The sequence below is a fragment of the Ips typographus genome, linkage group LG2, assembly GCF_016097725.1.
Source record: "Ips typographus isolate SLU linkage group LG2, UJ_Ityp_2.0, whole genome shotgun sequence".
Classification (NCBI taxonomy): Eukaryota; Metazoa; Arthropoda; class Insecta; order Coleoptera; family Curculionidae; genus Ips; species Ips typographus.
Window position 1 is genome coordinate 16,577,617 of NC_138423.1, and position 223,120 is coordinate 16,800,736.

The following is a 223,120-nucleotide window of genomic DNA, read 5'->3' on the forward strand; positions in this document are numbered from 1 at the left end:
CTACGACCCTATTTTCATACAACTGTTACGTCGTAAATGTCAAAAAACGAATCCTAGAGCTATAAAGGCGATTTTGCTTTTGATACTTTTAAAAATTAAATTTTTACTTGTATAGCTCCACGTTCTAAGTGAGGCAAACTTTTCAGTTGTCACGTGACACGAAGACACTTTTTGATTTAATTTTTATGTTACAACCGTCAAAAAATCGCCTATAAAGCTGTAAAGTCAACTTTCTGATTAAGGAACAGGAACTACACCAGAAATTTCTATTTTATAACTTCACGTTCTGATTGAGGCAGATGCTCTCAGACTGCGATAAACATCAAAACTGTCAAGAAACTATCCATAAAGCTATAAAATTTATTTCATTTCTGACAGTTGAACACAAATTAACTTGTTCACAGTCTTTCTTACTGAAGCCAAACTTGACAGTTTTTTTGGTATACACTAAGATATTTTTTCAATTAAATGTTAGGTCGTAAATGTCAAAAATTAAACATTTTATTTATTTACCAGAAAACCAAGTAGTTAGCTAGCTGTTTTACACTATTGCAGTTTTGATCAATTTTTTGCATACTCTCTGATCAAAACATGAACTTGATTTGAAGTAAGTAGAAGTAAACAAATAGGTCAAAAAATATAAGCAAGACTTTGTATTACTAAGTACTTGCTATCCTATAATACACTTTTCAAAAGCCTTAAATACCATTTATGCTCAAATTTCAGTAAAGCGAACTCAAGTGGCTTTACAAGTTTGAGTCTTCCGTTGTAAACGAATTGAATAACGCCAGTCTGAGTAGCGTTCACCTATTCATACACATAATTCTAACTTAGTTGGCATTTTATATAAAAGCTTCAGCTGAAACTTCTCTTGCAACTAGCAATTTATATTTATAGGAAGTGCAACAGTAAATATTCGATTTTGTAGCAAAAGGAGCTTTTATATTACCTAAAATGTATTTTGTATTCTTAAGCAGGATAATAGAAAAAACATTATTTACTGTATTTTGCAAAACTGGCAAACAAGCAACTTTACCTAGTTGCTTGTTTGCATTGCTAATGCGGAATTGTTGTGAGGTTAGAAAGTTTTATACTTTTCTTTGGATCAAGCTTTCCGATTTAAAATTAATTACTTTAACAGATTTTCAAGTCATCCACATAAAAAGTTCACTGAAAAAAGGAATAAATTTTAACTTTGTTTTAATGCAAGGGCAGAGTTTAAAGTGGATTAAGAGTACCATCTTGTGACCTTAAAACTTGGAAAAGTTACCTTATTTAATGCTCTGAGAGAACTACGTCATGTTGTGTTAGTGTTAAAATTCAAGCTTTATTACAATTTTATTACATTCTCAGTTTCTACATTTTTACTTTTATAATCACGTTTTATTTTTCTTTGCAATAGTATTGGCACTATTATCGATAATAACGATAAATGAAAATTAGCCTCATTCAATATTTTAAAAGTCATAAAAGCCCCTGATAGTCAAATGTATGTGCCAGAAGCCTCAAAAAAGTATTTTTATGTGCCAGTGGCATATTCACTATTTGAAACTTCTGCTAGCGGTTTCTGGGAACCATTTTAAAACTGTCCGCTTCCAACAATCAAATTAAACTACCAGAAGCTCCTAACCGTCAAATTTAAGTGCCAGAAGCCTTTAAAAAATTAATTTTATTTGCCAGAAGCCTTTCAAATAATTGAAAACTCTGCCAGAGGCTTATGGAAGCCATTTTAAAAGTGCCAGAAGCCTCTTTCAATTAATTAAATTTCCAAAAGCCTTTAACAGTCAAATGTAAGTGCCAGAAACCTTCAAAATTTCATTTTTATTTGCCAAAGGCCTTTGAACTATTTGAAACTTCTGCTAGCGGTTTCTGGGAGTCATTTTAAAACTGTCAGAAGCCTCTAACAATCAAATTAAACTACCATAAGCTCCTAACCGTCCAATTTAAGTGCCAGAAGCCCTTAACAGTCAAATGTAAGTGCCAGAAACCTTCAAAAAGTCATTTTTATTTGCCAAGCGCCTTTGAATTATTTGAAACTTCTGCTAGCGGTTTCTGGGAGTCATTTAAAACTGTCAGAAGCCTCTAACAATCAAATTAAACTACCATAAGCTCCTAACCGTCAAATTTAAGTGCCAGAAGCCTCTAACAATTATATTAAATTGCCAGAAGCACTTAACAGTCAAATGTAAGTGCCAGAAACAAAATGTGAAAAAAATTAATTTTTAAAAAGAAGTAAGTTCTAAAAGACATTTTTACTCTGCCAGAAGGCGCTAAGGAACAATTAAAATTTGCCAGAAGCCCCTGAAACATTCTTTTACTCATTTAGAACTGGCAGAGGCTTCTAGGAGACATTTTGGCATTGCCAGAAGCCTCTGAGGACTAATTAAAACTGCCAGAGGGCTCCAGGTGACAATTTGTTGTTCTTCCACCAAATCATCGTAAATTCTAGGATTTTCATCAAGAAAATTGTGGATATATGGCAAATTTGTTTTGTTTATATAACCCTTAATATAATTTTCTAGAAGCCAGAGTGGACATTGTAGGTCTTCTAGAAAAACACCTGAAACTGCGCACTGCGTTTGCATTACATAGTACTGCAAAGTACTAAAGTATTTCAGTAAAATTGAACTAACGGTAAAGTTCCTGCGCCATTACGGTAGGAATTATATCAATTCGAAAAACCTACTTTTAGAGTAGAAAATTCGTTTTTTTTAACTTCCAGTAGTCGCAAAAATATCAAAATTACTTTTTTATATCAAAATCCACAGTAAACTTAAACAGCTAATAGAGCAAAAACCAAGTTACATAACACTGAAAATATGTTTTGAGTTTGAGTATTAAAAAGGTGCGCTTGGTAATATAAGACTGATATTGTTAAAGCTACACTTCATTTTTGTCACGTAAAAATAACAAGACTAAATCAAATATTTGCTAGACTGGGGTCTTGTTAAAATGGTAAAATAAAAAACGGTAGGCCATTATTTTAGGTTGAGGTACGAAAAAATATATATTTGCGATGCGAAACAAGATATAAATCTGGGAAGAAATATTGGGGTGTCAGACCGGTGAAAGACGGTTTTTAATAAATTTTAGGGAGTCTGCGGTTAGTGTTTTTTGCCTAGACTGCTGATAAAAACAAAAGTGAAGGAAAAAGCGAAAAGTTTAATCAACAGCTGGTCTCTCGTCGTTATAAAATTTCATTCAGATCCTTAAACAAACTATTGAAAATTTCCATTCCGAAAATAGCAAATCTATTATTTATTTTAGCACAAAAGTACTTACACGTGCTTAATTTAGATATTTGTTTAATTCTGAATAAACATTATCTTCGTAGTTATAAAAAATATGATGTATTTGTATTGATCTTTCACCTACTTATAGAGATTTTTAGTATATCTACTCAAAGGTTAGACAATGTAATAATTTGATTTTAAAAATAATTTAGAATTAAATGTGGTATGCTAATGTATAGTTAGAATGTTTAATGGTCTGGAGGTAATGCATTTTTATGACAAAATGTATTAATTGGTCTTATAAGTAGGACTTTATATTTTCAATTTTTTAGAGTATCTAAAAAAGTTATACTAGTATTTCAACTTTATTACTGCTGCCTAGATCTAGATATACAAAAAAATACTCATATGGAATATGTAATATAAACCCTAATTAGACAGAAAAAAAAGAGAAGAAATCCCGTTATAGCAAAAGAACCAATCTAAAAACCATCTTTTCCTAGTAATAGAAAGAATAATAGACGTTCAACCGTAAAGATAAAAAATAGTCTTAAAAACAAGACAATTATAGTTATAAACGAAATTGTTTATCATTGTGTTTAATAGGAAATAGTTTTTGAAATTCGGACGTAATAGTTATTTACCTAATAAGTGCGGAAAGTGGTACTTTCTCGCACGAGACTGCAGTTGCCCGAACGACGCAAAGCGGAGAAAGACGCTTTCCACATGTGAGGTACAAAATTTTTCCTACGAGTATCATTTATCATTAAATTGAACGAAAATGTACAGTAAAATTGCTAAAATGAAAGCCTCTGTTTGCAAAGATGATTAAAAGTGTATTCTTAATTGCGAAATCAAATAACTACACCTCTTTAACTTTCAAAACACTCGAGTTACTTGCTGTCAAATTTGACATTACCAACTGGTCATCAAGTCAAATTTCTTCATGCAATAGCTCCTTGATTGTAAACTTTTCCTGTAACATTCAAATAGGGAGATTAAAAGTCAAAATTATACCTTTGAATCTGTCAAAATAACTGAATTACAAGATGCCAAAATTTGCAGTGCAATTTGAAAACAAAACAGGGTTCTACGTGCAATATCAGAAAATTTTAAGAGAGCTTCAAGGGGTACACAGTCGTTAAAACTAGACTTTAGAAAATGTCAAAATAATCAAGTTATAAGCTGTCAAAGTTGACAGTGCAATGTAAAAACAAATTGTGGTTATACGTGCAATAACTTACAAATTTGTCATATTTTGTGTATATATACATAAAAAGAGAATTTTAGGAGGATTTCCAGGACTGCACAGTGGATAATACTAGACTTTAGATATGGTCAAAAATTATCGCGTTACAAGCTATCAAAATTGACTGTGCAATGAAAAAACACAAAATTAAGGTTCTACGTGCAATAACTCCCTAATTTGTCACATTTTGCATCTATGCATTAATAGAGAATTTTATTAAGATTTCAACAAGAGCTACACAGTGGACAAAACTATAATTTAGTAATTGTCAAAATAAGCGAGGTGCAATTTAAAAATAAGTTACAGTTCCATGTGCAATAACTCCCTAATTTGTCACATTTTGCATCTATGCATTAATAGAGAATTTCAAGAAGATTAAGAAGATTTCAAGGGCTACACAGTGGCCAAAACTAGGAATTAGTAACTGTCAAAATAACTGAATTACAAGCTGCCAAATTGACAGAGCAATTTGTAAACAAGTTAAAGTTCCACGTGCGTATTAAGAAGGCCCCTAAAGGACAAAACATGTAAAAAATTAAATTTGCTACAATTTTCATTATTTGCACTTTCTTGTGGGTTCTTAAATAACGGAGCTACGCTCAGTCAAAATGTCGTCATGTCGTTTCTTGCTTTGTTAACTTGTTATAAAATCTTGTACAGGATAAAATATCTTACAACTTTTATTATTTATACTTTTTCATAGCTTCTTAAATAACCGAGCTACATTCAGTCAAATTGGAGTTAGTTTAAAAAAGATAAAGTACCTTTTTTTCCACACTAGTGCGGTAAAGTTACTTTTCCGCACTCATTTTTTCTTCGCTTAAAAATCTCATAAAAATGTTGGTGCACATGGGTAAAATTACAGGTTTATTATACATTTATTGTAAATTAATATTGCAATGCGGAAAAGTAACTTTACCGCACTAGTGTGGAAAAGTACTCCTTCCCGCACTCAAATGCACGAGTAGGAAAACTAAAAATCAAAATTTTGCTTTTAGTCGAACTCGAACCAACGACGTCTTCCGGTACCCCGGAAAGGCCGGGTTCGAGTCCAACTGAATGCGGAACAAAGATTTATTAAATTATTTAATTTATATTCAAATGTCAACAATTATTTCTTGTTATTTAATAATATTTAATTTTTGCTAACGGATTAACATTAATAAAAAATTTAATGCTCTCAAAGAGGAGTCTCCATTGCTATGGACTGTAATGGAGGATTATCCGCTTGACGTTGGGTCTCAAAATTTGGCCGCGGGCGTAATCTGTTACTTTCAGCCTTCGATATACAGGGTGGACCATAAGTAATGGGACATATAGCTACAGCATATTCCTGACATTAAAATAATACGATTTAGCGAAATTGTTCTATACCGAAAATTAATATTCAGAAAGATACAGGGTGTGAAAGTTGAAATTTTATTTTTGTTTTTTTATCATATCTTCACGGTCGTTTGATATAAATTACTGAAAGTTGGTATAAAGGGGTTTTGGCAGGCGTTAAATACGATGCTTTCATTTGTTTTGTAATAGCTGATAGGGGGCGCTAGCTGCAACCATATCCGTTCCTTCAAGAGACTCTAACTTTTTTTTACGGAACTGAAACGACCATATGCTCTCAAAACATGATTCTAAGATGTTTTCTATGTAAAAAAGGTATACTTGTTGTAAGTCTTAAAAGTTGACTGTTTTCGAGTTATTTAATGTTTTATTATTGCATGCATTGTCGTATGTTAATACGATATGTGCTGTATACCCTTAAGTTACACACATAACAGTTTCTGTATGTAAATTTGACCGTTTAAAAAATGTTTGTAAACTTTAAAATAAAGCTAGTTGTTATGAACGCTCTTTTTGTTTTTGTATCAAATCCTACTTAGAATTAAAAAAAAAATAGTAATTAAAATCTGCTGTACATGTAAATGCATGCAATAATAAAAGATTAAATAACTCGAAAACTGTCGACTTTTAAGACTTACAACAAGTATACCTTTTTTACGTAGAAAACATCTTAGAATCATATTTTGAAGTCATATGGCCGTTTCAGTTCCGTAAAAAAAAGTTTGAGCCTCTTGAAGGGACGGAGATGGTTACCGCTAGCGCCCCCTATCAGCTACTACAAAACAAATGAAAGCATCGTATTTTACGCCTGCCAAAACCCCTTTATACCAACTTTCAGTAATTTATATCAAAAGACCGCGAAGATATGACAAAAAAGCTAAAATAAAATTTCAACTTTCACACCCTGTATCTTTCTTAATATTAACTTTCGGTATAGGACAATTCAGCTAAATCGTATTATTTTGATGTCAGGAATATGCTGTAGCTCTATGTCCCATTACTTATGGTCCACCCTGTATAAGTAACTATTCCAAACGAGCGGGTGGTAAGTTAAATTTACTCACAAGTAATCCTGTAGTGTGTTTGTTTACCCCTAAAGTTTCATATCAAAATAAAATAATTTTGCGACCCAAGGCTTTGGATTATTTTTACGGCCCTTCTCTTAAAGATTTCATACATAATATAACTCCTTTAATAATTACAAAGGTTCAAACTTTTTGACATTAATAATGCTGTAACTTTGTAAAATACCATCTAATAATGAGATTCAATCACAATCGTTAATAATAAATGCCCGATCATGGTCGAGTAAGAGATTTTGGGTTATCAGTGGGGACTAATCGAAGTAATTGAGACTGGTAACTAGTGAATTAACTTTTTCTCATTTGTCAATTGCTTTTAGAAAAGCAGTTCCACTCAGTTAATCATGAAACTCTAATAATTTTTTGTGTCAAAATCCATAAACCAAAAGTAAGTACCCAAATATTCTTTTATTGTTCGTAGTTTGATAACTTGTCTTTTGCCATCCGATTAATTTTTTCACAGATTCTTTAATTTAGTTTCATCTGAAATAATTTAAATTGTTGGTTTTTACTCACTTTGTTTGCTTATACTATGTACTAAAGTGGTATCAGGATCAAGTAAACATTCAAATTCATAATAAAAATTTACAATCTATTCAAATTTGTCAATCAAATAATTCATTACAATTTTAACTTTTAAGGTACAAAAAACATACAGTTATCATTTAGAGCAGCAGGGATATTTCAGTCACATTTTTAGCTCTACTTTTGGTTTCAAAACGTACTTTTTCCGATGGAATTAATATGTCATCGGCTAAAAATAAAACTACTTTTTGCTTCATTCAATCACTTCAAATTACGAACAAAGGGAAATTCGCTTTGCCTCTGATTGTATTTCACCAGACATAGAACTAAATGAAATGAATGAGAAACCAAGTAACTCAATCGATTTTCTTTGTAAAGTAACCCAATATTTATCCGGAAAATTGCGGAAACAGCCAAGAATATTACCATTTAATATCCGGAAAATTAACAATTTGACGGAAATATTGTTTTGATATTTGATACGACACGGCTCGTTATCTTTTCAATGATGTAAAATTTAGGGAAAAAACACCTCAAAAGGTATAAAAGTTTCGTAGGGAAGAGCAAGGCACTTAGTTCACTGTTGCTTCTTTGAAATCCAGGTGCTTTATTAGATATTAACAATTTCTTGTAAGTAATACGTGAGTATATTTTTGTTATGACAACATGTGTTATATAAGTACATACAATTTTTGCAAGAAAGATTGAGTTTTATCAGTGTAGAAATAACAAAAAAGGTTCCAAGTAAGCAGTTTTTGTAATAAATTAGCAGAAATCAGTTAATTTAATAATCAACAGCAACATGTGTTTACAACGAGGTTTACAATGTCTCATCAACAGAAAATAGTAATTACTAGAGTCCGAATTTCAAAAAATTTTGCTTTTTGTAAATAATAAAAGCAACCATCCTTTGACATCTAATGTGAACGATTTATGCAAAAACACGTCATTTGACAAATTTTGTTCATGCTTTTTTTGTTTTTTTCTTCTTTTTGTGCTTATTTTAGTTTTTTGTGTTTATTTACTGCTATTTTTATATGGTTTAACTAGTTTTTAACCAAGCAATTTTTTTAAGTTTTTAAAAATAAACTAAACTAATATGTAACTGCTTTGACAAAAAACGCAGGAGTTTTGACGCAATCCTATTGGTTCTGTAACGTCGCACAGTGGGCCATTGGGCCTTCTAAGTGGTAATAATGACTTTCACTATATTGAGATATTGAAGGCTTCTGAACCACAAAAACATGTTGCAAAATGTATTGATTTTGGATTTTTGGTACAACTACTTAAAAAAACAATTATTTTTTAATTCTTGAATTTTACATTCCTGTGCAGAACCATCATCAACTTAATCTTTTTTAAAATACGGTCCTGATGATTTAATGTTAGTTTCTTAAAGCCCTTTTTATTCCGATTTCAATGATGTTTGACACTTAACTTTTTTTATTTTTGGTATTGGAGAAAAACAGATTTTTTTGTCCAGACTGGGTAGGTCGATTTTTGGTTTTTTGGTTCAGTTAATTTTGCAGTTTTAAAATAACAATCTGAAATCGAATTTGTTCTTCTGATCTTTTCTTCGCTAAACACAAACAAACACGCTACAAAATGAAAATTTGTCTCCAGAAACTAGTTTAGAAATAATAGAAATTTGAGTATGACAATATTGTTTTATAATGTAAACTTTACTTTCACAGGTTCATCAGAATGACAACATTTGGCACCACGCACTTGTATCTTTTATTACTGTGTCTGACAGTTGCTTGCTGTGGACCAAAACGGAAAATTACTTCTTTCAAGAATCCGGAAAATTTTTGTGGGCCTACACTTACTCATTATCTGCATAGCTTTTGCGAGCATTTTTATGAACCGACTGATCGTAAGTTGAAAATTTTTATTAAAAATTTGAGCCAAATTGAGCCACACTTCTCATACAAAAAAGGAAAACTCTGCTGTTTGTTTCTTAGTCGCGTACCAATTGGTATAAAACTTAATTTTTGTGAGCTACTATTTTAGTTTGAAGTGTTCTTAAATAATTTGTAAAAATGCTCTAAATGTAGATTTTAGGAAATCAAGTATTCCTCTCAAGAATCAACTTTTTCCAAATTTTTCCAAGTAGAATTTTTCGGTCTCGGACCTTTTATGAAATTAAGGCATCAACAAAGGTTTGGAAAAGTTGGATTTGTATCACGTCGTCCCAGCTTATATTTGTTTCGACTGTTTGGTTAGATTAGATTAGTTTTTTTGTCTTTGATTCTATAACAGTAATTTGCCACTAATAATATATTTCCAAACTAAATACTAAGTGTCCTTTAACGATATTTCAATAGGTTATTGAAATAGCTGATTTAAGAAAAATTATTGTAGTTGAACCTACAACCAGTCAAAGAGATATTGCTGAAGAATGCTGTCAAACTCCTTGCAGTATGCTGTATCTAATTCTCGCTTATTGCAAGACGCCCAATCTGTAAGAATTATTATACTTAATACCAATTTGTATTACAAAAGTGGGAAAATTTTAGCAACGCCATAAAAACCATTTACGGAGAAAATGAGTATAATCATTTCCACAAACTGAGGCAAAATATTTCCGACAACACTTTGGAAATGGTGTACAAAGACCAGCCAGTGCCAGATTCTGTGACGCCGATCTCTGAAACAGAAAAGATGGATGGATCTGTTAGACAAAAGAAGCATATTCGGAAACACCGACAAAAGAGGTGTCAATGTAAACAAAGTTTAAAGGTAAGTTTTAAGTTATTTCTGACAGTGATATTGAAAAAAGTACTTTTTTAGGTACTGAAAAAAAAGAAAATACTACTGGAACGAACTGTCCCACAATATGCAATAGGCGAAATCGAATTACACGATAACGAACCTATTATACTAACAAACATTATTGACTAGTGTGGTGTGAACTACAAAAGAGTACCAAAGGAGAGTTTTTGTTCTTTTACTCAAAACTGTATTATTACAAACGTTTTATTAAAGTAATTGCCTTTAAACTTACTAAATTACCTGAATCTAATAATATCTAATGCACTTATATTTAACGTTCAAGTACCTCGATTTTCTAAAACTTCAAAACCGAAAAACATGTAATTACTATAATACCGTGGGTTAACCGAATGCGCTCAATGTTATTTTATTTTTAGAGAAAACATTAACTGCGGCGTTTTCAATAATATTATACAGTTAATAACCCGACCAGAACCCACTGCCAGATTTTCGCTGAACTATTTACTAAATAGATCAAGTAAATTGTGTGTCAAATGATGAACTGTAACACCGCCTAAAATATTTTTCTCAATCTTCTAACCTATTTAAAAATATAATGTTGGTTTGGCAGGTCGAGTTTATACGGTTACAATTTAACGGTGTAGAGACGTGTTTATGTTGAAAGACTAAATGGTATACTAGATAAAATAGAAGATAATATCAAGACATTATTTTATTTGAATTAATTATTGTTTGTGGATGATTGTGACAGAAACCTTCTTGGCACGTTCAACAAAGGTTTGATGTTTGGCAAAACTGCTATAGAATCTGCAATTTCTATTGTATACATGATCATTTAACAAAAAGTGTAACCTAAAATTACCGGTAAAATAAATATTTTACTTTACCAGGATAATTTGACTGGTAAATTACAAATATTGTGTTTTTGGCAGATTTTCTCCCTGACTGTACTAAATCTTGTAGTATTTTCTCAGGTTATTGGATTGGAAATTTAATGAGGATTGGGTTTTCTCCAAATGGGTTTTACAGTCGATTTTGTCTTTGACTGTTCTTTCAAACTGAGTGTATGTCAGTTCAAATTTTGACACCGCTTTTCTTCCTAACCGTACCAAATTTTTTTAGTGTTTCTCAGGTTATTTAATGAGGATTCAAAAAATGTGCTTAAAACAGACATTTTCTCACTTCAAGGGGGTTTTACAGTCAATGTTGTCCCTAACTGTCCTTTCAAACTGGGTTTCTGGCAGTTTAAACTTTGACACCGCTTTTCTCCCTGACTGTACCAAATTTTGTAGTGTTTTTTATGGTTATTGGGTAGGAGGAAATTTAATCAGGATTCCAAAAATGAGCTTAAAACTGTCATTTTCTCACTCCAAGTGGGTTTTACAGGAGATTTTGTCTTTGACTGTCCTTTCAAACTGAGTTTATGTCAGTTCAAACTTTGACACCGCTTTTCTCCCTAACAGTACCAAATTTTTTAGTGCTTTTCAGGTTATTTAATGGTAAATTTAATGAGGATTCCAAAAATGTGCTTAAAACAGACATTTTCTCACTTCAAGGGGGTTTTACAGTCAATGTTGTCCCTAACTGTCCTTTCAAACTGTGTTTCTGACAGTTTAAACTTTGACACCGCTTTTCTCCCTGACTGTACCAAATTTTGTAATGTTTTTATGGTTCTTGGATAGGAAATTTAACGAGGATTCTCAAAATGGGCTTCAAATAGTCATTTTCTTACTTCTAGTGGGTTTTACAGGCGATTATGTCTTTGACTGTCCTTTGAAACTGAGTTTATGTCAGTTCAAACTTTGACACCGCTTTTATCCCTAACCGTACCAAATTTTTTAGTGTTTCTTAAGTTATTTAATGGAAAATTTAATGAGGATTCCAAAAATGTGCTTAAAACAGTCATTTTCTTGCTTTGTCCCTAACTGTCCTTTCAAACTGTGTTTCTGACAGTTTAAACTTTGAGACCGCTTTTCTCCCTGACTGTACCAAATTTTGTAATGTTTTTTTATGGTTCTTGGATAGGAAATTTAACGAGGATTCTCAAAATGTGCTTCAAATAGTCATTTTCTTACTTCTAGTGGGTTTTACAGGCGATTATGTCTTTGACTGTCCTTTGAAACTGAGTTTATGGCAGTTCAAACTTTGACACCGCTTTTCTCCCTAACCGTACCAAATTTTTTAGTGTTTCTTAAGTTATTTAATGGAAAATTTAATGAGGATTCCAAAAATGTGCTTAAAACTGTCATTTTCTCACTTTGTCCCTAACTGTCCTTTCAAACTGTGTTTCTGACAGTTATACTGTATAACTTATAAACAACTTGTGCTTTTGGCAGTTTAAACGTTGTACTGTTTTTTCATGTTATTCATCAGTCATTTTTTCACTTCAAGTGGGCTTGACAAGCAATTTTGTCTGTGACTGTCAAACTGTGAGCAAAAGTTGGAAAAATCGGGGTTCAGAAAAGTTTTCTTGCAGGATTCGATACAGAACGTGTTTCTCAGATTTATGACAATTATTTTGACAGTGGTCATGTGACTACCTAGCTAAATTATCTGCCAAAAATCACGTGATTGCTGTCAAAAATGTCACAATTTGCAAGAATTACAGGTTTAACACAGTTTTAGAAACAAGACGTGTTTTTGAGATTTATTACAATTTTAGTTTGACAATGGTCAGTTTGTAAAAGGAAATTACAAATTATTTAAATACTAATATCTTCAGATTAGCGTAATTTTTCTCATCTCAAAAACATATTATTTGTTATAATTTAAACATTAGGTAATAAAGAAAAGATAAAACCTGAAAATGCTATTTTTTTAGAAAAAGGCAAGTTCATTAAAAGGTTTTATGATTGGAACTTATTTGGTACAAGAATCCCTATGTCATTTATTTTATTATTAATAAATTAACTCATTTATTAGAATTAATTTATTCAGTCTTTATATTTCAGGTATTTGACAATATTAACCGAAAATGACTTTAATAAAATTAATGATATCCATGACAGGAAAATGATATCTTTTTAGACTCATAAGTTTAGAATTCAAATCAAACAGAAAACTAATTCAAACGATACCTTCCACAACTAAAAAATCCAGCCAATCAATAATTAGTAAAAAACAACATCTCATGGATAAGAGAAGGAAAATTATGATAAGCACCCCTGAATATAATGAACTGAATGAGGTTATAAGGAAGAAGACTAGAAATTAAGTGAGACAGCATAACACAAAATTGATAAAAACACTTATAGAAAATAACAAAAATATGAAACTTTTCAAGACTATTAACACAAGGGGGCAAGAATACAACAATTTGACATTTCTACAAGACATCATATTAAGGAAGGATTCAGAAATCACTAGAAATGCATGACAGGAGATTTCTTAACTGTTTTGAAAACTACACTAGAAATGCAAGTAAAAGTGAATGATCTGGAAATCAAACAAGGTAGACCATTAGTATTGTCAAAACATAGAGCTAGAGCAGTATTCTAACTTTAAAATATCACAATCTAACTGAGGGGTTCAATACCAAAAGCTGATATTAAGAAAATTACGTGTTCAATTAGAATGGTGTTAGTTAGAACAGGGTGCAAGCTCAGATTTTAATTCATTATTATATTTTCACGGTCTTTTGATGTAAATTAAAGAAAATTGATTCAGGCGAGTTTTACAAGATGGAAAATACGTCTAATTTATTGTCTGATATAAGAAGGTTACCTGCTGGGTTATCTATTTAAAAAGCTTCATCTTATTCTACACACCTGAAATGTTCATAATTTAACATTGCATACATTTCTGCATAGTCATTGTAGCCTTCTGATGTTCATAATTACTTTCAGTGTAGTGGTGATAGTTTTAATTAACTAAAACTTTAAGACAAACCTCTGAAAGGGATTCATTGTATAGTTCGTCCTATCAACGTTTAGAGGAAGTAATCTCTCCTCCCACATCCCAAAGGTAAATCAAACGACAAAACAGAAGATATTCAACACAGGTCAAATTCTTGGCCAAAAATGTACAGCATATCGTTTCTCGCATAAGTAACGTAACTCTCTACCGCATAAAATCGAGCAATTTCCAAAATAACTCGAGGCCGTGGGAGTCCCAGCTTTCAGTCCATTGCGCGCGCCTTTCCTGCTAAGGTCCATTTTCCTCCGGGATTTTCAGGAATTTTACTAACAGTCACTGCGGGCTCCCCGAGTTAAGTGGTGCTCCTGGATACGCCACTTTTGTCTTTGTTCTTTGTAAGTTTTGTGTGCCTTTTTTGTTTTACCTGCTATCCAATCGATTCCTGTCAAAATTTTTGTGTGCATAGTGCGTTTTTTTGTTGCGCTTTTTATAGTGATTTCTTAATTTTAATACTTTGAAACTATCAATTATGTAGATAGCTTTAATTGTTAAAAGTGCATAAAACTGCCTTTTGTGAGAGCTGGAGCTATTATCACTCCATTTACGGATACTCCATGCCTATGCATAATTGAGCTGCTTGTAATATTTACGTGGGTGATAAGAATTGACATTCTTGGCTTATAACTCACAAGTGACGCCATTTAGCGCCTGGTTTTGTAATTTCTATATTTTGAGATGAAAAATCTGTGCAACCTCAATTAGAGCTGCTATTTTTAACACCTACGTTCGGGTATTTATAAAATAGTTCGGTTTCAGTTTTCCATGTTTATTCTTGAAATATGCTAATGCTTTAGCTTGCTATATTGCATCATATTTTAGTTCACATACTTAGCAGTACAAATAACTCCATTGAGGAGTCGAATATTCAGCTACATCTCTAATATTCTAGTTTCCTATTACAGCTGTTTTCAATATTTTGCCTTACCTGTTAACCTTTGATATAACCTCAAGAGGGTTTTTTCCAAACCTCCAAATTTTTGTGCAAAAAAACCCTCACTTATCTTTGTTTTAGACCTTAAAGCAAATTCCACAAAAACCTTTTCGAACAAAGTTACCCAAGCTGGTAAAAGCGTATATCGCACATTCATTAAGCTTGTATGACAGTTTCAACAAAAATTCGCTCAACAAGCTCTAAAATCCTCCCGTATTTTCTATAGTCCTGCTTAAGGGTATTTTCATAGAGCTGCCTGAAATCGCTCTATACAGTTTAGAGTATTTTGCTGAAATGTCCCTTGGATAGCTCTATTACTAGCAAATTGTTATGCTCTCCTAATGATATAAAGACTCTGTGCTCTGTCCCGGTAATTTTATAACCAAAGCTGAGTCAGCTTCACTGTTTGCTCTAAGAATCTGTATTACACCATATGCTATTTTTTACTTATCTAAACATGTTACATAATCGAAAATAAAATCAGTTTGCAGTTATGTGAAATTGATTTAATCTAAATAGATTTAAAATTTTTCAACGTGAAAGTGTCATTGATTAGAAAAGTGCAGGTATAGTTTAACACAAGATCAGCAACGTCATTTAATATTTAATAATATAATGTGTAATGTAATAATATTGATCAAGGCTAAATTAGAATTTCTCTTATGTAACACATTGAGTTTTTTTATAAATAGTGTTGAAAGTTTGTTGGTCAGTGAAAATATTAGAACTGCAGCTAAATGACAATTAAAGCAAAACTCATTCACATTATTTGATTTCCAACACTTATCCAATGCAATTTAGCCTTAGAAATTGGAAAACATACAATTAGATACCTACTACATAGAGAAAAAATTTGTTAAAACAGAACTTCTTTTCCCAACTTATGTCGTCCTTGTACTACGTGTTTTCGCAAATGTGCCTAACGTTTCGGGATAGCCCAACTTCCCTTACCCTTCCTTTTTCCATCCCTATTGAAGATTGAGTGTTACTACCCTATATTTTCTGCATCCCTACTACCCGATGCTGACTAATGCGTTGTAGATATTCTTACTCGATATTGCTAAGATATCCAGAATGATCAAACTCGATGAATTTATTCCTATAGAGTTGCTAATTGTCGTAGCTATCAAACAACCACTTAGAGCTGGCACATTTTAGGCAGGCATGAGCTGGAACGCTACTCCAATCACCTCTAAATTCTGTAGCTGACTTGCAACCAGCTAACGTAGCTGGTGCAGAGTAGACAAACAGCGCTGCTCAGCTATTTTTATCAGGTTTGCAGGAACGCTCGAGGGTTAAATTGAGGATAGTGTCCTGGAAGGACATGAACCTCACTCAATTTTGAGGATAAGGTGGAGACATGGGAGAATTTGTGACAGAATTGCAGAAGTTTTAGAGTGTGAAAGAATTTATGTTTGCGTCGAAGGGACAATAGCAGTCAGGACTTTTACAGAGCTAAAACTAAGTTTTCATAGAAAAAGTTTGCAAAACTTTATATTCTAAGTTGAATTTTTATACAGTGTGACCCATTTAGAATGGAAACACCCCTATAAAATTTTAGGTTATTAACCGATTTCAATGATTTTTTTTTGAAATAATTAGGAATGAAATGTCTATTTGAAAGCACTATAGATCCAGTGGCGTAGTAATTTTTTTCAATAAAAAAATCGCTAATAAAAATTCTCCATTTTCTATCAAGAAAAAGTATCGTAATATGACCTGAAAACTGAAATAAATATTTAAAATTTTCTCCCGTAATAGACATTTCATTCCTAATTATTTCAAAAAAAAAATCATTGAAATCGGTTAATAACCTAAAATTTTATAGGGGTGTTTCCATTCTAAATGGGTCACACTGTAGAAAAAGTTTTACATTAAAATACCTTACAAGTATTTGCTGCCTCTGTTTTAAAAAAATATTTTTCTCATATAAACAGAGTTATTAAAAATTGTTTAATTTAGACTATTAAGCAATATGGAACTTAAAAATTGCATTTACATTATACGTAAAAAGTTTCAATTCTCTATGGAATACAAGAGTTTTCCTGCAAACTCCACATTAAATTTCTACTTTCCTGCTGATGCAGGACCAAATATTTGTGCCCCTCTTGAATAAGGGATGCTTCAGAGGCACAATTTTCCCTAGGGATGGAGTTTGCAGCCCTTTAAAATACGCTTGGAGGAATTTAACCCTAATTATTATTACCCGCTATTTAAACCAACAAAATCAAATATTGACTAATACGTTTAATGACCTGATTAACTTTAGTGATTGTTATCTGAGAATTAATGCTGTTTCTATAAACTAACAAAGAGGCAACCAAATATGACAACCAAATAGAGTTAGTTAACTCTTGACCTCAATCATCCTACACTGAATTATTAACTATTCTCTCTCTGATTATAGTTGAATAATGTTATGTTTAGACATTGGTTATCACAAAATTAATTATCTGGGATCAATCAAATTTACCTGTTAACAATTATGACAACTATTAGGTCTTATAACTGTTACTATAATAGTTACACATTGATTTGGGTGATTTAGTTTGAAGTAGCAGTAAAAAAGAAAAACATACTAATATTAAGATAAATATGTCGGAGAACTGAATCTTTTTTAAATACAATTTGTCATTTTGTAAAAAACACAAAAAAATTTTTTTGGAATACCAACCAATTTCTACTATTTTTTTGATAACATTAAATTGCGGTTGTCAAACATGCATTAAGCAAAGAAAAAAGTGATTGTTTAACTGATGCACTATTTTCTTAAAACTGTTTGTAAAATATGTAACTTTTTTATAAAAAAACTTGTAGTAATTCTGATTTTCATATTAATTTCGTCAGGCTAGAATATGTAGCAATTCATAACATTTTTAAAAGCTATAGTCTAATAAATCCTTTTACAGTTAAGTTGCCTAAGGTGATCAGATTTCTGTAAAAATCCATAGCAGTAAGAAAATCATTTAATTTATAGAAAGCAAATATGTTTACGTATTCGTGCAATCCTACACATTTATAATGTTCAGTAAGATTTTGTAAATTGTCTTAAAATCCAGTACTTCTACCATTAAAACAAGCTTATACAAACCCTGTAATATGACTCGACTAGCTTTTGCATACCTAACCGAAATTCACCCTCGTAAATCCCAAATAAAATTCTCGACAACCCTTAACCCCAAACAGGATCGGAAAACGAATTGTGTTTACCCTCTCAACATACAAAATCGATAGAGACCGTATAGGAAAACGAGCAATGCACTACCCTCGTTTCATAGTTTCCTGCTACACTTTTAACCCTTTGGGAATTCCCTTTGAACGCGTTGAGATTTCGTTTAGGGCCGAAAACGGTTCGGATGTAAGTGAGTCTAGATTTCCTTTAGAATAGTCGGATTTGAAGGCAAAAACTTTACTGCATTTGTTTTTGTATTATGCTTGTTTAAGGGATTACTATGCATTTTTTTAGGGTTAGTTGAAATGTAAAAAAAGTTAAATCAAAGCAAAAACCATTCTTACAAAACCCGGACGTTTCTCTAAAAAATGTAAAAGTAACCTACATGGTTGATCGTATTTTTTCATACATTTTTCAGTTATGAAAGTGTGTGTTTTTGTTGAAATTTCAATTTTAACTTAACGTGGAATAAAAAAGTTTATGTCCTTGCAAAGCTACTCCTTTAAACCTTTCTCCCTAGCTTAGCAACCAATTACATCACTTAATAAATCATGATTTATTGATTATGTTTTAGCTCAATGACTGTATTATCCTGAACTGGCTCCGATTTGCATTAGTTGAGTCAGTGAATAATTCTCGAAATTAATTTGTCCGGTCCGAATGGAATTTGGCAATTGTCTGTTTGAAGCGCCACTTCAAACATGTTGACAACCAGCTAGGACTAATTTAGGTGTTTCTATTTAGATCAAAATGATTTGTAAAGGGTGGTCCAAATTGATTGTAGGGTAATTCAAGAGTGAAAAGTATATAAAAATAAATTCCAAAGTGTGATATAAATTGTAGTCGAAAAGTGCCTCCTAGTGGAGTTAGAGCACCTTAAAGGTGCGCCACTAAAACCATTTTTTTTATTTTTTATTCCTAAACAAAAAAAGTTACTTAAATGAAATTTGGCATGCAATTTGGCATGTTGTGTGCAAAGTTTGACAAGTTTTTTCTAAAAAAAAGTTTGTCTAAACATTTCTTTTCATTTTTGCATAGTTTTTCAGATACCGTCATTTTTATACGCTAATTCATAATGAAAAAAATTAGTACCTGTACAGATTATTTTAAAAAAATTGGAAAAAAACGCCAAATAATTACTTCAACATGATGAACAAGTATTACAAATTTTGCATGAGTTTTATTTTAGTTTATTAATTAAGAAAAAAAAAATTATTTTGCTATATACTTAGGGTCTGCTAGTTCCGAAAGGGGGCACTTTTCAACCATAGTTTATGTGACACTACTTTCTACCGTTTAAGTATCCTACAATCAATTCGGACCACCCTGTATGTTTATTCCAAATGAGTTTAAGGTGAAAATCAATAAATTACTTTCAACTTTCGCTTCAGACTAGTTTACAAGATCAATTTTTTGGTGTGAGTCCAACAAAAAAGCTTTCCTTTTACTGTAAAATAAATGTTTAATATCAGTTCGGCCCAGTTGTACAGTCGCAGTTCAAAGACCGGTTCAGTTGAACTGAAACTGGTAGTTAAACTTTTCCATAAGAAATGCATTGCTGTCAAAGTGACATTTCTGACATAAACCAGGTTCAAAGTTTGAACCACTATTGTACAACTGGACCTTAGACGTACACAGTCTTGAAGTGGATGCGCTATAGAAAAAATATCTGAGCAAAATGATTGGATTCCAGCAATCTTTACATAATTAGATACTTTTTAGTTTAAAAGCAAAATTTGGGAACAGAAGTATACTAAAATAAATAGCCTATATCCAATGGTGATTATCCAAATGAGTGATTAGCAAACTGCTATATTTAGAATGGTTTATATTGATAGATCATACTCGTCTAGATCTAGAAATAATTTTGTAACGTAATTTAGATCGTTGAACAAATCTAGTAACAAGTAGATTCCGACTTTAGTCCGACTACCTAAAACTGGTCTTAGTTACTAACCTAAGTATTTTATAGTGGTTTTCAGCTACAACTGTCTTTTATGAAAAAAACCACTGGAATATCTCAGCTTGACTGTACAAATACTTTCGAGAACCTTCATTTGCCTGCATTTCCAAGGTATCAAATTACAAGTTTCCCAGTCGGTTAAACGTACATTTCAGCAAAACATTGACCGTTACTCAACCGTCATGATAATGTTTCCATCTATTCTACTTTCCTATAATATCTGCTGGACGCTAAATAACCAGTGAGCAGTAGTTTATGTTAAAGTATTATTTTTAGAATACAAAACAGCTTGCGTTCGGCGCGTCTGAAAATAACTGAAATGTCGAAAAGCCGCAGATGTTGCCAAATACAGTCCGAGTTGTGGAGGTTTAGATTTCATCCTAGATATATGCTTTAAACGTAAATATTATAGCTACTTGATTTCATTGCTTTATTTTAATTCAGTTTTTTTGTTAATCTGCAGATACACTCTAATACAGCTCGGTAAATTCAATCTAGTCTCGAGTCTGAAAACCATAACAGAGCTCAACAATTTAAGCAAAACCACTAAAGCGAGAAATGTTGGCTAAAATTAAACCACCACTATTCCAATTAAGTTTTTGAAAATCTCTGTACGAAACTTGAGAACGAGAATATTATCTATTATATAAGTACACCAAAAGTACAAAATCCTGTTATAATAACTAAATTACTAGTTTAAAATTCATATTCGATTAACAGTTATTCCAAGAGAATTCTAATTCCACATCTAGAATCACTCCATTTTTAGTAATACCGGTTTAATTTCAACTCTGGATTGATGCCAGTAACGCATTGGGAATGTCTAATTCTACGCAACTAATGTGTTTTGTAACTTGGTCAGTGATATGCCCACGTTTTTTTTAAATAAACTGTTAAGAAATATGTGTTATATCATATTCTACCTTTACTCCATTAACACATATAAATATCACATTTTCCGAATTAAAACAATGCAAAATTGTTTCTTTTTGCTGATGATGGTGGACGATTCAATAGGCGAAAATGTTTAAAAAAACAACTGAATACTGAAATAACCATGAAACAGACTTTGAAGTTATTTTTAGGGAAAGCAAATAATAACGTTTTCTCTAAAAGGTCTCTCATAGAGAATATCTCTACGACCTGTTTTTAACCTGAAAGTGTGTCGATTTACTTACAAACCACATATAGATTTAAATTATTATTTAGGCAAAATCTCTGAAACAAACTTTGGAAAAAACATCTTTTTTATAAACAAGTTGAACAATCATGAACAATCATTGGCATTTGTAATGTTAAAACTTTAATAATTATTAGGATCCAAATTCTATCAGGTTCCCACTAATTAACCGTTCTTCCTCTGCTCATATGCTGCTACTTTGCTTAGCAAATTTCAGTATGTATTCGCTAAATTAATAGATCAAGAAGATTATTAGCTGTCTCTTTCAATTTTCCTGCTTATAGGAAAATCCATAAGTATGACCCTTACCCATTAATCGTTAGCAGAGCATTAATGTGACATTTTTAGTAGAAGATAGGTTGAGTAAGGTTCAGGTGATATTAGGAACTATGAGCCTTATAGTTTCCTTGAACTTACATGATATTGGAGCTTCTTGGTTCACTACAAGGTTTACAGCAACCCAATAAGCGTGTAGCACCAACTTTGTTCTTCAAACCTAAGCTTCCACAGCACTAATTTGCTGTAGAACCAGTTAGTGTACAGTATAATTGCAAGTCTCTAAAAAGTTAAGCTTAAGGGTTGCCTTTTTTTTGTTAATACATATAATAAACAAGCAGAAACAGTTATATGAAAAATAGTTTTACTTTACTTATCTGTCTATCCCTTTTGAGTTTCTAATAATATTTTCTGATTAGGTTTTCCGTTATTTCCACCAGCTGAGCATTCGGCATTCCTAATATCCTAAGCTTTCTCATATGTCATAAAACTTTATACAGTTATAACATTGCCACGTGTCTGGGTAATAAGGACACCCCATTTGGTTTTGATTGAACAAATTTAATGCCAAAATCTAAGAATTGAAACTATAAACTAGTTATTTCCAGTTCTATTTGGTTTACAATGCTAAAATTAACAGCAAACCAGAAGAGAATAAAAATCCAGTTGTCTAATAATTTATATTAATTTTAGATCTTTTAACCCCCTTCAACCATGTCCGACGACGAAGAAGTTTACTCGTAAGTATATCTTACCATCAACTTCACGATAAAAACTAATGTTTTCGTTTTTTTTACAGTGAAGAAGAGGAGGAGGAGGAGGAGGAAGTCGTTGAGACGTAAGTTAAAGCTTCAAATATTGCAACAACAAGAAAGAATACCAAATTTAGTAATTCTATTGTATCAACAATTGGCACGTTAATAGTATCAAAGAGCTTCACTGCAATAACATTGCAAGGAAGCACTTCATAAATCAAATTGTTCTCAGTACCAACCAATTGGCAAACGCAAAATAATGAAAACTCAGCCTGCTAACTACATAACATGTATATTTCTTTTTACAGAAAAACGTAAGTTTTAAAGGTCCCTGTACAGAAACTTTACCTCCAACACCCCCTGTATCTATAGAATCCATAGTAGGCAGACCGTATGTGTTTCCAGAAAGTAGCATAGTGTGTAATCAACCCACCAGTGTTCTGTGATAACCATTATACGTATACAGGAAAACACTTACAAAACCTTACTGTTCACAAAATATTATTCACGATCCACACTGTTTATGTTATTTACCAACTTGTTCTAAACCACACAGAGTGCCAGTTTTCTCGATAATAATTTGTATGACTTACCCATTACATGTTCATCACTTACCGATATTGCAGATGCTTTTTATGGGATGTTTTCATTGTAATTTATTAGTGTAACAGAAATGTTCCATAAAAGGCAACAGTGAAATATCGACTTTTTTTTGTAAATAGCACATTTTTATTTTGTTGTTTTTCTTTTCTCTCCCTTTTCGTGCACCTGTTGCCCTTGTGACGTGTACCCCATAGGACCACCACTACCACTACCAAAGTCGAGTAAGTCCCCTTAGGCACGCTTCGAATTTTAGATTTTGTCCCTAATCAATTTAATGTGCCTTTTTTGACGAGTTTTTGCAGTTTTGGTTTTTGACTTAGATTTTTTGCTAACAATCTTGACACCAACTTTTACACTGCCGCATCTCTATCCACCATTGCTCATTCTAATTCGGTTAATGTCAAGCGTATTTTTGCTGCGCAAATAAAATAAAACGAGCAAAAGGTGGACGAGAGAAAACAACACTTTTTTATCCAGAGGAAAGCTTTTAAATATCTGGCATTGTAACATTTGTTCTTTCTCGAACAGTTTTTACACGTCTGGAATTATTACGATGTGGGTTATATTACGCCACAATTACGCTTTGAATTTTCAGCTTGGCTTCATGTTTGTGAGTTTAACTATTGCAAAGAATTTTAACCTGTAAATACCTTTATAATAGTCAGCTATGTTCAAGACATGCTGGTAGATATACTCTTGCATTATTAGATTCAAAATTACAGAGAGTACTTTTTGTGGTAAAAATATTACAAATGGGTCACAATTTTGGAATTTCTGAAGGCAGAAGTTGTATCCTAATAACTATAATTCAAATAAAAGTAACAACCTTCTTATTTTTGGTTCAATAGGTAAAGTCTTTACAACAGTGAAACGATAACAATGTTATGAATAAAACATTTGGGAATACTTTTAAAGGAGTTAGGAGTTTTCTGTTTCCTCAGGGCAAAGTTTTTCCCATACCTACGCAATTTGCATTACTAACAACACTAGTTTTACACCAGTATACGACTCTCTTAAATAAGTCGAGTTTGCGAAACAAATTTGTTTTAAAACTGAGTCATGACAAATAAAATTGTACTTTAAAGACATAAAAGAATTAAATAACTTTAAAATATCTACTTGCCAGCAGGATTGGAGGCTATATTTAACATGACTAGAGAAACGGGTAAACAAAAGCATTACACAGTATCCCGGCTGAATGTTAATTATTATTTACAGTTACAGTTTATGCAATGGAATATATCCAGAGTTCAACTTATCCTTAAAAATAACCTTAAAACTGGAGATTATCCAATCGATGATTATCTATTGTTTGTGGGCAACTGTTCAATAAATTTATCTAATACTCTACTGAACTGATAGAATACTAAATGCAGTTTAGAAATGTGTGATGCTGAAGGACAAATTGTTTCCTGTCCTAATGTTTTTTAACAGATTTGAGCTTCTTTGCTATTTCCAACAAAACGACATTCTTAAATTAAAATCTCATATATTTCAATAGAGAACAACCATCGGGCGATCCAGAATTCATTAAAAAGCAGGACCAGAAAAGATCCGATTTAGATGAACAACTGCGTGATTACATCAATGAATGGCGCAAACAACGTGCCAAGGAAGAGGAAGAACTCAAGAGGTATAAATGGTGGTTTTATAAAACTGAACAATATTTTAACACAGAATTTGTACAGGCTGAAAGAAAAACAGGCCAAGAGGAAGGTCACCCGTGCCGAAGAAGAGAAGAAATTGGCTGAACGCAAGAAGCAAGAAGAAGAGCGTCGTCAACGTGAAATTGAAGAGAAGAAACAGAAAGGTTGAAGATTTCTTTGTAAGGTCGAGCAGCAAAAGTTAATATTGTACGATATTTCAGATATTGAAGAAAAGAGGCTGCGTTTGGAAGAAGCAGAGAAGAAACGTCAACTTATGTTGCAAGCCATGAATGCTGCCAACAAAAAGGGACCTAACTTCACTGTCACCAAGAGGGATGGAGATGTAAGTAGTAATTGCAAAAAATCTTCAACATGTTCATTAGTGTGTATAATGTCCCATTAGTTGATTCTGACACTTTGTTACTACCATTATCAAATAAATCCACTTTGGTAATTATGTCTGAAAATGTGAGATAAGCAGTCGAATTGAATAGTTTCAACATTTTTAATTTCATTGGAGTTTTACTGGCTAAAAGTATTTTAAATTAATAGTCTACATATTCAATCAAAATGAGTCACTTATTAAAATATGCAAATCCGAGTACTTGTTTAATAGAAATTTAGTTATCCAGAAATTGTTCTTGTCAAAATTAATTTATAGTGCGCGCTCATTATACTCTGTCTATGAATAATTTAATTTAGATATAAATAGAATCGTTTAACCTAAATATTCAAAAACTTCTTGAAGCCACATTATAACGCATTATCGCATTAAATTTTGTTCTGCATCCTATTTTTAGCGACTATAATAATTATATATCGCTCAATAAAATTTTCAAAAGATAGACAACTCATCAGAGTAAAAGCGAGCAATAACAGTGCTGTCCCATTAACATCTTGACATGCCTGTCCGATATTCTGATCCTAAAACAAGATAAGCGGAGACTGTTTATTGAAAATGATGTTTTTGCGTTAAATTTACTTTAGGATCAATATGCACTTTGCGCTTCATTTGAACGATTTTAATTAATTTGGCAGGAAAGTGAAAAACATGTTTCTAACGTTTTTTTATAAGGCTTTGGGTAAAGTCAAATTGCTTTCAAGAGATGATTTCTCACAAAATCCAGTTAGAGAAAAATAACGATATTATACCTGCTCAACTTTTATAAAGGCTTCAAATTATATAAAAGAATGGAAAAGTCTGTCAAAGAAAACGAATTTTTCAATTAAAACTGTATAAGTAACAATAGGGAAGTAGTCAATTAAAACTTTAATCAACCTTCAAATTTCAAGTTTAAGTGAATAATGAACATGACATTAATTTAATAAAATTTTTTCAGACTGCCACTCTTAGCCCAGCTCAAGTTGAAAGGAACAAGACCAAGGAACAATTGGAAGAAGAAAAGAAAATCTCTCTTTCTATCCGTATCAAACCATTGGCCATCGATGGATTGGGTGTAGATAAACTGAGAGAGAAGGCTAACGAATTGTGGGCCCAAATTGTTAAACTGGAAACTGAGAAATACGACTTGGAAGAAAGGCAAAAGCGTCAAGACTACGATGTAAGTATCTAGCAAGTTTACTTTGTAGAGAAGCTGAATAATTTATTTCCAGCAGCGTTTAAAATGTTTTCATTTCATTTCGATTTAGCACACACGTTTCGATTGTTCATTTTATCCGGAAAATCCTACACATATGGATTTTCATGGATAAATATTTGAATTGTACGGTACTAAACTTGTTTATTGCTTTTGACCGGATTGCACTTTCAAAGTTGAGTAGCTCAATCGAAACCTATAAATAGCAACTGTGCTAAAACCAATAGTCAATTTGTTTTTTCATCTATATCTGGCAGCAAAGCTACATATTGAAACATAATATTCTTATAAATACTTTTTGTATTTCAGCTTAAAGAATTGAAAGAAAGGCAGAAACAACAATTGAGGCACAAAGCCTTGAAGAAGGGTTTGGACCCTGAAGCCCTCACTGGCAAATACCCAGTAAGTTACGGGTTGTTTTGCAAAGTTTATGTTATTTATTTATTGAATTTCCAGCCCAAAATCCAAGTAGCCTCCAAATATGAACGTCGTGTTGACACAAGGTCATACGTTGACAAGAAAAAGCTCTTCGAAGGTGTAAGTATCGTTTTCTCAACATTTAAGCCTGAATTAAACCATTTCAGTCAAAAAAAAAGTCGAGAAAGTGTTTTACAATACTTTTTCTCATACAAGTTCTTTCAAAGTCTTACTTCAAGTATATGCCTGGTTTATACCTCCAAATTACACTCCTTTTAATTTACTGTAGCTTTTTAGCAATACTGTTAACCTTGTGAAGAAAAATATGATCGTGCATAAATAAATAACAGTTAAAGAAGCTGCTTTAAAACGTGAAAAAGCCAGTACAGAATTCAGAGAAGTACCAGAGAGATTCATCAAGGCAGAGCTCACAGACAAAAAACAGTTTAATAAGAATGCTGGTAAAGGTAGCAAGAGAATAATGCTAAAAAGTCCACTAGACTGGTCGAGAAAGTTGCAAATACAATTAAAAACTTATAAAAAGTTGTATCAGAATTGCAAAAGTCAATCATCATGGAAAATGACTTTTAACTGGTAGAAACAAAAGTTAATCTAAGCTTTACCAAACAAGAAGACCTGAAATGACATCTTCAAAGATATGATGGTAAAAAAGCATACAAAACATCTAAAGTAAAAAAACTCTCCAAAAAGTTCTGGATGAAACAACGGCGCCAAAATAAAAAAGGAAGATGACAAGCTGTTAAACAAAGAATTTCTGAGCAAGATAAAAGAGGAAATAAAGTCAAAGTTTCTTGATGAGATGATGAACACATTCGGTTCGAAATCCTAAAAACATACTAAAGAAAACATTTTTGCTTATTTGAATCTGCAATTCCTTTTTATGCGTTTTATGATAGAAACATCAATTCCAACTAGTTTGTTGTTTATTGTCAAAACCACCTTTGGTTAATACATTATTATTTTATTCAATTTTAATATTATTTTAGGAGTATAAACCAGGTATAGAGAAAAACTTACATATTACGCTACCAACTTACTTAATGTTTTACAAACAGGGATTAGCTGCTTCGCAGTTAGAGCAAAGAAACAATGCTTGGTTAAAAAGGGAGGAAAGATTTTGTACTGATAAAAGTGAGTTGTATATCATCAATTTAAGCATCAATCGCTGTTTTAAACCCACCCAATTGTAGTCTTTTCTTCCTTAGTTTAACCCAGCTAATATCGTTTTTGCTTTCGTATTTGATTCCATGTTGTCGTTTGCAGGGTTATGTCGAAATTGTTAAGGACCTGAGTGAAAAGACCTGGAAAGAAAAGTTCGGCCAATTCGATTCCAGGCAAAAGAGTAAGGAACATCTTTCATTAATATTGTGTGATGCTGTTGATACGCTTGTGACAACTTTTTATTACAAAAACTGTGTCGGGACCACTGGCAGTTTGAAATTGTATCTAGTAAATTGGCATAAATTATTGCAACCCAACGCTTACCTGAAACTTAAAGCGAACGGTATATAGGTCAAAATGCATGATTAAATTAACATTTTACAGTGAAAGCCCAACTTATAATTTAATTAACTATACGTTAACTAAAGGGCACATTTGCCATTACATAAGCCTATATACCATTCGTTGCAGCGTTACAGTTACGCATTCTACATTACGCCCTTTCTTGTACCCCTACAGCCAGACTGCCCAAATGGTTCGGTGAACGTCCAGGCAAGAAAGCTGGAGATCCCGAATCCCCCGAAGGCGAGGAAGAAAAACAAGCTGTAGAAGAGGAAGACCTCAAAGAGCCTGTGTATGAACCCGAGCCCGAAGAGGAGGAAGAAGAAGAGGAAATTGAAGAAGAAGAAGAGGAGGAAGATGAGGAAGAGGAAGAAGAATAAACGCATCAATCTTCCAGGTTTGTCTTCACCTTAATTGATGTGCCAATTTGACTAATGTATTATTTTTTGCAGGAATTCACCAAGTTATATAATATACATAATAATAACATCAACGTAGATAGGAGCAAAATCCGTCTCACTTAATTTTAATGGTTAGGTTTATGTATTATGTTTCCAGCAATGGCTTCTTATGTTGATAAATATCTGTTATAAAATAAAATCTTATTTGTAACCGTATTTAGAAGTTTGTCTTTTTGTGTTTGCCTTGATCAGTAGTGTGGAGTTTAAAAAAACAGTTTGACACACCCTGTCACTTTTTGCCTTGAACTCTTTAGGGAAGCACTTAAGGGTAAAAACAGCTGAATACAATTTTGTAAGGGATGAAATTTCCTACAACTTTCCTTATTTACACACTTTTTTGTAACACACTTAATAATTAATATTTCTGTATTTCTCTAAACCACTCTACAAACTAAAGAAAGTCAAGAATCTTTCAACAGTGGAAATTTAGATAAATCAAGGGTCAACCAATATTTTACCTAGTAAGTCCACTAGGGTGACAATATCTTTCAAAGATTATAATCGTGCCAACATACCACCTTAAAATAATCGACACTACTCATTCCTACGCTTGATTAGCGATTGAAATATTTGATAGATTTATGCCCTACTAAACTAAAAATAAACATCCTTTTGTCTGATGTCCAAATATCTAACACGTTGAATAAGAATCAGTTCATTTCCAATTGATCAAATTGACTTTTAATTAGTTGACTTCAAATCTTGCTCATTGAAACATCTATAGTTTACTTTGTACTATTTTCACTTCGCCATCATGGAGGAGGAAGAGTAAGTTTTTATTGCACTGAGAGCATATATTGCGCGAATAAAATGTTAAAAAGTGTGCATAATTTTTTACGTTTTATTAAAGAGGAGATACCGGTGATCCAGAGTTTATTAAGAGGCAAGAACAAAAAAGATCGGAATTGGATGAGCAACTCCGGGAGTACATCGCTGAATGGCGACTTATAAGGAGAAAAGAAGAAGATGAACTCAGAAGGTAAATTAGAAATTTTATTAAAGTAAGCCAGCACTTTGGTCAAAATTGAGTCCATTCCATGAGTACTAATTATACTACTTAATAACTGACTTAAACAAATCAATAAATTCAGTCATTAAAGCGTCTCATATCACAAACTCGTTATTTTAATAATACAAACTTCACAAATCTGATTGATAAACCGTATCATTTCACAAAAATTTTCAGAATTAATCCATAAATATTAATATTTCATTCATTTCAAAAAAAAAACGTAACTTTTAGAGAGAATTGTCCTTGTAACGGCAATAGGGGCAGGAACGATCTTCACTACCTCTGGCAAACCATTGGTTAATGCATTCTCTATGATAAGCATGGCCACATTTTAACTCTCTGGCGTTTTCATCCAAGTCTTCTAAACATATTGAGCATGGTATAACTGATCTGAAATTAATATAAACCATTAGATACATAATTTGATTGTGTAACTTTACTATGTGAATAATTCACTTTTCGATAGCCTATCAAAAAATATAAGTTGACACGCATTATGTCATTTTCCTGAAAAATCACTCCTAAAGAAAATACAATTCTTTAAATTTTAGTTTCAAAATAGCTATTTATGTAACCAGTTACGAAAAGATCGATTTTGTGTAACGAATGAATGTTTGTAGGGCGAGCGCAGCGAGGTCCTACAATTTGAATGAGTTACACAATAAGACATTTTCGAAACGTGTTGCATACATAATTTTTTCTAATTTTGATCAAAAAGCGGTAAAAACCATCTTTTAAAGTGATTTAACACAAATATTCACTTTTATAGCACCTTGTATAAACAGTGACAACGACATGTTATGATGGATGTCGCCCATATGTTTCTACGGAAATGCATAAAAACAGGGAGTGATGAAATGAACTTTTCATAACTAGTTACATAAAGTAAAACGTTTTGTCACTCTAATCAGTTTTGAAAAGTGTCACTTTATATGCCAAAATTAGAAAAATAGTTTTTTTTTATCATAACTGTCAGACCGTTAATTTTGAACAAATTTGGAACAAGTACTTATAGAAATAATACTCATTATGTGATGTTAATAAGGTTTGTCAAAATTGTCTAGTGGCGTAGATACAGGAACATGGATTTCATTTTTCCGCCTTACTTTCTACGTCACTGGATATTTTTCAAAAATTGTTTGTTTTAATTTTTTTGTTCCATTTGAAAGACAAAGTATCTTTTATAAATTATGACTTGGAACTTCGTTTACGAGATAATTGAGTTATTCCGTTCAACAACCCAAAACCAATCCAACCCAACTTAAAAATTGTCCTGAAAACTCTGAAAGTTTACTTAAGAAGCTTAAAAATTGTATTTGTAAGCAGTTTTCATAGTTTTCAGACAAATTGAAAGACTTTAGTATTGAAAATTGAGTTGGAAACGGAGAAAATTTACTTGAGAGGCTTAAAAACTGAGTTCACTTAAAAACAGTTTTCAGATAAATTGCAAGACTTTAGTATTGAAAATTGACTTGTAGACATGAAAAACTGCTTTTTCTAGGATTTTTGACTATAAATTTACACATTTAAACCTTGAAAATTGATTTGGACACCAAAAAGTGACTGTGAACCAATGAAAAGTGACATCAGAAGCTTATAATTTGAATTTGAAGTACTTTTTCACAGTTTTAATAGTTTAGTCTTAAATACAAGATATTGACATTAGGTTCATGAAAATTGATTTAAAGACTAATTTTTACTTTGAATTTTACTTTCTTAGAACTGGACTCTCTTTAGTGTTTTAAAACTGCTTTCAAATCGAATTTTAAGACTATCTTTACAACGTTTTTGACATAGCAGATTTAAAAAACAATTTTTACATTCACCTTAGACTTAAAAATGTCATTTCAAGCTTTGTAACTATTAATTTGACTTCTAGACACCTCAGTGCTAAAAATTCGAGCATTTCTTAAAAATCTAGACTATTTTAAGTGCTTTAAGACTGTTTCCAGCCTGAAAAATAGAGTTTCAAGACTATTTTCACAAAATGTTTGACTTATCAGGCCTGAAAGTCAGTTTGTACACTGTTCACAGTCTTGAAAATGTCATTTCATTTTTCATTTTGTAACTAAATGATACGATTTTAATCTTGAAAATTAATTTTTTAAAATGAATTAGTTTGAAAAATTAATTTGAACTGTTTCCAGTGTTTAACTGAATTGTAGACTGGTTTCAGTCCAGAAAATTGAGTTGTACACCATTTAAAGTCCTGAAAATAGACTTTTAGACTATCTTCAGTCTTAGTAAAGTCATTTCTAGCCGTACATGTCAACTTTTAGTAGTTAAAAATGAGAGTTTTTAGTGTTTACAATACAGTTTCAGACACTGAAAAGACAAATTTTAGGACTATTCCTAGTAATAAATAATAAGATATACACATTGACAGTGCTTTTCTCCCTGACTATACCAAAAAATACTGTTTTATTGCCTTGCATTAGGTTAGGTTAGGTTTTTTTGTCTGCCTTATTAGTTTGTCTCTATATTAGATTAAAAACTTCTTAAATAATTTGTTACCATATTTTCTGTTTTATGAAGATGTTTTTCCTTCTGAAAGACGCTCATGAAATAACATCATTATTTATTGAGAAAAAAATGAATATAGGGCACGCATATGATTTTAGGTTATAGGCTGTTAGGTTACAAAAAATACGATATTTCTATTTTTTCAGGATCAGAAGTAATCTAAAGCCACTAAAACAAACAATACTTCAGAATTCGGTGCTGGTTAAAATATATACAGAGTGGCAACTGTGTTATTACATAGCATTAAATTGGGAAATTATCATAAACACTGCACTATAGTTCCCATAAAAGCAAAAACGTTTGTTTGGACATTTAAAAGATAATAATCAACAAGTGCAATTACTTTTTTCACAATACAGACAAAATAACAGAGGGCATTACCACAGGAATTATTAAGGATAATTAACAAAAAAAATCTGTTTTATACATCTGACTTGATAGACAATTAGACATTTGGAGCAGATTATCATCATTATCACCTCAGTATAAGTTTTTCAAAATAATAATTGTACCGAGAATTGTACAGTTGTGACAATAACCGGAGAAAAAAGTCAAACATGAATAAACAATATTAACATAAACAATCGTGGATTTGGAAGTAAAATTCAATGGAAGCAATTTTGGTATTAGGAGTATCTAATTTCTATTGATCCATTGACTGTAATTTGTTTCTGTTTTTCACATGGAGTAGTCTTAAATTGTTATATACACGCAATGTTTACCAAAGTACCAAATTGATTTTTTTGATTGCCTACTTAATTAGTGAAAATAACACATACTCATTTCTTCGTCTATTGACTCTCGCCTGCGGTCTTTCATAACTTTGGGGTTGTTCGGTCGTGTCTGAATTTGCATTGAACAATGAATAGAGTCCATAACCAACAGCACCAATTACAGCTGCTGCACCAACTCCAACAGCCAGTAAACCAAGTCCGTCATGTTTCTTAGATCTGTCCTCTCTGTTAGCCTGCATCTGTTTGATGTCACGTAATTATTAACTAAACTATAAAAACAAGTTTGTTTGTAAATACCTTTGAGATTTAGAGGATTGTGGTGTAAAGATAAAATTTTTAAAAAGAACGTATTACTTTATACACTATAACAATAAAGACATTCTATTTTTAAACAGTAATTTTCAGGTTAAAGCTACTCGATCGCATTCACACATGCTTACCTTGGTTGAACTGTTGACTGCACTTAAAATTCTATAGTACCTGCGTAGACTGTACGATCACTGTTAAACCTGAAATTGGTACCGCTTTCGAATTATTGCTGTTTGCCTATCCAAAATATATAAACATCATAAATAAGTAAAAAGTGAAAAAGAAACTTCTGTTGTTATAATGTCAATACGTCAGTATCAATCAATATTACTGGTATTAATTTTTTGATAAAGCGTTATCTTTAATAATAAATGATGCAAGATGCTTCGTCTAGTAAATACAATTTCACATTCAGTTTGATGACGCTTTACGGAACAATTTAACCAAATTACCTTGGCACATCAGAAAGATCAATCTATTTATACGGTGCTTATTAATAGAGTTCATAACATATAGAGACGTCCGCTTAAAAAGTTTGGGCTTTAATAAGTAAAGGTTGTTTAAAATTCAATTTCAAATTAAAATCCATTTAAAATTTTAGTATCGTAAAACAAAGGTGCAAAATAGGATTTTTTTCAACTGTAAATATGTGTAATCTTACCCAGGTTTAAGCTCATTAGAGATTGCATTGCAATAGCAAATAAATAACTAGATCGCGGATTTCTAGGAATTTTGCTTTTTGTAAATAATAAAAGCAATCAACCTTGATATCTAATGTGAACGATTTACGCAAAAACACATTTGACAGATTTTTTAATGCATTTTTTGTTTCTTTCTTTTTTTTGTATTTAATTTAGTTTTTAAGTTGAACAGGCTAATTTACAATTGCAATAGCTATATTGAGGTATTGAAGGCTTCTGAGAAACAAAAACATACCAATTATCTGTTTCAAAATGGGTAAGTGTCCTACAAATTTAAACTGACCAAATAATTTCCAAATACTCCGACGTAGTCTAAAAAGTGTAAAAACATTCCAAAACACTATAGAAGCTTCAAAATGCCTTGCAAAAGCTTACAAAATAGTCTAGAAGCTTCCAAATTGAAGAGTCGAAAAGCTTCTAAATCTTATCTATAGAAGCTCTCAAAAGATTTCTAATACAGTCTAAAAGCTTTCGCATGCTTCTAGAGCAGTTCAACAGCTTCCTAAAGTTTCTAGACTGGTCTACAAGGTTCTTGCAATGCCTTATGAACAGTCTAGAACCTTCAGTGCTCTTTAAACTGTAAACGTGTAAACACTTTCTAAATGCTCCTAAAGTAGTCTAAAAAAGCAATTTTAACTAATTATGGCATGGAGAACACGAGTCTGGTGCCCGTTTTGCTGTAACTAACCGCTATTTAGTCACTGATTTTGAAATTAGGACATTTTTAAGTTTTCAAGACATGGCAGTATAAGGTCGACCGGTGCGTTGTATGATAAAATGTTATATTTAATGAAAGATTGTTATATAGGGGGCTTTGAGGAGCAATCCTGGTAAAAATTTCACACTGCTAACTCAAACCGTTTTCGAGATATTTAGAAAAAAGTCTAACGCCCTCTAGCGGTCAAACGGGGCAAGTTAGCGGTGCCCGTTCAACGTCACGTGATAGCTCTAATCATTAGCCACTTACGATCATTTAATGTATCTATACGGTGCGTTTCAAATAATCAAGTTATTCGCGATGTTTTGGAGAAATGCACCAAAATTTTGTCAAAATGAAGGTTTTTCCTGGCCTACTATACTGACCGCCGCCTGAATTAAAGTGGTTTTTAGTAAATAGTTTGAAAACGGTTAGATTTACATAAAAACTACAAGAGTGCAAAATTGTTCCTAATGGACCACTAAACCAAACTACGTAACGTTTGAACTTCAATACAGTTACCTGTATACAGGGTGTGCACGAAATTGTTAGTGGATCATTATTTTTGCTCACCCTGTACGCAATTTTTTTAGATACAATTTTTTGCTCTACACCACTGAAAAGAGCAGTTCAAGACGATTTGTTTGAGTGGTTGAACCACCCTGTACTCCCAAAAATAACCAAGCTACAGGGTGTTAAAATATTGAAGTAATTTTCGGTAAAAAGTGCATCAAAGTAGTTTTTGGAAAATATTTTGAAAACGGTTAGAATTACAAAATAACACTATAGAAACTCCAAAATGCTTCTCAAGCAGTCGAAAGTCTGCTTGAGAACGCTTTAAAAGCTTCCAAATAATCTTCAACTAGTCTAGAAGCTTTTAAAAAAATTCAAGGCAATCTAAAAGCTTCCGTATGCTTTTAAAACAGTTTAAAAGTTTCTAGAACCGCCCACAAGGTTTCAAATGCCTTAAAAGCAGTTCTTCAATGTTCCTAAAGTAGTCTAAAAATATTTCAAAACACTGCAGAAACACCAAAATGCTTCTAAAACAGTCGGAAGAAGCCTTTCAAACCAATCTAGAAGCTTCCAAAAGCTTTTAGAACAGTCAATAAAATAATACTGTTTTTGAAATATACTTATGTTTCGAAACATTTGGAATATCCTGTATGACTGACACTACAACGCTTTTGATCCCTGAAAAAGTCTTAATTAAAGTCGAAACGTTGGGAAAACTGTAATGTAGTATGGTTTCCAGCCCTAAACCCAATAGTTTTTCCTTATCTATACAGGGTGTCCGGAAAATACGTGTACAACGTTTGACGACAGACTCCTGACGTCAAAATATGTCGATCTAAGCCGACTTAGTTATATCCAAAATTGTCTCGTTTAGCCGGTAGAGGGCGTCAAAAATTTGTAAAAATATTGGTTTTTTACTAAATTACGATTATTTTTTTTTTATTTTTATATTTTTGTCGAGTGACCGGAAGTATTTTGAAGCTATTTTACCTCTTTAATATTTCCCGGTGGATGAGCTGTTTCGCCAGAAAAAAAAATTTACAATTACCTGCATACATCAAAGTAGGTATAATAAAGTTGAAATTATTTATTGTAAGAAACTAAGTAAACCAAAAACATTACTTAAGCAAATGTGTAAAATGACCGCCATCTTGCTGAATACACTTATCAATACTCTTTAAGAAATGAAATTGTACCCAATATTTTTACAAATTTTTGACGCCCTCTACCGGCTAAACGAGACAATTTTGGATATAACTAAGTCGGCTTAGATCGACATATTTTGACGTCAGGAGTCTGTCGTCAAACGTTGTACACGTATTTTCCGGACACCCTGTATAAGGTTTTGCCTTTACTGACACCATTTACCCGATATCGCCAAACTAAGTTTAAATTCTGATTCCTCTTTTGTCGAAGGAGTTCTTACCTATAGTTTAGAATGTGATATTTTTTCACTCCCTATGTCACATTCAAAACCAACCTCAACCTTAACTCGGTTTAAAATACGACGGTGCAAATGTTGGTAAAACCTCCAAACTCAACTTTCAGTATTTTTTCAATAATATTCACTTTAAAAATTATATTCTAAAAATATTTCCAAACTACTGTTTTGTGGAATAAATTATATTTGGACACATTCGGTTTACTATATCATTACCTAACCGACATAAAAAATTTGAGGAAACTATATCTCAAAAGCTTTAGTGGCACACATTAAAAAGTCGGAGGTTGGAAATACTAAAAAAAAGAAAATGATCTCTAAAAATATTGTTACTAAACATCACATATGATTATGACATACTCAAGGAATAAGCTTTCCAATCCAAATCTAATTTCCAAATTTTCGGTAAATATCTCAAACAGTGCGACAGTTACAATTTAAAAACACGTTACACGTTATATGAATCTGTAGATTTGTTTTTAATATAAAGCAAACACTTAAATTTATACTAATTTATTTCAAAAACAAACATATTGATGAGTAATTTCAATTACTTCAAGTATATTCTAAATTAGTATGGGCACTTACAGTTACTTTTTCAAAAAAATACAACGAGCAATATTGTTAACAATTTTTAGTTACTGTGGTCGCAAAAGTGTGCCAATTCATTTCCTGACATTATACATACATACAGAAATATTATTGATCTTTTGGATTTTAAGATACTATATAACTAAAGAAAATTGTTAAATTCTGAGCCTGAGGATAAATAATTACAATTATTACTTCTTTGATACGTTTTAAGACGATTATTACAGGTTATTCAAGCATAGCCTCAAAAGCTTCTCAATTTAAACCTGTATTTTTGTAGTAACTCCGATGTGCACAAATACTCCGATTACTATTAATAATTAACAAACCTATATTCACTTTTCTTACATAATGCGGATTAACAATATAACAATCTAGCAGAGGATAACATATTCGACACGACTGCGACTGCCTCTGATATCCCCAGCTGATTTCAGTATCGACCGCTGTTTGATAGCCTTTTTGCTATTTTTTTTGCGGTTAATTAATCTTAATATCACTAGCAGAAAACTTAAAAATAAACCAATTAGATAGGTAAATCAAACGCTCGCCAAAACAGTTCGTTCTTATGCCTTTCGGTCTAAATCGAATATAAATTTACTGCAAAGCTTGAAAAGTCACTAGATTATTACCTACCAAAACTTAATCAAAATTAATGGTAACAAAAAATTGCAGATTAAAAGAAAAACAAGCAAAGCGAAAAGTAGCGAGAGCGGATGAAGAAAAAGCAGCCGCTGAGCGCAAGAAACAAGAAGAAGAACGAAGAGTAAAAGAAATTGAAGAGAAAAAATTGAAAGATGCCGAGGCGAAGAAACAACGACTCATCGAAGCCGAGAAAAAGAGACAAGCTATGATGTCGGCTCTAAAAGAACAACACAAAAACAAAACCATGAATCTCGTAATCAGGAAGAAAGCTATGGCGGTATGTGCACCTCCATTTAATATACCTCAAAAAGTTTATCACCCTATTATAATTTTGTAGGCTAGTTTAACAGATGCTGAGTTGGAAAGAACCAAAACTAAGGAACAAATCGAGGAGGAGAAGAAGATTGCGTTGTCCATAAGAATCAAACCGCTCGTGTTAGATGGTGTGCCCATGGACAAGTTAAAGGAAAAGGCTACTGAACTTTGGGAAGCCATTGTAAAGTTGGAAACTGAAAAGTATGATCTGGAGGAGCGAATGAAGAGACAAGAGTACGATGTAAGTATACTTCCACTTTTTGACTTGCACATTTTAGCGGCACGACTGTTTTAGCTGAAAGAATTAAAAGAACGACAAAGACAGCAATTAAGACATAAAGCGATGAAGAAAGGTTTAGATCCTGAGGCTTTAACTGGATCTCACCCTGTAAGAATATTTCTTTCAAATATCTCTCGTGATTCATAATTGCAATTATATTTTAAAGCCGAAAATCATGTTAGCATCCAAATACGAAAGACGTGTGGATATTAGATCATTTGACGAAAGGCAGAGGCTTTTCCAAGGTGTATGTATAAATTCACTTCACACACAGTTATTCAACAAATTTAGTTTTTGGTTTAGCTAATTTTATGCAAAAAAATTCATTTACCTAGGGATACGATGCAGTCTACCTTGAGCAGCTAGAAAAGAATTGGAAAGACAAGATGGAAGAATTCATGCATAGACCTCGAAGTAAGTTTGCATTTAAATCAATATTAGCCAATATTTATAATCACATAAATATACAGGGCGATTACCCAGATGGTGCGGTGAACGACCAGGAAAGAAGCCCGGAGATCCGGAAACTCCTGAAGGTAAAATGATCTACTGATATACGATTTAACTGTTTGGTTCAACTGATCTATATTATAGGAGAGGAAGAAGTGGCTAAAGGAGATGATGTGGAAGTGGAAGACACTTTGATTAAAGAAGTGCTACCGAAGGAAGAAGAAGACGACGATTTGGAAGACGAAGAAGTGGAAGTGGATGAAGAGGAAGATGATGATGATGATGACGAAGACGAAGAATAACCGAAGTACTCTTAACTATAATATTCGAACCTGATACTTATAGCACCTCTTGTAGTTTGCTAGGTTTATACAGTCATAAACTGAAGCAAATCTGAAATATAAACTGGATCAAATAAAAGACAATTAATTAATTGATTTCTATTTTATTAAGAGTAGAAGCGAATTGTATGTAGAATTTCGTGGATATACCTGTTTTAAGACCATGGATGGTGACAGATGTACTGCGACCTGATAAGCTCTATTGTACCCCAACTTCTTCTGCCAACTCAAGGTTTCTTTGTTCATAATAGCCGCTCAAAATACAGTTCTTTTAGGAATTTCTTCTACAGTTAGCTGGTATAATCCCAGAACACTCCAGCAGCAGGATGTGGTGGGGTGTATCTGGATCTTCTCCGCAGAATCTGCAGGTACTGTCCTCTTCCAGGCCTAGCTTTCTTGGTGTTTGTTCTCTGAGTTGATAATGCCCCGTTGGAAATCCCGTTATTGCTTTGAGACTAATTTTGCTAAGGTTAATCAGTGTCTTCAATTTTGCTCGGTTAAAATTGCCGAGGAGAGCTTTGGCCTGCCACAGTCCTGGAAGTCTTTGCCAGTGTGTTGCTCTCATTTCTTCTTCAGCTTTATTAAGTTCTTCTGGCTCGATCAGTGGCCTTGATGACCCTTTTCGTGCCAGTGTATTTGCTTGTTCATTCTCCTCTACTCCGACGTGCTCTGGAACCCAGAGGATTACCTTGTTGTTCCTTTCTAGATCATTGAGTTTTGCTACGCATTCCAAAACCATCATCGAGTTAATGTTAGATCAGCTCAGCATTTGATAGCTGCATGGTTATCGGAAAATTGAACTGAATACCATTTTCTATAACGTGAATTTTCGCTTGAAAAACGCTAGGAAAGTGGCGAATGAGTTTGGAGTATTTAGTGCGAGGCCCGAAGATTTCTGCTTTTAGATCCGTCCGTATACCATATTGGCCTGGAATCAGGAATGAGAGGGGCAATCGCCTTTTAGAATTTTGCCAAGAGGAGTGTGGCAATTACAAATACTTGGTTTCAACTCCCACCACGCCGACTTTATACTCGTACGTGGCTATCCCCAGCAAATAGTACACAAAACTTAGTTAGTACGCAACCAAGTAGACTATATTCTTATCAATAGCCGATTTAAGTCATTCGTCAAGAAAGCTTGCAAAATACCCCGGAGCAGACGTACCGTCTGACCATGTGTTGCTGGTGGCAGGCTCACTCTGGCAAATGTCAAGAAATCAAATAGCAATCGAACAACAGTAACAAATTGGAAGCATTCGAGATGTGGCTATACCGCAGAATGCTTAAGATACCGTGGACTGCAAGAAGAAGTAGAAGTAGGTACTGTCCAGCATCAACAAAGAACGTGAATTGTTAACTACCAGCAAAAAGAGAAAGACTGCATACCTGGGGCACATCATGAGGAACGAAAGTTATGAGTATTTACAGTTGTTCATCGAAGGTAAGATAATAAGGCCGTAGAGGAATGGGAAGGAAGAAATTGTCATGGTTGCGGAACATAAGATAGTGGACAGGAGTGAATGACATACAGACCCTCATGTATACCGCAAGAGAGAGGAGATGGAAAATCTGATCGCAAACATCCATTAGTGGATAGCATCCGAAGAAGAAGAAGTATATTATATTATGGTATTTTTTTATTTGGAAATTCAACAAAAAATTGTTGTTGTCATGAATGAAACTAAAATAAGATGATAAAAAGAAGCTAAAACAATTTAAATTAGTTTATTTTTTTTAATATTGGATAAAAACATATACAGGTTGAGTGACAGCATGGCATAGAACAATATAATTTGCTTAAAGAACTTAATTAAGTGTTCATCTTATTTCAAAAATATTTGCGTATGGAAACATTGCGTAGTAATAAAACAGTCCTAAATAACTGAAACTTAAACAAATTATGTATTATAAACACTTAAGCAGCCACCACTTTCGATTGTTGGGTGGATTTTTGGCTGCTGTTTATTTTGTCTCCCAAACTAAGAGCCATTCCCTGGAAAAAGTATATAAATTACTACAAGTGTACGGAAAACAGTTTCAACAATGAAAAACGGAATAACACCTTCCAGTTTTAAAAAATATAATTCTTTCTTTTTAGATTTCTTATAGTCTCCAGAATACCCATGTTTCCAGCCAAATTGGGAGCATCTAGTAGTAATTTAATAATTTTTAAAAGACTGCATATTCATATTTAAATAGACACTTTATGATAATTAGCAAATAGCTATTTATGTAACCAGTTACGAAAAGATCGATTTTGTGTAACGAATGAATGTTTGTAGGGCGAGCGCATCGAGGTCCTACAATTTGAATGAGTTACACAATAAGACATTTTCGAAACGTGTTGCATACATCATTTTTTCTAATTTTGACCAAAAAGCGGTGAAAACCATCTTTTAAAGTGATTTAACACAAATATTAACTTTCATAGCACCTTGTATAAACTGTGACAACGACATGTTATGATGGATGTCGCCCATATGTTTCTACGGAAATGCATAAAAACAGGGAGTGATGAAATGAACTTTTCATAACTAGTTACATAAAGTGATAATTTTCGTAACTAGTTACGAAAAGTAAAACGTTTTGCCACTCTAATCAGTTTTGAAAAGTGTCACTTTATATGCCAAAATTAGAAAAAAAAATGTTTCTAATTACCATAAAAAAGCTACCACGAGTATCTGTTACTTACTAATAAACTGCGCGCCACCTCAACCGGGACAGTGATTATTTTGGGTAATTTTTAAAACCTTACCATTTTTAAACGAAACTACAGATTTTGATGTAGTTTGGACTACAATTGATCAATAATTTGTTTTGGGTATGTTTTAACTTAAGGAGCATAGCATTAGCATCCCGTGACTCAAGAAATAGTGATGTATCCAAAAAATGCGAATGTCGTCTTTTTTGGATAAATCAATATTTCTTGAGACATGGGACGTTAATTGGGAAACGCCCAAAAACATCCCGAGATATTGACCTAAATAAGACTTCCTTATGTTAAAACAAAAAACCATTTTTTGGTCAATTGGGGACTACTTGAAAATTTCACTTTTTTGTACACACTTCTTTCACACCCTGTATAAGGCAGTTAGAGTGCATTAAAAGCAAAAGTTTTTTACATCAGTAAAGAGCCAATAAACTAAGCTCAATGACGGTCCAAACCGCATTAAAATCTGTTGAATTGTTTCAGAATGGCGTAGTTTTAAAAATGACCCAAAACCATCACTGTTGACGGTTCACGTTCTGCAACCATACTAATTTCTTATCTCCTAATCAGAGACTAAGTCAGAATAATTCACATATTTTTGTGAATTATTATTTTCTTGATGAAGTATATTCTCAATCTAAACATATCACTATAGCTGGGGATGGATTTTACTGAATCTGATAGAAAACTATCTGCTACATTGTGTAGAAGGAGGTTTTTTACGGACCTAAACATTTGTCAATTAAAGAATTGTTTAAGTGGCATAGATTGGCAAGAACTATATAATTTTGGAGGAGTTGATGCTAACTACGATTATTTTTTTGACCTTTTTTACCACCAGTTCAACAGTTGCTTTCCCCTGACTACTTGTCGGAATAAAAGTCGACCCAACTGGGTGACAAATGAAATCAAGCAGTTTTCTCAGCACCTTAAAGATCTTTATGTCTGGTTCAAAATAACTGGCAGTGAAGAAACTCTCAATCAGTATAAGATTGAGAAGAAAAACTATTAAAAATATCTCTCTGACTATATTAATGACAGTAATACTGCGGGCTCAAAGAACAAAATGAGTACTTGGAATATTTTTAATGTTGAGCCAAATAAACAAAAAAAAAAGGGACAGAAATAACTTTGAAGATCCATGACGCAGCTCTGTGATTTGAGCCGAGTTGGGTGGCTGAAACATTTAGTTCCCAATTTAAATTACCAGCCCAAACGGCGATACCCTTATCTTATACTCAAAGTAAACTATTTCCAACCCTTTTTTTGGGACCAGCTGATAGCAAAGAAATATTTCAAATTCTTACAAATTTACCTAATAAGTACAGCTGAGGACTTGATGAGGTGCCTTTTAACATACTCAAAGCAATTGCCGAATACATTTCCGATCCCTTAGCAGATTTAGTGAACGAATGTCTGTCTACTGGACAACTTCCAACAAAACTGAAGGTCGCTACACTTGTGTCAATTTTCAAAAATGGCGACCAACAGTCCGCCTCCAATTATCGGATCTTTGCTCTCAGCGTTCTCAAAGGTATTTGAGAAAGCCATCTACAGCCGAATTGTGCATTTTTGGATGCACACTCTATACTTTCTCAGTATTGCAACTCTTGCAACTCAGAGATCCACTGAGCTTTCAATATATAATACATTGTCGTACCTTCACAACCGCCTAGATTCCGGCAAGAATGCGGTTGGCTTATACTTTGATCTATCAAAAGCATTTGACACAATAAGTCATGATATACTCTTAAATAAACTACGTTCCTATGGTATAAGGGGACAAAGTGCTTCTCTGATTGGTTCATACTTGACAAATAGAAAACAGAATGTTTGTGTCAGATACGAAGGTAGATATTATTATTCCACAACTGTCACAATAAATCAGGGCGTACCCCAAGGTTCAATTTTGGGGCCGTTACTTTTCATTTTGTATGTGAATGATTTAAATGTAGCCCTAGAAAGAGGCAAAATATGTCAATATGCGGATGATACTTCAGTTATTGTCTGTAGGCCATCCATCAATCAATTGTCTACTGATTCCTGCCGGATAGTCAGAGAGATACTAGAATAGTGAAATAAAAATTCCTTAAACTGGAATTCAGACAAGACCGGACTTCTACACTTTTGTAAAAGTAATGATAAAATGGCTTCTATATAATATGTCCATATAAACCATAGTTCACTTCCATGTACCGATAGCTTAAAATTTCTTTCTTCTTCGACGGATAAGAGATATTATTTCTACTCAAAGTATAACACTTTTTTACTTTGGATGCGTACAGTCCGTCTTAATGTACGGCTTTTGGATCTTTTGGGGTTCATCGTAAAATGTACAGATAACTTTTGTGGCACAAAAACGAATAATCAGATGTATACTCAAATTATCTCCACAAACATCATGTAAGCCATACTTTAAGGAACTAGGAATACTTACAGTGCCATCTCTATATTATTTGTCTCTAGTAATGTTTGTTAAAAAAACACCCGCATCTTTTTGTGCTCAACATGGACATGTATGACAACAATCTTACTTTAGTCACAAGAACAAGAGGAGATTTGAGAATTCCCCAACATCAATCAACCTTTTTTCGAAAGGGGCCACAATACAAAGCAATCAAAGCATATCTGCTGCCTTCTACTGCTTCCTAGTTACCTTAAGTCAATTGAGAATGTAAAAAAAATTCGAAAATCTGTGATAAGCTTCCTGTTGGAAAAGTGTCTGTACACATTTAAGTTTAATGCAGCTTTTGCTGAATAGATTTAGTGTCAATTATTAACCAGTGGGTACTCTTTGTTGTACCTGGAATTGTATTTTGTGCGTTGCTTATGTTACTTTGTAATTGTGCTAGCAATAAAGAGTTTATTATTATTATTATTATCCTTATACTGTAGAAATTTTGTTAATGAATATTAAGATATTAAATGTTTTACTTTCCATAACAAACACCTTTTTATCTAAATAATTGTTGACTAAAAATAAGTTATTATAAGGTAACACAACAACAAAAGCACAATTAAGTTTGAAATTAATATTTTGTGTAAAGTAATCAAAAATTTCAACTAAAAGCAAAAAAACTCACCTGACTCTTGGCTCTAATCCTGATATGACCTTGAACAGGAGCATCAGGTTTATTAAACGGTTTCTCAATGCTAAGATTGGCCAAAGCATCTTCGCCGAAAATCGACTTGGCATACATATTGGCGGCCATAAAACCGCACTGACCAGAAAGTGCTTTTTCCGGTGTTAAACATTTCATATTTGTGCTCTTTATCAGATGTTTCAAATACTCATTTAAATCAGTCAACTGCGTGTTAACGGTCACCTAAAAAGTTTTTTTTAAATCGATTTTTAGTAACAGGCATGAGTCAAATCTACCTTATTTTCCCATTCAAATTCAGCCCACATCCTCATAAATTCACTATCAGAGCAGGAAGCTGGAACAATATAATCCATAATGTCAATGTGGATATCATTTAAAACCACCACATTTCTGTCAGAAGCGGCGCCAGTGACGTCGTAGACGATATTACCGAAAATAATCCCGTTTTCGGTTGAAGCCACCTAAAAAATCACAATTAAACACCTTTATGCCAATATAAATTTCAAACAACTTTACTTTAACATTGGCCTTAATATTGCAAAAATCTTTCGGTGCTAAAACCACCGGCTGGGGTTTCTCTACAAGTTTCAGGTCGCCCAAAGTAGCCAATTCCAAAGTGCAATTTTGCAGAGTGTCGTTTGTTTGGTTGACTATGAGAACATCCAAAACTATGTCGTACTGGTTAACGTGAACGTATGCTTCTGCATAAACTGGATCAGAGAAACCTGCATCGAATTTAAAGGTTTTTTTATATGCTTTTTTAATGGCATCTTTTGTGCATACCGGTAAGTTGAGTGACTTTGTTAAGTTTATTAGTCCCCAAACTGTCCGCGCCGGACGCTCTACCACCAACTAAAGCCTGTGATAGAGATGTTTCAAATACGTTTTCGCCTAATTCCCCTCCCTTGTCTGTTTCCAGTTGTAGGAAACTGATAGGATCATCTGTGTGGATTTTAGCACCTTCAAATATTAATAAAATTAACAAAAATATTTCAAGAAATCTAAGAAATAATATATTCTAAAACACCTTATTTAGTTTTTGTTTTCTATAATTTCATTTGTTTTTATACTCTCTTTGTGATGAGTTCACTTTTAGAAAAATAAATTATAAGTACCTGGAAGGTACTCACCAACTTGCTTATTTTAAATGACTGACAATTCAAAGTATATTTTATGTTTCATAATCGGGTCTGGTGTAATATAGGTGCCACCGTATTTTTGTTTTTTTGTGGATGAAATTGATGTCAGATTGTTTATTTAACTAAGTTCTACCCAAAAAAGAGTGGATGAAGCTGTTTTTTGGAAAAAACATCTTAAAAAAACGCTTTGAAAGTGGTCTGGTTACACCAAGTCTAGGAAAAATTCCTCCCCCTTACTACTGGAAATGTGCAACGTTGCCAAACCGAAGGTTCAAGAAAACGATATAAACCGTCTGTACACAATTTTTTTTGATACAATTTTTTGCTCTACATCACTGAAAAGAGCAGTTCAAGACGATTTGTTTGAGTGGTTGAACCACCCTGAACTCCCAAAAATAACCAAGCTACAGAGTGTTAAAGTATTGAACTAATTTTCGGTAAAAAGTGCATCAAAGTAGTTTTTGGAATATATCTCGAAAACGGTTAGAATAACAAAAAAAAACACTACAGAAACTCCAAAATGCTTCTCAAGCAGTCGAAAGTCTTCCAAAACAGTCTAGAACTTTCCAAAAGCTTTTAGAACGCTTTGAAGGCTTCAAAATGATCTTCAACTAGTCTAGGGGCTTTTATAAAAAAATTCAAGGCAGTATAAAAGCTTCCGTATGCTTTTAAAACAGTTTAAAAGCTTCTAAAAGTCTCTAGAACCGTCTATAAGGTTTCAAATGCCTTAAAAGCAGTCCAGAACCTTCAATGTTCCTAAAGTAGTCTAAAAAGATTTCAAAACAAACACCAAAATGCTTCTAAAACAGTCGAAAGCCTTTCAAAACAATCTAGAAGCTTCCAAAAGCTTTTAGAACAGTCTAAAAGATTCCAAATGCTCTTCAACTAGTCCAGATGCTCCCAAAAGATATCAAAACAGTCTAAAAGCTTAAAAAAATTCTAGAACAGTCTAATAATTTCCAAATGCCTCTAAAGCATTCCAGAACCTTGAATATGCTCTTTAAACTGTCCAAAAACCTTCCAAATGTCTCTATGTCAAAAATCTTTCGTATGCTTCTAAAGCAGTTTAAAAGCTTTAAAAAATTTCCAGAACTCAAAAAAAGTAAAAATATTTGCATTTCTGAAAGAGGAAAGTAATTTTAATAATTTTGCTTATTAAGCGCTTTTTTTCACGATTTTAGTGCTTTTTAATCCGGACTCTACATTACGGTTAAAATAGCATCCTTGCAGTCGAGTGGCCATTATTAAGGTCAAAATGTTGTTCTGAAGGTCACGTGACCACTTTTACCACTGAAAGAAATTTCAGAGGGTGATATTGTTTTCAACATTCCAATTCACCTACAAATTCACGTGACTATTTTCAAGACTCAAATGGAATCCTGAAGATCAGGTCACTCTTTTTACGATTAAAATAGGTATCCTTGCAGCCAGGTGACCATTACAAATGTGTAGCTTAAACTTTAAGAAAAATAATTTAGCACTAATTCAAATTTAGGTTCATTGTTAATTTGTAGGTATAAACCGGGCAGAACATTTCGAATAGTACTGAGAGAATTTAAAAAAATCAAAGTAAAGGAAAACATTGTTTCATTTCAACATACCTGCTTTTTCCTTTGCTTTTTGGTTGGTAGCTTCCTCCAATTCCTTAGCTAAAAGCATGTCTTTAAGAGCCCTTCTGCTGTATTCCGTAAAAATTTCAATAATAGCCGGTGATCTATCTGAAATCACTCTAAGGCAAAACAGAATATGATCTCTGTCATCGTTTGTAATGGGTTTAGTAGTTAAGCCTGAAATTGTTTCTTACTTTCTTCAACAACACTTTAATGGATAATGTTTAAATCTCACCTGACTGTCCCAAATGAATTACACCGCTCATAATCAACAAAACTTCAGCGTCAAACCTATTGCGTTTTTCTACAGGAGCTAAGTTACCACAGCGCAACGCCAATTTAGTTAGTGTAGAAGCCAAGGCTGCGCCAATAAAGAAATCACCATCCACCAAGTACTGTCGCAATTGTGGCCGTTTTTCTTTTGTAGATTTTCTTCAAAAAGTTTAAAAATCAAACAATTTATCAAAATTTGTTTTGTCAACTTACTGTACGGAATTGAACGCCGACTGAGTGGCATACGTTCCGTCAGAAGTGACCAAAGTGGTAACCACAGGACCGTTAGTATTAGTTTCCTGTTTTTCATCTACATCACCCTGAGTCAGGCGATTTTCAGCGGCTACTAATGAGCCTTCCCCCAATGTCAAAGTCACCTAATCATCACCAGATTAATTTCAACCAAAACCTAACCAACGCATACGCACTTCTTTTATAACGGCCTCAATATCTGGAAGTGAAGTGGCGTATTCACCCAAAATCCACAACGCTGCACGATGAACTTTAACTGATTTAATACTGCGGAAGGACTCAAGTAGTTTCTGAGTAAAAATGTTTATTTTTTTAAAGATCACAAGAACTATAACAACCTTACTTCGATTATTAACGGACGAAGATTTTCGAATTTCTGAATAGCCTCACGGATAAACACTAAAACGTCCGTTGCAGCTAATTCGTTATTGTCTGAAAGGAATTCTACTAATACTGGAATTACAACGCTTGCGACGTCCGGAAATTTGATGCAGCAAGAGTGTAAAGTCCTGACCAAAAGTTGCCTGTATTTTCCAGTATCTTCTTGTTCAGAGTCTGAATATAAATTGAAAAGTTTTAATAATCAGTGATAAATAATGTTTACGAAAAAGAAGATTTTAAACTATGAAAATCGTCATAAGTATTAGTGTCTGTATGATTGTTTTATTCATAGAGATATATCAATGTTATAAACATGCACTTCTTTCTTCTGGGATTGAACCTGTTGTTGTTTTAACTGTTATACAATATCGACAAGTAAATGACAAAAATTACTGTACACTTCTAACTTATAAACACAATTTTCGAATGACGTTCTTTTAATATACAACATTGTGGTATGAATGAGTTGTAAAGATTTCAACCTCCAAAACCTAAAACTGTTCACTTACCTAAAGTTTTCGAAACTTCTTTCTTCAAAAACAAAACCATTTCTTCAATATTTCTTGAGTTTACTAACTCCATTGTTAAATTAAGAGTTTTTCTTCTGACTTCCAAATCCGGACTTGATAAAACTCTTAAAATGTCCATTACCAGATCCTTAAAAGTTTGTTAAAAATATTACAATTTAATAAATTGTTTTATTAAATACCTGCAACACTCTATTGTAAGTAGGATGTTCCCCCAGACCAACCAACTTATCAAGAACAATCAATTTAACATTATTATCGCTCTCCTTGACAATTAAATCGATGTAGCAAGATGCAGCTGCACGAATAGCAGTTGGAGCACTAGACAAAGTAACTAAAGTGCCTGCAGCTTCATATCTTACTGCTGCGCTGTTTGAGTTTAGTAAATTATAGATGCATCGAATAAATCTCGATCTTTCAGATGGATTTGTATGGCAGACCTGAGAAGCATTTACAGATCCAGAATATTTTAAAATTCACTGTGAGATTAACCGTCATACCTTATAAATCAGTTCGACTATAACCAATTGTAAAATATCTCCAAATGAGGTCACTTGATCCAAGCAAGAACTTAAGTAAGCTAAAGCTCTATCTTGGTCTGCATGCAAAAGCATTAAGAAAGCGTTTCTTTTGCACGACATGTCCTGTTCTCCATCCAAGTAATTTGAGATTAATTCAGGTGCGTCAGGAATTAAAAATTCAAAGTTGCGGTATATTGTGAAAATTGCTAATACTGCATTTCTGCGCACGTAACTGTGTCGATGATCCAAACAAGCCCTAAAATCCACCACTGCACTTACTTTCACTACAAAAAGTGTGGTAGCCAATATTGATTTAGTCAAATATAATTCAGTCAGAAGAATACATAAAAATTATTCTTGAAAAAAGTTTACTGAATGACATAACAAAAATTATTTAATTTTGTTGTTCCTAATTGGTTATGGTATCAGAAAATCAGAATACAATTATTATGAACATATTTTCCCATCAACTAAAATGAACATTTTGATTGGTCAGGACCAGAGTACAAATTATGTGAAATGTTTCAAAAATAGAGCAAACGGTTCTGCTTTAAATCAGATGTTTCCTGTATTTAGATTCATGAAGCTTTGTTATGGGTGTTTCATTAAAATTAATAATAAAAGCAAAAAACAAAAATATACATAAGGTTATTGTTTGTCATGAAAAGTCAAGGAATCTGTTCTGCTCAGGATTACTTCAAAACTATTTTTCATTGACATAAATCAATGAAAGAACAATTTTTGACAGAATTCAGAAATGTGCTTGTAACCAAAGCTTTTGAGCTTGCAATGGATAAAATTGAAAACAAATATTATCATAAAACTATAAATAAAATATAAAATGTATTTTGTAATAAATGGGTACTCTCATCAACCAACTTCTAAAACATATCTGTGTTGTAATTTTGAGAAAAAACAAGATGAATAATATACACGGTACCCAAAAATTTTAAATTTTATACTTTAAAAAGCTGCAAATCATAAACAAAATCTTTTTAAAATATTGTACATATATTAGAAAAATAGATTCAATAAATATGGTAGACTAGAAATATAACCACCTGCAATAAATAAATCATCTTACCAAAACCCCAGTGTCTACACTCATTTTGAAGAAAGAGAACACAAGAAAATTGACCTAATAGACCAAAAAAACAAATTTCAAGAATACATTTTTCTGCAATTAGAGCATTTTTAGTAATTAATACTGAAAATTGAACTCTTCAATGATTGAATGACATTTTCCATTATGGGGCAAAATAAAAATTTGTCAAAATTGCACTTTTGACCAAAAATGTAATTTTTCCAATTTTTAAAAAGTTGTTTACTTGAAGTATAATCAATTTCACTAAGTCATTATTAAAAAATGATAAAAAACTAGAAAATGAGACAAAACTCGCGTTATTGAGATACTGAATCTAAAAAAGTAGTTAAAAAAACCATCAAATATGATTCCCAATTTTTAAATTTTCTTTTAAAAATTAAAAATTTTAAAATACTTTCTTTGTGCTTATTTTATCTAATTTAAGGTTTTTCAGTATAAATATGGCCTTTAGTGTGCATTGGAACAATATTGAAGCAAAAAAAACATAAAATTTTGACAAATAATTACATTTTTTAAATATTTTTAAATGTTTAAACTGCTTGTTTCACTTGCAAGGTCCTTTGATATAATTATGCCGTTTGCTGTGCATTGCAACCCTTAGGGGCTAAACAAAAATTTGGCAAAATTTTAATTTTGCCCAAAATGTCATTTTTTTAATTTTTGAAAGGTTGTAACTTTTTTATTTGAACTGCAATCAATTTCACTAAATTGCCATTAAAAAAGGGATTTCACAAAAACAGCCAAAACTCACCTCTTCATGTTTTTAATGTGTGATAAGCTGATAAGACAGATGTAACACTGATTTTTTTCTTTAAAAAAAATGTCAAAAACAGTAAAATACTGCAAAATTATATGATTGTATGTTGTAATTATTGATTGACACTACCAACAACAAACAACAACTATTAAGTATCACATCTTTCTGAATAAAAAAATATATTATTATCTCACCTTATAGAGGGCATAAGGGGTTCTAATAACTCAGGTTCTTTTAACTTGCACAAAAACCTTAAAGTAGAGCCTCTCAAAAATTCATTAGGATGTTGCAAATCCTTTCGATAGGCATCACAAACCAATATCATTTCCTGCAAAAGTTTACCATCTGGAGTGGTTTTAGGGACGATTTCCCAAAAAATCAACAACAGCTTTTTTGCTGTATGATCTTGCAGAGGCAATACATAGCGGATAATGATCATTAAAAGACCTGGAGGCAACCTCTCACCCGATAGTATCATGCGAATGATTTTCTTCAGTGCCTCAACTTTTTGTTCTGTATCACCCTTTTCTGTGTTAAATAAATAAAGGGAATATCAGTAGCATGTCTAAGATCATGGTAATTTTATGATTACATACCTAAATCGGACTTTAAATGCATTTCGTTAAAGGGCTCAGAGTCGGAAGACACGTTTAATAACGTGTAACAAGGTTGTTCGACGTTCGCCATTGTAAAGTCAGTCAAGGAATCAACTCTGGAATAATCTCAATACAGTTATGAGGGTTTAAATCTATATTTTTTCACAAAAATTAAGAATTTTCATTACTTTTCTTCAAAAATACCATTCGGCAAGTAAACAAAAAGTGTACGTGGACGTGTCAAAGTCAGCTGTCAAAGTGTCAAAACACGAATCACACTTTTGACATCCACGTACGTATTTGCACTCCATAGAGCGTGTAGAGCAAGTTCAACGTCACAATGATGATGTATGTAATTGTTGTGATAAAATAGAGGCTTATTTTCGATTTTGGTTCAAATGTTAAGCAGAAGTCACATAGTCTAGTTTTGGGGGAATAGTCTCTGGCAATAAGTTAACCTTAATTTTATATACTAATTCCAAAATTCTTTTATAGTTTAACCAACTGACAATCTACGTCACCGTGACGTCAAATTCGCTCTACTCTTTGGAGCGTAAAAATGAACGGGGTCACTGTTGTGCTGCTGCTGCATTGTCCTTTATTCTAACCTAAAAATTATAAGATTTAAAAATCTTATAAACTGAAAGTTTACATTTTATTTACAAAAAATACACCTTTCTCTTAATGCACATACCAATATACCGTACAGTTTGTTATGTGTGAATAGTTCTTGAGCAGCACTTAAAAGTTTAAGATAAATCTTACCAGGTAAACACTAGAATATGCAGTTTTAACTTAGGTAAACAGAAGCTTTGATTGCTCTAAAAGCACTACAAAGAAAGGAATAATATAGAGAAGCTGTGAGTATGTGAGCCCCATTTCTTAACACTTAAAGCAGAACTTGACTTCTCAATAATTGTCAGTGAAATTAACCATGTGAACTAACAATTATTATTGTTTATCAAGTTTCCAAAATTGTGCTTAGAACTCATTTAAAAGTTTTTAAGAGCCCTGTTTAAAACTGGAAGCTTAAGATTTCCTTTAAAATGGTTATTGAGGTGTTAATTACAATTATTTAAATAATTTGCCTAATATTTGCTTAATGAGGAAAAGTATAGATGGATTTGTTCTAAATTTAATGTTCTTTTATTACAAACCATAAAACACCGATGGATCCATTTAAAAAAACGGACTTTTTGCAGACTTTTTATCTGTCTGTCTAAAAGGTAAATATTGACCACTCTGTAGGTTTTTTAAATTTTCTGTCTCTGGGCTTTTCAACCATGTAGTATTGTCTAACTGAGAACAAAAGGTCACATCAGCAAACCTTTCAGAACTTGAGAATTTAGTTTAGACCACCATTTTGCTGACAAATTCACCATTTTTATAAAATATCTAGGAATCGGTGCAAGATAGGTATAGGGAAGTATTAACATTAATTACTGGCCTTCTTGCAAGGAATTCAAAAATAAGATTAAAAACAGGGTGATCCATTTGAAAATCAAAAGTTGGTGTTGTTTTTTCTGACTGATCTCTTTCACCTTAAGTCCAAAATATTTTGGAAAAAGAGTTTGGACCCAACCTAGGCTACACTCAAAATTGCAGTATTGAGTTGTTCTCTAGATACTTCTAATATACCATCACCGTGAATCACTCTGTATCTGTGAAGAAATCACTTTTGCATGAGGCAAAATTAATGACTGTCCTGATTCTAGAAGAAACAGCCTTTCAATACTTTTTTAGCTTATTAAATTCATCTGAAGCATTATAGAGATATACATATACTGTTAAAAATGGCCTTAACTAAAACCAAACTGGTCAATTATTAGGGAGTGTATTTGAGAAATTACAAATATTAGCACTTCTCTAGTGTGTTAGTAACTTATGTTCTTTAGTCAGGAATAAATTCTATTTTTAATTTATTTTATTATACAATGTATTCCCATGTGTATCAAAGAATTTAAATTATACATTGTGTTAAGTATGTATGTATTTCCCAAGAACATAGCCTAAGCTATATAGTCAAATATTACTCAATTTCATACCTAGTAAAATAATAGTAATAATTAGTAAGGATTATGTACTAATGTAGTGTGTTGTGCCTGTAAAAATTTGTTAATAAATCTGTAGGTATAAGCTTAGATAGCTTAGCTAAGGAGACACCATCTCATCAAAACTTTTTACCCTTGCCCTGGAGGATGTCTTCAAAAAACTTGACTGGCAAGAGAACGGCCATTTACGCTTTGCCGGTGATATTGTGGTCGTTGCCAGCACAGGTGAAGAGCTTACGAACTTGCTTTGGGAGCTTCATCGAGCATCGCTGCAATTTGGATTTGAAATGAACTTGAACAAAACAAAGATCATGAGTACAGAAGACATCCAGGTGACCGTTAACAACCAACCCCTGGAGGATGTCTCGAAATATGTTTACTTAGGCCACAAAATTCAGCTTGGCAAAGAAAATAAATCTTCTGAAATCACAAGAAGAATAGGCCTCTCCTGGGCAGCCTTTGGCAGACTAGGATTTATCCTTAAATTTAGTGAATTTCCTATAAATTTGAAAAGGAGAGTGGTTGATGCCTGTATGATGCCAGTTCACACATATGGACTAGAGACAATGGCAATTACCCGCAAATTTGCCAATAAACTGCAAAACCACCCAACAAGCAATGGAGAGGGCTATGATAGGAATCACTCTAAGGGATAGAATCCGCAACGAGGAAATTCGTAGAAGAACTAAAGTGACCGATGTTCTAAGGCTTGTGGCACAACTGAAATGGAGATGGGCTCATGTGGCAAGGCAGGACGACCACAGGTGGGCACATAGGATACTAGTTTGGCGCCCAAGAGAGACCAAACAGAGCATTGGTAGACTCCAGAGACGATGGCGAGAGGATATCCAGAATGTTGCAGGAAGGAATTGGACCCGGACTGCTAGAAATAGAAAATCGTGGAGCGATTTAGAAGACGCCTACATCCAGGAAGGGATAAATACAGACTGAGAAGAAGAAGAAGAAGCTTTTTCAAATATGTCATTTTTCATGTTTTAATTTTTAATAATAATTAACAAAATATGCTACAAAAAACACAACACCCTCTCTGTATATTAAGATATAAAGCGCTAATTAAAGCTCAAGTGATCTTCAAATGACTTATTGATAAGTTGTGAAATCTGTCCTATAAACCCCTTATCATACCCTCATTAATTAGTAACTTTTTCTTTTAAAACCAATACAATAAGTATTTTCATTTCATTTTTATTTCAGGCAAGTCCGCAGCTTATAATGAATTGTATCGAAAACATTTCTAAAACGTGGACGCCTTGTGAAGATGTTTTGGAAAATTTTAGAAATAAGAATTACGCCATTGTAGTACTTAATTGCCGAATTAATATAAATGTTGATCACAGACATTTACTTAATCTGTGGACACATGGTAGGTTTATTTTTACGTATTTTTTTGTAACAATAAAAATATGTGTGTGTGTGATTTTAGCAAAGTTGCGCGTTACGGTAGATGGCGGTACTAAACGATGGCTCAGCTGGTTACAAGCGCATGAATGTGATGAATCCTACATATTTTCCCCGGACTTAATAACTGGGGACATGGATTCATTACCTTCAGATGTAATAGACTATTTCAAACAAAGAAACTCAAAAGTAATCCAAACACCTGATCAAAATGAGACTGATTTCACAAAAGCTCTGAGAGAATTACAAACGTACTGTAAACAACAAAACATAACGGTATTTTGATTCGTTTTATTTGTGTTTTAATAAAGTTTTACTTAGATTTTTTCAGATAGACACTGTGTTTGTGTTAGGTGATACATCAGGACGTTTTGACCAAATAATCGCTAATATAAATACGTTGTACAAAGCCAGCAAGTTTATGCCAAATACGAACATTTACCAAATTGCTTCAAATTCCATAACTTTTTTATTACCGCCTGGAACACATACGATTGGAATACCTTTAAACTTGAGAGAAAAGCAGGAATGGTGCGCATTAATTCCATTAGGTGCCCCTTGTATAGCTAGTTCCACAGGGTTAAAGTGGAATCTTCGTAAGTATTAATATAATTTCAAAACTATTCAGTTATCAACTTTAAATTGATAAGATAACATTTTTAAATATATCGGCAGTGATTTATAATTACCGTTTATTTTTGAGATAACACAAAATTGGAATTTGGTGGGATGGTAAGCACTTCAAACACTTACAAAACTGAAGAGCCATGTGTAACGGTTACGACAGACGGTTTTCTGACATGGTCGATGGGTATTGAGGCAATTTTATAGCATAAGATTAAACCTAGACTAAAAAACAGTAGTAATGGGGTTCTTGGGTGGTTTAAAAGCTTTTTTAAAAAGTAGTTAACAGTTTTCTTCTTAAATAATTGTTAGCTATAGTCATAAAGGTAAGAATAAGCACATTTTGAATGTGTGTCAGTTATATTGTTGGTCAGGTGCCTTTTTAGGTAATTTGAAATAATATTAATGAGTTTAAAACTCATGGGGAAATTATTTAGTTTTAGAAACGATGGGTTATTCTTTCTGATAACATTTTATGCTTTTCCAGTATGAGCAGATTGTTAAATGGACTTTTCATGGATAAAAAAGACTGTGATGTATATTCTTTTAAAAAATTATATTGATAATAAAATGTTTTGTTACAAAAGCGTATTAGCTATCCCAGACAAAAGTCCTAAATTTCTTGTCTCTGCAACTTAAACACATATGGCAAGTGTTAGCTTTTCAGATCCAATTATTATTCGAAATGAAAGCTTTTCTTTTGATATATGATTATAATTAATTGTTATTCCCGTAAAAAAATAACAAAGTCTTCTCCCTGACTTACTGGACCAAATATCAGATTTTAACGACTATAAATAACTCAGTCAATAACCACATATCGTGAATTCTGTTATCCCTTAAAGGAATAACGATTTAATTTTGTCCCCGTATCCAAAAGTGAGGTCCCTAAGCTTGTCCCTAGAACATCAAATAAATTTTCAAAAGTAATCAAATCCAAATGGTGGTTTGACATGTTTTAATAAGGGATGCCAAGAAAGTTTTAACGGACTAAATTTCTAAACCGTTACGATTCAAAATAAAATACAATCTTCTTCTTAGAGTGCCTATCCGTTCCGGATGTTGGCTATCATGTTAGCTATTCGAACTTTGTTAATTACGATATTCTCCTTCTGCTCACTCCTCTAGCTCCATATACTTTGCCTTGGAGCATTTTCTGTAAAAGGACAGATCGGCTTTCATTGCGCATTATATGTCCCAGATATTGTAGCTTAGGACTTCTTTTTCCTTTCCCATCCTTCTCAGCACTTCCAAGGTATTCGTTGGATTCTTCGGTACAGCCACATTTCAAATGCCACAAGTTTTTTGGAGGAGGCCTCCGTAAACGTCCACGATTCGACCCCATAAAAAAGGGTCGAAAACAAGTAGCATTGCAATAGGCTCTTATGGAACGAAATACGAACGAGTATAAGAAGATCGTGGACAATAGAAATTTACCCATCCATCAGGACATCGAAGATGCCAACCATAATCGACTTCGGTCTAGACGACCACCAACAAAAACTGCAAGGATAGCTGTGGAAGTTGACCTACAAACGCATGGACTCAAGAATGGACTGCACAACAAAACAATAACATGCCGTGCATCACCCACAAGCCACCGGGTTTTGATTTACCACGTAAAACATGGTCCATGCTTAACAGAATCAGAACTCAACATGGCAGATGTGCATACTCTTTACACAAATGAAGCAAGGAACCATCTCCTCTCTGTGATTGCGGAGAAATCCAGACTATTAGACATATCACAGAAGAATGTACCATACGATCATATAATGGTAGACCAGAAGACTTCCTGATGGCGACCCCAAAGTCGATAGACTACATAAGTAGACTAGACGTTGGTTTGTAACCTTTGATAACACGTTTTATACTATTGTTACGATTTTCCCGTGGGTTCACACAAAGTCAATTTAACTCAACAATTAATAAATTTATTTACACTTCAAAACACTCCGTACAATAATTAACACAGCTAAAAACACTACTACAATTCCACAATTACTCCGCTATTTAAACTTTACCGCGTTCCCAAATTCACTACTACTCTCTTCTACACTACTACTACTCTCTCTCGTCGACGCCGCTTCTTTTATATTCACAAATCACGTTCTAGAATGACCGCGAAACGCTTCGCGGGTTGCCTTGACCATTCAAGAATCTTCCAGGTAGCGCTTCCTAACTGTGGCCTACTTTAATACGCGCCCGGCCAGATATTGCGGCGCATCGGTTTCATCCCGAAGCGAGCGCTCGTTAAGAAGTATCGAGCATAGTAGGCCCAGACCGTAACACTATTTTATGTTCTATGTTGTATTGAAATTCTATATTCTAGTAATGTTTTACATTTTTGAAGTTCCCTTTTAATGTGTTTAATAGCTATATGATAAATAAATTGCAATAGGCGAATTTTTGTTGCCAGCTGTAAGTCGTGGCTGGTAAAGGCTTTTTCCATCCTGATAAATGCTGTTCTAGCTTTTTCAATACGCGTTCTGATCTCCACGGAATGGTCCCAGTTATCATTTACGTTCGTGCCCAAGTATGTGTATTTGTTGACTTTTTCTAAAGGAGTTCCGTCTACCAGTAAAATACCGCGGGTGTTTTGTTTTTACTTATTATCATGAACTTTGTTTTGTTGGTGTTTATTTCCAAACCATATTGTCGACTGTATGTGACCCTGTCCATTAGGAGTTGCAAGGAAGCTAGGTTGTCTGCAAAAATAACAGTATCATCTGCATACCCTATGTTATTCAATCGTTCTCCATTTAGCAGGATTCCAGCTTCCATATCTTGCAAGGTTTCTCTGAAGATATATTCCGAGTACAGATTGAAAATTACAGGAGACAGCACGCATTTCTGCCTTACACCACGTGATATTTTGTATCTCTTCCGTTGTCTCTCTGTCTACCCTGACACAAGCCCTCTGATTCCAGTAGGGATTTCTGATGATTTTGAGGTCCTTCCCATCCAGGCCAGTTTTTTGCAGAACTTTCATCATTTTCGTGTGTCGCACTTGATCAAACGCCTTCCTGTAATCTACAAAACATGCGTATACATCCCTGCATCGCTGAAACAACACCTGGATCGAAAATAGAGCCTCTCTAGTCCCTACAGCACTTCTAAGGGAACACAATAACTTCTAAGGGGAAACAATCTTCTACCCTAACTTATTTACAAAACTTAAAACTAATAATATTCTACTTCCCAGAAGCGACACTTGAAAGTCTTTATGTCACAGTTCCGATCATCTCTAGTAGATCTTTTCTTTGCCTGTGTGTCAGATCCTCCTCTCAGTTCAGTGCCCAAACATCAGTGAAAATCGCTCCAAACAATCAGTTGCCTGATCAGGACAAACTCTCCAAACTTCTTTTTGGAAAATAGCTCAAACGTAAGCTGTTTCCAAAAATCTGGTAACCAAACAACGCCTTTTCAGCCTCTTTAAAGGTTTCGGTCCAAATGTCTTAATTACTGGGGGAAGTACAAACTTGGAGACAGACACCACCAGTCGAACACGTTTCCTAGCATCTTCAGAGCTTCTTCCAAGTTTTTTCTTTTCCTTTTATTATTCTTGACAAGTTTTTGAAGTTTTTTTTTCTGTAGATTAATCTGATAGATTTTCAACAACTTTCTTTTTAAAAAATAACTCCACCACTTACACCTCTGGCACTTTTAATTAGTTTCGCTCCTGGACTAAAACTGTTTATAAAATAAAATTTAAATTTAAAACTAAAAAACCTCGAGCACCTAGAGGAAGGAACAACAAAAATAAATACTTTGTCCTAAGGCAGAGACTTCTCCAGCCACAATATTGAGGTTATTTACCCTCTACAACATTTAAATTGTAAAACAGATTTAAAACAAATCCATATAGTTTTAAAAATCAGTTATTTTTCCTTTGCTCATCCCTATAGTTATCAAAATAGTTTAGTGCAAAACTAATGTATTTGTATCTTGATCTTTCAAATGCATTTAAAACCGTATTGGTACTACACTAAACATACCAATGGAAAACGGCGTAGGTGTAGGCAAGGATCAGTGTTGGTATAGGTGGGAAGTTAAAACAATTAAACCATTTAACCTTGTTTTTTATTAAAACTACAAGTATATCACAAATGCAGCTAACCAAAATGTTATTATTTACATGATATAGGTATTGTTATTACAGACACATCGTCACACAAAGTCAACCACCGTTAAATTGAAAAAATTAAATTATTTATAATTAACAAAACGACGAAATAAACTAAATTAAATATAACATTCGAGCGATTGCGATTTAAAGTTCGCAAACATGTTTAACAAGAAATTGCGAAATTTGTTAACTAAGCGAATCAACCGTGGTTTGTATAAGATTTACCGAAACTAACAAAGATTATTGAAATCCTCTCAAAAGATGTGATTCCACGTACTGATTTTGATATTGGTGGTACTTATATTTTCAATTAAGCTGAAGCCTTATAGTGTTATAATTTTTCCTTCAAGTGAACTGTTGAGCATTTTTACAACAATCTTGTTAAAAGAAATTTATGAATATATTGCAGACATCTCGTATGCTAAATACTTCAATATAATTGTGTAATAGTGTAACAAATGAAACTAGTAAATTACATTGCTAGCATTTTTCGTACAGGATGATGAAATAGCTTCTTCAAGGTTACTGTCCAGTTTGTGGTAGTTTGCAGAATTTGGCCTTCTGCCCATTCTGCTTCCTCTTCTGCCACTTTTTCCTTCCAGAAGAAGGGCAAGAACCTAAAATTGTTGGTGTTTTAAAAGTCATAAAATTCCGGTACTGTGTAAGTTAGTACCTTTTGTCTGTTGTGGTATGCAACATATCCCACTATAACCAAGCACATAAGAACAGAGAAATAGGAAAAGAAGTAAGAGTCGCCGTCCATATCGTCTTCAGATTCAGGAAAGATGCTTTTCTGATCTTCATCTAAGGTGCTAGGTTTTTGTTTTACAACAGTTGTTTTTTTTTCTGGAACTGCATTACAAAACCAATTAATTTAGATATTTTACAATAAATAATGTTTTCAGCAAAAGATTTTGTTTAATAATGCTTTTTTTGTTTGCTACTGATGTCACATTTTAAAGAGTGTTTCAGAAGCTTCAAGCATTTCGAAATCTACCGTTTAAATTACCAGAAACCTCTAGGGTCATTTTGAAAGTGTTAGAGACCTCTAACTGCTACTGATATTTCTAAAAAAGACCAAAACCTTCTACAAGTGTTTTGAACCTTCCCAGACTTGTTTTAAATTGTCTGAGGCCTCTAAGACCATTTTTAAGCTGTCCAAGTGCTACTGATAACATTCTAAAAAATGCCAGAGGCTTCTACAAGTGTTTTAAACCTTCCCAGAATTGTTTTAAATTGTCAAAAGCTTCTAGATGCATTAAAAAAGTGCCAGTGGCCTCTAAATACTACTGACAACCTTCTAAAAAGTGCCATAGACCCCCAAATACAACTGTAAACTTTGTAATAATTGCCAGAGTAGAGGCCTCTTATGATGTTGAAATTTGTTATGAGGCCTTCACAACTGTTTTAAGGGTCATTTGCACCGATATAATTAAAGACACCCTAAGTTTTGAATTGACTGTGACATTTTGCACATGACCTGTCAAAGCATAAAGAAATTTATGTGTGAGACGAGTCATTTATTGCACGTGATCATAGAAATTGAAGAATGGTGGCTTGTAGGTAACCAAAAAATAACAGATAACATATCTAATTAAATATTATGTAAACACTACTTTCTGGCAATTTCCTTTGTATTTCTCTATCTAAAGTCCACATGTATATGCTAAATGTTATATACACATAAACAAGATAGGAAATTAATTCAAATAATAGGAATATATTGTAACATATTATACCCTAAAACTAGAAATTTAAACCTGTAATGAAATTCACCCCATATATTGTTTTAAAGGGAATATTTTCATAAACCTAATACATACACTCATACACATCATTTTAGCAACACAGCAAAAAGTATAAGTAAACTTACTTGGTTTATCTGGCAAACCATATTTTGGAATACCAAGGGGATCTTTATCACCTCCTGAATCATCCGCGTAATTTTCATTGCCTTCTGCAAAATCATCCTTTGCTTCTTCATTAGTGCCGCCTTCGGCCCCACCCAATGCACCTTTTTGCTCTGTATCATCAGCATCTTTAGCATCCCTAGAAACAGACAAAAAAATCTGCTGCAGTGAAGAAACCACTGACTATATCAACTTTTGCAATTCTTGTAGGTATAAAGGAAAATGCTTTTACTACCAGACATAACTTTCATTTAGTTATGGCTATTTTATAAATATAATTACATCCAATTTCCGTCCCTCTCATATGGGTAATCACCTCAAATCATTCACAGTTCTTGAATATAATTGAAAATCACCTGAAATCATTTGCAACCAAAGGATCACCTGCTTTAATTATAAGCACTATAGTTTTTGTGCTATTTTGACTTATTATATGACATACAGTGTTCTCCTATTTATTTGAGTTGAAAATTTCAGAGTTTTATTATAGCAGTCCTTGACAGAGCTTCTCATATCCAAAAATGTAACTTACTATTTTCAAAGAACAAAAAATGTTTCTTTTGGTGTACAAATAGAAAACTTAGTTGAAAGTGAATACTTTAGTCACAATTTTCCCTGTCAAATAACGAGAATAACCCTGTGTATTGGAGGAGTTTGACAAGTAACTGCTTAACACAGAATAAATACTTCAAAAAAATATGTAGATTCAGTGAGCTTGAGGACAAAATAGAATGCATAAATAACTTGACAGACCTTTAATGAAACATCTGTGTTGGACGTGAAAAAATTAACTACACAAACCAGTAGAAAGAACATAAACCAGCTATAAAAAAAACTTACTCATTGAGGTCTTGGTGAGTATCTTGTGCAGCGTCAGGATTTCGTTCAGAACTCTCCTTCTTCACGGGAACTGTCTCCTCATTTGTTTCAGGTTTCTCATTCTTATTAAGAATCTCGGTTTCTTCAGTTTTTGGTGGTTGATTTTGTGTTTCAGTTTCATGAGGTGCTGCTCCTTCAACAACACTTGCTTCCACTACTTTAGGTTTTTCATTATCAACTTGGTTAGTCAGAGGAACTTTTACATTACTGGCTTTAGTAGTGAGTGGATCAGTCTTAACTGGTTTTTCCCTTAAATCATTATTTGAAGATGGTTTTTTTTTGTAGATCACTGTCATTTTTGCCTTTTGCAATTTGTGGCTGAACTTCTTCATTTTCTTTGTTAACAACTTCACTAGCTATATTAGCTTCATGTGAATGGGCAACTTTATGATTATCCAAAGAAGCCTGACTTGACAGAAGTTTGATCACATCAAAGGTATTCAAAAAGTATGCCATGCTACACATTTCAGCAATCTTTGGCTTTCCATTAGAAATGGTTGTAGTACAAATAAGAGGACATGTGCTCAAATGTAGAATATTTGTTAAGTTGTGAGTACTGTTTTTTAATGTTTTCACCAAACTCTTTTCACTATCACATACAGTTTCAAGATCATACACTCCATGTAATGAATCTTTGATAAAGCTAGCAAATTGAATAATTTTTTCTCCTATTTTGGTACAGAACGGTAATATACTTTCATATAATAAAAGGCACTGTACATTAGTTTTATTATCATCAGTTAAGACAGTCACCTTGTCTATTGCAGTCCAGTCTACACATTTTTTGTCAAATATCTCACTCAGATTTTTCTTAATATCAGTTTTTTCTAGATCTGGACATTTCTGAACAATAACTTCATACATGCCTAATGGTTTTTCCTCCACCACTTTTCCAGGGGCACTTAGAATAACATTTGGTAATATTGCTATGATCACCAAGAAGGAAGTGACTTCTTGTATTGTACACATTTTTTAATATGTATCAGGCTAATCACTAAAATAAATGAAAAATAGGACGTTTTGTTAAATTCACTGTCCTAAAAAAAAGTTAATAACTAAAAAATACATACATGTTTACAAATAGTTAGCCGATGATGTCAATCATACAGGTTTATCTCAAATTTGAACGCTTTGCTGGCGCAACACAAACTTGACCTAGACACAAATGTTTTTTTTTAATTTCACAAGTTATTGGGTAAGGATAATCGAAATACCTACTAAAAATTCTAATTCAACAAATTAATTATGAATGATGACAGCAGAGTTGGGATGACAGTGACAGATAAATGATATGATTCTAGTGACATTCTTGACAGCTGTCAAAATGAGTCAACAAAGACCCCGTTCGTTTTTACGCTTTTTGTGATGCATCACTAGACCGCGTTCAGTGTGTATCCGATCCCAAAATCATAGTATAACAAATTTTTTGAAGATATTACTCTACTTTAAGAGTTTAATTTAAATTAAAGTACATCAAAGTGATTCAAATATTATTTTTGTGTCTTAAAAAAAACTAACAATTTATTTTCAGTCATATAGCAATAATACGAGACTCTTTCGAACGATTATGGAATAGCACAAGGTAGCATTATAGGGCCAATCCTCTTTGTAATCTTCATAAACGACTTGTATTCGGTAGCAGATGAACCATGGCAAACTATTATTAACTATGCCGATGACACCAACTTGTTGATTGGAGACAAAAATAGTTTGAACCTAGTAAGCAATAGTCAATATTTAACGTCTAAAATTGAAGCATGGTTTGCTGATAACGGCTTAATTTTGAACGCAGAGAAAACTGATTTAGGTAGTCCTGTTCAGGGCAAAACAATCAAACTTTGGTAAACTGGAAGGACTCCCGATTGTCGGAAAAGACATAACAGTATCTGAAAACACGAGGTTCCTAGGGGTTTATCTGGATGAGAACCTTGACTGGTCTTTTCATTTGGATAAACTCTTGAAAATTTTGGGAACTATCTGCTACGGAATACGATTCACTGGTAAATATCTAAGTGAGCAATGTCTAAAGATTCTGTATAGCGCCAATTTTGAATCCAGACTGAAGTATGGTATTATGTTCTGGGGCCGAGATGGTAGGGTTCAGAACATTTTTATTGCTCAAAAACGAGTTATGAGAATAATTAAAAAAATGGATTATCGGCAATCATGTAGAAACACTTTCAGGTCAATGGGACTAATGACAGTATACGCTCTGTATATATATGAATGCTTAATGTTCTTTTTCAACAACAGAAGTTTATTTTTTCAGAATCCACAGGTAAACAAATATAATACAAGATTAACCCATCAAATTATGTATCCAACACACCGGCTGCAAATAACAGAAAAAACTCCCCACTATATGTGTATAAAGCTCTTCAATAAGTTACCTATGGATATTAAAACAATTGTGAGTAACCAAAAATTTAAAAGGGCGCTAAAAAAGTTATTAATCCAATTCGAACCCTATCATCTCGACGATTACCTAAACATGTAGAGGTTGAACTCTCCTGTATTGAATGAGTATACTATATCATAAGTATAATAATATACCTAAGTAGTCTTTCTCTTGATGACGCAATTTCATTTTGTTGTATACGTTGTTTATGACAATCTTGAAATAAAGTTACTATTTCTATTAATAATTTTTTTAATTATGAATTCTTCAGCCTGGTTTTAGTAGATAGCGTTGTGCTTTGTCCTACTACATTAGACATTAAAGTTGTATGTATTACTTTAATGTCTATAACGCTAAAACGTAAAAAGTAGAGGAGGTCGTTGGTTCAACTCCAGCTGAATGCGGGCAGTAAAATTCTTTACCTTAATAATTGTCAAATTCGAGCCACATCATTGGGATCTCAGCAACGGTAAGAGATATACGGGGTCGGTTAAAATGGGGCAAAGTTGCGCAATTTAGAGTTCAATAATATGCCGTTCTTACTTTGAAATACCATAACGGATCCCATAGAGATTGTTAACGTTTGGAAGAAATACTGCTCAGAACTATTCAGGGAAAACGAGAGAATGTGGATCTAAACGGGGATCTGCCATACTAAGAACAGAAGTCCAAAGAGATATAGTAAGATTTAAGAACAACAAGACTCCAGGAATTGACGGAATCACCACAAAGGTAATCAAGGCAATGGGAGAAACAGGAATGAACCTAAATGCATATGATATCCAAACAAATCTGGAATACTGGCAAATGGTCCAATGAGTGGTGCAATTCCTATATCTTTAAAAAAGGATCACCCCTGGAATCCGGTATTACAGAACCATCGCCCTGATTCCTAATGCTATAGTCAAATACTCCTGACCATCATCAATGAGCGCCTTAAATCAGGTTTCAGGAACAAACAGGTTTCATCCCCGAAAAGGGCCCCAGAGAACAGATTCTAGATATTCGACAGATCAGAAGAAATCGAGGGAATACAACATGGTATAATTTATCCTACTAGAAATGGGCACTCCACGTCACCTTTTATAGGTATATTTAATCAAACGACTCTATGAAAATAACAATGCTAAAATCAGAGCTATCGAGTAGTTTCAAAACCAACGCAGGATTGAGACAGGAATGCATACTCGCTAACCGTATTTGATACCTATACAGTGTTAGAGTAATGGAAGACTGGAACGGTGGAATACCAGTGGGGGGCCGAAGAATAAATAACCTGAGATATGCGGATGATAACGGGATCATCGCTGCCAGAAAAGAGAGAGTAAAAGTGAATACGGCTAGATTGTGCTCTAAAACCGACGATTATGGTTTGGAATTAAACAAACAAAAAACCAAGACAATGATTGTATACCGTTTTCATAACAATCAACCTGGTGTTCAAACCAAGGCTGGATACGTGGTTGTAAGCCAGTTCAATTACTTAGGTTCCATGATAACAAACTCTGGAGGATGCGATGAGGCTGAGATTAACGCAACAACAAAATTGACTAAAATATGGAGGGCTACAACAATCACCCCAAACACTAAACTACGTAAAACCTGGGCTGCGAATACCATGGACTGCCCACCGAACAAACATCTCCATTATCGAAGAACTAAAAATTGGGACACGCCTGCTTACAAAAATCAACCAATCAATGCTAGGACCGACACCTCAATGGAAAGACTGATGATAGAGGGGAAGGTAGAGGGAAGACGAACACGTGGATAAGATCACCTAAGAGGAGGATAGACTAAACTGAATTAATTGAAACTCTAGTTGACCACAATCTGGCGGAGAGAAACTTTTGTGCCGAAGAAATCAAGAGAATGAATACATGATGTCACTGCTCACGTAGGGTGAAGTACTGAAAAGAGAGAGGTAAAGTTGTTGTTTGTATATAGCCCAGATGCCTGAGTGTTAAAATTAAAGGTGTTTTTGTCAATATTGTCATAAGTTGAAAAAGAATAATGGTAAAATGCCACACTTAAGGGAAATTCATTAAATTGAAATACTATTGATACTAGGATACGGAGATAGAATGAGGTCTCAGCAAGAAGTGGTTAATTTATTTAGAGAAAAATATCTTGATTTGCCACCATTAAGTCAAAGTACCGTAAGTAAAATTGAAAAACTCTTTAGAGAAAATTGACATGTAAGGCCTGTAGCTACGAAGAGGCGTTCAGCATTGAACAACGACACTAAACTGAAATGGATACATCTTATTATCAGTCCAAGATAATCCGATGACCGGTTCAAGAAATATAGCAGCAGAAAATTAAATATCGCAAAATTCGGTACTAAGGGTCTTTAAAGAACATCGGTATCACCCCTACAAAATATATCAGCTCCAGTAATAAACAGAAGATGATCCCGACAGAAGGCTACAGTTTTGTGAGAAAACAATACGAACGTATTAGACTCCAAAAAAATTTAGTTTACTAATGAGGCAACTTTTATTTAAACAGTTAACAAATTGCCGTTATTGGGCAAATCAAAATGGCAAATGGCCACAAAAGATCAATGTCTAGAAGAGAAATTAACTAGAGAGCAATACCTGCATTTTATTCAGCAGGAACTTATCCCACAATTAGCAGCTTTAATTACAGTAAAGCATTATAAGTATCTGGCTACAACAAGATGGAGCTCCTCCTCACTTTGCAAGGGCTGTTCGAAATTATCGTGACAGAACATTTCCAGACAGGTGGATTAGAAGAAAAAGGCCGATAGAATGGCCACCGAGTTCTCCAGACCTCACCTCATTAGATTTTTTTAATGGGGTTTCCTTAAAAATATGGTTTATAAGGTGAAGCCAGGAAACATCGAAGATTTAAAAAAACGGATTAGACATGAATGCCAATTAATAACACCTGAAGTTTTAGGGAATGTAAAGCAAGAGTTTAATTTGCGATTAGGGTATTACCAGCAACCGAATGGTGGGCTCTTCGAACACTTACTTCATTAATTTAGTAATGTTTATTAAAAAAATAATGTTGAAACATAAAATTTGTTTTGTTTTGCTCTTATGGAAAATAAGTAAAGCGGATAGTATAGCAATTCATTTAGTTGTATATTTGTATCGTCAATTGAACTAATATATTTACTACTAATCGTGTAAACCTGGCTTTTATGTATTTTTTTGAACCTTATAAATTTTTTATTTAACCACTAATGACTTTTTTACACAAAAGATAACATTAATAAAGGTGAATTATATTCAAAGTTTGGATAAATGAGAGTTTTGGTTAAAGATTAATGAAATAATGGGTTTAATGATCCTGGCGTTTAACTTCCTTAAATATGTAATTTCATGTCGTTGATACAGCTGTGTGAAAGTGAAATCGGACGTTAAATCATAAGTAAATGTGCTCAAATATAAAAACCTAAGACCAGTTAGGCATAGACTTGACTTGCTTTAGTTTCAAATTTTCGCAAAAGTGCCTATAATTGATCCATATCTGTATCTGATGATGATTTTTGGCGCCAAAATAGTTATCATGATATAAAATAGCACAGACAGAATTAAATATCAAAATATTGAATGTTAGATATTGTATTAAGAAAATCCATTCTAAACGTTAAATAATATAATTGTTGTACTAGGTGTTCCAAAAAGATTTTGTCTCCAAAAATTTAAAAATTGTCTAAATATTTTTAGGAAATAACAAAACATTGCAAGACATGTTTGAAGTGACAAAAACGGACCCTTTTCTCCCATTTATTTTTAAATTTTTGAGATTTTATCAACACATCAAGCATCTATGCACCACATCAACCATAATACTTACCGTACTAAATATTCTACAAACTTACCAGCTTTACCGCAACCCTAGTCCGGAAATTGTATTGAAGTATGGCACTTTTTACTTTAGTTGTATCTACGTAAGTGGTTATTCTTAAAGTATATTTTTTGAAGTAATTTTTGACTTTTAGGTTGCTTTCATAAATACCCTTTACTTACATGAAGCTGAACAAGTTAATAACATTTTATCTAAATTCAAACCACTGTTTATCGTAAATACAGAAAACCTTCTGGAGCAAACTACTACTAAAATAAAAGTTTTAGTTGTAAAGACTAATGCTCTACTTGCCATTTGGTTTTTAGCGGCTGTATTTGGCGTAGAGGCACTGTATTGTAGCTGTATATTCGATAAAGACGAAAGAATGTTGATTGTGGCTTTTCTGAAACAGCATACTAATTGCAGTAAATACGCTCTGATTCATTATTATCAGTTTTGGTAATGATCATTCTGTTTTCAGGTTTGTTTGTGATTGAATCGATAAAATATGCTGCTTTTATCAGTGTCCAGTTTGCATGCGTCTGCTCCACCGTTCCTATATACTTCATTTACATTACCTTTTATTTGAAACTGAACCTGATTATCCTCACTGATCAAGTTAGAAGATTTTCCAATGATCTAAGACGTAGTGGACCAAATTATCTACAAACTGTGGACATTAAGAACGTTATCGAGTTTATAAGTACAGAATATCTAAAAATCAACAAGTTTGCTAATTATTTAAAAGTCTAAAATCAAAATTGCATTAACAATACAATTATTTTTTTTAGGTTTACCTTAGATATTATGGCAATACAGCAAGTAAATTGCATATTATTTATATGTGCAGGTCTTCTGGTAGGGTTTATGGGGTGTTGCACATTTTTTTTGGTGAGTCGCGAATACTTTTTACTGCCATTTTAATTTGATTGGTAAATTTTAGTCAAACTCTTTCACACTTGAAGCAATAGGAATATTTACGGCATATTTTACTTTCGGAATAACCGGATGTTGTTATGTTCAGACTTACGAGAATGACGTATGTGATCAGAAATTTAAATGATTAACAGATTAGATTGTCAGATTTTTCAATTTGCAGTGTGTTGACTTATATTATGCAATTTTGGACTTGAACTGGTACGAATGGAACGTCAAATACCAAAAAATGTACTTGACTGTAGTGACCAATAACTGTAAAATTATCCACATCAAGTTATTTTGGGTGGTAGATATTAATCATGATTTGCTCAAAAGGGTAAGATATGTTTTAAACTTGAAAACAAATTTCAAAGGTTAGAGTAGTTACTATGGTAAACAAATCGATTTTTCAAAAATCATCATTGAACATTCCTTAGAATATCCCCAAAAATATCCTCTTGCTTTTTGGCCGTATATTTACCTAACTCCCTGTAAAAGTAAAAGAAACCGTTCTCCCTTTTCAGGTTCATCCTGTATATGAGTTATACAGACAGGGTGTCCCATAAGTAATGGTAAATAATTTAATAGTAGATTTAAAGAACCAAAATAATTCGATTTAGCACAACGTTATTTTCTTAAAATGGTCGTTTTTTAATTACTCACCAATAACTTGGAGTTTCTTGGTAAAATTAGATATTCTGGGGTTTTTGAAGCAAAATTCGCTTTAAAATCCATATAACTTTTTTCTGGTATAGCCAAGTGACAGCTGTAACCCGAATATCTGTTTTCAAATATCTTCTTGCCAAAAAAGGTATACCTAGTAAGTATCCCAAAAACAAACGGTTTTCGAGTTTTTTGCAATTAAAATATTGACCTTTCAAAAAATTAAAAAATTGGTTGAAATAACTGTCTATTATTGTTCCAAAGTGTCTCAACAGCATTTTAAGTTGAAATTAATAACTTGCCTTGGTTATCTATTATTTCTTCATACACAAAATGCTTCAGGTAAAAATCTGGAGGACCAATTTTCGAACTTGGTGCTGGTCATGATATTTGGCTTCTCCGACCAATTCAACGATTCAGAAAATGTTTGTTTAAGTAATTTCTCACTTGTAATGAGAAATGATCTAAGGTTCCATCCTCCAAGAAGATTACAAATTGCAATCATGTATGGCACGAATCCTTTAATTGCAAATATCTCGTAAACTGTTGATCTTAAGGATGCCAACTAAGTATACCTTTTTTGTTAAAAAAATATTGGAAAACCGATACTCAGATTTCAGTTGTCACTTCGCCTTACCAGAAAAAAGTTGAGATGGTGATTTTAAAGCAAATCACTGGTTTTCGATAGCGATATCTATAAGCTGGCTTAAAACAGAGTAGATAATCAAATTTGGCATCCTCAACAACCCTCGAATACCTAATTTTAGTATGCAAGTGGATCTCGTGTTATTTGAAAAAGTACATTTAAAAAAAAATAACTTTGACTCCCTGTATTTCTGTTGACTTTATGTCTGAGGTAAGTTATGTTAAATCGAATTATTTTGACCCCATAAATACGTCATTAAATTATTTATTATGGGACACCCTGTATAAAACCATTTATAATAATAAAATGTTGAATCAAAACACCTAAACTTCTGTGTTTAAAATTATATCAAATATTTTTGTAATATCTAGTTTTGACAAATAGGAATTAAGTTAATGTGTATAACCCATTGATTCTTTGATAAATTAGATTTTCTGATATTACATTTTGTTTCAGCTATGCCGATTTATATATGCAGCTGTTAATTTATTTTATTCATTTAGATAATGTTGTAAAACTCACCAAATATGGTCGTTGGGTAAACCGTACGATTAGTTAAGTATTTTGCTGTAACTGAAAAATAATAAACGTAGAAAAGAAAAGCTTATTATTTTAAAACACATCAGTTGCAATAAAACACCTCTATACAGAGTGCCATAAATTCGTGGGAATCTCGTAAACGGTAAGAGATAGAGAACTGGTTAATTTTTTACAAAATTGAGAAAATGAAAAGTTTGTCTGCAGTGGATAGAATTTTTCTCGCCCTTCTAAAGGAAGGAAAAGAGGAAATCATCATCTTATTTATTCAATATTGCCAGAAGTAGCTAATGTTGGGATATATTCCCCAAACCCTGGAGAAAGGAGACTGACCCCAAATCGTTCTGACTTACTAGCCTCACATCTTTTCTGCTAAAAGCAATATAGAAAAAATAGTAGACCACTACATCAGAACGGATATTTTAAAGAAAATGGCTATACAAATGTCAATTTTGTGATATAATTTTACTAGAAATACCTTTTTGAAGTCATTCCAAAATTGCTCTAAAAACATTTGAAAGTATTCGTAGAAGGTTAAACTCTCAATCCACATACCAAAAGTTGAGCTTTTTCAACTGATTTCTAAAACTGGTATATTATTTAAATTCAAAATTTCAAACGGAAAACTTCAGATAATCCATTTTACATTACTTCAGATTTTCTAAATGACATTAGGAAAATCGGTAGAATTCTGAAATTAGTTGTATTTAAGGCCAAATTTACAGTTGATGATTCAACCAAAAACCGAAACGTCGGATTTCAAATATGATATTGCCACGTTGTGTAGTTTTAGTTATCTCATCAATAAAATTAACAAGAAAATAAAAACATGTATTTACTTACAAATTTCGGATATCTCCGGATGTAGTATTAAGAATTTTTCAAATTTTAAGGCACATTAATTATCTCTTACCGTTTTCGAGATTCCCGTACTTACATACGAATTTGTGGCACCCTGTATATTTGTAATGTCAATTGTTAATCGTTTTAACCTGGTTTTATGATATTTTTTTTAACTATTTTCCAGTAATGACATTTTTACAAAAAAGATAAACATTAATAAATACGAATTATATATTGACTGAAATTTTGAATAAATAGAGTTTTGCTTAAATTATGTAAATATTAATGAAGTAATTGATTTAAAAGAGCGTTCTGTCGTTTAACTTCTTTAAACGTAATTTCGCGTCGTTGTATGTCCATACTAAACGTTTAATACAACAGTTACAAGGTGTTTCAAAAATATTGTACTAATACTACGTATTTTTTTACATTTTCAGGCACTTACCTCTTTTGGTAGGTACTATAAAAGTGTACAAGACAACAGAGTGTCATAACGGAGTATTGACTAACTCAGGCCTCTGCACGTTCACTAGACTTGCGTAGTTCAGACTGTGACTTTTTTACTTAGTCCCAGTTGTACAATAGTGGTTCAACTTTTGAACCTGGTTCTTCTTCTCAGCCCGTATTCGAAATCCCTCCACGCCTTTCTATTTCTAGCAGTCCGGGTCCAATTCCTTCCTGCAACATTATCCTGCTGGATATCGTCTCGCCATCGTCTCTGGGGCCTACCAATGCTCCGTTTGCTCTCTTTTGGGCGCCAAACTAGTATCCTATGTGCCCACCTGTGGTCGTCCTGCCTTGCCACATGACCAGCCCATCTCCATTTCAGTTGTGCCACAAGCCTTAGAACATCTGTCACTTTAGTTCTTCTACGAACTTCTTCGTTGCGGATTCTATCCCTTAGAGTGATTCCTATCATAGCCCTATCCATTGCTCGTTGGGTGGTTTGCAGTTTATTTGCAAATTTACGGGTAATTGCCATTGTCTCTAGTCCATATGTGAGAACCGGCATCACGCAGACATCAAACACTGTCCTTTTCAAATTTTTAGGAAATTCACTAGATTTAAGGATAAATCCTAGTCTGCCAAAGGCTGCCAGGAGAGGCCTACTCTTCTTGTGATTTCAGAAGATTGATTTTCTTTGTCAAGTTTTGTGGCCTAAGTAAACATATTCCGAGACAACCATCAGGGGTTGGTCGTTAACGGTCACCTGGATGTCTTCTGTACTCATGATCTTTGTTTTGTTCAAGTTCCTTTCAAGTCCAATTTGCAGCGATGCTCGATGAAGCTCCAGAAGCATGTTTTCTTCACCTGTGCTGGTTTAGACGCACTCCATCGATATTAATCCCGTTCTCTTGCCAGTCAAGCTTTTTGAAGATATCCTCCAGGGCAAGGGTAAAAAGATGGTGTCTCCTTGCCTTACTCCTCTTTTGAATGGAATATTGTCGGTTTTTAACTCATCATCTATTTTTACATGAATGGAAGCGTTATTATAGATTTGTTTGAAGTTTGAGTATCTAGAGTTGATCCTTGCATTGCATCGTCAACCGGTTGGTTATTATTTTCGTAAATAGTTTGTCTAAGTGCGATAATAAGCTGATAGGTCGATAATTATCTATGTTGTTTCTGTCTCCTTTCTTGTATAATAGGATGACTTCTGCATTTTGCCTCTTAGTTGGGATTTTACCTTCTGTCAAACATTCATTCAGCAACAATCTTACATGCTCTATCAGCGTCTCCCCTCCTATTTTAATCATCTCGCTCGTGATTTGATCTTCACCTGGACTCTTTCTGTTTTTCATTTGATGTAGTGCTATCTCCAGTTCTCCGATATTTATTTCAGGGACTTCTTCGGATCCCACATTTTATATTTTCCTTTGGTATGGACGGCCCTGGACTTTAGAACTGTACAGGTTTCTGTAGAAGTCCTGAACTGCAGTCACCATTTCACTACGATTGCTAACCACAATACCTGCTTGTTTTTTACTTTAATCATTCTTGACCTTCCATTTGATAATTTGTATCTTAGAACTTTCATGCTTCTATTGTCTATGTCTATGTGTGTGGTTTCTTAAATTTTTTCGGATGTTCCTATTTATTTCTTTGTTATGATTCTTATATCCTTGGTTCAATAAGTCAGAAATGCATTTCTTATGGGAAAGTTCAACTGAACCACTCTTTGAACTGCGATTGTACAACCGCGATTGTAAGAGAATGTAACTTTGTGATTATGCGCGCTAAAGCTTTTATTGTTTTTTTTGTCAGATCTATCAAAATCTTCTTTCCTACTGTGACATGTTTGACGTCATCAAAACGGACCCTTTTCTCCCACTTATTTCTGAAACTTTATCAAAACATCAAGCATCTATGCACCATATCCAGCATAATATTAACTGTTGTAAGTATTCTACAAACTTATCAGCTTTACGGCAACCTTAGTCGAGAAGTTATATTGAAATATGGAAGTTTTTATTTCAGTTGTATCTTCGTAAGTAGTTCTTCTTAAAGTATAAGTTGTTGAAGTAATCTTTGACTTTCAGGGTGCATGCATTAATGCCGTTTACTTACGTGAAGCTGAATCAGTTAATCAAATTTTATCTTTGTTCAAGCCATTGTTTACCGTTAATACAGAAGACATTTTGAAGCAAACTAGTACTAAAATAAAAGTTTTAGTTGCAAAAACTAATGCTTTACTTGCCATTTGGCTATCAACGGCTATATTTGGGACAGAGTTACTGTGTTATAATTGGATATTCAATAATAACGAAAGAATGTTGATTATGGTTTTTCTGAAACAGCATACTAATATAGGTATACGCTTTGATTAATTATTATCAGTTTTAACAATGATCATTCGGTTTTAAGATTCGTTTGTGATTGAATTGATAAGGTTTGCAGTTTTTATCAGTTGCCAGTGTGCATGCATCTGTTGTTCCGTTCCTATATATTTCATTTACATTATCTTTTATTTGAAAATAAATCTCATTATTCTCACTGACCAAGTTACAAGATTTTGCAATGATCTCAGACGACGTAGTAGCCCAAATGATCTGCAAACTGCGGATATTAAAGACGTTATTGAGTTCATAAGTAGAGAATACATAAAAATCAACAGGTACAATTATACTCATTAAAAGTTTATTAATACCATAATAGTTGCTTTAACAGTGTTATTTTTAGGTTTACCTTCGATATTACGTCAAAACAACAAGTAAATTGCACATTATTTATATGTGCAGGCTTTTTAGTGGGTTTTATGGGGTGTTGCACATTTTTTCTGGTAATAAGTCTCTATAATACACTCTACTGTCATTTTAAATTTTGATTGGTTAATTTTAGTCAAACACTTTTACAATTGAAGTATTAGTAATATATATATCATATTTTCTTTTCGGAATAACCGTATGCTCTTATGTTCAGACTTACGAGAATGATGTATGTGATCAAAATAAGCTGGATTGACAGATTAGATTGTCCGATTTTTCAATTTGCAGTGTGTTGACCTATATTATGCAATTTTGGACTTGAACTGGTACGAATGGAACGTACAATACCAAAAAATGTACTTGACAGTAGTGACCAATACATGTAAAATTATGCATATCAAGTTATTTTGGGTAGTTGACGTTAATCATGATCTCTTCAAAAGGGTAAGATACTGAATTGTTTTCAGACCATTTCAGGGTAAATCTAAAAGTGATATTTGCATTTAATCTACATCCTATTTTAGTACCATTTTCGAAAAAAAAATCCTGCTCGAAGGACCAAATTGTGCATTTCTGGATATATCAAAACAAGCTGGTTGACAAAAAATTGTAAAAGTAAAGTAATGAAAACACAGATATTTTAATAAAGTTTTTCTTCAGATCAGAAAGAACTATCTGGTATAAACGTTAATTTTCTTTATGCCATTGCGTCAAAACATTCTGAACAAATATACGCATAACTAAATCGATTAGGATTTTCTTTCCTCTTGTAGCGTTTTTCTTACATCATTGCAGTGTTTGACTCTCTTCCATCTAGAAGTCATTTAATGTAAAATCGTGCAACTTATTCCCATTTTCATTTTTGGAAAAACTGGATTAAAACTATTTGTATTTCAGATATGCCGATTTACATATGGAGCTTTTAATTTCTTCTATTCATCTGGATAGATAATATTAAAACTCAACAAAATGTGGTCTGTGCAAAGAAAGTATTTTTTATACTTCTTTTTAATAATTCAACATTCCAAGACTCTAAATTAAAACAAACTTTGGTCTAATATAAAATTTGAATTCATATAGGAAAATATCAGAAGGCAAAATTGAAGCGTATAATTTCAAACAATAGAGTACTGACAAGTTAGTAACGATATTGTAAGATTATCTAAATATCTTTGTGTACCTAACTTCAAAATAATAAACGTAGAAAAGAAAAGCTTATTATTTCACATCATCTATCACCAGTTGAAGAAACGTTCTGCAAATATTTCCGAAAATAGATTTTTTTTCAAGAACTTTGACCATCAATAGCATTGGAACCATACACTTTTTTTTAATGACAATTACGTCAAATCGTCACCTTTCGATCTAAAGAATGTCACAGTACCCTTTTAATCATGTGCATACTGGACCCTGTACATAACAGTAATCTACAATATTCTTAAAAATACATGATCACTGTCAATAGCCTCTACAATAAACAAACATCACTCAATAAAAAGTATGAGTATCATACAAATGATGATCTAGTAAAACCACTGACTCCGATTTGAACATCCACTTTTAAGTTACAACTCCCCAAATGAATAGACAAAAGTAATGAATTATAGAAAGTCATAATAAACCCTGCTTTACATATATTACATTAAATTACATAGTACACGCACACGAAAACATCATACAAAACATTTCAAAAGTAGATTAAAGGCATACACTACCACACAAATTACACTCACTTCTTCTTAGCTTCGAACTTCTTAACACCTTCCCTAAGAGCGTCAATTCTCTGCAAAAGTGGCGGATGAGAGTAATGCCATACGGAATACAGCCAATCGTAAACAGGAAATCCTGAATTATCTTTATTGAGCTTAAGTAAGGCTTTTTCAAGAGCTTTTCCTTTGTTGAGTTGCACTGCAAAGTCGTCTGCTTCAAACTCAAACTTCCTTGATAAAATAGTCATCAAAAATGATAGTAAAGTGTTGTACGGTAACATAACGTATTGAAAGACGACAAACAGACCTACAAGTACTGGTTTGCTTTTATAAAATCCCAAGGCGGTGTATATCTTAGGGTATTTGAATGTGGCGCCGAAAACGGAGAATAGCAAAAGTAAGTTGACTTGGACAATGATAAGGTTCTTAATTGTGTGGTTTTTGCTCCAGTGGCCAAGTTCATGTGACAATACTGCAAGAATCTCATCGTCTTTACAGCCACTTCCATCTTCTTTGGCTAAAAGGGTGTCAAACAACACTATTCTCTTAGATTTAAATAAACCATAAAAATAAGCATTGCTGTGCGACGATCTTTTTGAACCTTCAACCACATACAGTTGGGTTAAAGGGAATTTTAGGCTGGAAGCCAACCCTTCGATATCAGTTCTTAAAGGTCCATCCGGAAGTGGGGTGTATTTGTCAAACAATGGCGCTATTACGGCAGGGTATATGGTTAACAGAATCAAAGTAATTAATCCAACAACCGCCCAAAGCCAAATAAAGAAGTAATCACCTCCATTTTTAACCACAACAATCATTATCGAAACTATCATTGAGCAAATTATTTGAAAAATTATGAATTCCTTTATCTTATCCCACACAAAGAATCCGGGTGTCTGTTTGTTAAATCCGAAACGTTCTTCCAGTACAAAAGTGTAGTAAATTTGAAAGGGCAGCTCGTTTAAGGTATTTATAAATTGTAGGATAACCAGCCAGATGCAACTGGTTGACACTTCGTCGAAGAATGGGTTTATACTTTCGGTGAAATCCCATACTCGAGCTATAAAGTCGTGGTATATGAGGAATGTATTTATAAGAATCGATTGCAAGTCTTTGACAAATCCAAATTTCAGTTTTGCAATACTGTAGTTTCTGGCTTTAGTGTATTCATCTTTTTTCATAACATCTTTTAGTTGCTCTGGAATTTCAGCAGCTTTTCTAGCCAGTCCATACTGTAATAAAATATAACAATTAGAGTAATGTGGCTCACTAAATGATATACACTAATATTTTTAAAAAATTGAAAACTAAATGAGTTACAGATGCAAGGGTTTTGCTAGCTTTATGGGACATTCCATTGCCTCATACTCTTAATTTAACATCAAGTCAAACAAAAAAAAAGCACTGCAGAGACGTTTTTTAAACAAATTTTAATCATAAATAATTATAATTCGAATTGTATTTAGTATGTTCGTCAGTGTATTAGTTGTTAAGTTTTTACTATTTGACAACTATTTTATCATCCCTTCAATGTGGGGATTGATGCAGTGTTGAGTAAGTTTTGGATTTTATCATCTTATCGATTTTAAATCTTAGATGCTGATGATGGACTGAAAAACTGAAACTGGTCCACCAGTGGATTTTTACATATACAGTATGATTCATAAAGAATGGAAAATGATGATAAATTTTATAATAACAAACTTTGTGCTCAAATTTTCCACCAAAAGTTTTAATTCAAAGAAATTGGAAACATTTATTTTATCAAATTTTATACTTCAAATAAATTCAAGAACGTCTTGGAGCATAAAGTGATTTGATATTACACTTATCAAAGTTTCATGTCAGAGCTGTCAATGAAAACAGTTTGACCAACCAAACCAAGGGAATTTAGTGTTTAGGTGGTAATAATTACAGATTATTCCCACATTGTTTTTCTGGTATTTTTGATATTTTTATTTTGAAATTTCATAATCATCCTGAATACTGTGTTTATGTATTGAATTCTGCAGCTCTCACTCTCACTTTTTCGTTTTGGTCTGTTGGCAGTAGGCAAAACGGCAAGTTTGATCAAATAAGATGGATGAAAATAGAACCTGTCCTATTTGGTAAAAAATTGGACATAAAATTATTTTCAGGTAAATTTGACATAAAATTTTGTTTAACACTGATAAAATTCCTCCTTGAAGCAGTTTCATGAATTTCAAGGAAAAAATGTGCTTTACAAGGAAATTTATTTGAGCAGAAATGTTTTACAAATAACGACAATTTTGACAGAAAACTACTTATTCGGAACTTTACTATTGTTTATGTATCTAACATACTTTAATAAATGAAAATTACTACACTGAAAGTGAATTACCATGTAACCCTTGTAAGCAACATTAAAAACGGTCGGTATTCTCAAAAACGGTCAAGTATATCTTTTTCACATAAAAAGCATATCAGCATAATATTTTAGAACCCTAAAGCCATTTTGATTGTGACCGGGAAAATATGATTCAAAACTATCAACATTCAGATCAAGCAAGTTTGCATCAATCGTCACCATTTCCAGATCAAATTTCCCATTCTTTATAAATCACCCTGTATTGCATGAAGTGTACAGTTGATTCTTTTGAAAAATTGTGTGAAAGGCTTGGTAAAAGCTTATAAGCATTTAAAACAGATCACTCTCAGCTGGGGCATCCTGTATAGTAAAAACTAAAAATATATAATGCCATCACAATTATGAACAAATGCATAGAAGTAAAATATCTTTTGGCAGATAGAACTGTTGGTAATATTGATAAGATTTGCATTTATCATTATGACAAAATTTTAGGAAAACAGAGTACCCATACAAGTAATGTGAAGAAATTTAAGATGTAATCGCAGTGTAATTATTGTAATACTAATAGCTTAAGATGATTTATTCTCTAGACAAATAATTTTGATATTCCTGAGAAACTCATTTCTGATTTAGGTATTATTAGGACACTCTGATAACAGACAATTGAAAAATGGCCATTGTTTATTCCTCCATTAATTCCATTATTAAATTACTTATTGTTTGGAAAACACTTCACCTTGGATACGGTGTAGATTATAGTGTTCATAACAACCTGAGGGCATTATAGGCCGGAGTTATCATAACGCCTTGAAACCTTTTTTAATATTAGTAATGGCTTTTTTTATCTTCCATGCCATAAAAACTACTTATTCCCTACCTTAGGTGCTCTTGACTTTTAAGGTAATAAACTTTCATTAGCTTTTGCTGCATTTTCTTTTATATTTTCTAAAATTTTGTCCAACTTTTGCCATTTTCACTAACTGACAGGACTATCAAAGTCACATCATTCAGGTAAAATAAACACTAAACAACATGGGTAAAGGTATACCCTTGGGTATACCATACCTTACTTTTCAATGCCAGAAACTGTCAAATGACTGTCAATAATTGCTGAAATAGGTGAAACAGAAACATAAAACATTGTATGCACCACAGGCGTTAGGGAGAGTATGTATACCTAATGTACATCAGGCTGAAACCTTCAGCACATTATGTTTCCTCTAAGGCCCTGGGTACATAAATAGCTATTAGATATAATTGTAACTGAAACCAATTTGAAACAATATAAAAATAAATATAGCAAACTGCTTCAAAAACACAGAAAACTCAAAATATATTTTTAAAACATAAAATGAAGTACAGAAGCCAAATCTCATTTACACAAGTAGAAAATAAGCTAGATATTTAGTAAAACAACCTTAAAATATAAATTTCAATGAGAACATACCTGTCTTAGGGCCAAGTAGGTTTCCCAAAGGTAGTCTGCCCACAATAGGAAAACTATTGCATTCTTGATGAACTGATCATCCAGTTTATCAATAAAAGGTAAGGTGCTCATTTTAAAATTATCAACAACAAGGTTTAGAAAGCAAAATTATTAAATTTATTTAGCATTTCATTATTCTGTCCCAATTTTATGGTACACACAAACACCCAAACCTGCATAAACCCAAACCCTAGAAATAATAACAAAACTTCAACAACCAATGAGGCTGTCAAGTGTCAATCTGTCATTTAACTTTCATCTACAATTCGTCGATTCCACGTAGCCGGTAGGGATGTGCTTTGAAATACCGTCTACAGTTTAATCGATACAATTTATAGACCAGTTAATTAATGATGGAGCTTATAATTCACACCCATAAGGAAATTCATCTTGATAACAAATAACGATACAATATCTAATAAAAGTAGAATATAGCGCGAAAGACAATGGCGCTACTGCCTCAAAATCGCAATTGAAAGTGCAATTTTTGTAAAAACGCTCTCTATCGAAAAGACCGAAAACTAAATGGAACATTGTTTTGAGACACTCTACAGCACAGAAAATGCTCTTTAAAATGCCGCAAAAACGAAGTCTCTATGATTAGCCGTTTTCGAGATATTTCATTTCTTTCAAAGCAAACTTACAGTAATACGCCCCCTAGCGGTGGATTTAGAAAGCTGAAAATTATTTCCAGCATTTTCCCTTGGCCACATTTACTAATAAAAATTTTTTTTCCGTAGCCATACCATACTATGTAAGGACGGATAAATTTAGCGTCTAACTAGAGTTGGGACACCCTGGCCGCATTCGTTTTCAAGCTCCATGGAGCGAGCAGAGCGTTTTTGATGTCACGATGACGTAATTTAGCAAAACTATAATTTGAGCAACTGTCAAATTACGTCATTGTGACGTCACAGTCGCTCTTCTTGCTCTATGAACCGTGAAAACGAATGCGGCCCATAAACACCAAACCATCAGCAAATTTTTAGTTAAAAAACTGTGACATAACATGAAACGTAACTATACGTAAGGTTTTAGATTACTGTTTAAAAAATGTTTTAGGACGGGTACTTTCACCTCCGGATAAATTTATTCTTTCTTAGGGTATTTCTGTAGAAATGACAGAATTGACCAGTAATAACATCTGATTTTACGGTTTCTATAGCAATTATATATTTGGAATAAAATTATCATGAAGTGGAAGTACCGGCCCCGGAAAGATTTTCATGTTATTTATACGCAAACTTATACCACTTAAAACAAGTTAAAATTTTCCACACTTATTTTGTGAATTAATTGATTTTAGTAAGATAGAAGATTTATTACCATTCCATAACAATTTAAAGTGCTTCCTATCACACTATCACGTAAGATAAACGTGAAAAAATACGTCAATTATAGGTATACCTAGAGTGGCTAAGCTTTTGAAGTATTTGTTTTGTTACATAACATATGAATCTCAATAACTACTAGACTGACTATTTTGTGCAATCCCCAAAATGTTATTTTTGTGAAGTAAATAAAAAACCACTAGAAGCCATTGTATATGGTTAAACAATGTTTATACAACAAAATACAACGTTTTGTGATTTAAAGTTGCATTTATTCAACGCATTCTTCTACCAAACAGTAAGTCTGGACAGTACGCTGGTACCATTTAGCCGAATCCTTGAAAGTTCTGGTGCGGTTTTCACTGTCAAAGTCTACATCAATAATTCCAAATCTTTGACTAAAAAATTGATTCTTATAAGTCAAGTACCTAAACTTGGGGTATATTAACAACTCACGTGTAACCACGTGCCCATTCAAAGTTGTCCAAGAAACTCCAAACAGTGTAACCGCTTACTTGCACGCCATCATCCAAAATAGCATCCAACATGTTACTTAAGTGTCCCTATAAATTTAGATTTTTCTTACTGTTTTTTTACTGGAATTACAAAAACTTACTTGCAAATAGTCCAATCTGCCTTCGTCGTCCAAAATTTCCGTTGTTGGCCAACCATTTTCAGTTACGTAGATTTCTCCAGGGGTGTAGTGATTCCAAACATAGTTGAGTAGTCCTCTCATCGCTTTAATAGTGGAAAGTTATTTGGTGATGTGTTGAAATAATTTTATTTATACCATAAGGGTAAGAAACCATCCAACTAGCCATGGAGGGGATCCATTCAGATTTGAAGCTGGTTGAAGTACCTTTGTCTGAGTAATAGCTTGGAGTTCCGATTTCGGGTTCAGAAATTGCACTTACAGCCATGCCAGTGTACCTAATTTTAATTTATTGGAAAAACGGTTTTTCTAAGTCCTGCACAGTTGTTGGAGTGTAATTATTACATGTTCAAGCCAAAGTAGTCGTGAGTTCCCTTTACAAACTCAATTTCTTCCTCAGACCAAGCTGGTAACCTGGATTGAGAGAGTCCTTCCAATTCACTCCTTTTAGCAATTCTGTCAATCATAATTTGAGGCCAGTTTCCAATGTAAACTGGATTGGCGTACCAACCAAGCTGTGAGAATCAACAAAGTAGAAACCAGTTTTAAGTGTGTTTGGGCATCTTACGTTGAATTCGAACTCCCATTCAGTAGCTTCGGCGTCAGCTTCACTATCCGTCAGTGGTTCATTGTAAGTAGAGTCTAATACAAGACTAATCTTTCCTGAAAGTGTTTTAAATTCATTTATGATTCATCATAAATAATTGGTACAACCACAAACCATTTTGTTCAGCAGCAAATTCGTCGTGGTAGATATGGTAAGCTGTAGCATGAGCCAAGATTTGTACTCTGGCACATTGATAAATTCCATCGCCAATTAGGGTCAAACCAGGAGCATTGTCCTAAAAAAGAGGCTGTAAAATCGATCATCGATTATTGAAGAATGGACATACTCCACTTCCGTATCCCAGAGAGCAAGTAGTCTTGGGTTCGTTCACAGTAGCCCATTTCTGGACGTATGGTCCCAAATTCTGGAAGACAATCCTGGCGTATTCTCCAAAACGTTCAGCAGTAGAGTCGTTCAGCCATCCTCCTGCTTCGTTTAGAGGTTGAGGCAAGTCCCAATGGTATAGAGTAACTAAAGGCTCAATGTCTGCTTCTCTTAAGGCCTACAAGACGCAGATTGATGTGGATCAAAAAAAGCTGAAGTGTATAATAACTCACTTTGACAAAGTTAACGTAATAGTCAACACCAGCTTGGTTGTAACTGTCCAAATATCCAGTGGGCACAATCCTAGTCCAAGCAACTGAGAACCTGTTTAGATAAGACAGGCATTGGTACTAGTTACTGATAGTCAGTTTTCGTTTAAAACTCACCTGTATAACTTCACTCCCAATTCCTTAAGTAATTCAATGTCTTCCCTCCACTTATGATAAGAGTCACAAGCGACGTCACCATTTTTACTGTCATCAGTTCTGCCTTTTGTAAGTTGGTCAAAATATTGTTATTTATACAACAAACATAAACTTACTGGGATCAGTGTGAAGGAAGTAATCCCACATGCTTTCGCCTTTACCGTCTTCATCCCATGCGCCTTCAACTTGGTAAGCAGCGGTAGCTGCTCCCCACAAAAATGACGATGGAAATTTCCGGTTGGTGATATTGGAAGCACCGAGTGCTCTAAAATTTAATTATCACTTTTTTACTGCTTCCTTTTTGCCAATATCACTACTTACCCCATCACCAAGCAAGCCACTGTAACCAAAGTAAAAGTCTTCATGTTGAAATGAAGACAAAGAAATATAAAATTAAGGACTGACGATTCGCTTTGGTGAGGTGTTCTTTTTATACTTACGCCATACACTTATTAGATAAGGATGTTCAGAGTGCTGATAAGTTTCAAGAGTTTCATCTATTCAAGCACTTAATATTGATAATAATATTAAGAATTGCCGGAGTTAAGAATAGAAAAAGTAAGTACAGCAAAAAAACAAGGAACAATACATTTATTTATTTATTTTACAAGTTACAGAGACCAGAAATATTATAATAAGTATACATGTAAGCAGAGTTTTACCCTATCATGACCCATGGACTCCGGAGTGAACACCTACAGAAAATTAAATAAAGTCATTTTTGTGAAAAGTTATAAAAAGTTAGATATACCGTTTTGAGCAAGTGCTTATCAACTAATTGCTGATGAGGTTTATGAAAACTTCAACGGCAAATGGTGTCGGCCGATGTGCTTGGCACCGCACCATCTTCATAAAGGAAAAAATACAGCAATTACTGGATTGACTAAGTCCAAATTAGTTAAAAAAACTTACTTTGACTTTCACGATGATGGTCATCGCAATATGAAATGCACAAACTCACTAAGAAGAATAAAACTAACTTAAAAAACCGGAAACTTTTCCATAAAATAATAAAATAGTTGTGTCAAAATTTATATGTTCTGAACATAAAACATAAATGTACCAATGAAGAATCATTTGGGATTGGGGCTATGGTGCTTGGTGCTGTGGGTTTCTTATCTTTACTTTACTCCCACTTAAAAAAAGTCAGACCAATAACAGACCAGACTAAATTATAACTGGCACTTTCTCACGCTCTCGACGGCTTTAACTAAGCTAAGTTGGCACAAATTTATTATTAAACACATATCTGGAGCCTCAACCTTCACATACCAAGATAAACCATATTTTTTGCTTGCCTTATTTACAAACATTCTTTACCAGCGTCTAAATTTACTGTCTATATATTTTACAAACGGATATGTTTTTGAATATTAATAAATACAAAGGCGCATTTATCAGTAAACGAAATTCATATCCAAAAACGCCCATAAACGTATGGTCCAAAAACAACTCGATATTTTACTGAGACTTATGTCGATCTTATTTAGCCCCATTAGAAATTTTCATACCTACTTCATAAATCTAGTGGTATACATTAGAACCTTTTTCTCAAAAAGGTCTTTTAGTTTAGGCTTGGAGTAACATGATATTTTATTTAACGGTCTAGACAACTGTGACTATTGATATACCATTATACTTTTGTTAAATTTGGTACTGATATTTGTTAGGATTGAAAGAATGACTAGGCACATAAATAATCAAAACCAGAATAAGTGTAAGGTTGGAAAAAGAGGGCGTTCATAGTAATACGACAGAATACCGATTTTTTGATTTGTGTATGTTAGCAATCATATCAAGGTGGCAAGTCCACCGTGAGAACTTCACACGGGCTCGTGGTACTTGAGGGCGTCTTTTATCAACCCTCTTGGATGGCGACATATTTATTGGTGTAAAAGGACGTCTTTAGGAATTTGCGTCTAAGTTATTTTAAGTGTCCTTAGAATTATTATTGTAACAGATAAGAGATAGGCGTATGTAATATGATACTTGTGAGACGGGTGCTCTTAGGGTGTTTAGTTAAGGGATTTAAGAAAAGTGGAGGGCATTCTGATATTCACCAGCAGAGAGAGTGGTATATTGGAATAAGAATCATTAAATTGGTTTAGTACGGGGAAATTTGTTTTTATTCTTCCCTCAATTCTTACATGTACTAACAGAAGGTCAACTCATCACTTTACTTGCTCAATCAAACGCTCCACACGTCAAACTTGTACACGATCTGATTACTATAATAGAAAATGTATGCGAGTGCTCTATTCCCTAATTGAAGTCGTAAATCAATCAATTATTGAATCCTCTGAACATTGTAAATTAATCATTCCTAACGTCTAGTAACAACCAAACATAGTCCAATCTGATCAACTTACATTCTTAATACGTAATGCCTTCCATCGCAAAACGTGCGTCATAATCAACTTATGACGTCTTCAACCAACTACCTCATTTCCCCGCTGTCCCTTCCACCGGACAGCGATGAGTTCACATGCGTTATGGTAGGTCATTCCCTTTACAATAGTTACCCGACTCCAGTCTTTCAACTAAGGCTTTACAGCACCCTAACTATTGCAAAGCCTTACTGAGTCTCCTACCTACAAAGTAGTCTCAATTCAAATCAGGTGTGAATGCACTAGTTCTATCAAGCCTAAAAATATGCATATGATCATTAATCCCCATTTAACTTTAATTATTCATTTGTTGCCTAAAGCATCAACTTTCTCAACTATCCTGAATCCATATAGATATCCTGAACTATTCAATCAATAATACCAACTATCAGAAATAGAAACCCGTGAGTACAATAACTCACCTGATTATTAAACTCTTGAGGTATAACACAAAGCACCCACAACACTTCTCAAAACTTTAGGACTAAAACAGATTATGCATACTAATAACGCCTGGCCTGTTTATTTTTCCTAAGTTAGTAAATCAAGTTATTAGTGCCTAAGCTTGCTCCCAATAAATTGTGCAATAAGCCAAAATAGCGGTCGACACTTAAAATTCCAATGCAAACAAGGGTATATTTTTTACCTAATATAGGACCTTTTTAAACTTACTTTTACATAAGTGGCGACAAAAAGCGTTTGAGCTAAAAATTAAGAAAATTATAGTGTGTATATAATTAAACTGAATATACAAGGTGTGGTATTAGTCAATGTTACCATAGACGTTCATGATAAAAAACAAGATGGAGATTTTTTAAACACCCTGTATATTATGTTTTTTGATTTGGTATTTATTTATAATCTGCACCTAGTTTTTAATTTATCATCAATAGTAACACAATAAATCGGTATAAATAGGCAAGTATTTAATTAAAATCACAACTGTTGCAATTAAAAGTTAATTTACTCAAAATTTCCAAACGTTGTTATCATATTACCAAATTATCTAGACCGCGCAATCAGATAAGAATTATGTAAAAATAAACAATAAGTAAACACTTAGCTAATAAGTACTTACCTCGTATAAAATTCATCTTATGATGGCTCTTTTAAGTTGTTTAGAGGGTGTAAAAAGTATACAGTTGATTGAAAATATAAATAACTAATATGTCACCTCATCAAAGAGGTCAAGAAATGATTTGGGTATCAAAAACAAAATGATCACGGCGTAAGTAACAATTGCTTTATTCTTAATATGAAATTTATTAACAATTTTACGCCATATATATAAACGTGTTAATATCGTCGTCATCTCGTCTCATATACTTGTGCTCTATTAGCCACTCGAGTTGTTCTTTAATCATTTTCTTCGATGGCAAAAACATATTTTTTAATATATCCACCAGTTCAGTTTGCAAAGCGTTGTTACAGATTTTCTTCCTCATTTTCAATATCTTAATTATCGCTTCTTGAGTCCTGAGAATGCGCAATTGCACAATAGATTGGTTGTCTTCCATTTGTGATCGTTCGGTACTCAATTGTAATCTTCCCACCAGATTTACCTGAAAATTATTACAAAAACTAACTAGGTTAAAGGTTAGCTCTAACAAACGGTAATTTACCTTGCCCCTTTTCTGAGTTTTCCCATTTTTAATCAGCGCAAAATCTTGATTTACCCAAAATACGGTGTGTTCGCCAAAGTCTTTGGGGGCGCTAGCAGCAGGATGAAATAAAAGAAGTTGTCGCTTCAGTTTAGGAAAAGCCACTAGCGACCAAAGGGTTCTTCGAAGTTCGCCATCTGGTAATTCGGTTGCTAACCTTCAATGATGTTTACATTTTATATTAGGAAAAAGTAACTTGAATTAAGTTTTTTTTTCAGGCAATTGTTAGGGAGATGACTACAAAAGCAAACTAAATATTATAACAATAGTTTTCTTAAAGAAGCATTTGAAAAGAACACGTCACACTACAGTGATATATTACTAGACTGTCCGGCTACAACATGTGCCACCGAAAGGTCATTTTCTGCCTTCGGAAATATTCACAACAAAAGCGAAATAGATTTACTAATGACAGAGCTGCAAAGCTACTGTTTATTAGTTGCAATTTAAAATTGGAGAAACCATCGGAAACGTTTTGTTAATTGATACAGCCTGATGTAAGATGTTATTTTACCATTTATGTTGTTCATGTATTTCAGTAGTTTATTTTTTATTTGAGAATAGGTCATAGAGTTAAATGCTTACAAACGAATTATTGCTATTAATTACTTGAACTTTCTTCTCCAAAAAACAAGAATTAGTGTAAAAAAACGTTTTATGAACGTGGTAAATTAACCAAACGAAATAAATTACGAGAGAATTAAAAATGGTAATAAAAATTGGTAAATTACGGTGGTAATTTACGAAAAATATAAAATACGGTAATTTTACATCACTGATCACACACACATTCCAAAATTACTATATTAATATATAATACCCAGCAGATATTTTTGAAAAAAACCAAAAAATGCAAGATGTCAACACGCATTAATTAATTAAATGCCATTAAGTCATCTTGTGTACGTAAAAATTACATATTTTTTAACCAAATTCACGACTGTAATTATAGTAAATATGGTAACAAACTTTCAATGCTACAAACTTGCAGTGTTTCAAATTAAAAACTTACCTAAGGTTTTCATATGTAATTTTATCGTGGGGTCTTTGGTTCCAGGCAAACAAAACGGCCATTTGAAATGTGGTAACGTCCAAGTCAAATTTTCCACCGCTAGTCGCAAACGTTATCGTGCCATTGCTCATATGGTGATACCTACAATAAACAGGATATTAATAAATGATGAATAACACTCAAAGTACTCTGGTAATTTAAAATTCAAACCAAACATTTCAGTTCCTCAACCGGGACAGGGATTTTTTTGGGTCATTTCTAAACGGAACGACAGATTTTGATGCAGTTTGGACTATCATTGAGCTTAATTTATAGGATTTTGGTTGATGGAAAAAATTCTGACTTAAATTCACCGCCACTGTACTATACAGGGTGGAAAAGAAGCGCGTGCAAAAAAGTGATATTTTCAAATAGTCCCCAATTGATCAATAATTTGTTTTGGGTTTGTTTTAACTTAAGGAAGTGTTGTTTAGTTCAATATCTCGGGACGTTTTTGGCCGTTTTCCAATTAGCATCCTGTGACTCAAGAAATAGTGATGTATCCAAAAAATGCTCAATCTCGAATTAAGACAGTAGCTTTGAACTGCCATTTTAAGTCACCTGTAGGGTTTAGGTGATTGAAGCGTCGGTTTGTGGTCGTGTTTCTTTGTGTCAGGTGCCATGTGGCCTATTTAATCTCCTCACTTTGTGATATCGGTCCCTTTACCACTGCAGCACTCAAAGATTTATTTATTTCAGCTTAATTCAAGATTGAACGAAACGAAAATCGATATTTCTTCGGACACATGACGTTAATTAAGAAACACCCAAAAACGTCCCGAGGTAATACCCTAGACAACAAGTTCCTATGTAAGAAAAAAGTTAAAATTATTTATTAGTAAAGTGGCTGTAATTTAATACTTTTCTTTTTTTGCGCACGTTCTTGTCCCACTTTGAATGTCTTTAGCCACCCTGTAAGGTCTTATTGGTCATGGGGTTGCTTCAAAAATTTTGTAAATAATATTGGATTACATCCAAATAAAATGACACATAAAAAGCTGCTGCCATAACTTAATTCGAGCTTGAGAGCACTCTAATGTCGTCTTTTTTGGATAAATCAATATTTCTTGATACATGGGACGTTAATTGAGAAACGCCCAAAAACCTCCCGAGATATTGACCTAAATAACACTTCCTTATGTTGAAACAAAAAAAATGTTTGGTCAATTGGGGACTACTTGAAAATTTCACTTTTTTGCACGCACTTCATTCACAACCTCTATAAGGCGGTTAAAGTGCATTAAAGCAAAAGTTGTTTACATCAGTAAAGAGCCAATAAACCAAGCTCAATGACGGTCCAAACCGCATTAAAATCTGTTGATTCGTTTCAGAATGGCGTTCAGAAAAACATCACTGTCCCAGTTTATTTGTAAACTTACCATTGCAATTTCCTCCCTGAATGCTTCTTTTTATAAAACTCCTCAACTTCAGGTATGTAATCTTCCAATTCAACAGGTAAACTAACGGTAACTCTTTCAGATCCTCTGGCCCACGCACCTGATTAATTGAAAATATACGGTCATATTAACCAATCAAAAAAGTTTATTTAGATAATAAAGACCTGCATTTAATATCTTAATATTTATGGCATCGTGTCGTTCCGTGAAAATCCTAAACTGTACGTTCAAGTCTTCGCTAACTTTAATATCTTGAAACATTCTAGCTAGTTTATTTACATAATCGGCCGGCATTCCAACTTCCCGTAGCCACTCAACCTGCCATAAATTCAGATAGTTAGGTGCGAAAATTATTCGTAGTTAAATATGATATACCATATCCTCTTCCTTTTCACTATCAGCACTAGCGTCTAATATAAGACGTCTCGTTAAATGCGCTTTATGGTAACGCATAAAAACGTCTTTGTTTGAAACATATTTAAGGACTAGCAAGACATCTCTTAACCTGAAATATTTTAGAAAATAACACATGCTGGAAAATCGCTGATTTTTTTAAATTAGTACCTTGACTCAATTTCGTCACTGGTAAGTCGTTTCGACAATGGTGTACGTCTAAGTAACATATCACAGTAATTGGCTAATAATTCCGGACATTTACTCTCCGGTGTAACCATTTTACCAGCTACGCTCCTTCCTGTACTTAACTCTAACCTATTAAATATTTTTTTTTATAGAAAAAAGCAAGTTAATTAAGAGACTGACCTAAATACTGTAGTGTCATTAACCACCGATTTAAACGCTTTGTCTCTGGCAGTTAAAAACCGCGGATCGTCTGAAAAAGCGTCATGGACCAATTTGCTAAATTTCCTATTATTATAATAAATAAATTACTAGTAGAACAACTTGGGCAATGTAGATAGAACAAACCTAAACAATTCTAAAAGTCGCTCAACATATTTTTCAGAGTCTTGGGTGATGATATCAGCAGCCGCAACCATGTCAGCCAATCCCGCTTGAGTAATATGATTCTCAAGCTCCCTTAGCATAGGTTGAACCCCTTCAGGTACACGCTCTAATAATCTAAATTAAAATGTTTTATAATTCTGTATAGTTTTGCCTTTACAACGTTATAATGCTGATTGACTTGAAAAACAGAAATTAAATCAGGAAAAAATACCTGAACATTAGTTGTAATCGTTCAGTTTCACCCGCTTTGATCAAAGGCGCACATTCGGCCAAAAGAACTGATAAAGGATTTCCTACCAGCACCTTGACGCAGCACTGTATTACGGAATTATTACTTCCAGCTAAAAAAATATGCAAAAATGTTTATAGTCTATCCAAAAATTTCACATATTATTTTCAGAAAAAAATAGCAAAACACACACTTACCCTCTAAATACCTCTGAGCTCTGGCTTCCTCTTCCTTTAGTTTTGCATCTGCATACTTCATATAAGCCTGCACTCCATTATTTGCCAGTTGTTCAGGTGCTTTCATACGATAAAACATTTCTGTACTTTGGATGTAAGCAGCTTCAAAATTTTCTCTATAAATCTCCAGTCTGTCATCAGGATTTGAACACAGATTTACATAAGACTCTCTTACACCTAAAGAAATAAACATGTAGTTATTGAAACTCTTAACTCAACTTTCACTTCAGAATAAATTAATTCAGAGGTGAAAGTACCGGCCCTAAAGTGGCTAAATATTGTAGTAATTAATAAAAATATTCTACCAAAAGTGACAAGACATCGTTTGACGTTGGCTCTACATATCTGAATAGCACTAATTTTTCCTGTAATTTACCTATGACTAACTGGGAATCAAAAGCTTCTCCATTTCGTTCTGCATGGACCAATTTCATGGCACTTTCCTGAAGACGATGCTTAATGTCACTGAATATACTTTCATTCCAACTGTCTAACATTAGTTTCCTAACTATACTCTCATCTGTAGGTCCTTTTTTGTTGTTGTTGCTTTGCATACTAGAGCTGGCTGATGTAGTTTTACCCTGAAGACTGCTTTCTAATTGTCTAGTTTGTTGTTAATTATGCATTAGTATGGTTGTTTTTTGTATTTTTTTAAATTCAGTTTACTTGTCATAAATAGCATAAAGTTTAATAGATTTTTTAGAAAACTGTTCATCAGCCTGCTTTGCCTAATAAACTATTTTGGAAAAATACTTTGTTAACAAAATTAGGGCAATTAAAATATTAACCAATAGGTCACATTTTTCATTATAAAATGACTAGGCTTATTTTAAGACATAAAAAACCAAATTTAAAAAAAAAACATGGTTTAATACATATTAAGGTAAAACTCAATAACTGCCATTTGTCCTATATTTACAGGTGTGGTAAAACCGGCCATAGTAAAACCATGCCACGGACAGAGAAACATTGCTAACTGAACGTGCCAGACAACAACAGAAAACCTTAAAAAAAGTCGCGAGTAGGCGAAAATTTCGCTGTGATGTTGTCAAACGTAGCTCTGGTCAAGTAGATTAATAATAATATGTATTTATTTAGCATAATAGCTATCCAATAAACAACTTAAAAGTATACAATGCAAAAAAAATGACTTATAGAAAACACAGATAGAAAAAATACATTTATAAGTAAAACCGTCACTAAACACTACACTGCTCTAAAATATGTGTTCTGATCATTATCTTAAAACTACACAATTGATCACAGTCCCTAATTTTTCGTGGCAACATGTTGAATTTATACAATCCCTTATACAACACAGAATTCAACATTTGACTAGAACAACATTTTTCCATCAATACAGACCACACCATACCAAATAGTAAACACTTATTCATCGAAGTAAATAGCAATGATCCAAATAGGCCTATAACAAAATTATCCTAACTAATCCAGTAGATGTATTCAGATAAGCTTCTGGCAACATTGCCCTGAAGTTTTTACTTACTAGACTTTTTATTAAGTTTTCTGTCTTTGTTTCGCGCATGCATTTATCAATGTTTTTCTGTCAGTTACACGGTTTTCTTATGGCCGGTTTTAGTTTTACCCACACCTGTGTATTAATAAAGGGTGATTCACGGTGGTGGTATATTAGAAGTATCTGGAGAACAACTCAATATTTTTCACTGAAATTTGGAGTGTAGCCTAGGTTGGGTCCAAACTCTCTTTCATTAATACTTCCCTATACCTATCTTACACCAATTCTTAAATATTTTATAAAAACGGTGAATTTGTCAGCAAAATGGTGGTCTAAACTTTAATTAAATTCTCAAGTCTTGAAAGGTTTGCTGATGTGACCTTTTGTCCTCAGTTAGACAATACTACATGTATGAAAAGCCCAGAGATAGAAAATGAAAAAAACCTACACAGTGGTCAATATTTACCTTTTAGTCGGACGGATAAGAAAACTGCAAAAAGTCCGTTTTTTTTTTAATGAATTCATGTTTTATGGTTTGTAATAAAATAACATTAAATTTAGAACAAATCTTTGTGCACATCTCCTATACCTAACTTCAACCATTTATGACTTATTAACAATTTTTCCTTAAAGGGTGCATTCAATCGTAATCTGTAATATATTGAAAAATATTGATTTGTCATTCTCTAGATACTTCTAATATACCATCACCCTGTATATTATCAATCAAAAACTCAAATATTTCTATTTTTATGATTACCACAATTTGTTTTACATATAATATTGATATGAGGTAAGGATGTAATTCAATTCTTTGCAACTAAGCTAAAACTAATAATTAATTAATTAATAAGTAGAATTTGAAAAGAGTTCTAAATTTGTAGGTTATAAGCATGACAGGATAGCTATTAGTGTACATTATAATTTTTCCCTGGTTCTAAAGTGACACTTGCAATTTATTGTGGTTTCTAGTAACATTTAACAAGTGTCATTTCGTTCCCATAAAAATATGTTCTTTTATGATGTTAAATTTCTGTTTTTTTAATCTTTAATTTTATGTAAGACTAAAGCTATAAATAACATAGGCAGCCCATCACAAATCAAACTTGTATGTAGGTTTTATCAAATTTGGTATACTAATTAAACCAACAACAATAGTTTTATTTTTTGTTCATAAAGATTTATGAAATTACACCAGTTATAGGTTTATTGAGACTGTTTAAATTGTTGGCCTTTACAATAACAAATTATTTACAGTTTAATTGATTAAATTGTACATACTTAGTACTTACTGCACTTAGTTTTCATTCTCACTAAATAAAATCATGAGATATTAATTTAAAAAAAAACATTTAATAAAAACAAACATCTAAATCTAAATACTGGTCACCAACACTTTAACATACCTGAATGGGGTAGGCAAATAATTGCACTGTGTAAAAAACTTGCGCCATTCAGCAATGTATGCTTTCAGTAAAGCTTCTTCTTGCCTCTGAGCTAACACTCTATTCTGAGCTTGTTTTATAAACTGCACTATATCTTCGTGCAGGTGATCCCTAAGCTTTGCAGGTCCTTTTTCATCCCACAAACAAACCAAATGCACATCATAGAAAAGATCATGCCATTCAGCTTGAGACACTGGTTCCTGTTTTAATAGTTTCAACACAATAGGACGCATGTGGATCCATTTGTCCTCAAATTTTAGTTGACCTTTCTCCTTAAAATAGCGTATTTTAGTACAGCTCACTTAAATTAAAAGGGTTTTAAAAATTTAAGGGCTTTACCTTCAACATCTTTTAGGTTAGGCTTTAAACTGGAAATGACTTAAATTGACTACGTTAATACAATTACCATTCCTTAATTATTTAAACTGTTTCACTTAATAATCTATTCGTTTGGTTGATAATTAAATGTAATTATTTTTTTTTACACATAAACCAAGTTGTAAATAAACAGAATAAAGTTCTTTTCCAAATTCACTAAAGTCAAAACAATAAAAAATATTGACAAAAGTGACATTGTTGACATATCAAAGCTGTCAAACTCATCGAATAGAGATTCGCCCTCTATACTAGAAAGCCTAAAATGTCACTTTTAATGGCGGCGTTAGCGGTTTTTATTTTATACACAAACGTATGCAAATGTAGTAAGAAATACGTTTTTTTAAATTATTTCGTATAGTTGATTGCAAGTTGTGAGTGAAAAATCAAAGAAAGGTTCATTCCTGATCCAAATATGTATAGATAGAGCTTTTTATATACAATCAAGTCCAGCCTAAATAAATTGGTAAGAACATTTGTTCTGGAAAGTACAACACAGCAAACTAGTTTAAACACCGTTCAATACAAGAAAATCTGTAAATCCTTGAAACTAGGTAAGCAAAACTGGTAAATTGTTCTTATGTTATTACCAACAACATTCATTCAAAATTATTGTTGTTGCTGTGTGCTCTCACAATGAAGGATGCTTTCAAAAGTAACTCAAATAATTGTGCATGTAACAAGTACCTAATAAGTTTACTGTTCTAGAAAGCACTTGTACCTACCATTGAGTATAGTGTTGGAGTAAAATCATCCCACTTCAAAGTGTTCAACCACTGTTGAGTTAGATCCGGTATTTTGTAAAGTAAAAAACTGACACGGTTGGGCTTTTTCCTGAATTGCTGTTACAATGTGGCTTGAAAAACTTATAAACGGCAGCAAACAAAAATAACTCACGCAAATAATCTCAAGTGTTGATTTTAAACCGTAAAAATTCATCTAATCCTCAAAAACTCAATTTCCACAATACAAACAAACGCAAACTGTCACCACTATTTCCGCCATATTGGAATTTTTGACAAGCACCTTCTGGGCTTTCTAGTATTGTAGGCGGTGATTTGTCAAATTGGGCGCAAGCAGCAGAGCCAACAAGGACAGACAGATGAAGGATGCATTGTGTTTTTATAAAATCAATGTAATCTCAATTAATTAGTCTCTAAAATTGTGCCTTTATTACGAGCTATCCTACACTGTTAATACAATTTTTATGAAATTTGAGCTTCAAAGTAGAAAAAAAACTGAAACGGCTAGCATAGACCAAAAAAACGATTTCAATAAAATTTATTTCACGCGGCAAACTTTGTGTGCAATGGTTACAATGGTGCAATAAACCGGTTTAGTTATGCCTTTTCGATCAGTAATCGATTTATTTCATTGCATTCATAAGGAAATTGTCTAGCGATTGTTAATCGATGTGTTCTTATCAATGAGTAAAAAGAACAAGTATCAGGAGGTAACAATAATACAAATTATAACCCGTTTGTGCATTAAGCGAGGGGGACGGAAGTTGATTGCGCATTCGCCTACTGCGCAGTTGAATTGACGCAGTCATTGAAAGTTTGGAGTTTCAAACCCGCAAAAATTTGTTGTTTGTATTTGTTGTAGTATAGTGTTAGTTTGTTTTGTTTGTTTGTGGTTCTTTAACAGTTGAGTTTTGCAAATTTAAATTAAGTTGTACAGTGGACAAGATTAAATTTAGATCTGATAGTGCCAACCGGAAGTTGACGGCCGCCATATTACTCCCCCCGCCTCCCCCTTGTTTCTGTCCCCCCTTTTAATTGCTAGTGCTCCTTCCTGCTATGTTTACATTTTTTTTATTCATTGGTTCTTATGAATCCGGCCATTGTTTTTGTAAACCCTGAAAAGCCAACAATCCTAGCATTCAGTCTCAAAAGTCAAAATCCACTTTTTTCTTAAACATGGCGATTGGCGAGTTCACGATCCACATCTAGGTACATGTAGTAAAGTGAAGTGGTTGACAATTGACATTAATTGAGCAGTTGTAATTTTGTCACTTGTCACTTGTCAGTGAGTGATTGCCGGATTGCCCTGAGATTTGGACTAGGGTAAGAAAAGTCGATTTAATTTGGAAAACCGATATTTTCAAACCTTTTTTGCAGTGTAATTTCCTGAAAACTCACTGAAATGGCTACACAAAAGCTTGGTTTAGCTGTAAGTACACGGATCTGATAGTCCCATTTTCTATAAAATCACTCTCTGATCCATACATACTATGTAACACCTATAGAACTAATATTACATAACTGGAAGTTTATACAGCTTTTCTTAACTAGGATTGTTTTTGCTCGTATTTAGGTAAGAAAATTCAGCACCAGCAACGTTGCCAACCAACTGGTCAAGGCTCCAATTCAAATTTTTGGAATTGAAGGAAGATATGCCACTGCCTTGTACTCAGCGGCCAGCAAGCAAAAGACACTGGAAGCTGTGGAGAAGGATTTAATCCTGTTACAAAACTCACTTAAAACTGATGTTAAGTTTAAAGAGTTTATTGTAAATCCTACTATTAAAAGGTAAGGTCTCTATATGTTTTATCCAAAGGTTAAGTTAAAATTGACTTATGAATTTTACCTCCCAGTAAATTGAATTAAACTCATTTCATTTTAATGTTTTCATAAAAATTAAGTAGGTACAATAGTTCTATTTTTTTTTGGTGCTTAGGTCACTCAAATCTGATGCCATTAAAGCAGTTGCTAACAAAGCATCTCTAAAACCAGAATCCACCAATCTTCTGCAAGCCTTAGCTGAGAATGGACGTCTCAAAAACTTGGCAGGTGTCATTAATGCTTTCAGAACCATCATGGCAGCCCATAGAGGAGAGGTGTGATTTTGTTTTAAATTTGAAACTTTTTAACACTTGTTTACAAATTTGTTTCAATAATGTGGTCTTTTTAAGCTAAGATTAACTTCTTTCAGGTTGTCTGTGAAGTAATTACTGCCAGGGAGCTTGACAGCGAACAGAAAACTAAACTCCAGGGAGTCTTAAAGTCCTTCTTGAAATCAGGCCAGTCAATCTTGCTTACCACTAAGGTTGACCCTGCAATTATCGGTGGATTGGTAGTGTCTATTGGTGACAGATATGTGGACATGTCTGTTGCTAGCAAGATCAAAAAGTACTCCGAGATCATCAGTACTCCAGTTTAAGTGTTATATTTTATGTTATTTGTTTATTTTATTCAAGAAATAAATTAGAATATGCTAGTGTTTTGGCTGTTCATTGAAAGTGTAAACTGTACACAACTCACTCTGTTCTGGAGGTTTTGAATTTCAGTTTTTTTGTAGGATCAAGATAAAGTTGTATCAAGAGCTCTTTTTAATGGAATCTTCTATTTTTTATTTCATTTTTGGATTCTGCATCGAATTCCAAGTAGTCCTAACCTAACCTAATTTAATAATAAATAAAGTTGACAGTGGTAACTTATTTTTGGGTCAACATGTATACATTAATTTATCATCAAAAAAATCGTAATCAAAAATACATATTGTCAAGTCTAAATTTAATTTAGCAAATGATCAACATTTTAAAGTCAGGTGACTGTTTTTGGGACTGCTGGCTTGGACAGTGTTGCAAGCTCTAAAATGACATAATCAAAGTCACGTGATGTTTGTCTTGCAATTTCAGCTTTTGCAACTGTCTAAAATAATAGTCTGAATGTAATTTACCAAATTTTAAAGGCCACGGGACTAATTTTGACAGATCTCAACTGGCTTTTACAGTGTTGCACGCTCAAAATGGTATTATCAACGTCAAGTGACGTAGTTCTTACAATTTTACTACTGTTACCTGACCTTAGAAAATGAATCAATTTGGAAAAACAGTCACGTAACTTGAGGAAGTAATTTTTATTGTATCACCATTGTATCACTAAACCTTATCGACATTTTGACAAAAGTCATGTACCGGGTGTTCCACTAACAGAGGTCATCGGCCATATCTCAAAAACTAGGAAAGACACAGCTTTGAAAAAAAAATTATATGACTAATGTGGCTAAGAGAAAATGCTGAAATTTTTTTTTAACTCTAACTCTTCCGCTAGGTGGCGCAACTTACATAGTAAACGCAAAAAAGTGAAATAATAACTGTGAAAATCTAAATGTAAAGCTATGTTTAAAATAACACACTTACGTTTTCGAAGCAATTCTATACATTTTTTGTATAAGAAAGTTTTCTCTAACTTCACGCGTTTTCCGTTGAGGGCGCTGCGAATCTCGTCACAGAAAAACTTAAATATCTTGATAACGGATAATTATTATTTAATGAAGTAATAGCTCGTTGGGTTTGGTTTGCTCTATTTAATGACCTATAACACAATTTATTTTAGTTAACTAACTAACTGCTAGATAAGGTTATAAACAAATTGAAATGGCGTTTCGTTGATAGTTTCCTAAAAATCCAGATTTCATCACTTTTACTTGAAAGATTTTTGTAAATTTTGTGCATAATGCGTATTTCTAATGAATTGACGAATGACGTAATCAAAATGTTATGCTCTTTCTATCTAAAATATAAAAAAGGTACCATTTCATTTAAGTTTTCTGAGATAATCGCAAAAAATTGCGATTTTTTGAAAAAGTGCCCTCTAGGCCCTCTAGCAGCTAGTTAGTTAACTAAAATAAATTGTGTTATAGACCATTAAATAGAGCAAACCAATGCCTTTTTAACGAGTTATTACTTCATTGAATAATAATTATCCGTTATCAAGATATTTAAGTTTTTCTGTGACGAAATTCGCATCAGCGCCCTCAACGGAAAACGCGTGAAGTTAGAGAAAATTTTCACAGTTATTATTTCACTTTTTTGCGTTTATTATGTAAGTTGCGCCACCTAGCGGAAGAGTTAGAGTTAAAAAAAATATTTTCAGCATTGTCTCTTAGCCACATTAGTTATATAATTTTTTTTGGAAAGTTGTATCTTTTATAGTTCGTTTTTTATATTCGAGATATGGCTGATGACCTCTGTTATTAGAACACCCGGTACAAATTTTAAAAGCAGACATGCTACTTAAGTCAACCTAAAAACTGTCACGTGACCTTAAAAAATTTTTTAAGGGTTTTTTCATCAACATTTATCATTATCTCAATACCAGGGGACTTATAACTAAACTTAAGAATGCCGCAAATGTGTAAACATTTCAAGGTATCCTAAGGCAGTTTAAATAATTTAAAGGCATTTTGATGTATTTCAAGACACTTTGAGGCATTTTAGGCAGTTTTAAGGCATTATCACTATGAGGCATTTTGTATGCAAAAAGGCATTTTGGTGTACAAGAAATATCGGCGGTCTACCCCTCGATTTAGTCTCACACAGGTAATTATTTAAGCCAATTGCTCTTATGTTCTAGGAAATGATTTTTGTAGACCTTTTTGTGATTTTGAAATCTGGAAAGAATTTGACAGATTTTTGTAATTCTTATTGAGATATTTATGGATCAAATTGAGCAGTTGACCAGTCATTTATTGCGCGATTTTATGGCTATAGAGGTTTATTTTGCACAGAAGATTGTTTGTTGATGTTTCAGTAATTCATATGCTCAATGCAAAGTTTCCACCACTAAATAAAAAATCTATTGTATATATTTTAATTTATTTGTTTATTATTTTACAACTATCTCTATAATATACTTGCAAGGTAAGTACAAATGCAAAACAGTTTAAGCAAAAGATTTTTCACATATAGGTTGTTACACAATTCTGATTCTTAAGAAATTGGAAGTTTTAAACGTTAAATAACTAATTGAACATTCGAAAAATACTGGAGCAACTTAACTTATTATTGCTTATCATTTTTTACAACATGGCGACTGTCTACAAGGGTTTTAAAGCATTCTGATTCAAGCAAAGGTATTTTATACATAACAAAAAATAGCAAGTGCCTTCAAATTGGTTATCCTACATATGAAAACTATACAATAAAGAATAGGTATGTACAGCTCAACGTGGAAGAATATACCTAAAAAAACTAAATATTCTGATATTCAGTACACAAAATGGAAATTACATTAGTGGTACTCTTATAACTAATAGAAAAAATTAATCTTCTAGTTATCTATAACAAATGAACATAAAATATTTACGTTATTTAAGTAAAATATATCAGGAATAACTTTAATATTGGTCCTGGTTTGGGAAAACAAATACCTACTACATTTTTCGTACACAAGCAGTAAGTAATGAAAACTTTATGTACAGTATAAAATATAATTTTTTTAGAACAATAACTCCAAAATGTATGTTTTAATGCAAATTCTACACTAAAACTGACAATGACGTCTTTGCGGCATTTTCGTATTTACTTGGATGACAGTCAATCCTTTCAAAATTCTTCAAGATCCGATGAGCACCATTATTAATGTCCTTTTATGAATGGAAGTGGAATTATTTGAGGAATGATCGGATCATCTTGGGATTGACTGGACGGGTCCTGTCAGCTTTCCACATCAATTGAGAAAGAGTGAGCGTGAGTTAATGCACTCCATAATGGAGACCTATAAAAAAGTAGTTTTACATTGATACATTCACCAAAAACGTAGTGGTTTAAGTAAAATAACCTTTCCGAACAGGCGTCAACTTTCTGTTCATGCTACCTCGAATGATCCGGCTTATTTTCTGAGTCAGGGGTCATCATTTCAATGACCGTTTGCTCTGCCTCAGGCTCAGAACGTTCTTCAATAACAGTATCCAGCTCTAAGGAAGGAAATCCTCTGCTCATTGCCCTTTCTGAACGTAGACTAATTGCCCTTGATCGACCTATCAAATTAAATAATTTAAGAAACTTTAAACCGTATTAAATTCAAAATCCCTTCTTCAACGTTATATTTAGTTAGGGCAGGTTTTATAAAAACTTTAAGTTCCACTTTCGGCTAGAGTTTAACCATTTTCTTTGGGTTCCTGGAAGTATTTCTGGGAAATAGTAAATCTCCGACATGTGGCAAATCTGAACGTTCCTGTAGTTGGGGTTTATCTTGTCAAAACTAATTTAGGAACGTGGATATTTACGTTGCCAAGTTGAGCCCAGGCGTATATGAAACTCATTAAGAAAGGTATCCCTGTAAAATTTAATTTTGCAAGGTGGAATCCATTGGGACGAATGGGATATATTATAGTCCCGAAAGGGTAAATCTAAAACTGTTAAGATTCCTCGGCACGTTTTGATGTTTGCAAATTTAATTGGTTAAAAAATGATGCAATTAACGGATAACGTCCAGATTTATACACTAATTTAAAGTTAAATATAGCAAAGTATCCAGGGTGGAATTCCTGTTATAAAAAAGAACAAAAAGGTTTGTAAAAATTGTTATTTATCATTTATGTTAGTTACTTAACTTAAAATGCATTTTTATGTGTGTTTCATGTTAATGTGCTTATCTAAGTATACGTGAGGAAAAAGTAATTAGTAAAAATTAAAAGCAAAGTTTGATCCAAATTAAGCATAGAGCATGTGACCATAACATTATTAAAAACCAAATCATCACTTAGTTTATAATATTTTCTGATTTATGTAGAAAAGCTTCTTTGACATTGAAACTAATTTCCTTCGTACGAAGTTTAAAAGCTCTTCCTTATTGTGCACAAGAAAAGTTTGAGTTGAAAAGTCAACACCAATTATTATAGTTTTGGTTTATTTTTTTGTCCAGAATAGAAACTTTTTGTTGAAATGTATTGCTAAGGCGTTTTTTAACTAAATTGAATTCAAGCTCGTTTTACAGCAATATTAATTAAACTTAATAAATTTAATTAGACAATAATTTTACTAGGCTTTGTTAGGATAATGTTAATTAACATTTGAAACGGGTCACTTTTCTTCTTGCACATAATACACAAAGAATATAAAAAGTGTTTGCTAAATATAAAGTAGGACACTTTATACTACATAAACCAGCTTTAATAGCCATTTATGTATCAAGGGAATTTCTCGTCGCAATCCTCGGGCAACTTTTAGGCCAAATGCCTTGGGATTTCCTAAAATCGTCGTCTCCAAGTAATAAATGTTTGATAATACCCGTGACGCACACAAACTTGTAGGTTCGACTAGTTTATTACACTATAGGAGATCATGTGTTTCCACTGACTGCTAAATCGTTACAATTCTGGCAGATTCTGGTATGAAAACTATGAAACGCCACAGTGTCTGGAAAAACATATCGAGGATAGTTGAAAAAAGGTACAAAAATAGTTTTAGAAAATAAAAATAATACTGAATTTTGGTCACAAAGTCTAATTAATATTAGTAGTATTAGCGTTCATAAAAGTAAATAGTTTCAGTAGGACAAGTTAGCAAATAAGTTTTTTTATGAAATTTCAATGTTATGGTCACAAGTTTTGAGTAGGTAATATTGGCAAAAATAACTAAGAAAATCGACAAAGTTGGTAAGTTAGCATTAACCAAACAAAAAGAAGGATGGTTCAGTGGTGCAAGTGGTCTGAAAACATTATGCGGTCTACAGTTTAAAAAGATTATTTTAAATTGCCATATTCCTGCTCTCTATTATACACATATATGTTTTAAAAACTTAAAACCTTTTACTACACCTATTATACTTTAAACAAATCTTTAAACTTAAAACATACATTTTCTGATTGCAAAGCATTGTAAACTGAGTAAGAATCCTAAGTTAAAAGCTTTTATTCCCATGACAGCACTAGTAAGCAACATGATATATCTCTTGGGATGACTTGTGTAACATCAAAAATTGCAATCTATTACTGCAAATGCACGTTTTCAACATTGACATATTTAAACCGTTCAAATATCAACTCTTAGTAGTAATATTTCATATACTCTATCAGAGTTTTCAGTTCTATTAAGATACGTAAAATAAATCTCAAAAACAAGAAAACAATCATTAATTTTATATGTATGTATAAGCTTAACATACAAACAGCTAATGATTATGTCTTATAATTTAAGGCAGTACCTATGTAATATTGAAAACTAGAGAAGTAATGGATAGGAATAGCACATTTACAAAATTGCAAAACTCGTAGCGATTATCACGACTATTTGTGAACTTTGTTATGTAACCTGAATTTTTTACATTCTTGCAGTAGTTATTAATATTAAGATAGCATATTCTTTACTCTGAAAAAATATGGACACACTTACACCACATAAACCCTAAGCAAGGGAGAAACTAAAGAAGAAAGAGCGCAGTAGTTACCTATATAGTGTAAAGAGCTGAATCTGACAATAGAGAAAGTACCGTGATCAAAGTCCATGTTCCTCCTGCGTGCCTGCTCTCTGGCCAGTTTGGCTCTTCTGCGCAGACAGCATATGACGAGAAGAGCCAACAGCGGAAAGCCAAAAATGCAGGAAATGATCGGAATCACCACAGTTTCCGGTGACACTAGATTACAAATTAATTACTTACTTATAGAAAACTGAACGATTTTTGCACAAACGATCTTTCTGTGCAAAAAACAATATCTACAACAACACACAAGTATTCTGGTTTACTTTTTGCAACTTAAGAGAATGATGCAGTACTCAATATCGTCAACTAATTATTTCCCTTATGAAAACTGAAGTACAAACAAACTTTTGTGAGTAAAAAAGTAGATTACCTGTTGGATATATTAAAATAACGGGCCTCTTGTTATGGGAATGTATGTGAGTGTTGGAGACTGTACTCGTGGATCCAACTGTATTCCCTGACATGGTGCATTAAATATTTGGCGAATCTGAAACAAAAAAAAAACTTTTCAAAGTAATAACAAAATACGTAATTTAAAAGGGTTCTTCTGCTTAAATAATGAATTAGGGTTAATGAAAATTTTAATAATTAATTATAACTCTTTCACGTAGTTCGTCGAAAATTATTCGCTTTATTAAAATCGAATTTCAAGCACAGACAATGAAGTTATCTTCTTTTTTTGGATCCAAAAAGTAGATCAAGATTTATTATTTCAGGCCATAATGTGCTCATACATTTATTATTACTTAAATTACTCAAAGTGTGCCTCATCATCACAATCATCTGCCTAAATTTATTTTTAAAGCAACAAAGGGGTTTTGATTCTTGGCAAATTTAACTTTTTCTTTGTTAAGAAAGAAGTTAAAAAGTAACATTTAAAATACTGCGTTATTTAAAAATTCTATGTTTATCGAAGTCATATTATTATTATTTTTGTTATATTAATTTCAAGTTTAATATATTGATAAGTTTAGTTTTCAGTAGGACGCAATTAAATTTTTGCTTTGCTTTTCTTATCGAGTTTTACCGATTTGTATATTCTGATGATCCATTTTTAATCTTAAAAAAGTCACATGACTCTAAAAATATCAATCTAAACGTAAAAACTGTCACGTGACCTTTAAAAATAAATTTGATGATTGAAAATAGTGACTAAACACGAAATAGAATTAAAAGGTGACGAAAAGCATCAGTTTAAACTTAGAAACGCTCACGTGAACATTCAAATAATATTTTGACATTTGAAACGGTCACATGATCTTCAGGATCTGCTTTGACGTTAAAAAACTAGTCACGTGAACTTTTTTAACTTTTTAAATTAAATTTTAGGGTTAAATTTAGTAACGTGACTGTTTTTAACTTAAAAAGAGTTACGTGACCATTCAAATAGTATTTTGACATTTTGACATTTAAAAGTGTCACGTAATTTGTAAAATAAAAAAAACGTAAATAAAAAACGGTCACGTGACTATCAAAAAATATTTTGAGATTTAAAACACATGACCTACAAATTAGTTTTGGTGTAAAAAAAGTCTCACGTGACCTTTAAAATTAAATTAAGGATCTTCTTAAGAAGTTAGGCGACAAAAAGTAACAGGATGCACCAAACTGCTTTCTTTTTAAACTAACATCATTTTGATTAACCGTAGCTTCGTTATTTGAGAAGATACAAAAAAAATGTAACTACGGAGAGTTGTAGAAAATTTCATCCTCTACAAGACTGTATTGAGGTGTTTTTGCCATTTAGGATCTCTTTAAGGGGTTACAAGGCAAAAAGTGACAGGGTGCACCAAACTGCTTTTTTTAAACTAACTTTTTTGACTAAGCGTAGCTCCGTTATTTGAGCAGTTAAAAAAAAATTTAAGTATGGAAAGTTGCAGGAAGTTTTACCCTCTATAAGAGTGTATTAAGGTATATTGCCTTTCAGGATCTATTTAAGGAGTTACAAGGCGAAAAGTGACAGGGTGCACCAAACTGCTTTTTTTAAACTAACTCCATTTCGACTGAAAAAAAGGGTTAAATTAGGCATTTTTGTATGTCTGTTCGCTGACGATTCATAGTAAATTTTTGTTTTTCCACTTTATACTGCCTTCAAAAATTTGCCGCAAGGTTCTTTGAGTACCACTTACCTTCCCCTAAATCCAGCACTGCCTACAACTTTAATCCGGTTTTTCAAGTGGCTGTTTTTCAGCAATTTTGTACAGACTTACTAGTGCAAAGTGTTGCAATGTTTTGTTCTCGATTACGCTTTGTCTAGACATTCGCAATTTTCAGAATTCTCCACTCGTTTCATTAAAATTTACTGAAATAGCGAAGCAAAGTTTTCAATTATTCTGGTTGTCATTCTACATACAACACAGTAGTTATAAGCCTTGTCTAGTTTTGAATTTTTCCAATTTATATCCTTTTGCTAGTTGATGATAAAAACTGTAAATATCCTTGTTAAAGGCTGCAACGACAATATAATATCACTTTTCTTTGGAGACCGATTCATCAGATCTTATGGACGTAAAATGGAATTTTTCTAATTTTGGCATATAAAGTGACACTTTTCAAAACTGATTAGAGTGACAAAACGTTTTACTTTATGTAACTAGTTATGAAAAGTTCATTTCATCACTCCCTGTTTTTATGCATTTCCGTAGAAACATATGGGCGACATCCATCATAACATGTCGTTGTCACAGTTTATACAAGGTGCTATGAAAGTGAATATTTGTGTTAAATCACTTTAAAAGATGGTTTTTACCGCTTTTTGGTCAAAATTAGAAAAAATTATGTATGCAACACGTTTCGAAAATGTCTTATTGTGTAATTCATTCAAATTGTAGGACCTCGCTGCGCTCGCCCTACAAACATTCATTCGTTACACAAAATCGAACTTTTCGTAACTGGTTACATAGCTATTTTATGCATTGCTGAAGAGACAGTAAAGATTAAGGGTTGCCAAAGTTTTATTTTTGGCTTGGTGGGATTATTCATAGTCACTTTATAGTCTATTTTCAGCTGAATTACTAGGGCAAAAATTACTGCAAGTGTATCTTTTGCCAACTTTTAAGTCGATAGAGAAATTTGGCGACATAAAAGTAATTTTATGTAACGAATAGATGCAAAAATGTGAGAAGCAAAATTCTTGTACTATAATAATCCACAACAAAGGAGAAAAGGAGTTTTATGATTTTTTGCAATGGTTTAGTAGGTACTTATAGTGCAAATTTAAGTAATTGCAGAAAACTTCTCTAAAAAATTTAGTACTGTATTTTTAGCAGACGTAAAATATAAATGATGAGTTACACTGAACAAAACTTACCAATCAATATCAGCAAGGGCAAAGCTCCGTTTTATTTTGCTTTTTCCCAGTAAAAAAAATGTTAAGGTTTTTCTGGTTAATGGATAAGTAAGAGAAAAGCAATTAAGTGCTTTCCTATGTATCCAGATCTCAATGGATTTTCTTTTTGGGAAGTACCAAACTGTCACTTAAACAAATTTTAATTATATTGAAAAAATTTATTGCATTGCATTGCAGAATGCATTTGAGGGGATCTACAGTGCAGCTAATTAGTAATCTGTGGACTTCTACATCGCGTTAAAACGTTTAATGGAAGTGAAACGCACTTAAATGTGATAATAACCCAGATTAATTCAAATCGTGGATAAATAGGACAATCATGCAGAAATCCCGATTGGAAACACTTCAGAGATACTATTGGCTAATTAAAGCTTGCCGAATCAACGTCCTAAATATAGGTGGTGGACATTAGGCTGAAGCTTTCCAAGCACTTGCCGAATCAATATAGTGGACAGATAGGAACCGCGAATGTTTGTCATTGGATTACATTCCTTACTCTCGTCGAAATTCGATAAGGACGCTTTGGAATACCGATCCAAATTGCCAGCAATGCAAATTTTCATCGTGATTGCCAATATTGAATTCTAATGCTTTAATACCAGCCATCCGGTTGAAAACTGCTACCTAGAGCAAAAAAGGTACAAAGAAACGACGCATTTTGCATCGGAAATGAATTCTCAACTGTGAGCTTCTCGGGGTTACTGGAGAAAATATTTAATCAGAGTTAACAATTTGATCACCCATTCGACAGAAATATAGAAAGAAAGTGTTTTCCTTTTTTTTTTATTACATTTTATTTTTGCAAGTGATATGGCTGGATATAACTGGCTACATTTTCATATCTTTTAAATACAATTGTGTTTTAGCAATACATAAAAATTTTATATTTCATCAAATGTTAATAAAACATAATAATAATATTATAATTTAAAATTATTGACACTATAATTATTTTAACTTGATAGTAACTAACCAATTTTAATGCTAATTTATTAGATATATTACATTTGACGACGTTTCATTTGAACTTAACTGGAATATTATCGTGGATTATTAAAAAAAGTTGAGTGGCAAAACCGAGTAAAAGCATATTATATATTTATAAAATTCGTATCCGTCATCAGTCTAAAACACATGTTTTTCTTAATCTTGGTTTAAGCAACTTATGAGAGGCCAGCTAATCAGATTTAGACAGTTGTTGTCATTAGTGAGGAAGACTTGCATTATATCGTTTTCGAATTCTACCCACATAACACAAATATATGCTAGATATAACTTGCTACATTCGAAGGCACAAGCCTGGCATATATCAGATATATCAAACTACGTACAAGGCATATGCTTGACATGATACTTTGGTCGCTTATTTGCATATTTTAGGTCTACACTGTTACGTACATCAATGGAACATTCAATAATGTGCCATTTGGAGTATAATTATCACCTGCCTTATGCACATCCCCATCAAAGAGTTTGTGATTGGTCAAAAAAGCAGCTCTCAGCTTTCTGCTTTTTCTTGACCAATCACAAACTACCCTAAGAGTTTTGGAGACATTGCACCAAAACACACTCTTGCAGCCAAACAGTACAATATAAAGTATCAAGAGATGATATTTTTACACAAAACGTGAGGTATTTTGTTGAAATTCTTGATTGTTTAAGAGCAAAAAGTACTTTTGGTGTTATTACTGAAAGCCGTTAAAGAATTTGAATAGAGGGTTTACTCGCATTTGAGTTATTATTAAACCGTTTTTCAGTTACGACATGACCACCACCCTGTATATATTCACTGATTTCAGTTTGGCGCTATAAAACGGTAGAGGCATATCAGAACCAGTCGGATACCTGATATCAATCAATCCTAAATAACTCGCTTATTTGGTATACTTCTATAGTACTTTAATATGTCTGTGGATAGACAACGAAATGGGGTTTCCAACGATATGGCAACAATGGTCTGTAACTTTTACCAATTCAACGCTAGAGAGTGTCAAAGTTGATCACAACATTTCAGTACACGCATTCTCTTAATCCTAAATAACTCGCTTATTTAGTATACTTTTATAGTACTTTAATATGTCCATAGATAGCCAATAAAATAGACTTAACAACGATGCTCTGTAGGTTTTACCGTTTGGCTGCTACAGGGTGTCAAATGTGGACTTATCCACTATGAAACATGCCAAGCATATCTCTGAAATATGAATATGCTTTTTGTGCTATGTGGAAATTAATTTATAATTATATAAATAAAAATTAAAAAATACACTTTCGACATGATATTTGGGTTTGTCATGTATAAAGCAAAAACACAATCTAATAAATCACATCACAATATAAAAATGATTCATTATGATCCTTAACCGCGCAAGTTTCGTTATTTCAAAGCTTACACCTGCAGCTGCTATTGAAAATGCTATTAATCGTAGTTCACATAATTTATTACCGTAATTTCAGCCCCTAGCTTGCAAACCGGGCTCTTGAAATAAGTCGTTCCGTTTTCAGTGCCACTTTGAGAATTACTCCTTTGTTATAGCCGACTTTGCTTAAGGTTAATGGCAAAAGAGGTTGGCCGTGCTGGCCAATCTGTTTGAAAGTCTTCAACGCCGTCGTGTTATTATGCAAAAGTTGAAAAAATCGCCTTGAGATTGGTTGTACATTTACTTTTTTTTATATTTAAGTCGAGTTCTTCCAGATAGTTGCATGATATAAGTGATATAAGGTTCTAAAATATCCAGAAGTTTTTTCTGCATTTTTTTAACGTAGTAAAGAGTATGATTTTGAATAACTGGTGTGTACAAAACGTTTATAAGTAATCCTTTTTTTAGTAGCATTTAAGTGTAAATGTAAGTTCAAAGCATATTTAAATTTTTTTCAAACTAACTTCATTACTACAGTTACTAATGTCGCCAGAATTGGAAATGCAGAGTTGCTTTCCAGTTGAAGGATCCAGGAGAATGGAGAACGTATAATCCCAAACTATTATAGTAGTAGGATTATTCTCCTATCGTTGTAAACCACCGCACACAATAAGTAACAACAAGATTCCCATTTATAATCCTGTTGAGATTCAAATATTTACCCTGAGATAGATGTTCGTGAGAAAGGTAACCATTATAGTAATACTAGTAAACAATGCTGTAACTAGACGGAATAGTTGAGAAATGTATGTTTCATAATTAATTTTGTTTTTAATGCTGAATATAGAGCCAAAACTTGTTGGTGCATTATTATGTTGCCCAAACTGTCAGTTAATTATTATTTGGAACAAAACTTCGCATGCAAATGAAGTGCGTGAAATTAGAAAAATTTAAACAACTTATAAATAGAAATTGTTATAATATGATCAATTCAACGACAAAATGTGTATTCATAGCGTAATGCATTTATTTAAAGCATAAAAGGTTATAATTTGCTAAATGCATGCGTGAACAAATCCATTAGAGAATTTTGGTTATTTTTTCATTTGTGAAATTGGGCTAGAATAGCACAGTGTACAGTGTTAATTCCATATCGTGGTATACTGAATTTAATTAACCCTTTTAATATCAGTTATTTATTAGGGCAATTTTTGGAATTTTGCTCAAAACTTTTGTCCAACGATTTGTATAGAGACTTCGAAAATAGTTATTTATATTACTAGTATAGTATGAGCATTCTATAAGAGTCACGAGACCATTCATTTGCCATACTACACGAAAAAAATCAATTATTATCGCACTAGTTTTTTGATCAATTTTTATTCAGAGACTACTCAGGAGGTCAAAAGAAATCGATTACAGCAATAAAAATAAAAAAAAAACAACTTTATTTTCACCCAGTTTTGGGATTTTTGAAAATGGAAAAAATTTCGAAAATGTTGTTTTTCTTTGTCAAAAATTGAATTTAGCAATTTTCAGTGATAATTTGCGTTTTGAAAAGTTATTGTTTTTGACCATTTCAAAGCGTTTTCAAGTTTTTTTGAACATTTAAAATGTCAAAAAAAAAACTCTCTTCTTAATCTTAAACCATTGAAATTTTTTTCTCGAAAAATCAGCAAAGTCTTGTCTTTATGACCTAGAGAGCACCTATCGATTATATGGAGTGCGTGTAACCGCAATCATAGTGTACAAAGTTCTGTTTTTGTAATTTTTGTCAAAAACGTAAAAATATGAAAATGTTGTTTTTTTTTGCCAGAAATCGGATTTTACCAATTTTTAAAAGTGGCATGAGCGCGATTTGTGTTCTAAAAAGTTGTGGTTTTCGACCAATTTCAAGTCTTTTGAACATACAAATTTTCAACATTTTTCGAAAAACATTTCAGAAATGTCATGTCTTAACGACGTAGAAGTTATGAATTGTATAGAGTGCATGTAACAGCAATCATTTTGAACAAAATTTTCTTTTTCACCTTGTTTTTGCATTTTAAAAAATGTTGGGAAACGAGAAGAAAAATTAATTTTCTTTTTGCAAATTTTTAATTATGAGGTGCAGTTTGTACGTGTTTTTAGAACTTTAAAAATGTTGGCCTTTTTTCGAAAAAAATCACTTAATTTGTTTACGGTTTTGAAACATAAATAACTTCATTACAACATAACATATAATATCAAAATCATATTATTTAGTGCCGATTTATGTTTAATTCAAAATCTGGTATAATTCATAATACACCACATCATAATACTGCTTTAAAACTGAATTTTTCTTAATCGTACTGTATAAAAATGTGTAGAATTTAAAATGAACACAAAACTAATAAAATCTTTAGCAAAATTTATATACAGACTGATTCACATCTTATCCATCCGCAAATTTTAATGTTAAATAACAAACGTTTTTTAACAAAAATTAATTAAATAATTTTGTTGAATAAGGTGTTAGTCCATCGAGAAAAACACGAAGAAAAAAGTAAAAAAAACGCGTTTTACAACAACTGTTACTATAGTCTATCCGGCGAACCTACGGAGTAATAAAATTCGATGGGCGGCAATTTTGGTCAGCCCGCATTACACTGTAAAACAGGTACGTAAAAGTGAATCGAGACATAAGACCCGAGAAGTCCTTATATTAGAGAGAGAAGAAGATATTATATTGTAAAACGGACCGGATATAGACCAATACTAATGGACGGGGCGGGTCAACCCCTCCTAATTTTAGCTTTTATTACTCCGTAGGTTCGCCGGATAGACTATAGTTTGCTTTAATCACGTTTTGCTGTCACATCAACGATTTGTAGGCTATTATTAAATTTTTTTTTGTCTAAACTTAGCTCAAAGTTTACTTTCAAACGATATTTACATAATTCTCATAAGCAAAGTATGTTGTTCTAACTTGCCGATTGTCTACCGGATTTCGAGTTAACTTATTTACGTCAAGTTATTCAGCACACAACTCTATAGCCACTTGCAAGTTTGGGCACAGCGGTTGATTTCAATTACGGATCTTGAGTTGTAAAGTGTTTGTCTTTAACAATGAAAGCAGCTTGACAAAGGGCATGCATTTGATATGCCCAGGGCAGACGATCGATACACCCTTTTTTCACACTCGGTTTTTGCTTTATACCTTTCTTGTACGTATGTAGAAAGTGTCAAAATAAGAAAAACCCTAATGTATCCATATATTAGTATTTTTTATCTTGATCAAACAATACAATCTTACAAAGCGATGCAGTGCTCAAACAGGAGAATTTTATTTCTGTATCAATCACAGTAAGATGATTATCTGACAATATTTTAAATGGTACCAAAACACATTTTTGTGTTTTTTTTTAGTACAGGTATCAATAATATACAAGTATCTGACGATTTGGAAGGCTATTTACAAGACCTTGTAGAAAAAGGCGAGTAAAAAAAGGGATTTTATATTACATACGAATCTGATGAATTAAATTAAAAATTAAATGTAATGTGATTGGTGGAAATCAAATCAAATTAAAGTATTTTGACGTCATGTAGAAGTGACGTAATTTTAATAAAAAAATGTATTTAAATAATCTTATTAACTTTTTGATCTTAAAACAACTAAAACTAACTGTACTAAATTTTAAACTATTACAGTGTTTTGTTCTGCTGTAGAAATACCATAAAAGTTTAAAACTAAAATTCAAATGTAATTTTACCACTTGCTGACAAAAACACCAAACGCATAAGCTCAATTGTCATTAACTGTAATTAGAAAAGCGTTAATATAAATTAAATTTTATGGCAAATGTATTACAATTTTTATGTTGCGTTAGGGTAATTGAAATTTTCCATTATTTTTCTAGTAAAGAAGCATTTGCAGTCAGCAACATGGACAATTAATAATAATAAGGGGCATATCAACGAAGTTTTAAGGGAAAATGAAGGATATGGAATTAGAACGAAAGTGAAAGATGATTAGTCCGTTTTACGAAACTTTATTCATTAAATAACGTCAGATTACATAAAAGTACATAAAACGTTTGATAAATTTCAGAGTATTGAGTAAGTGGTAATTTTGATCCAGTTTTTGAGTACTTCTTTGACTGTTCTATCAACTGGTTTTTCTCTATTTTATGTCTATTTTAGCTCCTTTTGCACCGTGCAATTAGTTGGTGATCGAGACTTTGACAGTTGGGTTTATATCAATTTTGCTAATTTGTCACTATTCTACAAACTAATGCCGAATGTTGGTGTGTGGGTGGGAACATCAAACGTGATTGGGCAGAAACATCAAAATGGCATTAGTAGATTCTGATCCTTTAAAATGTCACCAGAAGTTATAAGTTGCTTGGATTATCAAGCTTGAGAGAAAAAGTTTGACGCCCTCTAGCCTTAACTTGCCAACCAGTGTTGTCATATCTTTAGAAAGCTAATTTTATTAGCTATAGATTTATAAAAATGTATATGGTAATGGTAATGGTAGGTGTGGATGGTGACAGATGTACTGCGATCTGATTAGATCTATTGTACCCCATCTTCTTCTGCTATCTCAAGGTTTTTTTGTTCATAGCAGCCCCTCAAGATTTAGTTCCTTTAGGAATTTCAGGATCTTGAGTGGGTCTGTTCGAGGTATTTCTTCCACAGCCAGCTGGGGTAATCTCAGTGTGTTTAATCTTCTGTGGCGTACAGCGTAACACTCCAGCAAGATGTGGTAAGGTGTTTCTGGTTCTTCTCCGCAAAACCTGCAGGTACTGTCTTCTTCTAAGCCTAGCTTCCTTAGGTGTTCTTTGAGTCGACAATGACCCGTTAGAAACCCCGTTAATGCCTTGAGACTAATTTTGCTGAGGTTATTCAGTGTCTTCGATTTTGCTCGGATAAAATTGCCGAGGAGATCTTTGGTCTTCTTGTTCGATCTTTTCTGCTTGTTCGTTACCCTCTACTCCGACGTGCCCGGAACCCAGAGGACGGTTACCTTGTTCCTTCCTAGGGCATTGAGCTTTCATAGACACTCCAGAACCATCATCGAGTTGATGTTAGATGAGCTCAACGCTTTGATGGCTGCTTGGCTATCGGAAAGGATCGCAATTTTCTTGTTTCAGTATTTCCTGTCGAGGTTAAACTGAATACCTATGTAACCATGTAAAACCATCGAATTTGAGACGCCTTGTACATGCTTAGAGTAGATAAGTGTCAATTTAAAAACAGCCTACAAAGCCACAAATAAATTTCAGGTTTCTGTTGGGGTACAAAAAAAAATCGCTTACAATGGAAAGATAAATGGCATACAAATGGTCGATATTAGAATTTCTCAACGTTTATGAGGGAAGTGAAAGCACGTGAAGAATCATTTATGGGCAACCAAAAAATTGATGATGTTTAGGGTGGACAGAATGTTAGAATATTTTATGTCTCTTTTATGAATTTATTAATTCGAGGGTTTTAGACGTTTTATGACTTTATGATAATCGATGCCCTTAGGTTTTTACTTTTTATAACTAAAGTTGTGTTTCTGTTATTTGCAGGTTCTTTATTAATTCATTTATGTTATGAAAGCTTGCGAATTAGGAAAATTTCACGGATTGCTTGAAGGCCTATAGCGTTATTATTATCATCCTGGCCTTCCAAGTTTCTGAGGAAAATTTAGTGCGGTAAATTGAAAAAGTTTGCAATGTAAGCGTGGCGAAGCGAGAAGGTTTAATGAGATTGTCACGGCAACGAATTGGGTTTGCTCAAAAATTTCATAATAATGTCGTGACAATGAATAAATCGACCAGTTTTATTTTAGTTCAGTCATCAACATCCACTCGTTAATGTTGTTATAACATTTGGCAAAGATCTATTTTTCTTTTATTAAAAGTCGACAAGCAAACAACCAACTTTTACGACTTACACCACTAATTAAAAGTTTTTTCCTGGAAGCCAAGAAAAGTTTTTTCAAACTTGGTGTCAATGGTAGCCGAGGCTCAAAGTTTTGAAATAGTCGAAAAGTTTCGACCAGCAAACACAGCAAAATGAATTCAAGTCTTGCAAGATTCTTTTAAAAGACGGAAAAATAAAACACATCTAAAGAGTAACTGAGCGAGGATTTTAGACTTTTCTCATAAAACTCTAAAACTACATACCCAAGACTTCTTTCTTTGTCTCTAAGCCTATTTCCTGTAAAACTCTTTGAAATTTTCCTTTCAATATTTTTCTTTTTGACGGTAATAAAGCCGTATTCATGGAACAGTAGCTATCCCTATCGTCTATTAGTGTCTTTTGATGATATTAAATTGATTATGTGCCTCGCTGGAGATTGGAAACTGACAACTATTCAGGCAACAAAATAATAGTGCTTTTACAATAAAACTGTGTGTTATATATTCTAAATAAATCAGCTTTTTCCACACATAAATAAAGTTTAAAATCTATTACAGTGAAACAAAATAACACCAGATAACAACAGTGTGTCTTAACTATTGCTTAAAAGAGTCGATTAAAGCAATTTTCAACCAAAAATACAAGTAAAAGTAAGGAATTGAAATACATACAACAATATGAAAACAACTCTCAAGTAAAGTAACAATTTCACTCCGTAGATAAATTGGAGAATCCATTATAGTAGACTCAAGAAGATTTTTTTAAGAATTTTTCAATAATATACTTACCAAGTCAAATTACTTTTTTTACTAGCAAGAGCTCAATTCGAGCATCAAAAGCATCTTAAGGGTAATAGAACGAATCAAATTTTAAGTCGATCTTGTGAGCTCGAAATCAAATTGGAAAAAAGCTCTTCAAGTCTTACTTCATCTTTTGCTACGTTTCGTTTTATGTTAGATTGCGCTATTCCTGGCAAGTATAGGTTGTAGCTTTCTTTGATTGCGAGGTAATGGCAACCAACGAAATCAATCGATACGTCAAGTTAAAAAGAAAAACCGGAAATTGCGATCGGGTATTTGGAGGAGCAAAAAAGACAAGTAAGTTTCAATAAGCATCCATCAAAAGAACACTTGTTTCATAGTTTCAATAGTTGTTATTGTACTTTTAGTTGAATTTTAAACTGCATATAATTCCAGATTAAAGTCTATTTTCTATTAAACTTTCATGTAATCCTTATTTTAGCATGGTTTTCTAAAAGATATTTAAACAAATTATGTTCTTTTAACACCATTTTTTTATATCTGATAGTAAAAAACTTACATTTAAAAAGAACTTATTTGATGACCAATTTTATGCATTGCTCTGCTGAAAAATAATCAAATATTAGTGCATAAAATCAGAATAAGATTAAACCAAAATGCACCAGCTCTAATATACAAAGACCGGTAAAGTGGATCCTCTTTGTGAGCTAATTTCGTAAATGGAACCAATTTGTAGAAATGTCAGTATATTAAGTAGATTTTACTGAAACACCATTCACTATTGTGAACAAAATTGTAGAATGCAATTTTCGTTGATTCTAGTTTAACAAAAATGTGTTGGACTTACTTTGCTTAATGGAATCGAACTGGTCAAGCTGGATCGTAAAATAACCTGCAACAAATGATTACTATAAAAATTCAGCTCACTAGGTAACAACTGAATGAAAAATATTGGAATTATTATATACTTGGATCAGCAGATTTTGATCCATTTGACTGGTTTTCTGCTGACTGTATATTTGTATGCTGTGATTTTAAGTAATAATGTAAATCTCAGCAATGTGAATAGATGATAAATTTGCTTGAAAACATTGTGTTAACTGACGAGTTTTAAGATTAACTTTAAAGATTTCGGAAAATAGGCCTTAATAATTACAAAATTTCGATAAGCTCCAATGTAGCAAAGTGAAAGAAAACCCCCAACTATTTGTCCTAACAATTGATAATAATCATAAGCAAAAATGGTCCTAACTGATTGTTTTTCACTTTTACGTAATTTTTAATTCAAACTAACTACTAGATACTGTAAGAATGATTGTAAACAAAAGAAGTTTTGAATTATTGTACCAAATTTGCTATACTATTGATCATCAAACCATATCCTAAAAAAGATTTTAAAAATAAACGTCATTTCTGTAATTTTCTTAAATGAAAAACAAAACGGAAAACGGTGTTGCCAACCCTTAAATGATACAATTTATACAAAAAATTTTTTAAAAAGTTGCTTTTTTAGGTTTTTTGAGTTTTGCTTTAAATCTACTTTCTTACCCTATGAAAATCCTTTAAGTGTCCACCAACATGCTAATTACGTCACTCAACATGGATTTTCTGATCTCAAAATAAACAGAAATTTGTCATTGAATTTTTAAAATATTTTTAGATTAAGTCACAATCGGCAAAATTCAACTCAAGAACCTAAAAAATACACTTAAAATGATTTTAAATTATATTGCTTTTAAGCACTTTTGTTACTTTTTTAGCTGTATAGTGGTATTTGACAGTTTGTAGCATTTTGACATATAAAACTAGCTTAAAAGACAACAGTTTCACTTTATATCTAACAAAAATCCTGCTCATTGAGCTCTAAAAAACATTTAATGTGAATTTTAACAGATTGTACTAGTTTCAAGAACATTTTGACATTTTATAGCTTCATGGAAAAGACTTTGATAATTTCCGTGTTTATGACAGATTGAAATATGTCCAAAATAAACAAAAACACGTCACCACTGTCAAATTTTTACTCATGAACCTATAAACAAGCATTTAATATGATTTACAACACTGGATTAACTATAACAGTGCTATAATAGTATATTATTAAGTAGTATGTCAAGTTTAAGACATAAGGTCAATACAAGCTGTCTAAATCATGGATAATATAGCGTTTTTTACACTATTTTCCACTATTAACCATATTTTTGATGGTTATTTTATTGGAAATTTAATAATTTAGAATAACAACAAAACAACAACATGAAAAGACAACCGAATTTATCTGTCTCTGTCAAGTCAAGTATTTCATATGTCATGTCTTAATAGACATTGACCTTATTATTTACCTAGGTCAATAATATTTGTTTTTTTGTTGTGTTTGTGCCAGACTTATGGCGGATTGCACCGACGTAATTAAGGGCACCCTAAGGTTCATCTAGGCTAAGTTGTGATTTGACTGTGACAGATCATGTGCAAAATGTCATAGTCAAATTAATATTATAGAACTAGAGATTAAACTCTATTTTTGATCTGGGTCAACAATGACCATTTAGAGAAAACTAATTTGTCAAGTTACTAATCGGTCAATAATGTTTATCATGTTACTAGTGAAAAAAGTACATTTAACGTAGTTTAACACTAATTTAAACGCTGTTGTAGTGATTGTTTTAGTTTTAGTTTAAGTTTAAGTTTCAGTTTAATAGTTAACAGATTAAATTCAGTCCGAAACATACATTTGCACGTTAATGAGACTTACAACACTGTATTAACTGTATCAGTGCTTTTAAGCACGTATTGAACTTATAAAGTGATTTTTGACAGTTACCACCACTGTGACAAATTTAAATATGTGTATCACCTATCAAAATTAAACTTATAAAGCTATAAAATATATTTAACGTGGTTTAACACAAATTTAAACTTTGTTCAAGTGCTGTTTTAGTTTAATAGTTTTATGAATCCAATTTTGCCAGTTGACACTCTCGTAACAGAGTATTCAGTATTCATAGACCTATAAACAAGCATTAAATGTGCTAATTGTACAGCCTTTAAGCAATGTTTTATAGTATGACAGCTTCATGTAGTTGTATTTGACAGTTTGTGACAAGTCGAAATATATCCACAATAGACATACACGTCACATCCAACAAAAAAACCACTTATAAAACTATAATTATAAATATTAATATGATGAACATTGATTGTATTGCTTTAGAGTAAGTTTTGTAGTTTTATAGCTACTGGTATTTGACAGTTTTCAAGTTTAATACAGATCGAAATGTGATTATAAAATTAACAGATACACGTGACGGCTGTCTAATTTATTTTCCTAACACTGCATATTGTTTTTGTTGCTTTAATGAATTTTCCCAAATATCCAAATCTGATTCGAATTCCTCAAACCTGAGAAATCTTTTTTAGATCTAGCAACAATTTAAATTTAAATGTAAATTGATTTCATTACGTGAAAAATGCAAAACGTTTGTTCCATTCTGTAATCACCACAAAACAGTAAGATACACCGAGGATGTAAATGATGCTAAAAGCAATTTCAAGTCTCTGGTGAGGCTCTGTTGCATACCACCACGTAAATGAAACACTCTAATTTCCAAATCTACAAATAATTGAAACATCTCGCCCAGTTTCGAGTTTACAGAAAGCGAGAATAGGAAATTGAAATGCTGCGGGTATGACTTTCTTATTCAATTTCCAGTTTAATGACCTGATTTACGACCAAACGTAAATTTGCTCAGATTTTGGCTCTGGTGGCTGGATTATAATTATATTCCGGTCTGTAGAAAGGTTGATCTTGCCTCGGTTTTCCAACCTTTGCATCAATATTTAATTTTTCTATTATGAGTGATATTAAAAACCGCAAACGAATTTGCGGAACTGTTAACAAACCGGCAAAGCGGACTATTTAAAATTCAAAACTCGGATTTCCTTTATTTAGGATTTCGTAATTAAATTCGAGTGGAGAATGTTTGTGCTTTAATGCTTCTGGTATCCAACTATTTTTGTAACAGGAACAAAAGTGTTTTATATAGGGCATGACGTAAATATATTGCTTTGCATATTACCAGGAAATGGCAAAGTAAAATAAGGGACTTACAGAAAGAGAGGGAAAAAGAGTTTGCCTTTTCTTGACATAAATCCTCAGGAAAGTACCCATCAAATCATGTCTGACATAAGTCGGAAGTTAACTTAATACTTTCCGACAGTTCTGTTCTAAATTCTATTTAACTATTTATTTCAAACTTTTATTGCAAAAGGATTTCAGTTTTAGATTGTATGTCAAGATGTGTTGCAAATTTACTGAATATAGGTGTTTTTAACAGAAATGTGGAATTTCAATAAGTTTATATAGAAAAAAAATGAATAAGATATATTCTTGGCTGAATCAATATGCTCAATAAAATATTGTTTTCTCAAAGTAATATTAGAAAAAAGTTAGAAGCTTTCATGGCCTCCAGACAAATATACGCACATCAACATATTTCAGAATATTTTTACCTGAAACTTGCTGAAAATATAACTTTTCTATGAATATTTTTCCGGACTATAATTTACGGGAAATTGTACAGCTTGGTTGAAGTGGATTCGGTGTGTTTCCGAAATGCTTTAATAGAAATCTGAATTTCAATTTTATCCCACCGCGATATTAGCCCTTCACAAATGGAAATTAAATTTTTTACGTGCATAGAGATATTTAAAGCTCTACGTTTTTCACACTTCTGCAATTTTTATTGATACTGTCGGTACATTGCATATAGCTGATAACGAACTTGACGTGCAAGTATGGATTAATAACGGTGACAGATTTTCCAACTTCAACGGTTATAAAATAATGATAACTGAAATCCAGGTCAGCACAAAAAAATGATTTAACATGAAAGTTTTTGTGATTACATAGAAAACAATTCTGGTTTTACTTTATTACTGAAAACTGGGCATTTGCAAAAGGTTAAACCGTTAAACCATAATCGATTGATTATTGATGATCTGTCTGAAAATAAAACATAAGGTGTTACAGGAATTACTTTTTAAGGGTTTTGGATTATTTAATACCTTTATTTCAATTCAAGTATATTTTGAAACTGACAATAATTTTATCTTTATTTACCCCGTTAGGCCTGTCTGCACAAAACCACAATGTTTGGGGATTTAAATTAACTTCTACTCTACTGACTGAATCTTTGTTGTGAATATGCAAACTTTGCAAGATACGACGAGTTTGTAGAAATGATAGAATCTATATTCCCTCGACAATTTCTTGCAAAGATTCATTTCCAGTAATATTTCAGTAGGTTCAACGTCTATCACTAATACATATGGAACTTCTTACGTTATGTAGGATGTTTCATTCGAGGGGTAGATCACCGAAGTATTTTGGTGTACACACCCGAGGTAATTAATTCGAGGTATTATGAGGCATTTTGCCAGTATTACCAGCATTTTGAGGTGTTTTTAAGGTATTTATAAGGAATTGAATTTTGAGGCATTGACTGTATATTTCAAAATGTTTTGCGATATTTTTATTGAAATTTTGAGCGAGGTAAAAGAAATTTTGCGATATTTTAAGAAATACATTGTAGTAGACCAAGCAGTAGACAATATAGTATATCAATATAACAAAATTGACGTCCGCACATGTAATTATTATGGTAAAATCTTTGTTACTTTGTACTTAGTTGAAACAATATTCACTAGAAATTATTATAATAATTTACCAATTTTTCAACATTTAAACTACATTTTTAAGGTTATGTGACTGTTTTTGACAGGTGTAAACTGGACTTTACAGTGTTGCAAGCTCTAAAATTGCATAATCAAAGTCACGCGATGTTTCTTTCAATTTCAGCTTTTACAACTGTCTAAAATAGTCTAAATTTAATTTACCAAGTTTTTAAAAGTTAAACCACATTTTAACGGTCACGTGATTAATTTTGTCAGATATCAACTGGCCTTTACAGTGATGCAAGCTCAGAATTGCATTATCAACGTCACGTGACGTGTGCTTTGCAATTTAAGTTTTTACAACTGTCCAAACTTTATTTATCAATTTTCCAAAGTTTAAACTGCGTTTTGAAGATCACGTCACTGTTTTTGACAATGTTAACTAGTCTTTACCGTGTTGCAAGCTCAAAAATTAAATTATCCAAGTCACGTGACGTGTACTTTGCAATTTAAGTTCTTACAACTGTCCAAATTTTATTTATCAATTTTCCAAAGTTTAAACTGCGTTTTTAAGATCACGTGACTGTTTTTGACAATGTCAACTAGTCTTTACAGTGTTGCAAGCTCAAAAATTGAATTATCAAAGTCACGTAACGTGTATTTTGCAATTTAAGTTTTTACAACTGTCCAAATTTTATTTATCAATTTTCCAAAGTTTAAACTGCGTTTTGAAGGTCACGTGACTGTTTTTGACAATGTCAACTAGACTTTACAGTGTTGCAAGCTCAAAAATTGAATTATCAAAGTCACGTGATGTGTATTTTGCAATTTAAGTTTTTACAACTGTCCAAACTTTATTTATCAATTTTCCAAAGTTTAAACTACGTTTTAAAGATCACGTCACTGTTTTGGACAATGTCAACTAGTCTTTACAGTGTTGCAAGCTCAAAATTTAAATTATCAAAGTCACGTGACGTAGTTGTTACAATTTTACCACTGTCTAAATTTAAAATACTATATATTTAATTTTTGAACTGTTAGGTGTCTTTATTTGACACTTGCTAATTTGGTTACTATGACAGTTAGAAGATTCGTTTAAACGTCAAAATATATCCCGTAATTTCAGACAACCGTACAACAAATATTTTTGTTTGTTAGAATTTGAAAAAACAGTCACCTGACCTTAGAAAATCAATTTTAAGCTTTCGGCACAACGTCAAATCAAAAATTTGGAAAAAACTTTACGTTGTCACCTAACCTAACCTAAAAACTGTCACGTGACTTTTAGAAAAATGAGTTTTAAGTTTTTGGGTCTTCAAAATTTGGAAAAGCAAGTAATTTTTTTTGAATTATTAATCCTTATGACATTTTGACAAGGGTCAAAATGTCATGTACAAATTGTAAAAGCAGACACTTAATTAATCTGAACTAAAAACTGCCACGTGACCAAAACAAATTTTCAACAATGCATTTCATCAAGGTTTATCATTGTTCCAATACCAGGGGCCTTATAACTAAATTTAAAAATGCCACAAATATGTAAGTAAACATTTGAAGGCCTTCTGAGGCTGTTTAAATAATTTAAAGGCATTTCGAGGTATTTCAAGGTAATATGAGGCATTTTAGGCAGTATTAAGGCATTATTACTATGAGGCATTTTGAGCAATAATGAAGCATTGTGAGGTATTTTAAAAGCATTTCAAGGTATTTTGTATGGAAAAAGGCATTTTGGTGTACAAAAAATAATCGGCGGTCGGTTTTATTTGAAACATGATAGCAGACAATTTTATTTGAGAAATGAGTATTTAAACCATTACAACTCTTGATTACAACTACACACTGATTGTTGTGCTCATACTGATTGTTGTGCCAAATAGTTACAGGGTGGTTTCTGGTCACACTGATAGAAACCACCAAATTTCAATAGAAATAATAACGAAAAACTCTCTTAAGCAATTTAAAGTTAAGGATTTAATAATTCAAGATTTTTTGATGAACAAAAACTATAAAAGCACTTAATAAGTTTCGATGTAGATTTCTAACAGAAGAAAGGACAACTTCTTGCCGTATTTTATCGATAAATAAGGTTTGAGCATAGATAATACACTTACTGGCAAGTCTTTAGCTCTTATCTCTTTTGAAGAGGAGTTACAACATGAAGTTTACCGAGATAAACCTTAAAGGAGAACAGAAACGGGAATAATCTAAGCTGAAATTTTCTTTGTAATGTATAATCGATTTTTGCTTTAATATGTATTCTTGGAGTCATTCACTCATTCTACAAGACTGTATTAAGATGTTTTTGCCATTCAGGGCCTCTTTAAGGAGTTACAAGGCAAAAAGTGACAGGGTGCACCAAACTGCTCTTTGAACTAACTATTGCAACTCAAAAATAGGGTTTTCTTTTTTTTTAAAGCTAATATTTTCTGTAACAGGCAGAAATTTTTTTACAATATTACACTGTAATTCTGCTCTTACTTGTTTTTCCTTGACAGAAATGTTACAAACCACGAGCTAACGGTAAGATGAGAATCAAAAAGTTACTTTATCAGTAAAACTCTGTCCCAGACATGAACTGATGTAGTTCAAGTTGAAGTTGACTTCGTCCCTCTATTTGTCTCAATTTTTTGGCTGTAAAATATGTGGAAATTATTTCAGATTCTTTATCATCACACACACAAGCCCTAAAAAAACGAAATAACCAAGCTTTTTTTCATTATTGTTAATGGGCTGAAAATAAACGTTTATGAAAATACCGTAATAATCCAGAATGAGATAATGAAAGAAGTTTTAATTACTGCTTTATTAGCTTCTTTATGCAAATATAATCTGATGTTATAAAGTCAGAATTAATCCAGTATTCAATTCTGCGATTTTTGCTCGCAATTGCAGTCGCTCAAAAAATAGGTGATTTAATAATAATTTTGCTCCTGAAAATTTGTTGTTAAAGATGATTAACTGTAAAAAACTCCCTTCTGTAAACACAATCCATATATTTTTTAAATGTATAATACACAACACAATGCCAGAAAATAGCTATATTATTTTAGCTAAGCTACCAAACTTTGATTATTTATTGTTCTGTGTTTCTATGAACTGTCAGGTTATTCCACTACGTTACTCACACTGTAAACAGATCAAACAATTTTATATAGAATATTCCGAATGTTCTACAAGCTGTTTTAGCAAAAAGATGAAAAAACCAATTGTCAAGATTAATTAGAACATTTGTTAGTCCCTTTTCTTCAAATAACTTAGCTGTGAGGCAAATTAATGTTAAAATTTAATTATTTATTAAAATTCAAAGGTGACTTTAACCATAAAATTTCTTTTCACTTTTAACCAACCCAGAAAGCATCGCATTGACTTTGAACAACATGTTGAAAGTTGCAGCTAAGAAGTTGAACGAGAAAACTTAAAAAGTTAAAACTACGGCTTACTTCCGCGTTTTTCTCCTTTCTTCTCAACGGTAAAAAGTTTTAACTGCTTTTGCAATATAATCCCTGAAATGTGTAGTACATACTGTATAAGCGAACAGATCAAAAAGTGTAACCACTTTCCAGTTTCATTTTATTAAAATTTAATTAAAATTGAGTTTAATACTCAAATTATTTTATAAAACCATTTAACTTTTGTGCATCAAATTTCAGCTCAAACAGTATTTTATAAATGTTTCAGCCAACTGTTTATGACTTTCGACTTTAAAAAATCATTGGCAATGTGACCAGGAAACGGAAAAAGTGGAAACATCTATTAAAAGTAAATCAGTGCAAACTAAATCAATTTATTTACACACGAAACGGAGTAGTCATTATCGTTTGCCCTTTCTATATTGATTTATCCATTAAACAGATTAAAATTTTATATTTGAGAGATTAAGCTAGTCGGATAGGCAACAACAGGTTCTTTGTTTGATATTTTGTTTTGTTTTATTACTGCAAATGGGTGTGTAATTCAAACAATTTTTAATGCCAGCTATGTTATTAATCTTGCAAACCTCATTGTAGTGTATAAACTGATAACATAAGTGGAAAAATGCTGAACTATTTCAGGAAACGTTATCCTGACAAGCTGCTGGTTGTAACTCTTTTAAAAAATGTTAGAGAGTTGCTTTAAGACGTGATAAAATCTGCTTTTAAAGGAATTTTCACCCTCTCTAAACATTTTTAAACAGCCAAACGAGTTCAAACAACCTCTGGTGCCTTTACTAGTTCTTTTTAACAACCAATAAACAAATTGAAAAATGTAGGGCATAGAACAACTCGCTTTTATTATTCACAAATGCTTTCTTATTTGCAAAAGAATGAAACGTAAATATTTCCCTCTTGAGACATAACGACAATATGTAAATCATTCCGGAAAGTTGTTCGCTATGAAAACGGTTGAGTTAAGCCTTCAAAATATTCGGAACTTTGTGTTGTTGGAAGGTTGAAATATTCAGGCCTTCATAGATCTATTATGTTGCGACTATGTTGTGATAAATCATATACACTGTAAGTGCTTTTTCAAGCTATGCTTCTTAGTGATAAAGTAAATTGTTTTTAAAGGTATTGTTCGGGCGAGGAAAACATATAGTAATATTATCCCAAAGTTTGCAACATTAAGCTGAAAATAACTGGAAAGTTATTCTTTTATTATTCAATCTTTAGTTCAATACGGTCCAATTGAATTTATAAAGGAGCATCGTGAAGGAATAGATGATAAATGGGCTCCAGATTTAAGTTTATTTTGTTTCGATTGTGATTAATAGTTATCAGGTGCTCGTCTATGTTTTAAATTTAATATACAAAAAAGTAGTGTTATATTTTCTTCCTGATAATCAAATTAAGTACTATTCCTTTTCTTTCATCAACTATTTTAACTAACAATGTTTTAAACGACTAATCCAACTTTCTTTAAAAACTCCAGCAATGCAAGGCTACAATTTGAGTCTGTTGGTTGCAGTTGACATTTTTAGTGTAAATTGTGCCTTAATGTTGGTAATTTTAGACTAAACTATGTGTGGAATAAAGGGATAAAGGAGAACGCAGAAGTCATTTTACGTATTCCAACTTAAACATAGGATAACTGAATATCTGCTTATGTGACAGGAGAATTACAAAAGAAAATAATGGTGAAACGTTTTTTTATTAAACGTTTTGCATCATCAGCTTAGACTAATATAATCACTTATGTGTGTTTTCCTTGTTAATGGAAATATGTAGTGTTGTATAGTACGAAACAATACATGTCGGCTCTATTGTAATTACAACCTTGTTATGATGATTTGGATACTAAGTAAACACGTAATATACAAAATACATGGGATTTTCAGATTAAACACGATACTGATTCCATAAATTCTATTTGTTTCTGATTTGTTTCAACAATGTTTTTGTGACACTGTTTTAAAGTTTAGTTATTAAATCTGGATAGACCAGGTACAATTGCAATGTAATTTTTTTTTAGATTAAAACACTGTAAAAATTGTTCTTATCAAAATAATAGTGATGAGATTAACTAATTCTAATGGTAACTAACTAACTAAATATACCTTGATATATTTTTTAAATTTTACAGTACGGTTAGTTGTGATAAAGCTTTGAAATACTATCTTTATCATAAAACTTGGTTAAATATCCACAGTCTGCGAGCGCTAATATACTATAATCAGCCACTAAAAGCTTTCGTCCATTATGTAAAACCTTAGCAAGAAATAAATAAGGTTAATTAATGGAGGAGTTCAGCATTTATCGAAAATGCTGAAAGCTAAACTAATTGTTTTGCTTTAGAAGATCAAGCGTTCGATTTAGATTAAAAGTTGTAAATTATTTTTAGTGCACTCGTTTTAAACCTAATTTGACATTTCAGAAATAAGAAAACTGCTCCAGATTTATAATAGATTTTTGTATTTCCTCAGATAAACTCACAAATAAAAAAATACAAACTTAAATCATTTGTCACAAGTTTAATAATAAAAATTACCTCTTTTAGATACCACAAAATAGAATACTATGCAGGTACTATGTTATCCATTTTGTGTAATGGAAACTTCAGGGTGTTTAGATTAAATCCCCATTAGGGTAAAAGATCAATTTCCCATTTTGCTTAACTGTGTAATGCAAACGCCTAGGATTCTACCTGCCTTTAATATAAACTACCAATTTGATTTTGAAACTTGAAAAAATTATTTTTTGTCATTTAGAAGCCATCGATTTAACTCAAAACTAACACTCAAATTAACCGTTTTGAGCTCCTCTTTCCAGTAGCGTAAAGCAAAAAATTCTATCTTAAAAATTGCATACAGGGTGGTCAAAAAACCTGAATCACTACACTTTTCATGCACTCCCTGTATAGTAGCAGCACTGACGGACTGTAAAACTTCCAGTAATGAGTTTAGCAGTGGTTTACAAAAGTTTTTGATCTCTTTCAAATTTTTCGTAACTTTCACCGTTTCTGAGTTATTTAGCAACAACTGGTTTGATGCAACAAATTTTCAAATCAGTTCAAATTATGGTTTCAATTTTGAGCACCCTGTGAATCGGTTATTTTTGGGAGTTCAGGGTAGTTGAACCACTCAACTTAACCGTCTTGAGCTCCTCTTTCCAGGTAGTGTAAAGCAAAAATTCTATCTTAAAAATTGCATACAGGGTGGTTAAAAAACCTGAATCACTACAATTTTCATGCATTCCCTGTATAGTAGCAGCACTGACGGACTGTAAAATTTCCAGGGATGAGTTTAGCAGTTCTTTACGAACATATTTGCTCTCTTTAAAATTTTTCGTAACTTTCACCGTTTCTGAGTTATTTAGCAAAAACTGGTTTGATGCACTAAATTTTGAGATCAGTTCAAATTGTGGTTTCAATTTTGAGCACCCTGTAAATCGGTTATTTTTGCGAGGACAGGAAAGTTGAACCACTCAAATTAACCGTCTTGAGCTCCTCTTTCCAGTAGTGTAAAGCAAAAAATTCTATCTTAAAAATTGCATACAGGGTGGTTAAAAAACCTGAATCACTACACTTTTCATGCACTCCCTGTAATGAGTAATGAGTTTTTGATCTCTTTCAAATTTTTCGTAACTTTCACCATTTCTGAGTTATTTAGCAACAACTGGTTTAATGCAACAAATTTTCAAATCAGTTGAAATTGTGGTTTCAAATTTGGACACCCTATAACTCAATTATTTTTGGGAGTTCAGGGTGGTTCAACCACTTGAAAGAACCGTTTTGAGCTCCTCTTTCTAGTGGTGTAGAGTAAAAAATCCTATCTTAAAAATTGCGTACACGGTGACTAAAATAGTGTACCACCATAATTTTCTTGCAGACCCTATATACTATAAGCAAAAACGGTCCTGAAAACTTACAGTGTTGGGTTAAGGAGTTGATTAGGATCATTTTTGGTCCCCTGAAATTTTTTTGTAACTTTTACCGTTTTTAAGTTATTTAGGAAAAACTGTTTTGGTGTAACAAATATTTAAATAATTTGAAGTTGTGGTCTGAAATTTGAACACGGTTCAAAGAAGAACAATCAGGGACAAAATCACCTGTAAAACCCTTTTGGAGTATTGTTTTAAGCACATTTTTCGAATCCTCATTAAATTTCCTATCCAATAACATGAAAAAACACTACAAAATTTGGTACAGTCCGGGAGAAAAACGGTGTCAAAGTTTGAACTGCCAGAAACACAATATTTGTAATTTACCAGTAATTTACCGGTCAAATTTTCAAATCACTACAAAAACTTTAACACTTATAACAATCCCACCATCCCAAAGCCCTACTGCAATATTATAATGCATACCATACCTAATACATTTAACATATGTGAGGTCTGTGCAATAACGTTGCTCATTTTAATGAAAACGTTAATTAAATTCCCGCCAGCTTTAACTTTGAAAAATTAATACCTAGTAGCTATAAAAGCGACACAGCTGACACTAAAAGTTTTTATCAACTACTGAACAGGCAATTAAAGTTATCTAATGTGTTTAAGCCTAATTTCCATATTGTTTTATCGTGATGTATAGGTACGCTGGTATATTTTGAACATTTGAGTTAGCAAACTAAATTTTTGAATGTGTGGATAACATATTTGAGTATATAAGTTTATTAAATCAATTTAAGTTCTAATAAACAGGAATTATTAAAGTTAGTTAAATAAGACTTGTAGGCTTTATACTCAAAAACGATTAATTTAACCTCTCATTTTGAAACTTCTGTTATCGACATTTAGCACGTCTGAACTGGAATAAGCAAACGACTCGTCCCTATCTGCAGTTAAATTAAATGGTTCTCAATCAATATCCTGTTCGCTGCTTGGATATCGTAATATTTAATTTGCGATCACTGGAAGGTTAATTGACGATCTGAATTTTTAAATTAAACTTTCGAATTTCCAGAAACTGAGCAGGCATAGCTAATTATTTCAAAACCACTTTTTGCTAACGATTTCTTTAATTATCCACCTACTTTTTTAGTTAATAGCCCTTGGGGTAGGACTGAAAATCAATGCTAAAAACCGAACTCTGGAAACTGGTAAGAGCTTAATTGATATTTAAGTGGCGGTTTATGCAGTAATGGAAAAGGTGTAAAAACGACAAAACACCATTATTTATTACAGTAGCTCTAATTGCAGTGCTTTTAAGTGCTCACTGACGATTTGAAGGTATAACCTACGACTAAAAAAGCACTGAAAAGCAAGCATTTGCAATATAATGCTATAATATAAACCAAGAAGGAAAGCTATGACCTAATTTATTTTACAAAAGCTATCGATTACACGTCAAACGTGCAATGTGGGTGATATTCCTATTTTAGTATGCACTTATCCAGTAACATGTTGTGTTCTAGTCATTGAATAATGAAGTACACAGATAATTCTAAATGATTTGTTTATTGTTTAAGCAGATTTACTTCATGAGATACTAAATGTGTTACAGTTACACACTTTGCATAATGTAGGTAGTGTTGATTAATCAATCCTTCTAGAAATTCTTGTAAAAAAGAAAATTGTAAATATATTAATAGAAATTTTGTTATGAGTTAAAACTATTTATATAAATATTAACAAATAAACACAAAGATAACACTTTTTCAACATGCTTTCAACTGGTGTAGGATTACTAATATCTTAAGTTTTTACTAAAAAAAAAAGTTATTTGAAAAGTAGCAATAATAAAAACCAACAAGTCATATCCAGGTGTTAGGAGTTGATTACCTTATTTAAATCTGGTTAATAAAGTCACTTTATAGCACAATTGGAGCAAAAAAGTATGAAATAAGATATACAATATTTTCATATAAAGTGTGTTCCAAATTGGTTCTACATGTATTGGGATCTCTGTAACAGTAAGAGCTACAGAGTCGGTTTATTGGGAAAAGTTTTAGAGAATTTTATGTGAAACTTATTTCCGGTTTCCAAATTAAATTATCTTTCTCCGTTTTCCGGAAAATTGGGAAAACGTCAGAGGCTGCATTTTAAACACTCTTTAACAAAGCCAAAGATAGTTTTGAAACTAAAACATTATTAAGGCACTTTTTTACGTAGAACACGATGACGTCGTCATTGGTTTCCGAGATATGGATGATAACTTTGTAAATTCTTATGGCCGCCTTCAAGATGGCTTACACACGTTCTACATGGTAACTTTTTTTCGATTTTCCAATTTTGTCAATATGAAAACTTCATATCTAATAAGAGAAGAAACGACATATCTAGTCGAACTTTCTCGAATATTTTAGAATCCCGTCATAATTTTCATGGGTCATATCCCAAAGGGGACCTAAAGCACAAAATATTTTCTTTGTCCTGAAACGGTTGAGAAACCCCCGGAAGCGGTAATAGGAAGTTTTTGGTTTTAGTTAAGGAGCAAGTACAAATTCATGGCACGCACGTATCTCTTTCCGCTGGAGTTCGGGGAATAGTCTTAATAAACTTGGTTGGAATTCCTGCGGAAGCTTAATAAGTCCTGGATTTTCTAATAGGAATAAGGACCGACTGGAATGAGGAGAAATCTCGAAAACTTGGTGCAACTTACATAGTTAAAGTGCAGGTGAGATAATTAGTGTTATGTTCTTAATTGAAGGGGTTAGGTAAGAAGTGCTTAAGCGGTATTTACATCAAAAATCTGCGCTTAAAAAAATGTTGTACATTATTTAAGGGTTAATATTTATTTTAGGAAAAACTCATCTAAAACCAAGCGGAAAATTAAACCCTTTGGTTATTTTTCATAAAAGTTTAAGCTAAGAGTATTCTACAAAAGATCTTAAGTACATTTTAGACCTTTCACCCAAAATTGGAAATCCAATTTAAGTCTAAAAAGAGCAGCGGCCCCAACATCACTGATAAAACTTTGTCGAAGTTTGTTAAGTTTGAAAGTGCCTTATTTTCAGCTGCTTGGAAAACTCTACGACAATCAACTTGAAACTTGACGAAAAATGTTAAATGTTTTCGCTAAGTGAAATGCTTTGCCAACGTCAACAAGAAAATGCTAAATTAAGTCGCAAAATTACATTGTGTTCGAAAGTTTCCTAAAATCTAATAAATATTAAGACAAATTATTAAATAAGTTATCAAATATTTAGTACAAAGTACAGAAGGCCCCTATTATTGAAAATTAGTACTCAGATAATTAACTAACCCCTATTTTTCGATCATTTGAAGTGTTTGAAGTATTAAATTTTGTTTTTATATACAAAATTAATAATACATTTACAGAAAACTAAATACAGTACAACCTCATTAAAAATACTAAAGTTGTATTTTTTTACATCAATACATTTATTGGCAAAAAAGATTATCTCAGCAAGCTGAAAAACAAGAAATACTTGATTTTATGTTTGTGAAGAAACAAACCGATCTTTAACTCGAGCAATGCCATAGAACTTTCATATCACGTAGCTCTGGGTAATACAACAAATTCTCATCAGCAGCTAAACCGTCAGGAGTTGGGCACACACAGCCGCAAATCATTCTTTAAAATTAGCTCATAAATAAAAGACAAACATTTCAGTTCTAAAATATAAAGTATAGTCGAATATAAGGCTGCAATAAGTCAACGGCTTCAATAATATTGCAAAAAATGTATGAAAAATTAAAAATCAATGACTGTTTGTGGACGATATGGACTCTCTCTAGACTGAATTTACCCTTTTTTACAGATAAATCAAAATTGATCGAATTATGTCTCATTCAATTTAGTTAAGTTTTGCCAACCACATATGAATTATTGTATCAATCTTTGACTTAGGTACTTTCTAGGAATATTGCTACAGCAAAGTAAGCTCTGAAACTATTTTTTTTGACTATGTGCATAAAATCTACATGTTTACGAATACAAGTGCTCTAACGGATTGAAAATATTATCTAAGTCTTCATCTTAGAAATTTGGCCATTCTTTTGTATTAAGAACCAATGATAACCCAAAAATCCGGTTAAAAACCTTATTCCTAAAAAATAACGTGGATCAAACACGTGTCAACTGTTTTTCTATGCATAACTACAGGATTTATTTAAAGAAGTTTGAAAATATCACTCATATAATTGGATTTCGGATTTTTCTAAACAAAAATTTAAGTACGGCCCTGATTTTTTGGTTCAATTTACTAGTCTCAGTGAAAGTTTCAGGTTCGTAACCGCGCAAATACCCAAATTACTAGCCAAATTGTGTTTAATGTCACTTGAGTGTGTTTTCTGCTATTTTCTGTTTGATTATTTCAGTTTAACAAAAATCAGCATTTTTATTAAAAAAAATCCAGTACGGTCCTGATTTTGTGATTCAATTTACTAGCCTCAGTGAAAGTTTCAGGTCCGTAACCGCGCAAATACCCAAATTACTAGCCAAATTGTGTTTAATGTCACTTGAGTGTGTTTTCTGCTATTTTCTGTTTGATTATTCCAGTTTATCAAAAATCAGCATTTTTATTAAAAAAAATCCAGTACGGTCCTGACTTTGTGGTTCAATTTACTAGTCTCAGTAAAAGTTTCAGGTCCGTAACCGCGCAAATACCCAAATTACTATCCAAATTGTGTTTAATGTTACTTGAGTGTGTTTTCTGCTATTTTCTGTGTGATTATTCCAGTTTATCAAAAATCAGCATTTTTATTAAAAAAAATCCAGTACGGTCCTGACTTTGTGGTTCAATTTACTAGTCTCAGTGAAAGTTTCAGGTCCGTAACCGCGCAAATACCCAAATTACTAGCCAAATTGTGTTTAATGTTACTTGAGTGTGTTTTCTGCTATTTTCTGTGTGATTATTCCAGTTTATCAATCATCAGCATTTTTATTAAAAAAAATCCAGTACGGTCCTGACTTTGTGGTTCAATTTACTAGTCTCAGTGAAAGTTTCAGGTTCGTAACCGCGCAAATACCCAAATTACTAGCCAAATTGTGTTTAATGTCACTTGAGTGTGTTTTCTGCTATTTTCTGTTTGATTATTCCAGTATATCAAAAATCAGCATTTTTATTAAAAAAAATCCAGTACGGTCCTGACTTTGTGGTTCAATTTACTAGTCTCAGTGAAAGTTTCAGGTCCGTAACCGCGCAAATACCCAAATTACTAGCCAAATTGTGTTTAATGTTACTTGAGTGTGTTTTCTGCTATTTTCTGTGTGATTATTCCAGTTTATCAATCATCAGCATTTTTATTAAAAAAAATCCAGTACGGTCCTGACTTTGTGGTTCAATTTACTAGTCTCAGTGAAAGTTTTAGGTCCGTAACCGCGCAAATACCAAAATTATGAGCCAAATTGTATTTCATGTCAGTTGAGTGTGTTTTCTGCTATTTTCTGTTTGATTATTCCAGTATATCAAAAATCAGCATTTTTATTAAAAAAAATCCAGTACGGTCCTGACTTTGTGGTTCAATTTACTAGTCTCAGTGAAAGTTTCAGGTCCGTAACCGGGCAAATACCAAAATTATGAGCCAAATTGTGTTTCATGTCAGTTGAGTGTGTTTTCTGCTATTTTCTGTTTGATTATTCCAGTATATCAAAAATCAGCATTTTTATTAAAAAAAATCCAGTACGGTCCTGACTTTGTGGTTCAATTTACTAGTCTCAGTGAAAGTTTCAGGTCCGTAACCGCGCAAATACCAAAATTATGAGCCAAATTGTGTTTCATGTCAGTTGAGTGTGTTTTCTGCTATTTTCTGTTTGATTATTCCAGTTTATCAAAAATCAGCTTTTTTATTAAAAAAAAAATCCAGTACGGTCCTGACTTTGTGGTTCAATTTACTAGTCTCAGTGAAAGTTTCAGGTCCGTAACCGCGTAAATACCAAAATTATGAGCCAAATTGTGTTTCATGTCACTTGAGTGTGTTTTCTGCCATTTTCTGTTTGATTATTCCAGTTTAACAAAAATCAGCATTTTTATTAAAAAAAATCCAGTACGGTCCTGACTTTGTGGTTCAATTTACTAGTCTCAGTGAAAGTTTCAGGTCCGTAACCGCGCAAATACCAAAATTATGAGCCAAATTGTGTTTCATGTCAGTTGAGTGTGTTTTCTGCTATTTTCTGTTTGATTATTCCAGTTTATCAAAAATCAGCATTTTTATTAAAAAAAATCCAGTACGGTCCTGACTTTGTGGTTCAATTTACTAGTCTCAGTGAAAGTTTCAGGTCCGTAACCGCGCAAATACCAAAATTATGAGCCAAATTGTGTTTCATGTCAGTTGAGTGTGTTTTCTGCCATTTTCTGTTTGGTTATTCCAGTTTATCGAAAACCAGGATTTTTCCTACACCAGTTTCGTAAGCAGAGCGTATGTTACGTCACGGCGACGTAATTTGGCAAAACCATAATTTGACAATTAGTAGTAGTCATTGTTCGCTCCATGGAGCGTAAATACTAATACGGCCATTTTCTTTCGTTACCACAGAGATTCGCAGCAAAAGTAAAGTATTCTATTCGTGTGTAATGGCTATTACCCACTTTGTGATTTACTAACGCAAACTTCATCTTCGTGAGTAATAGCTATCACTACATACTTGTTGAATAATATACTATTACAAACTTTTAGTGTACGACGAATTAGTTTGGGAGAACATTTAACGTTTTACGGACACTAAACTGGAATCCCCGTAAAGCTTTGAACAAGTTGGCGCAATCTTTTATGTAGCTATAACATTGTCACTCAAACTGAATGGAAAACGTGAAATTTCAGTTAAAATAACAATATAATATATTCAAACAATTTTTTTCTTTCAGTAAAAATTAAACATTTCGATTTTCTTAAGAATTAATGTTGTCTATTCTTCACGGATTCTATTAAATTGAGATTGAAACTGTTCCCGAACATTACAAAGATATTCATGACAAAGGGAGCATTATTCCTCTGCGTCGTAAATTGTGAAGAATATTAATTGTATAGGATGACAGAGAATTTCAAATTATTAACAGAAATATTTAGCTTTTGCCTGTTTCCTTAAAGTTTTAACTCTTATATTCATATTTTGTCGTTTTGCTTCTAAATAACTATTGAAATCCACTAATCCCAAGTCGAAAGCAGCTGTTGTCAGTGCAGATTCTTACTACGTTTTTTCTGTTCAATTTTCATTTACTGTAAGCTTTAACAATAGAAAGGGTGTTAATGACAATACGTTTTCAATGAAACGGAGGAAATGCCTTACGAAGAAGCCCGTTACCACTTAAACGAAACAAAAGACCCGATTTCAGTTCAAACGAGTGTAAACTTCTAATCGTTTTCGATTTTCTAGCGTGCATGTGCCACAGTTTTTCCTTTGTCTCAATGTAGTTTTTGCTAGATATAAATTGAGTCGGTAATAACACGCTAGTTTGATAAATACGTAGTTTTAAAAGCAAATCGAACCCAAAAAAAATTAAAAGCTTTAATGCCAGTTTAAGCACATCGCACATCTTTAATAAGATATGAACCAAATATACCTTTTTTTTTTAATGGGACACCCCATATATTTTTGGAGATATCGAATAGGCAAAATATTATATTTTCAAAAATCTATAAGAGATAAATAAAATCTCAAATTTCTATTATTTTATTACTCAAATTTTATTCTGAAATCGAGTAGGTTATGGGTAAAACAGCATGGTGGCTGAACAAATAAATGACGTTTTATGGAGCATGTTTATCTGTCCGTGGGTGTCAAGGTTTTTGTTTATTTCCAGCTCAGAAACACTAAAATGTCACCAGTGTCTATCAAACTGTCTTCTGAGTCTTGAAAGTAATATAAGAGGTTCTCAAACGGGTTTTGCTGCTCAGAAACTCCAAAATATCACCAGAAGTTTGATAACTGTTTTCAGTTGCTTAGTTTCTCAAGGTTGAGAGAAAAATCGGTTAAGTTTGAAGCCCTCCAGTGGTCCCAAACAACAATTTTATCATCAACAAGATTGCATTAAGACACTTTGGCCCTAAAGGGCCTCCTAAGTGAGATGTTCCGTAAAAATTGTGTTAAAGCACAAAAAAATTTTTTTTATGCAAACCTAACTTGGTTATTTGTATGTTGTAACAATGTAACAATAATATTTGTATGAATAATTTTTAACTTATTTCAATTCTGCATTAATATACATATAGGGTGTGCCATTAAAAAATTTATGTTTGGTTCATATCCTAAAAACGATTAGCACAGGTTCGCAAAAACCGCATTGCACCTTTGCTAGTTTTGGAGCCACCCCAGCCGAATTTGAGACACCTCCCATTTGTACAGTAAGTTGCCAACTTTATTTTGAAAAACAGTTAATAGGAGACAATTTTAGACACTTGTGACTATTGATATATTGCAATAGTGTCATGAATGGAAAATCCATTAATTTAAAAAATGGACTTATTATTTAAAAGTATAAATTCATTAAATTAAAGCAGATATTCGGAAATGGCACAATAATAAAATGCACTTAGTGCATCAAATTCAATGCAGAAAGAGGAAGCGGGCTACGTCAGCCAATAAATCGGGCATAAATTAAGCTCGACATGCGTTGGCAAGGGAGACGGTCGGATACTCCGCCTCATAACACCATGATGTAGTCGTCCCGGATTCTGCAACCCGCACCGGGTTCGTAAATTAATTGAATAGTAAACCATTTCCTAAATTATAATAAATCGCGAGTGCCAAACCCTCCAGAAAGCTGCTCTCATCATTGTTTAACAAATCTAAGCATAATCTATTTAATTATTGTAATGTTTTGTGCACGTAAAAGGTAGTGTTTGAAGTGTTACTTTTGGGAATTATATTTAAAGGTTTTATTCCGATTCACTAAGTTGATAAACCAACCATTTTGTAATTTAGTTTTAACTGCTATTTAGTTATTAAATTATAGTTTTCTACCAAGTGGTTTGATTCTACCTCTGAATCAAGATCTCGTTAAAGGCGTTTATCAAAGTAATAAACGCGCGTCTCCTTTAACTTGTTGGGCCAAAAGGGCGTTACAATTTAAACGTGACAATAGTTCTGTTCAATTTTTGCTCGTAATGATGCAAATAAAACTGATTGTACTGTTAGAAATTTAATCCAAGTACTACATAAATAATAGACATAAATCTGGTAGGTGAAACATCAGCACACTTTACTAAACACGGTCAATTGTGCTGTTCCAGCTAAATTTTTATGCGGAATACAGGATCCGAAATTGAATTATAGGATTACACCGATTTGAAATTTCCATCGGATTAATCCATTAATTGCACACAGTTTATACATTTCAATGGACTTTCCAAATATTGCTGACAGAAATTTATTCACTTTTCACCTTAATAAAGACGTTTTAGAATTCGGAAAAGAGATTTGAGTAAGTAATTTGAATATAATATTATTAAGTCCGGAAACTTTTTTTTGATTGAAACATGTCACAATTGCCAACTATTCAAACAACGGGTAGGTGTAACCTTAATCCAGAAAAAGCTAATACAGCAACCGAACCATAAATTCCCGAACAAATCTCTTAAGCTCCCTTAATACCTCAGCAAACACAATTTATGTGCAATGATTTTTCTGTATGGGCATCAGTGCGTAAAAATAATGGCCTCGGGTTCTGTTTTTTACGTTTTTTCTTCTTTTTGTATTGAAGCAGGCACAAGCAAGATAAAGGCGGTTTGGATTTCCGAACGGTTTTTAATACGTTTAGGGATGTCGATAGCGATGCGAGAGCCAAACTCTCGCTGTAAAGTCGATGCTAAATTAAATTTAGTGAATTTCTTTTTGAAATGTTTCTTTTAGCAGCTGGATTTAATTAGTTTTTCTTTTACTAGGCCAAATGTGACTACAAAGTTTTGTAATTTGATTGAATGTACGTTTTCGAAGCGAAAAACTAAGTTGAATTTGCGACTCAAAAAATCTTTATTAAGTCTTGTTTTGTCACAATTAAAAATTGATAGAAAAGTAGAAAACTGCATTGGACTCAATTTAACTATGATAATAATGACATCAAGGTTCAAGGTTTGGAATTTTTTTTTTGGCATTCAATTTTTAGCTAAAACCGAAAAATCAAGCACACTACCAATTTCTCGCTAATATAAATCTGCGAGAAATATTACAGACCGTCTACATCCATTTCAGGAACATTAATTTTAAATGTTGGGGCTGGTGTGGAATTGTACAAGATTGATGTAATTTAAGAAACACGTAATTACATCAGCTAAATATTTGATATATTTTGGAAGAAAATTCTTTGAAGACGGTTTCAATATCATTAAAAAAAGACACCAAAAAATAATCAATTAAAGAGCTTAAATAAATTTGGAAGATTCAGTGATATCATATCACGAACTTTACCCTATTAGAAATTGATATTAGAATAATGAAAATGCTGATAATTTTATGGAAAATATTGTCAGATTTTATTACGTTTCACCTCTTGACTGACGCTTTTCTTCTGGATTAAGTCAGAACTTGTTTACTACTTGCTTTTGCATTTCAAATTGGAATTTTGTCTCCGAGACAGCCAGCACGTATAGCAAAACATAAGACTCTTTCTTGCTCACTCTAGACCCAGTGCTACGTGTTTTTTTCTGATATTTATTCTGCTGTAACTCCATAACATAATATACTTGAACACTGTTATCTAGACGAGATCTAGAAACTATACACCAAGAGAAATTTGCTGTTAAAAGTTGGATTGATATTTTCTGCTTGAAACTCTTACTTAACGAATATTTTCCAGAAAAATAGCCCATAAGCTTAATAAACTTTATGTTTAACTTTCAGTGTAACGATGTCAAAGTAAATTTAAAATGTTTAAAACATAAATAATATCATGGAATATGTCAGTGTTCAGTCAAACCAGATAAAAGATACAAAGTAATATTGACTGTAATAATGGTTATCAATCAAGTATTTGTGTTTTCTTATCAAAATAAGACAACAATGTTGAATATAAAATTCAAATGTATTCAATCTGGAACAAAATCCTTTTATAGTATACAATAGTGGAGATAAAACGTTTTTCAATATTTCCAGCAGAAGAAAATGTCGCATCTTAGCCTTACAGCAGTTTAATAAAAACTGAATCTCCGCATTTAAATTTCAACATTTAAGTGTATTAAATAGCTCTAGGTTGCATTTTCCAGCTTCTGTCGCTGTACGTTTTCCCAATTTTCGCTTTCTGCCTTTAACAGGGGATTCATTAATTTCTAACAGTTGTGTTTCATGATTTTCGAAAGTTTAGCCACCCGTTCCGTTAGATACAGCGAGTAGCCACAAAGCAACTCGTTAATTTGGCTCATCGCAAACGTCGTATTTCATCTTTTATAACAAAGCACTGTTCTGGTGCATGCCAGTTTGTTTAATTTTTTTTGTTATCTAGCAAGAACTAATTAGATTATTTCATATCAAAAAATAATCTAGTATATTGAAGAAAAGCTAATTAATGTATACTTTCATGGCGGTAAAGTGGAAATTGTTATATTAACATTTTCTGGAGTTAATACAAATAAGTGTCAAAAACATCGGCTTGACAGTTTTCTACTTTGCAAATCCTTTAAGTAGCCACTTAAAATGCTTCCACATGGATATGCAGATCTCAAAACAAACAGAATTTTGTCATTGGTTTTTTTCATGAACCTATAAAATTTACTTAAAATAATTTAAAACTGATCTTTTCCTTTGACCATGTTTTGTTTTACTTTTATAGCTTCATAGAGTGGTATTTGACAGTTTGCAGCATTTTGACATATGGAACTACCTCCAAAAAAACAGATTTACGTCACATATGTCAAAAGTTTGCTTCTGTGCTCTAAAAAACGTTTAATGTGATTTTTAACTGATTTTAAGACAATTTTGTCGTTTTATAGTTTAATGCAAATGATTAACACAATTTTGAAACAATGAAAATCTGAATTGAAAAAAAATGAAGATCCATAAACTTATAAATAGAGTCCGGATTAAAAATCACTAAAATCGTGAAAAAAAGGGTCGAAAAAAATCTTCCTCAAAAAAGCATGCAAATCTGTAGAAAAGCACAAAACTCTTTTCTTTCTTTTCGTTCTGGAATGCTTTAGAGGCATTTGGAAACTCTTACATGATTCTAAGATATTTTGGAAGCTTCTAGACGGTTTTGATATCTTCTTGTAGCTTCTAGACTAGTTGAAAAGCATTTGGAATCTTTTAGACTGTTCTAAATGCTTTTGGAAGCTTGCTTGCATGCTTTAGAAGCATTTTGGACTTTTTCTAGTGTTTTGAAATCTTTTTAGACTACTTTAAGAGCATTGAAGTCTCTGGACTGCTTTTAAGACATTTTACTTTGAAGTTTTGGAAGCTTTTAAACTGCTCTAGAAGCATACGGAAGCATATAAACCGCCTTGACATTTTTTGAAAGCTTCTTGACTAGTTGAAGATGATTTGGAAAGTTTTAGACTGCTTGACAAGCATTTCGGAGTTTCTGCAGTGTTTTAAAACCTTTTTAGACTAATTTAGGAGCATTTGGAAGGTGTTTGGACAGTTTAAAGAGCCTAGAAGGTTCTGGACTGCCTTTAAGGCATTTGAAACCTTGTAGACGGTTTTATAAACTTTTGGAAGCTGTTAAACTTCTCTAGAAGCATACGGAAGCTTTTAGACTGTCTTGACATATTTTGAAAGCTTTTAGATAAATTTAAAAATATTTGGAAGCTTTTAGAGTATTCTCAAAGCTTTTGGAAGCTTCTATCCTGCTTTGTAAGCTTTTGCAAGGCATTTTAGAGCTTCTATAGTGTTTTGGAATGTTCTTAGACTACTTCAGGAGCATTTGGAAATTTGTTGGTCAGCTTAAATGTGTAAATTGATACTTATACATTTTGCAGCATGTTTTTGTCGTTTAGAAGCTTTTAATATCTCAATATAGCAAAAGTCATTATTACCACTTAGGGCCTAATGGCCTACTGTGCGACGTTACAGAACGAATAAGATTGCGTCAAAAAGTATTTATTAGTTTAGTTTATTTTAAAAAACTAGTTAAACCATACAAAAATAACAGTAAATAAGCACAAAAAGAAGAGAAAAGCAAAAAAAGCATGAACCAAATCTATCAAATAACGTGTTTTTGCATAAATCGTTCACATTAGATGTCAAAGGTTGGTTTGCTAGTAGGTTTAAATATATCCATAATAGACCTGTTATTTACAAAAAGCAAAATTTCTAGAAAGACTCTGCTTATAAATAATAATTCAAAATGATTTAAAACTTTGTTAACTATAACAGTGTTTTTAAGTACCGCCATTGTGACATACTTAAATACCATATATCCATAATAGACCTTTTACTTATTAAGGTTTAACTTATGAAGCTATAAAGTACATTTAACGTAGTTCAACGCTAATTTCAAGTGGTTATTTTTAGTTCAATACCTCTATGGATCCGATTTTGCTACTTGATACGTTTGTAGCAGGTTAAATCGATTCGAAACACACATTTGTACGTCGAAACTATTCACTAACCTATAAACAAGGATTAAATATGATTAGTATTGATAGTACTCCCTTGAAACTAGGTTTTACAGTTTGATAGCTTTATGGAGTTGCCTTTGACACTTACCACCATAGTGACAGATTGAAATAAATCCACAATAAACAGTTACACGTCACCATTGCCAAAAAATAACTCATGAAACTATAAAATTATATAATCGTCTGAAAAGACACTGATTGTATTGCTTCTAGTTTTGTAGCTTTAGAGCTTCATGGAGTATTCGGCTGTTTCCAAGTTTATGACAGATTGTGACAGATACACGTCATGACAATTTCTTTCTCAAATCTTGTATATAGACAAAAATATTTGTTAGTTAAATGGAGCGTTGACTTAATATTTATGTACTCAGGTTACAAACAAACAAATAAATTTTTTTTTCCGATGATCGAAATGTAGTTTTAATTCCGCAGAGGTGAGGAGACCTGCCAAAACCAGACCTGGGCCCTAATTCTTGAACTCAGGAAGTAGAATTACCGATAGAAGTGTTGATAGAATGTGACAGGAATGGTTGACAAAAGCAAGTTTTTGTCAAATTATGTGTTCCTTTCTCTTGATAACTCCCTTCCCTGGATTCAAGAATCTAGGGCATGGAAATGGAAGTGACAGTTTTTATTACTATTGTCTTTAAAAGCTACACGTCTCTTATTCTCTTTAATTTTAAATGTTGCAAAATGAGTATTTCTTATCTAAATTATAGTTTTCATAAAATACATAGGTTGTAGTTTGAGCACATTCGTCGAGTTTACTTCTGCCTCAAAAGTATCTTTAAAAGGATTTGTTGGTAAAAAAAAACATTTGGATTAAACAACTATAATTTCTTTCATTTGCAGCATTTATATCACAATATCACACCATTGAAAAAAAAGTGGTAAAATATTGTGTTGGCACAAATAATGTGTCACTTTCAGCTTTACTATAACAAAGTTAGTGAGAAAGTCCAAACTTTAATCAAAACGTTTTGTGTGTACAAATAAAAAGTAATAAACTAAACTGCGAAAGTTGTTGCTGGTCTATTTCCCCGGCCTAAAACAAGCCACAATTTCGACTGACCTATTTTCTCAACTATTTCAAGTTCAGGCTAGCAGTTATTGTACTGAACTTATTAATCCAGGACTATATAATCGATTCCATATTTTGTAGTCTAGACGCTATCCCTTATTTCATATAAAGTTGTTCTATAATAATAAAATTTAAGCCTTGTATTGGACATATTGAAGCTCATTTTTGTATTAAATGGAAAAGTTTTGTTCGAGTATTTTCTTACGTGTGTTAGGTCGGTGGATACAGGTCGAACATATCAAATTTTCAACTGTACATCGATTGGTTATTATGGTTTATGCAAAACAAGCAGTTCTTTATCCTAAAAGTGTATTTAGACATTTTGTTGCTGCCAGTATCTGAGACAGTTGTACATAACAACACTTTTTTTTGTTTAATAGGTAAATCGAGTTTTGCTTATCAAACGAAACTTAGCTTTGATCCAATCGGTCAACACTGACTTTTCGTGTGGTTTATCAATAATAAAATAAATGAAGTAAAACTTTTCTGACAAACTAATTCTTGTACCAAATGAGTTCCAATTTTACAACTTTCTTATAAACAAGCATGCAATTTCAATGCATTTTCAGCTTTTTGTCACTTTTCTTTATTATCGCATGTTTCAATTACGATAAATAATACGTTTTTGAGATGAGAAAACTGGCGCAAATCTGAAGAGAGATTATTATTTATACAATTTGCAATTTGAAAACTGGAAGGTTACGAAGAACCTTTTAAACTAAAATTCTTGCAAATTTTAACAGTATTGACATTAGTGTATCACGTGGTTTTTGGAGGATAATTTAACTAGACGTGACCACCGTTAAAATAACTGTCATAAATACTGCAAGAAAACTTTTCTAAACTCTGATTTTTGCAACTTTTGAGCACAGTTTGACAGTTTGACAGTCAGGGATAAACTTACTTGTCAAACCCACTTGAAGTGAGAAAATAATTACAGTATTAAGTAAATTTTTTGAATCCGCATTAAATTTCCTATCCAATAACCTTGGAAAACTATTCAAAATTTGGTGCAATCCGTGAGAAAAGCGGTGTCAAAGTTTGAACTGCTAGAAACACAGTTTGAAAGGACAGAGACAAAATCCTTTGTAAAACCTACTTGGAGTGAGAAAATTACTGTTTTAAGCATATTTTTGGAATCCTTATTAAATTTCCTATCCAGTAACCTGAAAAAACATTATACGATTTGTACAGTCAAGGAGAAAAGCGGTGCCAAATTTTGAACAACCAAAAACACAGTTTGAAAGGTCAGGTACAAACCGTCTGCATACCACTTGGAGTAAGAAAATAACTGTTTTAAGCACATTTTTGGAATCCCCACTGAATTGACTATCCAAATAACCGAAAAAAACACTACAAGATTTGGTACAGTCAGGAAGAAAAGCGGTGTAAAACTTTGAACAACTGCCAGAAAACACAGTTTGGTGACCAGTCAAAGACAAAATTGCCTGTAAAACCCTATTGGAGTGAGGAAATGACTGTTTTAAGCACATTTTTCGAATCCTTTATAAACTTCCTATCCGATAACCTAAAAAAACACTACAAGATTTGTACAGTCAGGGAGAAAAGCGGTGTCAAAGTTTAAACTGCTAGAAACACAGTTTTAAAGGCCAGTCAGAGACAAAATCGCCTGTAAAACCCTATTGGAGTGAGGAAATGACTGTTTTAAGCACATTCTTGGAATCCTTTATAAACTTCCTATCCGATAACCTAAAAAAACACTAAAAAAAGCGGTGTCAAAGTTTGAACTGCTAGAAACACAGTTTCACAGGACAGTCAAGGACAAAATTGCCTGTAAAACCCTATTGGAGTGAGGAAATGACTGTTTTAAGCACATTTTTCGAATCCTTTATAAACTTCCTATCCGATAACCTAAAAAAACACTACAAGATTTGTACAGTCAGGGAGAAAAGCGGTGTCAAAGTTTAAACTGCTAGAAACACAGTTTTAAAGGCCAGTCAGAGACAAAATCGCCTGTAAAACCCTATTGGAGTGAGGAAATGACTGTTTTAAGCACATTCTTGGAATCCTTTATAAACTTCCTATCCGATAACCTAAAAAAACACTAAAAAAAGCGGTGTCAAAGTTTGAACTGCTAGAAACACAGTTTCACAGGACAGTCAAGGACAAAATTGCCTGTAAAACCCTATTGGAGTGAGGAAATGACTGTTTTAAGCACATTTTTCGAATCCTTTATAAACTTCCTATCCGATAACCTAAAAAAACACTACAAGATTTGTACAGTCAGGGAGAAAAGCGGTGTCAAAGTTTAAACTGCTAGAAACACAGTTTTAAAGGCCAGTCAGAGACAAAATCGCCTGTAAAACCCTATTGGAGTGAGGAAATGACTGTTTTAAGCACATTCTTGGAATCCTTTATAAACTTCCTATCCGATAACCTAAAAAAACACTAAAAAAAGCGGTGTCAAAGTTTGAACTGCTAGAAACACAGTTTCACAGGACAGTCAAGGACAAAATCGCCTGTAAAACCCACTGGGAGTGAGAAAATTACTGTTTTAGCACATTTTTGGAATCCTCATTAAATTTCCTATCCAATAATTTGGTACAGTGAGGAAGAAAAGCGGTGTCAAAGTTTTAACTGCCAGAAACACAGTTTGACAGGCCAGTCAAGGACAAAATCTTCTGTTAAACCTACTTGGAGTGAGAAAATTACTGTTTTAAGCACATTTTTGGAATCCTCACTAAATTGACTATACAAATAACCAAAAAAAAAACACTACGAGATTTGGTACAGTCAGGAAGAAAAGCGGTGTCAAAATTTGAACTGCCACACCACTTTAATTTACCAGTCAAATTTTTCTGGTAAAGTAAAATATTTACTTTACCGGTAATTTACTCATCACTACTTTTGGCCTACTATTGCAAAATTACCTCTCATTGTTTTAACTCAACATATCCAATACAAGTGGTTTGTTCATACAACTACAATAAAGTCTCAATTAACCCGACAACTATAAACACAATCCAATAAAGGTACATTTACTCCAATAAAGCATGATCACGACTATTCCAGCTTAACGAAAATGATAAGCGGAATATGTATTTAACTAAATTATTTATTTATCTAATTTAACCCTCTGTTTAAGACCAATGATGCTGAATTGATGTTGAAAATAACATGGAAACAATTGCAGCTGTGCTGTGTTAGCATTAAGCAAATTGAGGTAATAAAATCATGCAAATTTAAGGTAATAATTTCCTCTCGTTACATTACCGCTAATAATAATAATAATAATTGCTATTTGCCACAATAATGCCAAATTGCTACGTTAGTTGTAATTATTCGTAATGGCTATATTTGGCAGGCAATTATGAAATCGGAGATTTGACTGATATAATATGTTGTGTTCTATTAAATAACTCAGCTAACCACAAATTAGTACAAATGAACTATTTATACGTAAAGTCATTATTATAGTGTAAATGAGTTGTGCGTGTTTCAGGTCACAGAATATGTATAGTTATTAAATAAATAGACTATTTCTAATTAAAAAAATAATTAATTTTGTAGAAGAATGTTTAAGAGACAAAAATTGGTTATAATTATAACTGATTTATTTTGTTTGTTTTCTACAAAATAACAATAAGAAGATAGAAGAGACACTTTTTAACTCGTTGTGCCCCAAAATCACATATTCATAAATTTTACAGTGTGGCTAAATAGGTATACGAACTTCATTTAAAATGCTTTTAAAGAGTTGAGTTTTCGATCGCGTAACCATAAATTTGACTTACATAAGCTTATAAATATATTGGATGGCTTTACAATACTTTGCACTGGCCAGTGACAACAATCCGAGAAAAATACACTCGAGCACTTATCCTTTTTTTGAATAACGGCATTATAACAAAACTTTTGCGACGTTCGTGTATCCCCAAAATAGAACGAAACGGGCTACAAAACTAGATATTTCACAATTTACATCAGTTTCCTTTCACCGATACTGGTTTATCGTTTGGCGTATTCCCTAGAAAGCCGTTTATTAATTTAAAAGTTTTTAGGGTTGAATTCAGAGTAGAGAATCGGAAATAGTGCACGCTGTAATGATAAAGTTTGTTTAGCATTAAATTTTGATTCCAAACCATTTTGTGTTTTGTTTGTAGTTTAAACTTGAATTACTTTCTTTTATAACGCTTAATAATAATGCTATGAACTAAGTTAGTTATTTGCAGCCCGTAGGATCAGTGGTTACAAGCTTAATTGTTGTAAAAATTTGGTACGGTTGTCTAAATATGGAATTGCCTAGAAGAAATAATTATTAACTAATAGCCCAACTAATAGTGCATTCTCTGGTTGGTGGCGACTATGATCATCTACATCAAAAAGTCAATCATAATTCCTATTTATTTATTTAATTTACATTGAGTAGTAGGTACGTTTTGTAGTAAAAGTGTTTATTAAAAAGGTTCGTACATCAAAAAATGTATCCTAGTATACCAAATTTCATCAGATTTAACACTTTCGCCCTCTAAAAATATTAGCATGTCATTAAAAAAACACACTGTATATTAGATCTAATATTAGCAATTTAACTAACTCGATACGAAATAAAAAAAGTTTTATACATTATTATTTTCGTACTTTAATGTCTATTAGACTGTGTTCGATATAAATTTGGAGCAATTCACATAAACTTTAATAAACCAGGAAAAAGCAATTATCAATTGACCCACTGTTTAAGTATACTTTATTCACAATTAATACACTTACATGATTTATGAAAGTGATTGACATTTAATGTTGCCATATTTCATTTAAAAATAGAATTCAATATAAGTAAATTTGTTTATGTGGAAGACTCTTTAATGGAGGTCTGTGACCGAAACTGTTTAGGTGACGTGTTTTAGAGGGTTTATTTTTGGATATTATACGAGGTTTGTACTTGAAGGGTGCACGGGAAAAACAAGCTAAGTCAATTTTTGGCCAAATTGAGAAAACAGCTTCACCTGATAGACAATAGCAATGCTATACAGGGTCCAAACTTAGTCAGAAGAAAATCGAGCTACGTCGTCTAATAGAACATATTTTAGGATAGGCGTACACGGGAATGACCTACTTACCTTTCAATCTTTTTAGTAACTAATTAGTTTAATAATTTTTTATCAATAAAAAACAAACAAGTTTTCAACTAATTATTTTTTGACATACATTTTAATTTATGAATTACCTTGTTTGCTACTTAAGCTTGATGAATTTAATATTTATAATATAAATCTGCTGAAAAACAGGCTAAGTCAAGACCTATTTTTTTATCTTCTTCAACAAAAACCTTGTAATTATTATATTAAATAAAAAAGCATGCTGCTTTATATACAGTGCGTTTTTTTTAACGCGCAACATAGGATTTCACGTGTTAAATTTTTAAGCCCATGTTAGACCATGTTATTTTGGAACTACAGGTGTAAAACTTGACAAGTGTGTCTTTAGTACCCTGAAGCTTAAGTACAACCACCAATTCGGTCTAAAAAGTGTTTACAAACTAGCAAAAAGTCATCTTCTTTCGAAAAGATTTAGACTCCCTGTATGTATGGTAGGTGTTGTTTTTGATACTGACAGGGCAGATAGCAGGTAAACATACATACAGGGAATATGGAAAGATCAAATATGTTCCAAAAAAGATGACTTTTTGCTAATTTGTAAACACTTTTTAGACCGAATTGGTGGTCTTACTTAAGCTTCATGGTACTGAAGACACATCTTCCAAGTTTTATACCTGTAGTTCCAAAATAACATGGTCCAACATAAGCTTAAAAATTTAACACGTAAAATCCTATGTTGCGCGTTAAAAAAAACGCACTGTATAAAAAAATATTTATGTTTCTAATGCCTATAGGTGACCAGTTAACAACGATTTTAGAGATAAAACTGCTGTACTCAAAAACTTCAAAATTTGACTTAGCTTGTTTTTCCCGTGCACCCTTCACTTAATAAAAGATTTTTACAACATTTAAATGTAATATAATATTATAATATATACTATTATTATTTATATTAGATAAATTAAAATGTAGAAGAAAATTACATGGTGCAATATTCAATGCAATATTTACTTTTTTACGTAGTTACCAAAAAAACAAAGAACAATATGATATCAATATCAACTTACCAGAAATATGTCTGGTTTACAATGCTGTATAGATGTTTATACTTAATACATTATGAATTCCATTTTTTGACATTAAAAATAGTCACATGATTCAGTGTATCAGTTTGAAATTAAAAAAGGTCCTGTGACTTTTAAAAACTTTGATGTTAAAAAAGTGACTTTAAAAGAATCAGTTTAAACTGAAAAAAAAATCACGTGACTCTTTAAATAAGCCTTTGACATTTAAAACGGTCACGTGACATTATGAATTTAATTTTTACTCTTAAAAAAATCACGTGACCGTTTTCAACTTAAAAGCAGTCACATGACCTTCAAATTTTCTCGTGACCTTTAAATTTAAAGCAGGGACTTCCTTAAGGAGTTACTACAAGATTGTATTAAGGTTTTTTTTGCCTTTAAGGGCCTCCTTCAGACGTTACAGGGCAAAAACTGAAAGGGGCTAAACTAAAACTAAATGTTGCATTACATTGTTTCATTGAAACTGCGCTTGTACGGTTGCTTAGACAATGATTTCTATACTTTTACCGCTTTTGTGAGTTTTACCTAATAAAGTCGGTTGCATGTCCCTGTTTTGCAGGATTAACAGGAACAAGAAATTACTCGTACATTAGAAAGCTCATTTAACTTCTTAATAACCCATTACAGTGGCGTCGTTTGCTTTTCTATCGCTGCTAAATCACGATTTGGGAAACTAACGCTTAATTTAAAGAGCCTTTTACAGGTCATAAACCACGAGATTCAGGAACAACATGATTTATAAGGGCAGCAAAGCCAAAACAAGTTATCGAGCTGGTTCAGGATGATTACATGGGATCAGAAGGCTAATCTTTACCATGTAATCCTAAAAAAAGTGTCAGAAGTTGAGTTTTATTTATGCAGTAATATTGTTGATAGTATTTTTGGTATAAATCACTTGAAAGTAGTATACTACCATGGGGTTAGGTTCCAATTACTCTCACAATTAACTTCAAATATCAAACGTTGCCATTACAAACTAATTTACAAAGTAAAAAAAGTATAACTGTTGAAACAGTTCAGACAAATGTTACTTTAACTTTTAGTGCCTTGCAAAGTTTTTTTTCGTTCTGCTATAGTTTTGATGATCGCAGAAACTCATTTCATATTCCTGACAGGAAAAGGGTCAGGGTAAGGCATATGGAATACGTTTGCATCAGCCATGGAAATGATGTTGAAGGGTGAGAAAGGTAAATGAAGAAGTAACTTTTCTGGATAAGTGAACACTTTTGAACATTCCTTATTAGTAAAATATGAATTAACATCTTCAGACACTCAAATCTTCAAGTAAATATAATTTTAGTTGGGTTAGTAATTGTGTGTATAGCGATAGATTTACGTCAATTTGAAACTATAATTAATAAGAGAAATGAATTCTTAATAATCGGAGCGTCACGGGAAATAGTAATTTCTAAACGTGCCTCGTAAGAATTTTTTTAATTTTTCTGTGGAAGAACTGGGCAAGCAAACTGGGTTATTCGTAGTTTCACCCCCTATGCATTGTAACTTATAACGAAAGAAATAGATTGATACAAAAAACCTACAAATAAGTTTTTTTTTTAAATTTTTAATTGTGGCAAAGCCATTGTGCACATACAACTAAGGCTTATTTCAAATCACCTTATATATTATTATATTTTTAAATACTCCCAATGGTTTCAAATATGTTTTAAGGTACTCTTCAACGGTTTTGGTGAGATTTCTTATAATTGAATTTTTAGTGTGGGATAAAAGCAAAAAAATAAACATTTCTCACCTCGATCAAATCTAAAGCGTTCCTAAAATCTTGATGCGCTTCTAAACTTTCTCGACAGAAAACACAGAAACTCGGGAAAACTGTATGAGTTTATAGAGCGTAAAGGCGGTTCATGGACGATCCTCGAACACGTCGGTTACAGGACGAATCCAGACTGTGCGCACATTGGCCGCAGGATTCAAGTTCACTAGTTTAACAGAACACCATCAGGATACGCTCCAGCTGTCCGTTGCCCTCTTTTTCTGGAAATCGCGCCTGCTGAAAGGGGTTAGACTAGGTGTAGTGCCAAGGTAATTCGGTAACATTAAATTATTAAACGGGAAAGAAACAACAACGTCATGTGCTGGACTAGAGCCAAATTAGAAAATACTACTTCCATCACAACTAGAAAAAGAATAGTTGGAAAGTTCACTGAATCTTGTTTCAAGCAAATTTATGTGAAACTTGCAGTTCCAAGGTGTATTTATTTTAAAAGTTTTTAGCAACTAACCTTAACAATTCAACCTCTCAAATAAAGGTAAAATGCATCTAATCACTTACTCTGACACGCTAACAATTGGGTTTTGTTTTATTTTCCTCAAACATTTTGGTATCCATTTTGTAAAATTCAGATAATTATTATTCCATTGAGGCAGAAGAAATTTCATATGAAAAAAAAAATAAAGAATACTATTTAGTTTTAAAATATGTTTGATTTAAAATTGTTTTCAATATATACCGGTCGTCTCAAAAGTAAAAAACGTATCAAAGTAAAATTTTTTCAAATGTAATTCCAAGTATTTTACTTAAATTTCAGAATCTACTTGGAAAATAAAAGATGATTTTGTTAAGATGTCTAAACTTTACAGTTTCTCAGATATTCGTTATTTTCTAAAGATGTAGAACAAATTTTAAAGTTTAATCACTGAAAGTCTGTATGATTTTTATTAACGAAAATTGGCTTGGGTATTGCTAAAAGAACACGTTTTTTGATTCAGGGGTGATAAATTGTCTAGCTGATGTCTGAAAATGTTTAGTCAACCTTTAAATCGTATTAACTCGACAAAATCAAATGAAAAGCCCCCTATTTTATAGTTACAGTAGATGCAAAATTTAATTATCTATCGAAAATTATTAAGGTCTCCTATAGCTAACTATGCGCGTTTTCTTGGAAAATCGATATTTCTCGAATTTCAACTAATTTTAATACCAGTTATTCACACTGAATGATATAGTTTTTTAGTGGTAATTTTTCGTTCTCTAGTGGTAGTTTTTGTAAGTTCTTTGTTCTAAAATGTTAGTTTATACAATGGAAGAAAAGATAGATATGATCTTTGTTCTTGGAGAATGTCTGGAAAATTGTTTATAGGCCTCACGAGTTTACGCTACAAATTATCCCAACAGAAGACATCTAAACAAATTCGTTTTTAAAAGATTATTAAGTAAATTTAGACAAAGTGGTAGTGTTCAATATGAGAAACCCACAAAACACAAGCCTGCTATAGGAAATGAAAACACATTGAATTGGACGTCACCACCAAATTGTAAGAAATTTAAATATCAGCCAAGCAAGTATTTCAAGAGTTCTTAAAAAGCATAATTACCATGACTATACAATTCAACTTCATCAAGAACTTTCTGAGAACGATTATGTGAATCGAATTGAATTTTGTATGTGGGTGTTAGAAAAAGTGGCAGAAAATGAAAATTTTGAAAATTTAGTTCTGTTTAGCGATGAGTGCACATTTCACAATAATGGATCCGTCAACAGACGTAATTTTTATTATTATAGCGATTCGAATCCCCATAAGATGAGAATAGTTCATAACCAGCACAGATGGTCAGCAAATGTATGGGGTGGTAAAATGGGCAGATTGGACCCTATTATTTTGAAGAAAATTTAAATAGCATAATATTTTTGGACTTTTTAAGAAATAAACTTCCCATTTTGCTACAAGATATTCCGTTAGAAATAAGGTCAACAATGTGGCTGAAGTTGGATGGGGCAGCAGCACATTACCATCGCAAAGTTCGACATTTTTTAAATCAACAATTCCAAAATCGCTGGATTGGAAAAGGTGGATTTCAAAATGGTCACCTGATTTGACATTTCCGGATTTTTTTTTATGGGGGTACGTAAAATATGTTATCTATAAAATATCACCGACAACACCAGACAATATGAAAGCGCAAATTAGGGAAGCTTTCAGGACCATATCCCATGAAATGCTTAACAATGCCGCTGAAGGATTTCCAAAGAAAGTACGTTTGTGTTTAGAGTCAGACGGTCGCCATTTTGAACATCTTTTTTTATAAATAATTTTCTGTTTCTTGTTTCTTTGCCTACTTAATTTAAGGGATATTAATAGCTAGCCTTCTTGCGAGGAATTCAAAAATGAGATTAAAAACAGGGGTATACTTCTAATATACCATCACCTTGAATCATCCTGTATATTATTCCAGTTAAACAACTCCTCAACATTCAGTTCTTCTAATTGGTCGCCTTTAGTTATAAAGTATTCTAAATTACCCTATTTAGTAGTAAAATGTATCGAGTATACGGACCACAATTGTTGCTCTTTCTTGACAGTTTCTTCCTCCAGTATTTCAGTTATATTTATTACGCACATTAATTTTGTTCTCAGTTTCATTATGCTATTGGATATACCTTCTTATTGAGTGAAAATTAACAGGTTTTGTTACCAAAATTGCTTGCGATTTATAATAGTCAAAACGTTATTTCGGAAAGATTATATTTGAAATAATTTTGGTTGGTTAGTGAGCAAAACCTTACAATAGAAACCATAAATAATCGCATTTCAGGAACGTCAGAAAGACTTAAGCGTTTAATGCACCTTTCCAAAACGCAGAGAATTTTCATTTTACGGATCCGAGCATTCATAGAACGCTGACAGTTAATTTTTGAAGATTTGATGAATAGCTCCCCGAACTAGACCTGCAACTGCGAATATACTCACGATTTATATTTGCATTTCACTGTCTTCTTGTCTAGAAATGCATATTGTGCGGCAATATAGTATGAAAGCAGATAAAAGAAAACTACAAACTATACTAGACAATATACCTCTTGTTCTTGGTATGACGCAGAAGTTGAAACCTCTGTTTGTACGGTTAGTCAGATAAATAATAAACAAAAAACCAGTGAAATGTCTAGAATTGGGTATTATTGAAGAAAAAGGTAATATAGAATAACATATGACAACTACTATCTAAATTAGTTAATACGCAAAACAAGCTCAATTAGCAGCCATTTTGTGGTAACCTGTATATTAGCTATTGTAGGAATGGGTCAGATTCCACATTCTGACCCATTCTTATTAATAAGTAACATTATTTGGACTTTATGCTATTGCGATTTTAATATCTAAATTAATATGGCATTTATATGAAAAACACGGAAATTAACTAAATTCCCACTTTGAACTCGGAAATTAGGTAAATTCCTACTTTGACCTGGGAAATTAGTTGCAATGATGTCAAAATGATAAATTTGCTTATTTGACAAATCCTACATTTTTGGTTTGAAGAGTGTTTGCTATGCAACAATGTAAGTTCCGAGTTCGAAGTTTGAAGTCAGTAGTTTTAACTAATTTCCGACTTCAAACTCGGAGTTAAGTTGCTATGTGCTCAAACTGTCAATTTCTACTATTTTGGTACGAAGAGTTGTTGCAATGTTGTCAAACTGAGAACTCTTACAAATTTAGTTCGAAGAATGTTTGCCAGGTTGCGAAACGGTCAAATTCGATTAATTTGAATCGAATAGTGTTTGTAATGTTGACAAATTCATCTAATTTGGTTTGAAGTGTGATCGCAATGTTGTCAAACTGACAAACTTTACTATTTTGATTCGAACACTGATTGCCATGTGACAATGTAAATTCTGAGTTTAAAGTCGGAACTTAACTAATTCCCGAGTTCAAAGTCAAAATGTAATTAACTTCCGAGTTTGAAGTCGAAATTTAACTAATTTTCGAGTTTGAAGTCGGAATTTAATAAAAAGAACCTCTGTGGCCCTTCTGCGCTTTTAACCCACAAAAAACTCAATATCAGTATAGTGGATTACGGAATTAGACACCATTATGGAAGGCTACGTATTCCAGATTGTGCATACTGAATTTCCACCTAATAAAAATCTGAACGGCAGGAATTTTGCATTATCAGACCTTATCCTTTTATGGGGCACTCTATTATCATGTAATGGATAGTAACGGTCCTTTACGTTTAAAGTATGGTTACTAAAAGTTCGTCGATAAAAGAAATTTACAATTTTTGGAAAATAGTTCAAACTTTGAACGAGAGAAAGAAATTTATGCTGCTCATATCTTTTTAACATACTTAGTAGAAGTAATTCCAATGAATATGGAAAATGTTCAGACAGTGTAGCAATCAAGAAAATTAACAAATAAATTCATTCCTCAGTAGTTCACGATCAATAAACAAGCAAGAAAACTATAAATATTATAAAATAATGAAAAAACTCGTTAGTCTGACAAATTTATATCATCAATTAAAAAAATTAAGCAGTAAAGTGAATTGAAATTAAAACCCTTTTGTTTTGAACTAGAATCCTGAAATCTTGGTTTCGTATTGACAAAGCAAACAAACAACCTCATAATTTATTCAATTTTATGATAGTACATTTCTTAGCTAAAAGGGAAATGCTAACAAAAGACCTTTGAAATGGTTATACATAAACTGTCTTTTGGAACCAGCTTTATTAACATGAATAATGTTTTCAAAGTAAAAACACAGACGAAAAAGAAATAACGAGATTTTACGAAAACTGCAATTTTTTGATGACAATTGTTGGTTCAAGTTACACTTTGCATGAACAAAATTAGTTGTATTTGATTCATTTGATTTTGCATGTGTAGGATTGGATGCAATTTTTCTATTTCCTATACGTCCAGGAAGCTAAACTTTCCTATACTTATTTATTCTTTAAACTGATTGGATCAGCAAAAATTAATACCAAAGAAGAAAAATTGCTGGTTTATTAAAATATTATCCATATAATGTTTAAGAGTAACTATCTAGTTTATGGACAATATTTGATATAAGCAAATCATATTATTTTAATCATTTCTTTACCTTATTATATCGTTCATAAGATTAGGAAAAACTAGAATCATTGCATTGCAGGAATTTAGTCTTTTTTCGTGAAGTTTGTCTAGTCTTAGCAAATAACAATAAATTATTCACAGCTATAAGCAACTAAAATACCGATTTCATGGGTCTAATCAATCACTCTCTATCTAGGCCTAGGCTATTATTTTATAGTGTTTTTAAAAGTGTTACAACTCCAATTATAAAATAACGGTTTGTTTAAACTAAAATAAACTTATGAATGATGTTAGTAACTATGCAGAATCAGTTTAAATATTCTATAAAAAATAATGTCAGTTACGGAAATAAACTAGTCTACACTTACTATTAATAAGTTTTAATTATGTAATAATTCCATTACTACTAAACACTTAGGTTATTATTGTCTAAAATAAAAATTTGATATAATATAGGAAATATTAATGCAATTTTAATTTTTAATTAAGTTAAGAAGTGGAAATGTTTTTGTTCAGTTGCACAAGTGCAAAACCTTTAATCTTATCAAACAAAAATTTGAAGTGGAAAAGATCGCAAAACAAACACTACTAGTCAATTAGACTAAAAAATTATTATTTTACGGGTCGAGTTTATTCTACGTATATTTTTAGATCAGTTGCTTTGACGATATAAAATACATTGATAATACTTGGCATATTTCTAGTTATATGAAACCGTTCCAGCTGTGTTTGATTCAATTATGTGGCTTATTTTAGTGTTATTAATTACGCTTTTAGTTTATTTTGAATTTCCTCAATTTTTAAGAAAAGCGTTTGTAGATCAAAAAGTCCGTTGGCAATTGAAGTTACCTAATGTTCCAGGCAGAGAGTTTTTCTTCGGTCATTGTCGACTACTTTTGTGGTTATCTCCAGGTCAGTATTATTATGTAGTCTAGCTTGGTTTTATTTTTGTTTTGTTATAAATGGTTGGAGATTGACAGCATATTGAACCAATTTTAGATCAGCTCTTTCTTAAAAATAGAGAGTGGGTTAGTAGATCAGAAGACGTTGCTGCTATATTCACACCACTTTTTGGGGCTGTGATCCTTAAGCATCCGAATGATGTTGAGGTATGATAAACAAAGTAACTATTTTAAGTTATGTTAAGTTTATTTGATGATAAATATAAAGCGCTAACCGAAAAAGATCAATTGACTGGTGAGAAAAAATTATTATTAAAAAAGTGAATACAAAATTACAGCTAAATGAATCAAATTCAATTAACAAAATCATTTCTTCTTAAAAACTTCATTTGAAGTACATTAGAGAATTCTTTAAACTACAATTTAAATTTTTAATAATGCTTTTTTTGTCTGTATTTTGAATCTACTGATTTAACTTTATTTTTCAAAACTATGTTTTTGCTTCTAAAATTCAACTTTGCCTATTCTATTATTTTCAAAATCACACTTGTATCTAATTATTAGAAATTTAATATGATCATATTGACAGTTCTAACTGACAAAGGCACTAAAAATTGTCAGAATAAATGACAACTGACACCATCATCACAGTGACACTGTTTAATGAATTTAAACGACAGATAAAACAAAATGAATAATTTTAAACAATGAAATTGAAATTACAATTTTACCGAAAACTAACAAGTCACATTTTTAAAAGTTACTGAAACTTGACTCTTAAACTTGAACTTGACTTGAAAGTAGTAAAATTTATTAGTATTTAATAGGTTACAAGTGTGATTTTTATGTAAAACTGTCAAATTTAACCTAAATGACACTATGATTAATTTCTCATTTTTTTTCCAATTTTTAACTTGAAAGCCATAATTTTAACTATATTGTGAGTATGTAATTTAGATTTGGGGGCCAAACTATGACTTGGGTAAAATTTTTACTTTAATATAAGTTTTGACAATTATCAATTTAAAAATGTTTCAAATGTGGTCATTTTCACTTGAGATTTTAACTTGAAATAATGATTTGGATTAATTTGACTCTTCTTCAACTCCAAAATACTGTTTTTTTAAACTTTCAAAACTACTACTAAGTAATTAGTAAAAATAACCAAATTTTAAAGATATTACTAATTATTTCTCTGATGAGCGATTCCTCAGATTAGCAGAACTGCTCTTCTCACATTTAATTCATTCTCCACTCACTTAGTAGGATCATATAAGTACCTCACTCAAAAGCAATTTGTTTTTGAATCAGTTTAGGCTCCCTAAAAGTTAGAATAGTATAAGACACTTATCTCATACTATTCTAACTCAATCACAAACACTTAGGAAGATTTCTGAATTCCTCCCTAAATATTGAACGTAACATCCTATTTAACTATACACTAAAACTGCTTTAAGATTTAAAACACTGAATAGCAAAGTTTTTAGGCAATTATTAGCCAGCCTGTAAACTTGGAAAAGGCTGCTACTTACACATATGTAAACAGTTGGTTAGGTAGAGGTTTGCTTACTTGTAAAGGTGAGTGCTTGTTGTAACATAACCAAAAGCTAGTTTGCTGGTCGTAACATGTATTTTGTTTTAGGCGACCAATGGCAAAGTAAACGGAAATACTTAAGACCAGCTTTTCACTTTTCGATACTTCTTGAATTTGTGAATACTTTCAACAAACATACTAAGGGTTTTATAGAAAAGCTGGAGAAATTCCATTTGAATGAGACTGTGGATGTTGTCCCGTTGATATCTGACTTTACCCTTGCTGCAGTTCGAGGTAATTGACGAAAATAGACAATATTTTTTGCATACTTATATTTGCTAATAGAGACATCTATGGGAACTACAATAAGTTATGAATCCGAAGAAGCAATGGAGTACAAAAATGCGATCCATGAAATGTCAGCAATAGTATTCAAACGAATATTTGCTCCATGGTTGTGGTTTAACTTTACGTTTTATTTGAGCGCTTATGGGAAAATGGAAACGTTAGCTTTAAAAGTGTTGTTTAAGTTTACCGATAATATTATAAAACAAAAAAGCAAAGGATTTCAAACATTTGATGAAAAATTTGACGATGGAATCGATAGAAGAAAATGTTCCCTTATTGACATCTTACTAAATGGAAAGTTTAAACACCAAAGTATTGATGATGCTGATATAAGAGATGAAGTAGCAACGTTTGTTTTTGCGGTAAGTTTATTTTATTATAGAAAATATGATTATTATACAGCTTGTTCAGAAAAAATTCAGCAAAAAAGCAGAATAATACCTGCTCACCCGAATGAACTTCAGTAGATTTCTTTTTGGATATTTGAGGGAAAAAGTAGACAAAATCCTGTCGGCTTACTTAGTAGTACATAAAAGTAATATGCAGAACACTTGTCACTGTTTAGTTAACAATTTTTCTCAGTATTTTTATGTGATTTAAATAATTCATATTAAAAACAGATTTATCGGATTTTTTGTCAATCAGTTTGAAGAAGCTTTTATTACTACCAACTAAATTTGTACTATTTTGACTTAGTGATAGTAATTAGCTTGATTTGATCCTGCTGTATTGCACGTTAATTTAATTTTGGCGGATATCCTAACTAACGTCTGATTAACCCATAAATGACGTTATTACGGTTCAACATTTTTCACAAATTATATTACAATAATCTAGATGTAAATAGAAACAAAATGGCTTGTTTCAGGGCCATGATACGAGCGCCATGTGCATAAACTATACCATGATGTTGTTAGCATGTCATAAGGATATTCAAGTAAGTAACTAAATTATTTGTATAATTATATTTCTTGTGTTTTTTTTTCTAAATTAACTAGGTCTGTTAAATCATTGAAAATATACTCAATATCATCAATTTGTTGTAAAATAAACGTAAATTATAAGATTACAATATTTATTTATGGTATCTATATCTAGGGAAGAGTGCTTTTAATTTAAAAAGTAAATAAATTTTGGTTCCTTTCTACCATATTTTACTATTAAATGAGGTTGTAAATCTTATTTTTGAATAAACAAAATACCTGTATGTACTAATATCTAGATAGAGAAATGGTCATAATATTAAGAATAAAGCAAAATTGAAATTTTTACCAAAATTCCAATAAGACTTTTTTATCACAAAATAGACTCGTCAAAGTTTGGTAGAGTTGTCGGATTATGCATAAATAAACAGCAGGGTATTGTTGTTATTAAAAATAAAGTAAACATAAGCAAAACAGAAACCATGCAGAAACACGTAATGATTGAAAAGTTACATAAACATTATGTAAAGTGAAAAAATTAGACAAACAAAAAGTTAAAGAAAACAAAAACATGGACGTGACAACAAGTCAAAATGATTGAAATAATAGTCATAATTAGAGTCCGTATTAAAAAGCACTAAAATCGTGAAAAAAGCAAAATCATTTTTTTCAAAAAACCATAAAAATCTGTAAAAAAGCACAAAACTCTTTCAGAGATGTCAAATATTTTACTTTTTTTGGGTTCTAGAAATTTTTTGAAGCCTTTAAACTGGACAATTTAAAGAGCATATTAAAGGTTCTGGAATGCTTTAGAGGCATTTGGAAATTCTTAGACGGTTCTAGAATTTTTTGCAGGCTTTTAGACTGTTTTGATATCTTTTGGAAGCTTCTAGACTAGTCTGTCTTATAAACTGCTCGAGAAGCATTTTGGAGTTTTTGTAGCGTTTTAAAACCCTTTTAGACTACTTTAGAAGCATTTGGACAGTTTAAAGAACATTGAAGGTTCTGGACTGCCTTTAAGACATTTAAAACCTTGTAGACGGTTCTAGAAATTTTAGGAAGCTTTTAAACTGCCCTAAAAGCATATAGAAACTTTTAGACGTCTTCAAATGTTTTGAGAGCTTCTAGACTGTTCCAAAAGATTTTGGAAGCTTTTCAACTGCTTTAGAAGCATACGGAAGCTTTTAGACTGTTTTGAAATCTTTTGAGAGCTTCTAGATAAGTTGAAAAGCATTTGTAAGCTTTGGCAAGGCATTTTCGAGCTTCTATAGTGCTTAGGAATGTTTTTACATTTTTTTAGACTACTTCAGGAGCATTTAGAAATTTGTTTGTCAGTTTAAACTTGTAAATTGATATCCATTTTGCAACAAGTAATTGGCATGTTTTTGTCTCTCACGAGCCCGTAATTAGATGTCAAAGGTTGGTTGCTTTCATTACTTACAAAAAGCAAAATTTCTAGAAATCGGGACTCCAGTCATAATACAAATGTTAAAACATTTAAAATGGAAATTCCACAAACTATCATTTAATTTGAATGTAGTGTAAAAATAGTAAAAAAAATATAAGCAAAGTTCAGTTAAAAATTTTGTAAATGTCATCTAGTTGTAGTAAAATAGAAAAAGCAACAATCTTACTTTATGTGAAGATAATATGGCGAAAAATCTTATTTTGAAGATATTATTTAATATACATTCATAATGGTTAATATTTTAGGAAGAAGTGTATCAGGAAATTGTAAACCAGTTGGGACCTGATTTATCAAACGAGCCTACTTACAACAATTTGCAAAACATGAACTTGCTTGACAGGTGAGTCATAAATAAAAGCAATAATTAAATTTGGTTTGTAATTCTGGTTCACAAAAAATTAGAGACAAGCTAGTTGCACTGTTTTAAATTATTATTAATAAAATATAATTAGGTTAGGTTGTCTATGTCCTATTTATTCATAAGCAATACAATTTGTGTTAAAACTAAATAAAGCTAACAACTGGTTTTAGGTGCATAAAGGAAAGTCTACGTCTTTATCCGCCCGTTCCAACCATTGGAAGGAAGACGAGTGTTGACACAAAAAGTAAATATGGAACCATTCCTAAAAATGTGGACACTTTCATTCCAATTTACGACATCCATCGGGATTCCCGCTTCTGGCCCGATCCCGAGCGATTTGATCCATCCAGACATTTGCCAGAACACGTAGAATCCAGACCAACATATGCTTACATTCCTTTTAGTGCCGGACCTAGAAATTGCATAGGTATAAACTCACTTCTTAAAAACGATAATTACGATTAAGTAATTTTATTATAAATTCTTGTTTTACATGTGTGCACATTTTTTTTATAACGGTGAGTAAAGGCAATATTTCTATATTTTAACGTATGATTATTTTAGGTCAGCGCTTTGCTATGCTGGAGATGAAAGCATTTTTTTGTGGATTGCTTAGAAAGTTTGTTCTGGAACCAGTCGACACCCCCAAAACGATTGTGTTAACGCAAGAAATTATTTTAAGACCATTGAATGGGATTAAACTTAAACTTAAGTTAAAGAACACTTAAGCTAAATATATGTTGAAGACATTTTATATGATTTTCATTTACTACCCAACTAGCAATTTTTTGTTTTATTAGAATTGCGGCAACGTTTTCTTATAAAACAGCATAAGCTTATGAACATTTTAAAAACAACTACTCGATACTTATAAACGCAAAATTGGCACCACCTTATAAAACATTGTGATTGAATAAAAGCTGCAAAATTAACTCCAAATAGCTTATAAAATACATATATAAACATTATTAATACCACTATAAAATCTTAACTGCGACTTCTATAGAACAGTTTTTGTAGTTTCCACAGCCACTGCTATACAGCAGGAACTCTAAAACAATAATGTAATTGCTTTTTAACAGTTTTATACAAGTTTATTTGACAGTCGTTATAAAACCGATGTGTGTAGTGAATTTACTTTAATGAAACGGTTTTGTTTTTAAAATGTATTAAGATAGCTGCAAAATAATTTTTGCATTATAAACGCTTTCTGTTTATCTACTAAAAGGAATCACGAACATGGAAGCCAAGATGGGGACCAGGTCCGTTTTACAAACAGACGCCATACTGATAAACTCTCAACTCATGATGTGAGTGCTTTTGCGTAGTGCTTACCCTCTTTTACAGTGCGAACGAAATTTTTCTGTGAATCATATATTATGTTTGTGACAGATTTTTATCGGGCCTCACGACAATGTTAGTTTAATAATTTTCTTAGCAATATTGTAAAATTAGAGGTTAGGTTTTTAAATTTATTTTTCAACAAAAAATAAGTGATAATAATTTTATCAACACTTTCTTATTAAGTTATCGTTTCATGTTCAAAAACAGTAGAAACCATGTGTGTTTATTAGTTTTATTTAATATTTTTTATTTATAACCCCTTAAACTATTAAAACAAAATGGCTCCATTTTATAAAACAGTTATGCACTCAACGTAGCTTTTCTGTGACAAATTAGTAAACAAGCAACATTTATAAAATGATAATAAAACAAAGATGTCACAGAACAGAGAAGCGGAACCCATAACGCAGGTCTGGCACTCGCTTTTTTTCAATTGCAATATCTTGCTTTTTCAATGTCATTGGCGATGGAAATTGCGAATCTTAACGAATTGACTTTGCAAATAAAAAAGAAAATCCGCCATGAACAATCGTTCGGTAAAGTATATTTTAAATTACAAAATAGTATTTTTCATTAGGAGTACAAAAATAAGGGTTTTTCCGTTCACGTATGACCAATTCAGATGTGAGGCGAAGCCGAACACCGGAAGTCACGCAAAGCACGGAAAACCTATTTTTGGATTAATTATAAAGGATAATTTTCATTATACTTCTTTAAAAACGAAGGCATAAAAACCAGACTTAAGAAAAAAAGACTTAAAAATGATATTCTTGTTCATATTTCGCCCTAGATTTCTCTGGCAGTAAATTTGCGTTTGACTGTGCCACTTGTTTTAAGATGTATTCTGGAATATCGGAATTATCTTCTGAGTATATTTTAATATAATTGTTGGGAATGACTGACATCTAATTGATCATTTCTATGACTGTTTTAAAGTAGTTCAAAGGTGATTTAATTGTGGTAAGTTATCACTGTCAGGCAATGTCTATAAAAATTCAAAAAATACTTCGGAAATATATCAAAATATTCCAGCATTTACATATTAAATGATAATGCAGGTTTGTGCTAAATATTTGTCGGCTTATAAATTGTCTTAAATTTAATATATTGTGCTGTACGTTTCTATTTTAAAGCCATTTTACTCAGCATTTTAATTCAGCGCAAAAAAAAATCCGTGCGGGCGCACAGAAAAACGCGTTGTCCTAATAGAGATGAAAATATAGAGGGTTTTCAAAGAAGTATAATAAAAAGCATTTTCCCATTACATAAAGCAGCTGTAATTGTAATAGTAAAAATAAAAAGCAAACGGCATATTCAAAATATTTGCCTGCCATCAATTTCATATCGTCATCTTATTTTTGTTTGCTTTTTTTCATATTTGAAAGTTTTGAGATGGCGATACGAGAACACTGGATACGGCCCTGTTCGGCCTATTACTCTGTTTTATAGAAAAAACAGTAATAATAATACAACATAACCTAGGAGTACGAAGTCTTGAGAATGTGTTAAAGCAATCTTAATAAAAATGGAGGGAGATTTATTTTATAACGGAGTTCAGGTAGCTCTACACGACAAAAGTGTCGTAATTTGGTTTTAAAATGTTAGGCATAGGCAACTAAAAAAACCCGCCAAACGATAAACCTAACCTCTAAATTTGTCTGAATAAATGTGTAAACATACTATATAATTATTATTTTTTTCAAATATTTGGGCACTGCAAGATGGAAGTGCTTCATTATCACTATTATCAGCTACTGCAATCCCTTGAGTGCTATTCTTCCTTGCAAAATAAAAGCTTTTATTATGCATAATACTTTCATAACGCAGTTTTACTTTTCTGCGAAACGCTCCACTTTTTTTAATTTTTTTCCAGTTTGATTTTTGATGTTTCATTTTCAGCTTCATAATAAAGTATATCATTTTAATATTATATATTATATTTTTTACCACGTACTTACTAAGATAAATTGTGTTCAGCTATAAATTATTTACACAAATACAAAATAATTTATTTAACATAACCACATTTTAGTGTACAATAACCTTCAGAAAAATTGTTATAGTGAACATCTTAATAGAATATTTTAATTAAAGCGGCAAATAAAATACGTATAAAATAATTTTAAAGCAATGTCAGGTTAACAACACAACACGCTTATAAAACAACAATGAAACAGTTATGAAACTATACTAAACGACTGCCAAATAAAATAATTCTATAAAAACGTCGAGATAAATTATAAAATAATTGTATAGCAAAGTTAGACAATCACACAATGTCCTTTATAAAATATTATTGCAACAATTTCGAGAAAGTTAGCTGAAATGTTTTATAGTGGTGCAAGTAAAGTAGCTATAAGTTCTTTTGCGATTTTATAATAATAGTTTTATTAGATAACCATAATACTTGTCATGGAAATGTGGTGGTAATAATTTTATAATGTAGATTTTAAGCCAACACAATTTAGTTCCAGGTGAACCTTTTATAAAATATATAAATCACAGGAAAACTTTTACATAATGGTAATAAAATATTTTTGTCACCAAAACTTCCAATTTTAAAACAAGTTTGCTAGTTGGGTAGCACCATTACTAGCACCCCCCTAAATCCGGCAGTCAAATATACAAAATCATCCTGCATATTTCGATTAACTTGCTCTGACCGAGAGGAGAAATGGTAATAGGTTAAACATTTCTCATTTGAACTCTCTTTCTCAAAACATATTGAAAGAATTAAGTTCCTATGTCGTGCTTAAATCACACATAAGCCACGATTAACCCAGTTTGGAGCAAATTCCAAATGGCAAAACCAACTGTAGATGAAGGCGAACATAAAAGAAAGTTATAGCATGTTTGTATCTGTAGGTGTGTCAGTTTTTATTGGCTTAGTTCCGCGCCCTTGCAAAGGTATAAATTACCTTTTAAGGGCGCTAGAATAAATCTAACGCAAACTAACCGCATGCTGATAGCTGCACTAAAAGTGTAATTTATTACTTTGTATTTAAACAAAATTTATTTTATTTGTGTAATAGATCAACTATACTTAGATTCTTCATGGGACTGGAAATTTGAAATCATTAAAATTAAGTATGGTTTGTGTCCTAATTTTCCACTACTTAGTTCAGATTATTGGGTATTATTAATACTCACTCCTCTAGAATTAGTTGTAATGAGATTTCTGACTGACGGCCGGAAAATTATCGTACCAGGTTCAGCAACAGTTGTCGAACTTTCCAAAATAGTTAATACCCTATTTTGTAAAATGTCCCCCAGCTGATAAACTCAATTTCACGGTGCCTCCTGGCTTAACTATACACATTATTATCGATTAAGTGTTAGGATATTAAACGGTGTTAACTGAAACAAATCTTGGTGAAGTAAATTCGTATTCCTGACTGGCATACGACAATCAGCTTTGGTAAAATTCTGTTCTTAGAAAACTTCAACCTTCAAAACTGTTTAGTGACATTGAAAAGTCATAAAATGTCGAAACAACGATCGCAAAAACCGAAACAGGATCTAGCTCAGATTCCTGAAGAGTCAGCTTTAGTAACACCGATTCCTGAAGGAAAATCTCCTGCTGATTTGCCTTTTGAAGAGTTTTCAGACCATGAAATTAATAATGAAAAATGGGACAATACACCTTCAACTAAGGTAAATCATATAAAACCAGTTTGTCTTTTAAATGTAAGATAGGAGCTTCTAAGCACCATTCATAAGAATATATCGATTAGCAATCGCTAGCTAATTTTCTTATGAATTAAATCGGTTATCTACTGATTGAAAAAGCAGAAAGAAATTATTTAAACGTCATTTTGCCCATCGAATTTAAAATACGATTTTTCAATTGCTAATCGATTTGTTTTTATGAATGTGGCCTATGACAAAATCTGATAAATTTAGCAATCATGTCAATTTCATCAAAACGTCTGACTGAAATCTAATGTCAAGTCATATTTCCTCTAGATTTAGGCACCTATCACAAGTGTTATGCGGATTTACGAGGATAATTAATTTCGCTCCTTATCGGTGATTTCATATGGATAATTTGGAAATGTACTCGTATTTAACTGTTGTATTATTTTCTTCAAATTTATTAACAATTAAGCACAAATTGTGCTTTTCTCGGTCAAAGCAAATAATTTTTTCATTAACAGAACCTTTCATATAGTGTTGTTTCCTAAATTCTGCTTCTATAGGAAAATTTTGTTATTTCCAGTGTCTTCCATTTGCTTTAATAAAATGTTCATAAAGTGCATGTTTCAAGTATTTCTGGTTTGTTGTTTGACAAGAATAATATGTTGAAAGATATTTACAAGTTTGGTCTTGTTTGGTTTGATGACGTTTTGTTCATGTTCTTTACAGTCTCATGATTACCTGTGAAAAATTTTAACAAATTTTTCAATTGTAGACAGATTTCAATTTTGGATAGATCTTCTCACAGAGCAGAATAGAGTTCTAAACCGAAAACCATCAATTTCAAAAAATAAGGTGTTACAATTTATGGTTTACGGTTCAGGAAAAACGAATTTAAAAGTAACAAAATAATCAGTTATTTTCGAAAAAAAAAACAAAAGTCAAATTTTTTACTTGCAAGAATAACTTAAATGCCCATTTTCCTGATTTAATTAAAAATTCATTTAAAACTGTACTTTTTCCTATTGATCAGTTATTAAAGTAATACCCACCCTTATTGAAGATTTACTTAACCATTCTTCGTCCTTAGGAAAAGTTGCCTTCCACACAAGTTCAGTTTGAAGATCCTCATATAATCCACTTACCACCTGGAATAGTGTGTCAAGAGTGGAAAAGATGTTCCGAACTGTTTCCTGAGGTAAATAATATTGTTTTGCACAACATATAAGAAATATCAAATTTATTTAAGATTCAAGTGATCATACCTTAAAAAGAGTGAGGTGACCAGTCTAATCATAAAAACAGTCAGGTCAAGTTAAAGATATTTTAAAGTTAAAAATGGTCACGTGATTCAGTGTTTAAAATTAAAAAACGGTCACGTGACCTCTCAAATACAATTTCGCCGTTTAAAACCCTCACATAACCTTTAGGATTGTGTTTTGACGTTAAAAAAAAGTCCCTAGACTTATTTTAAAAAATTTGATGATTAAGTGAAAAAAGTAAAAACTTTAAACTCAAAAACGGTCACGTGATCTCCAGATTCGGGTTTGTTGTTAAAAAAAGAGTCATGTGATCTTTAAAACTAAATTTGTTGATTAAAAATAGTCATGGGACCGTTTGCACCTTAAAAGGAGTCACGTAATTTTCAAAATATCAGTTTAAACTGAAAAATGGTCACGTGACCATTTTTACCTTAAAATAGTCACGTGATTTTAAAAATATCAGTCTCTAAACGTAAAAACTGTCATGTAACGTTAAGGATGACATTTTACCTTTAAAAAAATAGTCACATGATTCAGTGTATCAGTTTCAAACTAAAAAGGGCTGCGTGCTTTTTTAGGATTCTGTTCTGACGTTAAAAAGTGAAACGTGACCATCAAAAATAAATTTCATGATTGAAAATTGTCACATGAGAAAAAGAGTCACATGTCACATGACTTGAAAAATATCAGTATAAACGTGAAAACTAAATGTGTTTCAGTTTAATACTAAAAACCGGTCATGTGACAATCAGAATTTGGTTTTGACGTTAAAAAAAGCCACACGATTTTTAAAAAATATCAGTTTAAACTTAAAAACGGTCACATGACCTTTGGTTTTAACGTCAAAAGGGTAAAGATCTTTAAAAATAAATTTGATGATTGAAATCGCGAGGTGACCATTTTCGCTGTAAAAATAGTGATTTTAAAAATATCTGTTAAAATGAATAACTATCACGAACTGAAATAATATTTTGACATTTGAAATAAATTACTTTGATTATTTTGCTTCAGTATAATCTCACCGACTAAAAGTTGAGCAGTAAACTCAATTGTTCTTTTATAGTAAAGTTTAAAAAATCACTTAAAAATTTACCTTTTCAACGAATTTTCATAAAAATGTCTATTAAACCACTTGTAATCTAAGGGGAAAACTTACATTCCCGCAAATCATTTCATTTGCGTCGGTTTTATTTCCTTCTCTTCGCAACTCACGGTGCGAGGAAAATAATTCCACAGGGAAATACCCTAATGTATCAAACGTAACGGAGTTTCCTCTTTCCTTTACCATCTTTATCTTTATTAAAATATTTATTACTCGACTTGTAATAGCGTGTAAAATTGCTAGCTAAAAATAACCCACCGAAAGAGAAAACTTTTACCATACCGTACATTTTTATGAAAATATTTGATTAGGGAGGATTTGCCCTGGGTGATAAAGGGAAATACGAATATTTCTGTATAATAATTTTTAGTGCACACGTGTTTGGTAAAATGTATGGTGACTTCGTGCATTTCTGCCTCGGTAATTTTCACTTATTTATGAATATTGCATTTTGGAAGTAAACTGTGTAAATAGAAAATAACTCGCAGCGAGTAAATTAAAGATAATAACCATTTACGTTTAAGAGGATCATTTTAAGGCTAAAAGAATTCTCTCAAAAACTTTGCTAATATATATTATTCCTATAAGTTTACGTAAGGCAACCAGATAAATTCAACCACTTAGAATAATTTTCTGCTAAAGTTGTTTCTAAATGGAAGCGACAATATTTTAACAATTCCTATTTCAGTATGCAGCTAGACATTTTTTTGTTGACATCAGAATAATGATTTTATAGAAGTATGTAGAATTTTATTGAACTGAAACAAAAAAAATAGGCCAGGTTCAGAAAACTAGGGCAATATGACCTTTTCTACAGCGGAATAGCAAGGGATAAAAGAGCACAACAAGGGGTGGCCATTCTAATCCGCAAAAGCCTCAGGAAGAATATCACGTTATGGGAACCTATTAACTAACGGATAATAAAGATGAATTTAATTCTACAAGATCGTAAAATTACAATAATAGTTGTATACGCCGTCAATGACGATGCACCAATGCAGAAAAAAGAGGAATTTTATGAGAACCTCTCCTCTTAAATAACAAAAACAGGAAACTCAAGGAAAATTATTCTCCTTGGAGATTTTGACGGCAGGACAGGGAAAAAAAATAAAAGATAACGTTGTCGGTCAGTTTGGAGAAGACACAACAAACGATAATGGCAACAGATCAGAAGTAATAACCACTAGATACAATCTGTCAAATTTAAACTATGAGAGCGTTAGGGTCTTGTACCAAAAAAGATTAGACGAAAAACTAGATCAGGAACGTTTTAATGATAATGAACAACACTACAAACACATAAAGGATTGCATTCATGCAGCTGCAAAGGAGGCCATGGGTCTGTATGAGCCAGAGAAACGGAAAAAACCATATTGGTGGTACCAAGAGATCGAGTCACAAATAGAAGCTAAAAGAAAGGCTTACTCTAAATTCCTTAACTCTCAAACAAACCAAGAGAAGACACATTATAAGAACGCCCAAGCAAAGGTCCAAAAAATGATCTGCCAAAGGAAAAACGACGCATAGGACAGAAATTGTTCGAGAATAAATGCCTACTTGGGAGGCACTAGAAGCACTGAGAGTTGGAGACTACTGAAGTCGCTAAGACAAGATAACGAAAGGGACATAGTATCACCGATAACCCTAGAAAAATGGGATGATTACTTTAGCAAGCTCCTCAAATAAAATAGACCACACTTTCAAATCAAAGACCAGACTAGTGCAATACAGACGACAGCATATTAGAATAAATTATATAGAGACAAAAAATAATTGTAAGCTTTTAAAAAATGGAAAATCTGCTGGACCCGGGAATATACCGTCTGAGTTATTTAAGACACACTTTTTAAACAACTTACCAAAACTGCATCAACGGAGCGGAAGTACCTGACGAATGGAAAACATCTGGGAAGCAGAGAAGAAAGCGACAACTACAGAAGCATATCAGTACAATGTTTAATGGCTCGAGTATACGGAAAAATACTTACTAACAAAATCGAAAATGAATACAGCGACTTTGAAGCGGAAGAACAAGCCGGCTTCAGAGCGGGAAGATCTACAGTGGACCACCTCTTCTGTCTCACCCAGGCGATAGAAAAGAAAACAGAATATCAGCAGGAAATACACCTACTATATGTGGACCTAAAAAAGGCATACAATAACATCCCACAAAGCAAAATCTGGGAAGCCCTAGAAAGGACTTAACATTAACGTCAACTAATTAAAGCCATAAAGCATCTTTGTAAGGACAATACAACTAGAATAAAAATAGCAAAAAGATTATCAAAAGGTTTTAGAGTGGATAAAGGCCTGAAGCAAGAATGCTGCCTCTCACCGACGTTCTTTAAAATATATGTGGAGCAACCTTTAAAAGCATGGAAACGAAAGTGTAAAGATATAGGCATCCCACTAAATAACACAACTTTATATACTTTGAGCTTTGCAGACGATCAAGTAATTTTGGCCCAGGACTACGTAGACCTGGAGTATATGACCCGGAAATTAGTTGAAGAATATACCAAATGGGGCCTTGAAGTGAACGTAAATAAAACCGAATATATGTGCATAGGCGGACTACAACAAGACCCTATCCTCGAAGATACACAACAGAAAATAAAACCCTGCAACAAATATAAATACCTGGGAATGTACATTACGAACGACGGTACCACGGATGAAGCAATAAGGGACCGTAACATCCAGGGACGTAGAGCCATCAAACTTCTAAACAGTGCACTATGGGACAAAAGCATATCGGAAGCCAATAAACACCGAATATACAATAGCATTATCAAAAGCATAGTCACATACGGCAGTGAGGTGTGGCAATTAAAACAACGCTCAGAGAAGTCATTAAAGGTTAAACCGAGATGGCCTTTTGGCGACGCATCGCGGGCAAATCAAGGTAGGAAAGGATCCGAAATGAACGGATTCAAGAAATTATGAACGTCAGACATACTATAGACACGTCCAGAGGATGGGAGAAGAAAGGCTACCCTACCAAATCCTTAACTGGACACCACAGGGGAGAAGAAAAAGAGGGCGACCCAGAAAAAGCTGGAGAGAGGGCATCATTACACAAGTTCGAGAAAGATAATTGGAAGAAGATCTGTGAATGAACAGGGGCCAATAGCGACTGGAGATCAGAAGACGTTGAAGAACGTTTTAACCCGATGTATATACCTATATGTGAACTTCATTATTTAATACCTGCTTTTGCTGTAATATCATTCCTAATTGGCACTTCATGTTATTAGCAGGACAGAGCATCTTTTTATTTTAGGCATTTGCTCTTCACATAGCTTCTCCCAAGATGATGAATCGAAAAACTTGATTCAGTTGAATCAACACTCAGATCTCCTGGTTTAATGATGTTGGAGTTTCATCTGAGAGGCTGTTATTTAATATTTGAAGTACACATTAACGAACTATAATAAATAATATTAATGGTCACAGTTTTGGTTTTATATTTTTCAGTAATTGTGAGCATTAATATTGAAAGTGTCTGTCAAGTCAAAGTTCTCCTTGTTTCTGCCTATTTGCCAGCTTTTCAATATTCCTCATTGAAAAACCGTTAAAAGGTTTATCTTTTCGAAGGAGCCTCACCATAAATTTCAGTGACGCTCTTCCTGCTATCGCTAATGAAATCAATTTTTCAAGCTACATAATAGCGAATGAAACAGGGTCCAGTCGAGCCGAAAAAAATGCCAAAACCAATTTGTGTCTCGAGACTAAAATTGAATGATAGCAGGATTGGAGTTCTAAGGCTTTTATCGGATAATCGCACAAAACAGGGATTGTTCCGGGCGACAAGATAATGACAAGTCATTTTTATTATGTCAGAATGTTACGACCTCTTTGATATTTTTTTTTAATTCAGTCAGGACTAGATGTAGTGATTCTAAAATTGCGACTTCTGTATGTAACCAGTTATACACAGTTTGTTTTTGTGTCCTTCAGTTAGGACATTTGAATGAAAGAAAATAATAACTCCTGTTAAACTCATAATAAGATACAAAAAACAGACTGTATTAACAGACATTTAGTACTGATTTTATGCAAATAATAATAAAATAAGTTCTAGTAAACTTGGCATGGAACAAGATTAATGTGATAATGTACTTGCATAAAAAAAAGTCAATTTACATCTAATTTTAAGACGGATGCTAATTTTGCTCTGTATTGATCTATGTTAAAGACGTAAGGCCGGGTTTCTGACTTAACTACGTAAATAGAAGTTGCATGAATGTTATGGGTTTCATTACAGTAAAGTTTGCACCGTGGCGACTATCACAAACCTATCGATCTAAGTTTGTCCCTCCTATCTAAGTTTGCAATAGTAAAACACAGCTTAGCTGGTTCATTAGAGTATTTCAGTAATTTGTTCAGTATTACTTTGATATTAATAATGTAAGTTTGTAAAGTAAAACAAGTGACAACACAGACATTTTTGAGCTGAAGTTGTTATATCTATGCTCATTTTTGTCAGTTTGAAGTTAAACTGAAATAAACATAAATGAATTCAGTAAGCAGAAAGAAACCTGTTTAACGCTCATTTGTTGCATCTTTTTCATCTGCAATCTGTAAATAACTATACCAGTGTCTGTGCTCCTATTAATGTAAACTCTGAAACGATGCAAATGTAACTGGCGAAACCAAACAACAAAAACAGAATTCTGATCATTCATTCCGCAAATGAAACGAATTAGTGAAAAATGCTCACTAAATCAAGGTAAAATGGATTGTATACCTCTGCAGAACTTGACAAATCAGACTCACCTCATTTTCTGTCCCCTTGTTAAACGTCATCAATGACGTCGATATAGTTATTTTCGTAACAAGTGTGGTAAACGATACTTTTCCACTCGCGATTTTTCACAAGCAGTCGAGTGTGGAAAAGATGCTTTTCTCAAGTGTTAGGAACACATTTTTTTCTATGCACGGTTAGTAATTAAACTTATCTAAATAAAAATCAATGATCTTTCATATAAAAAAATCAACAATTGAAGAGCATTCATGCCAAAATTAATACGAATTAGGTTTTTCTGCAAACCTCCTGTCGAAATAGACTAAAGTTAAGTCCGAAACACACCACCAAATGTTATAAATGCCAAAAATGTACTTGTGGTGGTATAAAATGCATTAAACCAAAGTCAAACTAATTTTCTTAAGTTTTCACTTACGTTTCATGTTTTGTTGGTTTTCTTTTTACCTACATGGGATAGAATTTGCCAGTTTCTAGGTTTAAGACAGAACTGTGACGGCCAAATGTCCTAACTGTCAAAATTTCATTCATAGAGCTATAAAATACGTTTGTTACTGTTTATAATGCTTTTACTAGATTTTAAGAATGTTTTGAGGTTTTACAGCTTTATGGAAAGCATTTTGACGTTTGTCCTATTTAAAACTAGTATAAAATTAAGTCAGAAACAGATAACAAAATATTACAAACGCTAAAAATACATTGATAAAGGTATAAAATGCATTTAGTCAAAGTCAAACCTATTTTGTTATTTTTCAAGTATGTTATGTGGTTTTGTAATGGGATTGAATTTGAGAAAGGAAAATCAAGATTGAGGAATAACACTATGGACATCTACGTCACCACAGAAAGGTAAATACATATTTTGAATTTGAATTTGAAAAAGTTGTCATATTATTAAACTTTCCTATAAATATCTTGTCCTTGTCACGCTTCACTCCCTTCATCTTTGTATACAAAAGTATTTAAATTAGGTATTGTTGGCACCTAAATAATTCACAGTAAAGCGCGAAGAATCCCGACGATCTTTGCGACCACTTTTCCAGCATGAATAGAGCCTTTCAAACTGCCTTTAGACTTACACCAAAATTTAATTAAAACGTTGATGAGATAATTTTCTAGCAAAATACAGGCTGAAACATTCTTAATACAGCAAGTTTCTTCAATAAACTTAGAACGCATTAAAAAAATGCAGGTTAGGCTAGGACTATTCTACAAAGTGAAAATTATATTTCTAACATGAGAATTTCTAATATTTAATTAAAGAAATAAGACTAATTTGTGGTGTTTTAATCAATTTAAGTGCACAATTTCTCAAAGAAACAATAAAGCAATTAAAAATATAAGACAAAGTTTTTAGTTTTTTTTTTAGAAAACCTGGAAAATAATACTTAATTCAACCTTAAGACCAGTGAAACTTTGCAAACTATAACAGTTAAACTGGGACAGTGATATATTTAGACAAAAAGTGTCCCAACCCAATAGTTAATGGACCACAGGATTCTACGTCAGTCTAAGTTGACCCACAATAATTAATTAACATCACCTCAGTCCTTGATTTCCACAGAGTTGACAAGAAACTCATTAACAGTGTTTTGGTTGAATTTAAGAACAGTGTAGTTCAAGAACAGAAAACGATGTAATCACATTTACTTCAACCTTCAAGAGAGGTTTAAGGCAGTAAAAACCTCCTGTTGACTAGTGGGACTATTGGAAATGGACACTATTTGTTATCACTACCGGTAATAGAATTTTTAATAAGACAAAGGGAAGGTGTCCTAGAAATGCTATAGTGGCACAAACCCTCCATTAATCACTCTAGGCAGGTTGTTTACTGCTCGCCAGATTTTATCACATCTCCGGCCTTGATTACGTATATTTTATGCATATACGAGTAATAAGTAAATCAGTTTCGTGCTCTATTGCACAAGTACAAAAATAAGGGAGATGGTTTCGTAATGTTCGAAAAATAAAATGGATTTTATTGCGGGTTAAACCGCTAAAATAAAATTTTGTACACTAATTCCTAATATGCCAATAATGCCACAATTGACTGGGAAGCCTGAAAAACCCTTTTAACTTAAAAAAAGTTAAAATACGAGCCACGATTTAACGGGAAGTAGATATGAACTGCTTTTTATTTTAAAATTGACACCCTGCATATTTTTGAATTATACGTCAAATTCTAGACATATTTCGCGTATTAATTTGTGTGAAATTTGATCTTTTTTCATATCCAAAACGATTTTAATTTACACATTTACACAGGAAAGGTTTTTTTCTGGTTTTTGTGTTTTGTCGTGTTAAACAAGTTTTGATCTAAGAGTGGGTGCAGAAAAAAAAAAAAAAAAACGTCAAAATATATGACACAGGGTGGTCAAAAAATGGACTCAAAAAATCAGTTCAAAAAAAGACAGAAAAAGTACTTTTTCAAATGGAATACCCCTTATTCTAATTACTTTGTCTGATACTCTATTCAAAATTAAATTATGTTTGTATTAGATCATTTATTGAAAAAAATGGCACGTAACTGTAAAAATATCCGTGTTAAGTCTGGTTCTCATAAACGAATATTTCAGTAAAAAATACGAATATTCGGTAAAATCCACGTTTGCCGGAAAAATGTAATATCCAAATGCCAAAAACTATTTTTATTTATTTTATAACATCCAAAAACTGCTTTGCTTTGACTTTCCACGCAAATATTTTCTATACAAATGCTTTCTTTTTAAAGCTATTAATCAGTGAAGTCTGTTGGTCCTTCAGAATTTGGCTAAGGATGCAAAAGATCCTTTGACTTAATAAAAATGTGTATAATACTGGAAATAAGACGCTCAATATTGCTTCTAAACTCTCCTCGCATTGCAAAGGAAACAATGCAGCACTTATTACTTTATATGTACGAAAATTACTTAAACCTAAAACACTCTTGGCACAGATTTTAAATTGCGCCACGACCAAAGTTGATATATCTCCGATATTAGGTTTCCTAGCACTTACATCCCTGCTTACATATCCAGCTCAGAATGCAAAAGGTCGCTCAACGCCCCTAATCCTAAAAATAGATTCCGGAACGGCTCTAGCTACTTTAATTCCGAACAAAAAGACGAACAAACTTTGGAACGTAGCCAAGTTAGATGCGAATATTTTGCTTCTTGGGCATGGAAATGTAGATATGATTTGGTGCGGTAGCTTTGCCATTATGCAGAAAAACATAGGAAGTGGAAAAGCGTTTAAAAACGCATTTAGATTTAGGGTTTTGCCTGAGTTTAACTAAGTGCAAAATTGGCATTCAAGCTTATTCATGGCTGCTTTACTCTATTATATTATTTCAGCTCGAAAATAGCTTTTCAGAAATATAATTACATACAAATTCTGAAATGGCGATATCAAACGAAAAAAAAACTCAATTTATATCAAACATTCCATTTTCTGCTTCACTCAACGTTACATATAAAACGACTCTTTTGCCTCTTTATTTACAAAAACAGCACATAGTCGCATATCGCTTGGGAATCTAGAAAAAACTCCCAAGGTAAAACTTTAACGGGAAATTTCCCTTTAACTCTCGAATATGTGTAGCTTTTGGATGCCTGAAAACTCGCAAAGTGAATTATGCATATGCCTGCTCCCATGTTGACATTGCTGTCGAGAGATCACTTGATTCTTCAGTTAAGCCCTTAGAGGGGAAATTGCAATCCGGTAAAGTGATTCTAGAGCTAGTTAGTGTCATTAGTGTTTAATCTAAAATGTCTACAAATTTTTACTAATATCACATAAATTACAGGTTAGCTTCGTAGTATTTTCACCAATGAACGTGTACCCGGATTTAGTAACGCCGAATCCCCATCTGGTTGCTAACGACTTTTACAGAAGTTACATTGCCAGTATCGAAACTTTGCTGTATATTGGAACTACAAGGCCATTTCCGACAGAATATGGTAGTAATAACTTTTTTACTTCGGGAGCTAAGCAATGGAGGCCTTGGCATCATATTTACTCAAACTGTAAAGTGGATAAAGGGGAACATAATCCGTCCTACAATCCTGCAGGTAATAAAATAATTTGATTGATATGTTTCGTTGTAAAGTTAAAAAAATGCACATAAATCTATTCAGAGGCGAATCACTTATAATAAAGGTGTACAGTGTGTACCTGAATTGGTGTCACAAAGTATTCAAGAATATGAGAAAAACTTTGAATTTCAAATAAATTCTTTAATTTAACAAATAAAACAACAATTGCATAAAGTAGTTGAGAATGTTTTTTTGTCTTTTGCGTCACTGGAAATATAAGTGCAAACATTTCCTAAATCATTGAATTCGAAAGAAAAAAGGATTCAGAATCTAACATAAATCATCAAATTAAAAACTTACAACGCCAGTTAAAAGAGCATTAAAGAGAAGTGCTATTACTTTTGATCTAGGATTAATAATAACGTAAAATGAAAATATAAAATCAGAAGGTTCATTGAAAATATCTGAAAACCCAAAAAAAAAATCCATACAGGACGTCCTCCCATATCTTGGGACAGACTGTATTTAGTAAACTGATAATAACTAGTTAATTGTTGAATTTTATTTGATAAAAATTTATAAAACCTATTTTTTGGTGGTGTAATTATTCATTAAATTGTTTCTCTTAAAAGGTTTTTGGTCATAAATGCCATTTGCTTAAAAACTGTCTTTTTAAAAGGCTTCATAGCAACTTTATCTTATATTTTTGGATGTATAGTCGGTGACTTTTGTGACCGTAATGTGATATGCATTGATTTCCAATATGATTTTAGTTTTAGATTATTTTATAGTGTGTTTCCAGGTTATTGGATAGGAAATTTAATATGAATTTAAATAATATGCTTAAAACAGTCAACTTTTCCTTCAAGTCACTTCAAGAGGGTTTTACTTCTCTGACTGGCCTTTCCAAACTGTACCAAATCTTGTAGTGTTTTTTCCGGTTATTTGGATAGTCAATTTAGTGAAGATTCCATAAATGTGCTTAAAACAGTCATTTTCTTATTTCAAGTGGTTTTTACGGGCGATTTTGTCACTGACTGTTTTTTCAAACTGTGTTTATGTCAGGTCAAACTTTGGCACCGCTTTTCACTGTACAAATCTTATAATGTTTTTTTAGGTTAATGGATAGAAAATTTAATGAGGATTTCAAAAATGTGCTTAAAGCAGTAATTTTCTTACTTCCAGTGGGTTTTACAGGCGATTTTGTCTCTGACTGACCTTTCCAAACTGTGTTTCTGGCAGTTCAAAGTTGTACACCGCTTTTCTTCCTGATTGTACCAAATATTGTAGTGTTTTTTCCAGTTGTTTAGATAGTCAATTTAGTGAGGATTAAAAAATGTGCTTAAAACAGTCATTTTCTTACTCCAAGTGGTTTATACAGGCGATTTGTCCCTGACCTTTCAAACTGTGTTTTTGGCAGTTCAAATTTTGACACCGCTTTTCTCCCTGACTGTACAAATCTTGTAGTGTTTTATTAAGTTATTGGATAGGAAATTTAATGAGGATTTCACAAATGTCCTTAAAACTGTAATTTTCTTACTTCCAGTGGGTTTTACAGGCAAATTTGTCTCTGACTGCCTTTTCAAACTGTGTTTCTGGCTGTTCAACCTTTGACACCGCTTTTCTCCCTGACTGTACAAATTTAGTAGTGTTTTTTTAGGTTTTCAAATAGGAAATTTAATGAGGATTCCAAAAATGTGCTTAAAACAGTAATTTTCTTTCTCCAAGTGGGTTTTACTGGCGATTTTGTCCTCCGACTGTCCTCTGACTGCCTAAAAATAACCTGAATGGAATCAACTTCCATTGATATAAAGAAGCAAATTGGTTCTCCAATATAAACGACAGCAGATCAAAGCATCCACTTTTCATATAATTCACGTTTCGCAAATAAGCTCGTATCCCAACGGTCTCTTCAGTTCTTTGCCGACAGAAAAAGCGGGACAAAATAAACAACAAAGAAAAATATGCTTAAAATGCACTGACCTGAGTCGGTCCGCTTTCACAGCGACGAGGGTTGCGAGTTTACGAATATCAAGTACTTTTTTTAATATCGTCGGGTGTGCACAAAGAACCAAAAGCCAATCAATCTGTGTCAGACCTCATTTGATTTTCCTCTCGCTCGTTACGGACCCTGAAAGCACTAGATTAATGGGGAAATACTTTGGTTTGATGAACAGATAATTAAGCCAACGATGCTATTTAGAGTGTTTAGTGTAAGTATTGACACGTATGTTTGAGATGTATAATTGCCGGAAATTTCTTATATGTGGGTCATATTTAACAAGGTTAGTGTGTATTTTGCATAATCAAAGTGGGCCACAACAAAGGTTTATACCCCTTTCAAGTGGGTGTAACATATCAAATGTGTCACCGCAAAACATCCCTTTATGTATGTAACAATGCACCTCTATAACATGATAAATGTTATTTTTAGTATTTGCAATTTATGTGGTAGCTTGATAGTTAAATTCATTTTGTTTTACAGGTAAATACGTTGTAAGATTGTTCTGGCTAGGAGCTTGGCGAAAAGTTTACGTTGACGATTATTTACCCATTGATAAGTCAGGGAATATCCTCATTCCAACACTCGACTTACCTAAATCGACTCCAATCTCAAACTTAAATGAAACGTTGGGCAAATCTGCCAAGGTGACGGAAAAACCCAAAAAAGGTAAATTCTATTCTACTTTTCATTATATTTCGTTTTGTTTACAAACACTGGCAAGTACTGGCTGTTTATATTATTTATATTTTTTTTCATAGGCTTCTATAGATTCTAGAAAATTCGGAAATATTCATGAAATTGGCATTCTCTCTTAAACTTCAAATTTTGACATAAGTTCTTCTCTCTCACAAACAGCTGAATTACGACGTTCTAGAATCTAAACAATGCAATAAACGGAGCAACAAATAACTTACTCTAAATTAAAAGTCCATTTTGCAACAATTTTCTTAGGATTAACTTCTTGATCCCAGAATTACAATCACAAAAAAGTCATAAAAATATGCACTATTCAGATTAAATTACTTCAAGACATAAAAAGTTATTATCTGGAAAACACTCGACAGTATGCCAAAAAGCTTTTCAGAGAATAGCAATAAAACCCAGTAAATGCAGTTTCATAAAGCAGAAACTTGAGAGCTAATGTCTCTACTTTTTATTTTCTTACTCAATAGTTATTATTACTCCAGAGACAAACAGAATAATATAATCCAAATGTGTTTCAATTAACTCATTTTTAGTTAAATTATTACAACGTTTAATTTACATTTTTGCACAATTTTTGCCACTGCCAAATTTATTGGTCTAAATGTAAACAAAAGCAAATTTAATTTTTGAACCGTATAAATTAAGTTAGGAGTAAAATATTAGACTTGAAATACATTTTTCCATTTTTAGAGGAATTATTGGAAAGTAAATTTATTCAGTGCAGCGGAACAGAAAACATACATTTTCATTAACTAATTAAACGTCAAAAAATGTTCTTACAAAAGCAACAAATGTTACTGTCTGTTTTATCTAATATAGCAGAGTCCATTAAGTTAATTAGTTCAACCGTAAATTTTTATTAAATATGTTTGCTGCTGTATATTATACAACAAGAGTAAATAAAATGTTTTTATCTACTCCTAGCATGGTAATCATTCATTACATAGCTCATTTTGAGTCACGTAATGAGCGATTTTACCGCACTAGTGCGATAATAATCGATTTTATCGCACTAGTGCGATAAAACAACTTTAAATGAAAATTTCTGCTGTAATTGTTTATTGAATTTAAACATAACTTTGATACATTTTTTCATATTTCTCCTTTGACTTGGCAGGCAACAAGCCAGATACCACGTTTGCGGCAGCTTCTTCAATATCTGACGGAAGTTCTTCAGACATGTTCATAACGAAATGCACTTTTAAAAATTTGTGACTGACACTGTTAAATTGTCGCTTAAGTGATATGTGGAAACAAATGGCCACCATAGCAACAACACCAAAACAGTACAGCGTAGATGACAAGATTTAAGGGTAACAAATAACTACCCGTAGCAAGCATATACGAGACGTTCCTAAATAGTTCACATTGCACAAAATATGAATTTTTTTCTTACTTTACGCTGCTTCTGATGGTCGTAGATAAAATGTTGTACATCACCCGTGGGGTATGGTAAATTAACGTACTCGTGTGATCACCACAACTCGGTCTACGACCTCGTCGTGGCAACACTCCCACTCGTGACTATAAAAATGCTCATACCCCACTAGTAATGTAAATAACTATTGTCGCACAAGGAGAAAATATAAATCGTTTATTTCATATCTTACAGTTTGATTCCATATTCGTTTAGCCATCAGTGGCAATTGCCAACTTATCCATTTTTTTAAACTGTTTTAAACTAATACAGCTTGTAGAAAAAAATATATTTTTATTAGGTGAAAGTTGGTATTATCTATTATATTTTTTACAGGTAGTCCTGCCAAAAAAGATATAATTCAATTATGGCCCATGTTGTTATGCAAAGGATTACTTAAAATTTCTAGTCTCAGTTTAAAAAGATTAAGTGATGGTTACGTCGACTTTGATATTGTTAACTGCCTGACTGGATGGGTTTCTCAAGTCGTTCAAACAAAAGGTAAAACTACTATTTTCTAATAAAAATTAGATTTGATTATCTTGAAAGTGTCAGAAATGCTACTGTGGACTGGAGCTAAAAAGTGCCAGAGCCTTCTATAAGGGTTGTAAATTTTTGGAGAACTGTGTTAAATTGCCAGAAGCCTCTAGAACTTAGAGAAGAAGAACTCTAGAGGTTGAACCACTGTTGTACAACTGAGCCTAAATGTGTGTCTTAAACCTTCCAAGAATTGTTTTAAATTGCCAGACGCCTCTAGATAATTCTAAATGCTACTGAGAACCAGCTAAAACGTTCCAGAGTTTTCTACAAGTGTTATAAACTTTCCCATAACTGTTTGCCAGAAGCCTCTAAAACCTCCTTAAAAGTGCCAGAACCCTCTACAAGTGTCTTAAATCTTCCCAGAACTGTTTCAAATTACCAGAGACCTCTAAGAACATTTTGCAAAGTTGCAGAATCTTTTAAAAAGTGTCAGAGGCATCTAGAACAATTTTGAAAGTGCCATGGACCTCTAAATGCTTCTGAGAACCTGCTAAAAAGTGTCAGAGTCCTCTACAAGTGTCTTAAACCTTCCCAAATTGCCAGAGGCCTCTAGAACCATTTTGAAAGTGTTACGTGAACCTCTACAAGTGTTAAAACCTTTTAACAATTGTGGATTGTTGGTATATAAACATTGATTGGTTGGTCATATACTTTTTATAATTTATTGTAGCCCCTGCCCTAAGCTATAACTTAAAACTATAATCAATTTGGCAATCAATCCATATTACATTTTTACATTCTTCAGATATCGTTGAATAGACTTTAGATATCAAAGGAACGTCATCTTAATACTTTTAAATACATAAAAAAACTTATCAAGAAATCAGACATGAGAAACTTAATTAGAACAAAAATACACCGTATTTCTTGAAACAAACGTACCTAAACCTAACTTTAGAACCAAGTAAGTCTCGTACTCTGTTTTTCACTTTTTTTTTCGTGGAAAATTGTAGTTTACATATTAGTTAATACATAATTGAAGCATTGGATAGCAAATCATAACACTTTGATAAAAAACCTACTAAAATTTTAAAATCTTCAAATCAAAGGTACTATATAGCGTATTCTTGTCTCATTTTTGTTATTTAACGTTGATTCCAAAGGGTATAAAGACCGCAAATAACAGTACCTTACAGTACCTACAGTAAACAACACTTTTGTTGTTCTATGTTTCTAAATAAAATTTATGTTGGAGGATTTTTTTTAGGGGTTCCTGATGCAGACCTATGGGATATATTTATGGCTTATGTTCAACGATTCGAATGGTCGGAAACAAAGGACGGCAGTACGAAAAAAGATGGCAGTACAAAATCCAAGTCTAAAGGTAAAGAACAGAAGAAGGGTTCAAAAAAGCTTCCTAAGCAGTCTATTCCCATTGGAATTGAGAATATGCAAGACGGAGATAGACACGTGGTTTTAACATGTAACGGGTTTGTAAAATTTATAATTTTTGTTATTTTTGTCCTAATAAATAAGTTAAATTTTAGCGAAAGTAACAGCACTGCTGTGAAACTTGAAAGTACTGTGATGTTACTAAATGAAGTTAGGGATGTACCACTTATTCAACCTCCACCACGTCCAGGTTTTTAAAACTTACATTAAAATTAGTATTTTTTTTGAGTCTTTCTCCAATTAGAACTGGAATTTTGGAAAACATTTCGGTATGAAAAATGGGCAGAAGAACAGGGTATCATACCACCAGACATAAAAAAGTTAAACATAAAATCTCTCAAAATCGTAAATCCTTTCAAACGGATCAATGAAATTGCAACTGAAACTGATCCCGTAGCAGAAAACACTGATCAAGGAGTCGATCACTCAGGTATTAACACTCAATGTAACCAGCCTAGTGTAGTGATTTGTATTATTTACAGATAAAAAGTCAGTGAAAAGCTCAAAATCTTCAAAGAAAACCGGAAAGTCTGCCAAATTTGCTCAGCTACAGCCAGACCCATCAATGTGGCTGGATTTTGATCAAGTCAAAGATATTATTCACCATATAACCATATACTTCCAACCTCGATGTTTTAAAGACAAGACTATGATTTCAGATCTCCAATTCCCCAATCAAACAGCTGATTTTCGGTATACCATATCAACGCAAGATGGAGGAGTTAGAGAGCCAATTTATTTATTTATGGACTCGATGGATTATAAGTTCGTTATATTCAACCTCTGCCAGATGGGAAATATTTCCGCCTTACAAAAAATCTTAAATGGTGTGAATCCCCTTGTGAATTCCTTCATTTATCTAACCCAAACTGTTTGCAGAAGAAATACCTCAAACGATACAAAAAACCTCAGATGACCGTGACATTTGTGATACAATAGTGTTGTGGAAAACTCGTAAAGAGTTATCTGCAAAATCTTCAGAAGAAATCCAAAGAGAAGCTTCACTAATTGATTCTGAGAATAAACCAGTTAGTTTAGTTTTGGAACAGTATAAGTGGGATTCAAACGAATTGGGTCCATGTGCTGGAACTTTAAATACTTTAGGAAATCAGAGTTTTATGGTGGATTTGAAACCTGGTAGAACATCTTTCAGGTGAAAAGTGAGATATCAAAGATTACATTTATATTCGATAGGTTTGTATTAGGTTATGGATTTCTGCACAATGTCCGTACGTGTTGCAAATATTCTCGGACACTACAGCAGTTGTGTGTTGTCTAGAAGAGTACTTAATCACTTGTGCTACTGAATCCCAATTGTTAAAGAATCTGTGCTATGAGATTTCTAGTTGTTACGGTGCAACACTTTGTGTAATCTTTTGATCTTTGTGAATTTTAACTGTTTATGTTTAGGTAAACTGGTTCAGGCTTTTGGAAGGCCAGAATTTTTACTCTGTCTTAGAAACTTTTACCAGTGTTACAAACCTTATCACAACCTAACTAAACGGGAAACCATCCTTCTTCACAAAGCATTTTTTGAAGCGTTTTGCAACATTATATCCGAAAATGCTACAACACCAAACGCAGTGTACGCCATAAACCTTCTATTCTTGCAACTCAAGACATTTGATTACGTTAATCCATATTTGGAAGAACCGCATTTGTATCCAAGCAAATTTAAGCTGGATGATCAAGTCGAGTATGCCAAACTTATGCAGAGGGCCGCAGTTAAAATCCAAGCATATTTGAAAAGTTTTTATATACGGCTGATGCTGAAAAAAGTGAAAGAGTCACATAAAGACTACTACGGTCAGTAAGTGTTATTTCGAAAATTAGTTTACTAAGATTAGTCATTGTCTAGGCCTTTTCAACACCATGAAAGGGGTATATTCTGACATTTTTTCATCCACCAAGAGACTAAACTACTGTCCCATTATGCTCAGAAGAATATTCGAACGTGACGATATTACCCCTCTTTTACCTAAGATTGATTTACACAAAGACCTACATTCAGTTTTGTATAATCACGTATTCAGCGGGGTTTACACTGGTCCTTTCCCTCTTTGGTTGCCTATTTTCCGTTACGACTTTTTCGTAAACTCCACAACTCCGGTAAAAGTAAAAATCCAGGCTTTTTCAACTCTCAAACAAATTACTGTCAGAGTGTTTAATAACGACAGTTTAAATGAAGTTAAATCTATACTAGGTAGCCCTATAGTGAATAATTACGCGAAGAATGAAAAAGGTTATACCATTTTATGCTATGGATGGACTGATGATGCATTAAAAGTGTCATGGAAATTGATAGTTTCTATTAAGGCTACCTCAAAAAACGATTTGATTACAGTACCAGTTCCTGCAGTTACTACGTTATCGTTGAAAGACTACTATATTCCAAATTTTAATCACATTATTTGTCGATATTCTCTCAGACTTTTAGCTGATTCAGTTTTAACCGTGAATTTAACTACATCATTAGAAGAAGTTGTAATTTGTCTTACTTTCTACGACAGTTATGGTAAAAAAATTTGGGAAACTTACGGGACGAAAAACGCTATCTTTCCAATTGTGTACTTGAAGCACAACATCAACTCACCATTTTCAGGTAGGTTTACTAAAGAAACTTTCATTTTCGTAAAGCATTTTCACCATTTTCAGCTGTAAAGAAACGAATTAACAGTTTAAGTGGTATAAGCGAGATAACTTACAGTAAACTGGGTAAATATAGTTTTGCAACAGAAAGGGACAGTTATCGTAGTTCTACGAGTAGAAAAGATTCTGTTTTGACGGAAAGAATCTCTGAAATAGACCAAAGTGATATACGAAATAGTTTGATAATCCAAAATGACGGAACAGCACAAAACACTGCAAATGGTTTGTATACGCATTAGTGAATGTAAAAACAAAAGCTTTGAGATGATCAATTATAAGTGATGTTTGGTTGTAAATAAATACTAAAAAAACAGTAGTTCTAAATTTAAAATTTGTTTAAGCACCTTTCTCCCTTTTACCATATTTAACTAGAATTGTTTATTTTTAGGATCTCAAGGCAAAAAGGTTAAAACGTCACGGTAAGAAATATTGCTGTATGAAACTCAGTGCTTATAAACTAATCTGCAAGTGACATTTCCAAATGCAATTTAATTGGGAGATGTTAATTCAGCTGAATATATTCAGCAAACGTAAAGCGTTTGGAAAACTCTCTAGTGGAAATCCGCTTTTATGGCCAGTGGTCTTGACACTGCACATTCAGGAAGATTATCCCACTTTTCCACTTTTATACAACATCAGTTAATTTGGTTTTTGTTCGCTTTTATGCTTTTTAAATGTTTTAACTCATACGTGAGATGAATTTATGTGTAAGAATTGCGTTTACTTATTACATTAAATATTCTATTCGCACTGGAATATTTTTAGAGACAGACAAAAAAAGTTCTAATTCATACTTAACAGAATGGTTAAATTAAAAAGGTAAAACGTTGAAAACTATGTTTTTACAACAACTAATTGACCCAATTTGGCTGAAAGTAAGGGCACCACAGTTTCCATTAAAGTAAATGAATAATTTTAACTGCTCACCGAAATTCCGCAAAATTAAAAGTGGGAAATATCATTTAAAACAGAATAAAAAAGTTATAGTGCATTTAGCAATGCTTTGTTTTTTTTTTGGTAAAATAAGTACAAAAATCTTACTGCAAACAAAATGCCAATAACCATTTCGTACATTTACTAAAAAATGATTCAACAAACAAGTTTAAATAATAAATACTGATTTATTATTATATCGTACAGGTCGTCGATATCTTCGAAAAATAAGAATTCAAGCAAAAGTTTTACTTCAGCTAATGGCAGCGAAAGTTTTCGAACAGAGTTTGTACTAGAAGCAAAAGTGGTAAGAATTTTGCAAACTTATTCAGAGCCCAAATTATGAAATTGTACGTGAGAAAATTACTTTAGATAGACGAAACATGGCCCTTGACTGCCGAGGAATGGGATCGAGTTCAAAAACTGAAAGAAAAGAGTTACTTAAACCTTTTAGATGAAAGGTAAGTTTTATTTAAATAGCGTCAAACATTAAAGGAATTTAGTTTTTTTTTTTAATTATTTAGTAGGAAATCTTCACTAAAACGACAATCAGTTCCAAAAAAATCAACGACGCTACCATTAGATGAACCATTCTACGTTCTAGACGTGCTATATTCTTCTTCCAGTACAATAGAATTTGAACAAGATCGTTCAAAAAGTGAGATAATAAAGTGTATTAAAGCAAAGTGGTTTACTGATACTGAAAGATATAAACGGGCTATGGAATTACGGTTTATAGTACTTTTTTTAAGTATTTTTTTGCAATAGTGCATTTAAACTTTCAGAAAAATTTATATTACTGAGCACTCAATTCCAAAAAGTGACTTTTACATAGATCCGGCCAAAAGAAGTAATAGCGCAAAAGATTTTTGGCCAAAATTAATAGGTCAAGAATCTTTATTAGATTACATGACAAAACCACCAGACCAAGTGGATGAGTCTTCATGGTACTATTTTTACTTCAGCTATAATAAGTAGTATGATGATTGATTGAAACATGTCCAGCATCACCAAATGTACTGATGACTACATCATAGAAGATGCCAATTTAGAGAGAAAAATAAAGCAACATAAGGAAGATAGGCATGCCACTCAGGATGAATTGGAAAGTCAATTACAAGAACAAAAAGAAAATTTTGATATCATTGATGACTGGTTTGAAGGTAATTTTTTAACTTAAATTGTGTATATGGGGTATCTCCAAAACTAGCAAAGATAAAGCAATGCGGTTTTCGCAAACCTGTGCTGAGTTTCTTCCACAATTGTCCTCGTTTCTGAGCTACAGGGTGTTTAAAAATATGTCAGTTTGAAACCGTTTTCGTATTTTCTTTATTATTAGGGACGTAGGGAAACTACAAATTAATGGTTTCTCATAGAGAATTTAACGTAGTTCTCAAACAGATCGTTATTAAGATATGAAGCAAATATACTTTTTTTTTTAAATGGGACACCCTATACATATATTATTGCATATTTCAAATAGGCAAAATATTACGTTTTCAAAAATCTATCTAACACGCATTCTTCTAAATCTGTCAGAACGCCCTCTAGCGACCCAACTAATAAATCAACCAACCAGTGTTGCCATATTATTGGAAAGCCCATTTTATTAGCAATCCATTGATGTATAAAAGTCTACACAGAGAGAATCAAATTAACGAGTTATTTATGATTGAGTGAAATAATGCATCAAAAAAGTGAAAAAAAAAATGCAAACTTTGACGTCCTCTAGCGGCCAAACCGTCAAACCAATTAACCAAAGTTGTCATATTTTTACGAAGCCCATTTAATTGGCTATACATCGACATATATAAGTCCTTACTATGTCAGTCAAATAAGAAAGTTATTTAGTTTCAAACAAAACAGTGCATGAGAGTTGAACAGAAAATTTGACGCTTTTTAGCGACAAAAGGATCTAACCAGTCAGGCGAAGGAATTATATCGTTGGAAAACCAATTTCGTTGGCTATCCATCGACATATAAAAGTCCATACATTATGTGTCAAATAAAACAGTTATTCACGATTGAATGATAAGTTTTAACATGGAAAAAAATGGTTGGGTAATGATGAAAAATGTCTAGTAATTTTTTTTGACAAAAAAAGTGAAAATAAAAAAGTTAAAATTGCCCCCAAAAGTCACGTGACATTCACTAAAAACGGTCAAAATGAAAAACAGAAAACTAAAAAATTTTTAGAAAAAGGCAAATCAAAATGACGGGAAAAAAATCACGTAACCTTGGAAAAACGTTGAAATAAAACAAAACATTCCAAAATGGCGGAAATGTCACGTGATCTTAAAAAGAAATCTGGTTAAAAGTCATCCATTGTCAAAAAACCTGGATTAATATAAAATTTATTTAGAAAAATGTGAAAGGGGAAAGTTGTAGGAAATTTCACCTTTTACCAGATTGCATTAGGGTACTTTTGCCCTAAAGGGCTTTCTCAGGGAGATATTTCTGAAAAACTCGGTTATTTAGAAACATCAAATCAAAAAGGTGTAAAAGAGGAAAGATGTAGGGAATTTCACCGTTTTCCAGATTGCATTAGGGCACTTTTGCCCTAAAGGGCCTTCTCAGGGAGAAATTTCCGAAAAACTGTGTCAAAGCACAAAAAAGACCCTAAACAAGTTCGCGTAAAGCGTAACTCGGTTATTTAGAAACATCAAATCAAAAAAGTGTAAAAGAGGAAAGATGTAAGGAATTTTACCATTTACCAGATTGCATCATTAGGGTATTTTTGCCATAAAGGGCTTTCTATGGGAGATATTTCCGAAAAACTGTGTCAAAGCACCAAAAAAGTCTCTTAAAAGACCCTAAACAAGTTCGCGTAAAGCGTAACTCGGTTATTTAGAAACATCAAATCAAAAAGGTGTAAAAGAGGAAAGATGTAAGGAATTTCACCTTTTACCAGATTGCATTAGGGTACTTTTTCCCTAAAGGGCTTTCTCAGGGAGATATTTCTGAAAAACTCGGTTATTTAGAAACATCAAATCAAAAAGGTGTAAAAGAGGAAAGATGTAAGGAATTTCATCATTTACCAGATTGCATTAGGGTACTTTTGCCCTAAAAGGCATGGGAGATATTTCCGAAAAACTGTGTCAAAGCACAAAACAGTCTCTTGAAAGACCCTAAACAAGTTTGCGTAAGGCGGTTATTTAGAAACATCAAATCAAAAAGGTGTAAAAGGGGAATTTCTACCTTGTTTTTCAATTTAACTCCATAGTAATTTTAAGGTAATTTTTAGCTTATTCCTAATCGAGTCCCGGTATGCGAAAACCGCATTGCTCTACTTTTTTTAGTTTTGGAGACCCCGTCAAACCATCGAATTTGAGACATTCTGTACATCCTATTCATTTCAGGCGTTCGTCGTGACTCAACAGAAATGATAAACGATGCTCTTGAAATGAAACAGCAATATGTGCAGAAACTTTTGAATTCAACAAAAGCTAAAAGCGAGAAAAAGAGTAAAGGGGGCAAAAAGAAGAAGTAGTTAATAGATAATTAAGTTTGATATTAATTTTGTTTTAAATGGTTTAGTTTGAAAGGTGTAATAAATTATCAATATTATTCATCGACAATATTGAAACGTTCTTGGCTCATTTTTAAACTTATTTGTTGAGTAAATATATCAGTAATAAAATTTAAATAATTAAGGAATATAAACAAAAAAACGATTAGATTATTCTACTATTTGCCTTACTTTATAAGAAATCTAGTATATTTAAGTATCGTCCCAATCTGGCAAATAATTAAATTTTCTTCAAATTAGTAAAGTAAAATGGAACGGACTAAAAATGGAAACTTAATTTCTTATTCTGCAATTAACATTATATTCCCAAGTTTGCAAAGTAAATTATATTGTATAACTTTTATTTACACTAACTTTTTTAACTGATTCCAAATGAAATAAAATGGCATAACATAAACAATACTTGACATACCTAGGTATGACAAAAGCACACCATGTCCATCACCAAATTGAACAGAACAGAACTCCCTAGAATAGTGAGATTTAAGTATGTTTCAAATAATATTTTTTATTATTTAACTGTAATAATATTTATTATAGTACAGCAACCAAATTGTGGATAAAATTGTAATCAATTAAACAACCATATTGATTGAATATTGTTAGTTACATAATTAGGTAGGATCAAAAAGCCATATTAAAACCACTTGAACAAATCTGATATTACTCTAGCCAACTTAAAATGATACTCAATATCTTTAAACTTAAATTATCTAAACTAAAATTTTATTGAATTTATGGCCAGTGGTTCATAATGTTACAATACAGGTAAACATTTTTCTCTTTAATAACTAAGGAAAAACGCATTAAATAAGAGTAGAACTTTAGTATCAGGAATCAGTAGAGTTTACCTTTTTTTGACACAATGCCAACATTTTGTAGTAATTGAGTTTTATGGTCCACCGCGGGTTAACCTTTAATTAAAATTGATAAAACAGTTACTTCACAAAATCCAACGGAATTTTATCAGATCGATATCATTCATATGGCCGGTAATAATACTACGAGAGGAAATATATCCCATTTTAAACGTAATAAACGTGTAAAGGCTGCGAAAATCCCCAGGTGTGTATAATGTTTATTTTAAACTCTGTTATGTAAACGTTCATTTCAGATCCAATGAGTGTAAATATGACAAATGACCAATGTAATTAATATCTGTGTAATAGGCATAGCATTTCATAAAATCTATATGTTTAGAAAGGTATACGATATTTTTCCTGTAATAGAATCTACGTATTCGGTTAAACAACCCAGCTTAAACAAGCTTGAAAATTTGTCTCTACTTTTTGTAACCCCAAAACGAGTAACTCTTAAGTCCATCTATACGTTTGATCAAATAATGGTCAATTTACAGTAAAATTTAACGAGCTGTGCTTTTTCCCGTTGTTCTACTAAAATACTAGACAAACTGAAAATGCCTCGAACGTGGAAGAAATATTTTCAAATCCGTTACGATCATTAAAATGTATTAAATCTAATTTATTGATTCAGTTGGTTGCGTCATGCAACGGCCTTATTTTTACTTTGAAATATCTGATGTTAACAGCTTTAACAGTTTCAATTTTAAAACGTATTGTATTACATAATAATACACCTGATATAAGCAAAAGTTATGTACTTTCAATTAAGCTGGGATTTACCTAATCCTGTAGCTGTGATAATGATTTAAAAAAAAAGCAAATTCTAGTGTTTGGTTCGTTCGTTTTTATTGCTTTTACCGTATCCTAGCGTTTATCCTTTCAATGGGACTAGCTCCTAGAATTGTACAGTTAAATCTAAATGATTATCTCAGTTTCAAATAATTACACATAATTTTGATGATTTTACGCTATGACAAGTATAACAACAATTTTATACAGGAAATGTTAAATGCACGGTGTGTGACAACCAGTCAGACTTCCGCATAGGCAGATGAGACACTTTTAGCAGATACAGTTATGAAATGGAGAGCATGACCTCGTAAAATCCTCGATTGTCGAAAGGAACATTATCCGATTAAAAGTTGCTTCTTATTCATGAAGTCAACGTTCATGAATAAGGCAACGCATCTAAATTTTAAAATAAAAGTGGAGAAAGATTCTAGGACATTGAAATTATGCTATATCCATCTTATGCTATTTTTATTATTCGATTTTGCTATACCAACTTTAGAATTTCTAATTACTTAATTTATATTAGGACTTCGTTGCTTTGCATGTTCTAAAAAGGGTAAATTTTGTTAAATGTGGCAATTGGCAAAACATAATATGTCTACAAAGAATTTTTCAGAAAAGATTCCCTGTAGGCATTACTCATAATCAATGGCTGAACTATTTTGCTTAAACAATTTATCACTTTTGCCTTCCTCAACTGTAAATTATATGCGTGGGTGCAGATTATTGCAGAAGATTAATTGACAGGATAAAAGTTGAATTGAAAACAAAGAAAAGGCGCTAAAAGTAGTGGATATTATTGACAAAATTAGACTGTATCTCACAAAGAAAAATGTCTATTTTTTAGGCAAATTGGCTGCCTGTAATGACCTATGGTGCAGAGACTCTAACGTTAACAAAAACAACGATATCCAAACTGCAAGTTACCCAAAGAGCGAAGGAGATAATGTTGGGGGTATCGCTGCGTGATAGGATTTCTAATCCGCAGGCGATCAGGAGTAACAGACGTTGTTGTAAGGATAACCACCCTAAAGTGGAACTGGGCTGGCCATTTAGCGCGAACGAGCTATGACCGATGGACGAGAAGAATTTTGCAGTGGAGACTCCGAATACAAGCACACAGAAATCGGGGACGGCCTCCAACAAGATGGACTGATGACCTCAAGAGAATAGTAACGAACTGGATACAGGTGGCGCAAGACGAGACAGTTTGGACGGACATGCGGGAGGCCTACGTTCAGCAGTGGACATCAGGGGCTATTTGATGATGATGATGATTAGTTATCAAATTAAATGTTTAACAACGATTTTACAATAATTTTATTGTTTACTAATGTTTAGACCGTGTGGTTGAAATATGAATTAACAGAGGATAGCAGAGTGAATTTTGTACTATTCCTGGATTGTTGCGCAATATGTTGCAAAATCCAGAAGATCTGCATGCTTTACTTAAAAACTTCATGATGTAATAGTTATTATTACATGACTTTCTACCACATTTGCAAATTTGCAAAAGGCGGCAAATCTTAAAGTATTTGAAAATTTGAACCAATAAATACATATTCAGATTACTGGATAATCGGTCCAGTTTTAAATGTCAATAATTCACCAATCGATAACCCATCAAAAAATAAGTTGACATGCATTATGGCATTTTCCTGAAGAACGCTTCCTAAGGAAGAAACAGACCTCCAAAATTCAGTTTTAAAAATCGGTTTTTTTTTGCTACAATTATCAGACGGTTGGATCAATTTTGATCAAATTTGGAACAAGTACACTGAAAATAGTCAAAAAACAGGATTTTTTGACTAATGTTTACTGGCGTTCAATTTTTTAGACTATAGGTAGTGTAAAACTGGTCATTCAATTCAAACTTTTTTTTTATTCAACTACACTGGTAACAGTCCGAATTTTCGGACTAATGTAATTCTAAAAATTAGTGTTTAAGACTTGATATCGTAGCATTTAATGTCAAAATTGTTTACTTTCATTAATGAAGAGTCTGAAACTTAACTTTTACTATAAAAAACTGTTTAAAATTCGATTTTTCAGTCTTAAAGCACAGTGAAGCGTCTAGAAGTCAATTTAATATTGACAAAGCTTGAAATGGCACGTTTAAGGCTATGGAAAATGTTAACATAGTTTTTTAATTCTGCTATGTCAAAAACTTGGTGAAGATAACCCTAAAACTCGATTTTGCAAGCTGAAAGCAGTTTTAAAGCCCTAAAAATAGTCCAGAATTCTAAGAAAATGAAAAGCAAAGTAAAAAAACCTGAAAAGTTAGTCTTCAAGTCAATTTTCATGAATCTAATGTCAATATCCTGTATTTAAGACTATTTTTAATACTAAAATATTGAAATGTATTTTCAAATTATGAAAACTTACTTCAAATGCAAAATTTAAGCTTCTGATGTCACTTTTCATTGGTTCAGAGTCACTTTTTGGTGTCCAAGTCAATTTTCAAGGTTGAAATGTGTGAAATTGTAGTCAAAAATTATAGATAAAGTAGTTTTTCATGCTACAAGTCAATTTTCCCTACTAAAGTTTTTCAACTTATCTGAAAACTAGAACGACTGACTACAAAGACAGTTTATAAGCCTCTCAAGTCAATTTTCACAGTTTTCAAGTCAATTGTGAAGGCTAAAGTCTTTCAATTTGTCTGAAAACTGTGAAAACTGATTACAAAGACAATTTTGAAGTCTCTCAAGTCAATTTTCACCGTTTCAAAGTAAATTCCCTGGTTTCTAAGTCAATTTTCAAAACTAAAGTCTTTCAATTTGTCTGAAACTATGAAAACTGGTTACAAAGACATTTTTTAAGCTTCTTAAGTCAATTTTCACCGTTTTCAAGACAATTTTTAAGTTGGGTTGGGTTGGTTTTGGGTCTTTCAACGTAATAACTCAATTATTTCGTAAACGAAGTTTCAAATCAGAATTTTATAAGCGATACTTATTTTGTCAAATTGAACAAGTAAAGTAAAAAAAATTATTTTTTTAAAAATATCCATTGACGTAGAGAATAAGGCAGAAAAATCAAACCATCTTTCCACCACCACTGGCCAGTTTCGACAAACGTCATTAACATCACATAATGAGAATTAGAATTAATTTTTTATGTATTTGTTCTAAATTTGATTAAAATTGCTCCAGCGGTCTGACAGTTATGACAAGAAACCGATTTTTTAAACTGAACATGTATGGACTGTATTTTCCTTGGGAAGCATTTTTCAGGAAAATGACATAGGTAATGTATGTTAACTATTTTTTGATGGGCTTTCGAATGATGAATTATTGACATTTAAAACTGGACCACCCTGTATAATATCTGTGAACCAACATAGAAACTAATGTTCTGTGGTTTATAGTTAACTATGCCACAATCATATTTCAAACTTTTGTCCATGTCAAACCACATTTTCGTCAAACTTGCTCAATTTATTGACTGAAATTAAACAGTTAAGACTGTTAATTTTTTAAATAAGTTTGTGTCTTTGGATTAAATCATCTTTTCACCATTGAAAACATAATTGACAAAACAAAAACATTAATTAAAGTTATAAAAAGTTCAGCTTGGTATGAGATAAATAAATTTAATTATTAAACACTTAAAACACAGCCTATTAAGGTGTTGTTTCCACATTATAAATAAATTCCTATATTAGCCATATCTATGGCAATCCGTTGCTCCAGCCCATAAAACTTATATTATTGTGCAAGTTTAATCAGATTACTTAATTTTATAGCGAACTAGAATGCTGTAAAAATTCATAAGTGCTTACATACCATTTCGTAGTCGAGAAAATGACTTAAGTTCCGGCGTGAAACAATAAAGCGGCCAGTAAGTAGGTGATCCTATTAAATTTGCAGCAAGTTTTACCGCTAGTAAAATTCAACTAGGTCTAACCAATTATCAAATGTGTGTTATATAGCCGACCAGTCAAATTAAATTAATTAACAGTTTAACTGATACATCGGACATAGTCTGCAAAATTGATCTATATCTGTATGTAATTGGATATGGAATAACAGTGCCCCAACTAGGTTTATTGAAACTATATTGGAAAGTTGGTAGTTTTGCTTCATTATGTTACTCTTGTTGCACTGTTATCTCAACGATTAATTTTGTCCATTTCTCTAGTTGGTAATAATATTTCGATTCGTCTGCTAAACCGTATGTTGTTGTCCTGAATGTTTAGAAAACCTACATACGACCATTTTCGTTGCGGTCTCGATGGAATTTGCGGTGTCATAGGTCGGCTACGATAAGACTTGGTTCGGGTCAAGTAAACGTTTGAATACGGTCTTTGTGTCATGAAATGTGGTTTGGTATCCAACTAAAATACTACGTACCTAGTGATGACCTAAAATATCGAATAATAAATCGATAAATACATAAGGCCAAATTATAAACGCCAGTTTGGTCAACATTTTTGATGGCTCTGGCTTTGAGGGGCCATATAAATTTTAGTTGGTTTTGACACTTAGTTTCTGGTTGTATTTAGAGAATACAAATTTGTTAAAAAACAGGTTTAAATAAAATATTTTATTTAAAAGAAAAACAAAAAATACTCAAGATTTGGTGTTCATTTTAAAACTTTGAAAATACGAACATGAATCCCAAAAAAGTAAGATGAAAACATGCCAATGGTTTTCTTTGCTCTATATACGAATGGTTTTTGACAAACTGGCATTGTCAAACCATTCGACATCGTTGAAAACTATCTGGCAATGCCAAACACTATCAGGCATTGTTAGAAAATATCTGGTAATGCCAAAAGCTAACTGATATTGTTAGAAACTATCTGGCAAATGCCAGAAACTAACTGGCATTAATTTAGGCTCTCCAAAACCTTACTGACATTGCCAAAAACTTTCAGCCATGTTGATAATCTCTCTGGCAGTGCTAAAAGCTAACTGGCATTCCCAGAAACTATCTGACTTTGTTAGAAACTATCTGGCATTGCTAGAAAGTACGTGGAAATGCCAAAACGTATCTTTTATTGCCAAAAAATATCAGGCATTGTTACAAACTATCCGGCAATGCCAAAAGCTAACTGATATTGTTAGAAACTATCTGGCAATGCCAGAAACTAACTGGCATTACCAGAAACAATCTGGCATTAATTTAGGCTCTCCAAAATCTTACTGACATTGCCAAAAACTTTCAGCCATGGTGATAATCTCTCTGGCAATGCTAAAAGCTAACTTGCATTCCCAGAAACTACCTGGCCTTTGTTAGAAACTATTTGGCATTGTTATAATCTATCTGGCAATACCAGAAACTAACTGGCTTTGACAGAAACTATCTAACAATCGACAGATACTACACTGGCATTGCCTAAAACTATCTGACATTGCTAGAAAGTACCTGGCAATGCCAAAACCTATCTTTTATTGCCAAAAAATATCAGGCATTGTTTCAAACTATCCGGCAATGCCAAAAACAAACTGATTTTGTTGTAAACTCTCTGGCAATACAAAAAACTAACTGGCATTTCCAGAAACTATCTGGCAATTGTTAGAAACAATCTGACATTGTTATAAACTATCTTGAGCAAATAACAATTCAAAAAATAAATGGCATTGCCCAAAACTGTCTGATATTGCTAGAAAGAACCTGGCAATGACAAAACTTATCTTTCATTGCTAAAAACGTAACTGATTTTCGCAGATTATATCTAGCATTGTTAGAAAATATCTGGCAATGCCAGAAACTAACTGACATTGCCAAAAACTAAACTGTCTAACATTGCCAAAAACTACCTTGCAATAAAAAATGTATATGGTGACAAGCAAGGTAATTTTTTTTCTATAATTTATAGAACATGATTGTTCTTTAATCGATGAAAAAGAAATATAATGTATAAAAACGTCGCCTCCACAAGTGAATAATTAACTAAAATTTATGTGGTCTGAAATTGCTGGTAGTAGAGAAATTTTCAGTTACGAGAAAATATAAAATAAATGACAAAAAAGACAAAGTCACTCCACTTTTTGACGTTTTTCAAAGAAATAAGTCAAAGTGTATAGCTAGAAAGCAGTTGAAAATTAAAAAAACTAGTAATAATAATGTATCGCATAGATGACGGAGTGTCACCTTATTCATCTGATACAAACTCTTGACGTTTTAAAGCAGAAAATTCAATAAATTATAAGTTAATGTATTATTATTCTAAACCGAGTTCAAAATCATATAATTTAAAAAAAATATTGATTGGAATTAGTTTCGAAGACAGAATTGTTAAAAGATCGAATCAGATTTTACCCATAAAACGTTTTTACCGGAACTTTTGTTAGCTGTAGATTGAATAATTGGTAATATTTCTATATAACTTGAGTATAGAAATAATTGAGCACATCATTGTGATTCAGAACTTTTTTTTTTTTTTGAGAACTTTTTTAATGGTTTAATATCAAACCAAGATACTTCCCAATCAATTATCCATCTTATTTTAACGACGTGAAGAAACACATACTATGACTTTGTCGGATGTAATTAGTTCCATTACCTCTATAAACTAATTAATTAACAAGAAAATTGTCTGGAACTCATGCCCACGGAATATTTATCGTTTTTCTGTTGATCCGTGTTACTTCCTCTATAAAGCTCTCCCACTAGCTATTTATTTGCAACAGTTGGCTATAATGAAACAGACAGTTAAGAAGACAACTGAATTAAAATGCACAAGCTCCCAAGGAACTTGTGTAAGAATAAAATTCTCAACGTTACGGCTCTGCGAAAGTGCATTGATATATTTCCCTTGAACGTTAATAGACTAGTTCAACCTGTACATCACTAATAAATATGCATTATTAAATAAATTACAGCTCAAGATCTTCAACTACTTCTTCGAGAAGTGTTCATATATCTAACCAATCAATTATAAATCAATCAATGTTTGTAATAAAATTTGAAACGTAACACTAACTTGGTCAATAAGTCATAAACTTGAATACCCATGTATAACGAGGTTTTTAAATAATTTAGACACTTAAGGAGACATTACCGTTCTTGCAATTAGCAATATCGCCAAAAATGTACTTTTCGACTTTAACCACTAACATAATTACCGACTAAAATTTTAGTACCGTAACAGCTGTAATTTCATAATACATACGTTTCAAAGGCGTTAAATTTGTCTAGTTCACATCCGCGAATATCCGTTACAATCCCTGATACAGAAATTTCAGTTAAGAAAATTATTTATTTAGATGTTAATTTAATGCATGGAGTTGTTAAATTTGAATTTGTATGTGTTGGCTTCGGGCTACCATTTATCTATGGTCAAACCAACTGGCGTTCCTTGTTGGATTTAAATTCCTTCGGCCTGCCTGGCAGAATTTCCTATACGAATAATTATAACAGATGTCAAGTGGATTAGAATGTGGCAATTAACGTGTAAAAGTTTGATGAGAGGTAATTCAGTCTTACTACCGCACTTGATGTAATAATTGTAACACTATAGTAACTTGAGAGCGTTGTCACGGAACTTCTAGAGAAACCGCTGTGCGGCCATTTTTAGACATTTTAATTGCCGGTCTTTTGCTATGGAAATGGATTTGTGTATTATTAGTATTAGCTCTGTTCGCAGAGAGAATCTCCAACTAGTAATCAGAATGGATACATCTAATGGCCACAAGTCAGAAAACGTCATAGCCACGTGAGCATTCACTTGATACCCATCAAAACGGCTATGGAGCAGATAGAACAAGATTTTTCACTGCAATTCTCCGGTAATAGCAAACTATTTTATGGAAACATTCGAAGTAAATGCTCTGGCCACCGCTCAAAAGAAACCAAAGTGCTGGTTTCGATACGTTGACGATACGTTTGTAGTTTGGAGCCACGGTAAAGACAAACTGCAGGAATTCTTGGTACATCTAAACTCCATAAATCCAAGAAAAACTTTGTCACTCTGTATATCGAAGAGGAGCCACATTTTATTAAAGCATCCAGGAATCCTAATATTTTGACGTCAACAACTTCACCTTGCTTTTAAGCGCATTCTTTACGGAACCCCCTGTATAATAACTATACATTTGGTTTAGTGGTTTTCGAATTATTGGCATTTAAAGAGATTATAATTTTATTGTTTTTTTTTAAAATCACAGTGTTCAAAGCAAATTTGACGTCACGATGACGTAGTTTAACGAAACAATATATTGATCAACTGTCAAATTACGTAATCGTGACGTTCGGTCCCTTAATAACGGAAAATGTCAACTTTATCCTTGAAAAGTCGGTAAATTACATTTAAACAGTTGAAGAAGCTGAAATTGTAAAAGCAGGTCACGTGATCCTGACACTATAAATTTGGAGCTGGCAACACTGTGAGGTTAAGTTGAAACTTGTCACCAACAGTCATGTGACTTGGAAAATGTTGCCTTTAACCTAGAAAAGTCTCTAAATTACATTTAAACAGTTGGAGAAGCTGAAATTGTAAAAGCACGTTACGTGATTGTGACAATTTAAATTCGCAGCTGGCAAAGCTGTAAAATTAAGTTGAAACTTATCATATAATCCAAAAAAATTTAATTTTTAACCTTCAAAAGTGCGTAAATTACACTTAAAGAGTTGAAAAACCTAAAAATATAAAAGCACGTCACATGATGGTGATATAACTTAAATTTCCAGCAGGCAACACTATAAGGTTAATCAGGTAAAGTCATGTGACCAGCAAAATATGGTCTGTTACCTAGAAAAGTCTGTAAATAACATTTAAAAATTTGAAGAAGCTGAAATTGTAATAGTACGTTACGTGATCGTGACATATTAAACTTGAAGCTGGCAACACTGCAAAGTTAAATTGACACCTGTCATGTGACTCGGAAAATGCCGTCTATAACCTTGAAATCATCCAAATTCAGGGCGAGTGTGATTTTAAAACACAATAAAATCACAATCTTTAAATACCAATACCAAAGATATAAAGAGTGTTTTATTTATCACATTTATCAACTTTGTCTTGTTTTTATTATTACTTTTCAATTATTTTTTTTTTTGCTAGGTTAGGTTAGTATATAAAGTTACGTATAGATAAACTGTTATGATTATTCACTTATTTATGTAAAACTTTTTGCGTTAAAACTTTGCCATTTGAGTTCAAAGGATTCCAAACATGCAATATAAATTTAGCGCTGCGGCTAGTTTTAAATTAAAAAAACAGAAGCAAATGTAAACGCAAAAAGTACAAAGGCTCTTCCAACCAGATGCAACTTGACCCTTTACTTTATATAACTGACTATCCAAAGCACAAAATGTGATAAATATTGTAATCTAGAAAAGATTTTTTCTTAAAGAAAAAATCATCTTTGGGTATCAAACTCTTTAGAACACATTCCAAGTCTTATACACAAATAATATCTGATTTAACTTACTTAAAAAGTAATATAATTTGTTTTATTATTAGTATTTTAAATGGTGATGTTTTGGACCAAACAAATGAGATGACTTTTAAAGAAAATTAAAGTATGTAAAGTAATAATTGTCATTTTCTTATGTATATCCATTATTAGTTAAAATATGGCGATTGAAAAACTAAGTAGAAAAAGTAAAACTATGTTTTGGCGTTTCAAGTTAAGATCGCAGCGTCATTTGAAACTGAAATTGGTAACACGTTCCTAACCTAACTAACCCCCCTAACCTAAATATATTTGTAACCTAACTTAATATATCTGTTACTTCATATTTATGAAACCAGCGCTAAATTTCTAACCAAAATCAACGTAACTACACCGTATCTCTTATCTTGAAACGCCAATACGTTTGAGAATGAAATCTGTTTTGACACTTTTTGTCAAAATTAGAAGTCTCCTCTTCTGAGATATTGGCAAATGTTTTGTCTTCTTTATCTCAATAACCGGTTCATCATCATGGTTTTATAGAATATGAGTTCGTGCAGATAATTTTTAATTGCCTCAAATACCTACGCCTTCTTCCTACAGTAATTTTAATAGAGTTTGTTAGTCCGAAGGGTCTCCATATAAATCTACAACCACGTATCGTAAAATTTTACCATTTCGTAATTAAATTCAAATAGGCAAATTATTTATAACCGTATGTTTTACTACCGCAATCTGCCATTAACATCTTTTACGACTGTCATATTCTAACGTGGATGCTTCGTTTTATTTGCAATGCGAATTTTAATTCACACGTTTACTTGCGCAACTAATATGTTTTTCACGTGTACAGTTGTTTGCATTCGGGTTAATGCTTACTAGTTCTTAATATTTTTTAAATTTCTATTACTTTTCTTTGTTCTACACCATTTCCAAATGTAGTTCAGAATAGGTCAAGTGAGATTCAGAAAAGGTCAAGCGTAAAAATTCAGAACATTGAAAGGCAATTCAATAAAATACATTATCTGTGGATAAAATTACCAAAGCTGAAACTTCCAAGGCACTTTAATAAATTAATATACTTAATAATACAATGAATGTTATGAAAAAAATAATACAATTTAAGTTAAAAATTAAACTGATTTGAAACTTTCTGAATTGCAGTTAACAATTTCTGAATTACACTTTATAAATACACAAATATTCAAGGTGCCAGATTTTGACAGCTCCTAAGTTGGTCCCTATGACAGTTAGGAGGTTCGTTCAAACGTCAAAATGTAGCCCGTAATTTTGGCTTTAATTTACCTAAATACAATTTTCTTTCAAAAATCACAAACAACAGAGATATTTGACATCAAATACAATGTAACTCTACTAGAAAGTTTGAAGGTGTTACATTTTGACAGCTCCTCACTTGGTTACTATAACAGCTAGAATGTTCATCCAACCGTCAAAATGTAAAATTTTGGCTTTAATTGACCTAATACAAATTATACAAATATCGTTAAAAAATCAGAAACAACCGAGATATTTGACACGAAAAACAACGGTGTTACTGTACTAGAAATATTCAAGGCGTCAGATTTTGACAACTCCTAACTTGGTCCCAATGAGAGATAGGAGGTCCGTTCAAACGTTAAAATGTAGCTCGTAAATTTGGCTTTCTTTTACCTAAATACAATTTCCTATCAAAAATCACAAACAACCAAGATATTTGACATAAAATACAACAGTGTAACTGTACTAGAAATATTAAAAGTGTCAGATTTTGGCAGCTCCTAACTTGGTCCCTATGACAGTTAGGAAGTTCGTTTAAAAGTCAAAATGTAGCTCGTAATTTTGGATTTCTTTTACTTAAATACAATTTTATTTTAAAAATTACAAATAATTGAGATATGTGACTTGAAATACAGTGTAACTGTACTAGAAAGCTTGAAGGGGTCACATTTTGACAACTCCTAACTTTACTATGATAGCCAGAATGATCGTCCAATCGTCAAAATGTAGCTCGTAATTTTGGCTTTAATTTACCTAATACAAAAATACAAATATCGTTCAAAAATCAGAAACAACCGAGATATTTGACACGAAATACAACAGTGTAACTGTACTAGAAATATTCAAGGTGTCAGATTTTGAAAGCTCCTAACTTGGTCCCTATGACAGATAGGAGGTTCGTTTAAACGTTAAAATGTAGCTCGTAAATTTGGCTTTCTTTTAACTTAATACAATTTCCTATCAAAAATCACAAACAACCAAGATATTTGACATGAAATACAACAGTGTAACTACTAGAAATATTAAAAGTGTCAGATTTTGTCAGCTCCTAACTTGGTCCCTATGACAGTTAGGAAGTTCGTTTAAAAGGCAAAATGTAGCTCGTAATTTTGGATTTCTTTTACTTAAATACAATTTTATTATAAAAATTACAAATAACTGAGATATGTGACATGAAATAATACAGTGTAACTGTACTAGAAAGCTTGAAGGGGTCACATTTTGACAACTCCTAACTTTACTTTGATAGCCAGAATGATCGTCCAACCGTCAAAATGTAGCTCGTAATTTTGGCTTTAATTTACCTAATACAAAAATACAAATATCGTTCAAAAATCAGAAACAACCGAGATATTTGACACGAAATACAACAGTGTAACTGTACTAGAAATATTCAAGGTGTCAGATTTTGAGAGCTCCTAACTTGGTCCCTATGACAGTTAGGAGGTTCGTTTAAACGTCAAAATGTGTCTCGTAAATTTGGCTTTCTTTTACCTGAATAAAACTTTCTTTAAAAAATTACAAGTAACCGAGATATTTGACATGAAATACAACTGTGTAACTGTACTAGAAATACTGTGAATGTTACAATTTGACAGCTACTAACTTGGTTCTTGTGGTTAACAGTTAGGAGGTTCGTTCAAACGTCAAAACGTAGCTCGTAATTTTGGCGTTCTTTTACCTTGAATATAATACGATGTCTGAATTCCTGTTGACTATTCTAAATTACCCTTGACTCTTTCTGAATTTCAGTTTGAAATGGTGTAGTGAGACATATTTTGGTTATTTCTAGAAAACGAAGATCTATTAAAATACACATACATCACTGCCTCAAGTAATCTAAATTACGTATAATAAATCAGTACTTAGGCAATTTTATTCCGCATATTAATAGGATATGAAAAACGCGGATTAATTTTAGAAGTTATTTGCATATCTGTTTGTTATGCAGCAGGATTAATTCCACGTTTAACTAGTTGATAAAAGAGGACCATAGAGTGAATGCTGTTGTATGCGAGGAAAAACAACAAGGATTAATGCTGAATATTCCAACAATGCGCAAAAATACACTTGCAATCTCTCCTAGACTAGATCATTTCAAAGTGATATTAAGTTTGATTTAACCACTCTCATCCTGTTTCGTGCAGGCTAAAAACATGTCTATGGCATTCTCACGCTGATCTAAGTGTGTCGAGGTTTATGCGCCAGAAAAAAATTGTTTTCACTTGATTTTTAGTTGATTTCATCTGCATTGATAGTGCACCGAATAATTAACATATTATGCATTTACGTCGACCTGAATAACTAAACATTGAAATCATAATTATTTAAATCGAAAATTAAAAACAGCAAACGATTCGAAACGCCCCTAATGCTTCGTGCAAACTCCTCCAAGTAGTGGAAAATTATAACGCAAAATCAACTAGCTCAGCGGAAGAACGTAAATATCTCTATGATTAATTACATGGTAAATTTAGCAAACGATCTAAAACCCAGTTTTAATGCGAATATTGTTATTTAATATTTATAACAACTTCAGCGTTTCTTAATTTAATTACCGCCCGAAACGAATAACCTCCAGAAGGAAAACTATTAGAGCGTTGCAACTTAACATCTCATTGCAGCCACCGCATTCTTCGTCTCCTTCTAGATCATTAACGCGATATTGAAATCTATTTTGCTCTCTTTTTCGAGTTCAAGGAAGTGGCATTGCCGGTCATTGACTAAACGACCTTGTAGATTCTGTTCTCGTGCTGCTGTGCTTATTTGCAAACCATATTTTTGTTTTCTCTTCGATTTTATGACATCATAAAAGCTATGGATGATGTGAAAGGATTCACCCACAACATAATTAAAAACGCAAATAGTTTTGAGTTCGTTCGTTGTATTAAGTGACTAATAACAGAATATTACTGGTTGGTTGTAAAAGATGACTTGGTGGTTTAATCTTCATAGCATATTTTGACTCAACGGTGACCACCAAATATTTAGAACGATTACAAATCAGATAAATTGCAAATAATTAGTTATGGAGTAATCATTAACCAGGTGTACCACCTAATGGAAGATTGAAATCAAATACAACTTCAGAGAGAACTTAAGTTGCAATATTTATGTAAATAACTAAATTAACACAATATATTTCCAACTTGCAATATTTGAAAATAAAACACACCCAATAAATACTATATTATCTTGCCCTGAGGGATAATTTACTGTTGAGAAATATATTGTCACTGGAAGAAGACGATACCAAAAAACATGAATATTTTAAAAGATCGAAAGAACAAACCAAATAGACAGAATAGAAGCTGTCAATGAAACTAGCTTCACCAACCAAGAGAATGCCAACAGACACTGTACGAATATATTTGTTTGACTTCGGTTATTTTACTGTAGATCTAGTAATATTAGTAGCTCTCAATTCAGAAAAATCCCATGTGGATATATACCCCATATCTTCAGTTATGGGGTTGCCACAATAAATTAGAATAATTGTTTTCCAGAACTTTGTTCTAAATTCAAAAAATATTCTCAATACTTCTTGGAAATAGTCAAAGAAGAGACGTTAAAGTAGCCAGAAGCCATGGAAAAGCTTCCATGTGGCAATTCTCCAACTGTTAGAGAACCAAAGCAGCTCAAATTAAACATTAAACAATCTCAAAAGAATCAAACTTAAATGTGAATAGCGTATAAAACAAAGTACTGAACAGTTGTAGACAAATAGAGCAGGACAAATCCAAACACTACGATAAATCATTTTTGAACTACATTCAAAAGGCTAATTAACGTTAAAAATCAAAAACAATAATATTTATGTTAACCGGCAATGTAGTTCCGTTTACACATAACTTTTGTAGTTGAGAAAAACTCTTTGATTTTACGTTTCCTTCCATGTCAATTCCTTGAATAAAAGCCTCACTATTCAAACGCTGCCAAAATACACACTCCATATACATCTGCCTTATTACCAAATGGTTTGTCTTTATGTCATATACACGGACGTAAAGGAAGTAAGGAATTTTCGGTGTTTTTTGAGACACCCTGTGGATTGACCACTGACAATTGACATCACTTTATAACATCAATTTGTGACCCGTTCATTTCTGAACATTTTCTTTTTTTATTCGCTCTGATATCCCAATTATTAGAAAAAATTGAAGGCTTCGAGCTTCTTTTGTGTAGCTTCGGTCAATGTCCAGGATTCCATGTTATAGTACAATATGGAGAACACATAGCAGCGCAGGAGTTGTACTTTAATATCTAATTTGAAGTTATGGCTTTTGAAGAGCTTAGACATTTTGATGAAGGCATCTATTGCTTTTTCTGTTCTCCATCTGATCTCTTGTGAGTGGTCCCACTGTTCGTTTATTAAGGTTTCCAGGTAGACAAGTTTGGATACCCGTTCTATTGGTATATTTTTAATTAATAGTTGGCAATTTTCTTTCTTTTCATTTCTTATGATCATGAATTTCGTTTTGTTGATGTTCATTTTTAGCCCATATCTTTCACTTACTTCATTTACTTTGTTCATTAGCTGTTGTAGCCCTTCTTTACTGTCTGCAAATATGACGGTATCATCTGCATATCGGATATTATTCAGCAGTTCACCGTTTACAAGAATTCCATTATCATCGATTTCCGGAGCCTCTCTAAATATCTCTTCTGAATACAGATTGAATATCACAGGGGAGGTGATACAGCCTTGTCGTACGCCCCGCAGAATGTTAACTGCCTCTGTTGTTTCATCTTCAGCGTTGATATTTATGATGGCTGTCTGGTTCCAGTACAGGTTTTGTTTAATTCTGATGTCTTTATCATCCATTCCGGTGCCTTTCAGCACTTGTATCATCTTATGGTGTTGGACTTTGTCAAACGCCTTTTGGTAGTCCACAAAGCAGGTATAAATGTCGCAATTCATGTCCCTACACCGTTGGAATAATACTTGTATACTGAACCGTGCTTCTCTTGTTCCAACTCCTTTCATGAAGCCAAATTGTGTGTCTGCTACTTTCTCTTCGCATATCTTGTATATTCTGCGATGGATAACCTTAAGGAAAAGCTTTAGTAAATGGCTCATTAAGCTTATGGTTCTGTATTCTCCGCATTTCTTTGCCCCTTGTTTCTTGGGCAGCAATATAAATTCAGAGATGAGCCATTCTTTCGGGATGTTGCCTGTGTCATAGATATTGTTAAATATTTTGCAGATGGAACTTTGCCTTCACTCGGCGATCTTATGGCTGCTTCTATCTCGCTTGTTAGTATTGGAGGGGGATCTCCTCTCTCATCGAAGAACAAGTTCTCTATGTATTCCTTCCAAGTGTATTTAATGCTTCCTTGGTCCACAATAAGTTCTCCGTTGTCTTTGACGAGTTCGCCTACTGTTCTCTTTTTGTACTTGCCAGTTATTTCTATAGGCCTTCAAACCAACTTCCTTAAGCCCTCTACTAATGGTCCGAACACCAATCTTCTTCCGCGTACTTCTTCCAGTTCGCTCCTTAGTTGCGGTACTGTTTTACACCTATTCAATAATGTTTGCAACACTATGAATCTGTCATATCTAGCCGTGGTCAACCGTTTTCTTCCTTGACCTCGTCTCCTCACATACTCTCCCGTTTGTCTCCAACGTCTTACATTACGATATATCGTAGATTTTGATTTTCCTAACATGTCAGCAACATCGCTGTAACTTGTACCAATTTTAATCAACGCTACAGCTTTCGCCACATCAGTAGAAGCCATATCACCCATGTTGGATTTTTAAGAATCAAAATGATGAATGTTCTTGACTTTCGCTTCACAAGAACCAATGACGTATAGCAAATTTGACTAGGAAACCATGGCAATAGATTACCTCTAAAACAGGTGTGGAAAAATAAGATCAATATCCACATTTTCTTCGAAACCCTGTATTTTCTTTAATAATTGAGATATCAGAGGGAATAAAAAAGGGAAATGTTCAGAAAATAACGGGCTACAATTCGATGTTATAAACTGTTTTCAATTATCAGTTGTTCTCTCCACAGGGTGTCTCAAAGTGCACAGAAAATTCCTTACTTCCTTTTCGTTCTTGTATATGACATAAAGACAAACCATTTAAAAATCGTAATAAGACAGATGTATTCATGAAGAATCAAGCTACAATTCATAAAAAAGATGTTATGTTAAACTAAGTCTAAATTTTGATCGTTTCTCTCATTTTGACAAAAAATTATGAAATTTTAATGTCTTCAGTATAGAAACAGGAACCTAGCCATCATTAATATTTTATAAGGTATGAAATTACCAAGTAAGCATTTTCACACACCCGTAAGTTAACCTGTTAAAAGATTAAATCGTTATTGCACTTGATTCCTAAATTATACCCATACATCCAATTATTTATGTATATTACGACATATTTTCCAAGCGCAAATGGTACTAAACTATTCAACACCAGCATAAACATTCCAGTTTTGCATAATTTAAGAAAACGTAAGTCCAATTTTAAATAATTCCATAAATGGAAACCAATGAAATCCCGTTACGCAAAGTATAGAGGAATTCAAGAAAGTGCATTCAAAGGCCGTACCCCATAAATAATGTGACCGCTTTACAATCTCATTTATTACGAAACGTGGTTCGTGTGCCCCTTTTTACGTTTTTCCTTTTCTGGTATAGAATAGAGCTTGGAGCATCAAGTAGTTTTGAGGATGCTAAAATATTTCTAGTCTATGCATGTTGAATATTTGGATATGCAAGCAAAATCGATAGTTCAGCAATTTATGGGTGTGAAGATGAATGGTTAAGCCCAAATTGCCTACGCAATGCCAATAAATCACTAAACTCTGTTATTTAACCTACTCCCAAATCGGATGTTAGAACAATGTCACAAAATTGGTTATCGACTACTTTGAAGCAATTTGTTTAACAGTTTGCAGGCAAAAAAATAATAACCAAACCAGGAAAACCGCACCAGACAGTTAAGGCAACTAGTCTTGTACACATAAATTTCATGTGAACATATTATGGAATCAAATTTAAAATATACGGTTATTCGTACAACTCTATCGCCCATATACTCGCATTTACCTACATTCGCCCAGTGTTACTAGCTGTCTATCTACAAGAAACGTTTTGGTGTTTCTAGGCTCAAAAATGATGGTTCAGACCGCATTGGCCTCATTCGCTTTTCGAGGACAAGTTCCATTCAAGCGTGTAAATGGTTGCGACCACTGCAAATTTCTGCTATAGCAACTGATGTAATTTTTTCTTTATTAAAATTTACAAAAAATAGTAAAGTACATACCTCTGAACGTTAACTTTTTGGACAAGTGTTGACTTTTGTTCATTGTTTTAGTCAATATTTTATTATTGTATTATGTCAATGTCAATTAACAAATATTCAATAGTAATATGTTACATGCATGTAAAATTGCCGAAAATTACACAAAAAGTTGAATTTTTGTCAAATAACCTAAGTAAAGCTGCTTATAGGGCAACAGGTCTGAATGCAAATTTTCTAAAATTTTACATGTACGAAACGTATTTTGTAGACTATAGCCCGTATACAAATAGTAGGAGTAATAATACCTTTCTGTTATACAGGAGCTATGATTTGAACAATATGATCACCAAAAGGATGCAATTTTCACTTAGGAGTGCAATTGTCGCTGTAATCAAGTGAAAATTTCATTGTAGTTTCAATGGATGAGGGATTTTAAGCTTATGGACTGTATTTTTTTACTGTAGTAGGCCCAGTAAACTCCATTTTTTTCGATTGATGTCGAGGTAATGAAAGATTGATAATTGGCATTTTTCGGTGGCCTGGCACTCCATTCCGTTATCATTGTTTGAACAGTCAGACGTCTTTAAGGAAATTAAACCATGGTCCTGATACTTTTTGAGATACAATATGTCATTTGTGTTTGAAGGAATGATACAAAATAATTAAGTTATTGGATGTAAAATTGAAAACTCTCAATTTCAAACTAAACTGTATTTAACAGTGAATAACTCAGTTATTTGACTACTTTACTTATATAGGATAGGGTGGACAAAAGAGGATGTTAATAGCAACAAATTGATATATTGAATCACTATGTATCTGTCGTATAAATTGAGTTATCGGATGTTAAAATAGAAACTGTAAAATTTAGACTAAAGTGTTTTTAATAGTTAATAATAGTTATTTGATTAGGTTTTGAAATTTTGGTAACATAGTATGAGTCACACTGTTATGACTAAAGGCCGGATTAAAAAGCACAAAAATCGTGAAAAAAAGCGCTTAAAAAGCAAAATCATTTTCTTTAAAAATGCTTTAGAAGCACGAAAGATTTTAGACTGTTTTGAAAACTTTCAAAAGTGTTTTGAACTACTTGAGAGCATTTGAAAGCTTTTTGGACTGTTTAAACAGCATATTGAAGGTTCTGGAATGCTTTAGAGGCATTTGGAATCTCTTACACGGTTCACAAAGTTTTTTGGATGCTTCTAAACTGCTTTAATATTTTCTGGGAGCTTCTAGACTAGTTTAAAATCATTTCGAATCTTTTAGACTGTTCTAAATGCTTTTGGAAGCTTCTAGACTATTTTGAAAGACTTCCGACTGCTTTAGAAGCATTTTGGAAATTCTGTAGTGTTTTGAAATCTTTTTAGACTACTTTAGGAGCATTGAAGGTTCTGGACTGCTTTTAAGATATGTAAATTTCACTTTTGAAAGCTTTGAAACTGCTCTAGAAGCATACGGAAGCTTTTAGACTGCCTTGACATTTTTGAATAGCTTCTAGACTGGTTGAAGTTTGTTTGGAAGCCTTTAGAGTGTTCTAAAAGCTTTTGGATGCTTCTAGACTATTTTGTAAGGCTTTAGACTGCTTGAGAAGCATTTTGGAGTTTCTGTAGTGTTTTAAAACCTTTTTAGACTACTTTAGGAGCATTTGGAAGGTGTTTCGACAGTTTAAAGATCCTTGAATGTTCTAGACTGCCTTTAAGACATTTGAAACGCCCTTGCAGACGGTTTTAGAAACTTTTGAAAGCTGTTAAACTGCTTTAGAAGCATACGGAAGCTTTGGACTGTTCTAAATGCTTTTGGAAGCTTCTATGCTATTTTGAAAGACTTCCGACTGCTTTAGAAGCATTTTGGAAATTCTGTAGTGTTTTGAAATCTTCTTAGACTACTTTAGGAGCATTGAAAGTTCTGGACTGCTTTTAAGACAAGTGAATTTGAACTTTTGGAAGCTTTGAAACTGCTCTAGAAGCATACGGAAGCTTTTAGACTGCCTTGAAATTTTTGAATAGCTTCTAGACTAGTTGAAGTTTCTTTGGAAGCCTTTAGAGTGTTCTCAAAGCTTTTGGAAGCTGCTAGACTATTATGGAACCCTTTAGACTGCTTGAGAAGCATTTTGGAGTTTCTGTAGTATTTTAAAACTTTTTTAGACTACTTTAGGAGCATTTGGAAGGTGTTTGGATAGTTTAAAGAACCTTCAAGGTTCTGGACTGCCTTTAAGGCATTTGAAACCTTGTAGACGGTTTTAGAGACTTTAGGAAGCTGTTAAACTGCTTTAGAAGCATACGGAAGCTATTGAGAGCTTCTAGATAAAAACCATCATCGTATAGCTGATAAAAAGTTGCAATGAAAATGTTTTTTCGGTTTTGGGATATCTCTACAAATAAGGTTAGAAATAAATAAAAACAAAAAATCAAAATTTCAGTTTTTTTCGGATATCTTCGAAAGTACTAGGAAAATCGACATTTTTAAAACGGTATTTGGTTTAACTTTAAATTGTTAATAAAACGTACTTAGTGATATACATTTACAAACTGGTTGCTACAACTATAGAACACTGACTTAGAATATGACTTTATAAGTTCATGGTCAACAATTTAACTAAATTTACTAAAAATATAAAAATGTATCACTTCTGGCAATAATGTACGATTAACTGCTCCATTAAAGTACATTTAGTTATGTTTTTCGAAAACAATGGATATGCAGAAGAGAAAGTGTATAGCTTGGTCCTTCCGTTCTCCCGACTTAAATCCATTGGAAATTAGTCTGGGAGAAATTATGTAACACAATTTTGTCTTACTTTATGAAAATAGTAAAATAAAGTACATCAAAGATACATACATAAAAACGGTAAATAAAAGATACTTTCTTACTTTCATTTCCTACCATTCTACCTTTGGAATTATATGAGTAATAAGCTTATGACAGCACTTAGTTCGAGTACATTTAATACGAGTATAATGATTTTCAAACAACTGTACCTGCTTATTATTCTTAACCACTCGATTAATATCAAAGCAGTATGAAGAAAGGTAATATGCAGAATATAATTGTAACTCGGCCACACATGCGGCTAACCATATCCATTCATAATAAATAAGTTTTGCACTCTATATATTCAAACCATTATAACCTAAGATAATGAACGGAAAAAATATGTTTTCCGTCTCAGTTTGTTCGATTTTCTGCGAATCGTACGATAGGCTGCCATCGCGCCTTGATCTTCATATATTCCAGGCAGGCCGAGTATGTGTTTAACTGTTTACTCTAACTGTAAGCTATAATGTGAATCCACAAACCGATTTCAAGATCTGCGTACCTTTACACCAGTAGAGGCGCATATTTCAACACTTAGATAACCGTGAACTAGAGAGATTTTCATCTAGCCTCAATGTTCTTACAGTTTCGTAATGAAATACATAGTTTGACGGTTCAAACTTAAAGCATTTGAGAAACAGCTTTCAGGAAGCATGAATGATATTTGAACGCTGAAAAGGAGACGTAAATGAAGAAACTAGTTTACATGTACAAACCATCTGTTAAGATATTATTGCAACTGAACCAATTTAATCCAAATTGAGGAACGTTCATTCATTTTAGAAAAGGATTGAATTTTGTGACATAAATTTTGTAAAAAATCTAGGATATTATTTTATCGAAGCAAATTGCAATCTGGTTCCCAGATTTGGAATTTTTTTATACTTAGAACACTATTAGAATTAAATAACTCTCTCTCTGAGATTCTTGTCAACAATACCCATGTTTTATATAATAGAATGGGTGGTAGTTCTTTTGTTATTAAAATCCGGCAATGCTTAATTTGGGTATGCCGTTAATTAACAAAAAGGTGCTGAAATTCTAAAAAAAACACTATACTTACGCTCCTGGTGGGAATAATGTAATTACTGTTATTCAATTAGGTTTTAGTCTGTGTATTTCGCTTGTTCGCGTTATTGTTCTCCTTTATAATTAGTCTATTGTTCTGAAAATTTTGGCAAATTATCTGATATGCTCATTCGCGCAAACAAGTTTTTAGCAGAGACAGCCAAACTGTGCTTAATTTAAGGTTACAAGTATATTTACACTGTTTGATTACATTTTTATGGAACTGCTCGAATTCCATTAGTGACTTAATTTTTTGTAATTTTATTCCAACACTAGTTTAATTGTTTCTAAAAAGAGCAATTTTAATGTTTTAAAAGCTTTAAATCATCAAGATATTTATATCTTGATAGTATTGAAATAAAGTTCAAAATTGCTTAGTTTTTTAATGATGCTATACGATTTGCTGTTACGGTATTACGATTTAATTAAAACACATTGTTGCAAGCTTAAGTACTATTTATTCACGGTATAATTATTACATCTTTGAGAATACTTTATGCTCTAGATCATTTCTTATACGGTCTTGCGTGTTGACGCTGTCAGAACTCAACCAGTCAACTATCCTTTACCGCTGATGTATAATCTCTTTCTGTATTGTGCATTATTAGTTTATGTGAAATCTACAATTTTATCTACATCTTTTAAGAAAAACTATGTTACTGAATGTTTGAGAATATATTATTTATGATATACCTTCAAAAGTATTTTCTTCCAATATGTGGTCGTTTCGTTCAGACAGAATATGTCATGAAAGAAAATTTCACTCATCAAATTTCTTTTAATTCCAAAATTTAAAATCTCTATTAATATTGGATCCTAATAAACGCTTTGGGAGGCTAACCCCCTAAGCTCAATGTAATTGTTCAACTTTTAAATTTGTATTAGAAAGTCCAACTTAGTCATATTGTGTATCCGGTTCTGAAAATATTATTAAAACAGTAGGTATAGCACGCAATATAAAACCATAATCAAAGTAAATTGGGATGGCATAAAAATAAATAGAATATTTTGAATGCAATGTTTGCTTCTTTATTTAACACGTTTAAAACCCTTACCTTTCAGGGACATTATTACATCCTCCTATGTTTGTAATACAGTTTCTGCTGCTTTTCTTCATCAAAATGAATATCTGGATTGCAACGTTTTACGTCTTCCGATTCCAAATCTCCACCTCTCTCTATCTCTCCACATCCACATGTCTTCTTCCAGGCCCCTTTCCCGAATTTCACTTATCAATTCCTTCTCTCCAGCTCTTGTGTGGTTTTCCTCTTTACTTTCTTCCTTGGGGGTTCCAATCTAAGATTTTTTTTGAGATTCGGTGTTGTGGCATTCTTTGTCCATACCATATCAGCTGCTGGGTTCTGTCATCGATAATGTCGTATTTTATGTTTTGTGTCGTTTGGTATTTTGTCTCTTCTGGATTTTCCGGCCGCCCGTCTCCAGTAGTCCATTTCTGTGGCTCTGAGTGTTTTTTTCTTTTAGGGACCATATTTCAGAGCTGTATGTTATTATGCTTTTCACTATTGAGTTGTATATTAGTTATTTGTGCGTATATTTTTATTCCATAGTGTATTATTTAGCATGGAAATTGCTCTTCGTGCTTGAACGTTCCTCTCAGATATTGCTTCGTCGAGGGTTCCGTCTTTAGAGATTTCCGCTTCCAGATATTTGTATCCACCGTAAGGTTTAATGGTATGTCCCGTTGCCAGCCGCAGATCTTGTTGTTGCCATCCAATGCACATATATTCATCTCTTGTCGATGTTGACTTCTAAACCCCACTTGTTATATTCCTCCATTAGTTTGCGGGTCATGTATTCTATGTCATCTATATCTTGTGCGACAACAGCTTGATCATCTGTGAATGATAGAGTGTAAACTGTATAATCATCGTCCACTGGTATTCCCATATTGTGGCATTTCCGCTTCCAGTTCTTAAGTGCGTTTTCTAGATAAATTTTAAAGTGTTGGAGACATGCAGCAAACTTGTTTGAGCCCCTTGGTAACCGTAAATCTTGATGTTAGACCATAGCTTGTTTTAACTCTAGATGTTGTACCATGGTATAAGGATTTCACCGCCTTTATAATTTCTAAGTTGATATTTGCCGTAAAGTTTCTCACAATTTTACTAGGGGTACGCTGTCATATGCTTTTTTCAGATCAACAAACAAGAGATGAACTTCTTGATTAAACGCTATTTTCTTTTCTAAGATCTGTGTTAGCGAAAAGAGATGAATATACCGCTCTAAAGCCTGCTTGTTCTTCCGCCTCCATATCAGCGTATTCCCCTTCTATTCTGCTCTTCAGTATTTTTCCATATATTCTACTAATGGAACTTGTAACCGCTATACCCCTCTAGTTGTCGCAGTTGTTCTTGTCTCCTTTTTTGTGGATGGTTGACAAGTGTGATATTTTCCATTCTACGGGCACTTCTGATGTGTTAAGGCATCTTTGAAATAAATTTCTCAATGCATGATACAGCTTGTCACTTCCGTATTTTATAAGTTCTCCAGGAATATTTTCCGGTCCTGGGACTCTGCCATTTTTTAATGTTTTACACACTTCCTTAACCTCTGTTACGGTTATTCTTATTGGGGATCCGTGCATGTCTATGTTTGGGTTTTTATTTGTGTGTCATCTTTAAATTGTGGTCTATCTTCAGTAAGCATGTTTTCAAAGTATTGATTCCATTCTTGGGGGGATATTGGTGAGATTACTTCCTTTGTCCGTTCTGTTTGTCCATTTTGCTTTTCCTACCTCCTATGTATGCTTTTCTGCTTATCCTTCTTCGTACTCTCGCTTGTGCTTCTTTGGATCTCAGTTTGTTGTCTATCTTTTTTGAACTTAAATATTTGTGGTTATTTTTGTTTTTCTTCAATTTCGTATTCGATCACGTAATCGCACCAATATGATTTTCGTTGTTTTCCGCTCTTCTTTTGATGAACTAGCGCCTCCTCTGCAGCAGAATGTATACATGTCTTAATATATTTGTATTCTTCTTCTATGTTAGTAAATTCACTAAGTTTTATACAATAATGATCAACTGACCGGACAGTTCAACAAATGTGCTGAATGTTTTGCTTCGATTGCTCCATATCGAAATAATGCGCGTTTTACAATGCGTAGTCATCAAGATTGGCCCAAGTCATTAACACAAACTATTTTATCTGAATATTTCAATCAGACAAACGCTAAACTTACAAGCCATTTCAATTTGTCCTATACTATCACTGTCGGTTTAAATGTAAATTTAGACTGGCGTTAACCAGATTGTCACGTCAAGATCGACTTAAATCATATAATTCAAAAAGAATCTCTATACCTACGGGTGTCGGCATTTTGATCAAACATGTTGATATTCATTGCGCCGGAACAAATCTATTATGTCACTTTACAAATGCTGATTGTGTTAATTTGAATATGCATACACATTCAATGAGTGTGATAAGTACTTTTAAAGTCCAAATTATCCATTAAAGGTTAATCCAGAGATGGAAAATTCCTTTTGGAGGAAATACCAACAGAATTTAAGAACAAAAGGGTAATGACCTGGGTGGATCTTTCCTACTTTTGGTAGGAAAGATGTTGCCGGTTGTCTCTTATCTTATTTTATCTTGAAATAAAGTTGGCATCTAATTTCAAATATATTGTCAAAATATAAACTAATTTATTTTAATCATTGTTTACTTTGAATGAAATGAATAATGCCTCTGTCATAATGGAGGTTAACATAAGAAAGACGTAAACATAAAGTAAGTTAAGATTAGTTGAAATCTGTAAGACAAAGCGGCATTTCTACATAAAACGTTTCTTCACAATAAAATGCTGTTTTCCCTTAGGGATTGCAAAATATTCATAAATAAGATGTTCATGTGTTTCTTATGTTAACGTTCATTGTGAAAGAGGCATTACATTTGAAGTTGTGATTATAAAGTTTCATGGAGCCAAAATCAACAGTTGGAACACTTTAATACTTTTCTTGCGTCACATGAGAGTTGTCAAACTGTCAAAACTCACTCACCAGTGATCTTAAGAAGTATAAAATGCCAAATAAATGTTTTTTTTTGAGAAATTGCACTTTAAGTTTTGACGTTAAGACACACTTTGATACTTTCGTCACTTAACGTCACATCTGTCAAGTTTTGCCCCTTAAAACTAAAAATACAATGTCTGATGTGATTTATCCAAGCAGTAGGACTAATTCGGATTAGTAATTCTGTGTAAGCTGCGTGATTTTTGACAGTGGACATATCAAAGTGTCACTTAGTCTTACAAAAGTTGGGTCTCTAATAAGGTGTAAATTCAAGGTACAACTGTTTTGCATTTGATAGTTTCATCTCACTGCTAAATGATAAAAAGTAGTGCCACCTGACATAAGCCACGCTATCAATTGTCATAATTGTCAAATTTGACTTCACAGAGTTACGAATAACAATTTGCGACATGGTTCATTAAAGATAAGCGACTATTTGACAATTTCCAGTTTTACGACACTTTTAATACGTTTTGACAGCTGTTAGGAGACTATAAACCTGTCATTAAAAGTTAGTACAGTTTTCAAAAGTGGTCCAAGTTTCTTTACCCACACGAGTTAAAAGCTACTTGAACTTTTGGACGTTGCATTGCCAAAATTACTGAATCAAGAGTTTTGGCTTTGGCAATGTTGATTTGAATATAATTTTCAAGCTTTTTTTTGTAAATAGGTGTTTTTGAGTGTGAAAAATGACATTTTTTTTGGTTTATGAAGGTTTGGCGTGAGTTTAAAACTCCGACACCACTGGTGCAAAATTCCATTGCAGAAATTGCTACATTTTTCATTGTACTTTTGGAATCTACATGAAATTATAAGCAATATTATTTATATCAACAATTTAGTTATGCTGTTAGATTAGATGTATTTATAGACAAGTTTTGTTAATAAAAATATATTCCAAAAATATGCTGTTTTGAATTTATTTGTGCAAATTAAATTTGAAGACAATGCATCAAATAGGAAAAAAAATTAAGAAAATATTCTGGGTGAGTAATCGAGAATTTAATGAAGGAGAAATATTCCATATTCTGAGAACTTTTGTAAAAAAAAATTCTCGATAATTTACCATTTTTCGTTTGTTGAGAAAATTACCTTGGGTTAGGTTAATCTAGATTTGTTTCCAGAATATAGAATAAAAGTATTTTTTTTCTATTTACAATGACAAAAAAGTAGGTAACCAACATTTTTCAACCGTAAAACTGGGAGAAATGGTTTAATATCAATTTTTTTACAAGATACTACTTAATCTCGTTTATAGTGTAACGTTTTTGAAATACCAACTTTAGGTTAATTTCTCTTACTATAGAATTGCAATTATTGCCAACAGTTAAACGATGACGTAAGTTAAATTATCAATAACTTTCAAAAAGATGCAAAAAGCAAATGTGAATAATACAAGTATAAGGAATCAGAAAATTCTTGACATCTCTGCAATTGTTTGAATGCCTCTAAATCACAGTCTAGAGCAAACCGTTCATTTAATTCTTGAACATTTGTTCCAAGGTAAGTTTTATCAAAACATGCATTGTCTAGTAATTCTTACTTGGAGACTATTATTTTTAATTATCCGCACTTACAGTTCTGTCCCAAATTCATCTTAACGAACTGAGAATTTGACGTTAACAAAGGTTAAGGTTCGAAACACGGCCGCCTATAGAGTATCCAAATCACTGTCATTACTAAAAAAAAAATCCAGCAATCTGAAATATCCCTAATGCATCTTCGAATAGGTGTGTCATTATCATCGATCTGTTTCTCAGTATGCCATTTTTTAACATCAATTCACATGTAATTAACTATGCCGATATTATTCTGCAAGAACATTTTATCTGCATATCTATACTCCGTACAGTTTTATAGAGTGCTTTACAGAAAGTTATGCGCCGCAATTACAGCACATTCAGCTCCTAATGAATGTACCGCAAAGTAAAACAATGTGCTGTCCCATGATTACCTACCTATTAGAAATAACCAAACAACCATCCAAGATAACTGATGTTAACTGTAAACGTTATGTTCAATTAGGTACGAGTAATTTTTAAATTGTTTTTCGATTATATCGGATCTTGAATACTTTTGTTTCTGGAGGTTATCGATCTTGCGCAAAAAATACCAATTAATCCTTGTCATGTCGCTGATTTTATGAAACGTAATTCTTTACGAGTCAATTGCTACAATAAGTCACAAAAAATTAGATCTGATTGCTGTATGTTATCAAGACCACTTAATTCATGAAGAGAATTAAAGTAGTTTTTTTTAATTTTCAAGTTTTACTGAAGTATTTGAAGTCGTTCTCTTTCATCGTCGTCCATTTTCAAAGTCAAAATGCGAATTAGAGAGTAAAAAGAGTCAAATATAAAAAAAAAATGAATTAGGCTATTTGCAGTCATTTTTCAAGGTCAAACGTTAAAAACCTATTATAATATTA

The 223,120-nt window shown here is 32.5% G+C and overlaps 17 protein-coding genes and 1 long non-coding RNA gene across 32 annotated transcripts; 10 read left to right on the top strand and 8 right to left on the bottom strand.

Moving 5' to 3' along the window:
- Positions 1-6,857: 6,857 nt before the first annotated feature.
- LOC145725264 (uncharacterized) lies at positions 6,858-10,441 on the top strand. The gene is made up of 5 exons (XM_081973954.1): positions 6,858-6,868; positions 9,125-9,306; positions 9,795-9,894; positions 9,950-10,172; positions 10,224-10,441. The coding sequence occupies exons 2-5, from the start codon at positions 9,135-9,137 to the stop codon at positions 10,332-10,334; spliced, it is 606 nt and encodes a 201-aa protein (XP_081830080.1). The 5' UTR covers positions 6,858-6,868; positions 9,125-9,134; the 3' UTR covers positions 10,335-10,441.
- Positions 10,442-14,302: 3,861 nt separating this feature from the next.
- LOC145725258 (troponin T, skeletal muscle-like) lies at positions 14,303-28,763 on the top strand. Of its 4 annotated transcripts, none has more exons than XM_081973942.1 (13): positions 14,303-14,416; positions 22,297-22,343; positions 22,403-22,441; positions 23,156-23,182; positions 24,463-24,594; positions 24,650-24,771; positions 24,829-24,950; positions 25,948-26,169; positions 26,515-26,607; positions 26,662-26,742; positions 27,907-27,985; positions 28,276-28,543; positions 28,599-28,763. In XM_081973942.1, the coding sequence occupies exons 2-12, from the start codon at positions 22,318-22,320 to the stop codon at positions 28,524-28,526; spliced, it is 1,194 nt and encodes a 397-aa protein (XP_081830068.1). In that variant the 5' UTR covers positions 14,303-14,416; positions 22,297-22,317; the 3' UTR covers positions 28,527-28,543; positions 28,599-28,763. The 4 variants fall into 4 exon arrangements, with proteins under 4 accessions (XP_081830068.1, XP_081830069.1, XP_081830070.1 ...); XM_081973944.1 differs by having other exon boundaries at positions 14,304-14,416; positions 28,324-28,543; XM_081973943.1 differs by lacking the exon at positions 23,156-23,182.
- A 452-nt stretch (positions 28,764-29,215) lies between these two features.
- Positions 29,216-39,252, top strand: LOC145725259 (troponin T-like). Its single transcript, XM_081973946.1, has 9 exons — positions 29,216-29,375; positions 29,458-29,586; positions 37,804-38,050; positions 38,111-38,329; positions 38,384-38,476; positions 38,535-38,615; positions 38,704-38,782; positions 38,839-38,904; positions 38,963-39,252. Exons 1-9 carry the CDS (start codon positions 29,362-29,364, stop codon positions 39,118-39,120), a joined length of 1,086 nt encoding a protein of 361 aa, XP_081830072.1. The 5' UTR covers positions 29,216-29,361; the 3' UTR covers positions 39,121-39,252.
- LOC145725265 (E3 ubiquitin-protein ligase ZNRF4-like) lies at positions 29,580-33,585 on the bottom strand. 2 transcript variants are annotated; one of them, XM_081973955.1, is made up of 3 exons: positions 33,317-33,585; positions 32,922-33,115; positions 29,580-30,009 (listed from the first exon to the last, which is right to left on the bottom strand). In XM_081973955.1, exons 2-3 carry the CDS (start codon positions 33,113-33,115, stop codon positions 29,847-29,849), a joined length of 357 nt encoding a protein of 118 aa, XP_081830081.1. In that variant the 5' UTR covers positions 33,317-33,585; the 3' UTR covers positions 29,580-29,846. The 2 variants fall into 2 exon arrangements, with proteins under 2 accessions (XP_081830081.1, XP_081830082.1); XM_081973956.1 differs by lacking the exon at positions 33,317-33,585 and adding an exon at positions 33,174-33,316.
- Positions 39,253-40,869: 1,617 nt separating the features above from the next.
- Positions 40,870-52,414, bottom strand: betaCOP (coatomer subunit beta). Its single transcript, XM_081973941.1, has 16 exons — positions 52,323-52,414; positions 52,135-52,250; positions 51,733-52,066; positions 49,656-49,932; positions 49,338-49,595; positions 49,138-49,285; positions 48,591-48,802; positions 48,424-48,537; positions 48,209-48,372; positions 47,958-48,154; positions 47,714-47,899; positions 45,757-45,933; positions 45,490-45,698; positions 45,249-45,434; positions 44,953-45,195; positions 40,870-41,152 (listed from the first exon to the last, which is right to left on the bottom strand). Exons 2-16 carry the CDS (start codon positions 52,223-52,225, stop codon positions 41,075-41,077), a joined length of 2,874 nt encoding a protein of 957 aa, XP_081830067.1. The 5' UTR covers positions 52,226-52,250; positions 52,323-52,414; the 3' UTR covers positions 40,870-41,074.
- Positions 52,415-52,712: 298 nt separating this feature from the next.
- LOC145725262 (thiamine pyrophosphokinase 1) lies at positions 52,713-56,814 on the top strand. Of its 3 annotated transcripts, none has more exons than XM_081973952.1 (5): positions 52,713-53,002; positions 55,401-55,569; positions 55,630-55,880; positions 55,936-56,200; positions 56,308-56,814. In XM_081973952.1, the coding sequence occupies exons 2-5, from the start codon at positions 55,419-55,421 to the stop codon at positions 56,433-56,435; spliced, it is 795 nt and encodes a 264-aa protein (XP_081830078.1). In that variant the 5' UTR covers positions 52,713-53,002; positions 55,401-55,418; the 3' UTR covers positions 56,436-56,814. The 3 variants fall into 3 exon arrangements, with proteins under 3 accessions (XP_081830078.1, XP_081830075.1, XP_081830077.1); XM_081973949.1 differs by having other exon boundaries at positions 52,713-52,994; XM_081973951.1 differs by having other exon boundaries at positions 52,713-52,902.
- On the top strand, positions 54,804-55,136 carry LOC145724631 (uncharacterized). Its single transcript, XM_081972986.1, has one exon. It carries the CDS (start codon positions 54,804-54,806, stop codon positions 55,134-55,136), a length of 333 nt encoding a protein of 110 aa, XP_081829112.1.
- Positions 56,815-60,293: 3,479 nt separating the features above from the next.
- LOC145725473 (uncharacterized) lies at positions 60,294-64,368 on the bottom strand. The gene is given in 6 exon segments (XM_081974253.1): positions 60,294-60,974; positions 61,031-61,209; positions 62,231-62,406; positions 63,108-63,442; positions 63,444-64,140; positions 64,217-64,368. Coding segments are annotated over 5 exon segments (1,515 nt in total). The 5' UTR covers positions 64,116-64,140; positions 64,217-64,368; the 3' UTR covers positions 60,294-60,821.
- Positions 64,369-64,490: 122 nt separating this feature from the next.
- Positions 64,491-68,353, top strand: LOC145725472 (uncharacterized). Its single transcript, XM_081974252.1, has 2 exons — positions 64,491-64,624; positions 64,678-68,353. Exon 2 carries the CDS (start codon positions 66,770-66,772, stop codon positions 67,316-67,318), a length of 549 nt encoding a protein of 182 aa, XP_081830378.1. The 5' UTR covers positions 64,491-64,624; positions 64,678-66,769; the 3' UTR covers positions 67,319-68,353.
- Positions 68,354-68,682: 329 nt separating this feature from the next.
- LOC145725470 (uncharacterized) lies at positions 68,683-77,217 on the top strand. Of its 5 annotated transcripts, none has more exons than XM_081974249.1 (7): positions 68,683-69,469; positions 69,521-69,791; positions 69,848-70,094; positions 70,158-70,257; positions 70,310-70,405; positions 70,466-70,621; positions 72,050-72,189. In XM_081974249.1, exons 1-7 carry the CDS (start codon positions 69,269-69,271, stop codon positions 72,098-72,100), a joined length of 1,122 nt encoding a protein of 373 aa, XP_081830375.1. In that variant the 5' UTR covers positions 68,683-69,268; the 3' UTR covers positions 72,101-72,189. The 5 variants fall into 5 exon arrangements, 2 of the variants coding, with proteins under 2 accessions (XP_081830375.1, XP_081830374.1); XM_081974248.1 differs by lacking the exons at positions 70,466-70,621; positions 72,050-72,189 and adding exons at positions 76,468-76,623; positions 77,077-77,217 and having other exon boundaries at positions 68,696-69,469; XR_014177285.1 differs by lacking the exons at positions 68,683-69,469; positions 69,521-69,791; positions 69,848-70,094; ... (2 more) ...; positions 70,466-70,621; positions 72,050-72,189 and adding exons at positions 75,339-75,461; positions 75,514-76,088; positions 76,142-76,253; ... (1 more) ...; positions 76,468-76,623; positions 76,704-77,024.
- Positions 77,218-77,798: 581 nt separating this feature from the next.
- LOC145725469 (CAAX prenyl protease 1 homolog) lies at positions 77,799-81,918 on the bottom strand. Of its 2 annotated transcripts, none has more exons than XM_081974246.1 (2): positions 81,668-81,918; positions 77,799-79,120 (listed from the first exon to the last, which is right to left on the bottom strand). In XM_081974246.1, exons 1-2 carry the CDS (start codon positions 81,776-81,778, stop codon positions 77,909-77,911), a joined length of 1,323 nt encoding a protein of 440 aa, XP_081830372.1. In that variant the 5' UTR covers positions 81,779-81,918; the 3' UTR covers positions 77,799-77,908. The 2 variants fall into 2 exon arrangements, with proteins under 2 accessions (XP_081830372.1, XP_081830373.1); XM_081974247.1 differs by lacking the exon at positions 81,668-81,918 and adding an exon at positions 81,098-81,209.
- Positions 81,919-83,287: 1,369 nt separating this feature from the next.
- On the bottom strand, positions 83,288-85,517 carry LOC145725467 (myrosinase 1-like). The gene is made up of 12 exons (XM_081974245.1): positions 85,367-85,517; positions 85,162-85,310; positions 85,007-85,109; positions 84,854-84,944; positions 84,583-84,798; positions 84,411-84,531; positions 84,258-84,352; positions 84,035-84,204; positions 83,828-83,967; positions 83,654-83,775; positions 83,494-83,600; positions 83,288-83,435 (listed from the first exon to the last, which is right to left on the bottom strand). Exons 1-12 carry the CDS (start codon positions 85,408-85,410, stop codon positions 83,309-83,311), a joined length of 1,485 nt encoding a protein of 494 aa, XP_081830371.1. The 5' UTR covers positions 85,411-85,517; the 3' UTR covers positions 83,288-83,308.
- Positions 85,518-88,653: 3,136 nt separating this feature from the next.
- Positions 88,654-96,437, bottom strand: Cul5 (cullin 5). The gene is made up of 14 exons (XM_081974244.1): positions 96,234-96,437; positions 95,856-96,166; positions 93,349-93,575; positions 92,934-93,149; positions 92,719-92,848; positions 92,469-92,621; positions 92,304-92,408; positions 92,106-92,252; positions 91,917-92,046; positions 91,706-91,859; positions 91,524-91,641; positions 90,106-90,246; positions 89,055-89,250; positions 88,654-88,994 (listed from the first exon to the last, which is right to left on the bottom strand). Exons 1-14 carry the CDS (start codon positions 96,240-96,242, stop codon positions 88,707-88,709), a joined length of 2,325 nt encoding a protein of 774 aa, XP_081830370.1. The 5' UTR covers positions 96,243-96,437; the 3' UTR covers positions 88,654-88,706.
- Positions 96,438-98,228: 1,791 nt separating this feature from the next.
- ATPsynO (ATP synthase subunit O, mitochondrial) lies at positions 98,229-99,491 on the top strand. The gene is made up of 5 exons (XM_081974251.1): positions 98,229-98,335; positions 98,390-98,441; positions 98,586-98,800; positions 98,949-99,108; positions 99,204-99,491. Exons 2-5 carry the CDS (start codon positions 98,415-98,417, stop codon positions 99,429-99,431), a joined length of 630 nt encoding a protein of 209 aa, XP_081830377.1. The 5' UTR covers positions 98,229-98,335; positions 98,390-98,414; the 3' UTR covers positions 99,432-99,491.
- A 2,363-nt stretch (positions 99,492-101,854) lies between these two features.
- Positions 101,855-153,569, bottom strand: LOC145723950 (uncharacterized). 3 transcript variants are annotated; one of them, XM_081971989.1, is made up of 6 exons: positions 153,348-153,567; positions 118,676-118,720; positions 105,849-105,965; positions 105,446-105,631; positions 102,836-103,034; positions 101,855-102,772 (listed from the first exon to the last, which is right to left on the bottom strand). In XM_081971989.1, the coding sequence occupies exons 3-5, from the start codon at positions 105,940-105,942 to the stop codon at positions 102,868-102,870; spliced, it is 447 nt and encodes a 148-aa protein (XP_081828115.1). In that variant the 5' UTR covers positions 105,943-105,965; positions 118,676-118,720; positions 153,348-153,567; the 3' UTR covers positions 101,855-102,772; positions 102,836-102,867. The 3 variants fall into 3 exon arrangements, with proteins under 3 accessions (XP_081828115.1, XP_081828117.1, XP_081828116.1); XM_081971991.1 differs by having other exon boundaries at positions 105,488-105,631; positions 153,348-153,565; XM_081971990.1 differs by lacking the exon at positions 118,676-118,720 and having other exon boundaries at positions 153,348-153,569.
- Positions 153,570-159,022: 5,453 nt separating this feature from the next.
- Positions 159,023-164,698, top strand: LOC145723949 (cytochrome P450 4c3-like). Its single transcript, XM_081971988.1, has 9 exons — positions 159,023-159,322; positions 159,410-159,519; positions 160,800-160,890; positions 160,955-161,140; positions 161,192-161,556; positions 162,063-162,131; positions 163,831-163,925; positions 164,117-164,373; positions 164,511-164,698. Exons 1-9 carry the CDS (start codon positions 159,151-159,153, stop codon positions 164,672-164,674), a joined length of 1,509 nt encoding a protein of 502 aa, XP_081828114.1. The 5' UTR covers positions 159,023-159,150; the 3' UTR covers positions 164,675-164,698.
- Positions 164,039-168,582, bottom strand: LOC145723952 (uncharacterized). Its single transcript, XR_014176887.1, has 2 exons — positions 168,441-168,582; positions 164,039-164,358 (listed from the first exon to the last, which is right to left on the bottom strand). It is a non-coding gene; the product is annotated as an uncharacterized LOC145723952 (long non-coding RNA).
- A 67-nt stretch (positions 168,583-168,649) lies between these two features.
- LOC145723948 (androglobin-like) lies at positions 168,650-193,287 on the top strand. 2 transcript variants are annotated; one of them, XM_081971987.1, is made up of 21 exons: positions 168,650-168,944; positions 170,017-170,124; positions 179,840-180,104; positions 182,554-182,739; positions 184,532-184,696; positions 185,943-186,165; positions 186,223-186,317; positions 186,372-186,557; positions 186,610-186,954; positions 187,007-187,280; positions 187,333-187,481; positions 187,538-187,933; positions 187,986-188,729; positions 188,783-188,998; positions 189,165-189,195; positions 189,917-190,016; positions 190,082-190,170; positions 190,234-190,440; positions 190,495-190,656; positions 190,715-190,872; positions 193,069-193,287. In XM_081971987.1, the coding sequence occupies exons 1-21, from the start codon at positions 168,774-168,776 to the stop codon at positions 193,197-193,199; spliced, it is 4,401 nt and encodes a 1,466-aa protein (XP_081828113.1). In that variant the 5' UTR covers positions 168,650-168,773; the 3' UTR covers positions 193,200-193,287. The 2 variants fall into 2 exon arrangements, with proteins under 2 accessions (XP_081828113.1, XP_081828112.1); XM_081971986.1 differs by having other exon boundaries at positions 185,943-186,317.
- Positions 193,288-223,120: the final 29,833 nt, after the last annotated feature.

Excerpts from the sequence above, each read along its gene's own strand:
- LOC145725264 (XM_081973954.1), top strand. The coding sequence starts at position 9,135 with ATGACAACATTTGGCACCACGCACTTGTATCTTTTATTACTGTGTCTG. Across the intron at positions 9,307-9,794 it reads TTTTTATGAACCGACTGATC|TTGAACCTACAACCAGTCAA; the intron begins GTAAGTTGAAAA and ends AAATTATTGTAG. Across the intron at positions 9,895-9,949 it reads TATTGCAAGACGCCCAATCT|CAACGCCATAAAAACCATTT; the intron begins GTAAGAATTATT and ends GGAAAATTTTAG.
- LOC145725258 (XM_081973942.1), top strand. The coding sequence starts at position 22,318 with ATGTCCGACGACGAAGAAGTTTACTC. Across the intron at positions 22,442-23,155 it reads GAGGAGGAAGTCGTTGAGAC|GACCACCACTACCACTACCA; the intron begins GTAAGTTAAAGC and ends TGTACCCCATAG. Across the intron at positions 26,743-27,906 it reads AGAAAAAGCTCTTCGAAGGT|GGTTATGTCGAAATTGTTAA; the intron begins GTAAGTATCGTT and ends TGTCGTTTGCAG.
- LOC145725259 (XM_081973946.1), top strand. Across the intron at positions 29,587-37,803 it reads GAAGAAGATGAACTCAGAAG|ATTAAAAGAAAAACAAGCAA; the intron begins GTAAATTAGAAA and ends AAAAAATTGCAG. Across the intron at positions 38,783-38,838 it reads ATTCATGCATAGACCTCGAA|GGCGATTACCCAGATGGTGC; the intron begins GTAAGTTTGCAT and ends ATAAATATACAG.
- LOC145725265 (XM_081973955.1), bottom strand. The coding sequence starts at position 33,115 with ATGCAGGCTAACAGAGAGGACAGATCTAAGAAACATGACGGACTTGGT. Across the intron at positions 30,010-32,921 it reads GTCAATAGACGAAGAAATGA|ATCAGTTATACCATGCTCAA; the intron begins GTATGTGTTATT and ends TATTAATTTCAG.
- betaCOP (XM_081973941.1), bottom strand. The coding sequence starts at position 52,225 with ATGGCGAACGTCGAACAACCTTGTTACACGTTATTAAACGTGTCTTCC. Across the intron at positions 48,803-49,137 it reads AGAAGTTTCGAAAACTTTAG|ACTCTGAACAAGAAGATACT; the intron begins GTAAGTGAACAG and ends ATTTATATTCAG. Across the intron at positions 45,699-45,756 it reads CAAAGTCACTCAACTTACCG|GTTTCTCTGATCCAGTTTAT; the intron begins GTATGCACAAAA and ends AATTCGATGCAG.
- LOC145724631 (XM_081972986.1), top strand. The coding sequence starts at position 54,804 with ATGGAGAGGGCTATGATAGGAATCACTCTAAGGGATAGAATCCGCAAC.
- LOC145725262 (XM_081973952.1), top strand. The coding sequence starts at position 55,419 with ATGAATTGTATCGAAAACATTTCTAAAACGTGGACGCCTTGTGAAGAT. Across the intron at positions 55,570-55,629 it reads ACTTAATCTGTGGACACATG|CAAAGTTGCGCGTTACGGTA; the intron begins GTAGGTTTATTT and ends GTGTGATTTTAG. Across the intron at positions 55,881-55,935 it reads GTAAACAACAAAACATAACG|ATAGACACTGTGTTTGTGTT; the intron begins GTATTTTGATTC and ends AGATTTTTTCAG.
- LOC145725472 (XM_081974252.1), top strand. The coding sequence starts at position 66,770 with ATGGAAGACTGGAACGGTGGAATACCAGTGGGGGGCCGAAGAATAAAT.
- LOC145725470 (XM_081974249.1), top strand. The coding sequence starts at position 69,269 with ATGTTTGAAGTGACAAAAACGGACCCTTTTCTCCCATTTATTTTTAAA. Across the intron at positions 69,792-69,847 it reads GAAACAGCATACTAATTGCA|GTTTGTTTGTGATTGAATCG; the intron begins GTAAATACGCTC and ends TTCTGTTTTCAG. Across the intron at positions 70,095-70,157 it reads GAATATCTAAAAATCAACAA|GTTTACCTTAGATATTATGG; the intron begins GTTTGCTAATTA and ends TATTTTTTTTAG.
- LOC145725469 (XM_081974246.1), bottom strand. The coding sequence starts at position 81,778 with ATGAGCACCTTACCTTTTATTGATAAACTGGATGATCAGTTCATCAAG. Across the intron at positions 79,121-81,667 it reads CCTACTTGGCCCTAAGACAG|TATGGACTGGCTAGAAAAGC; the intron begins GTATGTTCTCAT and ends ATTTTATTACAG.
- LOC145725467 (XM_081974245.1), bottom strand. The coding sequence starts at position 85,410 with ATGAAGACTTTTACTTTGGTTACAGTGGCTTGCTTGGTGATGGG. Across the intron at positions 85,110-85,161 it reads CTTCCTTCACACTGATCCCA|GCAGAACTGATGACAGTAAA; the intron begins GTAAGTTTATGT and ends AACTTACAAAAG. Across the intron at positions 84,799-84,853 it reads ATTACGTTAACTTTGTCAAA|GCCTTAAGAGAAGCAGACAT; the intron begins GTGAGTTATTAT and ends TGCGTCTTGTAG.
- Cul5 (XM_081974244.1), bottom strand. Across the intron at positions 93,576-95,855 it reads TATTTGCCTACCCCATTCAG|ACAATTAGAAAGCAGTCTTC; the intron begins GTATGTTAAAGT and ends ACAACAAACTAG. Across the intron at positions 92,047-92,105 it reads AGTGACGAAATTGAGTCAAG|GTTAAGAGATGTCTTGCTAG; the intron begins GTACTAATTTAA and ends AAAATATTTCAG.
- ATPsynO (XM_081974251.1), top strand. The coding sequence starts at position 98,415 with ATGGCTACACAAAAGCTTGGTTTAGCT. Across the intron at positions 98,801-98,948 it reads GTAAATCCTACTATTAAAAG|GTCACTCAAATCTGATGCCA; the intron begins GTAAGGTCTCTA and ends TTTGGTGCTTAG. Across the intron at positions 99,109-99,203 it reads TGGCAGCCCATAGAGGAGAG|GTTGTCTGTGAAGTAATTAC; the intron begins GTGTGATTTTGT and ends AACTTCTTTCAG.
- LOC145723950 (XM_081971990.1), bottom strand. The coding sequence starts at position 105,942 with ATGTCAGGGAATACAGTTGGATCCACGAGTACAGTCTCCAACACTCAC. Across the intron at positions 105,632-105,848 it reads TATTTTAATATATCCAACAG|TGTCACCGGAAACTGTGGTG; the intron begins GTAATCTACTTT and ends TTTGTAATCTAG. Across the intron at positions 103,035-105,445 it reads CAGCTCTTTACACTATATAG|GTCGATCAAGGGCAATTAGT; the intron begins GTAACTACTGCG and ends TTAATTTGATAG.
- LOC145723949 (XM_081971988.1), top strand. The coding sequence starts at position 159,151 with ATGTGGCTTATTTTAGTGTTATTAATTACGCTTTTAGTTTATTTTGAA. Across the intron at positions 162,132-163,830 it reads CATGTCATAAGGATATTCAA|GAAGAAGTGTATCAGGAAAT; the intron begins GTAAGTAACTAA and ends TTAATATTTTAG. Across the intron at positions 163,926-164,116 it reads AACATGAACTTGCTTGACAG|GTGCATAAAGGAAAGTCTAC; the intron begins GTGAGTCATAAA and ends AACTGGTTTTAG.
- LOC145723948 (XM_081971986.1), top strand. The coding sequence starts at position 168,774 with ATGTCGAAACAACGATCGCAAAAACCGAAACAGGATCTAGCTCAGATT. Across the intron at positions 168,945-170,016 it reads ACAATACACCTTCAACTAAG|GAAAAGTTGCCTTCCACACA; the intron begins GTAAATCATATA and ends CTTCGTCCTTAG. Across the intron at positions 180,105-182,553 it reads TCCGTCCTACAATCCTGCAG|GTAAATACGTTGTAAGATTG; the intron begins GTAATAAAATAA and ends TTTGTTTTACAG.